Raw genomic sequence first — 288,358 nt, 5'->3', positions numbered from 1 at the left:
TCAGTATGGACAGGGGACAGATGAAGACGCTAGATCTGGGGACGCTGCGTGGGTTACCAAGCGTCCTCCAGCTGGCAGGCGACAGAAGCAAGTTTCACACTCAGACCTTGTGGCGACAACTCCCGGGTCTCCCCCAGCCGATCCCAGTGACCTCCATGCTCATGGGACAGCAACGTGGATGAAGTGATGGCTGTACCAGATGGGGAAAGAGGCAAGGCCACGAGGGTCATGGGAGGCTTCTGAGAAGGGCAGTGGCGTGATCAAAGCCCTGCTGCGGGAAGATTGATCTGTGCGGTGCTGCACAGAGGGGATGGTTGCTGCAAGGCCTGGCTGGAAACCAGCAGGGCTTCGGACCTCCTGTGGCTTTGTTGATCCTCCTATAGGCTGGGCTGCTAGCCGGTTATTTATTTGTTTATTTACTCCCTTCCTATGAATACTCTGCTTCCCAGCACAACTGGATTCAGGGTGGCTTTAACCAGCTTTATATTTCACAGCGAGATGAATACAACAGCTAGGCCTTAGCTCCTCTGCGGGAGGTCAAGTCTTGAGCGTCAAAAGCCCGGTATCTTGCACCTTCAGACTACTCCTGTGCTTGACACGGGGCCACGCTGACTGCGGACGTTGGGAAGCCAGGGAATGAATACAAGTGAATGAAAGGACATGCGCGGGATTGCCGCTGAAGACCGGGCGGGGAGGGGACGTGATTCCATCAGTTCACAGCATTTGATGTTTCAAAGTTATCTGTAACCACCAGCAGGGTGAGGCTGAGCTGTGTGATTTGACATGGTGAGAGGACTGTGACATTCTGTTTAGCAAATTGCAGAACATACACGTGTGTATATGAAAAAAACAAAAAACAAAAAACGAAACAGTGTGTGTGCGCGCGCGTGTGTGTGCGCGCGCGCACGCAGGGGCGCGCGCATGGCTCACTAGAACTACGAACTACTAATTGCCTCTGGGAGAAGTAATGGGATTGGGAACGAGTCAGTTAGACTTTCATATTCCAGTTTGTATCTGGAGTTTATATAATCCTGGGCCGTTTTGTGCGTATTGGAAGACATCCTTTACAATGAGTTTGCATGACTTTTGTGTGTCCAGAGAATTTGGTAATGCAAACCATGTCTAACTGAAGGCTAATACTGCAGTTTCACGTCGTCTAGCCGCCTTAGCCAGGGTTTCAAAGAACCGTTTCGTCTCTCCCACATGCTGAATGTGTTCATTTAACTTAATCCTGGAGGTTCTTTTCAGTTTGTGATCAAACCCACCTCTGAGTCTGACTTCCTTCCCTGTGTTGCTTACCCCTCCCCCCAGGGGGCTACAAAAGATGCCCCACACATGGTCTCCTGGCTTTCTTTTCTTGTCTTGCCTTTTCTAGGACTTTGAACGGCCTGCTCTGGTCCCTCCTGGTTTGACTCTCCTCCTGCTTGGGACCATCTACTTGCATCCTGCCCAGCTGCTTCCCACAACCTCACCAAGGGAGCACCACAATATTGTAAACACAGTTGAGAGTGCAAGAGGCATTAATAACAAAGCAGGACAAATGTCAAGCCTAATTGAGAGGTGGCCAGAGTCCTGAGGTCTTTGGGTACTGGTGGTAACCATGCTTTATGATTCAGCTGTGTAATGCATCGTCTTGACCAACTGCTTTTGACAGAGTTTCATTATTGTGATAAATAGCGTGGTTAAAAGAGCCAAGCGCGGTTCCCGCTCAGGTTGCTCTGTCTTTATTATACCGGGACGCCCGCGGTTCCTAGAGGGGCTTAACGGTCTGCTGTACTGACTCTCCAAGGAAAGCGCGTAGAGCCCTTAAAATGATGACATAGTGTGATTCGAGAAGATTTAAGCTTTTATTTATCAATTTCTATACAAGTAATCCCAACCGCTTGAAATGTATAAAGATTTTATTTCATGTTCTATTAAAATAGATCTGTAGTACTTCCTCTAATTTAATGATTCAGGTGCATACAATATTAAAACATTGGAAGTCAGACATCTGTGTATGAGCTTATTGTTACTGTATATATATGTTACAAACATATCAAGTTGTTTGATGAAAACTTACGTCTCTGGATTTCATTTTACTTCGAGGAATGAAATTTGAAACAACTCTGAGATTATTTAAGTAGATTATTTAAAGCATAACATTGATTGTGCAACTTGTTTTTTTTTTTTTTAAATATTTAAAGGCCCATCAGTTGTTTGACCCTACAACCAGAGACTTTTGGTTTCTAACTTGGTCTGATACTCATTAACAGCTGTTCGTTCCTTATAAACAGAAGAAACAGATAGGGATGCCGAGCAGAGAGGTCTAACTCCTTCCAAATCTGGTGTTTCTCTTCCCTTCCCCACTCCCTGTCTTTCTCATACGGTGACCAGTTAACCTTTTTATGGGATTCCTTAACTGTCAGTTAAGAGGGAAATTAAATTTGGAAATCTTCCCTTTTTGGACAATCTCAAGGGTTTGTAGAACTGTATGTGATAAGAGACCTTGTTTATCCTACGGGAATAACCTTAAGTCTTTGGAGCTTATTTCACATTTTGTTTTGTTTCCTTGATTAGTTGAAAACTTTCACAGGTCAAGCAGGCTGTTTAAAGAATGAATGATCTAATTCCAGGGCAAAGCCCACTGTATTTATGAATGAGTGGAAAGCTGATGGAGGAAAAGGGCAGGGTGTGTTTTTTTTGTTGTTAGCTTAAGTGGAGCTGATAAGCAAAGAAGTAAAAAACATTACTGAATTCCCAGGTATAGATGCAGTGAACAGCATAGTTAATAATATAGTAACAGCTTTACATGGTGACAGATAGTAGCTAGATATATCGTGATGATTGCTTGGTAATGTACATAAATCCCAAATCACTATGCTGTTCACTGAAACTAATATAATATTGTATGTCAACTATAATTTAAAAAAATTTTTTTCAGATAGTTTCCCACCTTATATCAATATCTAGATTTCTTTCCCAAGATCAGATTTGTGTTTTGTTTTTTAAAACATATTTTAGTATATGAATTTCTTCCCTAGAAAAGCTTTCATAGATATGAATATAGTAACAGATCTGATCAAATGTTGAACATTCACACTTAAGCTTAGTAAGATAGTCATCCGTCCTGTTACACATTCCTTAATGTTATACAATTCGTTCTCAGATGAATGATTTCTCTTTTACTAGATGTGTCATTATGTAAAATCTGAAGGTTCTAAGGGAGGGTAAGTTGCAAAACTGGAGAACTGACTTGCTGTAATATTTGATGAACCTCTGCTTTGTTTCTATTTTTAGTTTGGTTTTGGTTTTCTAAGAATTTACACATTTGTTTTTAGAAATTATTTCAAACTCCAATTAATTCTCAAAATGAAAGCTTAAACTATAGAATTGTTTTATAGTTTTAACTTGATTGTTCCTTCTCACCTAGAAAAGGGCAAGAATTTGCCCCCAACTAAGCCAAATTTATGGAAAAGCTTGAAAAAAAATGGTGAATGTTTCGTGTATGCAGTGATGTCCAGAGCGTTATGATCTTTCCTGCCTTCAAGTTCTATAATATGAAATGTTCATGCCATTGTTCTAGAAAAGCCAATCTTATTTTGCTCAGGCTCTTTTCATTCATTTTTTTTTTTTAAGGTAAGACATGTGAATTAGTTTGCAAGGAAGTTGGGGTTGTGATAATATACAGGGGTTCATGCTTTAGTGAGAGTTCAGAAATGGATTACAAATAAAAGCAGTTCAGTGTTCTCATCTGTAGAAATAGACAGGAAGTTCATGGTTTATGAAGGAAAGAAGCAACAACGTGCTTATCTTATAAGACAGTGAAGAACGGCAGGGGATTGAAAATATACACACATGAAAATGTTAAGACAGTTGTAAGAAGACAGCTTCAACAACAAATTTCATAAGGATTAAATGTGAGAGCCCATCGAACATTCTCCCTTTTGTAACTTGGTCCTTAAATTACAGAGCATCGTTCTCATAGACTTTGTATTTTAAGCTCATCTCTGCGGCTGACATGGAGTGATCCAAAATTAGCTCTTGGATTCATGTTACTTAGTCATAATCTCTTGGTTGCTTTCAGAATTTAGGAAAGATAAAGTTTGCGGTCACACACACACACACACACACACACACACCTCTAATACTTATATTTTCCAAAGTAGCACTGAGATTCAAATGTTCGTTCTTTCTTTCTTTCTTTTTTATTTATTTATTTTTTAATCCAGCGCTGCGGATTACACCTATTCCCAAAAGATCTGTTAAGCCCTATAAAGTTTTCCAACCATCTCCATCTTGTCTCTTAGCCTTTCAATCTGGTCCTCATATGTTAATTTTGGCCTTCCTCTAGTCAGGCTTCCTGTCATGGCATCCAGATAGAAAGAATAATACGGAAAAGTGGAAAGTTAAGAGATGAAAATGTCAACAGATAGGAAGGAATGGAAACGAAAGATTAAGGCAATTCCGTACTACAAAGGCAGAGGAAAAGAGGGAGAATCTGGGAAGGTTAATTATATTGGGCCTGTAAAACATTTGAGCTTTTCAGAGAAAGCTGGGAAATGAGGAACTGGTCAGCAAATGGAGAAAGAAGTTACAGTTCACCCACAGAGACCGAGAAGCTCTACCGTGACTTGGGAATTCTGCCTAAGGACCAGCTGTGGATTTCATCTGCTCAGGAGCCCCAGAACACACTTCACCTCAGGACATTTCTTGGTTGTCTAAAAGCTTAGAGCTTGGGGCACCTGGGTGGCTCAATGGATTAAGCATCTGAATCCTGATTTTGGCTCAGTCATGATCTCATGGTCCTGGCATCAAGCCCCACTCAGGCTGGGCCCTCAGTGGGGAGTCAGCTTGAGATTCTCTCTCCCTGTCCCTCTACCCCTCCCTCTGCTCAGCAACCCCCCCCCCCAAATAAATAAACAAACCTTTAAAAAAAAAAAACTTGAAACTTAAAAAGAATAGTGACATGTGAATCCTCAAGGAAGATATTCCTCTTCTTCCTAGGACTAGCCATCTGCATTGTAGGACCACGCTGCATTCCCCCAAAGCATCCTAAATTCTCTTTTTTCAGCTGTGAGTGAGGATCTGAGGGTCCCAAGGAGAATGAGTGGCTCTTGGTTATGGAGTCTTCTGAGATCTTTCTGATGCTCCCAAGTTGATTCCAGATAGCCTGGTCTAAGTTTAGTAGGCTCATCATATATTGTTTGCTCACGGCAGACATAATTTCCACCCGTTATCCCAGCTTCATTAGTAAGAGCATATCTATCAGTCTCGAAAGACATGGATGAAAAATTCCAGTCATCTTAAAGTTTAGGCTCTGACATCTCTAGGAGACCAAATGATCTATCAGCCTTTCTGAGTTTGAAGGAGTACAAGCCAGAATAGCTCACAAGTAACAGAGGACATCAGCAGTCTGAAATTTCCTTGAAGGCAGGGAAGTGAAGATGCTGTTCATAAGCTAGCTTAATTCCATGATCTCAACATACAAACACAACTAGCATATCTGGCTATAGAAGGAAGGTAATACATTTAACTCTTGAGGCAAGTTTCTCAGATTTGGGAGACATGCATCTTATTTTGTGGAGCTTTTCCGAAATGAGGATCTCTGAAACCCACCCTTGGAGTTCTGACTCATTGGGTCAGTGTTGAATCACTGGGACCCACCACGGGAAATTCTGATGTTTACCTTTAAAAGTGAATTTGTTCCTTAAGGCTCTATCCATAGGGGTAGGTCTAGTATATTCATTTAGTTTCTCAAAAGAAAAAAATTAATCAAAATTTAAAAGCCTAGCAAGAAAAAACAAGCATGAGCTTGATCCTTTGGAAAAAGTCAATCAATACAGCAATAAAAAAATTCAGAAAGTCATCTCCCATAATAGAAATTTGTAGGGAGTTTCTCTTAATGATTACCTTTTTAAAACATGATGAAACATGATGGAAGTACATCATGGTATCAGTTGGTCATGACAACTTATGAGATAGGAACTATTATAGCAGTTGAAGAAAATGAGGTTCAGAAAGTTTATCTAGTCAGGCCAAACTAGTAGGTGACTAGTCTTATGAAAATGCAAATAAATTATAGGAATACAGGAAAAAATGACAAAGGAAAAATCCATTATTGAAATAATACCTTAATGAAATATACCTGGACATGTTTTATTTCTATGTAGGTCTTCATAATGAACAACCAGAAGGATGCTCAAGTCCTGCTTTCTTCCTCAGCTAGTCAAGAAATTTCTAAACATTGAGTAGGTATTTGAAATATAGTCTTGAAGGAATAATGCATTGCTTAGTGGCTTGTTACTATTCAATAACATCATGTTCAAGAAAGTTTTAAGGGGGCACCTGGGTGGCTCAGTGGGCTAAGCCTCTGCCTTTGGCTCAGGTCATGATCCCAGGGATCCTGAAATCAAGCCCCGCATTGAGCTGTCTGCTCAGCAGGAAGCCTGCTTCCTCCTCTCTCTCTCTGCCTGCCTCTCTGCCTACTTGTGATCTCTGTCTGTCAAATAAATAAACAAAATCTTAAAAAAAATAAAAGAAAAGAAAGTTTTCAGGTACTAATGTCCATCCCTCCCAGTGCCCCCGAAGTCTCATTCCTTTGTCTTGAATCTTTCAGTATCTCCCAAATCCAGGATTCTAAAGATATCACTTAGATCACTGAACATTAGCAATCCTGAACTTTGCTTCCCAGGATCATAAAGTCAATTTCTTTAATATTTTTGATTAATGTAATTTAAATTTCTATTTCTGGTAGCTCTCTCTTCTGAAGTACTTCAAATTCTCCTATTGTTCTTTAAAATATGGGGGCAAATTTGACTTTTGGTCTAATGGTAACAACCTCATGCCACAGTTTCTCCAAGGCTATTAATAACTACAGGTGCTAAGCTGTTCTCTCCAAAACAACACCGTTTCAGTGATGTCTCTGAATTTTCTTCCTTCTTTTACTAGGAAACATATTTTTAGTTAAATTAGTGCCCAGAAAAAGAATACCCAGACAGTGTATGTGATGTTACTTGCACATCTCCTCTGGTTGCAGGAAATTTTAACAAGTTTTACTATTGTACTTTATTCATTATAAAAAACATAGGTTATTATGATGTTTATATTGTTCTTCAAGAACCAAAATTTCTTTAGTTTGTTCCTTTCTCTTTTCCAATTCTTCACCCCTACCCCAAGTCCAGCTCACCATATAAGTAAGATTCCAGTTTCTGAGAGAAAGTGAAATGCCAGCTAAATTATTTGTCTTTTCACCTACTTCTGTGATATGTAACACCTTACTTAAGTTATTAAGACTTACATTTTTAAACAGTTTCCTTGTCGATGAGGTTTTACTTGGAATGTAAAGGATTGAGTTGCTGTGTTTCTTTTTTATCAGCAAAATGCTTATTAATCATTTTGATCTCAGATATACATGGCTTTATTAAAACTCGAAATCATTACATACAGCATTGAATAAACTACACAGAGCATTTTTTGATAAAATGAAAAATAAATTACAATTTATCTTTCTTCCTTAGGTGAGACATATTTTTCTAAGTTTTGACTTACAAGATTATATCCCTTGTTGTTTTGGTTTGGTTTGGTTTTTTTGCTTACATCTATGATAATAGGCGAAATTGCTTTTAATAGATAGGACACATGAGTTTAAATTCTCTCATGGTCTAAGGATTCAACAACCCTTAAGACATCTTTAAAAATCAAAAAGTATGATTCAAGTCCACTTTGAGTTAGCATTTTTTTCTCTGTGGGTAACATTTGCTACTGAAAAAAATCTTGACCGTGTATATACCGAGTAGAATGATCAATAATCGTGTTCATAATGTTAATGCAACTGTACAGTTAAATGACGGAGACAATTAGTTCACACCATTTCGGTTTATTTATTTAGCAGTGAGCATTGTTTAACACGTCAGTCCCGAGAAACAAAAACAGCCATGAAGAGGCTTAACATTACTAATAAAACAATCAGTATCAAAATATTTTATGGAACAATTTGTCTGTGTTCATATACTAATCTGTCAAGTCTATGATTTGCTTATTATGTGAATTAACTCCGTAATCGCTCCGAGATTGGATTCAGTGACACCGTTTAACTGCTCCGGAGTCGGGGGCTTTTACTGGGCATTTTAAGGAAAGGAGCTGTCAGGCTAATCCGAGGACATTTGAGGAAAGCCAATAAACCGTCACAACCTCGCAACAAGTTAGGTTGCTCGTGGCTTGGGAGAGATTTTAACACACTTCTCTCCTACTCTCCACTTCCACTCAGGCCCGCCCTCTTTTTTTTTTTTTTTTTTAACCATATTAATTTTAAATGCTAATGTCAGCTCCAAACTCGCCCGTAATTGGTGAAAGTCGAATCGCCCGGCCGGAGCTGTGGCTGAGCCGCACACTTGCCGGGCAGGGAGAGGGGACGTCCGCCGGGAGGGAGAAATTAAAAAACCCTTCGCTCCGCCCCAGGAGAGAGCCCTAGCGCGCCGCAGACGCCGGAGCCCACACCATCTAGGGGACACCCATGGTGGGCTCCCGGAAGGCGACTTCGGGGTGCAGCCACCTCTGTCTTGGGCACCGGGGACGCGTCCGCACGCTCCCAGCGCCGTCCTCGGGATGCAGATGTTTGCTCCCCCGGGGCTCAGTTTTCGCGCCCCAGCCGGCGGGGGTCCCGGGCAGTGGGCCGGCCACTGGCTGCAGGAGGCCTGCAGTGGCCAAGCCCAGGGCGCGGGGAGGGGGGATGTGGGGTGTAGGGGACGGCCCAGGCCGTTCCCGCGGCGCGTCCCGATTCCGCGCGGCCGCGAGGACGCGGGGGCCCAGACGCGCAGCGGAGCCAGTCCCGGGGACAGTGTGCAGGGTCTCCCCGAGCCTCAGCTCGGTCTGGCACTGGGTGGGAGAGAGAGGGGCCGCGGCAGGCTGCTAACTGCGACTCCGCAGGAGAGGGAGAAAGAAACAGAAAAGCCTTAATTTAAAAACGCAAGAGCGGAGCAGTGGGTCATTCGGGACACCTAAGGAATATGAATGAACTGCAGCTTCCACCCACCCACAAACATAACATTATGTATACGTGCTTGCGGGTTAGCTTGTCAGACTTTCCTTTATAAATTCTGTCTCCCCCCACCTCAACCCTTCCCCCTTCCCTCCCACCCCCATCCCCTGTGACAAGGATTCAGCCAGTAGATTTAAAACAAAGAAATAAACCCCAAAAATATTTTATAGCAGATTTCTATTTAGTTTTCTTTTTAATTATCCCTGGTAGGAAAATCACAAATGGCACACCATACAAATTGGTGTTTATTTTGTTTTTATTTTTTTTTTAAAGATTTTATTTATTTATTTGACAGAGAGAGATCACAAGTAGGCAGAGAGGCAGGCAGAGAGAGAGGAGGAAGCAGGCACCCTGCTGAGCAGAGAGCCCAATGTGGGACTCGATCCCAGGACTCTGAGATCATGACCTGAGCCGAAGGCAGCGGCTTAACCCACTGAGCCACCCAGGCGCCCCCAAATTGGTGTTTAAACCGAATCTTCTAGGAATGTGTTCCAAACTCTGTCAATTCCATCATTCCAGACAAATAAGTCTGGAAATTTCGGAAAGTGAATTTAAGGATGGAGATAATTTTGGAAAGGAACAGAAAGGACTTCCTGAGACACACCCATTTACTTATCAGAAACTTTATGGCTGATCATATCTGGAGAACAAAGCAATGCAAAGAATGTCACATGCTCCTTACATCTTGGTATCCTGTCTGGGCAAATATCCAGAGTTTGACACTGCAGAGAAAGGGACAGCAGATTCCCAAGAGTAAATAACACATGCAAAGGAATCTTTCAAAGAACATCATTCAGTTAGTGAGTGAGTAAGTGAATGAGTTATTTTTCATTCAATGAATATTTGAACAAACTTCTAGTAGGAAGGGCAGGAAAGAATTGGAAAAGGAGTAGTCTATGAATAAATTCAGGGCTCCCACCCTCACAGATCAGCCAGACTGGTGAGAGGAGACAGGAAGAAAGTTGAAACAATCCAAGAGGTAGAAAGTGTAAATGCCTCAAGATAGGATCTAAATAAAGTCCTGGGAATTCTGTGGAGGTGGGATTCCTCCCAGCTGAAGGATTGCCCGTTATTAAGCTGACTCTAGAAGAACTTCAGCTCTTTCTTGGGATCCACGTGAAGTGAAGGAATTCTCTAGAGGTCATTTCCCCATTAGAGGGTGCTTGATATGGATTTAGCATACCGCCTCTTCTAGAACCTTCAGTATGTTTCCTTCCATGAGCTTTAAATCATTACTCTCTTCCTTTTTAAGTTTCTTAAGCACTCATTTTTGGGGTCAATTCCTCTAAATTGAGTCTGAGCTGAGGTGACACAATCAAAGGGAGTTAAAAGTTATGAGCTAAGTATGTTGTACTTATTACTTCTTTCTAGAAAGGATGTGGGTGGTCCATGACTAAAAACATCCCATTTCAAATAAATTGGTAAAATCAAAATAGGAAACCAAAAAAGAAAAAAAGTGGAAACTTGAAATAAGGCAACCCTAAGAGTTAACATGATTAGTGAGATCAAGCTTCAGATTTGGCTCTGAGCTTCTTAGCACTCAAGGTAAAGACAGAAAAACCTTGACATCAATCTTGCTGTTGAGAAGTGCAAAGAATGCCTATATATATTTTTTTTAATTTTTAAAAGGATTTCATTTATTTATTCGAGAGAGACAGAGGCAGAGGGAGAAACAGGTTCCTCATGGAGCAGGGAACCTGATGCAGGACTCCATCCCAGGACCCTGGGATCAGGACCAGAGCTGAGGGTAGACACCTATCCCAAGGAGCCACCCAGGCATCCCGAGAATGCCCTTTTTCAAGTGAAACTAAATTATAAAAGAAATACACCATGCAGACTATCCTAAAGGGCAGAGAGGGATGTAACAGATAAGAGAACTTTCATAGAAGAAGAAAAGGAGGATGTTACAGCTCTGTTTTCTGTAATAACCTCCCATAAAAATTAAGACGTGGGTAAAGATGAGTCTTTGCAGACTAAACTAATATAATTCAGTGTTTGGGGGTTCACCCTGAACACTAAGTAATATATCCACTAGGAAGTCTTCTCTACATAGCATTCCTCTCAGTTGGAGCCAAATAATTTAAAATTAAGATTATTCTCTTTGGCAGGAGCCCAGAGTGTTGGTATTACTTTGGACCATAGAGTACAGATTTACGGGGTTTGGATAACAACTGAGCAAATGCTAAGTTTGTCATCCATCTACTAAAGGGGTAGAAGCAAATCCGTGTATTCACACCAGTGAAGACCACCCGAGTTTTCCTCATAGTAGGCTGTGGGGCATCTCGAGGGCGAGCCAAAATTTTCCTTAGGAAGTTGCTTTGAATGTGCTCCAACGCTTGAACAAATGTTTAATTGAGTCCCTAGAGCTCCACACTGTTTTGGCATGGAAAATATTTCAAAGCTGGTGTTTCCTAATCACCCACAGTGGCTGGAGGAAAACATCAGTGGGACTGCCCAATGCTCTGACCAAGGGACAAAGCTTTCTGATAGAACTCCAGGATGAGTTCCTTGCAAAATGAACCTGAATGAATTAGAATAGCTCCCGAACGCAATGACTTTAATTTCATCAAAGCAAAGCCATTATTTTGGACAGCTGTTAGATACTGTAACTAGCTTTTTTTGTTTTGTTTTGTTTGGGGGTTTTTTTGTTTGTTTGTTTGTTTGTTTTTGAGGCCACTTTTGGTTCACGATAATAAAACAATGTCATCAGACCAGAAGAGGATATTTATCTTTCTATTTACATGTCAGGGGGGCTTTTAAACAAGAAGGGAGCTCATCCTGTTTTATGTCCCTCAAAGGATTGTTATCTGATCCATTAGGAGACTGTTTCTGCTTGTCTTGAGCCTTATAGGAGCTGTTGGAATGGAGAATTTTTTTTATTGCGGTAAAATATACTGAACATAAAATTTACCATTTAACTGTGTTTAAGTGCATAGCTCAGTGGTATTAAGTACATTCATGTTGTTGTACCATATCTCCATCCATCTCCAGACATTTTTCATCTTCTTCAACTGAAATTCTGGTTTATTCTTTAACCCCCAGCCTCTGGCAACCACCATTCTACTTTCTCTATGAATCTGACTATTTTAGGTAGCTCATAGAAGTGGAATCATACAGTATTTGTCCTGTCATGACTGGCTTTTTTCACTTAGCATAATGTCTTCAAGGAGAATTTTTTAAAAAGAATATTATTAACCAAGAATCTATGTTGAAATCATGCACGGTGCTGCATAACCAGTTTCTATCCACATAATGAAGAGTTGGTGAAACTTGCAAGCTGTCTTAATTGTTCTAGGCAGGTTTCTCTCCAAAGCAATAGACAACATGTCATTGAACATTAAGAGAGAGTAGCTATGTCTGTAACCTACTGACTCCTTAGGTAAAATGTCAGGCTGAAAGCCTCAGAGATTTAAAAAAAAAAAAAGAAAAGAAAAAGAAGAAGAATAAAAACTTTGAGGGAAATGATGCAAAAATATTGTTGGGTTTACAATTTGTGATATTCAGGATTTACTGATAGATCGATATGAGTGTAAACAGACAGGATCCTACCAGACGGGTTGTTTGAAAGAAATGATTCGGTAATGATGGCACCCATTGATTGAGTCCTGGTTAGGACAGACCAGAAGTCACTTCCGATAGTGTTGCAGTGATAGTGCTTCAATGATCTATTGTTGTGAGCAAATATATCTCTCAAGCCCAACAGCTTAAAACAACCATTTTACTGGACTTTAGGGACGGGTCAGCCGGGCAGTTCTCTTGTAGGGCTTTTCATGTGGTTGCCCTGAGATGTCAGGTGGGACATGCAACACGAACGGATAGTTGATACTGGCTTTTGGTTAGGAGCTCAGCCAGGGCTGTCAACAGAGTGACTATACGTGGCCTCTTCCGCATCTCAAGGTACTCAGACTTCTTGCACAGCAACTGGCTTAACCTAGAGCACACATTCTAGGAGGGTCAGGGAGAAGCTTCATGATTTTTTTATGATTTAGCTTTGGAAGTTTTAGAGCATCACCTCTGCCATACTCTATTGGTCAAAATAAAGTTGTCCAGATTTGCATGGAGCAAATACACACTCCACCTCTCAATGGGAAGAGTGAAAGAATTTTGTGGCAATTTTTAAAATAACTGCTACCTGTGGCAAAACATGTTAACACAGTTATAATCAGGGTTAATCTGTCTTGCTGTGACAGGAGGATCTTCTAGGACCAAACCCAAGAGGTATCAAGAATCTACAAAATTTTATATAGCTGTTCTGTGACTTTAATAACCCTTTCTCCTTTTTCCTGTCTTTAAAAAAAAAAAAAAAAAAGTGATGGCTGCAGCTCCAGCATCCATCATGGACCATGAGGCAGTTGTGGGAATGGAAGTTACTTAATATGAATGTTGGAACAGAAAGGTAAAATGAGTAATTGATGGTTATGGAGCCCCATCCCTGACCTGGACTACCTTTGCAAGAGGGGAAAAAAAAAAAAAAAGAGTTCTATCTTGTGTTAACAAGTTATTCCTGGTCTCTGGGAGCTGAAAGGAATTCCTAAATGCTACACCTTCCAAATGCTCTAAGTAGCCAATTAAGTTAGGAGTCTAGAGAGACTTAGGAAAAGCTAAGCTAAAGATTAGGATGGTAAAGAAATAGTCATTTGCAATGAAAATTTATCCATTTCAACAGCAAAATGGACTCTTAAGTATTTAAGCTATCATCCAATAGTTACTCATTGAGTACTCACTGTGTAGATAAAAGACAGGTAAGTGAAAAATTACAATAATGCAAAAATAGAAATATGTGTAATTTACTGTGGTTGGACAGCTAATGAAGCAATTCATTAAGGCCGATGGAAGAGTGAAGTTTCAAGATGGAGTGACATTTGGGTTGGGTCTTGAAAGATGAGTAGGAATTTACAAGGTGAGTAAGAAAGAAGTGGAAGAACATTCCTGACAGATGAGATAGCGTATGCCAAAGCATGGAGGTGTGAAATGGGCCAGTGTGTTGTAAGCCTGAATAGTCTGGTGTTTCTGGAAAATACAGTTTTGAAGAGCTTGAAGTCAGTCCAAGCCAGATTTGAATCCCAGCTCTGCTACTTGGTAGCTGGGTGGCCTTGGGCAATGGCTATTCAACATGAGACTGGCCCTCATGATGGAGATTGAGGGTTCCCCTGAAAAGAGAAAAGCAGATGCGGGTTTTTGAAAATCACTCTGATGGCAGCTTAGAGGATGGATGAAGGCAGGTGCCAGTGAGGTCAGAGAGACAAGTTAGGACACAAGAAACATTTACTGAGCACCTATTTTGTCCACACACTGAGACACTGAAGATCCAGCAATGAACAAGAGCAAAATGTCTGCCTTTGTGTTTACGGGAAAACAGATAATAAGCAATAAAGCACATACATCTATAATGTAAGTGCTGAAAAATTTGAGTAGGAAGTGAAAGGGTTGACTGTGATTTTGTGTAGGCTGGTTAAAATGGGCATCTCAGGGGTGCCTGGGTGGCTCAGTGGGTTAAAGCCTCTGCCTTCAGCTCAGGTCATGATCTCAGGGTCCTGGGATCGAGCCCCATATTGGGCTCTCTGCTCAGCAGGGAGCCTGCTTCCTCACTCTCTCTCTGCCTGCCTCTCTGCCTACTTGTGATCTCTGTCTGTCAAATAAATAAATAAAATCTTAAAAAAAAATAAATAAAAATAAAATGGGCATCTCAGGGGCACCTGGGTGGCTCAGTTGTTAGGCGTCTGCCTTCGGTTGGTTTGGAGCCACTACGGGCTCCCTGCTTGGCGGGAAGCCTGCTTCTCCCTCTCCCACTTCCCCTGCTTGTGTTCCCACACACTCTCTCTAGCTCTGTCAAATTGTCAAATAAATAAAATCTTAAAGAAAAAAAAAAAAAAAAAGAGGGCATGTCCGAAAGGGGACATTGCGTGGAGAACTGAATGTGTAAGGATAAATACATCATCCTAAGGGAAGAGTATGCTTCGCATGTTTGAGGAACAGCAAGAAGATCAATTCGCCCAGAATAGAGCTGTAGGGGACCCAGTGTGGTAAAGCTGATGGGAAACTGGGAGGTCCTGACTAACTGGAGGGGAAGTGGGAGGGAAAGGAAAAGATGGAGCTTACCACTTTGATGGGGTTTTATGATCTGTTGGATACGGGCCATGAGGAGAGGGAAGGAATCTCCTGTGATTGCCAGATTTCTGGATTGGGCAAATTTGTCGCAGTGTCAGTGATGGAAAGAGGGAATACAGGAAGGGCACCACACAATGAAGTGGGTTTGGGACCTTTTGAGTTTGTGTGCTGATGGAAATCCCAGTAGTGATGCCTTCTAGACCTGTGTGTGTGTGTGTTTGTGTGTGTGATATCACACACACACATATGTATACACATACATACTACATATACATAATACATATATATTACAGGAGGAAGATGTTGTCCTGAGACATTAATAATTTACCGAGATATTCATCTGCAGAGTTTAGTCATTCCCTCATTCATTCATTCAATTAATATTTTTTGAGAGCCAAATCCTAAGCTAGACCTTGGGCATATAAAACAGACATAATTCCTGCCTACCTGAAGCCTACAAAAAGCACATAAACAACAAAATAACATATAATTACAACTTGCAACATGATACAAAGGAAACAAACAGCATGTGGAGAGAGTATAGAATGTCTCAGGAGAAAGGCTCCCTGAGGTGACAGTCAAGTGGACACCTAAAGGCTAACCTCTGCAGTGTGTGAGGAAGAGCCTGTGTGAAGACTTGACAGGGAAGCCGCGGAAGGTAAAGGGGAAGAAGGCACCCACGATGAATTTGGAAAAGTAAGCAGAGGATAGGTCATACAGGTCTGATAGGTCATTAACAAGAGTATGAACATTTGTAAGAAAAGCAGTGACAGGATACAGCACATGGTTTTTTTTTATTAAAAACAAAAACAAAACAAAACAAAACAAACCATCTTGTGTGTTTCCAAGCATGGGAGAGAGACTGGGGGGAGACAGGGAAGGAGAGATGATGAGGAGGTAAGGGCAAGGAGAAGCCACAGTACCCAAGGCTATTGCAGCAATCCTGGGGAAAAATACAACTTGGCTTAGGGTAGGACACGAAAGATAACATTGGGATTTTTAAGATATATTTTGGAAGTAGAATGATTAGGATTTGGTGATGGATTAGGTATGGGGAGTAAAGAGGACAGAACTTTTTAAATGATTGATAGGTTTCTGCCTTCTTACTTAGGTGCTAAGGGAATTAATTATGTTGATGAGAACACTGGTTGTATTTAACTAACCAATCTTAGTTGTATTTAACTAATAGTATGAATTCAATAGAGCTGGCAAGGTAAAGAACACAGGTAAAGCTTTTATTTCAAGTCACATGTCCCATACAAGGTATAGGATTATTTGTTATTATTGAATATTAATTGCCTATTGAATAAAAGAAAGTAACAGCTCTCCCCTCCCCAAAGTGATCTGTCCCTAAATTTGCCAAATGATAAAAGAGAATTTAATTTTAAAAAAGTGGAAGGCACCTGACCAATTAAAGAAATGAGTATGCAGTCTAATTTCAAATATTCAAGAATTATCATTTCATAAACACTGTTAACACATTTCCTTTTTAATATTAATGCCCATTTGCTATAGTACAATGAATCTGACAACTTTGTTAAGGTATGCTTACTGCTGCAAATCAAGCATATTTCATTAAACAAAGACATCGTGAAATAAACACTAAAAGGATCAACTGTCTTCAGGAGCAGAGAAAAGAAATCAGCTTTAAGTTCCCTGTAAAATAAAAAAAAACTGATAAGGACATGCTGCTCTCAACCAAAGGAACAAAGCAATTTTGTTGTGTAGTTAGTATTCTCATCTTCCAGAATTTAGAGGTAGATGGATGAGAGGAACCATCTTTAGTTCAAATTTGAAATTTTAAAAAAGACCTAAAAGGAGACGCTTCTCCACTATAAAACTTGCAGTCAAAAGCACCTTATTGGGCTGCAATACACTGTAATAAAAAATAATAATAATAATAATAACAACACATTTTTACATGCCACTCTAAGAACACAGATTTGAGCTCTGACTCTGGAACAGAGACCAGAGGTCTCTAGAAATGCCTATTTTTAAAAAGAGATTTTATTCATTTATTTGAGACAAAGAGTATGAGGGGGGCAGAGGCAGAGGAAGAGGGAGAAGCAGATTCCCCACTGAGCAGGGAGCCCCATACTGCCACCAGGCTCCCTGAGACCACGATTTGAACAGAAGGCAGATGCTTAACTGATAGAGCCACTCAGGCACCCTAGGAATGCCTGTGGAGTTTGAAGAAAACTGAAGATAATTTCTAAGCGTCTTCTACTATCTATTTTGTTATCTTTCCTCCTTTCAATGTGTGCGTCTTTTTTTTTTCCCGCTCAAAAATTTCCTTTGCAGTATTTCCTCTATTTCAAAAGTGTTCTTAGCCACTAAATCTTAGGAATGCCAAACTGCCTTGCCGCCCAAGGTTCTACCTTGAACAAAGAGAACTTTCAAAGGTAACATCGAACCGGCTGTGGGTTAAGACCCTTACATCTCCTCTCATTGTGTGTACTTTGCTGGGTGGGGGGAGTGCCCTATCCAACATCAGGAACACAGACACACACACCCTCTCTAGGTCAACAAATGTTTTAATAAGTCCTTAGAACAGACGCGACCTGTAGATTTATGTGATCAGTCTATCAGAAATAATTTGGGGTTGGGCAAGAAGACCGCCTTCCTCTCCGGGAGAGCCTTTATTGTGCACTCTCTAGTTAACGAGCCTCTCTCTGAGCCTCAGACCGAGCGCGCTATTATACGTTGTCTGCACGGCCGGAGCAAGAGAGATGAGAAGCAAACCTCCTGGGCCCCTGGAGCCATCAGGACTGAGCTTTCTCCCGGCCCGAGGGCAGGGCCAGAAGACCCCGGCCGGGTTTCTCCGCGGTTCCCCGGCGGGGCTACGGCGGGAGAAAGGGAATCGATTCTGTCTGGAGTGGTGGCGAGCCTAACACTTCCTGCGGTGATTTGCAATCCCGGCCGGAGGTTGCGAGCTTCCCATTGGCTCGGGGGCCGACGCCGCGCAGTCTGGAGGGGCGGGGCCGAGCGCAGGGGCGGGGAGGGGCGGGGCCGGACCGGGCCCAGCGGGGGCTCAGGGTTCGAAAACTGGAGGCCGCGGAGCCGAGGGGCCACCGCTGCCTGCCTCGCTCTCCGTTGTTGCGGGTCCCTCGTCTCGCAGAGTCTTTTAAGAAAAAGCGGATGCCAGTGACAAGTTAATAGCTCTCGCTGCTCTCCTAGGTTAAACCGAACCTCCTTCCTAAGCCGAGTCCCCTTCCAGAGTAGAGACGGCGCCGAACACGGTACCCAGAGCCTTAGTGCTCGCGGCTCCCCGCGCCCCCTCGTCGGCGCCCGCCCACACTAGTGGTTACAGTCCCCCGCAGCCCAAGCTGGTGTCCACAGTCCCCGACCCCTCCACACCCGGGACGCGGGGTCTTGAGCGCCTCTCCACCCGCCGGCGGACACCGCGGGTTCTCCAGCCCACCCACAGCCAGCGAACACTTCTCCACGCACCTAGCTGGAGCCCTGCCACACTCCAGCCTCCTCCCGCCAGTTCACGCCTGCCTCCTACTTCACACACTCACCCGGCCCCTTCCTTACACGCTCACCGCTCCCTCTTAGACTCACCCAGAACCTCCCTCACACGTACACCCCTGCCCCCTCCCTCGCACACTCATCCCCGCCCCCCCGCACCCTCACCCCTACCCCCCTCGCACACTCATCCCCGTTCACCCCCGCACCTTCACACACTCATCCCTGCCCCCTCCTTCGCACACTCACCCCTGCCCGCTCCCGCACACACTCATTCCTGCCCCCTCCCTCGCACATTCATCCCCGCCACCCCCGCACCCTCACCCCTACCCCCCCCCCCGCACACTCATCCCGGTCCACCCCTCGCACCTTCACCCCTGCCCCCTCCTTCGCACACTCATCCCTGCCCGCTCCCGCACACACTCACCCCTGCCCCCTCCCTCGCACACTCCTCCCTGCCAGCTCCCGTACTTACTCATCCCTGCTCCCTCCCTCGCCCCCTCACCCCTGCCACCTCCCTCGCACACTTCACCCAGCCTCCTCCCTCACACACTCTCTCCAGCCTCGCACACATCCCCGCGTCGCACTACCTACTCTGTCACACATGCACCCCGGTTCCTCCTCGCCCCCTCACGCCCGCTCCTCTCCCTCGCACCGCATCTCTCCCCGACACACGTGCACACTCATTCCGCATTCAGCACTAGGCACCAGCCCGCGCCAGGCGCTGGACCCTCGCGCCGGCGATCGTGGGAACCCGGCGGAGCCTTTCGGTCCCTGTCCCCCACGGTCATCCATCTCCCTCCCGGGCGGCTCGCCGAGACTTCAAAGGCGGCCGGGCGGCTGGAGGTCCGCCCCAGGCTCCGCCCGGCCGCGGCGCAGACTCGGAGGCCCGGGCAGCGGGCGGGCTCTGGGCCCCGGGCTGGGCTGCAGGTTGCGGGGCGGCGGGCGGGACCATCCAGGCGGGAGCCTCAGGCGCTCGGGGCCCCGGCAGCGCAGCGAGCGCAGCACCGCGGAGGCGCCTTGCTTCAGCCCCGCCTGTGAAACCTTTGCGATGAACGCGTGTTCCGGGTGCCTGACCCTCTCTGCTAAAGCAAATGAGTCTCCCCTGGAGCTTAAGCCGTGTTTCCTTCCTTCTTTCCTTCCTCCAGGTCGGACACCCCTCATTGACAGGCTCTAATCCTCGGATCGGAACTACTTCTGCCTGGAAGATTTGGCCGGCTTTTCCTTTTCTCTCAGCGTTCCTGAAAAGCCAATTCGTTCTGAGCTGCATTGATGGCGGGGTCTGGGGGAGGAGGGCTTCTTCCAACTTCTGGCACCACCTGGGTGGTCGTCTACCGTGATTCCTTTATGGCTCTAATTCTCCTCAACTTTATAAAGGCCATTTTGCATAGAATAGTTAAGGAAGCTTACGTCGTTTATCTCGGCATTGATCTTGCAGGGATATAATGACCAGTTTATATTTAGTTATGAGATTTTTGAGAGCAGGGGCTCTAGATCCTAGCACAGGGCCTGGCCAATAAACAGCTGTGCCTTCACTTCTGCTGAATTCAACTGAACCAGCTTTTTGCATAGAGCTTTCCAGACACTCTCAGATACACTTAAAATGCCATCGAAATCTTTCCAGGAAGAACAGAAAAAAGAAGGGTAGGAAGAAAAGAAGGATGAGGGCAGGGACTCCCAGAATAATTTCAGATCCTTTGAAAGAAACAAGTTAGATTTAGATATTCAAAGCTAAGTGGTGCAGACCCTGCACTTCTAAGTGTGAACACAGAAGCTCTAAAACCTCATTACGTACCTCAAGTTCATTTTGTTTTCCAAGCTAACAGTGCCAGCCTTCCTTAATAGGTAACATTCTCTGACTTTGCATTGTCTTTATTACCTTTTTGACCCACCTTCAGACTCTATGTGTAAGTGCTGAGCTGTGAACACAAGTCTAAACTAGACACAGATTGTTCAAATCTAGAAAATGGAAACTTCTTTTTTTTTCAGTTAAAGAGCTTTTAACCCACTTAAAGGAAGGGCAAGGGGTAACTTAACCCGATTAGTTTTTTACAAAAATTGGTGGCAGTGATCTGCACAGAAGCACAGAGGAACCCTCTGCCAGGGCTTTAATGAACATAATATACTCTACTTCTTTTGTTCACAAGGTAGATAAAATTTTTCATTCAACAATAAATTTTTGAGATCTAGCCATTCTGAGATACATCAATCTTTGTTTTAACTGCTGCATCGCATTCCACGAAATGGATAGTTTAGAACAGATTCCTCTTCCCATATGGACATTTAGAGGACCTTTTTTTTTTTCTATTACAAGAGAATGTTGTAGAGATGTCCCTTGTACTCGTGGTCTCCTTGTTTGCTCAAGAGGGTTTCTCTTACTTTCGTCCCTAGAAACTAAATTGCTGGGTTGTAGGATTACATATCTTCATCTTGGCTAGATATTGCCAAATTGTTTTTCAAAGTGGTTCGAACAGTCTGCTCTCTTATTAGTATATCAGACACCTACTTTTTGCACACTTTCAACAAGACTTGGTATTATCAGACTTTTCCACCACCACCCCCCCAATCTCATGGGTATGAAATGGAATGTCTTTTAGTTTACATCTCCTTTAGTACTCATTCAAGTCTCTCAAAATGATCTAAAACAGCATTGTCCACATTGTCCAATAGAACTTTCTGTAGTGGTGGAAATCTTCTCCCTTTCATAGGTTTCTCTCTATTTTACTTAGTCTTCTAAATGACATTGGTTTGCCTACAAAGGAAACATGTTCACATCAACTAACAACTTTAAAATACGACAAAAGTTTAAATTATTTAAACAACTCATTACCTGTAGACCACACCAGATTATAAAGCTTGCCAATCCAGGGTATTCCACATAGCCCTGATCTGGATTTCAACTCTATTTCCAGCCCATCAGTCCTAGTAGGTCTATGCTAAACATTTCACTCGTCTCTAAACACACCATATGCCAGTTCATCTCAGCCTTTGTACATGTAGCTCTCTGGGATTGTTATGCTTTTTCTTCCCTCCCCACCAGCCATGCCTCTTTACTTGTGTATCCCTCCTACCAGAATGAGCTTCATGAGAACAAAAGAGGTTTTTTTTCATTGCATTGTGGCATTCGTAGTACCTCTCCTAATACAAGACAGACAGCTAGGGGCCAATATATCTTTCCTGAACGCATGCATGCGTGAATGAATGAAAGAATAAAATATTCTGGGGGGAAAAATTGATCCAAAATAGAAAAATCTAGGGGGCACCTGGGTGGCTCAGTGGGTTAAAACCTCTGCCTTTGGCTCAGGTCATGATCTCAGGGTCCTGGGATCAAGCCCCACATTGGACTCTCTCCTCAGCAGGGAGCCTGCTTCCTCCTCTCTCTCTCTGCCTGCCTCGCTGCCCGCTTGTGATCTCTGTCTGTCAAATAAATAAATAAAATATTCAAAAAAAAAAAAGAGTTCAAAATAGAAAAATCTAAAATACAGTGTCATAACTTAAAAAGAAAATTCTGTTCCCTGGTCCTGTGGGAATGCTATAGCAAAAATACCATAGACCTAGCCATAGGCTTATAAATAATAAATACTCATTTCTCACTGTTTTGGGGTTGTAAAGTCCAAGATCAAGGCACTGGAAGTTTTAGTGCTTGGTGAAACCTCACTTCCTCATTGATGGTGCCTATTTGCTGTGTCCGCACTTCGTAGAAGGGGCAAAAGAGCTGTCAAGGGCCTTTTTTTATTAGTTCCCTAATCTAATTCATGAGGGATCCACCTTCGTCAACTAATCACCTCCCAAAGGTCCACCTTCTAATGCCCTCACGCCAAGCATTAGGTCTCAACATATGAATTTTAGGAGAGCACAGACAGACTGTAGCCCCCTTCTCTCAACCATAGCCTATATGTATTTTGAAATAAGCACTTCTTATATTGATTTGTATTCTCTTCCACTGATCTTTTCATTTCTGTTGTAGATCAGTTTTGTTCCTATTATTATAACAAAGAAAAAAATCCCCCCAAACCTATCAGTTAGGAATCATTCATCTGCTAGAAACAAAGAAAGAAAAATAAAACCTGATGACCCGTAGCTCAAACAAATATCTTTTTCCAAATTATCAGAAGCATAAGGGAGATGGATATTGACACAGATTTTATGGCCTCCCTGCTAATTTCTGATTTTTCCTCAGTGTCACAAAATAGCTGCAGGGCTCCTGGTACATTCACATCCAATGCAGGAAAGAAGAAGGAAGGGACAAGGCCATGATACAAAGTAATTATAAGAAGTACAAAACTCTTCCTGTAACACCTCACCACAGCAGACCTCCTTTATTTTCCTTGGCCGGAAACGGGTAAAGGATCATTCTTACCCATAAAGGAGGTGAGGATCACCTTCACAATAATGAGCCAAAGCCAGAGACTGGACACATTGCTCACACCTGGCAAATAAAATTCCATTAACAGGGAAGAAAAGAGGGTACTGGATACCTAATTAGGCATCCTCCATAAAACATGATCTCCCCCTTTTTTTTTTTTTTTAAGATTTTATTTATTTGCCAGAGAGAGAGAGAGTACACACAAGCAGGCAGAGAGACAGGCAGAGGCAGCGAGAGAAGCAGGCTCCCTGCCAAGCAAGGAGCCCAATGCCAGATTCGATTCCAGAACCCTGGGATCATGACCTGAGCCAAAGGCAGCGGCTTAACCAACTGAGCCACCCAGATGTCCCTGATCTCCACATTTAAACAGAAAACCAAATGTCTGGTCTAACCTCATGTTCTAGACAATCCTATCCCACCTCCCAGAAGGCATCAAGGCTTGAAGGCTTAAAGATTCCAAGTTGTATAGGATGGATTTAATGGATTTTGACCAGGGGCTCTGTTTGCTCTTAAAAGAAAGGAAAAATAGGAGCAGGGCAGGAGAGGGGTGTCTGAAAATGGGGATAGTGGAAAAGAGAAGTATAACATTGGACTCCATTAGGAAGCTGCCTGTAAACTAGGGTTGCTGTTTCAGCTTCCTATTCTGACCCTCTGCTCACAGAACTGGAAATTCAGCATTTATTCTTGCAAGATATCAGACAGTCCACCCAAGCCAAGGAGGAGAAACAGAGGAATTAGGTTGTAGGAATTAACTTCAGGGTTAACCGCCTATCCATCTTTATTTTAAGTGCTATGCCCACTTGTGATCCTTGAAAACAAAAGATTTGTGTTGGATCCTAGAATAAAGCAATAATTGATGTCAGTTTAGTACATTAAATAAAGTGGCAAGAAACCCACGACAGGGAATCTATGGACACAATAGACTACACTAAACTATCTTTTCTGTAGATTGCCAACAGAATAATGGAGAGAGATGAAATAAAAACATTATTTCTTGATAGTCTCAACAAGATATGAAACTCTTATTGTTGTATAGGACCAATATAAAATCTAGCAAGAAATTCCCACCTTTCTGACCATCTAAATTCTAATCTTTCTTTAAGTCTCTCGCTTTCTCTCCCTCTCTCTGGAATTTACTATACAACTCATTTGTTCATTCATCTTTTTAACAAGTAACTTGGAGGAAGTTCCATTTTTGGTGAGTTTCCAGCACAGTAAGGAAACCAGCTCTTGAGAGTGAATTTGGAAAATGTTAGAAGACATGGTGCTACATGAGTAATGATTTTGAAAATGGCTACATTTGCCTCATGTGAATATATTGATAATCTCTTTTTCCCCTTTACTTTCCTTTTCTTTTTTAAAGGTTCTTTTATTTATTTTAGAGAAAGAGGAGAGAGCAAGAGTGCAAGTGGGGGAGGGACAGAGGGGAGAGGGAGAGGCAGAGAATCTCAAGTAGTATCCCTGCTGAGCCCAACATGGGGCTTGATCCCACAATCCTGAGATCATGACCTAAGCCAAAATCAAGAGTCAGATGCTTAATCCACTGAGCCACCCAGGCACCCCTCCTTTTACTTTCAAATGTACTTTAAGTATATAGACACATTTTAAAGTAACATAACCTATTCCAGTTTCCCTACAACTGATCATTAAGGTTGTCCAGCTTGTAATTAAAAATTACTAAGCACTCAAAGTATGCAAAGAAATAGGAAAATGGAGGGGGGGGGTGCCTGGGTGGCTCAGTGGGTTAAAGCCTCTGCCTTCAGTTCAGGTCATGATCCCGGGGTCCTGGGATCGAGCCCCATGTCAGGCTCTCTGTTCAGCAGGGAGCCTACTTCCACCTCTCTCTCTCTCTGCCTGCCTTTCTGCCTACTTGTGATCTCTGCCTGTCAAGAAAATAATTAAAATCTTAAAAAAAAATAGAAAAATGTGACTCACAGTCAAAGATAAAAGCAGTCAGTAGAAATAGTAAGATTACTCCGATGATGGAATTAGGTGGCAAGGACTTTAAAGCACCATTGAAAATGTGTTCAAATGCGAAATTGTGTTAGGAAATGACAAGCATGAGTGAATCGGTGGGAATTATCAGCAGAGAACTGGAAAAAAATGGAAATTCTAGAACTGAAAACTATAATATCTGTAATGAAAAAGTCATTAAATGGGCTTAATAGCACATTGACATCTGGACAACAAAGGACCAGTGAATCTGAATACCGACCTGTGGAAGTTATTTAAATCCAAAGAACAAAAAGAAAGAACAAATTTGAAAAAAATCTAAACATTCATTAATTTTTATTTTAAATTGAATTATAGTTGACAAATAAGAGGAAAAAAAATTTTTAAATGAACAGAGCTTCAGTGCATGTAACAAAATATCAAACAACCTATATGTTAAGTTTCAGAAAGAAAAGAGATAAAAATGGGGTAGAGAAAGTACTTGAAGACATATTGGTCCCAAATTTTCCAAATTTGGCTTTAAAAAGCCATCAAAACAAGCAAAAAATAGACCTACAAATCTGGGAAGCTCTGTAAACAGTAAATAAGATAAATACAAGGAAAACCACATTTTAGCCCATCATTGTCCAACTGCTGAAAAGCAAAATCTTAAAAACACCCAGAGGAAGAAAAGAAATAAAATTATGATACAGGGATTGATTATACAAAAGGCTTATCATTCATCAGAAACAAGGGAGACATAAATGAGTATATCTAACTTTCGTATTATTGAAGGGAGAGGAAATGAATGGAGAAGAAGGAGAAAAGAGAAATGGTGTGTCAACCAAACAGAAAGCAAATTTCTGGACACACTTAGTGGGTTTGAGAGGACCCTGTAGAAGCCGCTTGATTGCTCTACCTTATCTAGAGAATACAAAGGAGGTAACAGGAATGAAGACCTCCCCTCAACGAGATAATAATGTGATTGTATTAGCTGTTAAAAAAAAAAAATGTCTAAGAAAGAAGAGAGGGAGGGAGGCAAGCTAGAGTGGTTAAGGAAGGCTAGGAGGAGCAGGTTGGGGAGAGCGTAAACGATGCTTGGAGAATTCAGTACAATCAGGATAGAAAGGTACGCAGCACAGGGAAGAGTCCCAGCAAAGATGGAGGAGTGAGCATGGTACCTCAGAAATCAGACATGGATGGAAGTGGGTAGGGAGGAGGAGTTCAGAGTCCAGGGATCATCAAGCCTTATTTTCCTCCTTAATTGATGACCTGTATAGTGCTACAGGTAGCATAGGATAGGGATTACATGTTGAGGCTCTGAAGTCAGACCGCCCGGATTCAAATCCTCTCTTCAACACTTATTAGCCGGTTGCCTAGACAAGTTATTTCACCTTCAAGGGTTTTCTCTTTCTTCACTTGTTAGCAGATAGTAAACCAGTATCTAGGCAAAAATATGTGTAGGACTCTTAGAACAGTGCCTGGAGTACTATAAATGGTCAGTCATGTTTGCTATTATTCTTAAATCAAGTTCTCAATGAATATTTGTTAAGTGACTATTAAAGGGATTGGTGGTATTTGCTGAAGCAAAGTGGTTGTCCCAAACAAGGGCTAAAATACGTTTAAGGCAGCTGGGATATAAGCATGATAAACAATCAACCCACAAAAACAGAAGCCACATATGAAGTGATCTTGTCACCTGGAAGTCACCAATCACATTCAGATGGCGTGAATAGGACATGCCAAGCAACAATATCTCATTGGAAGAGAGGCTGAAGCCATTGATCTCAAGAGAGAAAAATCTCTAAATATGAGAGACCTTAAATTGGACTCAAATCATGTAATTTTTAAACATCACTTGAAAAACAGCTATATAAACCTAGATTTATTGCGTACAGAGTCACCTCTGAGCAAGGAAATAAACTTTTTCCTTTGCAAATGAAGACTTTAAAATGAAAATTGGCCAATTACTATAATTGGATCCACCAATTACTATGAAAAGTTCCTTTATTTCCTAAAGCTGTGACCAATACAGACAGAGAAAATTGGCCATTTGTTACTTCATACCCTTTTGTGGGAGACAAGTATCCCCCTTGAAAGCATACTTTCTAAGCTGAGGCTGCATGAAAGAATTCAAAGGACTTTTTTTTACCCCCCACAGCGACAGCATCTACTCACATTCAAGTCCAAGTTGTTGATAGTTGTTGATAGTACTGTCTCCAAAGCAAGTATTCTTAAGGTTATTACTGGGTGTTTTTAGCCAAGAGCTCTAGCTCATGACATCTGCCATCCAAATGAGAATTTAAAATAGGGTAGAGGACTTCCTTCTCAGGTCACCATCATATTACCGAAGGATTAGCTTGTACTTTTGAGCTCTCATATGTCCAGCCAACTGATATTCACCTAGCTATGAGATTTTAACTATTTTTCAAATATAGAACATTCTACATAGGAATTCCCGGTTGGGAGATACCAGAATTTGTGATACTTTCTGGAAATATTACAACTGACTTAAGATGGAAAAGTAAATTAAAAAGTGAGGTTCTGGGACTTTGTAGAGTCTGGAGTGACTATAAACTTTGAGACTTCTGGGGTCTCAAAGTTTAACTTACTTCCATCTCATCTTATGAATGGGCATTTAAGTCATTCCAAGGTTTTGAGAACTGATCCTATTTCTAAACCCTAGGTATGTGAGTGATAAGTTTTATATTGAATCATAATGTCAATTTATCTGTGGAAATGTTTGGAGATGGAAAGAATAAATGATCAAAACAAAAATCAAATCACCAATTCCCACAAGACTTTGAAGATAGAAAAGGTATATTGTACAAATATCTATACCTTACTCCTTGCAGTCCAGTCTAGGGACCATCTGTTAGCAATGTCTCTCAAGCTTCTTCCACCAGAAGTATGTGAGCTATGTGAAATTTTTGTCAGGTACAGGAGAAAGAAAGTGACTGACAAGATAGGCACAATGATCTTGATAGGGGCTACTTCTTTAGTAGCCCTCAAGCTACATAGTTTAAATAATTTTGACCCAAAAGCATCCACATGAGCTAGAAAAATTTTGTAAAAATTTTTTGTAAAAAGATTCTGGTGAAACACACTAGCAGAAAAGTATCCAAATTATCCAGAGTGGAACATACTTTCCTCTTGGCTTAGACTGAAATTTTTCTCAAGTGTGGTCAACAGAGCTTAGGTCTATTGATGCCTTGGCAAACATGAGTTCTTCTCTAGTACTAAGGCGTCCTCTGGGATTAGCTGGTACCAAAAGCCTCAGTAACATCATTGAGACTACATTCTATGGAGAACACCTCTGAGATGAGGCAGGCTGGTCTTGGCACCATACCTGTTTCCCATTTCCTTTCTTTCATCTTCTTTCTCCAACCACTTGGGACACCTGGCCATCGGACACTTGCTATAGATTCCCACAGGAGCCTTTCTCAGCAGTGTTGTCCCAGGAATTCTGTCCCCACTGTTCCAGGAATCAGGGCAGTAGAACCCAACATGAGTGAGAGGGACATAGAGTGGCGTAGTCACTGAGAAACACAACAGCCTTCCGCAATCAACCCAACATCTGAGATGTCAATGGCAGACTCACCTCTGAAAGCTGGGAGGCATGGAACTTTTACTTTTATCTCTTATCTTGCCACAAAACTTGATGCCGCCTTGGTATCTCAACTGTCTTTGGGAGAAGGGTCAAAGCTCTGCAAGTTACAAAAGGAAAGTCTCATTTATTTCTAAACTCTTCGTGCTTTTTCATAATTGCTGGAATCTGCTTCACAGCCAGATTCCCAGAGACAAGCTATAGCAAGGCATCCCCTCTTCTCCTCTAATGCACTTGCTGTCCTTTCTTTATTAAAGAGCCCAATCTCTCCCTTCTTACACAAGCCAGCTTCTCGCTTTCAGGGCTAGTGGAAAACACAGGGTATTTGTCTTTATGTAAAATGATGTCAGGCATCTGAGCCTTTAATGGATGTTGAGACTCCACAATCCTTGGGCAGTGCAGGGAGGGGAGTAGTGTGCCTGGGAGGAGGGTATGTGTGCTGTGAAATCATGTTTTGAATCCTTAAGGTAAGAATTTTAATGAGAAACAACTGTCAAAGAAGCTTATTTTCTGAACTGGTACCACAATTTTATTTTGAAAAATGAGTTTTTGCGAAAACCGGCCAGTGTTGAGCAGCATAGGGGAAAGAGGGGCTGTTTTGAGCATCTGACCAGAACTGAAAAATAAGGGAACACACTTAAAGAGAAAGGACATGCTCTCTCCCATGAAGAAACAAGAGAACTTTCCGCCATCCCGCTAGGCCGGTGTTTTCCCAGCTCTGCAGTGCTCTTGTAAATTTGTAAATTTGCCACAGCTTACTTGTAAATTTGCCGGGGTGGCAGGGACACATGATTCTTGGCTGGGAGGTCTGCCAGCTATCAGAAGCCCCCAACTCTCAGGAGGGAGAAGGGGGCGGGTGCCCAGAGACCACCCCGGGTTGTATTTATTTGGGGGATATTTGCTGGTACTGATAGCAAGTCCCACTAGACAGATACAGCCCACGTCGGAATGTCTTGTTGAGAATTCCATCAGCTTCCCAGTATCAGACCTAGCACCTTATAAAACAAATCCTTACATTATAACAAAGGTAAGTGCTGCCCTTCCCTATCTGGCTCTACATGTCACCTGATCTTTTAGATTCTTCCCTGCCTGAATCCATCTCGCCAGAAACCCCTTGTTTATTCTCAGTAGGCAGAAACCCATAATTCTTATTCATTTTATCGATTTTCCCTCTGTTCACAAATCCCCCTTCATTCTTCCTCATTTCTGGTTACCTCATTGTCCCTTGGTCTCCAAAGAATCATCTCACACCCACAAGCCAGACAGATTAATGTCCCTAGTTCCCAAGATGTGTGTTTGGGCTGACTCCAGCTGACCACTGGGATTTTGAGCCGTGACCCTATCCTGAGGGAAACTCCCTCTCTTTTTATCCTTAATTTATGCATATTCCTGATCCTCCGTCTGAGCCTAAAAAAAAAAAAAAAAAAAGCCTATCTAGCTTCCCAAACCTTTCTAAGCGGAAACTTAACACTCTCTTATCATCCGCAAACCTCCCTTGAACCTTTGAACCCTGAAAGGGAGTACAGGCCCTCTTAGAAATTTGGAATGATTTACATTGCTTTATTTGGGAATTTTAAGTCAGTATTTCTTGACCTGGGTGATTCATGCTGTGGGTTAACTGAACTCGGGTATCGATGGGATGAAGTGACTGCCTCTCCCTCCTTGTCACACCTGCTGAACTCGCCATGGGGAATCTACCATGACAGACAGCAATGTGGCTGAAAGATGGCCTTCGGGGTACAGAGGCATCAACAAGTATTTTATCTCCTTTTTTTTTTTTTAAGATTGTATTTATTTACTTGACAGACAGAGATCACAAGTAGGCAGAGAGGCAGGCAGAGAGAGAGGGGGAAGCAGGCTCCCTGCCTAGCAGAGAGCCCAATGTGGGACTCCATCTCAGGACCCTGGGATCATGACCTGAGCCAGCCGAAGGCAGAGGCTTTAACCCAGAGTCACCCAGGTGCCCCAAGTATTTTATCTTCTTGAGGAAAGAAGAAGAGAAAGAGAAACAGTTCTAGCTTTTCTAACTTCAGTTTTAGAGATGCTATTCTAGCTCCCATAGTTTTACGGGGCTTATTTTTCTAGTTTTCTTTTTGTTTGTTTTTTGTTTTGTTTTGTTTTTATTTCTTTAGTTTTTGAAGAAGCTTCTTGCTTATATTAAAAAAAAAAAAAAAGGAGTTACCTTTGACTACCATAGTTTTAAAGAATTCAGGATGGTTTTCAGAGGAAAAAGTTATATGAATATATTATGTGTTTGTTTTATTGACATTTATGACGCTGCAGAATCATATTCACGTCACGACGTTCACCACACTTGTGACTTTTACTTAGAGAAACACTGAAACTGAACAGGTGCAATAGGTCCACATAAGGAGAATTCTATGTCAGAATACTTATTCTATGTCAGAATACTTGTTCTCCCCTCTCCTCCTGTTCTCCCTCCTTACAGTCACTGCAACCATCCCAGTCTTTGTTCAAAACTATTATAGGATTTAACACAATGTTCAGATGTGGTAAACTGATGGTAAGTCCTTGGTTTGGTTGGATTCTCTCAATCTGTTGGCTGGGTAGCTTAGGACACAGCCGTGAAAACAATGCAGTGACTAGAAATGCTGGTCCCAGTGGCAGAAGTCTAAGAAAGCGGGCTTTAGGGGATAAAAAGAGATGGAAATAAACTAGTCAGAATCTTCCTTTCTGGATCCCCTGTACTCGTCGCCATGAGGGATTGTGGCACATCTCTTCTACCGAGGATAAGCAAGCCCAAAGCATCAGCATGTACCCAACTATCTCCACATATGGGAGAGAAGAGGTATTTTACAAGACTATTGTTGACAACGATGTCACCATCTAATTTAGTCACAGTGACCTGTCCATCAAATTTATGTCTGCACATATCTTTACCTTAAATTCAGATACCTATTTTGCCTTCCTTGCATCTACTTAACAAAGTAGCCTTGTCATCTGAAAACAAACAAACAAACAAAAAGCAAACACCAAAAAATCAAACCATGGATTTTTGAAACTATACATTCAAGGGTAATGTCAGAAGGAAGAAATGAAGCATATGAAATTATTTCAAATACACTAGATGATGGGGAAAATCAAACTGAGCAGGTTTTGAGTCTTGTTTTTAAACAAATCATCCACTTCGTGGCAGATTGTACTTTCCAAAATGGCTGCAGTGAGACCATCCATCACACATTCTCTTCTTATGACCTGAGGGTGACGCTCCTTCGACAGAGAGATACAGTTTGTGTCCACTTCTCTCAAATATGAGGGGGGCCTCTGACGATGGTAGAAATGACACTATGTGACTTCAAAGACTAGGCCATAAAAGGGGATCCCGTTTCTCCCTCGTTCTCTTGAGACACTGCTCTTGGAACCTGCCACTGTGCTTTGAAGAAGCCAAGCAGCCACAGAAAGCCTCAGGGAGATGTTGTCGCTGACAACCCAGTTGTGGTCCCCCCATCAGACAATACTATTCACCAGTCGTGTACATTAGTGAGCCTTCAGATGATTCCAGTTCACGGGAGTCGTCCCCAGCATTTGAGCTATCACAGCTTATGCTCTGTGTAGTGGTCGGTCCTCGCTGAATCCCACCCAAATTGCAGGTTTGTGAGCAAATAAAAAAGATGATTGTTGTCCTAAGCCACCAAGTTTGGGGTGTTTTTTTATATATACCAATAGATAACTCCAACCTTGAACTTTCCCTCCTACTGAGTGTTTGCTGTTCATCCTATAAATATTGTTACAGCCATATACAATGAAACCACCTAAGCCAGGATCTTCAATCCCTAAGATTTAGCCTTAGGAAAAGGTGCAAGTCCCATGTAAAAAGAGTACTGTGGACCAAGAAGAAGTGTAAAAACAAGTGCAGCTAGTGTCAATAATACAGGAATGGTTGCCATTCCTGAGTCACCATCTGCTGTCCCAGAGCAGAAGTGAATTGGGAAAAGTTTCTTGACCGAGACTATCGGTTAAAAAAAAAAAAATTAAAAAGGAATTTCAAGAAAGAAGGATGGACAGGCTAGTAGAAGGTGACAAGCATTAAATCATGGACTTGGAATGAATCTGGTCTTTGTATCACAGAATTCCAGAATCTTGAGATTATATGAGGTCAATTAGATTTGGTCTAAACCACCGCTCTCGTTGAATCCCTGAGCTCCATGTGCAAGGTACTTGAACATTTTTTTGTCTAATTTCTGTTTAAACATCTTTGATGCCAAGGAAAGCCCCCTTAATTTCAAAAAATAAAGTGGCTACAACAGTTGTCTTCCTTAGCTTAGACGAAAAGCACCTCCCTACAACTTTTATTTTTCAGTTTTACTGTAAAGTTGCATCTTTTTCAGGAGGTTTGGTTCTAAAGTCAACATGAGGTGAGAACTGCATATGGGGCCAAACTCAGTCTTGCAAATTCCTCCGGAAAACACCCCCCAAAATCATTAGCCTATGACCTCTCAATCAGTATTCCCTCCAGCGTCAGAACTGATACGTGCATTTAAAACATCCATGTATTTTTCAAGGCTGGGGTCACTGTCAGATTGGGGAGATGTTTATGTTCTGAGAGGCAAAGTGGTGCTGAGATGGGAGATTCACACTTTCTGTCTCCTGTTTATTGGGGCCACACATATGCCCATTGAGCGGAAAAGCTGCAGGAGCCAGCACACTATATAGATTGTATTATTTCCTTTTAAATTGTGATAAGTTTATCAGAGCTCATGTCATTGAATTTGTGTCCATTAAACCCATATATGGCATGATATCACTGTTGAATTATAGCTACCAATATCTTAAGTCTCTTTTATTATTATGAAATGGTTAAACATGTAGAAAATAAAAAGCAGATACCCTCAAACTCATGACCACCATCAACAAATGTTAGCTTGCCTTCTTTACCTCTTCTTTATATATGCTTTTACTTGTCCAAGTCTCCCATGTGTAGTATTTGTGCACCCATATAACCACACTGTCAAAGTACTGATTCAACAGTGATTTATTGAATACCTACTCTGTCCTCTTTGGGGATCTTAGTGCTGCTACTTAGACGTGCTATGTATCAGCTCAGCCTCACATTATTTACAAATGTGCTTAGAGAGCCTTTAGCACAACCGCTAATGACAATTAACACTTTGAGTCCCAGGGTCACCTACTCCAAAAAAACCTCCTTTATCATTACTCACAAGGATAGCTGCCCCAACCTTTGTACATTTCTCTGTCGTAACATTTGTACTCTTGTAATCATTGACTACTTGTCTGTCTTCCCCTCTTTAAGTCCTTTAATGGCAAAACGTCCTCATATTTATCTTTATGTCCTTCACCTTTATCAGTGTTCCAGAACTTTAAAAAGTGCCCGTTCATATTAGGTGCTCTAAAATGCTTGTTAAGGAAACAGGTTAAGATTAAAACAATTGAGTCAAATCTTCCTTCCTTTCCTTGGAGGAATGCTGCCCACAGTATCACTAACGGATCATTACTTCTAACCATGGAGATTGGCTATCCTTCAGGACAGCCCACTCCTTGTTTGAACGGTTCTAGATTTTGAAATTCTTTTGTCATATTAAACCCCAAGGCACTTTCCTATACCAACACTATAAGTTCTTGTTATAAATAAATTCTTTTTTTTTTTTTTTTCTGAATGTCAAGAAGTCTTTTATGGTACTCACTTGGGTAACTAAACAGTTGTTAATGAATATGTCTTACATACAGTAAGCCAGTAGAACTGAAGAAATAAATTCAGTGCTCAGAACTGACGCACTTTCTGAGGCATCCCATTAAGGATTTCTACCCCGAATTCTTTCCAGAAGCTAATTGGGGCTGTGAAGACCACAGAGCACAGGTGTTCCATGTTCCATACAGCTCACATTCCTATATAAACATGCCGCTGCTTTCTTGAGCATCTCGGGCTCTTGGGTGGTCTTAGGGCTGTGTTAAAAGGGAAACAAGTTGGACTTTTCTCTCCTTGCTAATCATTCAAGGACCTGGTTAGCATACAACCATGCTGTATTCTGGAATCTCTATTTCTTGAGTCCCTGAGTTCACACTTGAGGAGAAACCTAAGAGACTAAACCTGGCCCCAGACTTGATTGAATAACCAAAAGCCTGTTGGGAAAATAAAACTGGGACAAACAGGTAACTTCCCTGCCAAATTCGATGCTTTTCTATAAATTCTTGATCGTACTATTATTTAGTAAGTTGCAAGCCATTGACACTTTCCCCTGGAAATACAGAAGCAAAATACTTTCTGAAAGTTTAGGCTTTTGTCCCAGAGGTTGCAGATTTTTCTAAATGGCGGTCAGTTGATAAAATTTTTTTAAGAGAGCATTCATTATTCCCTTGATATAGAATGTCAGTGCTTCTTGTGTGCCAGATACTGTGCTAGAAGCTTCACAGAACAGGACACCTAGATGGCTCAGGTTATGATCCCAGTTCAGCACTGGGCTCCTCACTCAGCGGGGAGCCTGCTTCTGACCTCTGCCTGCTGCTCCCTCTGCTTGTATGCCCTCTCCGTCAGTCGGTCAAGTAAATAAAATCTTAAAAAACAAACAAAACTTCACCGATCTTATTAATGTAAAGCTTATAACTATCCTGAAGATATAAGTATTATATTTCCCATTTTATAGATGAAGCAATGGAGGCTCAAAAAAAAAAAAAAAAACTTTCAAAATCACTGAACTGCAGAAACCATTCAAATCCGTATGGTTCTGAGTCCAAAGCCGATGTGAGTTATACGAGGTCACGCCTCCCCTCCTTGGCAGAATCAGCTTCACTCCATGATCTTCCATTTGGAGTTGAGCTCTGTCTTTACTTCTTCATCCTAGGTTCCTGTATCACCTCTTTTATCTGCCTGTGGTTGGTAACATCCTCTTTAGACATGATTGTAACATCCTTGCTCTATCAATCTTGCCTCATTTCATTTTAAAATAATGTCAACCTTAAGAACAGCTGGGATATAGTAAGGTGATGGCAATGAACATCTGCTAGCCTCTCTTTTTTACCTCCATTTTGGATTGACAAGAAAGGAGGGATGGGAAGAGGTGATTTTTACTTGATAGTGCCCAGCAGACGTGTTTAGTAAGAAGATGCATTTATTTTATAAATTTTGGGTCATCTGGACTGAAAAATCAGGGGTAGTTATATTACTATTATGAATATTTTATTCATATTATTTCAGCTTTTTTTTTTCATTCATCTCATACCCCATAGCAAATTATTTAGTCCAGAGCTCAATCAAATCTGATCCACTGCCTATTTTTATAAATAGAGTTTTAATGGCACACAACCACACTTGCTCCTTTATATATCATCTGTGGCTGTTTTTGCACTATAAAAGCGAGTGAAATCATTGCAACAGAGCCTGTATGGCCCACAGAACCTAAAAATATTTACTTTCTGGCCCTTTACAGAAACAGTTTGTTGACCCTTACTTTAGGCAGAGGTCAAAACATATGGTCCAAAACGTATGGATGTTTCAGTCCAGCAATGAATCTCTGTGTCTAGACTAGAATATGGAGGAATTTGGACTTGGATGGCTGGACTAGAATGTCTTTAAAGACATTTGCAACCCTGCACTTCAAGGATTTAAAAATTCAGCTTTAGAAAGAGAGATAGAGAGAGAGAGAGAGGACCAAGAAAGCAGATGTGGACTTGGAATACAATGGGTATGTTAAAAACAGTCCGGTCTGTTTTGTTGATTCTTACTATGCTGATGCTCAGATACAGCAAACTGTATCTGAGCAGTTTAACTGTTAGTTAAATCTTGAAGAGTCTCTAAAGACAGTTAAGGTTGAATACATGGAAGTGAGCCATATGCGATTATATTGACATCAACAAGCATGTGAGAGAAGTCTATCTACATAATTGTACCGTTTTGCTTGTCGGGGTTTATAAAATATTATTCACATCTTCGATGAAAACTCCCTCCAGTCATGGAAGCTTGTAATTATGTAAACGTTCTATTAATGTATTTATTGACTGCCAACCTTACTCACCCCGCTGCATGAAACAATAGAAGAAACGTGGTCTCTTTCTTAGAAGATGGTGCCCATTGGTACTTGGACGCTCTTCCAGTTCCTTGGGAACTCTTATTATGTTTGGGTTATTTTTTAAGCTATTCCCAAGTAATTAAGGTGCATGTCTTAAAAATTATGTATGTCAGGGGCACCTGGGTGGCTCAGTGGGTTAAGGTCTCTGCCTTCAGCTGGGGTCATGATCCCAGGGTCCTGGGATCGAGCCCTGCATCGGGTTCTCTGCTCAGCAGGGAGCCTGCTTCCCCCTCTCTCTCTGCCTGCCTCTCTGCCTACTTGTAATCTCTGTCTGTCAAATAAATAAATAAAATCTTTTAAAAAAATTATGTATGTCAGAGTCCCAAATCTTTGGGATCTTACGCCAGCTAGACTCCTTTTCACATCTGTGGGAACTTTGGTTGCATTTTAATTAGAAAACCCATCCTTTGAAATTAGAGTATTTTTAAAAAGTTTTTATATTAATTTCAGTTAGTTAACTGAAATTACAGTATTTTCAAGCCTTCTATAGTCCTTGTAGATCCTCATTTGGCTCACTGGTTAGTCATCTAGTCTTTTAACTTGGGCCAAACTTTCTCTGAATACAAGAAGGACATCAAAAGTGGATGTTTAAAAACATCGAATCCCTGTATTGCTTAAAGTCATCATGCACAAATATTTAAAAAATATTATCTTGGTGTATTTTCAAGCATCCATGTTAGGAAATACAAAGACTGGATTCAACTTAATATCAAAATATACTTGTGTGAGTATAACAATAGGATGTGTAAGAACACCCGTAGGATTGAGAGTGATTTTCATGGGGAGATAAACATCTTATGATTTGAAAATTGGAAAGAGGTCTTACCTTGGAAGGAAAAAAGATGTGCTGCCAGAGGAGAAAAGATTTGTTTTCATGTGTCGACCTTGGGGATGGATTGTGGGCACCACCCCCCATGAGGTCAGAGCTGTTTGCCCATTACACTCGCACAGCACCATTGTGAATGTACTGATGGGACGTTTTGTAATTGTTCTCAAGTCAGTCAATATATAAATATTTTATCTTCTGAATCAATAAAGAGAAGAATTTTTGTCACCTATTTCTTTAGTATTTCCTCTCTTTTCTTCACTCATCAGTGCCTAATGAAATATTTTTTGGTAGGTACTTAAAAAGTACTTATTGATGAATGACTTTATTGTTTTAACTAGCTCATCGCTATATCTACTGAGAATAAAAAATAATTGTGTGAACTTAGACTTGTAGACAAGAAAATTCTGGGGAGAAAATTTACAAGTTCTAGAATTGTTTTAAAAGAGTACTTCTGTAATGGTTCTTGATGAATCCATTAACTTTTCTTTCATATAACAATTTGTCAATAAATCAATTGGCCCAATGACCACTTTGCTCACTTAATGATCCATAACTTTTTTTGACCAGTAAAAAAGGGGACTTTGTGTTTCAGTCAGTCTGCTCAGTATAGCTTACTTTAGGGAGAGATCATTTCTTGGACTTTTAAACATGCCGGAATGAGGCATGTTACCAGTCTCCATGATTTTTAAAAGTGGTATGGTTTTTATCTTCCAGTATATTTTCCACCCAGCCTACTGCTTTTCCTACTTCTCATAATTTATAGATTTTCTTTCTTGATGGGAGAGGAAGGAATTGGATTATAGGCAATTCACAGGACCGTTTCTTTCCTACACAGATGGTGGGAAGACTCTGTGTGCATGTGATACAATGAGACTATGAAGATGCAGGTGTGATGATGTCCAATAGTATCAAGCTGGGAATTTTTTCAAGTAATTGTGTTAACAACCACAAAGCAACAAGTGTTTGGTGAAAAAATAATATTGAAAAATTGGTCTTTCAGCCGACTGGCTCTTTAATGAACTGGCAGTCAATGATTTACTATTTGGCTGATTTTCCACACTGGTCTACTGCTTGTAAGAGCATCTTCTTTCTCCCAAGAAAGACCCACTTGCCTGCACTGCCAAAAACAGTCTCATCTAGAAGCAGGTGGATGAAGCTTCTGCCATCCTGTCCAACCCTATAGTTTTAGAGTAATAAATTGTTGCGCCCTGTATATAAAGGGGAGAATCTCTTAAGGTATCTTTTTAGAGAATGTGAAGGATCTTTTCAGTTATTAAATGTTTCAATGTGATAGCCTCAACAATAAGGCTTCATTTTTTTTTTATTTTTTAAAAACTATTTATTTGAGAGAAAGAGAAAAAGAGGGCATGAGTAGGGGGGGTAGCAGAAGGAGAGGGAGAAGCAGACTCCCTGCTGAGTGCAGAGCCTGATGTGGGGTTCCCTCCCAGGACTCGGAGATCATTCATGGGATTCGATCCCAGGACCCTGAGATCATGACCTGGGCCAAAATTAAAAGTTAGCCACTTATCTGACTGAGCCACCCAGCTCCCCAAATCTTCATTTGAATCACTAAAATGGCTCATAATTACTAGTAGGAGATAAAAATAGAGAACTAGGCTGTGTATGGCAAGAAAGGAGAGAAAAGAAGCATATATGTAAGGAAATGTGTAAAAATGCTTAAGGCCATAAGGAAAGAGGAAATATGCCTGAGGTTGGAACATGGTACATGGCTGTTAGAGTCTGATGGTGCTACTGTACCTGGGGGTGTATCCTGGTATGAGACAAAGAAGACTATGTGTGCTAAATATAGAAAGTCCACCCTCCCAAAACATTCAACCGTCATAAAATATTCAGCAGCAAAGATCTGGTAATAGATATAAGCAATTTCCAGGCTTGCTTCATTGCCCTCACTCTGCCCATATCCCTTAGCCATTGAAATGGGGCTCCAAAGACTGTAAGGCAGAATGTAGGCGTTGATGTTCCAATGACTGGGCCAACCCTACTTCACCAGCATTTTCAGTGGTGACAGCCAGAGACTGATGGCAACAGGCCACTAGAATTGACTATCTGGATAATGAAAGCAACTAGATGTCGCTCCCAAAATATTGATCTATGTTCTTTTCTGTTAATGGGACACTGGCATCTGGGATGAAAAGTCTGTAGAAAAAGCTCAAATATCACTCTACCAAGTTTCCCTGTGTGTCTTGTACAATGTGTCCAGGGTTTTATTTCTTTATTTTTAAAGATTTTATTTATTTATTTGTCAGAGAGAGAGCGAGCGAGAGCAAGCACAGGCAGACAGAGTGGAAGACAGAGCCAGAGGGAGAAGCAGGCTCCCTGTGGAGCAGGGAGCCCAATGTGGGACTCGATCCCAGGACACTGGGATCATGACCTGAGCCGAAGGCAGCTGCTTAACCAACTGAGCCACCCAGGCGTCCCGTGTCCAGGGTTTTAAATAGAAGTTTCTATTCTTCAAATGTTGAAGTGTTAGTTTTCTTATTTCAGGTATCAGAGCAAGGCCTCGAATCCTCACCAATCTGCCTTCCTAACACAAAGCAACCAACTTGAAATTCCCTGGAAATTCTTCTTGGTATAAGCCTTTTTCTTTCCATTTATTTCTTCTCTCACCTCCTCTTTTTTCACTGGATTGAAGTCACTCCCCGCCCCCCCTTTTTTTTCAGCTGCATCAGGCATAGAGGATCAGGAAAAGGTTTTCTCACCTGCACAACTTAGGTAGCAATGCGGACATCTGGCAGCAAGGAGTTATAGAAAAAGTCTCCATTCGTTTCTTCCTCCCTTTTTAAAGGGAGGCTTTACTCCAGGTAGAGGATATCAGCCAGCATATTTCTGCAGGCACTGGGCTCTTTCAAGAACTGCATTGGTGATCAAACCAAATATTTAAAAAGACATTCCCATAAACAAAAGCAAGGTCTGCATTCACAAACCATTTTCAATAAGACCTCTTTCTAGTCAAGGTTCTGGCCATCTGCTTGCCATCTTATATTTTTTAATATTATTCTGTCAAATATATGCTCTGTCAATGCAGGTAAAGGAATACTTGAAAAATCTGAACATACACAAATCAGTGGAACCAGACGACCTAAATCTTGGAATCTGGAGGGAATTAGCTAATGCAGCTTTGGAAATAAGTACCCCCCAACAGAGCTGCTTCACAATAATAGTTTATCAAACCACCCTTCTTTTAGGAAGTGCATACTTAGTGAAATATATACAATCAACATTCCCTTAGACTCTCCTGGCATAAATTGTTACCTTGGACAAGTTATACTTATGAGGCCATACATATGAGCTTACTCTATGATACACACACACACACACACACACTCCCTCAGCCTATCAGCCAGAAAGAGCAAAACACAAACAAGTTTTGCAGGATGGTGTTTTTCTAAAGACTACAGAGGAAATCTGTAATTTATTATTTACTAAAGGCAGTTTTTCAAGATCTATGGAAGGATAAACCATCTATGAGATGTAGCTGAGAAGTTCAAGGAGGCATCTCAGAAGTACGACCATGATGACCCCAAGTTTGGCCTAATTTGTCGTGTGGCTATGAGGCCTATTTTCCTTCTGGTTGGTTCGGGGCTGGCCTCTAACCGTGCTGCCCACAGCATCGGGTAGAAGTAATGCTCTCTAAGTTCCAGGCCTAGCCTGTAAAAGGACCCCCATCCTGGCCTCTCAAAAGGGAGCCACCACGCAACAGCTACGCCAAGCGTGCCATGTTGTGGGGAAGCGCAAGCTCCTCACCCACAGACTCATGAGTTTAATAAAATGGTAGTTGTTCCACATCTCCAATTTAAGGCAATTTGCCATGCAAAGACAGAGAACTGGCAGCGCCCCTTCTGCTTCTGGAGACTTCACTCTTTTTGCCCTCCGTTTCTCTACTTCCTTCTTCCTACTTTCCCTTTACTCCCTCTATCCCTTGCTATTCTCCCATATTCACCTCAGCAAGATAGGAAGCACATTTTTATGTTTGTGATATTTTAGCATTATTTTCCACCCTTGTTCACTATTTTAGAAAAGGTGAACTGTGCTTAATTAAGACTTTGTTTCGAAAAACAAAACTAGTCAATTATTATTTTAATGTAGGTATCATTGAATTTTGGTCAGTGGCCCAGGACCTGCAAAAACAGTCAATTATAAATATGAAAAATTAGAAGTAACTTACTTGAGTGTCTAACAAAGTGATTTAAAACTGTGCGACTAATGAAAATATGCTCTTCTGACTGTATCAGAACTTCCAGTATTGTCTCTGAATACTGGCTCACCCTGTCCAGTTACAAAGGTCCTGGTGTGTTCCTCAAATGTGCCACACATCTCCCACGTCAGGGTCTTTGCATGCGCTGTGCTCACTGTCTGAAAAGTTTCCAAAAATGCACATGATTGGCTGGCTCTCTTTCTTATTTGAGGTCTCTGATTTTCCGTGTAACCTTCCCTGACCGTTGCGTGTGTAACATAGAACCCCTCTCCTTCCTGACACTTCCTAACTCATTCACCCTGCTTTATTTTTCTCCTGCATGCTCATCATCATCTGATACAATGTGTAGCATTTGTTCACTGTGAGTTTTGTTCACTGTCTATCCCCAGCATCTTCAATACTGCTTGGCATATATTTATAGAATGGACCAAGGAAGCAGGCTGTGCAGCTGAGATGCAATTAACTGCATCTGCTGCCAAGCTCCTGTTGATAAGTACATCATTAAGAGAAAAGAACAGGTTATGAAATGGTAGGGAACATCTATATACATGCTTGGAGAAGGTGTAATAGTCTCAGCTGGATCCGTAACCAGAAAAGATGGAAATTCTCATTTTGTCAGCCAGATGTAAAATTAGAGGAAGCCTTGCTGCACACAGGGGTTACTAAGAGGATGGCCTGGGCTACAGATGCTACAAGACGTAGAAAAGGAAATAGAGGCAGGAGGTGAGCTGAGCCAAGACTGGAAGAAAATCCAACTTTCCTATTCAGTAACTATTTCTTCCTCTGCCTTACCAACAAAACCTCCCTGATTTCAACTGGGGGAGTCATGGGCCCAGGAAAAATACTCACTTTTCTTGTATTTCCTTGCAGTTAGGAGTCCATGTGAAAAGTGCTGGCCAGTGTAATCTAAAGTGAGTGTTTCTTAAAAAAAAAAAAAAAAAAAAAAAAAGCAAACAAACAAACAAAAAAAAAACCTTTTATTTTTCTGATATAGGGTTACTGCCCTGCCTTAGAAGGATATTGAGGCTTAGAGCTACAGCAACCATCTTGCAGCTGTGAGGCACCAGATATGAGGCAAAGGCTTTCATGGTAAATATGGTGAAAGGGAAAGATAGAAAAGAGTCTGATTTCCTGAAGGTATCATATAGCTGCTATGCTACCTTCATCCTGCTCCGTCTGGATTTCTCATTATTGCAGCGAATACTTTGGGAATTTAAAAAATGTTTATTTTCTCCATTCAACTAACCATTTTTCTATAATGAGTGTATGGGTATGTATGTGTATATATATCTACTTGAAGGTGGTTGTGAGAAAAACATTTATTCTAAACCCGAGAAAGGAAATCCTTTTTCCTCCCTGGTCCATGGACCCAAAGAAGAGGGAACAGGATCCCGAATTCCTGGGCCAGCCACACTCCTTTATGTCACCTCATTTTATACATAGAGACGGTGCCAAATATTCCGTCAGTAGCTAGCGCTGTGATTTCAAATCCCCTTGTAATGGGATGCTTCGGAGAACTGGCCTCTGTGTGATCCAGATAGATTCTGCATTCTCTGGCTAAAAACCTAGGATAGAAACAGACAGAATTTTCTTCTACTTGGCCTTCTGGGAGTAGAACAAAACGAATTTAAAAAGAAAAGAATGTATCTCCTTAAGCGTGGAGCAAACCCCGGCAAATCCCAAACCCCCCTGCTTCCTTTTTGCATAGGCTGAACCTGATTGCTACTTGGCTGAAGTTGGGGTGGCCCTTCGTGCAGAACCAGTCTCTCCAAAAAAGAAGTTTCAGGTGATACTGACTGCATACTTTCCTGGTCCTCCAACTGAAATGTCTCTTGCCAGCACCATAGCTCAGTTGTGTGGGTCCAAATTCTTCTTGTCTATGATACCTATTATATCCGCTGGGCCCTTCCTTCTCCTTCTGTTTACCTGGTTGAAATTTGAGGGGGGCCAATCAATACTATACTTGCTTTCTCTCATGTAATTCTGGATGAAAGTGTAAGGCAGACAGAAATACGAAATAAATTCTTACGGATGAAGCAGGTAATGGTGAATGTTTTCTCTATAAGCAAGTTGGCTTCCAGAATGAGACAGATTTACCAACCCAGTCACAGTCGACATTTGGCCTCCGTAGCTCCTCCCCCAAGAGGGGACCTGCTCCTGTGAACCTTGTAATGTGAGGAAACAATATGCTGTCTTCTCACAGATCAGTAGAACCCAAAACTGAAAGGAAGAGGAAGGGCTGATCAAGGCATGCCCAGCTTCTCCTTCCAAATTCATTCAGACTGAGGTACTCTACTTCCTATCCACACTCCACCTAGGACAAGGTCGGTCTCCCCGGCTTACCCAGCCGCATGGCCTGATGTCTCCCACATGCTGAGCGCCTGTTCTCCGTAGGAAGCTCACTCCAGAGTGGTGTTCTCTTAGGGTGGCAGATGCTCCATCTCTCTTTCCCACTTTTCCCTGAACAAAAGTTTAATGTCTTCCAGCTGTACCCATTTCTCTATATATCCTATTCATCAGTTGGGTCTCAGTCTGAAGATCTTACTCTAGAGAAATACTCCTTGGATTAGGAACACACGAAAAGACATACAGTGTCCCTCCAGCCAGCTCCAACTTCCAGAATTATGGAGGAGAAAGGAGTCTTTTTCTATAGTTTTGGAAACAGAAAGTTTATGTTCAATTTCAGGGAAATACAGAGTTCTTAACCTGGTTCTGCCATTTTCTTACTCTGAGACTTTGACACGTGGTTTAATCTAAGATTTATTTTCTTTATCGGTAAGAATGTGGTGTTATTCACATCATGGACACCTTGTAGAACGTCTTTTGTAAGTTTTCCCAGTACGATGCCCAACATATAGGAGGTAATCAGGAAATATTGGTTTCCAGTTGCTATCTCTAATCCAGTATAGGGAACGTAAGGAAAGTTTCTCTTGGACAAACCATACAATGGTAGCCATTTTTGGTTTTCAGGTCCTCCCAACTTTTGGATACAACCCTCTTCTTCTCTCTGTGGAAATCATACATCAGAAGTTAAAAAAAAATTGAAAAAAAAAAAAAAAAAAAAAAAGCGAGCTGCTCTTTCTTCTTCCTTTCCAGATCCTCTACTGAAGCTAAGCATAAGCCAGAGGGAAAATCTCTCCCAAAGTCAACAGTCAACATGGCTGCTGTAGAATACAGTGAAAACCAGTAGGTACTGTGATTGTTCTTTGAGCCCCACCTGCCCACCCTGATGTAACCAGCAGGAAGTAATACAGAGCACCATGAATCAATTCCCTCTATTCTCAAGGAACAGGAGGGGGCCTAAAGCCACAGCTCCTCTCTGGAAAGCTTATTTTCCGGTTGGCAATAGTTTTTTACACTCACTATAAACTATTATGATCCCTTGCCTATGAATGAACAATATAGGTAGCTCCATGACTTATTCTTCGGATGCTCAGCAGTTATCCTGGGGGGCGGGTGGACAGAGGGCTTTAAGTGATGTTTACTAAGTGAATGAAGGAATGAGTGATCTAGTACCAAATATCTGTTTCAAAGGGATCTTTTATAAAAAGTATCATGGAAAATACTGTGTTGTCACAGTGATTATTTTCTATACGTACATTTTATTTAAAAATCACAATTTCCCTCCAATATAATGTAGGGTGAGGTTTCTTTGTACAATAGTTCTATCTACAGATGCCTGGCTCAGTTGGTTAAGCATCTGCCTTCAGCTCAGGTCATGATCCTGGGATCCTGGGATCAAGTTCCATATTGGGCTTCCTGCTCAACAGGGAATCTGCTTCTTCCTCTGTTGCTCCCCACACTTGTGCTCTCTCTCTCTCTGTTAAATAAACAAATAAAATCTTTTAAAGAAACACACACACAATAGTTCTGTCATCGATTTTTGTTGATTGCCAGACTCTAGAGATATCTAATGACTTTTATTTGCAATAAACGTCCTAATCACAAGGATGTCTCAAGTGATTTGTGTCCTTAAAATAGTGTTTTCTTATTGGTTTGCCTTGTAATTTTGGAGATACTTTGATTTTATTCTAATGATGTGGCTTTAGTTTCAATGTTTGTTTTTCTCCCAAGAAGGTACACTTAAAATCTCCTTGGAATGTAAATTCTAATTTATATGTTGCAAGTTCAGGTTCTAGTATACTATATTTGACTTTTTAAAGCAGGGCACACCTGAATTAGTTTTGGGGATAAAAGGAATACAAAGAAAATTTGAGCAAAACATCTGATATAGTTTTACTTGCAAAGTTCAAATTTTCTGAATGGGATCAAGATGGCATGGCTTGAAATGTGGCTGGAGGGAAGTAAGAGAAATATGGTAAATGTCTGAAAGCACTAGTGAGGAAGGTCCAATACCGTATTTCCCAGTGTATTCCTCCTTAAATATTTCTACATATGTACACACACATTGGAGAAAACCAATGGAGAATTTCCCTGTCTCTTCCCTAGAATCATTACTGTCCCATACATTCTTCTGTTATGTGATAATGGTCACTTTTGCCAGCATTCACTGCTGAAAGCTGGAAAAGAACTGAATTTAAAAAGCAATGAAATTCTGCTTGCTACTGGGGGCAGGACTGTCCTCAAAGCTCACTCTTTCTGACCCTGCAAAGACTGCTCACACCTCATTCTAACTCTGCTTTGTCCTTTTACCCACAAACCAAACTTGTATCTAGTACCTGCTAGAGGCCAGCATTGTGGTAAGTCTGTGTCTATGGTGGGGTGGGGGAGAGGGGTGTCCCCGCTCTCACTGAGCTTCTAGTCCAAGGAATGGTTTGATTAAAGTAATGAGTCACATAAGATCACAGAGCCAATGACAGTATCCAGGTCAGACCCTAACTTCAATTCAAAGTGAGCACAGTTTGTCCTATGTTTTATCCATATTTGTCTTCCTAGAAATTCTTCCTTAGAGCCACATGGAATAAAGTCTTCTCTCTCTTCTGCACTAAAGTTCAGCTTTTTAAAAGTTCCTTTGAGGGACATCTCTATCAGGCTCAGTAGATGCAGCCAACACTCTGACATGATTGCGAGTCCCCAAGCCTCTGTGACAGTTACAAAGTAACTGAAAACCTAACCAGTGATGGTTTAAACAAGGCGTGAGTATATTTCTCTGTCTAAAACTTCCAGTGAGTGATCTAGGATGGTCTTCCAGAATACCGCAGAGCCAGGCTCCATCTAGCTTGCTGTTCTTCTACACACAGCTTCCATTTCAAGATCTGAGTGGCAGCAGCAAGTGCAAAGCCGCAGGCTGGGGGGCGGGGGGGGGGGGACTGTGCATGCATGAGCACCATCCCTTAGAAAGGGTGACCAGAACCTGCTACTTCCACTTCTATCTCATCAACTCAAACCTAGTTACATGCTTGCACCTCTAAGGAAGAGAGACTGGGGAATGCGATGATTCTGGGGAGCCATATGCCCCGTTAAAACTTGGAAGTATAGTTGCTTTAGAAGAAAGACTGAAGAATACTGGGGACAGCCAGCTATATTTAGTACATCATCCCATCACTCTCTTGGTCACTCATCAAATACTGTGGCCAAAGCTGGACAGAACTCTCACTGCCCCCCCTTCTTTTAATAATACACTGTAAAAATATGGATTTTATTTCATCACATACAGATGCAAGAATGTACTTTTGCTGTTCTAAATCAAATTTGAGCCTTCCTGCACCATACCGATGAAAATGTACTTACTCACTATCACTCTTTCTTTGTTATTGTCTCTGTAGGGTCACAGAAGAGTAAGGTTGGGGTGGCGGAGGTATTCTGTGGGTCCTGGAGATTGAGGAATCTGTCTTTTATCTTCGGGACATCACAGGTCCCCAGGAGAATTTCATGATCCAAGTCTACTGTGGTCCTTGTAAAGATGGGAGGCTCTCTCTTCCTTTCACACCAGGTGTGGGCATTACAGACTTTGCCAAGACTAGAATGAAAGCTTTGCTCCTGGGGTTCCTGTGTTCCTCGGAGCACTGTGCAGACATTTGTTTATAGGACTGCTAACTCCCCAGGGTGCTGCAAGTTCCTCTCCACTTTCTTCCTGGCTTGCATGACCTACCCACCCTGGGACCAGCCCTTTCTGCCTTTACCCTTCAAGCATATGTTTTGCTTTCCTGAACTCTGCATCAGTCCAGCATCATACCCCTACGGGGCCCTTGAAGAAATTAACTTTTCCTCTCTTTTGGAGCTTGGGGTAGAAGGAACTTCAGTTTTCATTGCTGTTGTTTTGTTTGTGTTATTTTGTGTACTCTTATTCAGGTACAAAATATTTATGAATTCTGTCTCAGATCATTTAGACTGTTTTCATAATCACATGGTATTGCTGACCAGTATCAGAAAGTTCTCTGCTTTAACAGATACTGGACTAGAGGGACAGCTAATTAAGAGTTTATTCTCTTGCCTAGAGTAAGTCCTGAAGTAGTACGGTTCAGGGATGGTATAGAGGCTCTGTGAAGTCATCTGGGATGCAGTGTTTCCTTAATTCTCTTCTCTGCTACCCTTACTCATGTCCATCATCATTGACACAATGTGGTGGCTAGAGCTCCAGCCGTTACATCTGTGTTCCAGAGAAGAAAAGGAAGGGCGAGATGCAGAAGAGATACCCCTCCTACATGAATCAATACCCTTTAAATAGTATCATAAAACTATTTGCAAAGGATTCCATTTATATCTCGGTGGCCAAACCGTTCTTTATAGGAGGGTAAGAAATATAGTCTTAGTTAAGCACATTGTGATTCCAAATAAAATCCAGATTTTATTATTAAGGAAGAAAGGAAGTGAAACTAATATAATATTGTGTGTCCACTATGCCTCGATAAAATTTTTTTAATTAAACAAAGAAGGGAAAATGGAAATGGGTAGACAACACAATCTGCCTACAGCATATTATTGCTAACTCAAGTGCGTGATCTCTACCTACCTACAAAGTTAGATATTTGTCTCCAAGCAAAGGACTATAACCTTTATTTTACTAGAAAATGTTTGGGGTGCCTGGGTGGCTCAGTGGGTTAAAACCTCTGCCTTGGGCTCAGGTCCTGGGATCGAGCCCCACATCGAGCCCCACATCAGGCTCTCTGCTCAGCAGGGAACCTGCTTCGCTCTCTCTCTCTGCCTGCCTCTCCGCCTGCTTGTGATCTCTTGCACTGTCAAATAAACAAATAAAATATTTTTTAAAAAGAAAGAAAATTCTTATTTCAGCCTATGAAAATCTTTTTATTTTTTTGAAAATTTTTTTTAGATTCAACATATTCCTTATTCTTCAGAGCTAAATCCTCTATAAATAAAATTTAAGTGAGCCAGCTGCTGAAAAGCTCTTTCTGACTTTCTACCAGTTGGTGAAATGATGAAGAAATGGTAATAATCTATCTCCAAATAGTGTTCTCTGATGCGTTCAGCTTCAAAGATTTCCATCTCTTATTCTATACTTTGAACACTTCACTTCTTCTTTTTACAGAGACCACGTTCCTAGAAAGATGTAGCTTTTATTTTGAAGAAAACATTTCTAGTTCATGTTCCCCTTCTTTCATTCTCTAAGTATAGATGGCCATGTCATCAGAATGTTACCTGCTTCCATTTTAAGACTGCTATGTTCATATTCCCCCCTTTCAGACAATCTTTAAACTAAAGTAAGAATTATTTTTGCAGCATAAATTCTGTCTTGTCAGTTATTAAGTCTCCTCTCCTTTTTGAGATCTTTGGAGTAATATTTCTAAATGAGTGTATCTTCTTTTCGATTACAAATAATCATCCTCTGGATAGGAACATGGGTTCAGCAAGGTTTTGTTTTTTCATTCTCTTGTTTTTCTTTAGCTGAGAGTTCAGTAATAGTGTCACTGATCTTGTTTCATATTTGAAGGTTTTAAAAGATATGGAAATAATGACATTCCATCAATGACACCAAAAGCATTATTTTGAACCTTAAAAATAGCACTAAACAGTGGCAGAAACAGATCACGTTCAATAATTCCAGTCCCTCTCTCTAGTCCTTATTCACAAAATATTCTTTCAGTTCCTCTCCTCTCACAATAGTAATTGATGGCCCTTTGCAACATTTTAAAATCTGTGCACTCTCTGTTGAGGGTAAAGGGGCCCAGCCTTCTCCCTGAGGGGAGGGGAAATTCTTTGCATTCCTTCCCAATGATTCAGACACACACACACACACACACACACACACACACACACTCATGTCTTGGTTTCTTAGTGGCTCTTTCGTGGGATACCCTGTTACAGGCTGAGATCCACAGTTATGAACTCTGCCTCTTACTCACCGTGTGCATTGGGCTTCAGTTTCCTAGCCTGTTAAATGGGGATAGTGATACTTACTGCACAGTGTTTTTAGGGTTAATGAGATAACACAAGGAGCATCCAATGGAGGAGATCCTCATTAGGGTGGGATAAGGAAGAAGAGCTTGTCATCTTTTTTGACTTTCTGTGTTCCATTGTCCATGCACAAAGCCAAATGTCATAGTTTGCAACATGCTGCTTTGTAACTATTATAACGGAAGAAATACTGAGTTAATTTGGTGTACCTGCGTCCAACAGTATATGCATTGGCACACACTGGCAAGAGCAGAAGAAAGTATTCAGTGAATGAGTTTTGTATGTTAAACACTGTCCAGATGGAAGCGCTTCTTTTTCTCACCATAATTCTCTGAGTAGGATTGCCCTAATTTTGAGGAACACAAGGCTCAAAGCAGGTAAATCACAAAGCCAACAAGTGCAGAGTTAAAAGTTGACGTTCTCTTCGTGCACAGAGATTCATGCCTGGTGATAGGCAGAATTCCAAGATGGCCCCCAAGAGTCTCCCTCCTCTGAAGTTCCACATTCTGTATAAGCCCATCCTCAGGTGTGGATGGAACATGAGACTTAAGGATGGGGTAGTCATTCTGATTATCACATTCTGGGGTTGGAGACTCCTGACAGAAGTCAGGACTCTGAGGAAGCAAGCTACTGTTGTTGGGAGTGGACTACCCCGTGAAACACTGAGGCCAGTCTCCAGCTGTTCAAGAGTGAGCTACATACAACATCTGTGAAGAAACAGAGACCTCAGTCTTACAACCTCAAGTGACTGAATTCTGCCAACAAACTGAATGAGCTTGGAAGAAGATCTTGAGCTCTAGGTAAGAACCACAGCAGGGCCCATATCTTGACCTCAGTCTTGTGACAGGAAACAGAGAATCCAGATTTGTCACATCAGGACTTCTGACCTACCAAAACTGTGAGACAACAAATGCATGTTGGTTTAAGCTGATGTTTATGGAAATTTGTTATATAGCATAAAAAACTTATACATACTCTTTCTACTAGACTTTGCTGGGCCCAGAATCAGGAGATAGGAGCACAAGATTCTCTGTGCTGTTCTATGAGCTATTAGCCCAGAGAGATGGGTCAATTCATTTTTTAAAGAGGAGCCAATAAAACACAATTTGAAGAGATACATCTACCCCTATGTTTACTGCAATATTATTTACAATAGCCAATCTATGGAGGCAACCCAAGTGTCCATCTATAGATGAATGGATATAAAAGATGTGTGTATATATATGTGTGTGTATATACACATATATATGCCACATATATAAATGAGAGATATATATATGAAATATTATTCCACCATAAAAAAGAATGAAATCTTGCCGTTTGCAATATCACAGATGGAACTAGGGACTACAATGCTAAGTGAAATTAAGTCAGTCAGAGAAAGACAAATACCATATGATCTCACTCATATGTTGAATTCAAGAAACAAAACAAACCAGCAAAACAAAAAAGAGAGAGAGAGAGAGAAACAAAACAAAAAACAGACTCAACTATAGAGAATAAACTGATGGTTACTAGAGGGGAGGTCGGTAAGGGGATGGGAGAAATAGGGGATGGAGATTATCATGATGAAAAAAGTAAAAATAAAATACGGAAGAGCCAATGATACCTGTTTTTTCTCTTTGACAGAGTGACTGTGAGGCTTATCTGAAATGGTGTACATGAATGTCCTTTGTTGGATATAAAGTGCTATCCAAAGTGATTTTTGAAAGGTGGTATTCAAAGGTGATTTGTAACCCCCAGTCTAGTGAAGGGGGGACAACCAATCTGAAGGGAGGGTGGCCGTAATCGATATGGTCATAAGCATATATGTTGGGAAGTCTTCCTCATGGGATAGATAGAAAAGTTAGGGTAGCTCAGAACTGTGTCAGGCAGAAAGAGGTCAGGTTCATAAAGAAGGTTCTTCCGTTCAACAACAATCCTGTCCTGTAGGTCTCATAATTTTGCTTTCATATGGTTTTCTTTAAAGTCAACAACTCTCATGTCAACAAGTTCCTTCTAAGATTTATGAAAAAGATTTCACTTTTAGAGAATGAGCATTCCCTACCCTCTCCCGCCTTCTGAGAAACAATGGTGCCGTTAGCTCTTCCTCGAAGTCTGCTGGAGCAAAATGAAATGAAAAGGTTATTTAATGCTCAAATATATGCTATTGGATGAGAAATGAGAGGCTGTTTCTTTTACAGTGTCATTCGCATTTATTCAATTTGACTATGTAGATGCAAATTTTGACCTCCAAGTTCTATCTTTTTCCTGTAGATATTTTGCTTTTCGTTTTGTTTTGTTTTGTTTTCCTGCGGGTATTTTTGTTTTATTTCCTAGGCTCAAGGTTCTCAAAGTGTCTCAGTTGCTTTAGTGGCCTAATTGTGCAGTGGCATATTTAAAAGTCATTATTTTCTTCATCTATTAAATGCAGCCCAGAACAGTTTAAAAAGTTGGGTGAGGCATTTTTGCAAAAGCATTTATGGTGTGGGCTGCCAAGGAATGTGCAGCTGCAGGGGCTTCTTTGTCTAATCTCAGACTTTTACTTGAAAACGTATTAAGGGTGGATACCTGTGAAGAGGAACCAATTTGATCTCCCAAGAACTACAAGCATTGCAGAGAGAGACACAGGATTTGTTTGAACATGCTGAATCTATTGATCCTGGGGAAATGTTAGCACTTACAAAGTAGCCTTTTTATATTGAAATGAGTTGCCTTAGTTTGGACTGCACCTGCTATCTTGCTAGTTTTTAACATCTTTGAATAATGTATCCTTAACAGTGGTGTATTGTAAATATTTAAGGAACTCATGGGGAAGGGGAAGGCACCTGATTTTGTTACCTTTGCCAATTTCCTTGGTGTAAATACTCCCACCATATCTAATTTCTGGCAACCGCAGTGACATCCCCAAATGTGCCGTGTCACACCCCCCTGCGTTATTTTTACCATATTTACAATAAGCAAATAATCTCAAAAGCAGAGATAACAAGATGGAGGGAAATAATTAGAAAATGGCAACTTTTGAGTCTTTGTTACCTTTTAAAAATATCAAATTTATTTTATTGTTGGTTTATAGCATTTGAATTTTAATCATGGCCATGGTTCACAAGCAGCTCTAACACACCACAGAGACAAAGTCAAGAGGATTGACTGTGTAACTAGATGATAACACTGGGGTCATTCTGCTTCAGTTTTGATGGAAATACCAAAGTCCAAGAATAAGCTGATCAGTTCCAAGTGCACTATATTAAAATATGAGTTACTAGGCCACCCATGTGGGATGTGCCAAGAGTAGGGGGGATGAACCCAAGTTGGCCAGCATCACCTCCTTCTAGTTGGGCTGGAAGAGATGGGGAGAGAATTTCTTTGAAAAAAGATTGTTGGATGTACTTCAGCACACACAACAACAGGGCTTCAAGGGGATGTCTCAGGGGACTCACAGGCACAACCTTCCCCTCCCCCACCCCCTACCCTCTGGCCAGAGTTTGAAAACATAAGGACTGGGATATGACCCCCACAAAGAAGGAAGCGTAAAGGCTGTGGCCACACCACTGTGTCTTATCACAGAGTTAGGAGGACTGGGATAGGACAAACTTCACTTCCAGTGGTGGTAGGGAAAGGTTGTGTTTTTGGAGCTCAGATGTGGACCCTGTAAAAAGGAGTCAGCCTGGGGTTGCCTTAGAGGAGATCTTACTCAAAAAGCAGGTAGTGACCTGGAGAGGTGATGTGACCCAAACAGCGGACCTCTAAGGAGGCAATGGTAATCAGACAATGGCCTATGTCAAGGTGGTAGCAGTCAGAGGTCCCTGGTGAAGAATAAATGAGGAGCCAGCAACAGCCTTGACTGAGAAAAAGAATCCACTTGGAGCATCTGCCTTCCTAGGCCATCAATGTTTTGTCGAAGCTCTTCCTGTCATCTTCTCTATCCCTTGATCCAACTTTACAGGGGTCAGGACCAGCAACTAGAGGGAAGAAGGCAAGTGAGGAAAAGGGGGTAAAAACAGCAGTGCCCATGCTCAACTAAAGTCTACACAGAAAGCTTTAAATTGGATTAAAATGATTTTTATAGCATGTTGGGCTAATAGTCATAGGGTTAGAGACTGGGTCATTTTAAATGCCAAAATGTAGGACTGTTCACTTATTATCCAAGACCAGTAGAAAAGCTAGACAGTATTTCTTCTTGGGAAGGGATGAGGAGGGAAGGGTTCCAGAAATCAAATTTGAAGAGTAGTGGAAAAACAAAGCTAGAAGTTCGGTTTCTTCTGATAACCCATTGATGTGTCATCAGTCAGTCCACTAATTACAAAGGTATTTTTGGAAGATTTTCTGAATATATACACATCTCCAATGTTTGAACCAGTTGCTACTTAGAAGAATGAAGTCACATTTGTTGGCATTGGGATTCTCTGAGGACAAACAATAATAAAAAAATCTTAGAGTAACTTTGGGAATTAAATATTAAAGTACTCCACAAATTGTTGAGGGCTAAACTTATCATTCTCACTAATTGGTAAATCTAACTCCCAAAAAGAGGAAACGGCAAGCTGATTTATAAAAGTTAGAGTGGATATGATTTTTACCATAGTCTCTCTAAACGCTAACACAGTAAGAAGTCAAAAAGAGAACGTTAAAATACCTAATTATCTTCAGTTACAGAATACTAGACAACCGATTCCTTCTGGATTGCCTAAGTCATTTTTTTGTTCAGAACTGTACAGAATACCCAGCCATAGAATTCTTGCTAAAAGGAATTTCAACTTTTACTTACTCGATTTCATGAATGTAAATGTAATTATAGTGTGGAGGAGTTATTTTGGGGGATGGGTTGGGAACAAGTGTAAAAGCTCCCAGATTCTGTGAAACAGCCTCGTGTCTGTTCCACTCACTAGCAGAAATTATATTTGCAAGAATGGCTAAGCCCAGAAAATTCTGTCAGGTTACTGGACACAGAGGCCACACACTCTCTTCCCAGGAGAGTTGTGTTGCCAAGGTAAAGCCCTCACTCAGACCATGTTGTCTAAAGAAGGACACGGGTTGGTAGAAACAATCGTCCAGTAACAGAAGCAAGAAGGGGAAGGTGAAAAAGTGATATAACAACACTGTGATGTCCCTTTCAATTAGCAAATATTGCTCTCTTTGATAGATATTTAAACTGAAATGCCCACAGGGACTAGAAACATTGAGGAAGAAAAAGAAAAGCAGGCAGTTGTGAAAATAGACTACAGCACAAATGTTCTTGTAAATAGCTACTAATGGCCTGCTTCAGTGGAGGGGGGGACAAATAAGGGATGGGGAGGAGTGTGGCAAATGGGAGAGTAGCCCAAGTTGGCGCCTGATGACTGTGTCACATGAGAAAGTAGATCCAGCAGCCAAACATCCAACCTTTGTAATGTTCTGATATTTTAAATGTTACCAACTAATTTTATTATTATTACTTTTATTTTTATTATTATGATGATTATTTTAGAGAGAGGGAAAGCGGGGTGGGGGGAGAGAAAAAGGGAGAGAATATTAAGTAGACTCCTTGACCAGTGCAAAGCCCGATACAAGGCCCAGTCTCGATCTCACAACCCTGAGATCCTGCCCTGGGTGGAAATCAAGAGGCAGACACTTAACCAACTGATCCACCCGGGTACCCCTTTACCACCTAATTCTAAAAATGGCAAACATTGAAAAAAAAAAGTTGAAAACACTGTGTTGACCACATAAAACGTGGGTGCTCTATGATCCGTAGTATGTAGTATGATGTAGATGATAGTAATAATGAGAAGAGTAATAATTCAGTCTTGTTCAAATTCTTTTAGATGTCTTTTCTAGTGCTAGAACTAAATGATTCACATGCATTAACTGTTTTCATTCAAACATATATAACACCACATTAACAACAAAAAGGGTCAAATGTAAATTTCATGACATTCTGTTTTTGTGTTTTAAGAGCAAGAATAGTTGACATGAAATAATTCTAAATAACTGTTCTCTGTTCCTATTACATCTTTAACCATTGGGGAAGGCACCCAGAATGGAGACTAGGTCACATGGGGCAGGACCTTGTCTACCCTGATCAGGTGAATATGGAGAACTCATGAACATTTACGGGAATACATGGGAGATCAGAACTATTTACCAACTGCCAGACCCCTGTGCTTTTCATCACCTACTGCCAAACAATGTATTAGTTGTGGGAAGTATGCAGGGATATGAAAAAGATACAGTTTGTAATGTCCGGGAATCCCTCAATGTGCTATTGCCATCTTGTCTGAAGCAAAACTCCAAGGAACGAAGGTCCCCCTTTTAGAAAAGACCCATGAAGCCTGCTCCACTGAAATGTCAAAAAAAATCTTCCCATTAGATCATGCTCTCCCTAAATTTTACCTACTTAAAACTCTCTTTCGAAACAACAACAATAAGTAAAGTCTCTCTGCAAAGGAAAACATAGCAATTGCTGAACACTATAATCTGGTCTCATTTTTCTGGATTCTCTGCCATAGTCCTTAAAACATCACAAGAAGTTACTGGAGGCAAGAAGGTTGATGAGATAAGAAAGAGAAAGGGAAGGACAGAAGGCTAATGCATGCATTTTATTATTTTCTGGGAGGTCAGTCTTAGATTTCCTATTTTATTAACTGAAGTCATTAAGGGCCAAGAAATTAATAGAGCCACTATACCATCTCTACACATGTACACATACACACACACACACACACACACACACACACACACGCTTCACAAAGATTGTGTTTTGTTTGTGGACAGATTGTGTTTACTGTGGGAGTGGCATTCCATTTCTAGTCATACCAACAATGGGGAAACACTGGAGCCTCTGGAATGCATGATGCTGGAAAAATCAGTCCTGCGAGTGTGAGGACAAATCATTCCTCCTTGTTTTGCCATCCTCAGCCGTGCCCAAAGACCATGTGCCTGGGGCTCAGGCAGGGTTACCCGTTGGATAGAGACAACATGACTGAGCAAAGCTAGCCCATGGCTACCCCAAGGCTAACAGGGCTGTCAGTCTCACCGGCACGGATAGGATCTTGTTCCCGTGCCTGTGTGGTCGCTCCTCAGTGTCCGGGCCCACCGAGGGCTGACCTGGAAGTGGCACTTCAGCTCCATCTCAGGGGAAGTGGAGGCTGAGGTTGTGTGTGCAGTAGGCCCAGAGGTTGTGCAACCCTCAAAGGTGGGCCTGCAGCTTCCCACCGGGCAGCTTTTCCTGGAGCAACGGAGCCAAAGACACAGGTGTCCCGGGGAGCTGGGACAGCTCCAGAAAATAATTTCTGAGAGCCTAGGTGCCGAGACAGCAGGGTTTGGCATTCCCGAGGCTCGGTACAGCTGCTTCTCCAGTCCGACCTCGTTCTCAAGCCAGTGCTCCCAAAATAGCATCTCCTCAGCAAACTGGCGCTGCCGGCGGCCAGGAAGGAAGAAGTTGAGCGGAGACAGTGGAGCTTCAGCATACCACTTCCGGGTCACATCCTCCTGGTTCTTGGTGTCTTCCCGAGAAATATGTAGCAGCCCCACGAGCGGCTTCTTCCTGAGCAGAGACATGAAGGCCAAGTTGTCCGCCCATGTCGGGCTGACAGATGATCATCAGCATTGTACTTCTCTTTTCAAAGGTGAGTGATGATCTTGTGTGGTACCGAATGATCTCTTCATGGTTGGTCCGAAGGACAAGCAGAGATCCTGAAGGGCTCTGTCAGGGGTTGGTGATCTTGTGCACCTTGAGTGGGCCACCAGTAAATCTGGCATGGGTCGGATGGCTAGGCTGCCCAGGTCCAGTGACGGTAGCTCCCCACCACCCTGACCAGCAGCACCGTTCCATGGACGCCACCGTCCCTCCCAGACAAAAACAGTTTCTTTAAAAAGCTTTTTTTCTTTCCCCTTAGCAAACAGTATAAGCACTCTTTAGTTGAATGTGTTTTTAAAAGTACCTGAGATAGCATATAGGCAAACCCCCTTTTTAAAAGGTTTTGTGGATTTTTCAAATAGTTTCATCATAATAGAATTGGATTGTAATGGCTATAATGAAATCATCACTAGAAATTATTTTTTTAGTTTGGAGGCCTTCATGATGACATAAACTTGATGTTCAGTTCCTAAAGTGACCTAGCTAGGAAGCGTATTGATCTCAATAGGAAATGTAGAGACAGTCCAAACATTCTTCCCCTCCCTGTCATTTCTCTGGGATGCAGTATTGTCTTTGATTTACTATTTTGGCTGAGGGGAAGGGACAGTTTCAGAGATTTCTACTTGGCTATTCCTGGCCTCTTGGATAACTCTGACCTCCTCAGGCTCAGAACCAATGGAGGGGGTCAACGAGCTACAAAGTATATCTATTTCAGTCACACATTTGGGAGCCAGGGAAATGACCACTGGGTTTGTCCACAGTCCCAGTGGACTCACTAGGAGCCAGACCCAGGCCGGAATTCCATTTATTATTTAGCTCCCATGTGATCCCATGAGTTTAGGGAGCCAAGGAAATGCTTTGAGTGTCTGGGTGGCATTGTCCCTTTCCCCTAGTAAATGGCCATAAGTTTCTTTAGGGAAGGACGGTCGAATCATTACTGTGTTCACTTGCTGTGGTATTTCAGGGTCCTTCTTCCTGGGAACCTAGCCTCTTCTTTAGGTTACAGGTCCAAAAATTGGCTCAGGTTCAGAAATATTGGGATGAGTGTCGTCAGCCTCCTGGTTATCTATCCTTAATCTCTTTTGATTTAATGGATTAAGTAACATCCTCCCTCAATGCCCAGCTATTTTGCCCTTAGGGACACTGTTCTATTAACAATGTCCGTATTACTCTGAGCATAGACCCCCTCTGTCTGCCTTTATGACTTTGCCTCTCTTTACCATAATTATGTCTCTCTTGGGCAGGGGATCTTATCACTCCCATTGCTACCAAGGATGACCTCTCCTACCACCAGCCATGGCTTACAGAGGACAGTTACCACTGACCTTAAAGATACTGGTGCCTCCCTACCAGCATATCCCTGTTGCTTGGCAAATGGTGCTCCTCCCATGTTTCAGCAGAACGACCTCTGGTGGTTTCCAGGCCCTGTGTAGGTTATCTGCTGTCACATGCCCATTTCACTCAGCTTTTAAAACCTCTCACTGTCCATCATGACAACTCTGGCACGGTTACCTCACTGAGTGTGCTCAATTCTTAAGAGGCATCTTAGTTGTGTGTTTGTGCTATCTGCCAGGGTCCTTGCCCGAGTAGTTAAATCCTATTTCTGGATAGACTAACCATTACACCGCCTTGCATTCCACTAGCCTTCATCAAGCATTCACCTAATCCAGACCAGAGCATCTTCATAAGCTCCTGCCTGTTCAACAGCTCTTTGAGGGTGCAGACCCCTTCTCCCCTTATCAGGCCCAGTATGTCTTTGTTTGGGTTATACCGTGACTGAATCTAAGCTATTGACATCATAGCAAGTAAGAGAAAATGCTAGCCCTTAACATGAAGAGAGGGCCCCAGGTGTAGGCTCAACAGGTTCAGGGGAATCTGGGAATTCATGATTCTCCTATACATAAATCCAGATGTCCTGTCCATGTGCCAGGGTCAGTCTCCCCCTGCCACCACAAACCCTTCCTTCCAGAGCCCTGAAATTGGCATAACAGATCTGTCTTGTTTGGGAGCTTAACCTTTTGAGCTCTGCTACTGTTATGATTAACTCCTGGTTTGTCCTTCAGTTTTCTCTGCCCTCCCTCTGGGAGACGAAAGGCTCTTTACGCTACCAAGGAGCCTGTCTCTGGCTTTCACTCTGAGGTTTTAAATGTCAGTCACTCTTAGCGCTTTGTCATAATTGTTTTATCCAGAGCGTCAGTTGAGCGTGGGTATAGCTGACCAATCCCATCATCCTCATCGTTACTCTTTCCCATTTCCTAAATTCCTATTACACCACACCCATCAGTGATTTCCATTCCACTGGGCACTGTTTTACCATCCCAGTTCACCACTGGCAAACGTGGTGAACACAATTGCACTACGCCCTTGTACCAGAGGTTACCAGGTACTATGTGGTATGGTGTTCTTTTACCAGAGGGCACTGTCTACCCCAGGGAAGGAATTCAGATGGTCAGCCAAGAACTGTTTAACTCCATGGCAGCATCCACTTTCTCAGCCATTCGTCGTACTGACTGGCACTGGTTGGGTTCTCCAGGAGGCAGACCCTGAGATGGAGTTGAAGTTCAAGAGTTTAATTATGGAGTCTCTTGGGATCACTTCCTGCAGAAGAGGAGAGATGATGGCAGTATTGGGCCGAATGAGAAGTCAACCTGGAATGCAGCCTCCATGGAGCCTGCAACAGACGGTGTGGGGACCTCCAAAGCCGGGGTGGCCCTTCCTGCTGTCCAGAATTGGGCTTTATATCCCAACACTGACAAGTCACTGGATGCCGGCATTCAAGGAAAGGGTCATGGCCCTTGGTAAGGCAGCTCTCTTCAGCAGATGCAATCCCGAGAGAGGGGCTGACCGCTGAGGGCTCTCTGCTGGCAACACTCCCAGCAGCTGGGAGAGGAAGTCTTTCATCTCTGGAAGGGGTTCTGGGTGGCGCATCGCAGTGTCTACCACACCCCGTATTCTAGGCTATGTGAAGCAGATATTCTTGGCTCTGGGAATCTCTCTTTGCAAAGGTGAATGTTAATATTAAACATTTTCACATGTGAGCTACATAATACTCTAGTTCTGATTTTACTTCCCAGGTAATTGCCATTAGCTTTTCAGCTTCCTCCCCCAGAACCCTGTATCATGCGTGGTGTTGTCGACTCACAATAGCGTTCTCTAAACCCACAAGTCAGGAATAGGACAGTGTCTTGGGGGACACTGGGCCCTGAGGCCCTGCATTGCCTTTCTCCCTTTTCCATCTGGCTGACCCTTTGAGGCCTGACTGATGTCACTACTGCTGTGACATTTTCCTCTAGTCCTCTGGGTCAGGACTGTCTGCAGTCTCCTTTCCTGTAAGTATCTGGTAGCATAGTACTTACGGTGCCATATTCATAATGCTAAGAGCTCAACTTGGGAGACAGACTCCCCTCAATGTAAATCCCCACTCTCACGTTTTGCAGCTATATAACCTTGAGGATGTGATGCACCCTCTCCCTGTCTCAGTTTCCTCATCTATAAAAGAGGGATCCACCTCACAGGGTTATTGTGGAGATGAAATGAATTAATGTGTACCAAGCACTTAGAATTGTGCATGCACAATTTATGCTCTATGTCTTGGCTATTATTTCCCTGTATTCTATATTGTATCTCATTTATTGGCTCATAAGGGACAAGGACCATTAAATAGCCAAGTGTTGGTTAGCACAGTGCCTGGCACAAAAGACAGAAATAAGTACTCATTGACTAAAGTTGACTATCTAAGGCCTAGAAATCTGTTACCTAGCACAAGGATAATAATAAATTGCCCTCACTAAAAGCTGACAACTATATATTTCTTATAGAAGTATTTGTGTGTATGATGGCAGTGTTAAGCTCCAATGTTTTCTAAAGTGTCTCTGTGGAACACCAGTTCTGTGAAATAATCCACCAAAATGAGTTCAGTGGTCAACTAAGCTGGAGAAATAGTACAGACACTATTGGATTCACTTTAGAGTATTTAAGGCTCTGAGAAGTTCTACGGTGATATGACTATATGTTTTAATGGAGTCACAAATCCTTTGATAGTTCTCTCTTCAAGTATCAGAGTTTACCCTCCTCCAGTTCATACAGGCCGAACTTAGTGGCTGATTCTAATGACTAGAGGATGGCAAGTGTACCAGTGTGTGCTTTCCTAGTCTGAAGACTTGATCATAAAAGGAAATGCAGTCTCTACGCATAGGCAGTTGCTATGTGTCAAAGAAGGCCAAGTGGCAAAGAACTAAGGCCTCCCTCCAACAGCCTTCTTGGGAGTGGATCCTCCAGCCCCAGTCAGGCCTTCAGATGATTGTAGCCCTACATGGCACTTTGACTGCAGCCTATGAGAGACTTTGAGCCAGAACCACCCAGCAAAGCTGCTGAATTTTGGAAAAATGTATTATATAGCAACAGATAACTAATGCAGAATGAAACATGTTTAACTTTATATAATCTGATGTCTGACCCAGGATAGTCATCCACATAATACTCATCTAACATGGCAGCCCAAACTCTTGTTAGAATGTTAAAAAAAAAAAAAAATCACTGTACAATTACACATTATCAAGTTTCTCTAAAGCTCTGTTTTAAATATTTTAGAAATATTTTTCCTTTTAAATTGTTCTATAATTGATTCCTTTTTTTTAATGTTTTTCATTTTAGTTCCAGTATAGTTAACATAGAGTTTTATATTAGCCTTAGGCATACAAGACAGTGATTTAACACTTGCATACATTATTCAGAGTTCATCCCCTATTTCCCCATCCACCCTCCACCTCTGCCCTAGCATCCATCAGTTTGTTCTCTGTAGTTAGTTAAGAGTCTGTTTCTTTGTTTGCTGCTCACTCTTTTTTTCCCCTTTGCTCATTTGTTTTTTCTTCAATTACACATATGATCTGCAATTAATTCTTAGAAGCAAACAAACCAACCCACTATCATATTATTATCTCTGGATTTTCTGAAGACTGGATTTAACATCCTTGCTTTGCTAAATGCCATTGTTAAGAAGAGCCTACTTCACTTTCACTAGCCATAGATTCATGTGTGGCTTTAAAAATACTTCGCAGTTTTATTATTGATGGGCACTTTAATGGGCCTTATTACCTAGATTCAAATCATGTATTCAATATTGCATCAAAAATAAAATAATTCAAGAAATTCTTGGAAGTGATTTTTTTCTCAAAAAAATTTCCAGTTTAATATTATTACTGTATCAGTTTTTAGATGCCCACTTAATAAAGTAGTAAGTAAATGATAAAAGCATTGATGCAGGCTTTATTTTAAAGGCATATTCAGATCTATGCCTCATAGTATTCAAAGCACACTGAGATTGATTAGTATTGTCCTTGGGTGGTTTATCGGAGGTTTAGGTTATCCATAATAAACTTGCTTTTAAGTTCAATGCAGTTAGTATGGAATCTGCTTAATTATAGCTTTTTAGACATTTCAATTTCCTCTACTTAGTTCGCATGAAGACAAGCCCTTTGAAGATCAAATATTTAGCCACCTCCCTACTTTAAGGATGTTTTGAGAGAGCAAAGATTTTTTTGTCAGTTAAGAGAAAGCAGACATTTTCTAGTATTGTGTTAAGGGAAGAGCTGGATGGAAAAACTGGATGGGGTGGGGGACGGGAGGGGGGTCAGGCATCTTTCTCTCCACCCAAACCGCACCTCCTCAGGATGTCTTCATCATTTTCTCTGAAGTGAATATCTAGACCACCAGACACACCAATTTTCAAATGTAAGAACCAAACACATTCCAAAGCCAACTGTGAAGAATCTTTTTTGTTTCATGGCTGTTTTACATTAACCTAATCTCTCATCTTCCCAAATACTTTGAATAAGTGAGAAGACCTGACAGTTAAAGAGTACAATTTCTTCATAGTCGGTTAACTTTCTCAAGTTACTTTTCCTCAGTTTCACAATGAAAAATCAATGCCAAATAATATGTATTTCTATCATTAGTGGCTTTGGACTTTAGAATTACAGATTCTAAGATAACTGTAATAATAGATAGCAATGAGTCCGTGTTCGACCCTTTCCACATGTCATCTGTCTTTATCCCCAAAACAGTCCTGTGAAACAAGAGGTATTTCAGCTCTGCCACCCAGAAAGGAGACTGAGGCCCAAAGAATTCACTTATATTGGAGCTTATAGTTGAAAATAGATTTGTCTTGGCATCAAAAGTGCAAATAACTGTAGGAACTACTGTAACCTTGTTATAATCATTTTTGGCCCTTTAAATTAAAATAATCTGTTTATAGGATGTCCTTTAATTGACAGAATTGTTATATATAATACTAGTATGAAGACAGAAAATACAGTTTGCATAAAAGATTATATCTAATTTCCCATTATACCTTTACACACATCAGGGATATCAGTTCCACAATCAACTATGATAATTAGAGAAACAACAAATGCCCCAGAGGGAGCATTTTCTAGTGATTATATCATAGATACATAATAATATCTTTATAAGCTAATCAGGAAAACATTCTCAGAAGCATATTGTTCAGGTCAGTGATTTTACAAGAATTCCATAGGATGAATAGCCCCTCTGTCAGAATAAAAGTTGTGGAGCAAATTCCATTATAATTCTCTTTTCTCAGTCACTTGGAACTTTCTCAAAAAGTCTCTTTCCAAGTGAAACTGTCCCTGGTGGCTGCCTCCCAAATGTGATTTTTTTTTTTTTAAGTTAAAGGAAAATTTGTTTCTCCATCCAAGAAGGAAATAGTTATTCAACCACTTTTTCAAAGGCTTTTAAGTATAAATACCTCAAAACTCAAACTTTTAAGTACTTAAAATTCTATATAAAATTAGGTAGCACTCAATTATTCTTTTTTGCTATATCGTATGAGAAATTAGATATAAAATTCATTTTGGAATTTTACAAAGTTCAATAAATTGTTTACTGTAGTCTGATCTGGACTAAAAACAGGACTGGTTTTCTAGAGCTACAGTTGGATGGAATTTGACTAAACATTTGAGTAGAGTCTGACTCGTAGTGGTTTATCTAGATAACCAGTCATGGCTTCAGGATAAAGCATTACAGGCTCCCTTATTCAAATTCCATTCAAGGCTGTGGCAAAGCTGGCTAAACTGTCCCTTTAGTATTTCTCTCTGTGCCGTTAGTGACTTGCCTCTACTGAGAGAGGTCTTCCTTGAGTTAAGCTCAGCAGCTGCTTTGAACCTCAGTCACCAAGATCTCCTCGCAGCTTTAAGACTGACCAAGTAAACATCTCTACCCCACCTCTCTCACCTGAGAATACAGAACACTAGACTTGCATGCAAATTAATTCCCAGTGGTTGACATAAGTGCCATTTCAGACAACTTTGTAGGGTAAGGAGACACAGGTACTTAACTATTTCAAAGAGCCTTTCACCCACAAAATCTGTTGAACTGGACCTTGTCAGATATTAATCAGAACAAAGAAAATTCACTTTGTACCATGTGCATAAGAAAGTTAAGCCAGACAGCAAATTCATAGGCAATCGAAATGTAGCAGTGTTCTGATCACCCAATCTGTTTGTTTACGCCTGCTACCAGAACTCGAAAACTAACCTGTGCTACTCTTTGTTGTGGTATTTTAGAAGCAACAAAGATTAAAGGTGATAGTAAATTATATGCTGTTTTAGGTAAATTGGTTGGCTGCAAATTATTTTTAAAAACATAAATTAGCAAACTAGAAATACTTCTTTTATGTTCTGAAGTCTGAAGGCAATTGATTTTGGTTGGAATAGTCCCCAGTGGCAGGGACCACCTCTTTTTAGGTGATTGTCTTGTTGGGAAGCCTTTTTCCAAGATCACTTCATGTTCAAAGAAGTGTCCCCCAGCTTCAGACACTATGAGAAAACACAAAGAAGCGTACTCTTGGACTCCTTACTTCCATTTCCATTCCGTTGTCTAGAACTCACCAACTCTTACCTGGCTGCAAAGGAAGTTGAGAAATGTAAGAAATTCCTTTATTCTGGAAAGTTATGCCTCCAGCTACGACTCAGGATTTCTCTTTCTGACTGAGGGGGAAATAGATATTTTAGGTAAAGCTAAACTTTTAAAGCCATATGTGTGATTGATGAATAAAATAAAATAGGAGAGTTATAGCAATTGCAAAAAAAATAAAAGAAAACGAGTAGGAGAGACTTGGCAAAGACTGAGCTATTTGAACTAGATGAAGGAAGAACATAAAAATTGATGATTGTGGACTACTTTCCCAGGGTCTTCTCGGGGTCTTGGAGGTTAAATATATTGAGAGTTAAGATCTAGCTTAAAGATCTGCTCATTCCAAAGCAAAGTGGATATTTGGCAACTAATGAGTAAATTCAGATTGTACAGAGAAAGTTCCATATTGAATCAAAAATTGTCCTGGTTGCTACTCTATGGTATGTTTATGCTTAAATATTTATGATCTTCCAGAAAGATCTTATTCCTATGAAAATATGTGTAATGTCATCCTTTCTATTTAGTACTTGGTGTTAGTGTACATTGCTCAAATATTTTAATAACTTAAAATTCCCATTTTTCACTACATTTTTCTATTTAAACAAGAGAAAATTATTTTTGCTTAATTTAACATAGAAAATAGAGTATATAATATGCAAGTGAGTCTTTTAGGAAATACACGATGAGTAATTTGAGTCATCTTTAGGAGGCTGTGGTTAAGAGTGCAGATTCTACTATTTACTCAAGATGTGACATTGGGAAATCCAATTTCTCTTGAGTTTCAGGTTGCTTGTTTGAAATCAGCAAGATACCTACTTCTAAGGATTTTTATGAAGATTCATAAGCTTATATGTGTATACTTGGCATACACCAAGAAATCAAGGAATTTAAGGACATAGTACAGAGTCCAGTTCATAGTTCAGTCCATAGTTCAGTCCAGTTACTCATAATTTGATGCTTATGCTCAGCTTCTTCTACCAAGAGTCAAAGAAGTTGACTGACTTAGAGTTTTCAAACTGAGCTTACCTTCTTAAAAATTTCTAATATTTTTGAAACATTATATGGATAATTACATATAAAAACATGTATTCATATGCTTTAGTGACAAAGTAAACAGGTAGAGGTTAGAGATACATGATTTTGCTGAGTGAGGTCTATCATTCACTGAACCACTAAATTCTAAAGAGTCAGCTTTTCTTTTTCTTGTAAACTTTGTCTCTCTCTCTCTCTCTCTTTTTTTTTCCAGTTAGAATTGCATGTTTGTAATTTTTTCTTGGCTGCCAAGGATATTCCCTTCAAAACATTGCAAGTTAGTACATTGAAATAGATCTGTATCTGTATCTTTATCTGCATCTGTGTGTTTGAAAAGTTTTGCCACTCACACGGAAATTGTATCTTTTAATAACTTATCAGTGGTCTGAGACCTACGAAAAGAGCCTTGTTCAAGATCTAATGAGCTCATGTACAAAGATTGCTTTAGCTTCCAGTTCTGAAGCCCAAGTTGCATTGCATTTGCTCTTATGGAGCAATATATTATCTTGAAATGAACTGTGGAAGCACTTTGTTTTTAGTTGTGCTAACATGAAATTTTAGAGGATGAATATATCACAGTGAAAAACTGGAAAATGTGAAACATTGTGTCATTTGTTTGCCTTTCATATAAACATCAATATTGCTATTTCCAAAGAAAATAGGGAAGAATATTAATTCTGATAAAAAAAATAAGTATTGTTAATGAGCCAGGCACATGAGATATTTGGCTTACAGTTTCATTAAATAAAAAACTCTACCAATAGAAAAATATCGTGTTACCTTCGGGGTCTATTCCATTTTTTACATAGGCGAAACCTCCTCTGCTTTCCTGGGAGCATGTTTCAATTAAGCATGATGAACATATTTCAATTAAGGTTTATATTTCATATGTATTTTTACAGGTGTTAGTGGCTAGATCCACAAATATATTCAAGAGTTGCATGGGTGTATAGAGGGTCCCATTCTGTGTTTCTGAGAGTGCAGATATATGAAACTCCAAATGTCTACAGAGCCAGGAGTTAGAGTTGACAAGTTTTTCTTATCGAAGTCATGTCAACATATTGCCAAACTACTACATGTTCTTGTCAAATTGCTGCCAGTTTTTCGAGTCCAAAATCTGAGCGCTGCTCCATCTCAAAAGCCACCTTTTCATGGGAGTTAACATTATAGCGTAAGTTTCAACCATTTTCTGGCTCACGGTTGCAGGTGAAGTTCTTTCTGGAGATAAGTGAAAAGGTAAATTAAGATCCTGTTAACCTACACTGTTGGATGGACTCAGAGACTTGGGTCATCCCAAATGGCAAATGATGTGAAAACCACTATAGTTGTCTGCATTATTGTAGTCCCATTTAAATATGTATGTTAAGAATTCAATTTCAAGGTAAGGTCCTATGTTGCTATTTGCTCCAGGGTCTTGAGATGGTTACCCACTGTCTCCACTCCTTCAGATTGAGGACAAGGTGTGCTCACAGAGCCATCTTCCTGGCGTATTTGCTTTTCAAAGGACTTCTCTACATACAGAGTCAATATTTGAGATAACAAAAAATGTATTGGGAAGTAGATGTGGGTTTTCCCTTGATCGAGTGTGCAGAAGTATTAACAAAACAGAGGTGTCCCTAAAGACAGAGTTGTCAGCAATTATAAAAGTGTGCCAGCGGCTCTGCTTATAGAAAAAACCTAATCTATTGGAGCCACTGGCTTATACTTTTCCCCACTCTGAGGCAGGGGTATAACATGATCATAATATTAGAATAAGAGAAATTTATGGTCTATCAAAAGCTTTCTGATGATTAAATGAAAGCTATCATTTGATTTTCATTGAAGATCAAAAGAGTGAAGTTGACAAGTTTCTTTTTTTTTTCAAACTGACCATTGGACTTTTATGTATTAAGAGCACTAAATTGAATTAATCAGTACTACTTTTGACTTTTCTCTGAATTGTGTCTCCTGAGAGAGAAAGCCTGAGCTAATAGAGCATGGTACTTAACCCCAAGGTAATCTTTAGTGAAGCCATCCACATGGTTTTTCTCCTTGCAGTCATTTTTAATTTTTTTTTAAAGATTTTATTTATTTATTTGACAGAGAGAGATCACAAGCAGGCAGAGAGGCAGGCAGAGAGAGAGAGGAGGAAGCAGGCTCCCTGCTGAGCAGAGAGCCCGATGCGGGACTCAATCCCAGGACCCTGAGATCATGACCTGAGCTGAAGGCAGCGGCTCAACCCACTGAGCCACCCAGGCGCCCCTCATTTTTAATTTTTTAAGTAAAACATTTGGAAGAAACTCAGCAGCAATGTTTTCCTCTGTTGGGTTTCTGAATGATTATAAACAAGACCTCAGTGTTTAAGGAGAGTACCCTTTACAAAACTCAACAGAAACCATTCTAGATATAAAGTCTGTGGATAAAAGGAGTGTGTTTTTCCTGTGGTTTAATGACAAGTCTCAGATCAGTCCTGGAGCTCAAAGTTCCATTCCCACTGGCTTAATGTTGATTTGGTTTTGTAGTGGCTTTACAGATTTTAATCTTTGATATTTTTTGTTGTTGTTGTTTCACTGGGTTGAACTATATCTTCTAAGAAGATATGTCCAAGTCTTAACTGCTGATACCTATAAATCTGACTTTGGAGTCACTGGAGATACAATTTAACTTAATTTTCCCCCCTCCCCCCATGAATCCAGGATGATCTTATTTTTTTTATCTTATTTTGAGAATTCATGGCAGGGGGCTAAATACAATTATTGTTGTCTTTATAGAGATAGGAGAGGAAATTTGAGACACAGATACATGGAAGGGAAAGCCACGTGAAAGTGGTGGCAAAACTTGGAGTGATGAGTCTACAGGCCAAGGGTTGCCAAGGATTGCAGCAGTCGCCAGAAGCTAGGAGACAGAGACCAGCTTCTCTCTCAGAGCCTCTGGAAGATGCCAACTCTGCCGACATCTTGATTTCAGCCTCCTGGCCTCCAGAAATGTGAGGTAACACATTTTTGTTGTGTTAAGACCCTGAGTTTATGGTAATTTGTTATAGCAGCCCTAAGAAACATACCCAGGGTAAGTCTCTGGTATGGCTCTTGGTAGAGTTCTTTGGTCCTAAAAGCTGTGAGAATATGTTACAATCACAGCACAGAAGGCAAAATAGCTGATGCTTCACCACCAGCTGCTTTAGTCACAGAAATGGGTACCCACAAAAGCACTTATTGGCATCAATGGTGGGAACACCATGCCAGGACAAAAGCCTGGGGTTTGTTTACAGTTCTTAGTGTGACAGAAAAACAGCATGATTTCTCCTACGCCTTCAAAGTACAGATTTCCTTGGTCAGGAACACCAACTACCTACAGTTCCACACCGGCCTTAAGGGGAACCCATGTGTCCTGCGACGTTGTAAGTCCGATGACAACAGGTACCATTAACTTCCGGCAGTGTGTTGTTTCCTGATCATAATACGATTTCTCTTTTAATTTCTCTTAACATGCGTAATATGAAGTGACTTACTGCCGCTTGAAGAGAAGAGTGAAGAAGGAAAGGAAGGAAGGGAGGGGAGGGAAAAGAAAGAAAGGAGTAAAGAGAGGGAAGGAAAGGGGGAAGGAAGCATGAAGTGAGGGAGGAAAGAGAAGGAAAACTGAGTGAAAGGGAAGAAAGGAGGAAGGAAGAGCTCTATTGATAGATGGAACACGAAATACAGCACATTAATATTAAGATCAGATTGCTCTGCATCTATGGCTAAATCAAACCTTGTCTACTTTCTTAGTTGACTACAGGATGAACGGGCATAGTTGCCAAAAGCGAGACAGAGGAGCCCCAGGGACAAGCACTGGTGACGGAGACCAGCCGCAAGTCATCACACACTTTAACTCAGACCCAGTCCTGGGTGACACGGCAGGTGGGCCCCTTCCATCAGCACATTAGGCTGAGATTTAGTGCCATTACCAAGCGCTTCAATGTGCTGTTGAAATCCATGCAGTCTGTGTTTCTCCTTGGGTAAGAGTAAGTGATTCAGCGCCTGCTGCAACATTGCAAGCTTCTGGCTAACCAGAAATTTTCTTTGTAGCGGTATCTACACTAACATTTCCCTTTTATTTTTGGATGAGGTCTTTAGTAAAACAGAAGAACTTCCTCTGCCTCTTTCGTCTTCTCCATCCACACAGCCCTCCCTTCCCTGTTAATTTCGTAAATAGGGTAGGGGAGCACCGGGACAGGATATCTGGCTTGATGCCCTATGTCCTGCAACTGAATAGTCAGCAGATGAGTAGAATGATGACATTTAAGAACAAACAAAAGGAAAACATAAATCCTTTAGGCAGCAGATATGTGTAATTTACTCTGATTTTCTGTTTCAACTTTTCAGAGAATGCAATATCTTAGTCAATTGTGGGTCAGAAATAGGCCAGGGACAGCGCTAAATCTCCCTCAATTAGGCTCACAACAAAAAACACTATTTACAAACATATGGTGCGGCATGATGGGATTAAAAGAATGGTGGGCCTAATTTGCCGTCTCCATCCACAGTGAACATCCCAAGCGTGGGGGAAACCCTGCTTCTCGCAGAGCCATCTGAAACATTCTCAGCAAATGTTTCAGTATCCTTGGTTTTGACACAACGACTAGATTTTCGGCAGTTGACTGGCTTCAGGCTTCATCTCTTTATTCTCTGTCAACCCCAATATTTATGTCAGTAAAAATGTCATTTCGTGGCACAAATGTTGGTGAAACAATACATACCTAAGGAAAATTAAGTATTGGGCACAAAAATCCTCAGTTCCAGTGCCTCCAGTCTGTAACCATTTGCATTCTATTAAAATCCCTGAAACCCAGATTTGAGCTTTCGAGTCCCTACAAATAACCTTCAGCTTTTGTCAGCCCTGAAGTTTTGAGATGGGCCTTCAAGACCCTCCGTGGTCCAGCCCAGCCTCCCTCTCTGCCCTTCCTTCTTACCTCTCCCTTCCATCCATCCCTCTAAATGGGATAATTTAAGTCACATGTATGTCCCATGCTTTCCACTTCTTTCTTGGATTAACCATTTCTTGTTTGACCTATACTCCTGCTCCTGTAGAGCTCCCAGCTCCATATTTATTTTTTAGAGTTATTTGTGTGTTGGGTCTCATCCTAATCGACTGGAGGCTCCTTAGGCAAAAGGACTTAATTCACTTTTCTTTCCTTCTCTCCCTTTTACTGATACTTAGAACAGGGCTTTGCACATGGTAGGCACTCTATAGTTCTTTGTTGACTGCATATATGAGCAGATAAGAAATAAGTAGATTAAAAGCCAGAAGATCAACATTAAATAATTTAAGTCATAATTTGGGAAGACATAACTGGGCAAAATAAAGTTGAATCACGTGTAAGTTAGTGCTTCAGGAGAAAAATACTGTCTTCTGAATCATTCTCTTTTTCTTTACTCTGCATTAAAATTTAAACTAGAATGTTCCCACAGTAAATGTCTATGTATTTTATAGGTTCCAAGGGAAGTCAGATTAGTAATCAGGACTGTATTGTATTCATAAAATATTTTATTGTATCAACATTAATGTAATTTTTATTCTGTCTCCTCATAATGACAGTTTAGAGAAGTGTCCAGGTTAAAGCTAGGACTGCATCCCAAAAGAAATTCTGTCCTGAAGTGATGCCGCCAAGCCACCAAAAATTCAGTTGTCCATACTGTGAAGCATCCAAACACCTCAATGGAATTTTTTCCTTGTGCTACACGATTGCTTATCTGAACATAAAAGATACTTACACATAAATATTTGATGGAAAGATTTCACTGGAAAGGGAAATACAGGACAAAGTGTAAAATAGTATAGAACGCTTGGCAAAGGATGGAATCAAAAGGAAGAGCAAGTTGCCTTTCTATTGGGTGTATATTCAGGGGGTATGTGCCCAACTGTATGTTTTCACAAACAGTGTGGTGAGACGTGACTTTAACTTTAAATTATCATTTGTTTATTAATAACAGAGGCTTTGGAGTGTAAGTAAGTAAGTAAGGCTATGACTGTAAGTAGCAAGAAGGAAGAGAGATAAAGTAGTATAAGATGGAGACCTTGCTTCAATAGGCCTGAAAGCATTATCTTCATCACCTTCCAGGGTTTCTCTCCCTGATGCTAAACTCTGCATCCACTTGCCACATCAAGCCTTGGAAAAGGAGTGAAGGTGGGAAAGATGAAATGAATGGAGAGAGGACAGAAAAATGGGAGAAAAGTGGGGTGACACAGTAGCAGAGGGTACTCAGGAGTGGTTAGAATCCTAAAGGAATGGGGAATGGAATAAAAGCTGCTTGAACACCAGGGACAAAGAAGACAAAGGGAAGATTTTTGCATCGTGTATGTTGTATTATGCCGGTTATTTCTGCTGCCATAATCTAGTAAATGCCACGTGTAAGTGTGATTCTAAACATTTTACATATATTAAATCATTTAACCCCATGGCAAATATATGGGATGAAGGTCACAGAAAGCCCCTGACCTAAACTGTCTCAAACAAAACAAATTATGTCCAGTCATATTAATGAATAGTTCTTCAGGCAAGGCTTTATCCAGGGCACCAAAACACGTGTATTTCTCTCCATTTCTTTGCTCTACTGTCACTATATTGACCCTGGGCTCTAGCAATCTGCCCCCTCCTAGTCTCAAAATGACTGCCTCCAACTTAGAGCTAAGTACATATTTCCTGTTCAATTGAGGATTGGGAATCCTGTTCAATTGAGAAGGTGGGGTGGGGGGAATGCAGTGTAGACAGAAGTCCCAGAATTAGGGGCACCTGTGTGGCTTAGTCAGTTAAGCATCCGCCTTTAGCTCAGGTCATGATCCTGGAGTCCTGGGATCAAGCCCCACATGGGACTTCCTGCTCAGCCAGGAGTCTGCTTCTCCCTCCCCCTCTGCCTCTGCCCCTCCTACCTGCTCTCTCTCTCTCACAAAATAAATAATTTAACTAACTAACTAATTAATTAATTATGTTTTTAAAATGTCCCAGAATTTTTTGGCCTGATTTGTAAGATTTGGTCTTGTGATCAGCCTATGAACCAATCCCAGTTCTGAGAAATGTGGATTTGCTGATGTTTTAAAGATAGATTACCCCTAGAGTGATGAGAAATTGAACCAACCATTAGAAAAGGGGCATGAAGGAAATCTTTATAATGGTAGACCTTAATGATGATAAAAGTGGACATAAAAATAAGTAAGTGGCTATGAAAAAAGCAAAGATTGAGAATCTAAAAAAATTTTATGATTCAACTTTGGTTAAAAGTTTACCTTTTCATATGTACATGCAGATGTGTATGTATGTGTATACACAGGCAGGTATCTATACTGAGTTCCAAGCAGGAGAAACCCTCCTAGGCTAATTTTGTCAGAAAGGGGAATTTTTTTTTTTTAAGGGTTTTGACTGGTTCAGAATATCTGGCAATTTAGCTTTTATACTGAAAACCAAGATGTGCCCTATTAAGTATTAAATGGGAGCTCCCAAACATATGTAGAGGATGCTGATCTTGTGTGGCCAAAAAAAAAAACAAAAATAAAAATAAAAATAAGTGACTTCACATTTAAGATGTGCATTCTTTTCGACTCAGAAATGTAACTTTTAGAAACTGTCCTGCAGATATCCTTGCACACATGCTTAAAGATGTATATATCAAGAATTCCTTTATCATTGTTTTATAATAGTGGTAAATGGAGGACAATTTAATATTCTTCAATAGAGGAATAAAAAATCAAGCTATGACATAACCATACTTTAAAAATACCATACAGTTGACAAAATGCATGGAAAGACCTTTAGGACATGTTAAGTTTTTTAAAGATTTTATTTTTTTATTTATTTGAGAGAGAGAGAAAGAGAGAGCACAAGCAGGGGGAGTGGCAAAGGAAAAGGAGTGGAGAAGGAAAAGCAGGCTCCCCGCTAAGCAGGAAGCCCAAAGCAGGGCTTTATTCCAGGAGTCTGGGATCATGACCTGAGTTGAAAGCAGACCCACTGAGCCACCCAGGTGCCCCATGTTAAGTTTTTTAAAAGCAACTTTCAGTACTTGCTCTAATTTCTGCAAAACAAAGCTGTACATTTGCCTATGTATGTATGCAAATGATTAGAATAAAGGACAAAAGGCTGTGCATCAGCTGTTTTCAGTGGTTACCTCTGGGAGAATATGTGGAGTTGGTAGGCTGGTAAGCAAGGACTTCCATACGTTCATGATTTACTCCAAATATTTCTGAATTCTTTGAATATTCTATAACCAGATTTTTTTCAAGTATAGCTTGTGTACATTATTAAAGGAAAGATTTTTTTTTTTTTAAGATTTTATTTATTTCACAGAGAGAGACACAGCCAGAGAGGGAATACAAGCAGGAGGAGTGGGAGAAGGAGAAGCAGGCTTCCCGCTGAGCAGGGAGAGGACGTGGAGCTGGATCCCAAGACCCCAGGATCACCACCAGAGCTGAAGGCAGATGGCCAACGACAGAGCCCCCAGGCACCCTTAAAGGAAAGATTTTTTACAGAGTTTGAAAACCACTGCGTTTAGTTCATGGTATTAATGAAGCCATGCATATCTCTCTTTCCTCCATAGGCAAGTCAATGCCACATACAGAAAATCTCTGTGTGTCTGAGAAAGACTGTACCCACTGACACCAGCCAGCTTGCCACAGCTACATATGCCATTTAACACAGATCAGGTGAGAGAGGGGAATGGTTTTATTGCCCCCAGCTTATGGCATATGTCTTATTTGAAGGTTTGTGGCTTTGTCCTTTGTTCACTGTTTGAAACCATACCATACAACTCATTCATTTACGGTCACACAATTCACTAATTTTTAGTACATTCACAAAGTTGTGAAACCACCACCATAATCAAGTTTTAGGAAGTTTTTGTCTCCTCTAAAAGGAATCTCTTATGCCTTAGTGACCATTCATCTCTCTCCCCATCTTCCACAAACCACAAATTTATTTTCTGTTTGTATGGATTTACCTATTCTGGACATCTCATTTAAACAGAATCATACAATATGTGATCTTTGGTCTGGCTTCTCTCAGTTACCGTGATGTTTTCAAGGGTCATCTAATTTGTAGCATGTGTCAGTACATCATTTTCTTTTATTGTTGTGTAATATTCCATTTCATTTTATTGCTGTGGATAGAATTTGTTTATCCACTGATCAGTTGATGGGCATTTATGCCGCTTTCATGTTCTGGCTATTGTGAATGATGCTGCTATCCACGTTCACAACTAAGCTTTATTTGGACTCTATTTTCATTTCGGTAAAACATCTAGGAGTAGAATTGCTGGGTCATATGATAATTCTAGGAACTTCCAGATTATTTTCCAAGGAGGCTGTTCCATGTCATATGCCTACCAGCCATATATAAGTGTCCTGATTTCTCCATATCCCTGCCCAAACTGTTTTTTTCTGTCTTTCTGATCACAGTCATCCTAATGTCTATGGGGATGACCCCTAATGGGGGTGAAGTCTTTTCCATCTCTTCTTGTGTCTTTGAGAATGACCTCTTGTGTTAGACTTCTGCTACAGTAGCTCAGCATAATAAAAACAATTTCACATTTCCATGATGAGTTCAACCACAAGCATCTATTCCTCCCTCATAGGTTTGCATGTCGACTGTGGCTCTGCTGGGCTTGGCTGGGCATTCATTCTGATATACTTCATGAATATTTACCCTAGGACCAGGGAGTACTCTTCTCATACCGCAGCTCAGAATCTCAAGCAGCGAGCAGAAATACTCCATGACCTAAAAATGATGCTTCACTTCTGCTCTCTAGCCATTGTTCAAAACCTTCATGTTGCCAAACCCAACTTCAGTGGAGCTGGCAAGCAAACCTGGCTTGCAGTGGCAAAGGGCATGAGTGTATAATTTTATTAAGTATGGAAGTAGAGAGTTGGGAACAATAATCCATTCAATTCCCTGTCTCCAGTTCTACCCTCTTTCCTAACTTCTAACATAGCTTACCCATTATGGGTTACATGGTGCTGTCACTCAAAAGTCAGTAGGTCTCAAATCTCAGACATCCTTTGTATTTCCCAAACAACTTCTCCCAACTTCTCCATCTGGGCAACAACACCCAAATTTGGTATTACTAGATGATCAAATAATTAAGAATTAGAGAGCCCTTCTCCCATCAAGCTTTCTTTTCTTTACATAAAATGCTTCTAACCACTACCTAGTATTTTTTTTCCTCTTCTTTCTTAAAAAATAAAACCAAAAACAACCCCTATATTCAGAGTAGCAATGTGCCTTTTCCCAGCTTCCCTCTTTTGCAGCCAAGTTTAACCCTATGGTGAAAATCTGTTTCTGGATAAGTTCTGTTTATTTGTCATTTTCTTCTTCTCTTTGTTGTCTAAGATATGGCTGTGAAACTGGAGGTAGAGGTGACTAGATGTAGAGGTAGAGGTGAAAGCCATGTACTAAGAATTGGGGTGCAGAATGGAAGAAGGAACATGGGACACAGATAATCATGGAGTTCTGCCTACCTGACCGGCCCAGTTTGGGGATTTTTGCTATATTACTCTCATGCTGATAAGGTATCAGTGTCTCTATATTAACTACCAAATGATTTAGAAACTTTTTAAAATGTTAATTAAGATGTTCCAGAATCTTCTGTAAAGTTTCTAATCTTCCATCTCATGATATTCTTTGTTCCCTCAACCAACTACCCACCCTAGATCTAGTCTTTGTCTCTACCTTGTTCTGTGCCCCAGCTGGAGGCGCTACTGATGGCCTAAGTCTCTCAGGATATCTTGCTTGATGGCTTCTGGTTGAATTTTGCATAAGGAAGCAGAGCAGGAGGAGAAGGAGGTGAGGACATTTCTTCCAACCCACTCATGCTCTTCTTTGGCAGTAGTAACATGCCTTCTTGACCTCAGCTCCTAGCAGGTAGCCCTCCCTCTAGGGCTCCAGCTTTCCCTAGGATGCTTAATACTACTTCCTTTACTTACTCTTTATCCCTAGGGTGGTAAAGTTCCCCAGTATTGCTAGTGTCTGGGTACCTCAACATTCCTTGTTTGTACTTATATTGCCCGATCTCTCTGCATGGTCTTACAGTTAAGTGTCTTCATAAAACCATCTGCAGTGAATTGTTTCCAGCTGGCATTTAACTAATGCAGTAAAACCTCTCTTAGTATACGCATTTCAGGTTTGCATTTCAGCAACTTTTCTCATAATCCTCCCTTTGCTTGAAATTTTGTTCCTCTCATCTCTGGGTCTAGCTGTCCTTCAAGGCCCTCTCAAACACCAGTGTTCCCAAGTAGCCCCCCTAATCCCCACACCGTGGAAATCTCTTCTTTCCTTGAACTCACTCAGCACACACTTGAGAGTGATTATCTTTTTCTGCTTTAAATTATAGTAACTTATGTACATTTAACTCTGGGCATTTTTTAGATTCTTTGAAGTCTGAACCCACACCTAGGTCTGATTGGTTTTGTTTTTCTCTTTTTTCTTTCTTTCCTTTATATTTCTCCCTGAACTTTGCCTCCTTCCTCAAAAGTACCCAGAACAAGACTTAGTACCAAATGGATGTTTTATCATTCATTCTTAATATGATTTGTTACTGCTGCTTATTACTCTTACGATAGGTACCAGTTACTAATTTATGATAATGTATACTTTACAAAAATTAAGAAAATGAAGGTACAGACTAAAATTTCTCTTTGGTGATAAATGTAGTTGTTACAATTAAAATATGCAATAATCATGTACCTATGATACATACATGATAGGGGACTTTATTTTTATTTAGAAGTTTTCAGGTGACAAAGTGACTCTTTTCCCAATACTTTTCTTGGGTAGCAAAGAAAAAAAATTATGTATGGGCAAATACCAATCTGTAATTGAGGCTACCCAGCATTATGAGGTGGAGTCAGAATTCTCAACCTACTTTGTAATCTAGTCTTTTAAAGCTCTATTCTGGGAAGTTCTAGAGATTATTTCTGGGAGTGAGAATAGATTGAGACATCTTCAATATGGCCTTCACTTGAAGAAAGGGTTCTAACCTAATCTGTCCTCCTGCTACAGACTTTAACCATAGTGTCTTTCATTTTAGTCACTAAGTCTCTGCCTAAACATCTCTACTAACTGGGAATTCACTTACTTTGCAATTAAACAGTATGTTTTCAAATGACCCTAAGTCTATAACGTTTTATCTTATATCTGACTGAAATATGACTACCCATCATTCTTCTCCTTGAAACTATAAAGAATATGTCTAAATTTACTTCATCAGAATGGCAGTCCTTTAGGAAGATCATACTTCCACAATCTCTTTTTGGGCTAAAAACCATTTCCTTCAAATTATCTTCATATGACCTATCTAGAAAATCCACTTGGATCACTTTTTTTTTTTTTTCCTCAAAATCCCTCTTAAAACATGATGCCTAGAACTGAAAATAATGTTCCTGGTATACACTGAGAAGGACAAAGTATAGTGATATTATTACCTTCTGTTCTCTGGGTATTTAAGAACCAGTTGTGGGACTTTTAAGTTCCAATCTTGGATGTCAGAAGCTTAGAAATTACTATTCTGTCCTACCAAGTAAAGAGTTGAACAAACTGAGAAAACAATTTTTAGATGCATAAGAGAAATGGGATTATCGGGTAAATCACTGACTCAAAATTGAAGAGACAGATGAATACAGAGAATCACAACTTGCCAGGGCATAAACCACTGCAGAACCATTACTGCGGTAGGAAAACCTGAAATGTAATTGATGAATTGCTAATGCAATAAGATAAGAAAAGGAATAAAAAGCATGGAGGTTGGGAAGGAAATAATAAAACTATTTTTGTTCACAAAGCAATTTGCAAACCTTTGACACCCCCCAGAAAAAAATCCTATAAATAATAAGTGATTATAACAAGGTTGTAGACAGAAATTTAACTGTTATGAGTTGTTGAGATCTTTTGAATCTTAATTTGGGCATCAATAGTTAGCTCTCTTTCCTATCTTCAGGATATAAGGACATTTGAAAATTATTCCAGGCTGCTGATAAAGAGACTATCTTTGAAGTTGACAGCAGCACAAAAGAATACACAACATTCAACCCATATTTCTTCATTTTTTCACAAGGATGTCATAAACATTTTTATCAAATGCTTACTTTATTCCAGGTGCTCTATCTTATTCATATACATATATATACACAGATATAGATATATGTGTATATATATGTGTGTGTGTGTGTATGTATATATACTTTTTTTTTTTTTACTGTAGAATAAAAGAAAGCCATTAGAACTGGTGCTGTAAAAAGTTTGTTGACATAAAATATTCATGATATATTATTTGCATAAAAATAAGCCTTGGAACAGAATGTGTTGCATGAACCTATATTAGTACATTTAAAGTCTAAAAGGGGGAGTCTGGGTGGCTCAGTTGGTTATGCATCTATCTGACTCTTGTTTTTGGCTCAGGTCATGATCTCAGGGGTCCTGGGATTCTAGCCACATGTTGGTTCCGTGCTCAGTGAGGAATCTGCTTGAAGAGTCTCTCCATCGCCCCCGAAATAAATAAATAAATAAATAAATAAATAAATAAATAAATCTTAAAAAAAATAAAGTCTAGAAGGACGAATTACATTTGTGATTTTAAAAAAGTATAATGATAAAAAATAGACTCTTCTAGAAGCATTGTAGAGAATGTTTTTCGTTTTTGTTTTTTTAAATATAAGACTGAAGGCTAAGAGACCAGAGAGAAAGACAAAGGAGTTATCCAAATCAGAACTGGAGAGAGCTCAGACTAAGGTAATGACATTGGAGATTGAGAGTTGACAGATTCAAGAAATCTTTAGAAGGCAGAACTGGAGGGACTTGGCGATCACTTGAAGTGGAAAGAGAAAGGATTTAGAGTGATTCCTGGGTAAGACTGATTTCCAGCTAAGCAAATCACTTCTTTAAGATTATTCATTGGGATGAGGTAAATAAAAAGAGACTAGATTTAGGGAAAACAGGATGGGACAGTTTCTATTGTTACATAACAAACCACCCCCAAAATTATGGCTTAAGAACAGAAACAATATTTACTTGATTCATAAATCTGCAACTGGGGCAAGGCTCAGCAGGGATCTCTCCTCTCTGATCTATTTTACCTCAGTTTGGGGTGATTTTGAGGCAGGGGTGGGGGGGGGGAGGCCCGGAATTATCTAAATATGTAACCTTTCCCCATGTCTCTACAGTATGATGGGTTTAAGAATTCTAAGGTACTGAGATAGAGAAAGAGGAGAATAAAAAAGAGAAAGGGAGAAAGGCAGAGGGGGAGAGAGAGAGAGAAGAGAGAAGGATGGAAAACAATGCAAGATGATGTGTTTCCCTGCTGGCGATTGCTTCACTATAAGCCCAAAGAGACTTAGCAGGTGGCTTGGTCGGTGCGGTAGGACCACTTGGGACATCTCCAGGCAAGCTATATGAGTAATTGTGTTTTGGAAGTAGTACATGAGATAGAAAAACGAGGGGAAGTTTATGTGACCAGATCCTCCTTTTTACCAGTTCTCTATTGTTGCACAGACTTAATGACTTTAAATGCCATTAAAATACCCCTTTATTAGGTTACAGTTTTGTAGGTCAGAAGTCAGACATAACATGACTGAGTTCTCTGCTGAGAATATCACCAGGCTGAAATCAAGGTGTTGGTCTAGCTGAGTTCTCATCAGGAGGCTCTGGGGAAGATCCTACTTCAAGCTTGTTCTCTTTGGCACAATTCAGTTCCTTGTGGTTCTGCTGGAGAGGTGCCTGTTTCCTTGCTGCCCTCAGCTACATTCCTTGCCACGTGTTGTCTCTGTGTTCAAACCAACAATGGCGAGTCAAATACTTCTCAAGCCCCAAATCTCTAACTTCCTCTCCTAAAATCAATTAGTGATAGGGCTCTGCTTTAAAAGCATGCATATGTTTAAGTAAGGCTCACCTGGGTAATTTCTTTATCTTAAGGTGAACTGTACCACGGAATATTACCTTATCATAGGAGTATTCCATCATAGATTATGACAGTGTATACACCGGGGGTCCTTTTTAACATTCTGCAGTCCACACCTTCTATACCTAAATCTGATTTAAAAGTCCATATTCCTTCTGCTGTCCAAAGTTCCTTGATAGTATATCTCGACAAAGATTATTTGGAGATGACAGTATAATGTCAATAGATGAAAGATGGAAATAAAACTATTCCACTTCTGCTTCCTTGACTTTTGTCAAAAACAGTGTTCTGTGAATCCTAGCACATATTAGGTACTTAATATTTGTTGAATGAACGATGGATGGGATAAAGGAAAACAAATAAGGTAAGGGTAAGTGTAAGGGTAAGTGAAAAGCTTAACATAATAGTAAATAGACTTTAAATGAGCACCTAGCTGTTTCAAAAGAGATTTTCTCCAGTTCCACATGAATGACCTTCCCGAGAGGACAATGGGTGAGATTCGTGCAAAACCAACTTAATATATGTTTGTTGAGTGACTGAATGAATATGTAGACAAATTCATTTTGTTTGGTGATCCTTGTTCTATGGGACTAGAAAGCTGTCCACCTCCCCACCCTCCACCCCCCCAACAAAATGTTAACTATGCAGCTATATCCTATTTTGGTGATAATGTAGGGAAAGTCTTAGAGGTTCTTTTTGCTACATTTCGTTAAACACTAAGCTTATTTTAAAAGACACAATCTCCGGTGCCTGGGTGGAGGCTTAGTTGGTTAAGCGACAGCCTTCTGCTCAGGTCATGATTCTGGAGTCCCAGGACTGAATCCATCATCAGGTCCCTGCTCAGCAGAGTCTGCTTCTCCCTCTGACCCTGCCCCTTCTCATGCTCTCTCTCTCTCATTCTCTCTCTCTCAAATAAATAAATAAAATCTTAAAAAAGACACAATCCCTAAAATTGTGAGTTTAAGCAGAGCAAATGAGTCTACATCAAAACACTGGAAATATTTTTCAGAAATATATGTTTACCTTGTATTATAGACCGAGCTTCCATATACTATACATATATATGTATATGTGTGTGTATACTATGCATTCTGTTCACTAAATATTATAATTTTTAATGTTTTTTCTGTGACCCCTCCCCCAATAGATTGACTTTCAAAATATCTGGTTATAATAAATCTGTTTAATTACATATGGAATACATCCATGATTAAGTCAATCTGTTATAATCTGAGAAAATTTTTAAATTATTCCTTAATTTGTGGCTGTATTAAAGTATCAATATAATGTGATAAAGTGCCATGTGCGAACTTCAAACTTTTCATCACAGATGCATCTTCCTTTCGTCAAAAGAATCATTAAGATATTTTAATTCATATATTGCTTGTCTCATCCTGGGATACACTTATAAAATAGTAGCTTATTCAGAGTAACTTTGTCATAGCAATAAATTAGTAAATACCAAAAATGTTTTATGAACTGAACACTATTTACACGTAACTGGTGCTAAAGAGAGGTGTTAGAAATACTACCCTCTCTCTATAGAATCTTCATATCATTTACATATAAACAAAACCCAGTTAGAGAACAAGGTATCACACGTTGTGAAGTCTGTTAAAACTGGAAGAACCCTCAGAGATTATATTGACTTTTCATTTTAGCAGTGAGGACACTGAGCTACAAGAGGGGGGAAATGATTTACCAAAGATGGCAGAGCTGGCTTAGTGGAGTTGTAAAGGAATCCAGCTCTCATAACTGTTGAAGTTAGTGGCATTTAAACAGGTAACATTGCAACCCACGGTAAGAAAGAGACTTCACTGCATCTTTATGGATCTATGGTGCCATCCGTATTACATATATCACAAAAATAGGAAATACACTGGCTAAGATGTGATAAGACAGTGCCAAGAGACCCTGAACTTTAAGATAAATATCAATTACCAAAATATTAAAGTGGTGGGAAAAAGAATCTGAATACAACTTCTACATGCATGTACTATGTAACTAAAGCAGAACTTTTTCCTGTGATATTATCTATTGTTCTCTTTTTTTTTAAGTATCTTGGTGGGTCCACTGAATTGATTTTACTACCCATTAATGAGCTGACCTGATCCAAACACTAAATCATGTATCACAGATAATTAGAAACCTTGTTAACATATGCAACCAACGTGCTAATTGTTCAGTTTGATAGTAGGTGTAGAAGAAAAGAAATAGTTTCACGGGGACAGAAACCATCTTGGGAAGGTTTCAAATTAGAAATAAGAGTTTAACCCTGAATGGTTGGGTAAAATACGGTGAGATAAAGAAGGAGAAGTAAACAATTGAGCAACTTAAACTGGAGGGGCGGGGGACACCACAAATGTGGATGTAGAAAAACATATCCATTCTTTAAAATATAACCATTTAACTTAATAAAAAGAATATGACACCATTTTTTAAAGTCTCAAGTAACTTCAGGGATGAAAACAAATTTTAATGTCTCTCTTAACAGAAAATAAACAAAAACCTGAAAAAACTAAATATAGTCTGGGAATTAAAATGCATAAAACTGGTTTAAGTAAAATTTGATGCAATATTTGTTTTATATCCTTGCTATAAGTTCCAAAGGAGTCAAATAATCTGATAGCAAAGTGACGGTGGGCTGAAAACGAGTGGCCAGACCTTCTCCCACCCCCAATTTTTTGGTGCTTTTCTTGGAGTCAAGGATTAATGCAAAAATCAAATTTTGGAATCCTCTTCTTGCCAGCCTCTGTGCATATGAAAGCAATATCGGAGGAGACAAGGAACCCGGGATAAAACTGGCTGGCTGAAATCCTCGGTGATTTCTCCTACATTCATCCTCAGAATTTTATCTCTAGTTCTTGCAAAAGCAAGCAAACAAAAACAAACCTGAAGCCCTTTTTGTATGTGTAAGTCAAATGAGCACACCACAGTGCGAATGCAATCACATTAGAAATGTGCAAACTTGGCAGTTAGGAAATGTCACTGCAATCCTTAGTACGTGAAATTTCAATCCCTTTGATGAAGATACCATCTTTCAGCCAAGCCCCGGCAGAAAACCTTTGGTTCCTGTTAGCCCCCTCCCTCCGCAGGCAACCGCTGGGCTCCATCCGGAGGGAAGGAGGCTCTCCCTCTGCATCACAGCTAAGCGTTCCCAGACCCAGGAGAAACCCCGGGTTTCTGCAGGACACTAAACGTGCAGCTAAGTGTCCCAGCTCTGCAAAGGGCGGCTGAAAATGGATTTAAAATGGCAACGCGGACCAATCAGCGCCGCCGCGCCGAAGCAGACATTAACACGCGCCTCCTCCACAGGCACAGCGGAACCTGGCTGTGCCTAACTCCCTCCTTAGGACTGTAAAGTAGGCGTTTTTATTCCACGGTGGTCTGTATTTTGGGGAAGAAAAAAAAAATTTTTCCCCCTCGGGTGAAAGTTTTTATTTTGGAATCGGTCCAAAATAATTTGGGGCGTGATGTGTGAAAATCTGAACCTAATTTTTCGGAGTTTTTTGTTATTCAAGGATGAAAAGAGGTACATTTTTAAATGTACTCCACCTTTTTAAAACGGACTGTGGTCATTACAGTGTTCACATAACTCAGAAACAGCCCAGGCAATAAAATTAGGACTTGGCAGAAAGGGAGTTCCTAGGGAAAAGGTTAAATCAGGGTAAGTTGCAGGGAGAGTTGGACAGTTGGCGCAGTTTTAGTGTTAAGGAAGCTACGGGGTTCCCGCGTGGGGCAACCCTTCTGCTCTGCGTAGGAACACCGGTAAGTCGCACCAGCCCCGAGGTGGGGGAGATTTTGCTTCGCCTCTAGTCTTTCCCGGAGGGGGGGAAACTCAATGAAGAGGACGGCGCGCTCCGTGTGCATGTGTGCACGTTGTTTGCACGTGTGCATGTGTCCGCGAATGTGCGTGCATGTGTGTGCCTGTACGAGTGTGCATATGTGGAGCTGAGTGCCTGCGTGCCTGTGTGTGCGCGCGCTTCGGGGTCGTGCAGTCTGTGATGAGGGTATTCCCAGGCAAAGCAAGGCTGCCGGGGGCCGGTTCCGGCTCTTCCTCGGTTCCTTCCCACTCACAGGGAACCAGAACTCTGCCGCGCGTGCAGCTAGACGCTTCCTGCTGAGTGTTGGCTCCGCGTCGTGGAGGTGCAGGTAAAAGCCAAGCCCCTAAACGCGGCTCTGGGGCGGTCGCATTCCCGCGCCTTACTAGGACAACCGCCCAGCGGCGACCTCGGGCGGCAGGCGGGACGAGGCCGGCAGCGAGCCGTCCCGGGATCCCCGGCCTGTCCCTTTAACCCCGCCGCCGGGCGGGAGCACGTGAGCGGAGCTTCGGGTGGCACCCGGGCGCCGCCGCCGCCGAGGCAGTTGTATTTCGAACGCTGCCTCTGGCCCGCGGCCAGGCGCCTTGGCTCGGCGGTCCGCCTGGCCTCCCTCCTCCTCATACTTTTCCTCCTGCGCAGCCCCCTCCCATTTATCCGCCCACGATTAGAGGTGGGCACTCCCCCCCCTCCAACCCCGCCGCCCCCTCCCCAAGCACACACACACTCTTCCCACTTGAATCCTGGGGCAGGAACTCAGAAAACTTCCAGCCCGGGAAGAGCGCGCTTGGTGCAGGACGCAGGAGCGAGCGGCCCGTCCCCCTCCGACTCTCCGGTGCCGCTGCCGCCTGCTCCCGCCACCCGAGGAGGCGCGGTGCCACCCACTGCTCCGTCCTTTTGCCTGCGCCCTGTGCCCGACCCGAACCCGGCAGAATCTCCCCATCCTCCTTCTGCTTTCTGACTGCCCAAGGCGCGATTTGTTTTCTCTCTCTTTCTCTTTCTTGCTCTGCGAGCGCGGAGCGGGGGGGAAGAGGAGGAGGAATTCTTTCCCCGCCTAACATTTCAAGGGACACAATCCACTCCAAGTCTCTTCCATTTCCAAGCCGCTTCCGAAGTGCTACCGGTGACCGCAACTCCTGATCCCAAACCGAGAGGGGAGCCTCCCAGCTTCAAACCCTCTTTTCCATTTCCTTCGCTCTCCTCCTCCTCTAGCTACCTCCACCTCCACCTCCGGCACCCACCCACCGCGGCCGCCGCCACCAGCAGCGCCTCCTTCTCCTCCTCCTCCTCCCCTCTTCTCTCTTTTTGGCAGCCGCTGGACGTCCGGTGTTGATGGTGGCAGCGGCGGCAGCCTGAGCAGCAGCAGCCCTCGCAGCACGCCAGCTCCTCGCCCACCCTGCCTCATCCTCCAGCCCTACCGCCCGATCTCCCGAAAGGTGCCCGGCACATTCGGGGCGGCGGCGGCGAAGCGGCGGCGGCGGCAGCGGTAGCGGCGGCGGCGGCGGGAGGCAGGATGAGCGCACGCGGTGAAGGCGCCGGGCAGCCGTCCACTTCAGCCCAGGGACAACCTGCCGCCCCGGCGCCTCAGAAGAGAGGACGCGGCCGACCCAGGAAGCAGCAGCAAGTCAGTACGCGGGCAGGGTGGGGGCAGCAGCCCACCTCCGCTCCCTCTGCCAGGGCCCCGCGACGCGCGGCCACCAGAGCGCGGGAGTCCGGTGGCGGCGGCGGCGCGCTGCCGGCCGGCCGTGGGGGCGGGCTGCGGAGTCTTCGGCGCGAGAGCGCGGCTGAGCCCCGGGGCGCCCGCGCTCCTCGGGACGGGGAGGTGGGGTCGGGCGTAGCGCGTCCTCGGAGTTTCGCTATTGTGCACGGCCCCGAGTGGCGCGATGGCCCCGAGTGGCGCGATGTCTCCGCGTGACGAAGCGGCCGGGATCCGGCAACCCAGGGCTCGGTGGGCACTTTCCGAGCCGCTTTATACAACTGCGCGGCGGGAAGGAGGTGCGGGGGGTGGTGCGGGGGCGCAGGGGTGCTCCGGCGGGTCGGGGTTGGAGGGGCTGAAGCCCGGGGGGCCGGAGGCTGTGTCTCCCGCCTACCGGGGCTGCTCGCGGGCTGGGGACTGGCGCGCCGCCGCCGCCCCCTTGGCGCCCTCCCCACGTTCTCGGTGGCCCGAGACTCGCTTCCTCCCGACAAAGAACTCGCGGGCCCGCCCGGTCCCCTTAGGGCTCTTTAAATGCGGCGCTGCGGCCGCTCGGCTGTCCGCCGCCGCGGAGGTGTCCCAGGAAAGGGAGTTCGGAGGAGCCTGGGTCCTCACGGGACGGAATTCACCCGTTTGGCCGAGGGCGCGGTGGAAAGTAGGGTCCGAGAGTGTGCACGGTAGCTGGGTCACTTCCTCGCCAGGCCCCCGGTCCCCGCGCTCCGAGCTGTAGACTTTAAAAGTACTTCTGGGCGAGCGGCTGGGGGTTGGGAGGGGACGATCGAGGGGCGCCCGGGACCCCGCGGAGTGGAGGGTTTTGTCTGCGGATGCAACCAATTAAGCGTGCAGCAGGCGCTTGCAGAGCTGCGCGCAGCGCCCAGAGCGGGGGGTTTTGTTCGCGGCAATTTCCAAGACTTGGCGGCCAGGGCTGGAGCTGGACATGTCTATTGAGAACATTTAAACTCCGCTTCCGCGGGCTTTAAAACTTCTCCTGCCTTCCTTAGCCCTAAAGCGCTGCCTTCACCGCAAATAGGCCGATTAGAAAATAATCCTTGAGTCCCAAAAGCTGTCCGAGAGCAAGGTGGGGGGAAATCAGTTTTAGAAAAACTGAAAGGGTTGTACCTTTTTTGAAATCATCAAAGGAAACAAGCCAATCTAGAGGCCCCTGAGTTTTCCCGCTCTGCCCAGGCGACACTTTAAACCGCGTTAGGATCCTGTTTTACACCTCCCAGGAAGTCTCTGCCCTTCCCCCCGCCCCCGCTCTTGTTTCCCACCCGCCACCCAGCTCTCTCTAGCTCGATTTGTCCCCCACCTCCAAAAAAGTATCCCAAAGAAATTGCGGTGGGATCGGGAGGTGATTGGAGGTTTTACCTTGGAGTTAAGGCAGAGTTCACAAAGAAAGAAAAATGCGTCTCCGGTGTGTTTGCTCCGGATGTGCCCACTGGCTCTAGTGGTCCCATAGAAGCTTGCAGGGAACCTTCCCCAGATTCTCCAAATAGGATGCGGATTTTCATTGAAGACTTTCATGCGTTTCAAGTTAATTGGTCTCATTTAATCACCGAATCTGAATGAACTGTAAATTGATGATTCACTGCATAAATATTTAGGATCTGGAATATTAATCATCGCATTCTCTTAACCACTAGAGCATTTACTACTTGGCATAGGAACCCTTTAAAGTTTTGCTAACCCTATTGATAGTTTCAATTTCTCCTTCCCAGACACTTCCATTCTCCCTCATTCTTTCCCTCTTTTAGTTCTCTCCGGTCTCCTCCCTCCCTAAGAGTTTTCTCAAAAGCAAGTTTTGGAGGAAAATGTTTATTTTTATCAAAAAACATTTAAATTTAGGCTCAAGACCATGCCTCCAACTCCAAAAGGAAGTGGAGAACTGAAGCAATTATCTAGATAATTCAAGCAAAACCTCCCACAACAGATTTACCATAATTATTTGGAAATTTTAGGGGGAACGGAGTTATTTTGAGTTGACGATCTTGGGTAATTGCTCCAGTACTTCTCTCAATGTGTTGAGTCATAACTGACCTACAATGAGGATATACAGAGATGACCAAAAACCATCTTTTCTATAGGGAAGATTGTTGAAACATTTATGATGTTAGCTTCATCTTTCTTTTGTTGGAAATGCTGGTACAATGGTTAGTAGTATTCCTGTGAAGTATTTATAAGTTGCCAAATACATAACCATTCAGATTTTACACCTTAAACTTGTGTGACTTTCTTTCTAGAACATGCAGCCTTGTCAGTCTTTGTTACCTTTTTAGTGCTGAAACAGAACCTAAGTTTCATATGCAAAATAGAATTTCCTTTTTGAACCCTTGGATTGAAAGTATAGTTATTTTCCCTTTCTGTAAACTCAGTACCATCATCATTCCATTTATGTTCCTACTGAATGTGTTGCAACAGTCTTTTTGAGCAGCACATGCAGAAACTAACTATAGAGTCAGGGTCAATTTCTTTCAGACATTCTTCCACAACAGCATTTTTTCCCCCCTATACTTAGGAGCCAACCGGTGAGCCCTCTCCTAAGAGACCCAGGGGAAGACCCAAAGGCAGCAAAAACAAGAGTCCCTCCAAAGCAGCTCAAAAGGTGAGATTTCTCAAGTTAAGTCCCCCAACTTTCTCCATGACCACAGGAACTTCCCTGTAATTTCCCCATTCTAGATCCAGACTTAAGGGTTTGTCCCAACTGGGTAACCCAAAACTCATTTCCTACCCTTACTATTTCTAAGCAAAATCAGATTTCGAAGCATAACTGCTTAACCTAAAAACTTTATGAAGATGCTTCCAGTGTTGTTCTTAAATAAACAATCACCAAATAATTTGAAACTCAAAACCGGGGCTGGGAGGGTGAGGAGGGGGAGTGGAGAAAGACACAATTAAGATCTGCACCCTTTGTGAAAGAGTTAAAAATAAGTCAGAACTGTAGGATTTGCTTGTTGGTGTTTGCAATTTCCTTCAAAAATAATAAAGATTGATTTACTTTCTGCTTATTTACATGATTACTGCAAAAACAAATCCTTCTATAAGGTTAAGTATTTTGCCAAATGATAATTAGAAGTAAATCCAATTATGGGATACTGGAAAAAAATTTTCATGAATTTTACAGATTTAAATGTGGTGATAAAGTATGCTGTTTGTTTACAATAAACTTGCAATGTAGTATATCATAATCTCTCAAAATGCCTCCATCCATCAGGTGGTACAGCAGTGCTCTAAATGGGACAATGAGAAGTTTTTTTAAACAAGTAATTGATTCATTTATTGTGTATTTTGGGGCAGGCTAGAGCCCAGTCAAGTATAAGCTCCAGAGTTTTTATTTATAAATTGTAAATTGCAGTTTCATGTAACTTCATGTTGGTTGTATTTGAGCTAGCAAAGAGGAAATATCTCATGGTCAATGCATGTACAAAGAAGCGAAGGTGAATATAAAACTCACTTTTTTTTTTAGCTTTATAAAGGAATCAGAAAAAGTGTCTGTATTTTATTTGTAGGGTTGTATATTAGTTGAAAACAAAGGCTCAAAATTCAGAAGTACATTTTTCTATACTCTTTTTTAGTGGATTTGAGTACCTCATGTACAGTATTTGTTAAAAAGGGCCATAAGATCATCTTTGGGGACTAATGTTTGGTGTGGTTTTCTCTGTGACTGTGGGCACTAGCCATGTTAGATGTGATAGTTTTCAGTGTTTTAAACTGCTAGAGCAACCAGTGATACATATAAAGTGGTTTAGGGAGTAACTATGAATTCTTGTCTGTTTTATTTTAATAATCTTGAACAGAGCTGAAGGGAAGGAGCAGATTCCTACTGTATTTAATTATAACTGCTTCACAGAGTGAAGATTTAATTATGACTCACATTTAATCCATAAACTTTGAAGTGACTCTAATTTACCTTGTCATTTAGAACTGACAGTATATTGTCTCATATTTCTAATATGAGTATTTCCTATTTGTTATATTTTTACCTGGTTTATGCGATTAACCGAAAGGGGCTAATTTAACAAAGGAGTTTTTAAATGTTGCATAAGTGTGGGATTTGCCTAACTTAATTTTACTCTAATGAAATGGCAAAAGAATATCTTAGTAGGTAGCTAACAAACATTGAAACTCTGATGTAATTGCTCTGAAAAATGCATCATTATAGCATCTCCCAGGAAGAAATCTGCATACCTTGTCATAAAAAACTGATTTAAAATTTTAGGCAAAGAAAAGGAAAATGAATCTCATGTTTCACATTTCAGTATATTACATTTTTTTTTGAATGATTAAAGAGATGTTTCCATTATCTTCTCTTCATTTTGAAAAGTTTACCACTGACTAACAAAATCTTTATTGACACAAGGGAAGCTGAGACTTGTGTCTAATTTACTACCTAAAGCAAAATAACAAAAAAGTTGATCTCCTCCCAAGTAAGGTTTGATTTATTTTTAGTTGTTTTAGTAATAGGCCTTTACAGAGGATTCTACTGGGCCGCTCATCTTTCTGGTAATTCTTCATGTGTATGTATACATTATTACAACTTCCAAAACAGAAATAGATTTTCTTTTTCCCATAGTAATCTTTCCCTGATATCTTCCATTCATCCAGAAAAAATTATTTCATACACCTCTGTTCTAAAAGTCCCTTCCAATAAAAATGAGCAAATATATTTGTCCATAACACTGTTGTATTTCTTCAGTTTTATAAATTACGCTTCATTTGGAGAAGATAATACTTTGCAAAAGAATGAATGACATTGATGAATTGTTCATGGCATGTGTAACTTAAGGTATTTTCACTTTCAAATTGGTGTTTATTGAGTTTGCTACTACCCTATGTAAACATGGTTATCAAACATAAATTTGTTTATCAAACACATATTGTATTCTGACAAAACGTGTGTGTGTTAGGATTTTGAGAAGCAATCTTTTTCAGGAAAAGTTCTATTGTTCATAACATGTAAGATAATCATACCCTGCTAGAGTGACCAGAGTAGATGTGGGAAGTCTCCTGTGATTAATAAATTGGGTATTCTTGTGCAAACTGAGATCCATCAAAATGAAAAAATACAAAACAAAACTGGTAAGTATATAGGAGAACAGAACTCGAAAATTAGAAGAGATGCAGCATACACTGAAGTCCTGATGATGTTGGGTGTTTAAAATTTCTTGCTGCTGGGGTTTCTTTACTTACAAAGTTTGTGTTTGGACTCAGTCACTGGCCTTGGGGCATTTGAAAACAAAACTGCTTGTTGGAAAATTAGTAATGTGAAACTTGACAGTGCACACTGAGTGTTGCAAGACCAAGTGGACAACTACTCAATTAGTAAGCACTTAAATCTCAGGCCCTATTCAATATGAAATTGATTTGGGTGATATATAAAACAAACATTTATAAAAGCACAATTTGTTCTGCTTGGAACTTATGGAAGACAAGGTAATGATTCTTTAATCTACTTACACTCCATCATGACAGATTCCCATGGATGACCATTAGGTAGCAATTTTAGTTTTTCCTGAGAAGTCCAAAATGAGGGCTCAAAATTTGTCCCGAAACCAGCTTCATATTGCTATCTTAATAAAGGAAATCAGAAGTTAATGTTTTCCTGAATAAATAATTTGTTGGCGTGTGTGTGTGGGGGGGGTGTGTGTCTTGTCCTTGTAGTTTATGTTTTAGTTTAGAGATATACCTGTGACCAGTTGTCTCTCAATTTCTTGTTTTGTTTTGTTTCCCTCATGTTTGTGCTGGATGGAAATACTTTGTATTTTTGCATTTTGCCTCTTTAGAGGAGAGAAAGATATAATCTCCTTTGTGTTTAGGGTTTTTGCTGTGGCTTTGTAATCATGAGAGAATACTGGAGGGGCTGTCACTCATTCTCCAGCTTTTAAGGTCAAAGTCAAGTTCTTCTGTAAGCCTCAAGGCAGTTCTCATTCAGGTACTTTGAGGACAAAAAATGTTTTTTTTTCTGAGACTGAATTACATTTTAATAGAAGGAAATGGCATATGGAAAGATCTCAGGTGTGAGACAACACTACTTCATAGAGTCATAGGTTTGTTTGAACTTCCTTTTTTTTTTTTTTAAAGATTATTTATTTATTTATTTGACAGGCAGAGATCACAAGTAGGCAGATAGGCAGGCAGACTGGGGCGGGGGAAGCAGACTTCCCGCTGAGCAGAGAGCCCGAAGCAGGGTTCCATGCCAGGACCCTGAGGTCATGACTTGAGCCCAAGGCAGAGGCTTAACCAGCTGAGCCACCCAGGCGCCCCTGAAGTTCTTTTGACTTGAGGTTGAATAACCAGAGCTAGAGAGCAAGGTGCAGAAGTAAAATATCTAGGTAAAGTGTATGTAATGTGCTCAAGTAAACATTCGATCTGTATCTTCCATTTGCTTGTACAAAAAAGATCTGGTGTTGATTGGACCCTATAAAGGCAAATTTGTGCTTTTTTCTAACTGCATTCTTAGAAATGTGGTTGATTTTTCATAAATAATTACTAACACCAAGCACAGGTATTTTATGATGAGAGAATGTAGGCTTTATTCATTATTTCAGAGAAATGTTAGAGCATGGAAGTTGAGTGAGGTTGAGATTTTTTAAAGAATTTAATAGGCCCAACTGAAGAGAGTAACCAAAGGCATCATTGTTAGGTAAGTCACGGAAGGATGGGTATTGGAAATTGTCATACAGTTCCAGCCTATGGTTTCTGTGTGAGTAGTAGTATTTTGTTTGATACCTGTGTGTTTGAATGGTAATTTCCACTGGGATTCAGGGCCTTATCTGAGTTAGACACATGTATCCAGATGGGTGGAATTAAATAAAACCCAAGTGTTGTCTCCATTATCTTGATATTTTATGCTGATTTACCTAAGCAATTGACTCTTTTTCTTTTATTTCCACTTCATTTGCTTTGGAGGACCAAACCTTAATACATCAGTAAATTCTACCTGGCAAAGCCTTTGAGTCATCACAGATTATGATCCAAATATGGGCAATTCAAAAACATTTGGATTCTTTCATGAAGTAACTTTACTTCAAGGAACCCATAGTTCTAATTTTCTGGAAGCTATCACTCTTCTGAACTCACCATCCAGAGCTCCTCATTGCTTTGACTGATCCACAACCCTGGCCTATTTTTATCTCAGAGTCCAGACTAACCACTCTGCTAAGGAGGTAGAACATACCAGACTGGCATTCAATCGTGTTTTAGTTCTTTCTTGAGTATCAATTAGATGGAGGCTGAAAAGATTTTTATGTCTGTTAAGCCATTCCAGCCTATCTTGTCAGCTCACCCTCTGTGGTTTTCAGAGCTCACCTTGGAACCACTTAGCTTGGCACAAGGGTAGAACAATGAACTTCACTATCCTAGATCCTAAAACTTCCAGTTATGAATTTTTGTTCTACTCAGGAAAAACAGGTTGAAAAGTGATTCTAGTTTAGGCTAGGGCTTTGTTGTCTGTTGTTTTAGGACACTGAACAGTTTTGAATGGCATCTACTGATTGATTTCTAGAGGAATAATACAGTCACTGTCTTTTCTTCAGGGTGATATAAGGGGGCACTTTGCTCAGAAGGTAACCCCTGTGAACTCCTGTATCATAGCTATTGATTCTTCTGATCACAAAAAAGGTAGCACGATGGTTGATAGGAGGAAAGTCTTGAACTTTGAAAATAGCTCTTCCTGTCATTTTGGCCTTGGCTTTAAGTTAATGTTTGTATAGGTGAAGACAGGCATGTGTAAATAATGACATGAGGGTTGACAATAAGGGCTTCCTTGGGTGAAACTAGCATGAACTACAATGGATGATAGAATTTACTTGTATGGAGTGATGGCAAACTTGCAACTTCTCTTAAAGAGTGAAAATGGTTGCTCTTAACATTTAGAACCCCACAGAGCTGGATTATCAATCAAGTAAAATGAGAAGTACCCAGTGCTTAGCCTGATCGATGATTCCAGTTGGTTTTGATGCCAGTGCGCATTGATTTGCACTGTTTGTATGTTTAAAAGGACAGCTGAAAGAAATAAAATGTGACTTTCTAGTCGTTGAATAGTTTGCTCCAGACGCTGTTGTCTACAGGTCTTAATCTTAAAAACATATCTGTAAAGATACCTGAAAACAAACTAAGGTACTCTGCCCAGATATTTTTCTAGCTTTCCCACCCCGCTACCCCCATCTGTGTGCTGAGGCACTGATTGATTTGGGGGTGAGGGAGTTAAGGTTTTCATGCATTATCACAATACATATAAAATGTGATGAGAGCATTAAAGTAACAAAAATTAGTAGCTATCTAAATTTGACCAAGAAGTCAGAATTGGATAATTCTTTTGGTTTCCAATCTCAGCAATTCTCCATGTCTTTATAGGAAACCTGGAAATGTTTTATTTTTTTTTTTTTTTAAGATTTTATTTATTTATTTGCCAGAGACAGAGGGAGAGAGAGCCAGCGAGCACAGGCAGACAGAGGCAGGCAGACAGAGGCAGGCAGAGGCAGAGGGAGAAGCAGGCTCCCTGCCGAGCAAGGAGCCCGATGTGGGACTCGATCCCAGGACGCTGGGATCATGACCTGAGCCGAAGGCAGCTGCTTAACCAACTGAGCCACCCAGGCGTCCCGGAAATGTTTTATTTTTAACGACTCATTTGATTTTCATCCTAGAAGTTTTTCTTGTCTCTCTTTTTTTTTTTTGAATCTGCCTATGGCTCCTTTATTTTCTATGAAATATCTCCCAGAAGAACAGACCCTTTATTGCCTTGAAATCACACTGGGTCTCAGCTTCACTACTTATGATCGTGGGCAGTTGGCTTGATCTCACATTTTGTGACACTGAGTACGTAATTGCTGTCCTATTTTAAGTAAGAGAATGCTCAGAAAAATCACTCAAGAATTGGGAGGTATTTTTTTTTAAACTAATTTATTTATTTATTTGAAGGAGGTATTCTTTTTAAGGGTAACATTTTAAAATATGGAGGGAGAGAAGAAATTACACTTGAGTACCCACCATGTGCTGGGAGCTTTTCTCAGTCACTTTATGCAAATATTAACTCCTCAATCCTCTGACATAGGTATTATGGTCTTCATTTCACAGATGAGAAAACTGATTTCAGGATGTAAATAAACCATGACTCATGTCTCATGTTCAACGCTAGAAAATGGTGGCCCAAGGCCTTGAATTCAAATCTCACTCTAAAGCTTAGGACCTTCCCACTACCATACGCTGTCCTATGTTTTGTAAAATATTTGCTACAATGTAGGTTATGTTCTCTCAAGTAACCTGAAAGGCATGTCAGAAGTTAGGTTTCAAGAAACCCTTTGGAGAGAAGTTCTTTCCTAGGCTTTTAAAGGGAATCGAAATAGGTGCCTCCTGCAGCTGATACCCCCAGACTTCTGGGCCCCAGAACTCACAGGGCTGTATGTCTTTGGAGATCAGAACCCATCCAGTTTTTTTTTATTTGTTCAGTAAGGGGTCTAGACAAAATGCTTGCTAAAGCTCCTGCCAAGCTGTAGAATTCTGATGGGAAGAAGGAAATAAGACACGTGATACAAACACCAGTGTTTCTCTTTCCTTCCTTCTTCATTCAGTAAGAGTGTGAGCCACCTTATGTACCAGGTGCTAATGTAAGCACTGTTTCCAAGCTTAAGAGTTGCATTTGTTAGATGAATTTCCTTTTTCAATTAATTGTGTGTGTGTGTGTGTGTGTGTATGTGTGTGTATATATGTGGAGTACATGTAAGAGCCTGAAGTACCAGACTTCTTAGAAAGAGAAAAAATTACATTTCCCACTTAACATTCTTCTCAACCCTCATGAACTTGCTTCTAACCATATTATACAATTAAACATAACAGTTCTGAACCTAAACTTTTTTTTAAAGGCAAAACATGAATATAAGCAAAGAATCAGTAACACTTTTAACAAGATATGATGTGGTAAATCGTAAAACCGTGTGGCCATAGTCTGAAATTTCAGTTTTTACAAATGCAGAATTCACAGCCTCTTTTCCCTCCCCTTACCCCTCCACCCCCAGAAACTCTAAATACTGAGAACAAGTTACTGTCTCAATTATACATGGGTTCGTCGTATAGAACCAAATTCCACTCTGGAGAAGGGAAACCAAATATATACTCCCACAACATCGTATATGTTGATGTATTAAAAGCAAAAGGAGCCCCTGAAATGTTTTGTTTTTCTCCTATTGAAAAGTAATATTCTGAAGAGCATTAAACACAGGGGAAAAAGTTAAAGTCAGTGCTTTTCTCCATATAAAAACCCTGGATCTCTGCTGGTTTACAAACTAAAATCTTAACTTGTTTTGCAGCCTTTGTGAAGTTTGATCAGAATGATTAAATAATGTGGGTTTAAAGAACAATGAAAACCTCCCAGAGCGACACCACACAGCACAGCTAATGTGTTTCTCCTAGATGTAGACTCCGAACAGGGTTTCAGTTTACATATAACACTGGCCTGGAGACCAAGGAGCGAGTTTGCTTTTAACAAATCCAAGTGATAATTGTGATATTTTGCCCTTTAGTTAATGGTGCGAATTTTATTTTTGAATGGGCTTTTGTCAATGAGATGCTCATTTTAAACTCCTCTTATTTGCAGGGCTTTCTCTTGGACAGATTTGCTTTCTCTGACTTTGAAATGCAGCGAAACCCTTTTAGAAAACAACCTTCTCTGTAGCAGATTTTAGATATGCCCGGATCCCTTAGTGGCCCCTGAAACATAACAACTGAACCACGGAAGCTTGGTGCGGCCCCTTAGCCTTGAAGGTCAATAGCTGCCTCCTCTTAACCCCACCCACCATCCCTGTGCCCATTAAAAAGGATTTCTGTCTTCCATGTTTGTGTAATTTACTGCTGGATAAACTGCAATCTCACAGTTGATCCCAAGGATTAAATTAGACAATGCTTCTGTATTAGGGAATTTTGTACTCCTAGAACTCACTATGTACTAGCCCAAGGGTTTCTTAAAAGCTTCGTTGGAAAGGTGACAGATGGGTGTAAAGGAATATTAGCATTGACTGAATTCTTGGAGATCGGACTAACTAGAAGGAAAACTGTACCTTGAAGGGTTCCATCTTGTTGGGGTGAGAGAGCACTTATTAAGCAGCTCATTTATGGTGGGCACTTGGCCCCTCCCAGGAGGCATTATCTCCATTTCATACATGAAACCAAATTAAGGTTCTCAAGAGACCTGCCCAAAGTCATAAAGCTAAAATGGCAGAGCCAGGATTTGAGTCCAAGCTTTCCAAAGTAGAGTCTGTGCTTCTCTTTAGACCACTCCCTCTCCCTATGACAGCATTCAGAAAGAGGGTGTGATTCACTGGGCACTCCTGGCTTCCATTTAATTTAATTCATGCCCTTACAACTAAAAGTAAGACGAGTGCCACTAACCCCGACAATAAACGATTCTTCTGTGCAGTCCGTTCACAAGTGACAAATGATCCACGACGCCCAAACCTGACCGTTAGGCTGAGCTTCTAAAGGCCACCAGGTTTCCTTCTGTTCAGGGAAATTAGCTGAGTCAGCCCCAACTTTAGTTGACTGAAATGTCTCCCGTATGGTAGTGAATACACATACGCTAAGGGGAGGTAGTACTCTTAGGAGTGGGAGGAAGCCAGTCTCTACAGAAAAAAGGCGTGCCTTGTACTGCCTTTGTGTGTGACCTTCCTCTGTTCTCTAAAACTTAGTAGCTCACCTGCAAAATTAAATGATAATACCTACTGTACAAGGCTGTTGTCAAGATTGAGGATGAAAATAACACATGTGCTCAATAGATGTGAACTAATGGTATCATAATCATACAGAACTTGGGTTAATTCCTACGGCCTGTTGCGTAGTAATGCCAGGAGAGGGAGATGCTATTTGTGAGGAATCTTGTGGCTTATTTTGTGTCTGTCTGTCTGTCTGTCTATCTATCATCTATCTCCATCTCTTTTTATAAGGCAGATTGAAAAGAGAAAGAGGAGAATCTCACTTGGCAGTGCAGACAGTTTTAACAGGTAATTTTAGTATCACTGTAGCAAGCACCTTCCGACTGTGAACTTAGGTAACAAAAGCACGATGCCAAACAAGTTACGCTGGCCCAGGTTACCTGTATTTTTGTGTTTATATAGCCTTGGGGTAATTCTTCTATAGAAGAGTGTGTACTAACTTCTCTTTTTTCTGAAAAGTATAATCATGCGTTTTTATAGGAGACGTATGTTGTGTGTATGTATGTGTGTTTTGGTGTATTTAAGGATTGCAGTAGGGGTCGTAAACATAAGGAAATCACTTTATAGATGATGTTAAAATTTGATTCAAAAGGCAAAAACAACTGGAATACCAGATAAAATCTCTGAAGCAATAAAACAAACTCTCAAGGTAGTTAGAAATACATTCATGTCAGGTCTGTGTTGAGTAGGGACTTAATGGTAATAATCTGCATTTTTATTAATTGCTGGTTTGGGGCACCCCTAGTTTCCATCACAGGGACACACATGGATGATTTTGCCAACTTCTCTCTCTCTCTCTCTCATTCTGTTCCAATGAATTGATTGACACTTGACTTTTTGGCAAGGAACTGCCTCCCCAAAAAGTTAACTATGTAGAAGAATGCAAATGTTTCATTTTATTTGACTCAGAAGCCTATGTATTCTTCCTTACTTTGGAACTTGGATTAGCAATGTAGGTAGAAGTGCTTTGTAAGTTATAAAGCAACAAATCAGTTTTAATTTTTGTAACTTTAGCTGTGATATGGAAAGAAAATCAGTTAAGAGCCATTACTTTTCTAAAATACTCTTTTATACAATTATGGATCTGTGGGAGTATTTTTTTTTTAAATTGTGGATAGAAATAAAAGCGAAATGGCTTATTTAAAGGGTTTTCATGCATTTCAGAGGAAATCATTCCGGGGGAGTGTTTGAGGGTGAGAGATGAGTAGACGTCTCTGTGCATCATACCATGAAACACTGGGGAAGGAGGAGCTACTCCGACGAGAAGATGAGCCTTCAAGGAGAACGGGGTTGTTAAAGCAATCTCCATACCTCATCGCAAACCAGAACAGTCTTACTTGGAATGTGTCCCTTGGTGCAGCACTTATAAATAATGTCAGGTAGGAAACAATATGACTTCCTTTTTCATTTTGCAGAAAGCAGAAGGCACTGGAGAAAAACGGCCAAGAGGCAGACCTAGAAAATGGGTGAGTAATCAGATATATTTTCTGGTGTGTTTTTTTTTTAAGGTAATGAAAATTTTCTGTTTATCTTTTTTTTAAATGAAGATTACTTTTGTTTTTTATCAATTACATGTATTTCTGACTTCTGGTTCCATGGTCTTTGAAAGGGTTAAGGCAAGCACCGAATTATCGTGCCCTTTACCATTGGAGTTTACTCACAATGCTTTTCTTTCCTGGGAGTGACTCCTCTTTCTATCTCTTATCAACATGAAAAGAGTCTCCACTCTTCCTTCAAACCCGGGTAACAATGAGATGACTTGTTCCGTGGGTTGAGTAACTAAGGTTAAAGGCTATTATGAAACCTTGGAAGTTGATTAGAAATGGTGATAAAATTCAGATGAAATGTGTGTGAGATAACTTTGTAACGTTTTCCTTCTTGCCTTCCTTTCTTTCTCTCTCTCTCTTTCTTTCTTTTTCTTTCTTTATTTGTTGTTTCCTTCATGGCTTTGCTTTGGACACATCTCATTTTCCAGGTGGCTTGTGTTTTTTCTTCTTATAGGGGTTTTTTAGGAAACCAGGTTTTTAGTTTCAGATGGTTGCTTCCCTTAGTGGTCATTCCTGCAGACTGACATGAATGACTGTGGCTTCTAGGCAGGTGCTCTTGATCGACAGGCACACTGATGCTGCAGCTCCTTGAGGCCAGAAATCCAGAGCTCACCAAGGAGCTTCACTCATTTTACCACCTTGTTCCCTTTGCTGCCACACTACCCACGTTCTTCTGATCTGTTTGCCCCATTGACAGAGGAGAAAAACCTTAAAAATGAATAAAGTCATTTCTCAAGAAAGATAAAGGCATCCTCAATAGGACATATCCTCTGCAATGGGACCTTTGGCTTTCCTTTTCTCTCTTCCCTGATTTATCCTGCAGGCTTCATCTTTTTTTTCTTTTTCTTTCTTTTTTTTTTTTTTTTAAAGATTTATTTATTTATTTATTTGACAGAGAGAGAGATCACAAGTAGGCAGAGAGGCAGGAAGAGAAAGAGGGGGAAGCAGGCTCCCCTCAGAGCAGAGAGCCTGATGCGGGGCTCGATCCCAGGACCCTGAGATCATGACTGGAGTGGAAGGCAGAGGCTTAACCCACTGAACCACCCAGGCGCCCCAGGCTTCATCTTTTTTAAGTGTCTTTGCTGCTCTGCTATATTATATTTTCCTGTTGGAATGCCATTCCTTTCTCCTCTAGAGTTCTACATCACTTTCTATTTATACTGTGGTATTGCCTTTCATTTAATTTATTCATCTTGTATTTTTTTTTTCCTCTGCTCAACATGTGTTGGGATTAGATTTCTTAGCACAAGGAAACGGGGATGATCTTTAGATTAAAAACATCTCAGCGTTGCAATGTAACCTTAAAGTAAGAGCATTTCATTCAACCTTCTGGTCAATATGTGAATTCTCTCCAGATCTACTCACCAGGCGGTAATCATCTGGACTGCTTTGAGATCCTTAGTGTTAGGGAACTCACTACCTCTTAAGTCTGCCTCTTCCTTCTTAGAAAGCTCAGAACTTTCGGAATTAGAAAATTCTTCAATCTGCCTCCCTGCAGCCTCTGCTCACTGTCCCTAAGGCCTCCTTCCTGGGAAGATTCAGAGTAATTATTTTCACTTTTACTTATGAGAGTATATTTTCTATAGAAAATGATAAGTTCTTGGAAGTCACGAGGTTAATGTTGCTAAAATGAAATAAATTGTAAGCCAAGACAATGAAAGTTAGGGGGCGCGAGAGTGTGGCCTCCCTTGCATCCCCCAGCTTCACGGAGAGATCATTGACATATAACGTTGTGTAGACTGAAGGAATATGAAATATTGATCTGATACTTATGTATTGCAAAATGATTACTGCCATAACATTTGTTTAAGGTCACGTCACATAATTACCATTTCCTTTTTTGTGTGGTGAGGCCATTTCAGATCTACTCTCTTAACAACTTTCAAGCATATAACACAGTGTTGTTAACTATAATCAGAATGCTAGATCCCCAGGCTCGATAACCGAAAATTTGTGTCCTTTGACCAACACTTCCTCACTTCCCCCACACTCCATTCTTGGCAACCACCATTCTACTCTCTGTTTCTATTAAGTTTAGGTTTTTCACACCCACCTATTTTTATGGCTTTTCTTCCCATCATTCATCTTTACACAGCCAGTGTTTCAGCCAAGGACCTATGTGTTTTTTTTTTTTTTTCTTAATGGATTTTTTTTTTTTTTTAAGATTTTATTTATTTGACAGACAGAGATCACAAGTAGGCAGAGAGGCAGGCAGAGAGAGTGGAGCAAGCAGGCTCCCTGCTGAGAATTGCGGGGCTCGATCCCAGGACCCTGAGATCATGACCTGAGCCGAAGGCAGAGGCTTTAACCCACTGAGCTACCCAGGTGCCCCGCCTTAATGGATTCTTACTCGTTGGAGATATGGATTCCAGGTATCTGATCTTCATGCTGGATAAGAAGCCCATGAGAGGCATCCACCGGGGAGGCCCTTGCTTTCTGGGAATAACTGGGTCATCCCCATTGACGGTGGTGATTTCTAAATTTTACAGGCTGTGAGAATGAAAAATACTGTATAGTGAGTGAACTGTCACAGCCCCCTGACTTGGTCCCTAAAGAAGAGCTGTTCTACTTAGAAGAGGAAGTAAAAGGAAATTGTGTATTTTTTCTAGACGGTGTGTTTCCTCTTCGCTTGTGTATATTCTGTTGGGTAGAGTCTGCAGCCACTCAAGGCCAGACATTCAGTTCAGTGGCATTCTGTGCTGGAAGGCTGGTGCTAAAGAAATAAATTACTGCATTTTCCATAGGAAATGGGCTTGTACTTTATAGTGAGTTCAATTCTTTCCAACAGTGTCATTCACTGATTTCCTTGTATTAGAGATATATTTTTCAACTGACTAGATTTGCTAAGTACATGGCCTCAAAGTCAAATTGCTACCCCTTTATTCTTCTGAGCTGTTTTGTTTTGTTTTTAAGTTATTTCACTTTTAAAAAGATGTCCTATAACTCTTACAGTGTCATTTAACAAGCCTGGAAAAAAAGTCTGTCATGGAACCCTCTCATCTGTTGTGACTGGAATTGGCACATGGTAGGCTCCTCAGGAGTTGACTAACCAAAAGTATACATGTAGATGTAGGGCAGAAACTTGCATCAGTCTTGCTTCGTCAAGGGGATGGACCATTGGCCAATCCAGTGAGTTTATTAACTCATAGATACATTTCTCATACATAGAGTTGTTGTGGGGATTAACTTCTGTTCTTTCCTTTATTCTCTTTTGTGCCCTCCCCAGCCTCCTGAGTTTGAAAGAGTTTTGGGATCTATTCTTTCAGTGAACTAGTCTGGACTTCTGCTTTTTATTTTTTTATTATTTTTTTTTAAGATTTTTATTTTATTTATTTGACAGAGAGAGATTACAAGTAGGCAGAGAGGCAGGCAGAGAGAGGGGGGGAAGCAGGCTCCCCGCTGAGCAGAGAGCCCGATGCGGGACTCGATCCCAGGACCCCGAGATCACAACCTGAGCCAAAGGCAGAGGCTCAACCCACTGAGCCACCCAGACTCCCCGACTTCTGCTTTTTAAAAATTTTTGGTGTGAAGGAGGCAAGATGTAAAGGCAGGAGAGAGAAGTGGGACCTCCATTTCCTCCTGGTCTCATAGCTGGGAGCTCAGGGTCTGGATTCAGATGGCTTGGGTGCAGATCGTGCCCCATCACTTGACTAACCGTGGAGTCTTGAGCCAATTATGTGACCTTTAAAAGATTGGGTTTCCTTCTCTCTAAAAAGGTGACAAGAGCAGTACATTTTTCATAGTTGTTAGATAGATACATTTCTCATACATAGAGTTGTTGTGGGGATTAAATAAGGTCACGCATGCAAAGGACTTAATAAGAGGCTTAGCACATGCGAATGCCCAAATAATGTTAGACACAACGATTCATTCCTCTCTACATTTTCATGTAGTTACCACCGTCAGCCTACACCCTACTTACTTACAGTACCCGTAGCCACACACAAGGGGCAAGTTGACAGTCAGGCATCAACTAACCAAACACCCTTGGTGGTACCATTATGTCTTTAATGGATCTCCGTTGAGAATCATCAAGCTTAAGAACTGCTTATAAATAATCCTAAAGTTCATTTTAAGTCTATTTTCCATTCAGGGGAGCATTGCACGTAGCCACTTATAAGCCTCTCTTCTCACGGTCGAGGTTTGGCGTCATGTGTAGTTCATCACTTTGAAAAGCATGATTCCTCCTGTGGGTCAGAATACGCACGTCCAGAGATGTGCTGGTTTCTTGGAGGCTCCATAGAGTTTCATTACTCAGTCCTTTTGCCAGTTGAGACGAGGCATTTAATATTTGCCTTCCTTAGTTTTAGCTTAGGAAGGGAGCTCATCCCAGAATAGAGTTAGTGATGGAAAATATTTGGAAAAAGTTTTAGGCAATGGAGTGAAGGCTCAAGAAGATGGGAACCTGGAGGGTGGAAGACTTCATCCAGATGTTGCTGAGGGAAGCAACTAGTGCTTCTGGAAAAGAGATAAGAACAGTAATAAAGAGTAAATCAGTGGGAACAAAGGTGTTTGTAGGTGTTTTGTTTTCAGAAAATCTTTATGAGAAAGAAAACAGGACAGAAGGAGAGTATACTCCCAATAGGAACTGATGGTTTGTAAGGGGTAAAAACCAACCAATCCACCAGCCCTCTGGAGATGCTGAGATTGACCTTGAAATTGAACCAAGGACTAGCTGCCTTTGCTGAACCACGATTGGTCACTAACGAAGCCCAGCTGTTTTGGTGGGGGGAGGGGTTGCTCATTCTCTTTATTTGGTAATGGGGTGTGTGCAGTGCACTGGTTTAAAAATATGCATTTTCATTCCATCTCTTTTGAGGAGGCAGTTTTCTTTTCAGAGCTTGTGATGCACAGGAAAGTGATGTAATTTCAGCTGTTGGTCAGACATGTAAGGATTCTAGATAGGCAACAAAGGCTTTTTGTTTTTTCAAGTCTGAAGACCTCTAGAAACTTAAGTGATGATGTGAAGATCAAGTACAGGAAATTAAATCAGCATAAAACCTATTACAAACTAGACTGATTGAAACTCTTTGGATTTCTTCTAAAGCTCCCAAGCATTAGTACATTGAGGAACCTGGGAATCTGATGTTGAAGTTCAAACATTAGGTTTTCATTTCCATGACTTTTCCCCTCCAGATGTTTGTCCCCCCCTCCCTTTTCTTTTTTAACTTTTAGCCATTTGTAATTTAACACTTGCTTTGTCTAAACTGAAGTATAACTTTGAAGTTTAGAAAGAAATAGCTAATAATGCATATTGCAGATAAGTGTAACTTTTTATGGGAGTCGGAGGGGAAGAAATGACTTTGATATGACATCAAGAACTGCTAATGGAGTGTGGGGAGGTGAAACCATTTTCCCTGGGAAACTTGTCGTAATAACATGCATTTGAAAGTGGAGATGTTCCCCTGAAAGCACGTGGTTCTCTGCTGTATGCTCAGTAACTCAAACATGAGTCTTCCGATGCATATAATGTGTTTAAATTTGGTAAGCCGTGTTTACTGAAGCCATCCACTTTGCCATATTTTCTCATAAAAATGGAGTACTTCGCAAACCCTAACAGAACTCTGTGGGAGAAAAGTGATTAAACTTTCTCTTTTAATAGTTTACTGCAGAATTTACTAAAAATCACACTTTAAAAATGCAAGATTAAATAGCAAAATAGCAAAATGAATAAATAGAAATGAATCAAGAATTGGATTCGATCATTCATATTTTGATTCGAGATTAATATCTTTTTTTATTTGATTGAATGTTGGAATGCTATCCTTAATTATCCTATTAAACGAAGTCTTTAAGGAAAAGGTTGATAACCTGCCCTGTTTTGTCATCCGTCTCAGTCTGGCCTGGCCAACTTGTACCAGATCCTGACTGTTCAGGGCCTTACAGCATGGACCTCGGGGTCTGCCACAGTTCCATGAAAACTGTGTGGTCTTAGCAGACTATAATAGAACACTTGATTGAGTGGCAAATTATAGACAGGAATTAGTTCCGATAAATGTCCTATCTCGCTACGCAAAATAATCAGCTCGGCCAAATCCTAAGACCATTATCTCAACTCCACTCTAATAAAATGTCAGGTGTTATGGAATTCAAAGAATATGGAATTATATGACAGAGGTGCTTAAAACTTTATCCATATCACCATACGCATATTTACCCATGCTTACCCCAAATTGAGAACTTATGGGTGGCATATTAGAAATTCTTATGATGTATATAAATACAGTTAATATGCTCTGTGTGTGTGTGTGTGTGTGTGTGTGTGGTTTAGGCGAAACTAAACCACACTTCAAGAAAACATTATTTTTTTTTAAAGATTTTTTTTTTTAGGATTTTATTTATTTATTTGACAGGCAGAGATTACAAGTAGGCAGAGAGAGAAGGAAGCAGGCTCCCGCTGAGCAGAGAACCCAATGCGGGGCTCAATCCCAGGACCCGGGGATCATGACCTGAGCCGAAGGCAGAGGCTTTATCCCACTGAGCCACCCAGGCCCCCCATATTTCACCATTCTTGGCATAATTTCCATTTGATGGGATTGAATCGAGCCTCCTTTGCCTACTTCGGACTGAAATCAGGACTTCTGTGTTCTGATGAGCTGGAAACATTCGGACAGGTTGCTCAGTTTACCCATGCTTTTTCTCCTGGTTCATTACCGAACAGGAATGTTCTCTCTGCAGCCAGTGGCTCTTAAGCATGGAGCGCTGTAAAACACAAGAACCTTTATTGCCGCACCCAGCTCTGTTACCCAGGGAGTCTGTAGATGATCCAGCCTCCTGTCTCCTTCTTTGCTTTGTTTCCCCAGCCTTCCCTCCACCCCCACCCCTCCAACCACCCCCCCACCACACACACACACTCCTCATCCCCCACCCCAGCCTGCCCTTTGGCCATTTCACTACTCATTAGCACCTCTACCAGATGAGGGGGAGGGCCAGAAACAGGGAGGGGGGGTTCATCTCTGGTAAAAGACTTGGCTGGGGAAAGAGGCAGGGAGGAATGGCAGACATAAGGTTTTCAGATTATCTGTTGATTGCTAGACCCAGGTTACCCAGACTCCATCCTCAGGAGTAATCGACTGTAGCTATCACCCTGAAATTTGTTTTTCACTCATGCTTTATTTATTCCTCTACTAAATGCAATTTCAGAAGTATGCTGCCTTTTTTTAGGATGCTATGGGAAGCAAAGGTCTTTTTTTAAAAATTATGTTTCGTCCATATTGATGGATGGCTGCAAATCAGGCTTGGGTTAACAGGCTTTTGCCCCCTGTTCAGATTCAGAAGTCTTACATTAGACTTACTCTTACATTACATTGTGGAATGATAGTTCATGGAATTCAGGAAGAGGGAGATTGCCTCATCAGAGAGTCCTGTTTGGGTGTGCAATGATCATACACTAATCCTCAATGTAGGACCAAGGGAAGGGAAGATTTGTCATTATTTTGTGCTGGGGTTTCAGTCCATTCACCCAGAAAATGCACTTTGTCTCTTTGAACAGAGGATCCTGCAGAAGCCTAAGCATGTAAGATGGACAACACAGACACACAAGAAGTTGCTTAGACACTGTGTTTCTTTTTTTTTGTTTGTTTTTGGGCGGGGTGGGGCGGGTAGAGAGGGAGAGAGAGAATCTTAAGTGGGCTCCACACTCAGCACAGAGTCGAGTGCAGGGCTTAATCTCATGACCCTGAGCCCAAATCAAGAGTCAGATGCTTAACCGGACTGTTTTGGACACTGTTTTCGTTCATTTGCTTGTTGGTTTACTTCTCTCTTGCTTGGCTAGACCACGTAAACCCTAAGGCTGCAATGGCAAGACCCTCTGATTTTGCAGTTTTCTGTTTATCTGAACATTTTACTCAAGTCTCTGACAGTGCTATGGATCAAGCCCTTGTGCTGGGTCCTGGGGTTACCCAACCCAACAGGATAGATGGGGGCTGCCTTTGGGGCACTTACCTTCTGGAGAACCAAAGAGGAGAACCTGGTGTCAGCCCCTTAGATACTCCTCTGTGTTGCAGATGCTGAGAAGCTAAATTAAATTCCAGTTTTCAAGTATTTTGAGCTCTTCAGAATTTAACAGTCCTTCCATAGACATGATTGTGCTGTTTTCCAAATCCTGATGACACTCTGTGTCATTATTTGAATATAGCTATACATATTATCTATGAATTAGCTGTATAAGTGGGCTGAAGTTACATTCGTTCCTTATCACCATGGCCAAAATCCAGGTTAATAACAAACGTACACACATTTGATCTATCAAAATAGTGAGTCAAATTTCATCTGGTTAGTATAGTTATAAAAAGATAGGTATTAAGTTGCGAGGGTTTCTGGGTGGTTCATTTGTTAAGTGTCTACCTTCAGCTCAGGTCTTGGTCCCAGGGTCCTGGGATCGAGCCCCGCATCAGGCTCCTGCTTCTCCCTCCCCCCCTGCCCCTGTTTGTGTTTCGTCTCTCTGTCAAATAAGTAAATAAATAAATCTTTAAAAAAAAAGTTGCCAGATACTGGTACCAAGAAAGAAGGACAGGGAATTAGAAAGATCAGGCTAATTCTTTTGGGCCACGGCCTCAACATACATTGCTCTATTTTTTTTTCCTCTTTGTTCATGCTGATAATTTGTTTATCAGATAACTTTAAAATCACCTGGTATCAAAACGATGAATTGCACACCTTAATATTTCTGGATACTGCTACCTTTTGTATTTAAAAAATGACTCTTGAAAGTGGAAAGCATATCACATTTATCCTTTTACCCTTAGCACCTAGGACCTAGGAGGAAAGTCAGCAAATGATTAAGAGCTCAACCCGCCTGCGGTCAGTTAGCCGCTTAGCAAGGCAAGCTGCTCATGGCCACCAGCTCTGGTCTTTTTGTGTCTGGAGCAAAGGGTCGTAATAGTTTTCATTGCATAGGAATTGTAAAAATTCAATGAGAAGCCACCCAAAAACTTTATTCACCGTGGGGCAGGCAGTCTGTAGATCATCACTGTTGATTATTAGTATAATTTCAGGCCTGAAGCAAGACTTAATAAATGTTGGCTGAATAGAATGACAGCATTTCTTTATTACGCATAAAGTGTGGGCTTTGAATGTTTGTTTTCTGGTACGAATGTAGATTTGAATCGCATGATCTGTCTTTTTTTATTTTTTTTTTTGAATCTGATGATCTGTATTTTCAAAGAGGACACAAAGGGGTTAAAAGCCCAAACCATAGGCATCAAGGCAGTGTTTGTAATAATTTCAAATTCCAGCTTTTGCCTTTCCCCTGAAGAAGTAAGCCGGGAGCCACTATCACCCTGGCCCGATGCAGACTGAATGCCTTGCCCTGTCTCAATCTTTCCATTCCCTCGCTCCTGCAAATAGCGTTCCGCTTTCCAAAATAGACACTCCGGCACTGTACCTTCAGAGAATTTTTGTCACAGCTTTGGACCATCAGAAAAACAGAAGAAAGCTTTGTTGACAGAACCTCACAGAATAGTCTTCTCAGGTAGTCTCTAAGTTCTCTTCCACGAAAACTTACTTTGATTGTGTTTCCCCTCTCCTTCTCTCCTAATTTTTAGTGTTCACATGAAAATAAACAAGAGAGGAGCATCAGGCAATAGTTTTTTGTATCTTTGACTCCTTTCAGGGACATTTTAAAGCACCCCACGTAAAGCAAGGGATCTAATACACTAGGTTTTATACCACCAAAGGGGTAAGGACTCAACAGTCGGGATAGCAAAGGTAGCAATGTGGCATGACTTGGAAGTTTAAGCATTGACATTACCAACAAAGGAAGTGCAGGCCTGACGAGTTTCCAGACGATCCAGAAATTTTCAGTCTTGAGGGAGCACACTATTACGGGGAACCACTAAAGCCCAGGGAGGTGAGGGAATTACCCTGTTTAGGAACAGGGAATCATAAGAAGATAGCTGATAATGTCCTCTAAAGGAGCATTTGTTCTGCCATCTTTTATCATTCACTGTTCCAAATGATTCTGAGGTCAGGGAAGACAGATACCAGTGCGTGTCAGAGGCTGATCCTACAGTATTATTTCCTTATTCTAGGATCTCCGTCCCTACGTTTTCTTTATTATCACTATTCTCTTAGAGGACCCAACTTAAATGTTCTCCAAACTCCTTAATGGAAATGGCTGAAGCATCTCTCATTTGATGGAGTTGGACAGTATGCACATGACCGTCTCCATGCCCCCCTGCATCGCCCCTGATGATGGGTGCACACCTTATGGGTTTATCAGAAAGAATGGAAAGCCGATGTGTGATAATAATTTCTCCATCCTATAGCATTTTCATTCTGTGTTCTCAGTAAATTAAAAAAAAATTTTTTTTAAAGATTTTATTTATTTATTTGACAGTGAGAGATGGAACACAAGTAGGGAGACTAGCAGAGGGAAAGCAGGCTTCCTGCTGAGCAGGAAACCCAATACGGGGCTTCATCCTAGGACGTTGGGATCACAACCTGAGCCTCAGGCAGACACTTACCAACTGAGCCACCCAGGCACTCCAGATTTTAAATGTCTTGTTTAAGTGTAAGTAAAGTTTGGTTTTACATTCTTTATTCTCCTTTCTTGTCTTTGGACCATATAATTCCTATGTGCGGTGGGTGAAAGCAACTCATTCTCAACTCTAATTCATCCCCTTTGCATTCCTTGCATTGCAGTGGGATAGAGTTTAATGACGTTCTGTTTGGATTTGCTGTGTACAATGTGTTCATTTCCAGGCCATCAAACCAAGGCACTGGTAGATCTTGTGTGTGTGTGTGTGTGTGTGTGTGTGTGTGTGTGTGTGTGTGTGTGGTTTTTTTTTTATCAGTAATGTTCTTCTTCTGGGGGTAACTTACGACATGCGAATTTATCCATGAATCAGTCAGGCTTAGGACTTTGTGTGTTGCTTTATAACATCCTGTTCAGACAATAAATGAGCTACACAAAAACCATTTAAAATCTGTTTTAAACTTAGGTTGAATACAAGACAAAAATCTGTAAATTTTAAATTACAGATTTAAAATCTGTAATTTTCTAAACAATAAAACGGTGACTTAGTCTAACACATAGTCTTAATCTGCTTTGCCATTAAATCACTAATCTCAGTGGATATCAACTGGGGCTCTTTTCAGTCGTTAACACCTATGGGAACAAAACTGCTCTATTATCTACCTCTTAAGCGTTCCTGAGTATTCACAGAGAGCTAATTCCAACCGTACAGTAAGTACCACATTGTTTCCTGCTATGATGGAGTGAGTGAGCTTTTATATTCATTATGTACATTATGGGATTAGTAGGATGTTCAGCTTGATTGTATAGTTGGAGAGGGTTTGGCCATACATGGTCAAGTCACAGTATAAAGAATTCCTTGTGACTGAATTCCCCCCCCCCCCCCGAAAAAAGGAGTTTTCTGCCCAGGATTCTTAAAATGTGGTATGTGTTCATCATTGTGACTTCCGATTCTTTTAAGTAATTATGTTCCCATAAAAATTTAGTGTCCCCCAGTTGAGAAGCTGACATTTTATATCCATAAGTCAAGCACAACTTTTAAAATCAGAGTGAAAATTTAGGTGTCTTATTTTGAGGTTTTATCTTTCTATAAAATTTTTGAGCCTGAGAAAATATTTCTATTGATCTACTTACGCTCTCAAAACTATCTTTGGTAGAAAAATCTCTTTGTATGTGAGAAAAATGTCGTGAGTACCCTTGGTCATGGTGTGCAAATTTAAACACCCGCCTGTCACAGGAGGGTCTTATATTCAACCTAAATTTCTCCTTGCATGGTTCTCAGTCCATTTCTTTTTGTGTTGTTCTTCTTGGTGATAGAGAACAGCTGGTATGTCTCTCTTCAAAATAATTCTTCTTGCTTAGGGCAGTAAAAGTGGACACACTTCGGATTTGGGTTTGAGTCTGGGCCTTAGCCCTTACCAGCCTGAAGTCGCCATTGCTTCTCTGAGCCTCAGTGTCTTCTTTTGTAAAATACAGCTCATACTCCCTTTTTTGCAGTTTTAGCCAAAGTGTCCAGCTCCTAGCAAATGCACAAAATATAGTACCTTGTATCATTAGTGTTAAAACCTACGAGAATTTATGAAGGCAGCTTTTTCTTTCCCATGGTAACATTCCCAGATTTTTCTGACTTTGTCTTGTGTTTCTAAACTGCGAATCTTGGCTCTAAACGAGACTTCAGATGGTATTGTCAATGGAAGGCTAGGTTTGCAGTGGAAGGTCTATTGGACTTGCTTCCCGAGTTAATGAATTTATAACTCTATGTCCTTGGATAAGTCACTTAACACCCTGGAGCCTGTTTCCTCAGATGCAAGATGGGGATGACAAGTATCGTATCTCCTGAGGCTTCCTCTCTGGGTTGTAGTTAGAATAATGGAAAGAAGTCATGTAAGGGTCACAAAGCACCATACAGTCATAAGGTGATTACAGTAAAGATAATTGGCAATTAAAATTTAATGCTTTATAATAGGGGAAATGAAATTGCTTGTTGTTTATATACCTTATTTATTTATTCATTTTTAAAGATTTTATTTATTTATTTGACAGAGAGAGATATCACAAGTAGGAAGAGAGATTGGTTGGGGGGGGGCGGAGGCAGGCTCCCCGCTGAGCAGAGAGCCTGATGAGGGGCTCGATCCTAGGACCCTGAGAGCATGACTTGACCCGAAGGCAGGGGCTTAACCCACTGAGCCATCCAGGCACCCCTCTGGCAGAGAGAAAAATTAGACTCCCTTACTTTCTCCCTTTCTCCTCTACTCCAAACTTTTAAAACTCAAGTCACCATCTTCCTCCTCGCCCTTGTCCTACGTAACAATTAGGAGGCATTTGTTCTTTTTCTGTTTCCATTTTCATCTGCTCTTTTGGTTGGCAGGCTAACATGGACAATGTTCAGAAGTATAATGACATATATTAAAACAGTTCCAACAGGATACGATTCCACTTGTGTGCAGAGTGAGTGAGTCAACAGCAGTGTTGGGTGAGGTTCAGAGGGGGGCCAGCCAGGGGATCAAAGTTTGTGACTAAAGGGGTAAAGCAACCCAGGAGAAGTGGATGAGCAGGGAAGGTGTCTCAAGTGATGGACATTTAAGGAAAGGATTATAGATTCGTGTCTCCTCAGGTAGTCACTGCGGAGTTCCAAACAGAAGAATGGCATGCTCAAAACACACCTGAATAAGAAGGGAAATTTTGGGACACGGAGCATCCCTTACAGTGGAAGTGACCTTGGAGGTTGCAGTGATCCCAGGCAGTAGATGACAACCCGTTTCTGTAGAGATGCAGTCTAAGGGGGGAGGTCAGTCTGTGGAGAGCTGAGGATGTGGTGTTGGGGGAAACCAGTAGGAATGCCAAGTGCCTCCGCTCTGAGGGTCATCCAAGAGAGTTAAACTTGGGGGAAAAGAAAGTAGAGTGGACACAGTGATATTCAAATGAATATTTCTATTGTTATCTTCTTTAAAAAAATCTACTGGATATATAGTTAATGTTTCTAGAAGCAGCTTTCCCCCTTATTTGTATCATACTCATTTTTTGTTTTGTTGCCTCAATTCAGCTTGGCTTTATGTTTAATTACAGGGCTGAAAGAACTCAAGTTTGGGTAGCAGAGAGTGGATTTTGGTGAAACATCCCTGTTGATCATGTTACGTGTTTGTGTATTCCAGTCAGACTAGCCACAACGATCCAGCTGTCCATTTGGGATTTGTAGATGCTGCTTTCCTGGGGCCCTTTCCTCCATGCTGTCTGTGACCTTAGCCACTGAATCATGTAATCGTTTTTGGCCTCCTAAGCCAGTGATTCTGAGTGGGCAGAGCGGTAGTGTGATGTCATGTCTGGGGCACGCGCCTGTACCCTCACCACACATGGGTCCCACCCTTCCTGGTCTAGGCAACTCAATACACAGTGCTTGGCACATAGTGATTGCTCAATAAATTTAGTTGCTTTTCCTGTCTTTCTCTGGACCTCAAGTAGGAAGATCCAAATTGGAGAACACCAGTATAGCATTAGTTCCCCGATTAAAATCCAGAGGGAAAGCTGAGGCAGAATGTGAGGGAATGCAGTTCCAGACTCCAATTAATCTACAGAAGATGATCACACTGGCCTACAACGCACAGCTTCCCATGCTCATGAGTCATAGTGAAATCTCTTCAGGGATGAATGACTTTTAACTTAATACAAAATTGGTAAACTGTGTGGAATATTGTGACAAATGAAAGTATTCAGTATGAAAAATAGCTGATGGGGTACCTATGTAGAGATATGTTGTCTTCTCCCAACATGGTTTGGATTTTAGTGACCTCTCTTCTTCTCCCCTAAAAAAAGATCAAAAGGAAGGCCCTCCACATTGTTTCCAAATTCCTAGATAGGAAAAACATCAAACTGGAAAGGCCCCTTTTGAGAGCCTCACTCATTCATATTTTTTTTAATATCAAAGTTTCTTTCTTGCCCTTTCTCTGGTAGAGAGAGAAATTAGACTCCCTTACTTTGTCCCTTTCTCCTCTACTCCAAATTCCAGCAAATGTAACCTTATCTTTCTTGTTAACTCCTATCACTGTAAATTCCTTTGCAGCAGTAAGAAATTATACGCAACAGTCCCTCGTACACTTTGCCCAGTTGCCTCTCCATGGTGGTATTTTGTAAAGCTGTAGCACAGAATAGCGCTAGGATATTGCATGAACACAATTCACTCATCATATTCCCATATTCATATGCTTATTGTACTCACATGTGTGTGCATCAGTGAGTATTAAGTTCTCTATAGTTTTACTACCTGTGTAATTCATATATGACCTCCAGAAGTATTCTCTTCTAAGACTGTAGGTTGGTTGAGAGTTTTCGATATCTCCTATGATGACAGACATTAAGCGTCTTCTCTTCTAAGCATGCAAAAGCCTTTTGTGGCTATAGGAAGGCAGAGAGTGGAAATCTGGCTCCTGGTTCCTATCTGTGGCTGTGTAGTTCCTCTTTCACATTCCCTCGTTAGAAAGTGCTGGCTGGCCCAGCCAAAATCATAGGTGGGCTTGGCACACAGCTAACTATTTGCTTGGAGTAACTTAAGCTTTTGTACGATGTTAAGAGTTCTGCCAATTTCAGAGGCCAGGAAGCAAAAGAGTTGGCCTCGTAGGGTAACACACCTGCTTTTCCTGAGGCCACATACAACAACAGGCTGATTTGAGTACCTGTTTGCCCTCTTGGGATATACTGAAACATGTGTCCAGAGTCCTGAAGTTGTGGAGAAATACTTTTCTCCCTCTAGAAATCCATTTCACACAGATTTTGAATGTCCATGAGAACAGATATTCTTTGGGGAAATGTCCTGTTAATTGTACTTTGGCGATCTGGGCCGATCTTTAGGACGAACTTCCATAGACTCTTATTAGCTTGAGACCTGTAGGAATATCCCATTTGAGAATAACGCGGTAACATTAGGTTTCCCGATTAAAAAAAAAAAAAAAAAAATCGCAACTCTCTGTCATACACATGCAAATCCCTCTCTCTCCCTCTCTCTCTCTCTCCCTCTCTCTCTCTCTCTCTCTCTCTCTCACACACACACACACAGCATAGTTGTGCCGAGGTACACACATTGGCAGATGGCCAAGCTCCCTCACCAGCTAAATATATCAGTCTTGTACTCCTGTCTCAGAAACACTGGATTTACAAGTAGTTCAAATGTTGAGTATTAACATTGGGTGACAACAAAGGTCTGTCGTATTCTACTGGTCCCTCCTGGAATCTGAGTGTTTGATTCGGTGACCACATTTATGGTGATGATGGTGATGTTTGGTCATAACCAGTGAGCAACAGGTTGTGAATCTGATCACCGTGGGTCCTTTTGGAGAACAAGGTTAACATGTTTGATACCACTGTTCTATCAAAGCCTAAGTCCCAGCTATGCTATGGCATATAAAGCACTTCTTTTCCTCTTTGGACTAATCCTTCTCCTACTGTCACTTTATTTTATTTTATTTTATTTTTTAAGATTTTATTTATTGAACAGACAGAGATCGCAATTTGGCAGAGAGGCAGGCAGAGAGAGAGGAAGGGAAGCAGGCTCCCCGCTGAGCAGAGAGCCCGATTTGGGGCTCAATCCCAGGACCCTGAGATCATGACCTGAGCTGAAGGCAGAGGCTTTAACCCACTGAGTCACCACCCAGGTGCCCCTCCTACTGTCACTTTAAAACCTCATGATTTATGAGTAACCTTCTTTATTTTTGGTGATCACAATTATTTAAACCAAAGCTTACTTTTAAATCAGCTGGAGACATTTTGAGAATCTCAGAAGTTCAGAAAAAAATATATATTAAAGAAAAATATTAAAAAGAATGTCAGAACAGGCTGCTATGACTTCCATAGCAAACACCCTTGGGCCTTACTTGATCCAAATAAATGTGGTCACACTGCTGTTGTGGCCGTGGACGTGGTGAAGGAAAGCTTACATTTCTATATCCTGTTGTCTGTCACTGAGGTCTCATCCAAGCTTAGCCAAAATAGTGATGGGGGAGGGGGGGAGTAGATATGGAATTGTTGGTCTGTTTGGTGCTTCATGTACCCCACAGTGACCCTAGACTTAGTGGAGAGATTCTGTAGTTGAATTCTCTCATATTCTGCAGGTGACAAAATGCAAGTTGAGAACAATGCAGTGTCCAGTTCAAGGTCATTCAACCTCATCAGCTAGGACAAGAACCAGGTTTCCTGATTTCTAGTTCCACTGCTTTTCCACTATAGGGAGCATTTTCCTGTCACCCAACCTGTCTTTCTTGGTTTTCCATTTGTAATGTTGACATTTCTTCTGATGAACCTCTTCCTTCGGATCCTGTCATTGTTTCCGGGGGCTGCTGTCACAAGACACCATGGACTTGGGTGCCTTAGTGTGACAGTAATTTATTCTCTAATAGTCCTGGAAACCAAAAGTCTGAAATCAAGGTCTTGGCAGGAACATGCTCTCTCTGAAGGCGCGAGGAGAATCTGTTCCATTGCCTTTTCCTTGGCTTCTGGGTTGCTGGTAGTTCTGGATGTTCCTTGGCCTGCATCACTCCAATCTCTCCCTCTGTCATCTCATGATATTCTTCCCATCATGTGTCTATACATCTCCTCTTCTCTAGAAAGGACTCCAGTCATATTGGATTAGGGCCTGCCCAAAAGACCTCATCTTCACTCAGTTACATTTGTGAAGACTCTATTTCCAAATAAGGGCACATTCATAGATACACGGGGACTTCAACATTTTTTTTTTGGTGGGGGCACAATTTACCCCCATAGCAGGTCTCTTTAGCTCTAAAACCATTTTTAGAACTGGGTAGGTATTTGTAATACACAGTGAGAATCTGCAATGAATTTCATTACATGTAAAGCATCGTATCCAACATTTGTAGTTTGTTACAATAACACATTGAAAAGATTTATAGACTGCTTTGGGTGTGATTTTTGGATTAATTCCCTACTTTGAAGCCATTTGTTGGGCCCTGTTTATTTAAAGGAGGGAATGAATAGACCTAAAAACACCTAATTTTCATCTTAGCCTAAAAACCAGTAAATCTGTGGGTTTCTGTGGGGTTTTTTTATTGTTGGGTTTTTTTTTTCCTTTTTTTCTTTTTTCTTTTTTTTTTGAGTATTGAAAACTATACCTCAGAACACCAACACTGTATTTATCATTTTGATCTTCAGTTATTAGATGCTTGTTTGCATGTGCTAAGCCTCTAGCCAAGGTAAGGAAAAAAACCCTGTTGGGGTAATAAAGTCTAGAACAAATGTTTGCTATATAATATTTAATGGGATGTGTACAATTTTTAAGTAAGACTTAAAAAGAAAGAAATCTTGTTCTCAACTGTATGCATTTCCCTAAACTTCACTAGTTGAATATAATAATTTGTGTTCATAAACAGGCTTTCTGACCTGATTCTCTTTGATCAGCTTGAGAGAAAATAAAGATCCATATAACCTTAATTTGTAGCTGTTTTAAAAAATATTTTTAAACCAAGTAACGGGAATGGATGCTGTGTCTTTTATTAACTCTAAAAGAAGGATTCCAAATATCCCTTTAAATTAATGTCTCCTAGCATCAAATATACTTCTTCCCATAAGGCTAGTCCCAATTTCCTATAATCTTACAGACCTAGGAGAACAATATTTTTCCTTCTGTCGTTTTGATAATTACGTCCTCTGTGCTCAGTGGTGGCCTATTAACTAACATGAATACTGTGGGCTTGCAAAATAGCCTCAAATTTCCATATATTGGAACTGTGAGAATTTTCTGTAATGGTGCTTTAGCAATAATGATGGAGGTGCAGGCATTTCCTGAGGATTAATGACCAGCTGGGAGGAACCAGTGGCCCTTGGCTCTGCCTCCCAGCCAGCCATTAATTCCAAGGAAATGTCTTTTGCTAAGGTCGTTATTGCTATTACAAGCTTAAAATGGAAAAACATAATGGGCGTATGAGTTATTTTTATGGGTTGATGCAGTTTCCAATGGTATGTACGAATTCGAAAAAATGAATGTGTATACATACAATAGTAAGTCAGATTGTTTGAATCATCCCTCAGTATTCCACATGTTTTATGACTGATTTTACAGTTCTCAACCTTTACCACTTAAAAAAAAAATCTGATTCAGTCATTCCTATGTGGGATCGAGGCTGAAAAGTGTATTCAGTAACTTATTCGGAAACACCAGTTTCTGTTATCAACTTCAAATAATATTCAGGTTTTATGTGTGTTCTGAAGTGAAAAAAGAGTTTATTTTCCAACTCGTGTTAGAATAAAATGCTGCAAGAATATTTTTTTAACCCTGGAATAATTTTGCTGCCCCTCTTTGATTTCTTTCTATCACTTACATAACAGACAGCCTTACATTTACACCTTTACACACTGAATCCATAAAAAAGCAGCATACAACTTTGTTACTCAACATTTCACGAGGTTTATGTATATAAAATACTCCCAATATTTTGACGCAAAACACAAATGCCCATAAACTCCCAGACTTGAAGCCAAAGTGTCAAAATGCTGCCCCTCTTGCTCCTCTCTGGTGCTTTTGAAAAGATAGCCCTTTTGGCATTTCTGCTTCCGATCTTAATCAACGGGCCCATTCCAATGTTTTTATCTAAATTATTAACAAAACTAATCTAGAAACAGTCCTGAAAGGCACAAAGAGAAATCTTGACAACCCTACAGTATTGCCATCCTTGAACTTGTGGGAAAGCGTGGACTGTGTCACCCAAGCACAATGCCCGTGGACCCTTTTTATCTCTGATACCAGCTAGTGACGCCATGTTGATCAAGGTTCAGATACAGCACGTGGTTGGTGGAGGATTCGAAAAATCAGATTTGTACTTAAAGTAATAAGAATCAAACTAAGAAGTCTTACCCTTTTGGTCCCCAATTTCTTGTCCCATTTTTCTCCTTCTTCATCAAGTTCACTTAACAGCCTCAAGTAGGTGTTCACATTGACGAACTCATGGGCAGTCAGACTTTCTTAAGCCTGTTTCGTTAAGGTCTTCAAGTGTTCCAGCCTACTTCGGTTTTCCTTCTCCTTCACTTTTGGCATCCGTGAAAAGCTTAGATGTTGCTTTGCCTCTTAAACCTAACCCCTCTGCTTTCTGTCCCTGTTGTTGAAGGTGCTAGGATTCTCCCAGTTCTAGAGCAACTGTCCCAATAGAGCTTTCTGCGACGAAGTAGGTGTTCTGTATTTGTGCCATGCAGTATGTTAGCCACTAGTCATATGTAGTGACTTGAATACTTGAAGTATAGCCAGTGCGTTTGAGGAACTGAACATTTGACTTTATTTACCTTAATGAATTTGAATTTAAATGGCTAAATGGGGCTAAAGGCTACCGTGTTGGATCGTACAGTTAACCTTTGGATCCTTCATGTCTCTGCTTTCCCTCCATATCTGTCCTTTTTTACCTTTATAATACCTTGTACCGATTCCAGTTCTAATTGCCACTGGCCCCTAGAGGAGACCTTAATGCCCTTCAGCTAAATTTTGCCATATTCTGCCTTTGATGTCTTACCTAATACAATACAACAAAAATCAAATAATTTTTATAAGCCACTGTGCTTGGACCTGGAGGAAGTTCAGTGACAAAGAAAACATACTCCTAGTCCTCAAGGAGCCTACAGAATAGAAAGAACCGGGTGAGCAGACAATTTCTGGTTTGGCAATAGCCCAGCGTAAGTCATAGGTAGGTTTTCCTGAGTTTATAGCTTTTGGATGGGAGATATCACCAAAAAAAAAAAAAAAATCTGATTTTATTTCTAAGGGGTTTGCTTTTGCTTCCAAACCATTTTTAAATAAGGTGCTTCATAGAGTATAAAGCTATCATCTCTTAAAATGCCGTACTAGTGCCCATTGATTAAGATAACCATATGTCATGTTTTTTTTTTTTTTTTTTTTTTTTTTTTTTTCATGACAGCCCAGTTTGTGCCTGTGTTCCAGAATAGTTACCAATAGCATCCTTTCTCACTCCCCAGGATGCCCTATTTGGGGTGGGCAAATCCTTATGACTACCCTAACTACATTTGTCTTTATGTGCTCACACATGCCTTATTCTTCCCCTAATCGCATTACATTAGTGTTCCTTGGCTGCTTCCAGATTATTCTTTCAGGTCATTTCTCTATCCAGTCATTCCTCTGTTGACCAACTGCCTCATTCGTGACTGAATAAATTATAAATTTTCCAGGTCACATAGATAGGACCAGTTAGCTCTCTGGTTACCATTTTCCTCATAGACGTGTAGCCGGACAAATAACCTTCCTATTCCATCCACAGAACATTTTCTTACCTTCGAGTTCCCTAGAATTTCCTTCTCCCACATTCAACTGCATAAAATCTTCCTTAACCTTCAAAGTCTGGTTTTGACACCAGCTCTTTTCAGGAGGTGTGTCTCCTGCCACCCTTAGTCAGATGCAGCCTGACTCATCCCTGGAACATGAACATGTCATTATTAATGCCTTGCTTACAGTATTATCCATTTTCTCTTGTCCTGGTAACTTCTGAACCTGTTTTATCTTTGTTTACCAGTTTTGTAAGCTCCCCAAGATGAGAGAGCCACGTGCTTAGAATTTTCTTCAAAACTGAAGACAGTGGTATACAGTAGTTGCTAAATACACATTTGTCAGATGAAGAAACAAAGTATATGGTTAGGCTCCTTAGGTTGTTCCCACAAGATGATTGCTTAAAACTGTGTGATTGCAAGCTAAAAAAAAAATAAAATAAAAGGCATTTTCACAGTATTATGTCATTAATTACTATACCCCGAAGAGTAACTACGACTGCTAATCTCCTGGATCCAATACTGAGACACATAAATATAAGTGACATTCACGCTGCTACCGCGTTCAATGAGATTTCAAAATAGAAAGTACACTTAGAAGTAGATGTTGGAAAAATACCTCCAGGGGCACCTGGGTGGTTCAGTGGGTTAAAGCCTCTGCCTTCGGCTCAGGTCATTATCTCAGCGTCCTGGGATCGAGCCCCCACATCGGGCTCTCTGCTCAGCAGGGAGCCTGCTTCCTCCTCTCTCTCTCTCTCTGCCTGCCTCTCTGCCTACTTGTGATCTGTCTGTCAAATAAATAAAATCTTTAAAAAAAATACCTCCAAAGATTTTAAGTGTGGAAAGTCTTGTTAGGATTACTTCAGGATAGGGGCCTCGGGGTCCTGGCTGGCTCAGTTAGTATCACATGTAGTTCTTCGTCTTGGGGTTGAAAGTTCGAGCTCCACATTGAGTGTACAGATTACTTAAAAATAGAAATGTTAAAAATTAAAAAAAAAAAAAAAAAGGACATAGTCTAAGATGAAGCTGCCAAGCTGGTATTGACAATATGGTGGCGTGTTCTTTCCACAATTGGAAAAAGTTATGTCTGGGGGAGTTTTCCTCTAAATAAAAAAAACAAAAACAGTGTGCCTGGGATTGATTGTTTTTTTTTTTTTTAAAGATCATTTAGAGAAGCAGCACTTGCTGATTGGAATGGACGAAACAGAGTTCCTTGTGGCAAAGCTTGTATGTGAACGTATTTTATAATTTTCAATCATTTTTTAAATACATGTGGGTCACTATGGAAGACTGAGTTCAGAAAATAAATTAGTTTTCTTTTTCTAAATATTGCCACGGTAGCTTCATATCTTTTCAGGTCATGTCAAGTTTTCTTCAATTGGTAAAAACCTACATACTTTATATGTTTAATTTATATACCATGTATGTCTCCAATGAGCTCACGGGAGCAGCAAGCAGGCCAACGATCACGAGCTGATCACAAGCGGAGCGTGGGTGAAGAGGGACCGGGGAACCCCACACAGGTGGTCTGTGTCTGGTGGGACAACGATAAGCTCTTAACAGAAATTCAGTAAAGGAATATTGTAACTATTTTCTGAATAGATAAAACTTTAAAATTTTATATAGCAAAATGCATTTTTGCAAAAATTGATTAATGTATGAATATTGTGGCTAACTCCACTGTGTGATTTTAGCATTTAAAGGCTGGAAACAAAAGAATAAGCATTGGATATGCTTATTTTTTCTCTGAATCTTGCAACAAACTTAGCCAAAACCCACCCACCAACACTCACGCGTGCGCGCGCGCACACAACCCCCCCACTACCTCAAAGAGCAGAAAATGGCTTTCTCTCCCTTCTCTCCCTGCATCCCACTGTGACTACCAAGAGGCTTAAATATTTTAAGTACTTTTACACTTTTATATGACCCAGGAATTGAGGGAAAACTCAGTATCTCTGAAAGTATATTTAAAAGACTGTTTTAGAACAATTAATCTGCTTGTACAAAATAGAAGCCGGGTGTTAGAAGTCTGTTGTACTCCAGGCATTGAAGCAGTGAGAAGTGTCAAGGATTACAAGCTTGCCCCCACCTAAGAGAAAAACCCATGAAGGAGAACAATGGGTTTAGAGTTCCAAGTGCAGAGGAAGCCCTTGCATTCTCCGTTGTGGACATGGGAAGCTTGGGCAAGGGGGTTGAGCTGCAGCTAGAGCTACGCGGCCACTAGCAGCAGTAATTGAAGCCGTGGCTGTGGATAATGATCTCGAGAGAACGTGGAAAAAGAAAAGCGATGCAGAAAGTGGAGAAGGAGGGGAATCTGGGGGCCGTGGCAGGCAAAGGAGATAAAATAGGTTGTCCGCTAACAGCGGTGGCATGTGGACCCGTGCTCCTCATGGCATGCTTCTCCGTGTCTCCCACCAGACACAGACCACCTGTGTGGGGTTCCCCGGTCCCTCTTCACCCACGCTCCGCTTGTGATCAGCTCGTGATCGTTGGCCTGCTTGCTGCTCCCGTGAGCTCATTGGAAGCACACAGTGAATAGCAGTGAACCCTAAATCCTGGCGATGTGTTCGGCAACTCAGAGAAAGCAAGGGAATGAAACCAAGGAGAATCCTTTGGGGGCCAGATCACGAATTCATGTCTACGACATCTCCTTAGCCATCTGGAACGTTAAGGTTTTGTTGCACTGTCAGCTTTACAGAGCAGAGGATTTCTCGGGGTTTCCCAAAACTGTTTAGCCAAATCGGGCACAAGTGTAAGTCTTGATTCCAGCCATTGTCTTCCCCTTCCTTGCTGAGGTGAGATGTGTGCATCTGTAAGCAAGACTGAAATGACCCCGGAGGGTTTTAACAGACAGCCTTGCCTTCAAGGATTATTAGATTTCAAAGCAAAAAAAAAAAAAAAAAAAGCAAGAGGATATCCTTTGCATGGATCAGACAAGGAGATTTCAAGTTGTAATTTGGGATTCATTCACAAGAAAAGGTATGGGAAGTTTTCACATGAATAGGACAGTAAGAGTCCGGAACAGCCAGGCTCTGCGCTCAGCTCCGTCTCTCTGACCTGTAAGGGGACTCTGTTTGTAGGACATGGTAATTGCAGCCTTCATATCAAGCAGCGCGAGGTTTTCAAACCTTTTATGGGTGTGCAGCTTTTGGGTAAGCCAGTGACTCCTCGCGGGCTTTGTGCTTCCACCCGCTTTTGGCCAAGCAGTGTTAGTAATCCAACGACAAAAAAAATATTCTGTAAAGCTAATTACAAAGCAAAACTTTAACTTCTCCAGATGGAGGATGGGGTACGCAAATACACTGAAGGAAAGAAACATATTGTTTCCTGTGTTGTGGTTCTGCTGCCTTAGCACAGTTGTATGAATATTATGGGTGTGCAGTAAACATTTATGACCATATTTAGGTCCAAGCGGCATGTGGGATTTTGTGTTAGTAGTTGCTGATGAGTACCACAACTAGGAATCCTTTATATCTGCGGTATCCATAGTAACTAAGTAGGGCCCATTTCCATTGTGCTTATTAGCTTCCAATCTGCTGGCCATGCTTAGACTCTGTGGGCTCCAGGAATCCTAATTCATATAACACCCGGGAGAGGTGGGTAAGTGCTTTTCAGAAAAGCAAACTCAAGCAAGGGATTTTAAGAGATTTGAAGAATGCCACATAGCAGCCAAGATGATAATTTTTGACTCACCTGTTAATTTCATTAAGTAGTGTTGTAAAGCCAAAATTACATATTCAGAAATACAGTTATGATTATTAGGCAAATAATAGCATTTTCTGGCACCTCTGTGAAATCTGTTACGTTGCTCTCTGCATTGTTGGCTGTTTTATAGGTAGCACAGATTTACCTTGCCTTTGGCAGAGACTACTAGATTTGCCATTACTGGTCATGTTATTTTTAAATATAGGGAAACAGCATTCTAGCAAAGCATTCTAAATTAATGACAGTAACATTAATATTGTAATATTAATATATTCTCTTTCTTCCTAGGACACATTGCAAATGATTCTATAGGGTTTATATTAAACAAACATAGCACATTTTCCTGTAGTTTGTGGGTGCAATGTTCTCTTGAGCACGAGCATAAAACTTGTCAGTGGCCAATATGCCATGGTTTATTTAATTGTCACTAGAAATATCATGACCCATTCTTATTCACATCCGCTCTTTTGTACATTAGTGTAATTTTGTTTGATTTCACAAGGGTGGGCTTTCTATTTACGGATAGATTCAAGACCATTCTATAATACTTAAATCCTTACAGATAGATTCGAGAGCGTTCTATAATATTTAAATCTATATGCCCTAAAAATATTACAGCTGTTGTTTTAAAAAATTATGATATTAAATTGAAACCCAAGTTCATCTTCAGACTCTCTAGAGTTTTCAGATTTGAATGGAATCGAATGTGGGATGCACCAGAGGAGCATTTTTTCATTTCTCTTTTGCCTAGATGCGAAGACATTGGTTCTAAACCTCTGTGCGTCCTCATCTGTTTATCACTGATATTGAAGCTTTAGTTGCTGGCTGAAATGATGGAGAATCGAAGCTTGTGAACTCTAGGGATCCCACCAAATGATAGTTCCTCTGTGTCCATGGAGGATAGACCTCTTTATTGGAGAGCAAAACAGTTGACCAATGTAGGAGAAAGAGTGGAAACTTAGTCTTGCCCGTAAGGAGACCTGTATCTTCACTCACTCGCTGATGTTTCTTATGCCTACACTAGTGCTGGGTAGACCCCACACTAGTTACTGAGCTACACTGGTGAGCAGTTCAAAGCCTTTGTTCTCCTGGATCTTACTTTCTAGAGAGAGGTTATGAACAATCATCTAGCTCCCCCCAAAAATAAAAATGATAATTTCCAACAGTGATAAGAGTTGGGAAGAAAAGTAAACCAAGTTAATATAACGGAGAAGAGTGGAGCAGGGGAGGCTGCATTAGACTGGACTGTCTGGGGAGGTATCCTGGAGGAGTGGCTGTATGGATTTCGAGTCTGGAAGAACAAGATGGAGCCAGCCTTGCAGCCGGTAGATCCGTCTGCCTGTATTAACAGCAGATGGGAGGAGGGAGTTAGGAGAGATTAATGGAGCATTCGACTTTATTTTTATCCCCTGGGTTATGAAAAACCCGAAGGGCAGAACACCCAAGGATGTGTTGCAAGTATCAGAAGAGGGAAGTAAAAAGTTGAGAGGATTCATTCTGTTTGGGTGATACCTGTGTGACTGTGTGTAAGCTTCAAGGTGAAAGGAACAATTACTTACATTTTATTCTTTAGCACAGACTGAAGAAAGCAATCAAAGCGGTCATTAATGAAAGTAGTTGTTCTTCTTTTTAGCAGTGCTACTTGGGGGAAAAAATCACTCAGCTACGTTGTAGCCAGTGGGTATCAACACTGCTGGCATTGTGCCCTCTTTACCCATCTGAGTCAAATCGTTCTTTCTGCCGTTGCTTTCTCTGTAGAAATGGGGGGGGGGGAATGGAGGAGGAGAGGTCAGTTCTAGTTTTCTGGTTTCTAAACGCCACAGAAGAACACAGTAGAGGAGAAAGCAGAGGGTTTCTGAAGAGGTAGAAGTAGGTACGTGAAACTCCTTAGTGATGGGTTAAATTGTTGTCTCATGTAATAACTAAAAAAATTGACGCTATGAATTGAGGATGAGCCATTGTTCACTGGCGCTTCTGAACGTGGTTAATGCCAGACTGTGTGAAGGCATCCAGTTGTCCTGTCTAGCTAGTGTCTAGCTAGAAGTCAAGCCCACTGAAGCCCCGAATTCTTTTCCAACGTTTTCTCTGTTGAGAATACCTTTGCTTTGGGGCACAAAGGCAACATGAAAATCTGGAGACCTTCTCAGGAAGGGGAACCTCCAGGAACTTGATCTGTCCTGGGGAGAGCCAGGATCCCGTACACTTGGAACGGCATCTGAGCAGGAGGTGTCCGAATTGGCTGACCAGTCCTCCCTCAGTGAGTGTTGATTATGTTTAAGCTACAGAACTAATTACTGTGAAAGGACACAAAGGAAAGAGAAAACCAAAACCCTCTCCTCACAATCCTGACAAATCGGTTGGACTGAGCACACAGGAATCAACAAAAGAGCACTTCTGCCAAATTCCGGTTGTGTAAAAAGGGAGGATGGGAGTCTGGGGGTGGGGGGTGGGGTCACACAGACTTGAGGCGGGAGCTGTTAGTCGGTATTGTAAGGCTGCCTGTGGGAGAAGAGTTTTGGGTGGAATCTGAGGACAAGACTTAAAATACACATAAAGCTTGTCGCCTGGACAAGGCTGAAAGCAGCTGGAGGGCAAGGATGTAGCTTCTCTTTCTGACATATTCCCTGCAGCCCGTTACTCCACAGCAGTATTGACCAAGAGCTTGAACGACGGGCCTTGGGCGCTGTGTTGCTAACCCTATGAAAAGCTGGCCTTCCACTTTGCCACCAGCCACAGCGCAGAATGGTCACAGATGTCACAGGCACCTGTCAACCTGTCTCTTTGTCTTCTGATGTCCTCTCCCTTTGGAGCTCCTTCTCCCTCCAACATTTCTCACAAAGCAATCTCTGCGTCTGAGAAGGAACAAATACGCAGTAAGCTCCTGCAGCTGGTCTCAGTGAAAGGGGAGAGTCTGTTGAATGCCCCTGGAAATGTAAGGATCCCTTGTGACAGTGAAGTCTCAGGAGAAAACCAGTAGTTAAATCGCTAAGTTCTTTGCATCTGAAGCTTTTTTCACTTACAGTGCAGATAAGTGCCTGTTCTAGCAGTATCATGTTTCTGACATCTTTGTTCTGGCTTCATTTTTTTTTTTCCCTCAAAATGCCATTTTCTTTTGTTCTTAGAGTTCAGAACCTGTCAAATAGCTTCTCTGAGCCATAGGTGGTTTTACAGAGCTCATGGAGAATGAAAAGTAAATGTCATCCTGGAAGCAGTCCACTACGATCAGGGAGGAGTTGGATTACTTTCCAATCTTGGCTGCATTTGAACATGAAACAGGAAAGAGAGAACTGAGGCAATGAGTCACCTCATTTGGGCCCAAGGCACCATTTACCTTGAACACAGAGAAATATTGAAGCAAGGGTTTCCTTGTTATGTTCTCTTTTGGTTCTTGTCTGATTCAGTACATCTTAAATGATGGTTTGTGGAACGGTGATAGGACTGAAAAACCCAGCTCGTCTCAGCCTTGCTTATTCTCCCCTAAGTCTTTTATCTCAATCCTCATTAGAACCTGTGGAGATGATAACACCAATTTTAACAAGTTATCAACTAGGTGATTAGTGGTTTTTATTGGTTACTCTTTTTTAAAAAAATATTTTTTTATTTGATACAGAGAGAGAGAGAGTATAAGTAGGGAGAGCAGCAGAAGCAGAGGGAGAAGCAGACTCCCCACTGAGCAGGAAGCCCAGTGCAGAACTTGATCCCGGGACCCTGAGATCATGACCTGAGCTGAAGGTGGACGCTTAACCGACTGAGCCACCCAGGGACCCTATTGGTTGCTCTTTATAGAAAAATGGGGTCCTTGCATTTTGGAATTGAAAAGTAAATTAAGAGTTTGCGCCAAAAGCCCAATTATAGAAACTGTCATACTGAAAATACTAATGCTTCCCCACACCACCAACACATCATATACAACTGAGTCTAATAGGTTATTCTTGATTTCCTGTATCATCTATTTTCAGAGATTGGCATCACTAAGTTGCTCCACTTCTTGGTCAAAGATGCATAAACCTTTGCAAAACATTCAGTCAGTGGAATGGTTAGCCAGAGTGAGTCAAGGAACTGTTTTTTTAGGATCATGCCCACTCAATTCAATACCAGATAAACTTTGATTCATTCTTGTTCAAGGTTCCCTATGCCAATTTAGTTTGGATATACATCATTGGAAACAGGCTTTTAGCACTGCCATGATCATTTACATACAAAAATCAAAGCAATGCCCCAGAAGGGAGATACATATAGATGATAGATAGATAGATAGATAGATAGATAGACAGATGATAGATAGACAGACAGAGAGGTAGATATAACCAAGAGGAACTCAGAAAGATGGCAGCAATGACTAGGAAATGAAACACAGTGGTTGTATCTCAGGGATCCTCCCCAGCAAATGGTAAAATGATCATGGCTCCTAAAGTTCCACCGGACAGGTTGATGAATTCTCATGTCTGGTCTGACATCATGGTCCACACTGCCCTCTTGTTATCTGCCAAGGTGATCGGGGAGAAGTCAAAGACGGTGCTCTCAAGAGGGTAACTTGTCAGGGATCATAGCAAACTGCTAGTAAACTACCTTCCACTGCACCAGCTCTTCCACACAAAAAGGGCTAGAGACCGCTGCCCTGTTTACGTATTTGAGAAAGAATGGTCAAGGAGCACCTGGGTGGCTCAGTGGGTTAAGCTTCTGCCTTCGGCTCAGGTCATGATCTCAGAGTCCTGAGATTGAGCCCTGCTTCAGGCTCTCTGCTCAGTGGGGAGCCTGCTTCTCCCTCTCTTCCTGCCTCTTTGCTAACTTGTGATTTCTCTCTCATATAAATAAATAAAAATCTTTAAATTAAAAAAAAAAAGAAAGAATGGTCAAGAAATACAATTCACATTTCATTCTGGTATATGCTAATTTTGAGCATTTTCCCACAATATAGGTAATATAAATGAGGCATCTAAACAAAGCCCTGCTTAATATCCATAATCAATACTTCCTGAACACCTATCAAATACGAGGCATTGTTCTAGCAACCTGAAACCATCAAAGCACATTTGATTGATGTAATTTTATAGTAAAGAAACCAAGTCTAAAAAATTTTAGTAACTTGCACAGATACACAGTAATAAAACTAAGTCTGGAAGCTACTCCAAAAACCATGGTTTTTCTGCACCACATTCCAAAATCCATACAGTTTTTCAGTCCTTCTCACACTTAACTTTAGGATTAAAAACACTGGTTATGCTCTGTAAAAGTGTAGTGTTCCATATTCCAATGATATTCAAAAATATTGAGCACTTAGCATGAAAGTTTGTGTGTAAGTCAATAAAACATGGTTTTTAGCTTTAAGAACTTACAATGTAAGGGTAGATATGTAGACATGTGAAACTTCTATTTATTTTGAACTCCCAGTTATGTGTCAGGAGTTTTGCTAGGTGCATTTTAAAATTTGTCTTGCTTTATCATTTAATCCTAAAAGAGCCTCATAAGGTAAGTGTTTTATAAATATTTTTGCCAAAATGAAAATCATAAAGACCTAGGAGGCCTTTGTTCCAAAGAGGTAAAAGAAGGAAGACTTTATGAAAAAAGGTGAATGGCACTTCTTCAGAGCCCTAGAGAATGAATAGGATTTTAATAGAACAGCTGGAAGAAAAGTTCCCAGAGAAACCCTTCCAGCTGTGTGAAAAGTAGGAACACATTAATGGAGGCGGGAAGGTAGAGGGTGCGTTCAAGCAAGAGAAGCCAGGGTGGGTTGGATTGTGCAAATTAGGGCCATAGTGTGGGTCAGGGGTAGATGTAGACAGTCTGAGTCTAAATAGTGATGACAGGTCACGCCAGCGATGTCCGGCATGCCTGAGGTGATCGGGCATCCCAGGAAATGAGAAGCTACTCAAGATTTCTGAGAAAGAGGATGACTGATTAGATATGATCTGATTTGGAAAAAAAAAAAAAATGTAGGCTTAGTCAGAAGCCTCTGTCTATCATGATCAATGAATTAGAATCATTTGTTATAACCATCTAATAAAACATCTGTTTTAAAGTAAGTATTTATAAAAAATAATAATAAAGTAAGTATTTATAATATAGGAGATCAGCATTTTATGAGATGACTTTTATACTTTCCTAATGCTAGGAGCTGGTAATCAGCACATGCTTTGATTAACTTGAAAGTGAAAAGATTCACCTCCTTCTAGCAAACTGGTCTACATATTAGCAGCCCAAGAATTTTCCCTTTAATATGATGAATTTGCGCTGAAATTGTTGTACTGTTACTCCAGTATGTGAGTCTATGGTCCCAAATAGATGTAAACTTCTGGAAGATATGGACCCCATTTTTGCTTTCTTTAATATCTCCCATAGCACTGGAGAAGCCATTGTCACTCAGCGGATGCTTACTGAATGAATGAAGAATTGGATGGATAGGCCCTAGGTGCACTGTAACTTCCTTTATCAGCATCAGGTTAAGTGACTAGCTCAGAGTCACAGTGAGAAGGGCTATGACACTTCAAAGAACCAGTTCTCTCCCTCTCTCTCTCTCTCTCTCTCTCCCTTTAAAGATTTTATTTATTTATTTGTCAGAAAGAGAGAGAGAGAAGAAGCAGAGGGAATGGCAGGCAGAGGGAGAAGCAGATTCCCCACTGAGCAAGGAGCCCAATGCGGGACTCGATCCCAGAACCCTGGGACCATGACCTGAGCTGGAGGCAATGCTTAACCAGCTGTGCCAGCCAGGCATCCTGAAGCAGTTCTCTCTAAATTGCCAAATATGTCAATTCCATGGTCTCTCTAGTTCAGTGCATTCCGCACCCAGAAATTTTAGTTCACTAAACCTGGGCTCATGGACAATGTTCTTCTGGTGTAGGAGTCAGCCACCTGGACCACAGGCCAGTCCAGCCCACCGCCTGCTTTTATATGACCCTCCAATCTAAGAACAGTTTACACATTTGTAAATAGTTGGGAAAAAAAAATTAAAAAGGGTAGTAGTATTTTGTGACGTGTGAAAATTATGTGAGATGAAGACTTCAGCATTCAGAAATAAAATTTTTCTGGGACACAGCCACGCTTATTGGTTCACGTATTGCCTTTGGCTGCAGTGGCCGAGATGAGCTGTTTCCACAGAGACCACCTGGCCCGCAAAGCCTAAAATATTTACTACCTGGCTCTTTACACAAAACGTTTGCTGACCACCATTTGAGTGTGTCTTTCTGGCCCTCAATCCATTTATTTTTTTTTATTTTATTTTTTTTAAAATTTATTTATTTATCAGAGAGAGAGGGAGAGAGAGCGAGCACAGGCACACAGAATGGCAGGCAGAGGCAGAGGGAGAAGCAGGCTCCCTGCGGAGCAAGGACCCCGATGTGGGACTCGATCCCAGGACGCCGGGATCATGACCTGAGCCGAAGGCAGCTGCTTAACCAACTGAGCCACCCAGGCGTCCCCCTCAATCCATTTATATGAGTTTCTTCCTTCAGTGTGCAAATGGAAAATAAATTTAAGTTCTAGAAAGCAAGAAGGCTTTTGCTTTGCCTCCAGATGTTATTTTTTTTCTTCTTGAATGCTCTGTATCTAGATTCTGGAAGCTAAAGAATAGTGAGGTAGAATCTGTTTTCTCCATGAACATAAATCCCTTTCATATAGGGATTCCAAAAGTATGGTTTTCCCTTTAGGTTACAGAGCTACATTCCTTTTCTGGGCACACTCCCTTTTTTAAAAGTTCACACGCATTCTATGGAATGATGCCAAATGAGTGTCTTAGGATCTCTTAAAATTCTCTTCCAGTTCAGTTTCTGCCCATGTCCCATCCAGGTAGTTTTCCCCAGAAAGGCTCAGGGAGAGTGGAAAAACCTTGACCGTGAACAATGTATTTAGCTTCCCTGTTTGATGTGTTAACATCACCCTCACCTACAATCTCCTTTTGTGCCTGCAGCTTTTTCTGTGCTTCGCAGCATTATGTAGCTTTCTTGGGTTTAAAGGTCTTTGGTCCTAGCAAGAGGACCTGCCTCTATAGGCCGAAGCTATTCTGAAATGGCGAGGAGGCAACAGGATGCCAAGGAGAAAGGGCTCTCAACCCACCACCTCTCATTCCCAGCTGGGGGCAGTGTGATCTGGCTTCTGCCCCCTTCAGCCCATGGACCGTATTCTCAGTGAGGTCACCAATAACCTCCTAACTGCTAAATCCGAGGGACCCTTCTCAGTCTTCATCCCCATGGCTGTTCTGAACCATGGGACGCATTGGCCGTGCCTCTCTAGTTCAAACTCTGCTCTTTGGATCCCAGAAGGAAGCTCTGTCCTGCTGTTGCCTCTCGTCTCTTGAAAGCCCCTTGTATCTGGTAGGTTCTTCTCTTTCCTACCTGGCCCTCACGTGGTGCTCGTGTCCAGGGGTAGACCTGAGGCCACGCGTGCATTCCGAGCATGCTCGTGACATCTCTGTTACAGTGGTGACCTGCCTTTCACCGACTGTACTCTCAGCTTGCTTGAGAGTGTTCTCTTCACCTGGTCGTCCTGAACTCCCTTCTTTCTCCATATTCGATGCTCACCAAGTCCTGTCATTTATTGCTCCATGTGTTTTGAGTTTTCTTTTCCTCTATTCTTGCTGCTGTGTTCTCGGAATGGGCCCTCCTCATCCCTCATTTGAACTCCCGCACTAGTCTCCTGCTAGTTTCCCTGCTGTGTCTCATCTCCTCCATTTCCAGCCACCACCATCCGCTCCCCCCACCCCCGCCCCCGCCCCGCCCGCCGCTGTTACTGCCAGTGCTGTCTTCAAGACAGAGAGCTCATCACTCTCCTGCCAGAAGTCCTCAGTGGCTAACAGTCACTCAGGGGACAAAGTCCACTTTTCTTCCCATGATTATAGCAGTAAGCTCCGGTTTCTCATTTTGCCTCCTACCATCTGCCGGTTGTGGTTTGCATTTCCTTAGTACAGAGAGTCCTTTTTGTCCTGTAACCTGCACAAGTTACTTCCCACCTCTGCTCTGATCATCCTTTTTTTCTTTCTTTCTTTTTTTTTTTTTTAAAGATGTTATTTATTTGTTTAGCATAAGCAGGGGGAGGAGCAGAGGGAGAGGGAGAGAGAGACATTAAAGCAGACTCTGTGCCTAGCAGAGAGCCCAGTGTGGGGCTTGATCTCATGACCCTGAGATCCTGACCTGAACCAAAATCAAGAGTTGGGTTGCTTAACGGACTGAGCCACCCGGGCACCCCTCTGATTGTCTGATGGTCCTAGTCTTTTTTTTTTTTTCTTTAAGATTTTATTTATTCACTTGAAAGAGAGAGACGGAGCACAAGCAGGAGGAGTGGCAGGCAGAGGGAGAAGCAGGGAGAGAGAGAAGCAGGTTCCCCATTGAGCTGGGAGCCTGACACGGGGCTCCATCCCAGGATCATGACTTAAGCAGAAGGCAGAAGCTTAACTGACTGAGCCCCCAGGTGCCTGATGGTCCTGTTCTTTACCTTTATCTCCATCTGGACGAATCTCAACACGTCTGCCAAGCCCCAGTTCAAATATAGTATTTCCCTCCCAAAATTAATTACCCTCTCTCTTTGCCATCGTGGGCATTTGAAAGCGCTTTGCAGAGAACATATTCACAATGCACTGTGCTGGTTGGCTCGTGTGTCTTACGCACATCTCCTTCCTCTTTGTATTTTCAGCGCAGAGCACAGTTTCTATCTTATAAAACGTAGTTAAGGAATGAACTTGTCCAAGCTATGTGTCTACCTACACCACAATCCCTCTAGATTCTGTTACCAGACATGAGTGGTGCTGTGGTGCCCTGCCCAACAGGGCAACCATCGGTAGAAGAGGTTTATTTCCTTCTCTTGCTATTTTATTTATATATTTATTTTAACAGAACAGAATGGAAGAGAAGAGACCTCCAATGTCACTATTAGTGAGTCACGTTTATTAGGGATAAAGTTTAATTTCCCATAATACTAAGACAGCTTGGTAGAAAATTAGTGTCTTATTAGTCATATAAAGAATGTATATATATGTAATATGAAGCATATATATATATATATAGACATACATATGTTATATATAACCATTATCACATTAGTCTGAGTTATATTTCATTATATTTACCCTCAGAAAATTGTTATAAGTCCCATGATAAAGACAGAAGACTGAAGAGTACACCCATGGTGTTTAATATATATGTTCTGCCTTCTGGAACTCAAAATCTCACACATATAAAGAAGGCAACGTATGTAACAAGATAGGACAATTTGAGATGGGTCAGTTAATGGGAAATGGCAAACAAGATTCCATTTTGTATCTCTATATCCTACCGTAGCTCTCTGCACACACATAAGTATTTGCTTTATGAATGAAGGACATTGGGACAGAGCCCAATTTGCAGGATTTTTAAATTGTTCTTCTTTTCCTATATGCATTAAATTGGCATTGGGTCTTGGTCTGTGTTTATTGACACAAACTAATTATGAATAAAAGTAAGAATTTATCCTTGATACTTTATAGATCTCATGTATTACCTATGAAGATAAAGCTTACTTCTGTTTTGCAAACTTAAAATCAAAATTAACAAATACATAATTTAAATAATAAACGCAAGTAAAATATATGAAAAATATGTGCAAGTGAACACAATTTAAAGCTATGTAAAATCTGCTACTTAGTTGAAAGCTCTGTCAGTTTTGCTGAGATACATTGGATAAAAATGTAGATGAAAATCTTAAATGACATGGACAAATACTTGGAGCATTTTTTTTTAAGGATTTTATTTATTTCTTTGAGAGAGGGAGTGAGTAGGAGAAGGGGAAGGAGCAAAGGCAGGGGCAGAGGGAGCGGGATGAATGGGCAGAGGGAGAAGCAGACTCCCTGTTGAGCAGGGAGCCACAGGGACGCTGGACTCAATCCCAGGACACTGAGATCAGGACCTGAGCCAAAGGCAGATGCTTAAGCTACTTAGGGAACTTTAAACATTGTCTTTTCAATGGGGACAGATTGCTCTCACATAACAAAGCCTATGTTTCCACTAGAAAGGAAACCATCTGAAGATAGTTTTCCTCTAATTGTTGTTTCAGAATTTTTTCCAGAAGGAGACATTGGGGGATTCCAGGTTCCCTGCAGGCTGTGTTGGAGTAGAGTGCAGGTGACCTGTGTACACTTGTTCTTTGGGCCAGTTCCTAACTTGCCGCAGGCGGCCCAGGTTTACCCATGGAAATTCCTAAAGGTTTAGCAAGCTCTTTTTCTTTTTAACAAAAGAATAGATGTTCATGGTTCTAATTCATCTGATTCTCTCTTGTAGATGAAGTTTAATATTTTCATAAGAATGCTTTGAAATATTATAAGATTTTAAGTGGTCATCCCCAGTGTCATCTTCTTTGCCTTTTCCAATTTGGAGTTCCATCTCAGGAAAATCACATTTTGAAGCAAGTATAGCACTTTCTATAAGACATTCCAATGCAAGAAAATCGGGATCTCAAAGATCTGCATACTATGCAGATACTATGGCTGTAGTGAGTTTGGTTGTTTTTCAAAATTACACATGTGTAAAAATAAAAGGAAATGTTTCTGTTCAGAGAGAATTAATGGAACAGGTAATTCTTCCAAAGTAGTCCCAAATTTAACTTCCATGTGCCCGTTCTTGTCTTAGAAGCTACCCTGATGGTGTACATACTTTCCTTGGTTGTCTAATTGGTAGTAATTCTAGATGCACTTCATTTAATTGAATAGCTGAGTTCTTGAATGAGTAAATGATATCATTCAAAGTTGACCTCTTTACATGCCCTAGAAGAACTTATCATTTATAATGACCTTAGTATATTATTTGAAAGATCACACTGTGCTGCAAAGAATGCCTTATTCAGATTTTCATATATTTAGTTGTCCTATTTAGGACCAAGGCTTATCAATTGTAAGTCAACTTTCTGTGAGTTTGAACTACCAGTTTCGTGGGTAGTATTTTCTTTTTAATCATTCGCTCTTTCTTTGAATTAATATTACTGTCATTAGAGAGCAAGGTTAGTCAGTAGAGAAAACGTTCGTCTCTGCTGCTCTATTTTTAGAATCTTTGATTTAAAAAAAAAAAAAAAGTGGTTGAAGGGAAGAAATGTTGACCCCGGTCTCCATTAGCACGGGCACTGTTGTAAGGTTATTCCCATTTGTTGTTGCCTCTAGCTTTCAACAGAACCAATTCTTTGCAAGTTGTTTTTGTCTTAAACTTGACACACGAGACTAAATTGGCTGTGTGTCCGTCTGTCATATGAATACCTATTTACAAATGATTCGCTTAGCTGTTGCAGTCTGTTAGTTAAATATGCATTTAAGACCCTTTTTCAAACAACATACTTCTGTATTATGTTTGTCACAGAGTAGATTTTAAGTTTCTGCAAAATGAGTCAATCATCTGTATTTAAATGTTTTCAGGAGATTTTTGCATTAGCAGCTTACACTGAACGCTCACTCCCAAATTGTGGTATAAGGTATACATGAGAGATATTAAAACAGTGACAGAGAATATCTTATTTGGTAATTCTGTGCTTGTCTATAAATTACTTTGCCTAAGGCAATGTCAAATACCCTAAGTCCCCTCCTAATTTTCACACATACCGTGGCTACACATCCAATGTTTCTTTGAAGAAAGCCACATTCTAGGAACGCAGAAAGGAATTCTAGATTGGTTGTTCTGTTTCTCTTGGTATCATGTATGAAGCAGGCAGAGCAATTTCTGGCATCTGATATCTGAAAACCAGAATATCATTTCACCACTGAGTCTTATCTTCTAGATCAAATTTTGATCAAAGAATAAGTACTATGGCCATTTATAAACCTTTGAAATTAGGGCTTTAGGTAGATGTTTCCAGACAGCCTTGGACAAAGCCAGGTCAGCCCCATTCCCTATAGAGCGTTAAATTATCTAGTTCTCCCCCATGTGTAAGCAGTATTTGCCACAGAAAGAAAAGAACTTAACCCTTGAGCAGGTGGGCTTGGGCAAGGATGCCGGAGGAGGGTGATTCTGTGTGTGTGTGTGTGGTGGGGGAGGGCTGGTGGGGTACATGTTTGAGGGTGCAAGGAGTTGGCACTCTGGGCTCCAGGTTGCAGGGCTCATTCTTTGCATCTCTGGTTTGTGAAGTGATTTATGGGAGCTGCAGCCTCTGGGCCATACATCACCTTCCTGGTTGGCTTTGTTGACACCTTGTCACATTCTTGTGGGCTTGAGGAATTCATTGTTCTTGTTTGAACTGATAAGAACAAAAAAAAAAAAAAAGAAAAAAAGAAAGAAAGAAAGGGGTGGGGGAATGGTTTTCTCGTTGAGACCTTGGGAAAGGCCGAGGGGGTGGAATGTTGAGGTGGACCAGCCGGGCTGCGCTTTCCCAAGCAAGGCAGCCTCTGTGTCGGGCGTGTTCTTCTGGGCCAGGGAAGCCTGGCCATGAGGTGGGCGCACCGGGCAGCTTTGTTTGCCCCTTGGAAGTAGTTTTTTGGCAGCGAGATGTTCCTTGTTGCTAGATAGTACTCAGGAGAGGGGCTTTGAGAGGAGCAAGGAAGGGGGAAGTTTTCCTTTGAGAAGTGGCTGCAGGGAGGTTCCCGTGGAAGGTAAAACGAGCCTGGTCACTGGGGGAGTGTAAAGCTTTTGATGTGAGCCGATCTCTTCCAAGTTCGGCCTTCGTACAGCGTGCTTTTCGGGCATGGTGCCATGCCGTCCTGTCCCCTTTGATGTGTAGTGTCCCCTGCCTTGCTTAGCATTTGGGCAGCCAGCACTGAGAGCCTGGCATCTGAACCCCGCACTTGAAGATGATAAAAAATGTTTCCGGATGGGAGCCCATGCAGGCAGGCACTAGTAAAAAGTCTGTGTGAGGGATACAGACCTTGTTACTTCCTACTTCAACGAGGGAAATGAACACTCAGCTTGTTTTTGTTGGGTTCGGTTTAGATCTCTTCAGAGAAAATCTCTCTGATAGCTTTGCTTAAAAAAAAAAAATGGATAAATCTCTTTTGGTGCAAGAAAAGTAACAGATCAGATCACACACTTCACGTCATGGGATTGTAAATGCTCATACTTCCTTTGTGAAAATATTTGTTCTCTCTGAGAGCAGCTTAGTGCAAACCTGTTCCCTTCCTTAGTATTCTCTGTCATCGGCTTTTGTTGACTGGGAGGAGAAGGACCCATTCACAACCCAGCCAAGGGCTGGTCTTTGGGGGAGTTTTTGCATTTTTGCTGGTATTGTTAACAAGCTCCCGTGTAATGTCGTAAATCACTTTGTAAATCACTTTACCTGGAAACGCCATTCACACGTCCCCACTGTGAACCTCCTCTTGCCCTGGAGCTCTAGAAAGCTGTTTGCAAGTTGCTCAAAATGGCTCTCAGGAACCACGTCTCCTATGGAATGCATATGCATCCAATGCTTCTTGCCCTTCATCTACCAAGTGGGTCCTCCGCTGCCAGCAAGGGATGCTTGCAGAACTGCCAAGGTAGGTGGCCTGAGATAGGGATTCCCGAGCTGAAGCTGTGATAATGTTGAATACAGGCGAAGGTGGCCTCGTCCATGCATTAGAATACAATAATAGTGTGGTCAAAAGCGTACGCTTTTTCTTGGGGGTCATCCGTCTTGCTCCACAGTGCTACTGTGACTAACATTTAAATGTCTAAATAAACGCAGTTCCGTCCGTCTCGACACCTATGTGCACAGCTTGCAGCCTACAGCCAGCTTTTCAAATCTCCAAGCCCAGTTTCCCCAGTTCGCTTGCAACTCTGATGAGTCTGCCAGGTCTGCCTTGGCCATTTTCTTAGCTTGGAAGCTACTCTGGTTTCCAGAATTAAGTTTATTGACAGTGTTTCACTGCTCTCTGCTGGAGAAGCCCAAAGCTAAGCCAGGCTTTCTGGGCTCCAACCACTTGCAAAGAATACAGGTGAGGTGGCCCAGCGGATGGACCCCCAGCCTTGGAACTCAAACTCTGTGCTGACAGGACGCATTCGTGCTTGCCGTAGACTGCAGGTGAAGAGTCATGCTGTGCACACTAGAGATGGGTTTCTCAGAGAGGAGAATGGCTGAGATAAGAGTGGAACACAGTCTAAACTCCACGCTGTCTTCTAGAAAGCTACCCTGGCTGTGGGGCACACAGTCCCATCCTGTTTTCCAAGTTAACCTCTGTCCTCCCACGTTTGAAACAGACATAGAGACTTCTGTTACATGAATCTGAGACAATAAACCCCACTCCCTCCCCCCAAGAGGAAAGAAAATAAAGCTCTCTCGACCAACTTTTATATATTTTTTTCTGAACTTCTGTAGTAAGTGCGTGAGTGGAAAAAAAGGGATCAAGAAAGAATATTTTAACTTAATTAGCAGAGAGTGTATTAGGGCCTGGTTTCTAAAACTTTCTAGGCAGGAATAAATATGAATTCATACCATCTTTTGCTGAACAGTAAACTGTGCCTTAATTTAGATGCTGTACTTCTCAAGTATAAAACAAACGTACAGGCACAAAAACAGCGAACACATTAGGTGAGGATTGTTTTTAATCTACACATAGAGTATGCGTATACACATCTGTTGATGGACATTCACAAGTGTGGTGATATGCGTATGTGTATCTATTTGGAAGGGATAGGGAAAGAAGATCTAACCATAACGCATCTTCCCAAGTGTTCTATGTTCTTTTCAGTCTGGCGTCTTCTACCTTAAAAACAGCTTGACGAATACAAGTGATAGAAAGCTAGTCTTACAACAGCATTAAAGTGCTATTCTAGTCTACAGCATTCCAAGTGAATTATTGCAATGCTGTCAAAGAAAACAAAAACATTTGGGAAGGGCTGTTTATTTTACAGCGGTTGACCAAAAGTATGCAAGTGGTTAGAAAAAGAAATGTAGACAGCTAACGATGGGAGGTACCACTTACACATTCTGAAATCCATTCACAAACCTTTGACACTGACTGTTGATCACTGGAGATAAAGTTAGAGGCAAAAGGCATTTTTCCATGAGGAGCAGCCTAACACTTTCAAAACATTTCAGTTCAAAGCGAGTAAATAAAGCCCTGTCCCTGTCCCTGTATCACTGGCAAGCCTCACTTAAAGGGCCCGATGACGTGGTGTTTTCTTCCAAGAAGAGCAAGAAAAACTTCCTAAAAATATTTCTCTCCGAGGTCACGGCAATGAGACATTTTTATCCTGCACAGCAAGCACTATTGCCTTTGTGTTTAAGGATTGAACTAAAAAGCTGCCATTAACAATGTTAATAGATGCTTGCGTTAAACAAATATTTCATTTTACAGCTAGATGGAAAATTGGAAATCCTTAACAGAATCCTTTCATATTAAGATAATAAAATACAGGGGTACCTGGTTGGCTCAGTTGGTTAAGGGTCCAACTTTTGATTTAAGCTCAGGTCGTGATTTCAGGGTCCTGAGATTAAGCCCCAGATTGGGCCCCTCGCTCATGCAGAGTCTGCTTGTCTCCCTCCCCCGACTTGTGCTTTCTCTCTCTCTCTCTTTCTCTCAAATACACAAGAAAAGAAATAAAATCTTTAAAAAAGGATAATAAAATACATACTCAGAGACAAGCGACTCGCTTAAACTTGCATACCTAGGTGGAAAGCTAGTGGAGCTAGATAGGTCAACTGTGCTGCAGTGTGTTTTGCCTGAGAATCAGACTCTATGTGGGCAGAACCTCACTGATATCTCCTGGCAAGTGTTAATTTTAGTGTTTAAGGCTTTCTCATTGGGGAAGAGATCCTTATTCCAGGAATCTAAGCCTCTGGGTGTAGGTTCCTTTTACTTTAAAAAAAAAAAAAAAAAAAAACTCTGATGTTTCAGAGTTTAACCTTCTGGTGGATCTTCAGATACATTTTTAAGAAAGGAGAAGAATCGTAACAGGCTCTCTTTTTCCTTGTCACAAGGTGAAAGACAGGAAGAGCTCCTGGATAGGTCTAACAATATTCTAGCCCATGAAACCACCCAGTCACTATCCATGGAAAGAGTGCCATTAGGGGCGTGCTTCCGACTTCCCTCCTGTGGATGCCAGGGCAGCGTGCTTTCCAGACGGTGTCTAAGTTGCCGGCAGACAGCACATTTTAAGTGGATGGTCGTGGTACAGAGAATGGACAGACGTCTGCCACCATTCACACGTAGAGATGCCGGGGGCATCTGGCTCTGCCAAAGCTTTGTCCCGGGAGCAGATAGAGTGAAAGAGAGAGAAGCAAAACTCCCTGCATCGGTGTCCCTACCTCAGCCGCTCCTTCTTCTTGTCTGTGAGGGTGTCCAGACGCTGAGAGTTTGGTGTGGTGTTGGCCCAAGAGATAGTTGTCCTTGTGACAGCTTAGCTGTTCGTGTGTCCTCAGTGAAACAGCATCAGATTTCTCCCCCCACCGCAGCGGTAGCATCTGCCTTCCCTCCGTGACATCCTTGGGTGAATCACATGCTTGCTGGCCCAGATATGTAAATAAAAGTTGGCTAAAAAACACTTAAAGGATTATGAAGCAATCTAGCTTAATAGTAGCAAAACAAAACAGAAAACCACTCCCACGAATCCTCCTGTGTGTGCTACTCAGTAGTGGAAAGATCTAGTTATGACTGGAACTGGCCTGGCCGGAGGATTGTCCTAGACCCAGGGTGGAGGGGGGCATAGGCAGAAGAGGAGGACTGGGCTGAAGGGTAGATCTCCCTGGCTGCTGGGGCCCAGACAGCACTGCACACATTCCCAACCCCCCCCCTCGACCCCCCAACAAATCCCCCCACCCCCACGGCTAATGAGAGCAGCATGCTGGGGAAGGAAGCCTGCCTGCTCACAGTGGTGGCGGGGGTGGGGGGTGCCTTCCACGCCTGTGTCGGGACGGCTGGCCCACGGCTGCTTACACATCCTCGACCCACACACCTTGTCCCTGTGCTCCGAGGTGGCCGGAGCCTCGGTAGGTCCCCGGGGGAGGTTGTGCACTGCCGAATGAGGCGAGAGAATCCGAGTGTGGGTTCCCCGGTGGCTTTTGCAGTTGAATGTCTCCATCTCCTGTCCCTGGACTGTCAGTTGCTGGCATGGGGCTGCGGAGCGTTACCTCCAAAGCCTTCGGCTCCCACTGGAGGGAAATGAGCACGGAAACCCCTGGTGCCGGTGCGTGCCAAAAGCAACCTTAGTCAATGAAAGAGCTCGGCAGACGGCGGGGTCCTGCGTGCCGACCTTTCCGCTGCTCGTATGAGAATCATGCGCTGCTATTTCTATGACTTCTGCCAGTTGGCCCCTGCCCACCTTTTCTCTTCATACTGAAGCGGCCAGGAACTGAGCGAAAGAGGAAGCTTCCCCTGTGCTCCGGGGCTGCGCTGCCAGGAGCCCGTCTGTAGTAGGTCCAGCAGCAAAAACAAAACAGGGCAGAGCCCAGGGAAGCCCCGCCAGAGCAGCTGAGCCTAAAAACAAAGAAGCCTGCCCCGCAGCAGCAGCAGCAGCAGCAGCAGCAGCAGCAGGCCAGAGAATGTCAGGCAGGCAGGGAACTTCAAGAGTGGCTGCGTCCCCACGAAGAGGGGAAACTGAGGTCTGGAGAGGATGGGACCTATCTGGGCAGTGGCCAAGCCAGGTCTCCCGAGGGCCCGTCCACAGGGCTGTTTGATTTTTAGCAGCTTTGATGCTAAAGATGAGACCCTAGCCAAAGGTGCTTACTCTCCTTAGCCTCAGCCAGCTCATCTGTAAAATGGGGATGAGGAGAATACTGGTCTCCCTCTCAAGGTGGCTGGGAAAATACAGTGAGAATGTAGACAGAGTTCTTGGCACAATGCTGGCGGCTTACGAAGCCCTGGCTCCCTCCTGGCTCCCTCCCTGCTGGTTCCGCTTCTTTGAAGGGGAACTGGAGACGCAAGGGGAGCAGGAGAGATTGGGAGTCGTTCGTAAACACCTGATCTGCTGTCCAAGTGGTTTTGAAAACAGGGCTCCTTGCCCCAGGAAGGGGTGAGCGTACTTGAGTTCAGATTGGTTATGTGGTTTTGCCCAGTGCTGATGTGACTGCAATGTTGAATCAGCGGCAGACTCTCCTCCCCCTGCCAGGAAGAACGGGACTTGAACAACGAGGAAGCGGGTAATGTGAGCCGTGGAATCTATGCTGTTCAGACTTCCTGAATCTATGTTTATCCCCTTTGTGAAAGCGTGCCCTGAGCCTTCCTGACCGAGCGTTTAAAATGGTCAACGTCGAAGTTCTGTCCTGATGGAAAACACCTGAGAAAAGGTTCAAGGATTATTCTAGGGTAAAAGAGGAGGTGGCAGGGGGTGGATACTACTATGTTTGGGGAAAACAACCAACGAGATGGGATCTTCCCTTAGTAGACCCAGGTTCCATACAAGGAATAAGGAAGCAGCCTGTAACAACACTTGTTCCAGAGGTGCTTGACATCCAGTTGGGACATTACCCACTCACGAGTCACTGAGTCAAGGGAATGAAACAGGAGCAATGACCACTGATGGAGCCCTTCCTGGGGCTCAGGGAATGTGCCACTGTGCTCCCTGTTTGTTATTTCTTTTGTTATCCGCAACAACCTTGCATTTCCCCCTTTTGTGATGAGAACACTGAGGCTAAAAAAAGTAAAATACCTGGACAGGCCCCTCAGCACAGAAGCGCTCCCACGTTCTTGTTCCCGGGGCTCTGTCCAGCTTTCTTCTTAAGGCTAATACTAACCTGTGCCTTTCATCTCCTTGGCTTGGAGCTTTCTCCCCTGGACATGAAAGACTGGACCACATGATTGCTGAGACAATTCTAAATGTTTCCAGAAAGAGGCATGGTTTACGATAAGCAGTCTTGCTTTCCAACTACTCTGTGCAAATCAAGGCACCAGTGGTTTTTCCCGTAGGCACATGTCCTTTAAATGGGACAGTTCAAGGAGGGGTTAAAAACTGTGAAAAATAATTCCGTGGGATGCTTTTCCATGAATGCAGGCCCAGTGGCCCTTGGGGAAAAGGAACGTGTTTACCAAACTGTGGCCGCTCAGCTGAGAGTGACTGATGGATACCAGCACACCTGAGTATCTTCCTTTGCTATCAAGGGAAATTTTACACTTTATTTGTTGGCCTTTATCTCTAAGGAAGGTTGTGCATTTGTGCAAGTAATGCAGCCTCCCAGTAAGAGGTCCCAATAAGTGTGGCATTATGACTTTACTAATTGAAACTTCACTTTCACAGTTTTTCATTTTCTCGTGGAGTTATGCTTTCAGAGTCTCCCTATTTATTAGTATCTTTAAGTTTTTGTTAGTTAGCCTCATCTAAATTAACAGGTGCGAATACTTCAGTACCTGCGTGATTTTGGACAAGCTCTTGATCTCTCTGGGCCTGAGCTGCCTCAGCTCCAGAATGAGACCAGTTCGGGGATCACTATGTTAATGTCCTGGGCTGTTGAGAGCATTAAATGAGTTAATGATATACAAGGCTGTGCCTGGCACATAGTAAGTGCTTTGTAAGTGTTAACTCATGTTGTTAATCACTGATGATTTCCAAACTGGAATTGTTTTACGATAGTGTCCAACAAATTTTAAATCGTAATAAACCTTCCAAATGATTCTACTTTTAACTGGTGAGCAGCAATAGGCAGTTTGCTTTTTTTCCATTTCTCTCTGGTGTCTATAAATTACATTTGCATAGGAAGTCTTCCCTTTTTTAAAGAAGTTTTTATATTCTCTTACTTCGACCTGTCTTTTTGGCACTATAATCAGCGATGACTTGCTGTTTATTTCTTCTTTAGAATTTTATCTAGAGAAGCTTTCGATTTTAGGCTGTGACATATAATGGATCAAATTACCCTCACTGGACTGATTTACCCTGAACTACAGATTATTTTAGGTAGAATTTGTCCTTGACAAATTCTACCTAAAATAATTCTTTGTGTCTGTTCTTTGTGTCCAAGTTTCAGAGAAACATGTTTCCAGCCCTAGTTGTGATAAATAGCGGTTTTTAAATGACATCACGAGATACATATTTCTAGATACAAAAGTTTGTTGTTATGTTCTTTTGGCCAGAAGAGACTCTTCTTCCTGGGAAATGTAGCCACAGAATGCTGGGTTTGAGTTTTATTAATATCCTTGTAGATTGAAAACAAAATGTTTTCCCTCCCCGTTTTTGTTCTTTTCCATTTGGCAAACCCAGTGATTTGCCACATGAGCCAATGTGTGTCTCATTTGCTTATTTTCTTGTGCACTAGCAGCCCCGGTGATGTCATCTGGAATGTTTGCAATCCCTGGGAATAAATAACATGCTGGAAAATAGTTTGCTTAGAGGCAGCGGGATCATTCGTGCACCTTACAGCACGCTCTAGGTATCTCAAACCCAATTTCCTTTTTAAAAATAATCTCAAGGCAGGACACCTCGCCCGCATTTCTTGGGTCAAATGACAATAATCACAACAATGATAGGAGAACTTTTTTTTATAGCTATAACTTGAGAAGCACCGTTTCAAAATTATTTTAAAATTTGATTTGAGCGGCGCCTGGGTGGCTCAGTCGACTGAGCCTCTGACTCCTGGTGTCAGCTCAGGTCATGATCTCAGCGTCAGGAGATGGCGGCCCTCGTAGGGATCCGTGCTCAGCGCCGAATCCGCTTGTCCCTCCCAGTCCCCCTCGGGTCCTCCCCCACAGGCGCATGTTCTCGCTCTCTCTCTCTCAAGTAAGCAAATAAATAAATATTTAGGAAATAAAAAGAAATAAAAATAAAATTCGATTTGATGATATCAAAGACCTATGCCATGGAAATGTCCCTTTAAAAAAAAAAAAAGTAAATCACTACGTAAAAAGGTCGGTCTTCTGAAATCTGGCTTATGTATCTTAGCTTTCTTCCTCTACTGTCACCATTCTTTAAAAATGTTCACGGACTCCATCAAGGGTGCACAGTGTTCGGAGGTTAGGCTGCCGAGTGGAATGTAAACCAGACCGTCCTCAGGCTCTCAAGCCGAGGGTTCACTGAGGTTGAAGATGCTCTAGCGCCCACAGTCTTACTTCCCCCTCCTGGTGAGAAGCTTCTTTTGATCCCTCATTCTTGCAGTGGATTCCTGAGAGGGACCTTGAGGAAAAGACAACACAGTGGTGTTTGGGGAGGGAGGCAAAAATCCACCCCGGGTGTACCGTTGAAATCAAGAGCAACTTCCAGACAGAGCTTGTCAGTTTCCTAGCCAAGAGCTCCCTGGCAGTGTTCCGTCTCGCGCTCTGGCTTATCTTGAACACGCTCTGGCTGTTTTGAAGGCACAGCCTATTGAACGTCTCATTTCCTGCTTTATCCTTTACCTTCCTCCAGCACCCTTGAGGAAGTAAGCAAGACTCTCTCGAACTATAGGTTGGATTATAAAATTCTTGGGATTTTTAGTGACTTTGAGCTCATTTAGAAAGTAATGTGTGTTCTTCGTGGTCCAGAATTGTAGAAGGCCAATCACCTCACTCTGTTTATTTGGCAATTTAAGTGATGCTTTTTCTAGAACGAGCTCCTTCCACAACAGGCCCCGTCCGAGTCCATGTTATTTCAGTGCGGAATTTCAAAGGCGGAAGTTGCGTGACTTGCTCTGAGGCCCGTTCTGTGAAAGCAATGGAACGCTTATCTTGACTCTTCTTTTTCAAGTTGACATTCCAATGAATCATCGTATGGAGGAATATTGCAAAAAATATTTTATGCTTGGAATCTGAAATTCTAAAAACCTTAGGGAACCGTATAGTCAGATCATACCTTTTACAGTTAAACTAATTAAACAGTAAAGATTCTTTGGATTCTGATCATTAGGTCCCTGTTAGTAAGATCTGTAGTCAACATAGCCTATTATAGGTAAGCTTTAAAAAAAATAACAAGGGGCTCCTGGGTGGCTCAGTGGGTTAAGCCTCTGCCTTCAGCTCAGGTCATGGTCTCCAGGTGCTGGGATCGAGCCCCGTGTCGGGCTCCCTGCTGGCCGGGGAGCCTGCTGCCCCCCCTTCTCTCTCTGCCTCTCTCTCTCTCTCTCTCTCTAAAAAAAAAAAAATTAAAAAACAGCCTTTGGGTTTCTTATTCTAATCATATCTTCCTTGCCTTTGATCCCAAAGCGTTCTGTGTCTCCTAGATTACCCATTAGGTTTTAGGGTTTCCCCTTGATCTGTCTCACGTACAAAGGCGCACACACACACCTTCACAAAGACTACAAGAAATAGCAGTTTGTTTCTAGGAGGTTATTAATGTACTTTTCCTTCGTGGAGTAGGGGCATAGGATGGAGTTTGCCAGTTAGGGAGGCGCAGATATTTTCTTAAAAAGAAAGCTTTTAATAAAACTTGGCTTACACCTTTGGCTCACTGATTCATTCACCAATCCACAGAGCGTGCCTCCGGTGCTCTAGGCATTTTGATCAGATTATCTCATGTAATTTACAACACAGATGACTCGGGAGCTTTTTAGCGATGAGCTCCTACTCAGGTCCTTTGGCTTCCGACCCTGTGCTCTTTCTACCAGCAGTGAGCTGCCTTCCATATGTGGACTAGTCAGAAGGATGACAAGTTTGATAGCTTGTCTTATTATACGTTTGATTTTAATGTCACCGTCTTCCAGTCTATTCCAAAATATCCAAAATAGGAAACATCTTTTAAAAGAAGTATTAATTGTGCCCATTTTAGTCTCCTAGATGTTTTCTTTACTGCTTTGTCGCAGAAACTCTAGTATCCCACATATTGAAGACTTCTTTCATTTGGATTTGATAAGACTGATTGTTGTAAGTAACACAGTAACACCATCAGGTTTTTTCCCTCACATCCCAGAAAAGAAAAAGCCGTTTCTCTACAATTCCCACAAAATATCCTCAGTGCACTGTGAGTTACCAGTATTATCTGTTGTTTGTTCCTCATCTTTCCCAACAGAGTGATCTTGACACTGGATCAAGGGTGCTCAGAGATACCCTGTAGATGTCCAGGTGACCTGCTACTGTAAATACGTAATAAATACATATCTAATTAGTAACTATACATACACACAGATAAAATCAGCTGAGTACTGTAGAGAGTTTCCCCTCCAGGAAAGCTAACTGAAAACCCAGTAGGCGAGGCCAGCAAGGTATAGGACAGAGTATTCTAGTTTTCTAGAACGGGGAACGAATCCAGGTATGACTTCAAAGAGGTGGGTGGCTCGTGGTTGGCAAATCTCAGTTTTGAAGTGGTTTAGGTCCTAGGAAAGTACACACACCGGCTATGTTGTAAGGATGATCTCATTTCTTTCTCATAGTGCTCAATGCAGTAATACAAGTGTCACCCCCGTTTGACTGGTGAAGAAACCAAGGCACAGATGGGTGGAGGGGTTTGCTAGAGAATTCAGCGGCTAAGGAGTAGATGATGGAGCCAGGCAGGGCAGGTTGGCTTCAGAGCTGCCATATCTGACTCCCTACTTCTTTCCACAACCTAACCCCACGTATACGGTGGATCACTCTGTAAGACTCTTCTGCCTTCTGCATGGAAGACTATCCAGACTGTCTTCCCACTAATTCTTACCCACTTTACGTTTTCCTTCACTGCCACAAATATGGATCTATACAACAGCATCACCAGCTCACAGAGTTCCTCACTGGCAAAGAATCTGATAAATTCCTCTGGGCTAACTTTATCAGCAAAAACACTAAGCAAGATGAGAGTTGCCCAACTCTCAAAAATCGTTATACCACCAAGCGGTTACTACGTACAGGCCATTTTTAAAATATAGCACTTAGAGCATTGTGTTATCTCACTGTATTCAACTCTGGTAGGACAGAGACCGTGTTTTATGCATCTTTGTATGTCTACCGGTTAGCGCAGTGTCTGAGACTTAATGGCTGCACAATGTATGATTGTTAAATGGATGATGGACAGAATATAGTATTAGGTTTTTGTTTTGAGTCCTTTCAAAATCCTACTTAATCTTTGATTAATAGATTCATGGGATTTGATGAATACAAAGAAAAGTGAGATCAGCACCTAGTATTATTTTAGATAATGTTTCTAGAATACTGCCCAGGATGTAAATCAACCTCTCTTTTCTTTCTTTCTCACTCTCTCTTCCTTCTTTTATGTTCTATTTAGTTATTTTGCAGCCATCTTATACTACTGACTCAGCCAGTTACATGTGCCATGAAAACCAACAACCCCCACCCCCATCTCCACGCTGCCTTTCAGGTAGACCAGAACTCCATGAAGGGCTAACTCTTTCCTGCATTAAGCTGAGATTAAGAGGACCCTTTATTGCTTTTTCTGTGCACCCTTGCATGTGACCTGATCCTTCCACTCCTTTCCTCACCTCCCCTTTCCATAGCTTGCCAGCCTTTGGGACAAGCTTTCTTTTCAGTATGGAACGTGGAAATTTAGCCCCTCCAACGCTGCTTTTGATTCTAAACCCTTAAACCTAACAGGCCACTTAGAAGACTGGGATAAACAAGCATTGTAACTCCAGGGAGCTTCCTGGTTTCATGATCCATTTCTGCCTCATGGGGGCCAGACAATGTTAGGCTTGCTTACAGGAGACTCAGCCAGAAAACTGGCAAGTCGATTAATCTGTAGTTAACCACAGCAATAAATGAACACAAAGGAAATGCAGATGTAAGTAGGGGATAAACTTTGAGTGGTTCCATCAGTAGTGATTCATGACATTGAACTACAATAATATTTCCCTCCCTGCACTCTCCCAGCTCCCTTTATGACCATGGAGTGGCATTCGGGGATCTCCGTCAGGTCTGGGGTGGGTTCCATGGCCATGGCTGTGGAAGCTGGGTCTGTGGATGTTAGTCTGGCTGACAAATATTTTAATAAACAGGTACTGCTGACAGTGGCATTGTGTGCACTTAGGGGACAGTGGTAGTTAAGAGAGTGACTTGACTATTAAAAAGATCAAGGCAGTAGAAGAGCATCAGACTGTGGCTTTTCTGAGCTTGAGCTTCAGAATCAGAGGAGGCAGGATAGAGAGAAGAAAGCAACAGGGGCAAGAGCTCGAGTTCCTGCCCAAGCTCAGCTGCCCTTTGCTGTGTAACACACCAAGCCACTTCTCCAGTACCTGTGGCTCTCCGTTCCTTCACCCCCAATACCGGCGATCATTTCTCAGAAGTAGTACATGAGAGCATGAAGTTACAGAAGCTACTCCCGTGCCGGACCCAGGGACGACACTCTGGACGCCGTCAGTCGCTCTTCTCTGCGTCCCGTCCTTTCTTTCCTACTTCTTGCCTTCCTCTCTCAGCTGACTTCTACCCCTCCTGCCCGCTCAGTCAGTTCAGCGATGACGGGTTTTTAGGATACTGTGCATCCTCGTCTCCTCCTTGTCGGTGGACGTGGGCGGAGTGCTTGCTCCTCCGCCGATGCTTGCACTGATGGTCTTGGCCGGGGGACAGAGGCTGCTGGCAGAAGCCTACGAGGGAATGCACCGTGGTAGCAGTGGGAAAGAATTTGGCAAGGAGAGGCTCGCCACATGATTGTGATTCATACTGTACTCTCGAAATGTGGCAGGAGGGCTAGGGAAGGCTTTTAATGCCAGCACAGAGAGAGCAGAGACACTCGTTTTCAAACATCACATTCTTTTTATAGTACAGGCATGCCTCATAGGGAAAATATTGAACTTGGCCTGCCGGCCTCACGAGAGTCGTCCCAACTGTGATTTTATTGCTTGAGTCACTCCCTGAATCAGATACTGGCTGCACGGAGGAAGTCTTCTATTAAGGATGCTTTGAAATTGTGTTTTTAATTAATTAACACCAACTCGGGGCTGGTGTTTCATTTACTCCTAGTGGACTCCTTTTTCTCTTCTCTTGTCTGAAACTTTTTTTAGACATGTCCTCAAGGTCTCAGCTGGATCATGTTTAAGGATCTTGGTAAAAGAGTCATCTGTGTTGGGTGAGCAGTGCAAGGGGACTCTTCAAAGCAGAGTTCATCATCCCTGAATGACTCTGATACATGCAAACCATGTAGCCAGGGAAAGTGTCTTTCCAAAAGTCTGGCATAATGCTTTTTGATCCCTTCAGCAATCCGCAATCCATTCATCCTGTTGTTAAAACTTAAACTGGAGCTGGCCAGCTGTTGGGAAAAGTCCTCCGTTTTATTTCAACCAAATGGTGCTGCCTCCTGGGGCTGGAAAGGAGCTGACTTCAAGCACAATTATAAATGTGTAGCTCTTTCGAGCGGCGGAAACTTACAAAATGGTCTTGATTCACAGGGCCCCTTTGGCTCAAAGGCGCTCTGCTTCCCGTGTGCCATAAATCTGTGTCCGCATCAAAAAGTGTAAAGGCTGCAGTGTATGGAAGTCCCTCTTCCTCTCTGAGTGTGTCTATGACAGATTTATACTGATGGCTACCCTGCGCCACAGTCCCAGATTCCTATTATAGTCATGCCCCACTAACTCAGCCCCCATTTCCTGTAGAAGGGGAGACAAGGTCCTGCGTGAAGGAGGGGTGTGGAATTACAGCTCGGCTCTCTAATTGCTGTTAGGACAGGAGGACCTCAGGGGCCGCAGCGAGAATCGACTTTGTTCATATTAAGATCTCCTGGCTCTTCACAGTCAGTGGGGTTATGGCCGAACTGCAAGGCGCTTGGCCTCCCAATGACATCGGCCGTGACAAGGCACTCCAGAACCCAGCCTTGTATGCCTACAGACCAAACAGATACATTTGAAAAGAACCAAAGAGCAAATAGCCTCTTTTGTTACGGTTTTTATAGCTTCAACAGGGAAGCCTTTTTCTTCCAGAGAGCTCCAGTTTAAAATGGGGGGCAGAGGGGAGAGGGGGTACTACCCCCACCTCGAGTCCACCTAGAGGTTTCTGTTCATGTTTGTAAATGGGGACAGAACAGAGCGTGTTCTGGAAACCACCTCCTTGTACACGAGGTTCCTCTGCAGCAAACATCGTAAGGTTCCAGAGCGATGGCTGGTCAGAACGTTCTTTGATTTGACCTTCATCTTCATGGTTTCTACCTGGCCTTGAAGTCCCTGGTGACAAAGAGCTAAATCAGAGCTGTGGTTTCAAGCGTTCAGCAACTAAATGGCAAAAAGTTTAATTGCTCTGGTTTTGGAGGATGGGAATTAAAAGGCGAAGATATTAGAATGGCTTGAGTCTCTTAAGGGGGAGAGAAAAAAGCAAGACTTAGGTCTGACTGACTCTCAGGCTCTCTTTGGAGTCCAGGATGGCTGATGCTTACCATGGTTTGTTTTTGCTCTGAGTAACCCCAACATGTCCCTCGATGAATTAGAACCTACTTGCATGGTGTTTTTTAATCCATGCTCTTTTTAAGATGACGGTACTATAAAGAAGTGATACAGAGGAGTAAAAATTTATACTCCTAACAACGAGTGTTATGTTTTTGAATTCACAATTCTTACTAATTTTTCTTCTCTTCCACGGCCCACTTAACATGAGCACGGTTATGTGACCCTGGTGATTATATTATATCCCCTGTATATATTTCTTACCATGCTGAGGATTCTGCTTTAAATAGAAAATCAGATTGCAGTTTAAAAAGCTAGTTTTAAAACTTCTGCCATCTGCTAGATTAGTGAAAGAGGATCTGGAACATGAAAATTGTGTGTGTGGTGTGTGTGGTTTATTTTATAGGCTCTGCATATTTCTTTGATGATCTATTTTCCAAGCTCATTCTTATCTTTTAGGAGATATTTCCAAGATTGATGCATTTGGCTCGATTTCAGAGAACTCTACAGTGGTAGAGAGGTACACTCCATTTATGGGGAATCCTGCATCATGGTCATTGAGAGCATTTATTTTGTTCTGTGCTTAAATTTATTTCTGCTCTGGACATTTCTCTCAAATGGATCTTTTTTTACATGGTCAGAACTAAGCACTTTATTCATAAGAAGAACTCTAATAATAAAGCCTTTTTTTTTCAGTCCAGACATGGGAGGAAATTTGCAAAATGCATCAGGAAAGTATGCCAATTGTTTTTTAAGCCATCGGGTACGTTGAGAAAGTATTGTATTCATTAGTGCTTGCAAAACTGTATATTTAATGATGCAAAAGTAAAATTGACCTCTCCTTTTGGTGCACAGATGTATAAACTTTATAGGCGTACACCCCAAGGTAGAGACTTATTGGAGTAACTCTTAAAAAAGGGCAAGGTTGGTCATAAACAGTGATGCAATAACCCCACAATTATGTATGCTCAATTATTTGGAAGGGAAGTCTGGGAGACTTATATGGTTTTATATGGTTACATGGGCAAACAGAAGTATGGAGAAGCACAAAGCAAAGGCTTGCGTTTGTTGTGTGTATCCCAAATAGCATCCTACTACAGCTTTATAATGTAAATCCACTGATACCAGTAAAATGGCATTTAAAACATATGATAAAACGAACAGCATTTGCAAAGCAAAAGACACCACCTTTGCAACCACTTTACTGCACTTTTGAAAATGTTAGTGAATAGCTGTCCAAAGATGCAAATAAATAATATTTTATTAGATTTCAGCCCACGAGAAAGGGGAGGAAAACCTTCAAGTAGAATTACATGATTATTACTTTGTTCCTCCCTCAACTCAGCAAACATTAAAATGGAACATAAAATAAGTCTATAACAAGATTTATGAGGAAAGGTATTACACTTAGGGGCGCATTGTGCAGAAAAGTCATTAAAATTGTTTGGCCCTTAGGAAGGAGTGTGTGGGGGGGTGGCTTACTTTTTCAGAAAAATGAGAAATTTAGATGTCCCAAATGCCTTCCTGACGACTACCTGAGGTTTAAGGTTTAAACACCAGTGCACCTCCAAGTTCTGATTCATTTTTCGAGCGTGTCGGCTGCTTTTCAACAAACACAACTGGAAGATTCTGTTTTCCTCAGGAAAACTGCACTAGGAGAAGTTTCGTGAGCCTAACATTGCTTTGGCATGTTCCGGTTAGACGAGGCTGCCGAGTGGTTAAAAATGGCATCAGGCATGTCCTTCTTGCCATACTTCACTTAGGGGCTTTTAGTAAATAAATACAAATACTACGCTTGTGTACGGAACCCACGAGAGCAAGACTTACGGGTGTCTAGGAGCCTTACACCTTTACTTCCCTTCTTCCTCCTATGCAGTTGGCCTGGCAGATTTTCTTTCCGGTTGGTTGTCTGCATGTTTTGATAACGGTGACAGCTCAGCATATTCTTTATGCTTTGTTCTGGCCCGAGTTTTGTTAATCCCCTCATTTCAGTCCTAGATGCTCTCCCCTCTCCTTGCCCGATGCCTTTGTGGGTTGCTAAGACTCAGTTTATCCCGTCAGTAAATTTGAGGGGAGTGAGTTGAACGTGCGTGTGTCTATGTGTGTATTTTCTTATCTGCAAAGTTTTAACTGTGGCTTACTGTTTAACCAGGAAACTCAGCAGGACAAAGGAGAGCTAACTGAAACTCTATTCCTTTGGAGAGTCTCCAGGTTGGTGCAGTATTCCATAAAATGGTGGTTTGGGTCCAAATTCTGTAGCTCATCTTTATCAAGTAATCTTTTTTTTTTTTTTTCCCCCAAAGAAATGTTTCAAGGAAGTCTTTGAAAACATTTTCTTCAAATGTTCATTGCATCTAAGATCCCATTTTTGTCCCTTTATTTGCTCCAAAATACCGCCAGACTGCCAACAAAGGAGGGCCTGTGCTCCCAGGAATTTTCTGCATTCCTCACTGGAGTAGGCATTTTTCTCAGCTACAAAGGCCCTTTGGCAAATTCCCTCTAATCATTGGATTTACCCTGGGCTCTGATAGGTGCCATTCATGGACTTGGTCTGCTGTTTGATGGGGCTGAGGCATTAATGGGATCTTTTCACGATAAACAAAACTGGGTAGCATTACCAGAGGGGTCACAAAGCTGCTGTTGTCAGAGGTGTCGTGCTTTTTCTCTTTCTCTCTCTTCTTCTGTTTTTTTTTGTTGTTGTTGTTTTTTGGTTTTTGTTTTTTTCCCTTCTTCCTCTCGGTCTTTTCCTCCCCTTTCTTTTTGTGAATGTACATTTCTCTGTGTGTGTGCAGCGTGGCCGTCTCTCGGAGCAGATCTCCTGACCTTTGCTGCTGCTTGTAAGTCAGTGGCCAATTGCAGGCTTTTGTCGGACCTACGAAGATCCTATAAGCGGATCTACAGTAGCTCCGCAGCCTGCGGGGAGGTCTGTGTTTTTCTAATTGATTAAACATTGGAGGAACCCTGCATGAAGAATCTGATTTAGAGAGATCTTTCTGACCTGCTGGCATTTAATACTGAAAATATCTGGTGGTTGTGGTGAATGAGTGTGTGGGAACAAACACGGAACGTTAAGGAACAGACTTGGGGGGGACGGCCCCGCCCGGAACGTCTCGAGGGGCCTTGTCAGTGTCAGACTTCACAGGGTGCCTTGGGTCCTCCTGGGGATCGTCTCCATAGAATTGATGAGCCAAAGCCTGATCTCGGCAAGAGCAAAGAAGTAAAAAATCCGGCTCTCAGAGTTCTCTTCGGTGACAGAACACGAGTGTTTGTGGAAGAGAAACGAACGTGGCAAACTAGCAAACATGCCAGTTGCGTTATCTACCTCATTTTAGGGGTCCCAGAAAATTCAGGAAAACATTCGGATCTTAAATGGAAATCTTCCTTGGGAACAAGTAGACGTTTAGGCATGCTAATAGAGATATGTTACTTATTTTCAATGCATCTTCTTATGGTCCATCTTTGGAAGGTGGGGGGCAGGGAAAAGGACAAAGGCGGATTGGTTTTTGAGGAAAAGTGCAGATCAGTGTTTTTAAATTCAAAAGGGATGTTAGGGAGAGCAATGGGGAGGGCGAGGAAGGATGTTATCCATTTCTCTTATAGAAGAAAGATAAATGATTGGTCCGTAGGAAAGGATAACACAATGGTTTGTTTCCACAAGCCACCGATGTCAATTCTTCATCGTATTTCTGGTGTGACGTGGTTCCGTGGGGACACTTCAGTGTGAGCTTCGGGCCCTGTGGGTAACACGTGATACCATGCTCTTTTCCAGCTAAGATGTGCATAATAGCCACCAAAGATCCCCATGTCAGTACGTTTTTAAATACACATGCCCTGGAGGTCAGGCAGGGAGAAAGTTGGACGGCCAGCACAACTAGGGTAGAAAATCTTCTCTTCAGTCCAACAGTGTTTTATTAATTTTCTTTCAGGTTTCATGTTTTGTTTGTTTGTTTGTTTGTTTGTTTTTGTTTTGGGGTGGGGTTTTTTGTTTTTGTTTTTGTTTTTGTTTTTGTTTTGTTTTTGGGGTTTTTTTGATTAACGCTATTTGTTATAACCGGTTCAGTACACTCCATTGTAAATCATGAACCAGTGCTCAGATCTTTTCAATGACTTTTGCACCTCTTGCAAAGTGAAACTTCCCGGTCCCAGCGGAAACCTGCAGCCGCTGGTGTTTCCTGCAGAGCCTTGTTCCATCGGCCCCCAAAACCTGCTAACTAGGCGTCATTTTTTTTTTTTTTCCATTAAGAAAGCTTCATGAGTTTTTAAACATCTATGTTCCTTAATATTCTGATGTTACACACATAGTTATTGAATATATTCGACATCCTTTAAGGGCTTCAGTTTCATTTTTATCTCCAGTGGTCCCAGTGATGGCCATGTAGGTTGAACACAGCTACATCGAGGACTTGATTCCCACTTCTTTAGTCCTCCTGGCAACCCTCAGAGGGTCATGCTACAATTATTCCCATCTTACAGGCGAGGAAGCTGGGACTGGGGGAGGTTATGGTATTAGAGGGTAATGGAGCTGGATTCCAACCACATCCTACAAACTGGAATGGCTGTGTTTTTCCTGTTGTACCCCTTGTCCAACTGAAACCAATGCTTCCAAACAGATGAAAATGTAAAGGTTTAGTCAAATATTCAAATGTTTCCAAATATCCTTATACTTTGTAGCCTGTAGTTTATGACAGGTTTGGGAGCATGTCCTTTCCAGTGTTGATTTATTCTCTATAGTACCTATATTTAACTCCCCCCACACCCCAAGAGTGGCTTCAGATCCTACATTCTCCTGCTTCAGAACTCACTCCACTACTTCACTGGCTTTCTTCCTCATCAGCACAGGACATAGGCACTTTCAAATCTGCCTTGGGATAACCGCAAGATATTTTCTGAACTGCAGAAAGTTTGAGTAGAGGAAGATGGGGATGGGTGTTGAGTCAAGTTTATCTTTGGGTGAGAAAAATTCTGTCCTAGGGAATTTAATGGAAACGTTCTGGCCAAGTTCCTGAAAGCTTATTAAAGAAAAGCCTACTGCTCTAGAATATTCTCTACATTCTAGATATTTGACCATGGTCTGTACCCTTTCATTTTTACATGCTAAGGAAGAAAGTGATTATTTTCCAGATTGCATTATTTTTATGCTGAGATTTGGGGACCTTTGATCTTTGGATAGTTTTCCTTTTAATTTACGAATATCTGACTCCATTTTAGGAATATGGGTATTTCTAGTTTTGTCATCAACGGCACTATCACATTTTCTCTGTCAACACTTTTGCCACCTATGTGACTAGTATCTTGAAACTTGGGTTTTTCTACTTCCCATGAAGTCAGACGCTGAGGCAGCTGTGCGGGGACTTCAATAAAATAATAAATAAATAATAAAACCCAACAAGGGGAGAAAATGTTTGTCTCAGCCATCTGAATATTTTGTCTTCCGAAACCCTGATGTATAGCATAATTACTTCATTATTTTAGACTATTTGGTATATGCAGTTTAGGTTATTTTGCTAATTACTAGTAGCAAATAAGGTCACGTGTGCTGTGTTGACCATGAAAACAATTTGTCTGAATTGCAATCCCTCCCCTTGGAGCATTTCAGTCATTGCTTTCTCTCAGAGGGAAAGGACAGTAATGATCAGTTTCTACATCCTCTAGTACAGGCCCACTGCACTCTAAATTTGTGTATGATGAGCCTTTGCTACAAAAGTACTAGATCTTATGTTATTAAATAGCTGAACATTTCCCACACTACTATTCCAAGAACTCATTTTGTTCTCACTCCCCCGGGTATGGTCAGGCTCTTCTCCCCAGGATTCCTTTCCAGGGTGTTATCAAACTATGTAGAATCAATCTGTTGCTAATTCAGAGCACAGCTGAGTGCCGGGGCTCAGAGCTTATCAGACTGAAGTCTTGTGCACGATTCGGGTAGGAATCAGACAAATGGCATTAACTTTTCCTCTTAGTACCCAAAGCAGCCTGGCATTAGCCACTGGTCAAGGACCAACTATGTCAAAGGAAACTGACCAATTCAGTGAACTGTAATAAATGCCCAGAGCGGGGTACTCAGACACCACAGTAACAATTTTATAGCTTCCTGTACTCGAAAAGGCAACTGAATAAAATGAGCCCAATTTGTGCAACAGAAGCTCTAGTTGTTTCTAAAGACTCACTAAATTCACCTGTTTACAGATAAAGCTAGATAGACCCAAGGATTATTAAGGGAGATTTGGGGATGTATAGGAGCCAACTTGGAGCAGATTATTAAATTTTCAGAAATTTCAGAAAGTTTTGTTAAATGGAGCAATTATTAAAAATCAAAGTGTATAAACTTAAATTATGTTAAAAAGGTAACACACAAAACTCATAATTTCCAAATTATTTTACTGAACTTTACTATATTGATGCCTTTGAGGTTATATGTGCTTCCTGGATCTGTATGGAGAAAATAGTACATGATGTGTGCCACTGTGTGTCTCTTTCCAACTTTGTGTTCAATGATGACACATGGGTAGCCTGAGATCGACCATGGTTGGGAGCATTTATGTCACAGAACTTAGCAAATGCTGCTAATAAGGCTTGACATATTGTTTTGGTGGTTTTTCAGACTTAAAAAAGTTATCAAGAACATTTTAATAATGCAGGTTAAACTTAAGAAAGTTGTGTCCATAGCCTTCACATTGTGAATAAAACACAAAAAAATTTGAGCAAATATTCCTTGAGTATTCAAAAACTTTTATCCAATTCAGCAAAGAAGTCACTCCTATTATTGATGAATGAGTGAAGTTCTGACTAGTTTCACTTTGGTTTTACTTATTAATGTAAACAAAAATATCAGCCCATGTTTATGTTGGCATTGTACTGATTTGTTAATTACATGGACATTTCTTTGCTGAATGGAAAAGGAATCAAATATTCATTTATAGTCTGATTTTTTGACACTATATTTGATGATAGAATTATAAAAACTGATAGTAAATTTTGCAAAAACAGCATTTCAAACTGAAGTCATAGATGTTTGGAATGCACAAATAGAGTAGTGTACCTTTTGTTATTATTTGAGATTGTTCAATATACATTTTTTATGTCACAAAACTTACAATAAACTTGTGAAAGTATATACAGGCACACTTTTGTCCCCCCCTCCTGGAGAGCCAGGTGTTAATCATTTACCAGATAACAAAGACAATGGAAGCTTTATGACCGAATTCACAAATTCTCCACCAATTCCTGTTGAGTTTTATTTTTAGGTCCTTGTTATTCCAAGGACACCAGCAGAACTTTTCAAACAGAATGAAGAGTCACACACACACACACACACACACACACCCACACACACACATACACATGCCTAAGAAAGAAAAGCCACCACTACTAACCTACTTTGTCTTTGAAAATCTAATCAAAGTACTTATATCTGAAATCCACAAAAGTAGATCAGAAAACAGCCTTTTATGTTAGGCACACAGAACTGTGCTTCGAGTATAATAAAAATTGGTGGCATTGATTTTTATTTTTATCTTAATTTATTTTTTGAGAACCAGCCGTGTGCCAGTCTTTGTCTGTGGCTCCACACAGAGATAAGACTGGGTTCCAGTTTTTCAAGTCAAGTTCAAATGTTTGTTCACAATACAGATCATCCCATGATTTTTTTTTTTTTGCATTTCAAATAAATTGTAAAAACAAAGGGTCAATCTCAGTTTCTTAAGGAAAATTGTTAATGAATTAGCTAAGGCCGATGGTAGTCTGTTTACCATGGAATGGAAACCAACAATATCAATCATCTGTTACGTGCCACATTCTGTACCAGGCACATTCCTCAAAATTGATCTCTTAAAGAAGCTTGAGCTAGGTTCTAATATCTCCATTTTATACAAAAATGAGACATTTTACTTAACATTAAAGGTGATACTGTTAATAAATGATGAAGATAGAATTTGAGTTCAGTGCCTTCTGATTCAAAAATTCTGTCTTTCCTAAAAAGATTTTTCACCCCAAGAGACTCTAAAAAAAAAAAAATCCCCCACATTTATATTCTTTTGTATATCATGGCTGATCACACATGTAGCCTGGGGAAATGCTTTTCTGTAAGTGCAAGAACAAAATTCAGTGACTTCTGGATGCCCAGACCTGTTTTCAGTAGTAGGTGGCATGGTAGGAGAAGATAGCCTCACAAATGAGGGAACAAGACTGAGCACTGGGTGTCCTGGTGTGTTTTACATTCAGAGGAAAGTTGGAGAACCGTGTTTTGGTCTCATTGGTCATCTCGGGTACAACCAAGATTTTGACCTCCTGAAGCCACAGAATTGAATTATTAAACTCACAGTGTGGCCTAATGGAATTCTGACTTCCTTACTGCTGTCCTACGGAAAATGGCAATGTGCTACTTACCAGTATTAACCCCAAATTTTATATCTCAATCATATGGACTGAGATGGTCATATTAACCAGGTAGTATATGATTAGAGAGAAAAGAAAGCAAGCCGAAGTGTGATATACCAGCAGGAAGAGAGAATACATTGTTCATAAATATAAATATTAGCCTAAGGATATATGTGTACTTAAAGGGGAAAAAAGGGGGTGCCTGGGTGGCTCAGTGGGTTAAAGCCTCTGCCTTCAGCTCAGGTCATGATCCCAGAGCCCTGGGATCGAGCCCCGCATCGGGCTCTCCGCTTCTCGGGGAGCCTGCTTCCTCCTCTCCCTCTGCCTGCCTCTCTGCCTACTTGTGATCTCTGTCTGTCAAATAAATAAAATCTTTAAAAAAAATAAAAAATAAAGTAAAAAAAAAAAAGAAAGGGGAAAAAAGGGGCCCCTGGGTGGCTCAGATGGTTAAGCGTCTGCCTTGAACTCAGGTCTTGATCTCACGGTCCTGAGATCTAGTCCTGCATCAGGCTCTCTGCTCAGTGGGAAGCCTGCTTTTCCGTCTCCCACTCCCTCTGCTTGTGTTCCTTCTCTCGCTGTGTGTCTCTCGGTCAAATAAATAAAAATAAAACCTTAAAAAAAAAAAATTAAAGGGGGAAAAAAAGAGCCAAGACCTGAAGTATCACGGGAAATAACACCTCTGTTTAGTTGCTTTATATGTTTTTGTATATTGATTTGAGACTTAATTGTTTATATGTTTTCTGTAAAACACACAATTTAGAACTTGTGGCTTTGCTGGTGAAAAAGCCTGAAACTTGGGACACTTCACTGAAGTAGTGCCCCCCAAAACCTGTAAAGTTTAATATACAGGGTCAACTCACACTGGGAATGAAGAGAAGGGTGGGTTTTTCTTTTTCTTTTTTCTTTTTTTATTAATTGCTTTATTTTAAGTCAACAGTTTGAAGCAATATAAATTGCTATTTATTGAGGAAATTTTGGAGAAATGCCGAAGCACACAGTAAAATCTGAGGAGAGAAAAATACCTTCTGGGGAAATACCTTCTGGAGAAAGCTGGATAAACTGTGGTCCCAGAAGCAGGCCAAGCAGGCTGAGACATTGTCTGGGGGAGGCAGAACAATGGTCCCTGACTAGAGGAGCCACTGTAAAAGGGATCGAATGCAAAAGGTTCGAGGTGTCACAGCGAGTATTTATTTAGGTCAAATGTTAGCAAAATGTTTCTGACAGCCCTGTCAAACACTGCATCACTGGGCCTGGAGAAGCTGTTTGCCTTCCAAGGGCAGTGTTCCTTCATCTTGAAAATGAATATGGATTAAATCACAGGAATATCTGCCCCCTTCGCTAGGTCGTGTCTTCTGGCTTCTTGGTGGGTGAGATACGGGGCTTCTGTGGATAATTAGCAGATAACAGATAATGTTCATTTTTGTTGCTGGAATGGAACAAAACTCAACACTGACCCGTTTACCTCCGGGGTAGCTGCCTAGAGCTGCTTGATTTCCTCGTGGAAACGGAACGGAAACGTTTCATTTGGGGGAGGCAGGGGTGATAGTTGCCGGTAATAGTAAATGACCAAGCCAAACGCATCACAAAGCGACTATCATGAATGGTAATTATAATTCATTTAATTTGTGGAGTAATTGGCAAAGCACCACTTCACGTGACAGATGAATCACGAGCTTTTGTCTTCCAGAGGACCCCAAGCTAGGGAGGTTTGGGAGATTTTTTCCAAGGTCGTGGAACTCATGGGTTGAGAGGCTGGGCCTGGAGTCCGGATTTACAGCTTCCGCCCAATGCTGCCTTTTGGCTCAAGCAGTCGGCCGAATGATCAAAGCCTTGCCGTCAGTGGATCTGCTTCTAGATTATGAACTCCTGTAACAATTGCAAGTTGCACAGCAGTTAATTTGAAATAACTTCTGATATCAGGCATTGTACAATTATCAGTTAATCTCTTTCAACATATGATTGTGGCATATCCTGTTTTTCTTACAGTGGAAAGCGTCCAGAATCAAGATAACAGCACGAGGCACTCCTATCCCCCAATCCCCTAGTTCTTGAACCAGTTTTTTAGTGCCGGTTTTAACAGGTGAAATATTGCGGTTTTACAGATAAAGAAAGCAAGGTGCCCCCAGCATGGTTCTGATCCACCCATTCGGTTGGTCTGATGAGTCTGAATGATGGCATTAATAGATTCAAACAATCATTTTGATATTTGGATTAAATCGCCTTCTAATTTGAAGCTACCTTTTAAGCTTTCCGTGTATGTACAACGCTATAGCCAGATTAGCTTTCGTTCAGGTGGCTTGTGGAGTGAAACAGCGTTTTAAAAAAACAACTTGCAGATGCATAGAAATCATTTATATCCGACTCTGAAATGAATGTCTTAATATCTTTCTCTTATAGGTTGGGCTTTCTGATTTTAGGGGATGTAGGGCATAGTAAATGGACTTTATACTCAAATACATACAGACGTATATGAAAAGGTAATAAGGAGAAATACGAAAATGGATATTTATTGTATATAGTTAGTGATATTGATATATTCCGTTAAACCAAATGAAATTACTCTCTTTGTAAGACAAACACGATTGAATATTGTTTGTTTCAGAGGCTTCAACCTACCTGATTTTGTTTAAATCTTTATCAAACTTTCTTAGTGACATTCCACTATATTTTAAAACTGGTTGATCTTCCAGGAGAGAGAGAAATCTTTCCACTCTTCTGTTCCTTTGTTCATTATTACAGCTTTCCAGGTTGAGGAATAGAAAGAAGAATCAACAAAAAGTTAAATAAGATACTTCATGTCAAAACCTGTCCCATGCGTGGACATTTGCCCGTATCATACAGGCACATAAGCACTTGACCACACTTATTCTGAAACTAGCACACGAGAGTGTGCCTGTAAATTCTTGTCTCTGTTTTGCATACTATTTCTTGCAATACCTTTCTTCTTACATAAAGCATATTTTCCTTTAAAAATCCACTTTCTTTAATGACATATATTCTTTTTTCAGATTATTAAAGTAATATGCTCTTCTTTAAAAATTTTGAATAATTCATAAAAGTACAAGAAATAAAACAAAACTGTTACCTTAGTCCTACTATCCAGAGGCAGTCTGCATTAGTATTTTGGTATAATTCTTATACAAAGTGAAGAATTTTTTTTTAACTAAGTGTAATATAGAGCCTATCTTATTTAGAAAATCTGGATTATACTTTACATATAATTTGTATTTGGCTCTTTACACTTTACAATATACTGTGAGCATTTCCCACACCATTAAGTATTCTTCTAAGTAACCAGAAATACATCAGCAATAGCTCACTTAAAACAGTGAACGAGCTGCATTAAAAGCCAGCCAGAGCCTTACGGAAGAGCTGATGCTATGAATACCAATCATAGCTTAGTTGCTGTTCCATATGTTAATTTAATTTGACAGAGTAAGAGTCTTTGAAGTCCTAATTCTCTTTTGCATCCAATAAACCAGTTTTTATAGTGCCTGAACTTTTAGACATCAGCCTGCAGCTAAACTCATGTCGGGAAGTTGCCATGAGGTCGCATGTAACAATGGCCAGAGGGGAGTTCCTCTGGAAGTCTTGTTAGAGAGGCGAGGGGGACTGTGAGGGGTCACTGGGGGAGGGGGAGGGGTTTGGGGAGGGGGGGGTCAGTGTCTCTGGTGATAGTGTCTTACAGGCCTGTGGTTTTGTTGCCATTTCCCAGGAGCCCTCAAACGTTGTTTGCAGTAGCCCAGCAAGATTCGTTAATAGGCATTTGCATACATTTTTGTGTTTATTAGCGGGCTCTGTGGCTTTGGAAGGGAAAAGCTAAGCAGAATTCTCAGTGGCATATGCTTTTTGGCACCCAGACTCGAACAGGAAGGTGACTCTCTATCGTCTTGCCCATCACCAACACTTAGAATTTGGACCGTGAGTCCGTTCAGCTCACAGACGCTGTTCAGGGACATCGTTAGGGGTGGGGGGGGAAGAAAAGGACATCGGAGATCAAGACAGAAGAGGTTAAAGATAACAAATCGTGATGAATGTGAAGTTGTATCAGTGCAAGAATTTAGAGTTTTCTTATTTTTTGATTGTAAGTTCTTTGAGGGCAGAAAACCATGCTTGTAAGGTATGACTAGTTTAGATACTGACTTCTGAGGTCTTAATAGTCATTCCATCTGCTCCGCATCAAAGGGAGTGTCATAATTGCTACAAACGTGAGGAATCAATGCCTTGTTAAACTGGGTTTCATTTACAATTATTGATCATCTACCGTGTGCCAGGACCAAAGTAAGGTTAGAGTCTGGTTCCAAGGCGAATGCGGCAGACCTTGTAGCAGAGGATGAATGGAAACCAAACACATGAATGGTTAGCTTCAGTAAAAAGGGACAAGGACTTTGGTGGAGTCCCATACCGGGAGTCCTAGGCCTCACGGCATTTGTCTGAAGTTAGGAGTTAATTCACGATTAAATGAGTGTGAGGGAGGGAAATGATGGAGAAATTTCAGAAGGAGTCCATGCCCCTCTTTCGAAGCATCTGGAAGGTCTGTTCCTTGGGGAAGTGCTTTGTAAATGACAGTAATTCGGGAAGAGGGAGCAGAAAGATGGAGTGGCCACTTAGGAGGTACACAAGCCAACATTTAGGAAATTGGTCATTAACGGGAAATTATTGGACCAGTGCTTAATTTTTCCAGTAAGGATGTTTCTAGGTAACAATCCTGTTGTGACCGAGTGGTTCTGGGATGTGGTAGACATGGGATTAAGCAGCTGCCCTGGATAGTAATGATGTAATTGGGTTTCCAGCATAATTTCCAGTCCTTCTACTGCTCCTGGGTGGTATCAGCTACTCCTATGATCTAAGTTCCATGTTAGCAGCCCATGTCAGCTTTGGCCGCCGCTTTCCAGTGTACAAATGGAACTTGACTGTCTCTTTCCACTAAATTATTCAGTTTTTATTCCTTTAAATAAAACTAATACCAGGGCACCTGGGTGGCTCAGTGGGTTAACAGCCTCTGCCTTCATCTCAGGTCATGGTCCCAGGGTCCTGGGATCGAGCCCCGCATCAGGCTTCCTGCTCAGCAGGGAGCCTGCTTCCCTTCCTCTCTCTGCCTGCTTCTCTGCCTACTTGTGATCTCTGTCAAATAAGCTATTTTTTTTAATTAAAAAAAAAAAAAAAAACTAATACCATACCTGCCTTTGTCACTTTGTGCTGGTATAAAACTGTACTATAGACTGGGAAGCTTCTAAATAACAGAAAGTTGTTTCTCACAGTTTTAGAGGCCAGGAGGTCCCAGATCGGGGAGGTGGTACAGTCTCGTGAGGTCCTTCTTCTGGCTTGCAGACGTCTTGTTGGGTCTTTCCATGGTGGAAAGGGAAAGCAAGCTGCCAGGAGCCTCTTCTAGAAAGGCATCAATCCCATGACCCAATCAACCCCAGAGGTCCTGTCTCCTCATACCATCACTCTGGGGGCTGAGATTGCACCTGTGACTTTGGGGGAGACACATTCAGGCCAAAACGGTACCTACAGAGTAGGAGTAAGCATTAGAGGAAATGAAATCCCTCCTTGTGGAGGAAAAAAAAGCCAAATGAGACAATCAAATGCACCAAGAATTTGCCCGAGACTTGGGATACCCATGTCTGACTGAAACATCTGTTCCGTGGGCTTCCTCTTTGCCCTCAGGGAGCTATTGGCACGAACCATGAGCTGTTCCCCTCAGATCGGGGTATCTCACAGGCACATTGCGGTTCTTCTCTTCAGTGGGTCTCCTACTCCGTGCAATTCCCTACTCGCCCATTCCGGCATCTTCTCTGTACTCTGCCTCATCTCAGTAACACCTTGTCCACTCACCTCTGTCGTTTCCCCTCTCCACATCATTTCTTCATTTCTTTCCTTCGTCTTTCTCTGTATTCTTTCAACTCTCCATAGTTCTGTGTTCTCTCCGCTCAAGCCCAGCCTCTGTCTTCTAACCCAAAGACACTTGGAATTATGTGACCGGTGTTTGTCCCTGCCTTGAAGGGGCCTTTATCTTCAGCGGCTTACCCGGCATCTATCAGGTACTTAATAAATGCTCCTGTTCCTGACCGTCGTAATTCCAATAAGAAAGTTCATTCTGCTTTCCAAACAGTCAACTTACAAACAGACTTTTGGAACTCAACTCCAGGGTTGGTTGAGGACTTCCCGAAACGTGGTCAAAAAAACAGCAAAAGGCTTTTTGTTGCAGAACTGTAATCTTGATGTACTTTGGCCCCACCTGAATTCCACTGTAATTGCTTTTACAATATATATCCTGCCATCTACTTTAAAAGGTTTCATTCTGAACGCATCTGCTGGCAGAGGATGGGTTTGCTTTCTTTTCTAGGAAACTGTAGCTTAGCAAACTATTAGACTGTCAGACTTTAATTTTTCTGACTTCCACACTGTTGATTAATTTTTTTAAAAAGCCAAAGAAATAGATTAGCTTTGTTTGTGCATTTTACTCAATGATTATAGGTTAGCAATTTAATAATTTTAAGAGCAGATAGTGCATCTAAATCTCTTCTACCATTTGTCTGCATGTCACCCCCATACCTGGGAGCCACAATGCTTTCAAAAGAGCACATCAAAGTAATTGTTTTGCCTGGCGCCAGTACAAATTTCTGCTGGGACCTGTCCCATTTAATATAAATTATATTACCTGTGGAATTTAAGAGGATGTAAGGTGTAGCGTGCCCTGCAGGCAGGAAATTTAAACTACGGATTGCCTTTTTTTTCCTTTTAACTCTGGTTTGTTCCTGTAATATGGGATATTTAGCATCCCTAACTTCTGTTTAATCTTTTTGCAGGCGTATTTTGAATTTGCATTCTTATGGAAGACAAATTCGAAAGGCCTCTTATTCTCTGAGTCTCGCTTGACAATGAAAAATCTCTAAAGCTAGTGGTATTAAAGCAGCACCTAACTATGGGAAGTGGGGAAAGAGATGCTATTTGAATAGGTCTACTTAGAAACAGACCAAAAAACGAACAAACAGAATGATGAAAATAACCAAGTCATTATGCTTCAATCCTGATGTCATGCCTCTGTTTTGCCTATATAGAAACGAATGCCGAAGTCAGGCATCCACAGGCAGGGCCTTGGAGACATAAACTGCATAGTCAGAAATCCACTGAACCCAATTTTATATTCTGCTTCATGGAGGAAGATAGCAGACTTTCAACAGGAAGGAGAAACCCATGTCTACGCAGCTATTTAAATGAAGAGGTCCTCCTTCCACATACTGGCATACCTTCAGTGACTTGGGTCACCCATACACTAATGCCCTGTGGACACCCCCAGGGGCCCAGGTGGTGCTCAGACATGAGATGGCAGCACACGTATCATCTCGGGGGTCAAATGTCACCAGGAACCTCCCCCCTCTCCCCCACTACCGAAGACAAAGGTAGACAAAAGTTAATAGTACAAAAGAAGAAATATTGAAAAGAGCCAGAGAGGAAGGAAAGAGAGAGACGGAGACAAACAGAGGGAAGAAAAGAGGGAAGGGGACCAAAGAGCTAAGACCAAAGCAATCTAAGTCTGCTTCTGTCCAGCTCCCTTCTTCATGCTCCGATGATTCTTACATCCAGTCCTTCCCAGGCCACAGCCTAGCCTTGAACACTTACCTGTGGGACACCACAGCTGATAGAAGGCTCCTTTCCTGTTTCCAGCTGGAAAAAGGGGCCTCCACTCGATCTCTTAACTGAGTCCTTGTCTTAACCATTCTCATGATACAGGTCCTCATCACCAGGAATGAATACTTTCTCCAAGTCTTTTTATTCTTTTGTCCATTAATCCAAGTAGTGTCTGGAAGACAGATACTACAACCGTGAACAGTCGTGACCACTTGCTGAAACACTGTCTTAAATCTTTATCTCTTGCTTAAAAGCCTTGACATCTTACTCAATCCTCACTTCTATAAAAGTGGTATTATCGTTTCAATTTCAGAAATCATTGAGCAAGATGTCCTATAGGTTTTTAGCCACAAGTATAAACACATGGCATTGGTAATGCTCCGGAAGACCTTGCTGCTTTCTCTTTGCTTCTGTGTGTGTGTTTCTGTTTGCCCCCCACCCCCACCCCACTCCCCTCCCCGTGGTCTCTGATTTATCGTGGATATCTTCAGATGGGAACTTTGGATATAGGATCCAGGCCACCTTCCCTAGTTTTCTCCTTGTCTGCCCACCCCCCCTTTTAAAAATAGCTCCTTATTCGTTCTCAGAGCACTGTCCAACTTAAACTGAAATGCACACCTTCATGGTTTTCCTTTGGTTTCTTCTGTGCTTCCTTTTTCGTACAAAAGGCTAATTAAGTACCTTTTGCTTGAGGGTGAACTGAATTCAAACCCCGAAATTCAACTCTTAAGTTTTTGACGATATAGACTAAGTCATAGTAATGAGAAATCACCAAATGTCAGGAAAAAGACCTGGTTTTTAACCTTCCCCGGATCTCCCCTCCCCCCCGCCCCCACTGCGGAAGCTTGTTCCTTTCAGCGTAGAGCCCCACAGACCCTGCCACAATGATCAAGATCCTTGTGAATAACAGCATGAAGCAATGAGGCTTGAGAAGAAGGATGAACATTTTCTAGTGCTAAAAATTAATGTGGATCTAGTAGAAACTCAACTCTTTATTTCTTTCTTTTTTTTTTTTTTTTTTTAAAGATTTTATTTATTTGACAGAGAGAGATCACAAGCAGGCAGAGAGGCAGGCAGAGAGAGAGGAGGAAGCAGGCTCCCTGCTGAGCAGAGAGCCCGATGCGGGGCTCGATCCCAGGACCCTGGGATCATGACCCGAGCCGAAGGCAGCGGCCTAACCCACTGAGCCACCCAGGCGCCCCTCAACTCTTTATTTCAAAACAAGACTTAATATGTATAATCATTTGGAATACTCTGATAACTTCTACTAGCAAGCTTAAGACACAACCAAGTTTAGAAAAGTCCGCTGGGCTCAAGTGTTGGATCTGCAAAAGAAGTGGGTTTTTATTAGAAAAACAAATATTCTAAGGTTGGCATAGCAGACACTCTGTTTCTCTTTAAAGTTACTTTTAGGGCACCTGGGTAGCTTAGCCGGTTAAGCGTCCAACTCTTGATTTAGGCTCAAGTAGTGATCTCAGGATTGTGAGATCGAGCCCCAAGGTGGGCTCCATGTGGATGTGGAGCCAGCTTAAGGTTCTCTCTCTCCCTTTCCCTCTGTGCTCTGCACCCCCACTCTCTCTCCCTCTCTAAAATGATAATAAGAATAAGAATAATAGTTATAGATAAAAGAATAACTTAACAATGGAGCTGAGGTGGTTATTGGGAAGATGAGCCTTCTGAAAACCTTAACATGTTTTCAGCCTTCACCAGAAGCAGGTGACAAGATAGGGTCCACATCCTCTGCCCAAGACAGCAGCCTCCCTGATGGCACATTGCTAGGCAGAGCTCCAGGAAAAGCTGTGTGGTGACAGGGAGATTAGGAGGCGGGTAGCAGGGCTGGATCACGTACTCTAAGTTGTCTATTTCTCCTATGACCTTAGCATGGTCGATTCCACTAATAGAGCTCATCCCTAAAGCCAAGACTCCTAATGAGCACTTGGGCATTTAAATTTCCTTCATATCAAACAATTTCAATTCCATTTCTTTATTTCATGGGGTTCCTCACCCTGTAGCCCTCCCCCATCCCTTAGAGTTTAGGGCATCTGTGTGGACAGAACATCATACCACAGCGAAGGTTCGGTATTGATGAATAGCCAAGATTTGGGATTCAGCACATTCATTTATCAACAATTTTGTGCTTGAAATTGTTTTACAAGCACGGACCGCCAGGAAGGAGACTATTATGATGGCATTTTCTATACTAAATTCCGCACTCTGTGGATCTGGCCATATCTCCATGTATAGATAATATACTACATGGAACACTCTCGAGTTAGACACTGTAGATTCCTTAATATTTATTATCTGTAACTATACTTTCTTCCCGTTAGTTTTTCTGTTTACGTTCTCCATCCAAGTCCCAAACACTCAATAGTTGCGATCCTTACCACATTTCCCAGAAGGATTCTTAAGGTAAATGAGAAGTGTTTTTAAAATTTCTTTAAATTTCTGTCTATTATTTTAGGAAGCAAAGCAATTAAAACCTTTTAAAACATTAAAGTGAGTTTGATGTGTGTTTTATATCTTGTTTCTCCATAGGTTACAGTAACTAAAATTTTCAGTACTGTAATAATAATGGATGAAAACTTGTGACCTTACCTGTTTCAAATTTGGGGGAAAAAAAAGAAAGAAAGAATAAGCAAATGAAAGAAAGCATGTTGTCTGGGCACAGTCTTCATAGTGGGCTTCAGCAACATAAAGAGCAAAAGCTTTTAGACATCGCTTCCCACATCTAGAGCTGCTGTGAAACTAATCTCGTAACAGGTCTGTAGAGGGCCATGGGTGTCTGCGTAAGTCCTTTTCATTGTTCTATTACTCTCAATATCACTTTTCTTTTGCAGTTCTTCTTCTGCCCTTTTAAGCAGTCTCTAGAGTTTACGAATTAAGTGAAGGGAACAACGCGGAGTGGTATGGTCGACAGTCAACCCTCCGTATGTGTTTGGAAATGCAGGTTAAGTTTCTGGAAAGAATCCTGGACTTGGGATCCATTCAAGGACTTAATGTCAAGGCTTAACTCTGTCAGTTACTAACTAGGGAAGTCCTTTAGGCTCTCTGGGCCACAGTTTTATGTAACTCTGAAATGTAAATTGTCACGGGATAATTATGCCTAATGTATAGGGGAAGGTGAGAATGAAACGGGGCATGGTATTTTTAAAACTGACATCACTATGAAATCTATAGAGAAAGAAAGTTAGAGAATAAGCTGCTTTGAGGATTGCCAAATCCCCAGAAGTGGTCATTTAGTACTTACATATTCCTGCTCTGGGGCAGGCCGACACTTAAATTCTTCCTTTCAGATTACAACCTACATTGCTTGAAAAATACCCTCAGAGAAAGAAATGTTGTAGGTCTTTGCTTCACAAAGAGAGTCACACCAGACGTGACAAAACCAAAAATGTCTGCATTATTTATAATCCTGATTCTCTGGTTTTTTATTTATTTCCCCATCCGACATTTCTTCTATGTTTCCATTCCTTCTGCCATTTTGTGCTGTTTTGTCCCCTGCCATTCTGGGGCAGTTTTCCTTCTCTTCTTTCTCTCTAGTGAACTCCTTCAACGATTTCCTCCATTTGAAACAAATTCCACCTTTCATGTCCTCCTCGGGGTTAGTTGTCTTGACTTCTGCACAGGAAGACGATTCCACAGTGGTGCTTAGCCTCAACTCCCCTCCACACAACCCTTCTGGTAAGGAAGCTTTCCTTCATGTTGCACTTGAAGTCTATTTCCTATTCTTATGTCTTCAGAACAAGTTTGAAAACAGCTGGTTACCATCCTTTAGCCCTGTCCTTTCTAGACGTTACTTCAAAAACGTTATATCACTTTTCAGTCTTTTTTGTCAAGCATGAGTTATAGAACTTCCTTTAACTTTTACTCCTCAGGCATACTGTTCAGCCTTTTAATAAGCTGCATGGTGTAATTGAAAGAATATGGGCTTTGTAGTCAGACCTGGGTTGACATCTGGGCCAGTGTGACTCACTAGCTGTTTGACCCCAGCCACAGCACCTGACTTCTGTAAACTACAGTTTCCTCATCTGTCAGGTGGGGTTAATGAGACCCATCTCACAGGCTCCTTGCCAGAATTGATGACGCTTGTAACATTCTCGGTATATAATCAGTGCTCTGATGAATGTTAGCTCCCTCCCCCTCTCCCTCTCTTGGTGCTTCTCTCCTACATCAGGTCATTTCCTTCTAGTTATGGAGCATACGACTGAGCACAGTGTTAAGAATTTGAAATAACTCTGCTTACCCTTTCCTCAAGAGCACGCTCTCCTCCTCCCCCTATCATGCTGTTCCATCACTAGAGCCCTCTGAGGCATTCATGCCATTGCCATGTGCTACCTCCAAGAACCAGCTCTAAGAAGAAAACATCATGGGGAAACAATCTCAAAAGGAATCACTTACTTGACATTGGAGGAGTCCAGGATAGCTCTTGACCTCATTTTCACCCTGAAGAATTTCTCCGGTTACTTCTGCGCGGCTCACCCATGGCTCTCTCCAGCAGGAGGACATGTCAGATGTCCTTCAGATCACTTTAACATACCAAGTTACTCATTCGTAGGTTCTAGGTGGACCCCGGGATGCATTTTACTGCAGCTCCATGAAGCACCTTGTGGAAATGAGAGAATGTCACCTGCTCTCAGCTGGCACAGTGCCATGTCTGGCAGGACAGCTGGGGGAGAAGGGGGGTCTCTGGATGGACTTCAGGCACCCTTGCCCAGATTAACCTTTTTGTAGAAACCCTGATGTTGGCTCTGGCATCGTTTAATTTCACAAAACAGATGTTCATAAGGTACTTCACCTCCATTGTCTCTTTGGTATCATCCAGTAGGACACGTCCCTTAGTCCACTGGCCTTTTCCTTTAGCTACCTCTGTTAGTCCTCTACAGTCTGTAAATGACATGTTTTTCCCTGATTCACATTTATTCTCATTATTTCTATTGGTTCTCGCAGTTTCCTTACATGCACTTTGGAATATTTGCCTTGACTTCCATTTTTTGGTTGGTGGGGGGAGGTACTCTCTATATTTAAACTGTGCAATTTGGGATTAAGCCCAGCTGAGTTTCCTGAAAACTCCAACATTCTATTAATAGATTCCTAATAGAAGCAAATTGGCAAAATCCATATAGATGATTTATTTCAGTGCTGCTTTCCCTCTTCCCTCTGGAGATGACTTTAGAGATGACTTTAATAAGCATCTAAATGGCCTACACTGAGGTAATGAGGGAGAAGGGGAGAGGGGTTGCTGAGAGACTTAGATAAGCCACCCACTGAGAACTTTCCCGAGAAGTGAAAGTCCCACGGTTCTAAGAGGAGTATGATGCTCTCTGCCTTAACAGGAAAGAAGAGCCTTTTATGCTAAGCTCACAACCGTGGACAAGCCCCACATAGAAAAATAAGGGAGTGCAGTGAACAGTGGAAGTTTTCCAAAGCTCAGCCAAGTGAATGCTTGGAGACAGGGGAAGTGACAAGTTTCAGTCAGCTTGTTCTCCTATCCAGTTAACTGATAGTTATACTTAAATTCATCTCAAGGGGGTAGAAGAATAATGCAAACAAACATTTCTTTTTTTTAATGTGAAAAGGGATACAAATGAAGAAATGAGAAACTTGAAGATAAACGAGAGGCAGAGTTTCCTGACAGCATGATGTACTGACGTCGGGTACGTCTTCTGATGTAGGCGCATGGAATGCCATTATTAAATCTGCCAGGTCTCCATTTAGTTCCATCCATTTCTAATGTGCCTGTTAGGCTATTGCCTCCCTGGGAGCATAACAATTAAACAACTATTGAGTTAAGTAAATAGAAAAACCTAATAAATATTCATATAACTCCAGCTTGAAGCATTTCTTTTATGCTCTATAAATCACTAGAAAACATGTGACAGGAACCGTTCCTGATCTCTTTGAGCGTGTGCAGGATGCCCCGAGAAAGCTTTCCTGTTTATCACTTCTTTGAGTGTATTAATATGGATGTATATTTTTATTTGGAGACAGCTAATATCTGGAATAGTTCTTGGGCTGGGGAAATAGTAGTGAGAGGTTGGGTCTGAGGAAATTGTACAGCAAAAGCATGAGTAGGGCTTACGGAAGACTGGATGGGAGGGTGCAAGGTCAAGGGGACAGTGGTGGGAAGAGGAGGCTGGTGGAAGCTGGACCAGAGAACTGGGGACACCCGCGTTTCTGCTGCTCATGGAGAGACAGCCAACATAGGCAGCTTTGGGAAGAGAGATAATAAAATCTGGTTTTGATATGTTTGTTTTAGATGGCAGTGAAATATCCACTTGACGTGTTTCGTAGACATTGAGAAACACGGGGCTGAAGCGAGGGTATAAATAAAGTCCTGGCTGGAGTTAGGGTTCTGGGGCACACGTGAACGTAGGTGCTAATTGAATCCAAGTGGGTGCACCAAGCGAGTGAGTAGAGAAGGAAGAGGAAAGCAAGGGGCCCCAAGCTGAGGCCAGGGAACACTAAGTGATAACAAACCAAGGGAAGAGAGAGAAGGCAAAGATAAAGCAGGCAGAGATATTTGAGAAGCCCTATAGCCTAAGTCACATGCCCCTGACGCTATGATGTTGGGGATCCCATCACAGTGTGAATGGCGGCCGGATCCCTGGAATGGGGAGCTGCTGAGAAGTTCAGCTTTTGCCCAGTATTTGATGGCTCTCGGAGAAGTGACAAACACAAACTAGGACTACAGAGAGACAGGCAAAACCCGGGCAGACTCTCACTGGCTCCATGTTGTCCAACACAGAGCTTGGTAAGGTAACATTCGTTTCATGAATGAATGTGTGCATGAATGAGCGAATGGATCAGTCTGATGAGCAGTTCTGGATAATCAGGGGTTTTTCTGCGTGAGCGAGAGGATAACAGTATCGTAACTAGTAAGTGCAACTTAGTAATAGTACTGAGCAGGGTCTGTAAGTGTCACTTCACGGCTAACACATAAAACAGGCAGACGGGAGAAAGGGAGTGAAGGGAAGAAATCACAGAGGGGACAGATGGGAGAAATAGGAGTAGTGAGTGAAGAGGGCCAGGGGTCTCCTGGAGTGTGAAGTCAGAGACGTAAACAACCTAAATGTATGGGTTTGGGCTTTAATTTGTGTGGATCTCTAGCTGTTTTTCAAATGTTTATCTCATCTCTCTGATAGAGACTTGAAGCTTCTTGGCAAAGACAAGAACCACTTTGGTGTGTCTCTTCAGTACCTAATACAGGTGTTCAGTCCTTTCTAAAAATACATAATTATCTAGAAATTTAGTCACAAAAAACATCCAGTTCTGATAAATCGAAGTAAAATAACCCCTTTTCCACTCAGAGGAGGCTTTTTAAACTTTGGTTTTCTAAATCATTTACCCAAAGCCCTACCCATAAGAGAGTGTCTGGATACATTGTGAAACGTCCTTCAGAGGCAGCAGTACAGTTTAAGCAACGTGAAGAAATGTGCCTAGAAGATTTGAAATATGCTGCTTTCGCTTCCCTGACTCCATTTTCGTAGGAATACCTGAAAGTATTGGCAGATGAATTAAAGGCAGTGCCCATCTGGAGGGAAATCAGACATCCATTTAGTTTTGTGATAGAAGGGCTTATTAAGAAAGGTCAAACTTGTGTAGTAATGTGGAATGTACACGTGGGAAAGCTAAGCAGGGCTGGTGAGAAAATGGGGTGGAGCAGTTAATTAACTTTGAACCTGGGAAATGCTTCAACACGCAGTCTGCGAGATTTCCCTCAAAGAATGCAGGACACCTGGAAAATGTCAAATGTTTTATTTTTAACCGATTTGTATGCAGTAATCATCTGAATAAGAAAAATGACTTTGAAAGCATCAGAAGTGTAAGTTTCACCTTCTTCTAATTTAAAAACACCTGAGCACACTTTTTCTTGGGCTTTTAAGAAAAGAAATAAAATTCACCTTTGGGGGAAAGGGAAGATCAAGATGGCCGCCTTGACAAGTATCAGGAGGCTAGAGACTGAAAATAGTCCATGTCAAGTGTTTATAACTTTATAATGTTCTACCACATATGTTCCAAGAAGGGCAAGGAAGAGACTGTTGAAGAGGCAACAGTGTTATCCATTTTTATTAAATATATAAAAGTTGTCGCATCCATTTCCCGGCAGCAATCCCTGTTTTTAGGAGTGATGTCAGTGATCCTGTAAAGCAAGAGATACCGGTGGGTTGACCATGACTTTCAAAGCACTTCTAGAGGTGAAAACGTGTTTCTGCAGTAGGAAAGGGGTACCATTCTGATAAAGCAGCAAGACGAGAAAGGGAATGGGGGGGTCTACACAGTCTTGTTTCATCTGATAGAACTTTCCCAACAGAAAATGGAACAATATCAGATAAGAACATTTATCAGACTCGCAGACGTCACGGGCACTTCTCCTTGGGAACATCATGCAGCATAACCTTGCTAAATCCCAAATGTTTAAGAGAGAGATATATAGACTGGCATCTTGGGAGGGATGATAACAAGTCTGCATCATTCACACTGATGTATACATTAGGCATTTGGGGGTGTTTCTTAAATGATACCTAAGACAGTCTCACTGAAGAAACACATGAGTTCCCGGGTCAAAAGAAAGCTAAAGTGAATTAGGCAAGATATCTCCTAAAATGATGAAGGTGGTAGTAAATAAATAAATAAATAAATAAAAATGTGTACTTTTCTTCTTCCACTTTTGTCTGACTTTCCTAAGAACGGGTGACAGTGAAGGAGCCTTACGCATGATTGCAGAAGGCAGGTATCTAATCCTCTGTTAATTCCAGGCGGTAGAAGCAAGAGTAAGTCTGCAGCCTAGGTGAAGTTGTAATTAGTTAGCAAGAGCAGGTGTTTCCAGCTCAGATCTTTACAGATGAAATAGAATCTAAGAAACAGAAACTAAGCATTGTTTCAAAGTCAAGTGCAACTATTCTGAAAGATTTATGTAAATCTTCTATTTTCCCATTTCGGGAACTGTAATAGAGCACAATGTGGAAAAGTGTAACATGTTTATGACTTGCCATGAGATTGATGAGAATGGAAATGTCAGAGAGCCCATCAGCATCACTCAAAGACACGTCATGGAATCCAACAGGTGGTTAAATATGTATGTAAGTGACAAAATAGAACAAAAATTTTCAGCAGGTAGTGTTCACACCTGTTCTCTGTTTATTTGTGTCTTAATTGAATATTATCCTACTTTACCTCAATCCATAGAGGATTCAAGGCTGCTTAAAAAGAACACATTGGACCTCAGGCAACGTGAGTTTTTAGTGACCAAAGATGGACTCTGGGGTCCGTGACATTGAGAGGTTTGCCACTTTTTTCAGGCATGAGGTTGGATTCTTGCTCCTAGAAGATGAAGTTTGGGAGAAAATCGTTCACTTTGAGGATGAAGTGAGCCAACACATCACCGATGGTCAGATCCTGATGAGACCTGGTTTTTTCCTAATTTGAGTTGACACAGCAACTTCCTCAAAGACACTGAACCATTTTGGGTTTGGGGGTTTTTGTGTGTGTGTGAAAACAGCCAAGTGAGAAATGAATCCTTGGTAAAAGTTGGAGAGGGAGCTATCCTTTGGTATGAGGATATGCACAGGAAACTCTTGCCTCTAGATAGCAATACAGTTTCAAGAGACATCTCCAAACCTGAGCAAAATATTTCCTGGATTCCCAATTCAGAGACTGTGAGTTTGGGGGATTTATCAATTCCTGAAAAACAATAAGAGCCCACTTAAATATAATAGGAAATTACAGGGAGAGGGAAAAGGGTAAGGAAAATGTGGAAAATTTGTTGAAAATGTGTATTTTAGATCCAGTTCTCCTACTGCTAACTACTTGGCCTTGGGAAAGATGTGACTCTTTCTTTGGTATCACAAAATTGGAAACCAGGTGCAACTGCTTTCCCCCACTAATTGGTGTGCCCCAAGGAAGGGTGACTTGTTCCTCTGTCTGATTTAATTGGTGAATAAGGTAAATCAGCCAAGTAAAAGAGAAGCGAAAATATCCCTATGGCTGTACTTAGAAGAAGGTTCCTGAAGGACTAAGAGCTCTGGGTCCTTTCCCACTCCCAAAGCAGAGCAGCTCTGTTTTTATCATTTATATAAGTTGATGTTCTGAAGATTATGATGTTCTGAAGATTATGAGCAGGCAAGGGGCGGTGGGGAGGAAAGGGAAGCAGGAGGATTCTTTGATGAGAGAACACTCTTACCTATATTACACACAACTCACTGTCAGTTCTCAGGCTTTTAAGGATTAAGCGGGTACAGTAGTGGGCTCCGCTTGCCAAATTTGGCACTGGACCAAACAGAATGTGTAGAGATGCTGAGGATCAAACTACTCCTGTAGGTTCCAGTATCCAGCGAGAACCCAGGACGGTACATTCAATGAAGCCGTTTTACGGCTTCAAATGGGAACCCTAGAGTTTGTGTGATGAGAGATGCCAAACTTTTACACTCCCGAGAAAGCTTTCCCCAACTCCTACCCCAGCCTGTCTTGAGAAAGATACTACTTAACGCTAACTTAAATACCTTTTGCTGTCATGGAGGTCAGTTTTGTCTTGGTTGACTCTGCGCAGTGGAAGTTTTCCCTACTTCCTATGCTCCTTCATGTCGTGAAACTTCTTTTTAAATGAGCCCACTTCAAATTAAAGTATAAAATGATTTGAATATATCTTTATCTGACCTGCATCTAATCTCATTCTTCTTTTTGCCGTGTCTGAAGATAGTCTCCAGCTTCTACAATATTGTTAATTTCTGGGCTATGAATTGGATACGGGATAGGCACTCAAATTTTGTAAGTGCCTTGGGGTTACAAGTCCCACTTGCCCTCTCTCCTGCCTCAGCTTCCCCACCCCCAGCCCCAACACACACACATTGGAAGTCCTTCTGGATAATAGGAACTGTACTGTTGGACTAGATAGAGTGCTGGGTGGCTAAGAAATTCTTCCTACCTTTGCATCTTCTCAAGATAGTGGTCTCACACATATTTTCATACAAATATCCATTTGACTTGCCCTTTCCTTCACTCTTCCAACTCTTTCCAGCTCTTCAGAACACGTCTTCTCATTTCCTCCCACGCCTCTTCCACCATTTTGTCATATAGCTAGAGTGGCCCTGGGAATACATGTATCAGAGGAGAAAGAAACCATATGTTTTGAGGTAAAATTTAATAGAATAAAGAAAGAATGCCATTAATCTCCAGCCCTTGAAAATGCCCAGAAGCTCCCATTCAGACCCTTCTTAAGAATTTCCATTCACTGTCTTTTATTAAACCCTGGTATTCCTCAAACATCAAATTCCAAGATGAATTTTAAAGATATTACTTACAAACTTTTGTGTAACTCTTTCAATGATAAATAGCTCAGAAGTATTTTTTTTCCCTAAAATTTCTATTGTGAACGTGCTATATTTTAGGTAGGCTTTTGTCTCCCGTGCCTGAGACCCTAACCACCATTTTTTAACCGTTTATCACTCAAGGGGAAACATTTACTACCAAATTTGAAAAAACAAAACAAAAAAACCAACCGACATCCAACTCAACTTTCGGACTGTTTCTATTCTAATAAGGATTTGGTTGGCCTCAAGCAGGAGGAAACGTTCTAGCTTATGAAAGATAACTAAGGAAAACACCGTAAGTAGAGCCAGGAAGTCTCATTCCTGAGGGCTTGGGAAGGAGTCTAACTCGCAGTTGAGGTGTGTGCTTACGATCGATGCTACTCAGCCATCTGGAGGCTGGCATTCTGATCCTGCTCGGGAGGCCACCTCTACCTCTAGCACAGTGTTCTGCTCGCTGCTCCTTGATTCTTGTGAACACTTCTGTTTGTCTCTGTGTCTGATACAGGCTTCAGCATGGGGTGCTTAGTAATTGCTCCCTGAACCAAGTTTAACCCAAGGCTAATTTACTAATGGTTCTTCCCCATCAGATCTGGCTCGAAAAGGACCTCAAATGAGAAGCATTATAAAGTTCTCAGGTTAAATGGCATCCAGTAATGACTAAGGCTGCCGATCTCGGGGGCATTCTCAGTCGTGTGTGCTGAGATATGAATGTGTGAATGTGTGCGTGTGTCCACACACACGTTCTTCCCCAGGAAAAGGAAGGAAGTGGAAAGGGGAGAAAATAGAGCTATTGACTACAGAGCCAGAAAGCTGTTTGCAGAATGACTGCTTCTGTTGTATGGGGGCATGCTTCCTTTGAGAAGGGGTGTATTAGACATCCTCTTTCCATTAAGTCTATTTTGGGAGGAAATTACAGAGGATAGATAATGTGCTTGTTACCAAGTCCTAGGGACCTCTTATCGGCACAGCTGCTGTTCTCAACACCCACCTGCTTAGAGCGAAAGAAATCAAACCTGTCTTCTCAGGAACACCAACCCCAGACGATCAAAACCTCTACTAAATCATCGTGTTTACTAGGAAAGCTGCTGATTTTTGTGAAGTGTTAACTTTGTCCTTAAAAGCCGTGAGTGCCGGGGAGCCCAGTTGGGCCTCTGGCCTGTGCATTCAATCCACTTCTACAGGGGCAAAGCCTAGGAATTGTTTTCAAAACAGTGTGGGGCTTCCTACTCGGGCTGAAGATTTATCTGCTTTTGACAACTACCCTGGTTACTGTGGAACAAGGAGTTGACTTCTCAATAGTTTTACAAATTATGTGTTTAACTTTGTCTCTATAGAATTAATTCCTGGGAGGCGAGAGGAGGGGTGGAGCCCAGGCCTTCAAGGCTAGTTGACAAATTTGAGTTTTTAAAGTCATCGCAGCAATTTCCCCCACTACCCCCTCCAAGCGCCACAGTGCGGTGAGGCTCTGTTTCCACCCGAAGGCAGTTTGCATCCTGCCGGTGCAGGATTTACGCATTAAAATAAAACAACTTCAGTGTTTAGCCATTAAAAAAAAAAAAAAAAGCTGTTTAATCATTAAACAACCACTGTTTTTTTCTTTTGCCCTTTAAACCTGCATTCAATCAGTTTGGACGCTGCTTTACAGTCTTGTTAACTGCTAAAATCACAAAGGAGGGGTGAGCAGGATCACCACCAGCAGCAGGAAGTCCTGAAGTCCTGAAACACCCCCATTGTCCCATGAAACTTTGGGCAAGAAGCTTCTTCAGCTGTCTTGCAACACACACTGGGCTCCGAGGGAGGTGCAAGGGGGAAAAAATGCAACTTCCAATTCCAGAAGCAGCCCTGTGTTTGTTCAAGGAAAGGGGAGGGTGGAGGGGAGTTTTCTTGCATTTACTCTTCTGTGTGGCCATCGTCGTGGGGACATGTGACATGAACAGGGGTCCTCCCGCTGTTCACATGTCCCATCCCTGGGATGGTATGTTCTAGCCGACTCCTAGGAAAAAAAGGCCTGGATGGTCCCTTTTTTTGTAAAGGGAAGAGGAGTGGCAGTGTTTTATGGCCTTCTTTCAACACATGGGAATTTTATCACTCGTTTTTAAAAGTACGACTTAACACCATTTTCAAACCAGCCTGAGTTCGAGCCCCGAATGGTTTTCACAAAATGTCCCCTTTCTCCCTCAGAGCGTGGTGGCCACAGGTGCCTCCTAATGGCTCCACTGAATTTCTTCCCTTCGTCGTAGGGAAACCAAGAGCGTTTTCTTTCTTTTTTTTTTTTTTAAGATTTTATTTGTTTATTTGACAGACAGAGACCACAAGTAGACAGAGAGGCAGGCAGAGAGAGAGAGAGGGAAGCAGGCTCCCCGCTGAGCAGAGAGCCCGATGCGGGACTCGATCCCAGGACCCTGGGATCATGACCTGAGCCGAAGGCAGCGGCTTAACCCACTGAGCCACCCAGGTGCCCCACCAAGAGCGTTTTCTGAAATTTAATTCTGTGATCTACCATCTGTTCTAGGAAAGGATTGCAACTTGCTGGAGATGAATCTCTACTTTATCGCAGACTGTTTGCCTTTTTGATTTCTTATTTTACCTCTGTTGGGTGTTCATTTGTGCTGCCAGATGTTTAAACCACATTGGAAAAGACAATCCTTCCCTTTTAAGTGGCCAGGTTCTAGACAAAATTGGTAATTGTTTCAGTTTTGAAGAGGGCAAGGACACAAGCATTTCTTAATGTGTCCTGGAATTGCAAACTTTGTCAGTGACACCCCCTCACCCCCCCACCCCTGCTTTGAGATGGAGATATGGAAACCTAGAGAGAGTTTGGGAGACTTGCCTGAGATCTCATAGCTCCTTTAGTTCATTGCTGTTTCCACTAAGGACACCCCTTCCCTAAGTTAGTACAAATGCTTCCTAGAGTGCCCTCACAGAAGATAAAGTCTGGTTATGTGTCTCTGTTTTACACATTTATCCTTGAGACAGCTCTGAAGTCACTAACATCCCTGCCTTCTTCAAACCAAACAATCCAATTCCTTTTCATTTACTTTGAGATTTCTGTTTTCTAATTTTCCCACTATTTTGACGTGGTCTGTGTGCAGTAGGCTTTTAGAATCTGAACCAAATTATTCGGGGAATTGGCCCCACATTTTTGTACAGGTACTTGGATACTGAACCAAATTATTCGGGGAATTGGCCCCACATTTTTGTACAGGTACTTGGATACTGTGTAGACGAGTCCTGTTTTTCTCTGCTCTCACAACCGCTGCCCAGAGAAAGACCCGGTGTTCTTTGGCCAGTTTGTTGAACCATTTCCCTCAAGAGCAAACTACCTCATGTTTTCCATTCCTGTATTTCAGGGTCATATCTTGAATATTTCCTTCTTTCTTTCTTTCTTTCTTTCTTTCTTTCTTTCTTTCTTTCTTTCTTTCATCTTTCTTTCTATCTTTCGTTTTTAAAAAGCAGGGCTTTGTTTTGCTAGCTATTGTTCATCCTGACCACAAAATAAAATAATTTTCATCTCTGAAGACCTGTTCTAACTCACCCTTGTTTTTAAAATTAAAAAAACAAAACAAAACAAAACAAAAAAACTTATCAACTGGGTCTTTCCTGCAGACACGCATATTTAAGCAGCCAGTTCTCACTGTAGATAACAGAATAAGTCTTATGTCTGTTCTTTAGGTACCTTATGTTAAGTTCCTCAATGAATAGCCATTTCCACTGCATTTTAAACAAAATCCAACGGAAAAATAACTGTAATTTAAACAGGATAGTCGGTCAGCTCACTAGGCAAAAATAGTTTGTTAAACGAGTTGTTTGCCCTTTCCCAGCGATTTCTGATAAAATCGCTGATTGATTACTGAACACATTTTTCTAATGTGCCAAGATATAGGTTGCTCTAATGATCAGACAAACCAAGTACAGTGTATGGCCGGGGAAGAGCAGGCTGTTCTTACATGATGATAAGAACTGTGGAGAGAGGGAAATCGTGAATGCTGGAAATGGATGAGAGGAGAAAAGAAGGAGATGACACACTCGAGAAAAGCTGAGTTAACAGGCACTATTTTCAGAGCCAAATCTATTATAAACCCCGACATAGTTGAATGCTTGTAAGAGATGGTTTCAGCAACTCCTCTGTTTCCTGATGTGTATACTGTACCTGAACGAAATGCTTCTTTCCTGTGAGCTGGACAGTAGGAAGTAATCTATCTTCAAGCTTGTTTGGTTTGTAAATAACACTGTAGAAAAGGGCTTTGAGCTTTGGAAAGCTAGTCTCCATGTGTTCTCTCTCACTCTTGGAGGCGGGTTAAAGGGCAGGGCCATGACCACCACCTTATTCTGTAAGCGGTTGTTTGCAAAAGGTTGAAAAATGTGCCCAGGGCCCATGCCTGCCCCCTATGTGCCCCTCTGTGGAACTAGCGCCACTCAGGCAGGCTAGCAGGCAAGCCTCGCTTTAATGGAAATAGAAGAGAGAGTTTGGGGGAGCTTGGCATGTTGCAACATGTGCTTTTTGCTTGCGCCTACTGAATTTTTAATTTCCATGAAATGTCAGTGGGCAAGTGGACACTGGCCTTCTTTCTTTTTGTCTGCTGCTTTGCAGCTATTGGGATACTAGGCTTTGGATAATGAAGTAGGTTGTCATTTCCTCCCCCAAATAATACATTACAAAGTGGAAAGGCAAATTTCCTGTGGAAGCTCTAAGTAGCAGGTGGTGTTTCCTTAATATATTGTTTTTAACCTTCAGGAAAATTGGTATTATGAGCCGATAATTTGGAAAAGTTAAGTAACACCAACGTCCTACATTTTCAATAAGACAATCAAAATCTTAGTTAATTTGAAAAAAATCAAACTGGAGTACTGTACCAGGAGAAGACATAGCATGTTTTGTTCTTAACATGTTATTATTAAAGTTTATTGTAAAGTTATTTTGAAGTTTAAATTCATGGAAGACAAAAAAGGGGATACGACGCAGCTGAATTTCCCAATTCATTAAGAGATTTCTTTTTTGAAAAGAAGGACAAATAGGTATTTTTAAGTTTCACTCTAAACCTTCTCTGCTAACTAATGTGTGGAAACATTTAGTCAGTCGTACAAAGAGTTAAGCGTGGGACTGTTCACATGGCAAATCTGAGTTGAGCTGGAGGTAAAAACATCTGTATTTTTCATTCATTTGCTCAGCAGCACTAAATTTCAAGCTTGTTTTTTGTTCAGCATCAAAGAAAAAGTTGTTTTATGGTTATTGGATTTTTTTTTTACACTCGCATATTTCATGAAAGGGACTCAAGTCACTGGATCTTTATATTCTTTTTAGTTCCTTTGCTGCCCAACAGCCCTTCTGCATGCCATCTTGTTGAATAAGGAAAACATAATTTTATTCTTTTTCTCTTCCTTTGAAGAAAAAATTTAAGAGGCTTAAATACCATTCACATTTTGGAATTTCCTTCTTTCCTCCTCCCAAAACCATCATCTCACAACCACGTAAAGCCATCCGATGCTGAAAGACTTAAAGATTCTCACAACTATAAATATCCTTTATATGACTATGACTCCTCTGTTTATCGAGGGCAATAAGAATGGAGCCCAGGAGCTAACAAAGTTTGTGGCGACGTGTGTGTGTGTGTGTGTGTTCATGTGTATACGTGTTGAAAATCTGGTGTGTCCAAATTTACATAGTATTTTTAGCATACGAATTGCTGATGAGGCATCTATTCTTTTTTCTCTAAAAATTCTGCGTGCGTGGACCTATTAGTTGCCAGGGACCAAATTACCACGGCCAATGCCAGACGGAAATATTTCCAAATCCAAGAAATGATTCGTATTTAAACTATTAAATGTGGCTAATTTAAATAGTTGTCTTCATTCTCTAATTGTTGTGTGGCACAGTTTGGCTGTGAGATCCAGATTTTCAAGTGTAAGAAATCGACGTTTTCATCCTGAGAAGTACAAAGCGAGATACTCAACATTCATTGCCATTGCCCCTCCTCCATCCCAAAAGGAAGGGGAAGTTAAGAGCTGGGCGGGGGGGGGGGGTGTCAAACCTAGATACTGTACAATTTCAGCTACTTTTGGACTTTCTGAAGATATCAATTTTCCTGATAATTGAACGTTAATGTCTTTAATTTTTTAACTTTAAATTTCAATAGTGTTCTTATATATGAAAATCTGGGTAAGGTACATAGTACATGTGTCTCTTGACTACATTTATCAATGCGCTGAATATAATTTTATGTGTTCCTCGATGATGTTTGATCATTAGCCCAAACATCACTAGACTCGTCAACTGGCAAAGATCATATTCTTTCACCCTTTTTCCTTTCTCATTTGTTGAATGCTCACCATAGGAGAGGAACTGTGATGCCCCCCACCCCATCCTTGGTGCATAGAAGGCACTCAGTGAGTGTGTGTTGAAGAAATGAAGGAATCAATAAGTTCAGTGGGTAGTTGTGAGGGTAGATTGAGTTCAAAGATTCAGCTGTGTTGGGTGTAGGACCAGACACAGTGGTAGCCGAGACTATAGACAGAGCAACAGGGTCACAAATTATGTGGACTACAGGAACGAATATGTTCATCCCCAGGCCAGTGGTACCGGGTCCCTCCTTGAAAAGTACTCAGAACATGACAGTACCTTTCCTATCATTGACCACTGTCTCATGAAATTGGAAGAAACCTACGCAGCTGCAGCACTCCCTGAGCCTTGCGACAAGGCTACCACCTGCCAAATGAGTGTTCAAGTCAAAAAACTACCGCTGCAAAGGGTTCCCTCACTCCTTAAGAAACAAGTATCCTAAGGGAGTGCCATCGGTTACGCATCCAACTCTTGGTTTCGGCTCAGGTTGTGATCACAGGGTCCGGAGATTGGGTCCCACATGGAGCTCCATTCTCTGCATGGGGTCTGCTTGGGATTCTCTCTCTCACTCCCTCTGTCTCTCAAATAAATTAATAAATCTTAAAAAAAAAAGTGCAAGTATCCCAACAATATCAGTCAGGGGTCTTTTCCGTGCTGCTGCCATTTTGTTATTCTTGGCACACATCACAGACCTCAGCCTGCCAGTTTTGTGCAGCGTGGCTCCGATCCACGTACACTAAGTTTGTTCTTGGGCTGCCCCAGAACAGCATTGCTCCCCGCTTTGAGAATTAGGGCTAGGATACTTTGGGGGATGGATTGCATTCATACCAATACTTGACCATCATGACACACCTGTTCAGCATAATGTGGAGGGAAATTGTGGCCTTTGGAGACAGACAAATGTAGGTTCAAACGTCTGCATCATCTATCATGAGCTGCTTATCAGCTGCCTGGGTGGTCTTGGGGAACTTCAGTCCACTCCTCTGTTTTCATAAACGTGGAGATATATAGAAAAGACCTTGACAAGGCCTCTAAAAGCTGGTTACTTGGATTGCTGCTACCTTTATCAGAAGATTGCTTCCACCTGATCAGAAATCACACCAAGCTCAAAACGTTTTTTCAACTTTCCTCGATATGCATTCTCTGTGCATAAGCTGCGCTGCAAGTTACCCTTTCACTTATCCCATCTAAACAATATCTATAGAGTCTGGAAAATAGATTGAATTTCTCATGAAAGCCAGTTTGTATTAACATGTCATATAGGGGCATCTGGGTGGCTCAATCTCTAAGCATCTGCCTTTGGCTCAGGTCATGACCCCAGGGTCCTGGGATCGAGCCCCGCTTTGGGCTCCTTGCTCAGCAGGGAATTTCCTTCTCCTTTACCCTCTGCATTTCTCCTGCTTGTGTTCCCTCTCTCACTGTCTTTCTCTGTCAAATAAATATATAAAATCTTTTTTTAAAAAACCCCATTTCATATACTGAATAATCTGTACAGTGAATCAAAGGTAATTAATGCTAAGGGATACAAAGATCACCAAAAATAGTCACAAAATGATACCGTTTCCTCAAGTGGCCTTCCGTAGTTAGGTCTATTGTTCTGAAATGGTTGTTCGCTGAAAGAATAAATATAAAAGATGGTGGGAACTATCTACCAAACATATCTTTATCTTTTATTTTATTTTAGTTTATTTTATTTATTTCAGAGAGGGAGCACAAGCAGGCAGAGTAGCAGTCAAGGGAGAGGGAGAAGCATTGGGAGAAGCATGCTCCCGATACGGGCCTCCCTCTGTCTGACTGACTGCCACCCAGTGTCCCCATCTTTATTTTTTTGTTGTTGTTTTTTTGGTTTTGGGGGGTTTCTTTTGGCAGAGAGAGAGAGCACAAGCAGGCAGAGTAGCAGCCAGAGGGGAGAGAGAAACAGGCTCCCTGCTGATCAGAGAGCCCAATGAGGGACTCAATCCCCAGACCCTGGAATCATGACCTGAGCTGAAGGCAGATGCTTAACTGACTGAACCACCGCAGGCGCTCCCCCATCTTTATCTTTTTTAACATTAGCTTGCTTTCTGTAAGCAATAAACAAAAGTGAAGATACTTTCTAATCACTGAAGTGTTACTCACCATGTCTAAGGAGAATCAGCCTGTCCTTAATTTGCTTAAAACCATGGAGACACGAATCACAAACATCAGCACAGAGTGTGGAAGGCAGTGCCAGCGGGACCCACTTTATCGACAGCATGAAACTGTTCTGGGACTAAAGCCTGTGCAGAAAGGAGCTCTCAGAAGCAGCCACAGAGATCTTGTAAACACCTGTATCAACCATACCTTATCTCCATTTTTGCCTCGCTTTGCCAGAACATTGTCTCTATTTTGGAAGATATTAAGTCTCTGTCAGCTGGCTGAATTCCTGAGAAAATGTTTACATGTGTTTGTGTGGTCACATGACAGTAGCCCTCACAGATAAGAGAATTCTTCCATCTGGTTAAAAAAAAAAAAAAAAAAGCCACCTAGGGACACCTGGGTAGCTCCGTCAGTTGATTGTCCTCCTCTTGGTTTTGGCGTAGGTCATGATCTCAGGGTCTTGGGAACAAGTCTTGCAACTAGCTCTGTGCTCAGTGGGGAGTCTGCTTGAAGATTCTCTCTTTCCTTCTCCTGCTGCCCCTCCCCCTGCCTGTGCCTGTGCATGCACTCTTTCTCTCTCTCTCTCTCTCAAATAAGTAAATAAAAATCTTAAGGGGCACCTGGGTGGCTCAGTCAGTTAAGCGTCGCCTTCAGGTCAAATCATGATCCCAGCTTCCTGGGATCGAGTCCCACGTCGGGCTCCTTGCTCAGTAGGGAGCCTGCTTCTCCCTCAGCCTGCCACTCCCCCTACTTAGGCTTTCTTTCTTTGTGTAATTTAAAAAAAAAAAAAAAAAAAAAGAACCACCTAAAGAAAATATGGTGCCAAGGCTCTAAGTCCCATTTAAACGATAGATATACTGTGTGATATTATTCAACACAGTTTGAGTAATCGAAAATTTATACAGATTTTCAACAGTGGTACTTTGTGACATTGGTAAAATGTAAGTAGACAAATCAGTATTGTCTGGATCCAGTGGCACTTTTTCCAGTTGTGAGCAGTGGTCAAGTTCTTGACTAGTATATTAGCATCTTTTTATGCTTTAGTCTCTTTGCTTTTTATGAAAAGAATACTAGGATTCATGATGTGGAATGGTTCCTCGTAAACCCGAGGCCCCTTGTTCATATACATGTGGTTTTTCTATTTAATATGTCGAGGCTATTCTGAAGGATACAGAATTGGCCTTCATGGGAAACTCAGCCCCCATGCCAAATTGGGTTCATCGTGCTCCATTTTCTCTATAAGAACCCCTAGTTTTGGGGGCTCCCACACAGGCCGTCTCTTAGTGATGAGCAGAACTGAGGAACTTTTGTTCGGATATTTACCATTGTTTATACGAATGAAAGCTCACAAGTTGATCGTGGTCTGCAAGTAGACTGAGGAACTGGGAAGGTAAGCACTCAACTCAGAGGCTCCCATTCTTCAAATTGTTCTCCCTGAGTCTCCTCGTCTTCTCCCTGAAGACCCTGAAGGAGCAGTAGCATCTGCAAGGACATTAGGAGACTCTGACTTAGCTACTATTTTGGCAGCCAAGCCTGTGTGATCCCGCAGAACCTGGAGGGATCCTGAGGGTGAGAGAACAAAGGAGTAGGCTTTTGTGCAGGTGGTCAGAGCAGAGAAAGCGGAAGAGTCAGTTACAGGTTCCAGCAGTGACAGAAAGATGGCTTCCGAACTGAGTGGTTGCCAAACCCTCTCTTCTTTCCTTGGTTCTTCTACCCGGGTCGCCACAGCCAGAAGTACTGGCTTTAATGCTTCCCAGTAGAAGGAGACGTACAGAATGTGTGTGGCTGGGCGTCCTGACGATACTGTATGTGCTGAGTCTTTGGGGGTAAACATCAGGAAAATTAGATTGTTGGAATAGCCAAGCTTTTTCACATTAGCTCTGCATTCTATTGACTATCCAACGATAGGTTGGAAATTTAGCTTAATTTTAAGGTTATGTTTATACAGGGAGCACTATCAATTATCAGAAACATTAGAAGTGTTGCTAAGTAAGTAAACTCAGAGTGAAATGTCATCTCTTAGAGGCTGCTTAACAGTTGTCAGAGAATAGTCTGTTAGTCATTGTAGCACGAAGTAGCTACCCGAAAATTTGTTAAATACATGAAATGTTTTTGACAGAAATATCTGCATAATTGCTGTGTGTTATACATGCTCGTTATAGCCTAAAGGCATCTGTTTGAATTAGGGCTTTTTTCCCCCTGTCTGTGTAACACACTTGCAGACACGATGTGAGTATTTGCTGCTGTTATCCTTTTAAAAAGCAATCTCTTGACTCTCTTGAAGCCTAAGCATTCTAGAGCTAGTTTGCAAGCAACACATAACCTGAAAGAAGGAGAATTAAGTTTACTTTCACTGAAGCTCTAGTTTTGTAACTTGCTGAAAGTTTGTTTTGGAGAGAGGTCATTTTTGAAAAGAATAAAGAATTTCATTTTTGTGTTTTTTTTTTTAATCTTGCAATCTTACTGGTAATCATTAACTATATTTAATAAAATACAGCCTCCTTTCAAAAGAAATCCCTGACAATAGTACATTTTAAAACCAGGCTCTCTTTCCCAGCAGCCCAGGGTGTTTTGAAGATAGGAGAACAAGGGAAGCACTTTCAGCTGTAAAGTCTTGCGGGGCCGCATTTAAGTGTTTTGGGCGCTGTATTCTTGATGCAGCATCGTATTACAGGAATATTATGAAAAAAAAAGCTACAGGGAATTCTCAAACATGCCTAACACATACAGAGCTTTAATGTTCCTATGGCTGGATCCATTCAACAAATGGGATCTGTGGGTCAGATGGGTTTGCGAGCCACTATTATTAAGTCGTTTCACTTTTACCATTAAGTAATGGTTCCTTGTTAATATTATGAATGCGTGTGTTCTTTGCCCTCTCTGTAAATCTTTTGTTCCATTCTTTTTTTTTTTTTTTCCTCTTTGGCCTTACAAGAATGTGGGGGGAGGACATCCCTATCCACAAATCAAGGGCTTTAAATAGCCGGACTAGAGCTGAATGAAGGAAATCGGGCTAGATAACATCTTTGTCAAATGTCTGCCTATGAACTCTGCATCACACAATTCAAAGGAAATTGCCATTGTCCTGCGCAAGTTAGGTGAACAAAGCACGTTAAAAAGTCCTGTTCTGGTTGCCATGCGCATTCCTGTGCGAGGAACCAGAATCTCGAAGGCCACCGAAATGGCACGGCCTACAGGACTTGCGGGCAAATGAGAGTGTGGATTTGAAATATGTGATGCAGACGGTCCGGGAATCATTCCCCAGAAGGACACCTCGTTCTTTGATAGAGAACAATGGAAATCCGAAACAATGAGGAACGCTGCTGCCGTTGCTTTTCTGACTCCTAGGATTCCTATTGCTCCGACCATCACTACTGTCCCTACTCTACTAGCACCGCCACCTTCCCTAGTGCGATTCTGCAGTGTTTATTAAGTTCTTACAGCAGGCAGCTGTGCCGTGTAGTTAAGAGACATTAATCGTTTTTTGTAGGTTTTTTTTTAATTAAAAACTTTTTTTTTTAAGATTTTATTTATTTATTTGCCAGAGAGAGAGCACAAACAGAGGAAATGACAGGCAGAGGGAGAGAAAGAAGCAGGCTCCCGTTGAGCAGAGAGCCCGATGTGGGACTCGATCCCAGGACCCTGGGACCACGACCTGAGCTGAAGGCAGAGGCTTAACTCTCTGAGCCACCCAGGCGCTCCGACATTAATCGTTTTTAATCAGCCCAACACACCAATGAGATATCCACACTATACAAATTAGTCAATTAAGGTTTACGTGGCTACCAAGTCACATAGCCTGGGCCTCGTTGATCCCAGACCTGAATTCAGTGGCCTTTCTGGCTCCTGAGCCGCGTTCTTTAGCACCGTCTTAAACGTCCTTTCCCTGTGTGTGAAGGGAATGGATCTCTGTAGGTACAAAGATGTCACCTCCAAACCCTTACAAATGACACTGAGTTGCTTGGGGGAGAATTTCCCCAAGGCCAAAAGCTGCTTCTGTGGTACTCCAAAGCAGCTTCCGTATCCTGGAAACAGCGACTACAATCAAAAATAGCGCCCTATAGACATCCCTCTTTAGAAAGAAAGAAAGAAGGAGGGAAGGAAGGAAGGAAGGAAGGAAGAGAGGGAGGGGAAAGGAATGGAAAGAAAAGAAAAGAAAGGAAAGGAAAAGAAAAAACTTCCACCACCAACAGTTCCTCCTAAGAGCAGAGATACCTACCCTTCTCTGGCAGTAAGCCCAGACATACCAAAACATGTATCATCTAGAGCCAGGAGTTGAAGCCCACGGCATCTACAGAGAGACAAGCACTTCTTTTCAAGAGACAACGCATTCACAGAGTAAGGACACTCCCCGGGAAGTGACAGGGAGTCAGAAGAGCAGCGTCAGACAAAGAGGGTAGTTATTACCAGGCAGCCAGCGGCCCCCCGCGCACCCGCAGGTTCTGCCCTTCTTCAGTGTAACCAAGCAGAACTCCACTCGACTCCCATTAAAAGTAGACATTTAGTCGGCATCCAGAATGTGGGCAGGAGCTCATGTTAGCTATTTACTACCCATCTCTGGCATTCCTTCTGGACATGACCAATGAGTTACAGCTGGTTTTTAGGCAGCGTGGCACACTCATTAACTAGCTGTCAGGAACAGCTACACCCTTCGGTCCACAACGAAATGAATGCAAATCTGGATTTACCAGAGGAAAATTCCAAACAGACCAGGAAAGCAAAAATCACAGACACCCTCTCCATAATAACTGGAAAACAGAAATGTGTGCATTCTACAAAGAAACGCTTGACAAAGACCAAAGTTTCATGCCCTAACACAGGACGAACAAGGCAAAGGAAACCTGTGCAGCCAATTTCAGAGTCAAGAGCGCACTTCTTACCACAGCCCTCAAAGACAGGGATTAGTAAAATGTGCAAAGCCAAGTCAGTCACGATGCTGTAGCCATTACCCGGCTTCCTTTGTTCACAGGAAGTGACCCTGTCCCTAGCTCCCTAGCCTGCGGTAAGTCTGGTTGGTCAGAGCCAATCATGAGACCCCATTTCCCTTGCAGGGCAGTTGGCTCGGGACCATAGGAAGAAACCACCTCTCCCGCTGGATGTGGACATTCCTAGAACCGCCACCAGGAACAGCCGAACCCATTTGGGGACTCTGAGGGAGACAGGCTGAGAATAAATCGAAGATAGTGGAGGAGAAGGATAGAAAGAATCTGAAGCCTCAGAGCTTTAATCAACTCAATTTAAGCTGCTGAATTAACCAATTCTGGAGGTGCATTTTTGTCCAGGCTTTGCGTCACGTTAGATAAATAACGTCTTTATCACGCCCGTCTGCATTTGGGTTCCCTTTTGTACCAAAAGCATACAAGAGGAAATTTCTTTGTTGGGATACTTGAGAGATTCATCAGAATTTATTAACTACATCTTTAGAAATTAGTTTAATTTCCATTAATCTTCCCCGCATACACTGATCTATAAGAAATATAGGGAGATAAAGTCGTATTTAATATGTGTTCTCATGTTTTAAAAATATACCCATTTTCCTGTGTCACTTTTGGATCTGCGTAAAGGTAGCTCTCTTGTGTCAGCGACGGCCTTGCTGAGAGGAAGAATTGTCGCTCCCATGATGGTGATTCTCAGAGCAGAGGTACCCGAGTTCCTCCTGAATCCAGGAGTGTAGTCAGGAATCATCACCATTTCTAACCAGCAGCTTTTACGAGATCAATGAAAGGTATCACTACGACTCCAGGAAGAGGACTTCTTCCCCGAAATTTAGGGTTTAGAACTCAGTTAAAAACCTTTTTGGAATATTTACTTCATGCAGAAGACAGGAAGTATGTTAGCAGCTGAGCCAGGTGGGTGGGCGATTTCCCTGTTTGTGAAGACTCCCTGGGAATTTTCCATTGTTGGTGTGGTCTGCACAGCTTCTCTGAGGTTGGAGCATGGAGTGGTCAGCGTACACAGCTCGGACTAGTAATTATGCCTTAATGTAAATATATATAAATATTATACACATATATGCTGGCTTTCAATGGAGTGTTTTAAATGACTCCCTCTGAATGGCAATGTGTATTTATATATATCATGGGTAAAAAATAAGTGTCATGGGTGGTCACATTCCAAAGAAATGAACACATGCACAAAAGCACCAGCCAGTGAATGGAGAGACCGTACAGAACAAGGAATTAAAGGCAGGAGATGTATAGATTTCTTGAGGAGAAAACCACGGGGAATGAAGGGGGAAATGTCTGGTGATGTCTATGAGGGACCTATGTAGGAAAGACCTGTACGGCATCTGTGTGGGAAGCAGGCATTTTTGTTCTTCCTCACATGTTGGTCACAGACAATAATAAGTAATACGTAAGATTATAAACACCACAGATACAGGAAATGTGACCAGGTATAGCTTGTGTCGTAGGCACCGTGGCATTTATAGCTAATATTTTAAACATGATCACATATTAGAACAGGTGATAAACAAGAGGGAAGGAAACCAACCAAAAAGTTCATTAGAAGTTATCTCAGAAAATTTAGCCTTTGCCCTCTTGACTAAAAAAAAAAAATGTTTTCCCCACAGACTTTCTGAAGGGAATAGAAGAAAAGGGTGAAGGAAAGTATACATATAAAGATAAGAATAACAGGATGGGATTCCTACTTTTATAAAAATCTAGTGACAAACAAGATGCTCTTTATATTTCTGAGACATCTTGAACTTTTCAAGGAGAAAACTCCTTTCAGAGAAAAACTGTTATTAGGAAAACAGTCTTCTAATACTGATGTGCCCTTTAAATATATTAGAAACATTCTTTTGAGCTAAGATCTTTAAAATGATTTCATCAAGATGCAGTTATTCTTCTTGGTTGGTCATTTTTTTTTTTTCTTAGTGAAATCATCGTCCAAGAAATCTAGATTTTTTTTTCTTACTTTTAAAAAAGTGCTATTTTTGTGCATGAGAGAAGATGGTTGCTTATAGCATGGATTTTTCATAGGAAAGCAAACACAGATTAAGCTAATTGCCAGAACAGTGTGGTAGAGTGGGGGAGAACAAAAGATGTGAAGCTGTACAACGTGAGTTGATGTGGTCACTTCATTATATACTGGCCTTGTCATCTCTTTCAAGTCACTCGCTGCTTTAGGGTCCCCCTTCTTCCAAGTAAATCTGAACAGCGTTACTTGCTTCAGATGGCTGTTGTGAAGTCAACTAGACTGTACCCACTTTGTAAAGTATATATTGCTCTAATATCATCTGACTGATATTAAATGAAGTCGATGATATAAAATGAAGTCTATGATCTAATTCTGAATTATAATTTAAAAATGTTTGGGGACAAATGTTTGGGGACATCTGGGTGACTCCATCGGTTAAGAGTCCAACTCTTAATTTCAACTCAGGTTCATGAGATCTAGCCCCACATCAGCTCCGCACTCAGCGCAGAGTCTCCTTGTCCCTCTCCCTCTGCCCCTTCTCCTACACTCTCACTCTCTCTCTCTCAAGTAAATAAATAATATCTTTAAAAATTGTAAAATATTTAATTCAATGAATGTGATCAGGAAGTGCAGTTCGGAGAGATATTTCTGGAATAGTATAAACAAAGATACGTGGTTTTTAAACTGGTGGCATATCAGAGAATTATCCATTTTAGAACAGTTGACCTGAGTTAGGTAGTTCGGAAGCTAGCTCCACTTGAGTTTGAAATAGAGATTTTGGAGACAAGCTGAATGAAACATTTGGTTTTCAGAAGAAGGAATAAGACATTTTAATTTATGGATTCTGAAGAAAAGGACATTAATCCAGAGAAAACCTTGAGGGTGGGTCTAGGAAGAAGGTATTTTCTGGAAGGACCAGGGAGCTGCCTGTGCACTGGAAGTGTGAGAGTGTGGAAGAAAGAGAACTGCCTTCTACAACTGTTTAAAAAATTAAAGGGTATAAGCTAATGTTCGGGAATAGTTAACATTTCTCGGATTGAATATTAAACTTCCTCCAAGGAAAACAACTCAACTGCTAAAGTCAGCCCTTCACTGGTGCCAAGAAAATACTGCTAAATTAGGGTTCTAGGAGAGATATGACTCAGTTAAATATCATAGAGCTCACAACCCATAAACTATCCCTTTGTAGTCCTTGAGAACCTAAGAGATTACAAATAAATTGACTGACTCTTTCCTTCAGGAAAGGAAATGCCTAAAATCATGATTCAGCTTTTTAAATTCAATTTCCATGTGTAACTATTATAGCTGCTGGGAAATACTCAATACTCAAATCATTCTGTAGAACTATTTTTAAATGTTTTAGTCTAAGAACCAAATGTTCTTAGAAGCAAAGAAATTTTTTTTCAAATTGAATAAATTTGATATGTAACATTGTGTAAGTTTAAGGTATATGGCGTGTTACTTGGATACATTTATATATTGTAAGATGGTTGTTGCTATAGCAACATTTATTTCATTATATACTTATTACAGAAGTGTCGTACAGTATTAGTATCTCTATTCATTATACTGTATGTCGATCTCAGTGGTTTTATTTAATACTCATAACAAGTTTGTACCTTAAACACCATCTCTCTTATCCCTCTACCACCCCATCTCCTGGTAGCCACTATTTTACTGTGTTTTTTTTTTTTTTAAGGTTTCACTTTTTTAGATTGATATATAAGTGACATGATACAGTAGTTATTTTTCTCTGATATATCTCACTAGGCATAATGTGCTCAAGGTCCATCCACATTGTCATAAATGGAAAGGAGTTTCCTTTCTAATGGCTGAACAATACTCCACACAGTTCCACTGTGTATAGGTGCCACTTTTCTTTTTTTAATCCATTCACTTATTGATGAGCATTTGGATTGTTTCCATATTTTGACTATTGTGAATAACACTGTAGTAAACACAGAAGTGCATATATCTTATCAAAATCCTGTTTTCATTTCCTTTGGGTTTTAACCCACTGAGCCAACCAGGGACCCCCTTCTGCCCATTTTTTAATCAGATTGTTGTTGATGTTGAGTTGACTAGTTCCTTATATATTTTAGATATTAACCCCTTCCTAATATATGGTTTGCAAAAAAAAAAAAACTCTCCCATTCTGTAGGTTGTCTTTTCACTTGTTCATTTTTTCTTCTGCTTTGCAAAATCTTTTGGGTCTGATGTAATCTCACTTACTGATCTGTTTCTTTTTTGCTTTGGCATCATTCCCCAAAAATCATTGCCAAGGCCAACATCGATGAGCATCTTCCCTATATTTTCTTCCAGTTTCACGGCATCATGTCTTATGTTTAAGTGTTTGATCTATTTGAGTTCATTTTTGTGAGTGGCATGAGATAGGAATCCAATTTCATTGTTCTCCCTGCTTCTCCTGTTTTCCAAGCACCACGTGTTGAAGAGACTATCTTTTCCTCATTGGATATTTTTGAATATTAATTGACTCTATGTACTGGGATTTAATTATGGACTCTATTCCATTTCATTGGTTGATATGTCTATTTTTTTGTGCCAGTACCATAGTATATTTATTACTATGGCTTTGAAGTGTAGTTCAAAATTCAGAAGCATGATACCTCCAGCTTTGTTCTTGTTTCTCAGGATTACTCTGGCTGTTGGGATTCTTTTGTGGTTCCACCAAATTTTACAATTGTTTCTTCTATTTTTATAAAAATTGTCTTCAGTGATTTGACAGGGATTGCATTGAACCTACAGTATGGCCATTTTATGATATTAATTCTTCTGATTCATGAACATGGGAGGAGTTTCATTTTGTTCGTCTTTTTCAATTTCTTTGAGCAGTCTTGTGGTTTTCGTTTTACAGATCTTTCATTTCCTTGGTTAAATTTATCCCTAAGTATTATATTGTTTTGTTTTGTTTTTTAATTCTGTTGTGAATGAGATGGTTTTCTTTATTTTCTTTTTCTTTTTCAGATGCTTCATCATTAATGTAAAGTAATACAACTGATTTCTCTATGTTGATTTTCTGTCCTGCCACTTTACTGAAATTGTTGACTAATTCAAACAGGTTTTTGACTGATTCTTTGAGATCTCCTATATGTAGGATCCTATTATCAGCAAATAAGAAGTTTTACTTCTTCCTTTCAAGAAATGTATCTATTTCTTCTAGGTTATGTAATTTGTTGGCACATAATTGTTCATAGTAGTTTCATGTACATCTATAGTATATCAGTTGTAATGTCTCCTATTTCGTTTCTAATTTTATTTATTTATGTTTTCTCTCTTTTGCTCTTAGTCTAGTTAAAGGTCCCTACAATTATCTTAGTGAATTGTCTATTTCTCCCTTAAAATCTGTTACTAACTGCTTAATATATCTCAGTGCTCATGTGTTGGGAGCATATATATACTTATATTACCATATCTTCTTGACATTGACCTCTTTATCATTATATATTGACCTTCTTTGTCTCTTGTTATCCATCTTGGCTTAAAGTCTATTTTGTCAGATATAACTGTGGCTGTGCTCACCTTCTTTTTCCATTTGCTTGGAATATCATCCTCCATTCTTTCATTTTTGATCCTGTGTTGTTCTTTAGAGCTAAAATGACTCTCCTATAAGCAACATAGAGTTGGGTCTTGTTTTTTTTTTTTTTTTTTTTTTACCCATTCAGCCACTCTGTGCCCTTTGATTGGTGAGTTTAAGCCACTTACACTTAGGGTGATTATTGATATGTAAGGGTTTACTACTGCCGTTTTATCTTTTGCCTTCTGGTTTTTGTTTTTGTTTTGTTTTGTTTTTTAATTTTATTTATTTATTTGACAGACAGAGATCACAAGTAGGCAGAGAGAGTGGGGGAAGCAGGCTCCTCGCTGAGCAGAGAGCCTGACTCTGCTCTGGGATCATGACCTGAGCTGAAGGCAGAGGCTTTAACCCACTGAGCCACCCAGGCGCCCCTCTCCATTGTTTCTTTTTCCTTCTATTTCTGTCTACCTCTGTAAGTTTGTGGCTTTCCATGCTGATTTTCTCAGTGCTCCAATTTTTTCTTTCATGTTGCTACTCTGGATTTTTGCTTTGTGATTACCTCGTTTTATAAAAAATAGTCCATTTTCTGCTAATAGCAGTTTATCTTCTTTTGCTTATAAAGTCTCCATCCTTTGACTCTTCCCTTTTCTATTTTTCATGTCACAAATTATCTCTTTTGACACTGTGATTTTGTTACCAAATTGTAGTAGTCATAGTTATTTTTAATCATCTTTTCCTTTAACCTTTAAAGAGTTTAACATATCATTCTAAAAAAGTTACAGTTCTAATTCTGATTATTGATCACCTTATCAGTGTATTGTATACCTTTGCCTTTTCAGCTTGAACAGCTCCTTCCAACATTTCTTAGAAGGCAGGTCTAATAATGGTGAATTCCTTCAGCTTTTGTCTGTCTGGGAAAGCTTTTGTTTCTCCTTCATATCTAGAGGATAACTTTACCAGATAGAGTATTCTTGGCTGGAAGTTTTTATCTTTTAATATTTTGACTAGGTCATTCCATGCTCTTCTAGCCCAAAACGTTTCTGCTGAGGAATCTGCAGTAGCCTAATGGGAGTACCTTTGTAAGTTACTATCTTTTTTCTCCCAGCTGCCTTTACAACTATTTCTTCATTGTTGACTTTTGACACTTTTAATATAATGTGTGTTGGAGATGGATATTTGTTTTGTTTTGTTTTGTTTTGTTTTGTTTTGCATTGAGATGACAAGGCATTTGATTAGCTTCATGGACTTGTACATCTGGTTCTTTCCCCAGGCATGGGAACTTCTCAGCTATTATTTCTTTAAACATGCTCTCTGCTTCCTTCCTCTTTCCTTCTTATGGGGCACCCATTATTCTTATCTTATCTCTTCCAGTGGAGTCAGTTCTCATAGGGTTTCTTTACTTTTAAAAATCTAGTTCTCTCTCCTCTTTCACTTGAATAATTTCTTTATTTCTGTCCTCGAGCTCGCTAATTCTCTCTTTCATATGATCTGCCTTATAGCCAATGCATTCTAATGCATTTTTTTTTTGTCTCATTTATTGAGGTTTTCAAATCTCTAGCATTTATTTTAGGTACTCTTTTAGGATCTGAATCTTTTTAGTAAAGTACTCCTTCTCTTTATTCCGGAGATCATTGTGTTAATGTTCTGAATTTTCTTGTAGCTTGTTAAATTTCTTTATAACAGCTCTTGTAAATTCTTTATCATTTTGGCTGCCGTATTCCATGTCATTGGACTTGGTTGCTAGAAAATTGTCACTTTATGTGATACTGTATTACCATGGTTTTCCATGGTGTTTGATGAGAATTGCTTTTGCCTCTGTATATGAAGTAGGGAACACCTGTCTTATTTAGGGAGAGTTTTGTTTACTTTGATTCTTAATAGTTCAAGAGGCTGGTATTTTAGAGGCTTCCTTTAGTTTTCCAGAAGGTGGCATTATAGCACATGTTTTTGGTTTCTCTACCCAGCCAGAGCGGACTCCCCACTAAGGTTGACAGCAAACACATAAAAGGAAAAAAACTAACAAACAAAAACAACAACAACAACCACCACCACAAAGTGTGGCAACAGAGGAAGAGATGTGTACTTAGCACTTGGGCTTTGGGTATGCCTACTGCCTGGTAGGGGTACTTTCAAGTGGGAAGGGTCACAGTGGCCAATGAGCAGTCCTCTTGACTCCTGAGGCAGACGACAGGAAAGCTTTCCTTCAGTTCTCTTTGTCTGCCTACTTCCCTTCCCTTTCTTTCCCCCAACCCAGCCCCAGTCACTGCCATCTGTTCTCAGAGAGAGCAAGGGTTCCTCCAGCTGCAGGGCATGACCAGGCCAACCCTCACTCACTGCCTTCACCTACCACCTCCTTTGACAAAAAGGTTGTGCTGGCTTACTGCTGGCCAGCTGCCACCCTCTCTCTGCCACCACTGTCTCTGCTACCTGTGGGCTCCACTGCCATTTCCCTGACTCTGACACTTCCTCTGAGGTCCAGTGGATCTTTCAGTATCCTGATGTGCTATGCAAAAGCACCTTCTTTCTTTTTCTTTCTTCGGCTCAGGTCATTATCCCAGGTCCTGGGATCGAGCCCCACATCAGGATCTCTACTCTGCGGGGAGCCTGCTTCCTCCTCTCTCTCTCTGCCTGCCTCTCTGCCTACTTGTGATCTCTGTCAAATAAATAAATAAAATCTTTAAAAAAACAAAAAACAAAAACAAAGAGATATCTTTCCAATCTGTATTTTCTGTGTGTGTGATAGGAAAGAAGTGATAACTTTTCCTCTACAACAAGTCTTCAAATTTCTTCTTGCATGTCTTTTTCTTCTATCTCTACTTTGTCATTTTCCCTATTAAAGGGGGGAAAAATCATGTTGTCTTTCTTTATTAGAGGAAAACTGTTCATGGCCATGCCTCTCTACACTTAAAATTACATTGAACATAAGAGATTACATTGCACATAGAAAACAATAATCTAAAATTGCACATTCAATTTAATATCTATTTTCTTATACATCCCCCTCCCCCATTAGACTCTAGACCTCTTGAGGCCAGGAGACATTTCTTATTTATTTTGTACACCCAGTCCCCCTCTGATGTTTGGTTTATCAAGTATCAGTTAGAAGCTGATGAGCCAATGAGTAACTTCATCAGAGTATAGAAGTTTGGCTTTTGAAACTAATCAGGACACTGAAAGTTTTAATAAAAAGGTCCCTTGTTGATCTTTGCCCTCCATTCTGAAGGTGTCTGAAAGGCCCCAGAGGGAAGGCTAAGACTCCAAAGTACTGGCTCCCAAATCCGTTTTCATGAGAAGTGCTGTGGCATGTTAAGGTACACACCCAGGCTGACGCTGATAAACTCTACCTAGAGTAGATTGTGACTATCCTCATCCTTGAACAGATGAAATGAGCCCAGCAGCAGTGAGAACACTTTGCTACAATAATCCAATAAATAATTTTAAAATGATGATTACTTTTTTCTTTTGCATGGAAGTCTAAGAGTAAAGCCAAGTAGAGTTTAAAAAAAAAAAAAAGACCACCTTCCCTTCCCCCCAATACCAAGCAGAAATTCCAGAGACTTTGCCAAAACTCCCTATAGATTTATCACTTCTTAGGAGACTTTGTACAAAATCTCCTTTGCACTATAAGAGCCAGATGTTACTGTCAAATTGTAACCATCCGGACTACATGTGTACACACATTGCACAGTCATCTCTAACTGCACACAGGAGGCACAAGAAATAGAAGTTATGACCTAACTCAAGCTTTTTCTAAGCTGGAGGAAGATTGCCACCAGCCAGTTATGGTAGATGGTTTCTCTTTACTCTGGCCTCCCACCACTAGGGAGCGGGATCATTCTCAAGTGAGGAAACCAGGAAAACAAGACTGCCAGCCCAAGAAAAGTGTTGTGTGCAACAGAGATGGGATTTGTATAGCTATAGCCATGTTGTCTCCTCACGCTGTTGCACCATTTGATCTGAAACAAATTCTTCAAACTTTAGACACACCATGTTGCTATCTAATTACAAAAAAAAAAAAAAAAAATTCTAAAGTAAGTAAAATAATTTTGGACCACTTGGTGTTAGAGAGTACCCTGAACTTCACTTCCCTATGCTGGTGTCAGTAAGTGAGAGTTGACCATTTTAATTAAAGTACAAGCTCCATTTTTCCTTTTAGAGCTTTCCTGGGTAGCCACCAAGAATTGTTACATACAAATTACTCCAGCCATTCCATTTCATTGAAGACGTAAAGTGCAGAAGGTCTTGTCTGGGTATGAGAAGAGGTCAGGTAGATGATCACAAAGCCAGCCATGGTGTACCGGAAGAAAAGCTGCAGAATAAATAAGAAAACTGGAACGTCACACCTGGTATAAGCAAATCCCTTCTTTCCCTACAGAGTCAGGAGTACTTTGTCAAAATAAGTGTCAGGTTGGGGTGGCATGGGAAATTGAGTGCAAGATCTAGGTGCACAGAAAGTATAAAAATCTGTAGGGCATACAGGTAGGCTACCAAATCCTAATGACGACTCACAGAAATTATAAGGAGAATGGTCCCCTTACCCTGATTCTATCAGGCTAACCTGAACTTGTTGCTGTCTTCTGGGTTTGACCAACACATGTGCAAGTTCATATGGTTCAGTCAACAGTGTAAGTCCTGCTGAGGGAAAGGGGATGCTTTGCCTCCACCCATCCTGGCGATACAGGTCTGATGCAAGATTTGCACTTAAAGATCAGAGACCTTTACGTGACCTTCCCTGGAGCTCAAGTGTTCCATTGAGGGACCCAGTTGCATCTTTATAGGGCAGGGAATGGGTTGCAGTGGAAGTCAAGTGAATGAGGCACTGACATTCCTGTCAGAAGTAACATTTTGTCTGCTTTCTGTTGGGGGATTCCACTGAAGATCTGATTTGTAAAAGAGGGGAAAGTTTCTTACACTTTTTAAAAACTGGTTCAAAACCTGTAGAATGTGCTCATTTTGTTAAAGGAACCCCAATATAAATCTTGACTTCTGGAAAATTGAAGTTTTAAAACTATAAATCAGAGGGTCATGAACAAGTGCATTGGTTACCTCATTTCATGAAAGGCAGGGAAGAATTTTCATTCTTGATGATGGTAATCTCCCTCCAGTTCAGCTCATGTCATATTCAAAGAAAATACGTTCAAAATAGAACTGTGAAACTTTAAAGGGTGAAGGGCATATTTTCTCAGTACATGAATGAAAATAAATCTTGACGAATGGTTATATACAGAAAGAGAGCTCTTTTTTTCCCCTTCTTTCTTTTTTTTTTTCCTTTTAAGTATTTGGGACAAAGGGTGAAAAGGGGTATTGTTCAAAACACAAGTCAAAAAAAACTCCCGTAAGTCTATACACCACATGACGTGAACGGGCCTTCATGGTTCATGACCATGTTTGAAGTGTTTATGTAGAAACTGGACAATTACTTGTGTAGAATCTGGGCTATGTCTACTTATTGAACTTGGTTGATGTTTTTTACTACAAATAACCAATTAATTTAGGCCAGAAAGCAGTTGAGGTAATTGAGCAATCGGTCAATTTATTTAATGACATTTTCTCCAAATGGTAGGGATACATTCTTCAGTCCGTTCAAGCAAAATACGAAGGTGATTACCCTCATGTGGTTAAAATTGCAATCATAAGACCCGCTTTTTCAACGAGCTGACTTAGGCATAAAGGACTCTTTGGAAGTCTAAAAACAGATAACATGTTTGGCAGTTGTTTTTAATATGATCCCATATTTAGTTTAAAATTTGAAATAGCTGGGCTTATCTGTGAGATGTTATTTTGGGAGACATTAAAGTCCCCTTCAGTGGAACTCTCCCTTTAAGAGAGTTCCACTGAAGGGGACTTTTCGTGTCTCACAGAAAAGACGAGGGTTTTAAAATCCTTTTTTTAGTGAATAACTAGGGGAATCTGTCTTACTCTGTACTACTGTGAGAATGAAAAACAATTTACATGAAGAAAAGATTGTGCCAAGGAACAGAAGTACCTCTTGATTGAACAACGGTCTTAGGATTTCAAAGCAAAGTGGACAAAACCACCTCCCAGTGGCTGGCAAAAACAAAAGATATAATTAGATTAAAAATCTGCTGCTTACATGAAACCAAAAGACCCATCTGTAAAGAGATCTGAATGAAGGGCTATTTTCTTTCAAGGTCAACTTAAGACTCTTTACATAATGATCTTCCTTACTTTACAGCACATTGTACCTCATTTTTTTTTTTTTTTTTTCAAAATGAAGTTGGTAAACCCAATTTCAGCCTCATTTCATTTACTGTTTAGATTAGTACTAAAAATGAGCTACTAATGTCTGGGCCCTTTGTTATTGAGGATTTTCTTTCAATGCCTATCAGAAAGGTGGCTTAGCTGTCTAAGTATCAGCTTTAAATACCTAGACTCCGTGGAACCATAGGTTGGATTCTCAGAAGGGCTGGGGAACCCCTTAATTATTCTGAAATAGTTGGTGTAGCAGGCCATTTCCTACACAAGTGCCCTTCTACAGAATCTTCAAAACCAAAATACTCTGTGGACATTAAAAATTCAATCATTATTTTCCTTTTGTTCGGAGAAATACTCATTCGCTGTAGGATCTCAGAACTCAAAAAGTATATGCTTTCCTTTTTTGTGTCCCTTGCATTTTCTTAGCCTGCTGTACCGTACACTTTGTACAAACTTTAATAATATTTATTTGCAGAAAGATTGTACTTTGAATTTGGCTGACTTGTCCAGTGTAAGGATGAATATGCAGAGAACCACACTTTGAAGTCCGTGTGGTTAGAAAGGGCTTTCCTAAATCTTTCCGTGATACGTTCTAGTGATGGATTCTTTTTAGTTCTCACGCTCTTATTTTAACATTGTATTAACCCAAAGCACTTGAACTTCAGAGCCCTTTGTTTTGGATGGTGATGTTATTTCATTCTGGCTGGAAAGCCCTCTTTTACCTACTGTGTCTGAGATGTTGAAATCCAACAACTGAGTGAGAGATTTGCATGACAAGCCTTTTGAAAATTTTAACTCTGTCTTAACATAAGGAACTCAAAATTTCAGTGAGCTAAGAGTTTGCATGCCAAGTCGACAAGGCGCCTAAAGTATATGAACTTACTACGTGCACAGACTTAGTAGAAACAGAGTCCTCAGAATCCTCGAAGTCAACAAGTTAGAGGACTTGGCGACTTGTTCAATAGCACAGTCGTCATGAAATCCACGCCTTTAAAGGGGACTTCGTTAGAGCCTCCACAGCTGGTAACGAAGGAGGAATCTCCCAGAGGTAGAGAGGAGATCAGCTGGACCTGTGGGACCTAACTCGTGTCCTCTGGCATTCGTCTGTCACCAGCAGCCTCGTAAACCAGAGCTGGTCCCCTGTTCAGGAAGCCAGGGGCTTCCTCTGGCCGCGGTGGCAATGGAGAATCCTGAGATCCCAAAGAAGAACGTGAAACCGGAGTGGAAATCAGAGCCACGCTCCTCCTGAATCGGATCTGGATTTGAATTGACTTGGGGGGCGGGGGAGGGCAGTAGGTAAAGGAAGAAAATGGGTTTCCTCGGAGCATTATACAGGCAATTAAAAGAAGTAGAAGACTCGAGTTGTTTGAGCTTTAGAAAATGATCTTAGGGGAGGTGATTTCGATTCCCTATTCCTTGGGTTCCCTGTTCAAAAAAAAAAAAAAGGAAGTAATAAGGCATGGGCCGTCCTGGTCACAAAAGGATGGGAGTTGCTAAAAGAAAAAGGATTTTAGCTTTTATACGGTAAACGCTTGTATAAAATATGACTCATGTATTAAGATGCAGGGAAATAGACTGCCAGCCACACTAACGAGTCATAGGCATAGTTCTAGAAGAACCTTTCAGTTCTTCTAGAGGTGTAGTGGCCAACCATGTTCTTGACGACAAGAATCCTAAGAGGCAACTGGTTTCTAGGTGTCAACACTTAGGCCTAAGCTAGGAGATGCCCCCGAGGAAGATAAGAAACTTGCGACCGCAAGTTTGGTGTCCCAGAAGATTTCCAGGCTAAGAGTTTGTTTCCTTTCCCTTTTTATGAATGGCTGTCGTACTATGCTTCCGTCGGCATTTTCTCCCAAAGCCATTCATAAAAATAAAAACAAAACAGAATAACGACAACAAAAAACTTGGTCGGCACCGTCTGGAGCCACCGGGTACCAGAGGCTGGGAAAACATCCTGGCAGCCTCCTCCCCAAGCAGCCCTGAGAGCATTCAAGGGTCTGTTTGTTTGGTGGTCTGAGAAGTATGAAGTGCTGTGTGGAAGGCAGCTGGTAGGAGTTCTGTGACACGGACTAGGCCGGGAGCCAGGGCTGGCTGAGGTTCAGACATTGTCTTTCCCCTCATTGAAGTGTCAGGACCTAATTCATGGAAAATCGGGTGAGCTGGCAGCCCTTTCAGAGGATTTCATTGAGCCCCGCAGTGTGCAGGAGTCCCATGAACGCGGGATCCTCAGCCAAAAGAGGAGGGGAACTTCTGGGCAGTAGAAACCAGTCAGCGTGCAAGAATGTGTGGGGATTTGAAACGGTTTGGGAGTAAACATGTGTACAGGTGTCATCGGCAGGAAGAAAGAGAAAGAAGAAAGTGGTCTGTCCTTACAAATGACTCCTTTGAAATGAATACTCTCTCAGCGCACACTTTTGAATCCTAAGAGGCAAGAAGTCCTCATCGTCCTTGGTTCAGGACCACCTGGAGAAAATATCATCTGGCAATCTGGGCTTTTATGATGTCATCTCCCCTGTGATTTAAAGTCGAAGGGAAGAGCTTTTTCTTTTCAGTGAACAAAAGTATTTTGTTGTTTTAAAAAGTTTTTATCTTGTCCATCTAAAAAAAAAAAAAAGCTCTGATGATTTTTATCTAACATTTTTTTTTCAAGATTTCTTTTATTTATTTGAGAGAGAGTAAGCATGAGCAGGGAGAGTGGGAGAAGGAGAAGCAGACTCCCCGCCGAGCAGGGAGCCCAATCCAGGTCCAGTCCCCGGACTCTGGAATCATGACCTGAACCAAAGGCAGACGCTTAATCGACTGAGCCACCCAGGTCCCCCAGCATGTTTAATACGTCAGCAATAGGACCATCATACCATCATAGAAATTCCAAAAGGAAGGAAAATGAATAGGAGCTCTATGCCCCATGATATGGTGAATTTGCCACAACTTCTGTTATTTGGGAAAACTGTAGTGATTTTATTTTTTTCACTTGTGCCACAAAGCTGTGTCACGATCCACCTCAGAGTGGCACAGTTGTGTTTGCAAGTCCTAGTGATGTGTAGATGGAAGAAGTAAGGCTCCTGTTTAGACTTGAGAGTGAGTACTGGAAGTAATCTATCAGAAGGCTCAGGCTTCAGCTCCTACACTTACGTTAACCAAGAGTAACTTAAATATCTTTCGAATATTATCATTAATGGAAAATTAATTTAGGCTAGGGGCACCTGGGTGGCTCAGCGGGTTAAGCCTCTGCCTTCAGCTCAGGTCATGGTCTCAGGGTCCTGGGATCAAGGCCGGCGTTGGGCTCTCTGCTCAGCAGGGAGCCTGCTTCCCCCTCTCTCTCTGCCTACTTGTGATCTGTCTGCCAAATAAATAAAAATCTTTAAAAGAAAAAACAAAAACAAAGCAATTTTAAAAAATTAATTTAGACTAGGTAGAAAAGTTTTCCCTCAGATAAGAAAATTCTGTGCTACCTACATAATTTAAGAGCTACAAATGCAGGTGTAACAAAATAGTCTATCAAGAAAGTGAACAGACCCACAGAATGGGAGAAGACATTTGCAAATCACATTCTAATGACACTCACATCTAGAACATAGCAAGAACTCATACAACTTAATAATGAAAAAACAAACTTTAATATGGGCAAGAGATTTGAACAGACATTTCTGTAAAGAAGATTTACAAATTGCCAATGAACTCATGAAAAGATGTTCAACATCATTTGTCATTAGGGAACATCAACTCAAAACCACAGTGACATTGAACTTCACACCCAGTAGATGTTTATAATTAAAAAGACGAGCAGTAACAAGTGTTAACAAGTATATGGAGAAATTGGGACCCTCATACATTGCAGGTGGAAATGTAAAACGGTGCTGCTGCTTAGAAGAACTGGCGACTCCTTTAAAAGTTTAACATAGAGTTACCTATATGACCCAGAAATTCCACTCCAAGCTATCTATACCTGAGCAAAATGAAAACATGTCTCTACTAAAACTTATATATAAATGTTCATAGCGTTAGTCATGATAACAAATGGCAGGGAAAAAAAAAACCCAAATGTCCATCACCTGGCGGGTGGATAAACAAAATGTGGTATATCCATCAATGGAATGTTGTTCAGTCGTAAAGAGAAATGAAGTGGGGATGGGAGCTATGACCAGGATGAAAATAGGTGCCGAATAGGAGAAGCCAGACACGAAAGACAATATATTGTAGGATTCCATTTACATTAAATGTCCAGAATAGGCAAATTTATATGGACAGAAGGCTGAGTGGTTGGTTAGTGCTGGGAGGCTGACCAGGAAGATAGGAGGGAGTGGGGAGTAGTTGATAATGGGTATGGGGCTTTTTTGAGAGGAGGTGAAAGTGTTCTAAAACTAGATCATGGTGGTGACTTTAGAACTCTCTGCATATACTAAAACTTTGAATTAGGGGTGCCTGGGTGGTTCTGTCATTAACTATCTGCCTTCAGCTCAGGTCATGATCCCAGGGTGCTGGGATCGGACCCTGTATCAGGTTCTCAGTGGAGAACCTGCTTCTCCCTCTCCCTCTGCTGCCCACCCCCTACTTGTGCACTCTCTCACTCTCTGTGTCTCTTTCTGTCAGGTAAATAAATAAAATCTAAAAAAAAAAAAAAAAAAAAAACCTTTGAATTATACACCTTATGGGTGAATTTTATAATATGTAAATTGTAACTCAAGAAAGCTGAGTGTTTTTGAACAAAATAGCTCCTTTCCCTCCTCTAGTGAATCCAGATTCTTTTAAGATTTATTTATTTATTTATTTATTTGGCAGACAGAGATCACTGGTAGGCAGATAGGCAGGCAGAGAGAGAGAGGAGGAAACAGGCTCCCTGCTGAGCAAAGAGTCCGATGCCAGGTTCGATTCCAGGACCCGGAGACCATGACCTGGGCCGAAGGCAGAGGCTTAACCCACTGAGACATCTAGGTGCCCTGTGAATCCAATTTTAGAGCCAATATTTTGTCTCTAGTTTGCAGCAGGTGTCTATATTTAAAACATGTAGACTTGATTATTTTCATTCTGTATGTTTTCCTTTAAAATGTAACAGTTCTTTTTGTTTGTTTCTTCCTTAGCCACAACAAGTCGTTCAGAAGAAGCCTGCTCAGGTAAGAGATGGTCATTATGATTTTTCCTTCTGTGAGAAAGATATGACCCCAAATTAAATCTCTAATTAGAATTTTTCTAGTTTTGATTATGTTGGCATTACAGTATTCTTGCAAATTTGTTATGTCCTTCAGACAAAGCCAGGAATACAGAGTCTGAGATTGTGTCATTAAAAACTGCCTGGCTAGCTCAGTCCCTAGTGCATGGGACTCCATGGTTTGAAGTTCAAGCCTCATGACGTTGGATGTGGAGATTACTTAAAAATAAAATCTTAAAAAAAAACCCTAGACCATCAAGTCCTGAAGTATACAAAGTAAATATAAATAGTTTAAAAAGTAAAATTTTAATTTCTGTTCCTCATATAAAACAAATATTTAATAATCTTATCATATATTTCACCAACTGTAAACATCAAATTTTGTTCTATCTATCCATATTCCCCATTGACTTGATACAGAACTTATTAGCTGAAAAATATATTGTGATTTATGACAAGAACACGATCTGTTTATTGCATTATTCTATAACCTTTGATAATCCCAAAACACCCCCAAAGAAGGCTGGGAACTGGGAAATTAAGGGGTCCCAATTTTGCAGATTGATGAACACTCGGGTTCTGCCTCATTGGCTGAATCACAGTTTCTGAAGTTTGGCAACATCAAAATTAAGAACCAATTTTACTTCTCTTATTCTTTATGCCTGGTGTTCCTTGTCCTAAATATAATCCATACATAGAAACTTAAGAATCATATTTATTAAGGAAGTTTATCTTGAAGGGAAAAAACACTGAAGAATGAACTAACCATGATTGCCAAGTACTTGATTTCTTATTAAAATTTCAGAGTATCCCCACTATTCTCCACTCCTGGGTTTAAAGAGGTGTCCAGGAGGGGTGCACCTCGGTGGCAGTCAGTTGAACCTCTGACTCTTGGTTTCCACTTGGGTCATGATCTCAGGGTCATGGTCTCAGGGTTGTGGAATTGAGCCCTGTGTTGGGCTCCACACTCAGCTCAGAGTCTGCTTGAGAGTCTCTCTCCCTCTTCCCCTCCCCTGCTAAAATAAATAAATAAATCTTTTTTAAAAAGATACCAAGGAGATCTCAATGCATCATACAGAACCTGCTGGAGTAAGTTGTTACCCAGTGCCATGGGTTACCAAGTTCTGTTCTTTGTAGAGCTCCTTCATATATTTTTAAATATACTTTGCACCTTGTCCTCTTGGGACCATGGTGCCTTGCCTGGGAAAGACCATCCAAGCAATCTTAATGTGTCTAGTATTCTTTACAAATGCTGCTTGGAAGAAAATTGAATCTTCTAAACACATGTAAGCATATAGGAAAAATGTGTCAAAAATTACATGTATGTTTTAAGTAGAGTAAAAGCAGAGTTAACATGAAAAAAGAATTCTCACGGCTGTCCCCATAAAAGCCAAGAATTGTAGGAAGTACTAAAAATAAATACCCAGTGTTTGTAAACAATATTTAACAGAACAAAATATAAATAAAAACATTTTAAGTAGCCGATTCCAAATATATTTAGCCTCTCATCCTTCATCAGTAAGAACTTCAAGAGGAAGTAAACTTAAAAGTCAGTCCAGCGTTCAGTGTTGCATCACTGGCTACAAACAATAGATTAATAACTGTGATCTGTTAATGACATTGATTCTGTCTCTATCGTTGGTGTTGTAGGGAAGGTAAAGCAAACAAAAACAGCTATTGCATCTGAGAAATGTGTAATCTAGTTAAGAGGTTCTTAACGTTGGCTGCATATTGGAATAACCTAGAGATTTATATATATTGTATATTTAATATGTCCATTTACATAAATATATAAAATTATATATCTGTTTGTGGCTATTAGATATATTTCAATATGAGGGCTGTGTGTGTGTGTGTGTGTGTGTGTGTGTGTGTGTGGAGTTAGCCCGTGTGAGCCAGTTGTAAGCATCTCTTTCAAATTGTATGTTTGGTGAAGTCCGGGACGTAGCTTAAAATCCACTATGGTGTGAGTATTTACCCCATGGAAACTGACAACTACTACGAATCAGGACCTTTTTTTTCCTGGTGAGCAAGTTTACCTACACACCACTGACCCCACCCTTCAGTGATTCTGATTGTTTGATCTAAAGACCCAAGCATCATTATGTTTTATGAGCTCCCCAAGTGATTCTAATGTGCAGCCAGCAGGAGTGAAGAAGATACTCCGTGAACACACATGAGAAGACATTTAAACGTTTGTTGAACAAATGACCACAGAATGCCAACGTATATGAGGCACCTAGGGAATACAGATGGATGAGTGGAATGTCATGTGTTACTTAAGGGGATAATTCCTGGAAGATTTTTTTTTTTAAGATTTATTTACTTATTTGAGGGAGAAAGAGAGTGTGTGCACGTGAGTAGGGGGAGGGGCAGAGGGAGAGATAATTCCAAGCAGACTCCCCATTGAGCAGGGAGCCCAATGTGGGGCTCCATCCCAGGACCCTGGGATGAGCCACCCAGCCACTTATCCATGAAATGAGAGGCAGAAACAAATAAATCATAGGTGGAGATTATCGATGTGAGCAAAACCGATGGCAGTTTGGTCAGTAATACACCGAGAAATCTGAAATTCTTTCCCAAGAAAATCAGGACTATCAAAGAAGGCACAGATGGGACGCCTGGGTGGCTCAGTTGGTTAAGCAGCTGCCTTCGGCTCAGGTCATGATCCCGGCGCCCTGGGATCGAGTCCCACATCGGGCTCCTTGCTCAGCAGGGAGCCTGCTTCTCCCCCTGCCTCTGCCTGCCATTCTGTCTGCCTGTGCTCGCTCTCTCCCCCTCTTTCCCTCTGATAAATAAATAAAATCTTAAAAAAAAAAAAAAAAAGACTACTGACATGGGAAACTGTTAACAATGTACTTCATTCCTTGGTGGGCATCCATATTTACCTCTGGTATCCTTTTAAAAAAAAAAAAAATTTAAAAAAAATAAATAAATAAATAAAAAAAAAAAAAAAAGAAGGCACAGATGGATTGGGTTGGTCTTCACTGATCCGTCCTGCTGTCTTACAAACTCCGCTCCAGATATGCCCTCCAGGGGAAGAGTTCAGAGGGGTTTTTTTGGTTTTTTTTTTTTAAATGTGAGCTCACTGGGCTTCCTAATCTATATTGTCTAAGGATACAGTGATGAATTATATAAACATGGGGGCTACGTGGAAGTTCATGGAGGATAATGTAAATTTAACACTACATTCAAAAGGATCTCTTCCTTTTCCATCTGTTTATTTCAAAATACCCTCCCAGATGGCTTTTCCATGTAGCAGTCTGGATTAACTCAGGCTCACATCCTCTCTTCACCAACAGTACTTTGAGGGGCTCCGTTCAGACCCTGTTTTGAGGCAGTGAAAATTTTAATACAGTTAAAGATTTTACCTCTAAAGGAAAGGGCTCAGTGCTGTGTAAAGAGACCTAGGTTTTGCTTTTTGGCCCCATCAATGAGTGAATTAATCTTTCTGTTTCCTATTTACCCATCTGTGCACTGGGATAGTAACACACCGCCTTGCTCCCAAGAAAACTGGGAAAGATTCAAAATTATATAAATTCCAGAGCATATTGCTATATCCCGACTTATTTTTGGAGGCTGGGTTTTTCATTTCCAGGAATGAATAAGCCTCAAAAATCCTAGAACTCACTTTAGTTCAAAACTACTATCTTTTTGACCCTTTGGTGTTTTCATTGCACCTTTTAAAACGTGAGGATTGTTTTAACTAAGGGGGAAATGTTACAGTAATTGCTACATCCTCTCATTAGGACTAAAGCAGTCAGAATCACTTTTCATGTATGTATGTCACATTTATATGGAATTACAAAGGCTCCATTGTAAAATATCCTAAAGCCATCAAATTCTGAAAGCTCCCCAGAGCTTAAAGAATGCCATTTCTTGAAACTGGAACACAAAGCAGCAAAATTCATTCTGAGGAGACAAGTCCAGAATTTTAAGTTTCAAAATCTTGATATCTGTTTATGTATATAAATACATGTGTCCAGAAAAGAATAAAAGTTTAAGGGAAGCCTTACCGCAGCGGTCGGTGTTTATAAAGCCCTCCAGGTGCCAACAGGGAGAGACCTCAAGTGTGTCCCACATCCTCACAGGAAAAGTTAATGGTCTCTTAACAATCTAAAGAGAAAAATCTGCAGTAGTCACAGTGATTTTTTAAATTACAAAAGCAGTGGAAACACAGTTTACGGGGAAGCTCTGTTATATTTTTATTTAAAATGACAAATTAAGCAATAATTAGAAATTAGCTAATATGTCCGTTTTCTAGCAATTTGAAGCAGTTGACTTCTCAACCACATGGATCATGTCCTTAACTTCAGTAGGAAATGGTGGTAGAATTTATTGTCATTGTTGTTTTTATAAGATAACGCCGTAAGGGTATCCAGTTCGTGTTATTATTGATAGAGCATTGTTTTTTCAAGTTTTTATTTTTATTTTTTAATATATTTTTAAAGATTTTTATTTATTTATTTGACAGACAGAGATCACAAGTAGGCAGAGATATAGGGGGAGAGAGGAGGGAAGCAGGCTCCCCGCCAAGCAGAGAGCCCAATGCGGGGCTCAAACCCAGGACCCTGAGCTCATGACCTGAACCGAAGGCAGAGGCTCAACCCACGGAGCCACCCAGGCACCCCTTCAAGTTTTTATTTTGATAAGAATAAATCTCATGCCATCGCAGACTTCTAAAAAGGTTTTGCTGGTTCGTTGGATTATCTGTTTCTTGATTTCCTTCTTTTAAGGCTTTCAGCGGAGATCAGAAGTGACTCCAGCTCTTTAATTCAGATATTTTTTTTCCTCACCTGAGTCCCATCCAAAGGGAAAACTGGTTTTAAAAATCCTAACGGTTCTCCTTAACTTTCCACCCAGTTTCCTCATGGTTGTTGCCCCAGCAAGCTCCACCTCCATCAATGCAGACAGGTAGAAACCTGCTCCTTTTCAGTTTCCCAGTGAGAAGCTTGGAAAGTTCTCTGTTCCTGAAAGAGTAGAAACAAAGCTTTCTGTTTCCAAGCAGAATTTTTACCTGCAAGGAACGTCTTCCGTGGGTGGTGTACCTGGGCAAAGAAATCTCAGGAAACCTGGTTATCATGGGATTTCCACCCGCCCCTCCCTTATTTAAAAAAAAAAAAAAAAAAAAAAAAAAAAGCTTGAATGTTTTTACAGGGACTTCAAGGGCCGTTTTAAGGATGTTTATATTTCAGACAACCTAAACATTGTTTGGAGCAAAATGAGAGATTTCATTTTGGGACAAGCAAGTTGATGAATTGCAGTCAGCATCTTGTTCTTAAAGGAGGTATTTTTGCTGGAAGCTCTTGGTCTAGACACACAAAGGAGAGAGGAGGAGGGAGACAGAGGGGAGAGCATTCTCAGTCTAACACTCGTCTTTTAAATGATACGTTGGCCAATGCAGTAAATAGTTCCTAATAAATCAGACTTGCAAATAGTCACTCTTCTACTCACTCAGGGAACGCAGTGATTTATGCTGCCGAAGTCGTAAAGAGTACTGATTTATTTATTTTCCTACTTATGCTCTTTCAAGCTGGTAAAACATTTTGTGGGCCCGTAAATGTTTGGTACCAACTGGCAAAACATGAAGAATTCTATCAAAGCCCGGCCTGAGTGGCACTGTTTTGTTGTATAGGAAATACTTTTTGATTTAACCTCTGACCTCTGACATTGCAGAGATCCAGGGAAAAGGAGAGCCTAGCACAGTAGGAACCCAAGTTTAACCCTTACAGTAAAGTTGCGCAGGGATATAATAGCACAGAGGTAGGTCAAGGAAACATATCAAAATGGTTATTAGCCATAACCGTACAAAGTACTTAGTTTGGCTAACCTTTGTAATAAAGGAGTATGGACAAGGTGAGTCCTGGTCAGGGACTGTCTCAGAGAGATGACATAAACTTCTAACAGAAGTGAAAGAACGTGACCTAATTTGGAGATAAACCTCCACAGGGCAAAACTTAGTGTTTCTGGGCCTGCCAGATTTTCTGTTGGAAGTTTTTTTGTGCGTTGTTGTTGTTTAAGTATGATCTTTTTTAACCGTGTGGTGAAGTCCATAGATCAGGCTAAACGGGTAAATGGTAATGTCTGCCTGAGTTTCCTCTTCATTTTGAGGTGAGCTGATTAAAAACCAATTGTTGATTCAATATGCAAACTTTCTTCTCATTATCCAAACACGCTGACCCAAATTAATATGAATAAATAGTAACTGGTTTTATAAACCCAGTCTTTCTAAAAAAAAAAATATATATATATATCCTTAATGTTTGAATAGCAACATGTTGTTTTGTCCAAGACACTTCCTTTACATTCAGAAAGTGTTTGTTGGACACTCGAGTGTATATTGAGAAATTGTTTGTTGAGTCACTACAATTAGTGATATTTTCCTAATTTTATTCAAAAGTCCTAACTCAGGACAATGAAAAATGTTTGGTGAAAAGCATTTCATTAAAATCTAGAAATGTTCTCTTCCCTGGCAACAAATACAACAGGTATGCAAAAATTTACACACATAGAAAAGCAAGAGAAATTTTCTGTTTGTCTCTGCCACCAATAAACACATCTGGAGTATAACTACTAAACACCCTCAGACATAATCATTTTTAAAAACTTTGCCAGGGCGCCCGGGTGGCACAGTCGGTTAAGCAACCAACTCCTGGCTTTGGATCAAGTCATGATCTCAGGGTCATGAGATCGAGCCCTGCGTTAGGCTCCTGAGCATGGAACTGCTCATGGATGGCTCAGGGGGTTAAGCCTCTGCCTTCAGCTCGGGTCATGATCTCAGGGTCTTGGGATCGAGTCCTGCATTGGGCTCTCTGCTCAGCAGGCAGCCTGCTTCCTCCTCTCTCTCTCTCTCTCTCTCTCTCTGCCTGCCTGTCTGCCTACTTGTGATCTCTGTCTGTCAAGTAAATAAATCAAATCTTTAAAAAAAAAAAAAAATTCTCTTTCTCCCCCCTCACTAAATAATAATAATAATAATAATAAAAATTAAAACTATATAAAAACAAGAACATTCTTCAACAGTTTTAGAGATTTGAAATAAATTTCCTTCTTCTGAATGCTTCCTTCATGCAAAAATCCTTTTGCTCCATCTTTAGCTGTTTTTCAAACACGAGGCTCTTTGAGTAAGCATTAGAACTGGAATGGAAAATCAATAGAGCTCATGGCCCTCAGAAATGGTGACTTACAGGATCCTGAAACTCGCAGTTAGTTTATACATGAAATGATTTCCCGATCTGTGAAGGGTGACCTCCTTCTCAAGATATTGGTAAATATTCCTTCACCCCAGGAAAGGAATCCATGGCATCCTGGGGTTGAATGTTCCCTCAATATACGATACTTTCAGTGACAGGATCCTGATCAAGGGTGAAGAGGAGAAAAACAAGCGTGCATTTTAGAAACCAAAAACTTCTTGTTTGTTTTCTTTTAGAGATGTTACTTAAGATTTTCCTTCTCAGCCACCTCTCGTTGAATTACAGGTTAAATAAATAAAGATAGAATGACTAACTATAATTAAAAATAATTATTCCACACTACATCTTACAAGATCTTATACTGTTTTGGGGTTTGGTGTTTTTTTTTTTTTCCTTCAAAATTTTCCCATTTGATGGTCATATTTTTTCCTCACACCCTGCTGAACAGTGGGTGTTGTCATTACTGGCCCGACGCGGTGAGAATACGGCATGAGTTACACAGGCCATTAATGTGAGGGTTGATGTCGGTGGTCAGCAACCTCCAGGATCAACCTCCTTTCCTTAAATGCCCCTCAGTAAAGACCTCAACACTGACTTTATTAAGTTGATGGTAACACATGCAAGGTAGTCCCGACGTTTGTGTAATTCTAGACATATAAAGTTAAAATAAAGAAAGGACGGGGTACAAAATGCCTTCAATATCCCAACTTCTTAAGTCTCCGGTTAAAAAGTATATTTCCTTCCTAGCATTTCCACCAGAATACCTTCCATTTGCCAGAATATCTGGTTTTTATATGTTCCATTTACCATATTTTAAAAAAAAATCTGATGTAAAGTTTTCCTAGTTGGAGGAAATAATCACTTTCCATTAAGTTAAACAGCCTCAATCTATTTTAAATTAAAATCTCTGACAGAGAAACAGAAAAACACAGCTCTGTGGTCTTACGGGCCACTTAGCTGCAGATGGAACTTGAAAAATCCGTTTCTGGTCTTTTCTGCTGAGACAGAGTCCATTATTTCTGTTCTGATGGGGCTGGCTGGAGATCTTCAGGAACGTGAAAAACTCTTACATGTGTCCTTCTGAGTCCTTAAGGAGTCGAACATGATTAAGATGACAAAAAGAATCTGTCATGAGACTATAACGACTCTTTCTAGATGATCAGGTATTTCTAGGTTTATTGGCAAGGTAGCTGAAATTACAAATGGATTTTTAGCCAGCATTTCGTAATAAAGGAGTTGCAGAATTCTTTGCCATCAAGGAGAAAAATATAAGGATTTGTTAAAGCCAGTGTGGACTTCTGTGATTTTGCACTCCTTACTACGCAGAAAGAAGGGGATCGTGGGGACCCGAGTCCTAAAATTTGCAAGGAGAATATTTCTGTTTCCCTGTTCCATTTAGAATTCACAGGCCTCCCTTCCACTGCAAACCCGCTGTTTAGTCTGCATCTGAAAATTAAACCCAGAGCTTCAGCTCTCACGTTAAGTACCAAACTTTCCTCCAGCACACACCCTCACTTGTGTCTGTGTGCTAAGATCTAAGATTAGACCGTTTAGACATTTTAAAATTCCATCAAGCATTAGAAGATAAGGTCGGATATTGGGCTGTCTTCCTTCTCCTTTCGAGTCCATGAGCGGAAGTACACCCAAAGGTAAACGCCATATGCAGGATGAAGATAAGTGCAAACTGTATTTCTGGGTTTCAGTGGGGCGTTCGTTCAAGCTTAACCAAAGCAATGAAAGAGTTACATTTATTAAATTCTTTTTTTTTCATGAACGAAAAGAAAAACTAAGGCAAAATGAGGGCAATTTTCCAGGAGTCATAATAAAAATATAGTTCTCCAGCTCTGCCCACTTTCCTTTCCTTCTAATCAGTTTTCTGCCCAAAACATGCGCATATTTTGCCCCGATGTGGTGCAGCCCCAGTTGTCTGTGTAAAGTTGCCACGTGAATGGCTGGGAGCTGTTCAGTGTTCAGAGTTCTTGGTGGCTGGTGCCCATAAAAATGTCACTGTGCACTTGCACTTGGAAAAATCCTTTTATCCTGCATTCCTGAAGCCCCATTCCAACAGTTCGCCTCCTTGACCAGACTGCTGCTGTTCGCCTGCCCACCTTGCAGACTAGCTTCTAATGAGATGTGTCTAACTCTTTGACTATCGAGTTTCCATGTCCTTCTTGCTCAGAGCTGCTCTTGGGGGACTCCTCAAGTTCAAAGGTCCTTTGGCCACATGCTGCAAACACGAAGGAATTTAAATAGCTTCCTCAAGGTGGAAGTCATCGTCTAGAATGAGTCACAGTGGCTTCAAAGTCACTGAAGAGGATTGAATCTCGGGGGTCCCAACCAACTACTCTTCTATGGAAATTAAATTCCTTGGGGATGCCAGAGCCGGCTGCTTATTCCCTTACATCACTGGTTTCCATCCACACTTGGCACCGCAGAAGGGCCCCATGTGAGGTCTGGTCAGCCATGACACTCAGGGCCGCTGAGGGTGGGTTTTCCAAGTTCCTGTCTCTTCTAACGGGGACGATTTTTCTTCTCTTAATTATACCCACAGTTTTGTTACAGCAACCACAGATGTAGTGAAAGTTAAGTCACTGAAAAGGTGAGAACAGAGGTTTGCAGAGGTGAGAAGTGCCCCACGCCCCACCGTCATCCGCTTGGCAGCCATGCTGTCCCCTGGAGGGTGGCCAGTCGGGGCCAGGCCAAGATGAGGGAACACTCCAGCAACTAGACTTTTGAGAAAACCATCATTCAGAGCATGTGAGAGCCACCTTACTTCCCAAAGTTAACAGACTGAGGCTCCCACCCTCTGACATCCCACGTACCCGGCACTAACTGACAGGAGAAGAATTTCAAGGTCAGCAGAAAGATACATTAGTCAAACAACTATCCGTGTTGTGTTAAGAGCTGTTAAGTAAAGGAAACAATATGAGGAACCATCGTTTTCAGCTGAGTTGTGTCTAAGGGATTTAAATAAACCACTTACATCTCGGGAGCTTCAAGAGCTCAAATCAAGCAAAGTTTCTGGGAATGTTTTGAAAAGCCGATCGCATTCCATCCACTGCAAGGTCTTTGTAAGTTCATGGCCTGAAAATTCTATTTCCTTCCGGATTTGGAAGTATTCTGGTTTCCAGATAGTACAGAGAAATCGGGCAGTTAGAAATTGGAATAATTACAGCAAAATCCAGAAGGTTTTCCAGCTTGAACCGAGCTCTGTTAATTTGTTCACCATAAGAAGAAGGAATACAATGTCCTTGCCAGCCTTTATGCTGTGGTCTGTTTCAGAGCCGTACCCTGAGTTCACACCTTGGTTCATGTCCTAATGAGAAGTGAGCCATGGGGGGACGGATGAAGAGTGGCTCTGCCAAACAGCTTAGTGACTTTCTGGAATTTAAATATTAAGTGAAAAGACAAGGTCATAGGGCAGCTGAACCTTGGCGTGTCTCTCTTTCGTCCGTCTGTGGCTTTGATCATGCTACATCCTCCTTTGGGGCCAGGACTCTGGAGAGAATCTCAGGGTCATGGCCTGTTGCCTATCAAGAGGTATAAACCTGCTGCTTAAATATGTGGAGCCCTCCGTGCGGGGGTTGGGAGCGGAGGGGAGGTAGCTTCCTACGTTCCACATTTCCCCGGAGCAGACTAAACAAAACCGGTGTGAAATCTCATGATCTGATGCTGCCGTGGTTCTATTTTTTAAGCTGTAATCCATTCATTTGTATGTGTGTTTATTCCCAGGATTTATAGCTTTCTCTGTCTTTGGGGGAAGAGAATGTTTGAAACCTTTTGCAAGGGGTTGCAGTAAGCAGGGGTCTGTGATTAAAGCCCAGGGTAGAGTGCGCGAGGGAGAGTGAGTGTGCGTGTGCGTGTGCGTGTGTGTGTGTGTGTGTCTGTGCACGGCAGCGCAAGCTTGCATTCGTGTGAGTGTGTGCGTGCCCATTTGTGTGGGTTTCTTCCCTCCCGTTTGCTGCTCTTACGCAGAAGCGTCACACATGGTAGCATTTAGGAGCTTTTCACAGCTGAAGGGTTTCAAACACTAATGAATGGAAGTTTGGTCATATAATGCAGACAAGCTTTAAGGCATGCTTTACTGAATGGTGTACTGTAGTGACCTGGGAAAGGAAGAGAGGTATAAATTGTGTCAGTTAGCCACCCAGACAAAATGAAGCCATGTGGAAAATCAAATCTATTAAAGTATGAAGACTGTTATAAGCTGTTTAAGCTGGCCGTTCTTAAAGGGGCTCCGCTGGCTGCAGGAGTGAATGTTTACCTCTTCTCCCAGATCTTTTTCACATGCCGTCTTATGAGACAACACGCAGTGCTTGATAAAAATCATCCTCTCGCTAACGACACTTTTATCAGAAATGTTTATTGTCTCCGCTTTACCACCCATGTCCTGAAAGGTACTGCACATTTGTTAAATAAGCAAAGGGAAAGAGAACCGTGCGGCTCAAGCCAGCTTGCAGAAACTCCAACAAATTCCAGAGCCATAAGGAATCAGGAAAAAAAAGAAAAAGAAAAAAGAGAAGGAAGAATTAGATTTATACCAAGAGGAGGCCCTGCAAAAACATATATATTAGATTTTCTCTGCTTGGCCAGCCCACCGTTATAAATGTTTGGTGGATATGGATTTAGCATTGACATCCAGCCGGCAGGCCAAACTTTGCTCATTGTCTTAAAATGTGCTTTAATAAATACGAGAACCAGGAACTCGGTTTGGAAAGGAAGTTAATAGTCAGCTCTCACCACCCTTTCAGGCAGTGTCTACTGCCCCTGCACCGAGGCGGTGGCCTCGCAGTCCCACAAGAGTTCTTGTGCCCATCTGGCTCAGCCCGATTCCTAGCCCTACTCCTTCTGTAACTTGGGGTGTATCCCCTGCTGTGCCTTGACTTTCCTATCAAATGGGAACAGTAACCAACCATGCCTGTAAGCATCTAGCAAACATCATGAAAGTATCCACTTTGACTAGCAGTATCTTCAGAACAGGTTTCTTTGTGTCTCAAGAAAGGATTTTCCTTTATTTTTGCTTACTGGTGCCCTGGTTTTTAAAACTGACAGCCGGCATGCTGTCGGGAAAAATCTATCTATTTCTTTTTTACTCTAATTGGTGAGTAAGCTTTCGTTGGCCTGACATTCTCTGAACTGCAAACAATTGAATTTGCTGACCAGCCGCCATGATGTCAAGCCCTGAGTCAACAGCAGCTCATGGCTGCTCTGGGAAAAAACAACACCTTGATTCCTCAATTACGGTTTAAGAAGCCCTGGGAATGAGGGCTTGCCAATCACCCACATCCTCTTCTGAAGCCAGCCATTATAGGGCTGTGGAAAGAGGTCACCTCTGAACCGTTGGTAAGAACAGCTCACACGGTGTAATGGTTGTGCCCTCTGTGTGTTCCAGGAGGAGACTGAAGAGACATCCTCACAAGAGTCCGCGGAAGAGGATTAGGGGACGCCGATATTCTATTTCTACCTCAGCAGCAGTTGGATCTTTTGAAGGGAGAAGACACTGCAGTGACCACTTACTCTCTATTGCCATGGTCTTTCCACTTTCATCTGGGGTGGGGAAAGGGGGGCGGGGGCGGGGCGGGGGTTGGGGGGGAGAAATCACATAACCTTAAAAAGGACTATATTAATCACCTTCTTTGTAATCCCTTCACAGTCCCAGGTTTAGTGAAAAACTGCTGTAAACACAGGGGACACAGTTTTAACAATGCAACTTTTAATTACTGTTTTCTTTTTTCTTAACCTACTAATAGTTTGTTGAACTGATAAGCAAGAGCGGGTGGGTGAGAAAAAAACCTCTGAATCGGGGTTAGTCCATCACTGCACTGCACACAGCTGAGAAAGTGTCACGCTCGTGACGTTAGGCATTCCCGAAGGAAAGGCACGGTGTTCAACGCTGTGTACACCTCACCACCCAACCCGCTCACCGTAGTGAAACTTCTGTTTAGAACACCAAAGATAGGACTAGATACTACTTCTCTCTTTCTCGTATAATCTCGTAGACACTTACTTGATTTTTTTTTTTGACTTTTGTTTCTAAATAAGACGAAATGCTGATGTATCCTTTCACTCAGCTAACGAACCAGAAAAGGTTATGTTCATTTTTCAAAAAGGGAAGTAAGCAAGCAAATATTGCCCACTCCTTGATTGACGGCTCTCACACGTATCAGCGGGAGTACGAAATGTACTCGTGGCACTCGTTTTCAGGAAAACACTCATCCGCGTAGAACCTACTTCCTACAGAGCCAAATGCCATTTAGCAAGGAATCACACTTGTTACCTTCAAAGCCTTTAAGGAACCTAGACAAGCAAAATCATCCTCTCAGTAATTTAACAAGACCGTACAGCAGAATAAAGCACGATGAACCCACCTGATTGATGAGGTGGGAGGAGCGGAATCTAAATTTCTTTGGCTATACTTATACTGCAATTTAAAAAACAAACAAAAAAAAAGGCAGTCTCTCTCTCTCTCTCTTTCTCTCTCTCTCTCTTTCTCTCTCCTCTCTTCATTACATATCAGTTTCCGTGAAAGACCTAAATACCACTTACCTCAAATCAAGCGTATGTATTACTTCAAGTAATACGTTTTGACATAGGATGGTTGACTGAGGTCCTTGACTTTGGCTTCCGTTCACCGTCTCTTCATTCAAACTGCACTTTTAGCCAGAGATGCAATAATATATCCCCACTACTCAATACTACCTCTGAATGTTACAATTAATTTACAGTCTAGTACTTATTACATGCTGCTATACACAAGCAATGCAAGAAAAAAAAAGCGTAATGGGTATAGGTGATGTTAATCATCTGTGGTTCTTTTTGTACACTTCATTACAGTAAAAGAAGCAGCCTCCTTACTGTGTTTCAGCATGGCTATGTATTTTTCTATTTTTTTTTTAATTAAAATTTTACAAATACTTGTTTCAGCTTCTCTGCTAGATTTCTACATTAACTTGAATATTGTTTGTTGTTTTGTTTTGTTTTCTAAACCAAGTCGCTCCTAGGTTCTTAAGGATAATTTTCCTCAGTCACACCACACAGCACACAAAATTTGACTGTAATGTTTAAATCTTACCCTCCAAGTTTGTACCTCAAAATGAGTTGTTTAAGGAAATGGACGAATTGACTTGCAAAGACCTACCTCCAGACTTCAAAAGGAATGAACTCGTGACTTGCAGCCTTCATTTTTGTCAGGGTCTGAAATCATTCAGACTGTCGCTAGCCCCAGTCCAGCCTATTTTTGTAAGAGACGTTTGCTAGAAAGGAACGCATTTTCACACACTTCCTACAAAGATCTAGATAAAATAAAAGCCAACCTTCAAAGAAACTTGAATCTTTCTTGGTGTGATGCAACCAGCTCAACTTTTTGCATGATGCAATGAAAAGAGATATGTTTTTAAGACTCGTCGACTATGAGAATATGCTTGACAGATATTTTCATGTATTTTACACAAATGTGATTTTTGTAATGTGTCTCAACCAGATTTATTTTAAACGCTTCTTATGTAGAGTTGGGTTTTTTTTTGTTTTGTTTTGTTTTGTTTTGTTTTGTTTTATTGCTTTCTTTCCTAGTGAGTGTGCTGACTTTTTAACATGGTATTATCAACTGGGCCAGGAGGTAGCTTCTCACGACGGCTTGGGTCAGTATGGCTTTCAGTACGGAAGCCAAATGAAACTCATAATCATCTCTCTTCCAGCCGCTTCAGGGAGGTCATTTCAGAGCCCATATACCTCTCTGAGACAGGCAGATGGCTCACAGTTGGGAATCACCAAAGGAGCTATGGAGAGAATTAAAACTCAACCTTACTGTTAACTGTGCATGAAATAAGTAAAGAAACAGTGGCTCGTAAAAATAAAAGTCCCATTCCATATTCTCGGTTGGGCCCCTTCGAGACCTCATTGGCCACCTCAGAAAACTGAAGCAAGTTGCTCATATTGGCCAAACTCGGAGCACCGAGCGATTTTCACCTCCGATGAAGTTATCTTTTATTTCCTATACGTTGTACAATCAAAACACACTACTACCTCTTAAGCCCCAGTATACCTCATTTTTCATACTGAAAAAAAAAAAAAAGCTTGTGGCCAATGGAACAGGAAGAACATCATAAAATTTTTATATATATAGTTTATTTTTGTGGGAGATAAATTTTATAGGACTGTTCTTTGCTGTTGTTGGTCTCGGCTAAGTAAGACTGGACATTTAACTTTTCTACCATTTCTGCAAGTTTAGGTTTGTTTGCAGGAGAAAAGTATCAAGACGTTTAACTGCAGTTGACTTTCTCCCCATTCCTCTGAGTGTCTTCTAACTTTATTCTTTGTTCTTCATGTAGAGTTGCTGTCTATGATTGTACTTTGAATCGCTTGCTTGTTGAAAATATTTCTTTAGTGGATTATCACTGTCTGTTCTACACAATAAACATAACAGCCTCTGTGATCCCCATGTGTTTTGGTTCCTACTCTTTGTCATAACTCCATTAAATGCATAATAAAGTTTGGTCAAAACAGGTCACTAAGAGAGACATTCACAAGTCATTTTGTTGCGCCCCTTCCCCCGCATGTTGTGCCCCCACAATTCTACATACACCGATGTCACTTTCTAAAATATTGTACTTTTTAAATCAACTGCCCTGGTTTCACCTCTCACAGTCTGGCATTTAATCCTACAAATGACCTTAGAGTAAAGGTAAAGGAAGAGTACACTGTGGTTCAAAACTAGAGAATTTCTGGGCGCCTGGGTGGCTCAGTGGGTTAAGCCACTGCCTTCGGCTCAGGTCATGATCTCAGGGTCCTGGGATCGAGTCCCACATCGGGCTCTCTGCTCAGCGGGGAGCCTGCTTCCTCCTCTCTCTCTCTGCCTGCCTCTCTGCCTACTTGTGATCTCTCTCTGTCAAATAAATAAATAAAATCTTTAAAAAAAAAAAAAAAAAAAAACTAGAGAATTTCTACCGAAGACTGGCATCTACCATGTTGGTAAGAGAAGTGACTGAGGATATAAAAGTTATCTTTTGAGTAACATTTGCAGGAGAGCCAAAAGGTTGGTGAGGAGTATAAGACATGAAAGACACAGAGCTTCTCTGTATAGGAATCTCTTATTTTCTAAGAACCATAACCAGGGTTAGAATGAGTCCATCAAGTTCCAGATCACCTTTACATCTCAACTGCTGGTCGTGAATAAATCCAGGACTCTCCCAGGCAAGAATCTTCTGCTTTGGACTGCCACCCCCACTGTCACTACAACTCTTCAGTTAGCCTCTTCAGTAGGACTTCCCCATATGAAAACATCTCCTGCTGGGGAATTCATTGTCAAATTCATTGACTCCTTGGGTCATTTATTTTCACAGCCAATATTCTGTGAGTGCCCCTTCAAAAGATCACCTCCTTGGAGAAAACTACACAGGTACAGAAACTCAGGCAGCATGGGCAAAGAACTAACGGCATTGCTTAGGCAACAAATTGCAAGAATTTGGGGGAGGGAAAGCCATTTCCTGCTGGAGTGGATCATTAGGTCAGCCTGTTAACAGACCAAATGTAGTTAATATAACCCATATTTAGTATCTTCATTTTTATTAACATAGAAAAGCACATAAGAAGAAATTACTCCTGGAAAATGAAAATACACCAACAGAAAATCTTTGACTTGAAAAACAAAACAGTAAGAAAGGACAGACATTACACCCAGAATAGAATAACTAGATGGAAGAGGCTAAAATTTTTACAAAAGTGTAGAATTGATACTCATTAGATGATCTCTGAATTAGGTTCTCTTTTTCATTTTAGAAAAATTTAACGGTTGCTTTCACACAATAAGTAGTTCACAGACGGAAGTTCTTATGTGAAGAAGCATTGTAAATTCAAACCTAAATTCAAGGAGGGTGTCCCAAAAGTATCAGTCAATGCTTTCAAATTGCGTTGGAGCCCCTAGTATGTGCCAGAGATTGTTTGGTGTAATAAAAGTAAAGGAGAGTTCATCCCTGCCCATCAAGAGCCAGAACTCCTCACTAGGGAGCTGTTACATAGAACCTTACTGAGTTACCCTGAAGGTGGCTGGAGGCATCCTGAACTCTCCACCAATACCAGAGACGAACTGCAAGTCCTCTCACAAAAGAGATTTTGTGTTACCAACAGAGAGGGATCCTGGGTTAGGAGGACAGTAAGTCTCAGCCAGTGTAGCATTTTCATAGGTGGGAGGTGGGGAGGGAGGTGGTTTTTCAACAGAGCTAGGAGTACTCAACTCTTCAGTGAATTCAGGAATGGGAAGTGGTTTAGAAGTATGGGCAGGAATAAAAACAACTCAAGAATGAATGGCACTGCCACCAGCGTGATGTGATGGGTGCTCAGACCAGAGATTAGTGTATGAAATTTCAGAAAGGTAAAGTGATAAGAAGCTCAAGAGTGGGGAAGAAGACAGAATGGGCATGCTTCTTATCAAGCACGATTGACCTAGGATGACTTTTGATTGAACAAGACAAATTCTCAGAACTAGGTATGGTCACCCTTGAGCCATCACTCTTCAGGTCTAGGAAATCGGGCCTAAAGGGGGAAGAGAAGTTGAAAAGAATCAAAATTCCTTGTGAAATATGGAATGCAGACGGGTAATGTCCAGACAGTCAAAAGGCAACAACAGAGGTCTACACCCATAGTCTGAGTTTAGCCATCTGTGAAACGGGGTGGGCTGTGCTCTGCCTGAAGTGTGGGAAATGGCTGTGGATAGGACCCTCCGCCTGGCTCGCTTGTGCTGCTTCTCTCTCCCCATCCTCCTCATTCAGGGCTCAACCAGCCACCCTCTGCCCTACTCTCATACCGAGGGCCAGGTGCAGGTCCATGACCAATGCCCCACTGTGTATCCAGTTTGCAAACTGACCTTCTGCCCCCAAGCCAGATTCACAACCTTAATAACTCACCACCGCATCACTCGCCCAGTGTTGATGGAAGTCTGGGGAAGGGATTAGGAAAGGCCAGGCCCTTGCCTTCCTCCCACCAGTCTTCCCAGGGCCCTAATCCCTTCCCTGTACTTCTGTCAACACGGGGGGGGGGGGGGGGGGGGCTGACTCCTTCTGACCTGCTCATCCCACATCCTCCGCTCCTCTCATCTGATGACCTATTTTCTCACCTTTGGATTTCACCTGTTTTGTGGCTGCCCTAATCCTAATTGAAGCATACACTCTGGGAAATCGGGGATAACAGCATTTGAAAATGCTCCTTCACCAGGACCTAGATGGTGGGGTGCCTAGTTTGGAAGAAACTTGCTGGGGTGGGATGGCGGGGGGACAGAGGAATGGTAGCCACAAATCCAGCCCAATCCTCTGCTGCCCTAGAAAGATGGGAAGAAGGATGAGCCCTATAAAGCACGGCCACAAGTTTTCCTGCAATCCTTGAGGTCTCAGAACCCCCAGCATTCTCTCAAACCATATTACTGATTGGTGTTCGCTTTTGCCGGGCACTTCTGCCAGGTCTCCGAGGAACCTCAAAAGCCATGTAAGTCACAGCACTCCAAGATGGGCAGTTAACTTCAGTTAATATTGAAATTCAGGTAATTCGATCACCTTTCAAAAGCATGTGATGACTGATGCCCACAGACATCAGACAAGGCATCTCATGCACCGGAGAGGTGACAGGTGGGACTCTGGAACTAGACTGCCTAGGTGCGAATCCTGGCTCTGCCACTAAGTAGCAGGGGACCTTGTGCAAACCACATAACGGTCCTGGGATTCGTCTGTTCATTTTTCAGTAGAAATAATAACCTTTGTCTAAGAAGGCTGTTAAGAGGATTAACTAAGTCAGTACATATGAAATGACTAAAAGCACTTGGCATGCAGAAGATGCCCCATAGTGTTAGCTATTATTTCCTTTATCCTGCTTCTGGCCACATGGTGGGCTAAAAGCGAACATTTTTTCCCCTGGTTTCCATCATTATTTGATCTTTGGCACAAAAGGGCTATCTAGACATCATGGGCAAAAAGGTGTCAGGGTTTTCAAACCCCATTTTGGTTGTACATTTCATGCATAGAAATCATTTCTATACATACAGACTCCTTTCTCCCCACTGTGGCTTGTGCTACATTTGATCTCACTTGATTTACTTACTAAGGAATCACCCCTAAAAAATCAGCCAAATGCAAATTGCCCCCATTACAGCGCCGCTTTCAGGGATCCCTGATGTCCCACCGCTTTGTTTGCTTAAGGGGATGCTCACTTTCTGCCATTTCAGTCCAGCTGTCAGCCCTGGTCACTCCCGGCTTTTGTCTTTGGCCTCAGTTGAAAGTATCCCAGTGTTGGGGGTACTGATCTTCTCGGTGGTCTCCCTCCTCCTGGTGCATAGCTCCCAGCTCCTGATATAGCAAAGTCAGCTTTTCAGGGGATCACTGCAATGGCAACGTGCTCGCTCTCCGAGTCTTCACCCCCATCCACCAGAGTTCCTTCGTCCCACCACTGAACATCTATCTCAACCCAACCACTTGTCCCATTTATCAATCCAAGAATATGCATCAGGAGAATGTGAGCTCCAACAGATTTAAGGGATTATCTAAACTGCAGTAAGCAAGCTGGCTGTAGAACCCAGAACATTCTTCAGGGCCACCAGAGTTTAAAGTCCCATTCCTTTATCTTTAGTTTAGTCACCGAATCTGTAGGCTCAACCAAGTTCCCTGTGGTCTTGTACTCTTAAATCAGGCACGTGGCAGGCTGATATATGGCCATTATTTATTACAATGGGATACATTTAGCCATAAAACAATTATGTTTAGCCTAATCCCCAGCTGATTTAATACTGTCATGGAAAATAAAAGCCACAATTCGACGAGCTAATGAAAATGTGAAACTTTCACAAATCCACAGTTATTTTGCACTGCCTGTCCAATGACTGCAAAAGCTTTTGCTTTGCAAAAGCAAGATTTCCCAATACCTCTCAAATGTGGCTGTTCTCTCTTCATTTCCATTGTCACTACTGCAAGCCAAGCCACCACCAATGTTGGGCGCTCTGACTGTGTAGACGTGCCCCATTTCATTCTTTCTCTACTCACAGCAAGTGAAGGCTTTCTGAAAACACAAATCTAAGGCTGTCAGTAAAATTCAAAATCTCTCCTGTGACCCAAATTGTAGCCCAGTCTGGCTCCTGCTTCCTTCTCCAGCCTGAGCTCTTACCAACCTCCCTCACTCTGTGTCCTGCCACTGGCCAGCCTTCCTAGGAGAGCTCAGAATGCACCAGTCTCTCCTCTGTAACCTTGAGCACTTTCTCAGGGGCTCTGGATATCCTCTGCCTGGAGTGCTTTCCCTTGTCCTGGTCCCTCTGACACCTTAGCAAACCTCCTCCTTGTCCTTCCAAGTCTCACTTGAAATGTTCCTCCAGGCTATTTTCTCTGCCTGCCTCACTGCCTGCTCTCTCAACTCCGTGCAGCCAGCTCCTTCAGTGTACCTTCTCTTGGAACATTCTAGACTTCTCCTTGCTGGCAATCACTGCATTGATCTTTGTGTAATGAGCTGCCGGAACAACATGAGGATTGCCTTGCCACCTCTGTGTCCCTACCACCTGCCCACATGCTCGTTTTGAAGAATCAACTAATTTTAAAAAATGGATTAACAACAGATACTATACAGACACCCAGCACAAGTTCTCAGACATAGAAGGTAGATGAAGCAAATTGTGGTTGCATCAAACTACTCAGCATCGATTTTATTTTCCTTTGCCAACAGCGCACCTGCTCTTCCTTTTGGTTCAGGGACAGGCGCATTACCCATCGTAAACCCATGAGTCTTAATATCAGCACTTTTTTGGGACCAACTAGGAAAGTGAGCCTTTCTCACTCTTGCAGAACTAAAGCTAGCAGGTTGCACGCCTCTAACTTCTAAGGGAAGGGTGGTAAGAGGGGAGGCATGTTGCCATCTATCCATGAAGCCAGCACGGACAAAAGTGGTGACAAGACTGGGAGACAGACCATGCATTGAAGACACTGCTTGACCCACTGGATTCTATTGTGCTTGAAAGCTCATAAAGTTTCTTCTTTTCTTGAAGTATGTCAGAGTTGGGCTTCTCTCACTTGCACCTTGAAGAATCTTGATTATGCTATGAGTTAGAGAATGAGTAGATGAATGAATGAGTTAGAGAATGAGTAGATAAATGAATGAGTTAGAGAATGAGTAGATGAATGAACATAGTGAAAAGCCCTTCAGAAGGCCTTCCTTCTAGTCTTGGTTCTACAGCTCTCAGAGTGAGAGCATGGACAAAGCTCTGAGTTTCTGTTTCCTTATCTACAGACTGAGGAGAGTGCTTTGATCCATCTTTAATATTCCTTCTAGGTTTAAAAGTCTAAGATTCTGTGATACTCAGATGTCCACAAAGCTTAACACAAAGGAATGAGCTCGAAGGGGAGGGAATCCAGAAGAAGGGTCTCTACAGGAAGCTAGTGCTAGATGGGGAGAAGGCTGCCTGCCTGTCCCACATCTCACGGGTGCACAACTTCCCATTATAGTTCCAGGTTAGAGACACAAGCAACTTCCTGGACTCATAATAGAACCTACTGGAGTTTGAAGCCAACAAATAGCAAAATAGTCACCTCAGAGTCAGTAGTAGTTTCATGAAAGAAACTATCTACTACATAGCTGCTGGAGATGATGTATACCTGTATATAGATCACTTTACATTAACAATTCTGGGGGATTTCTTAATTTTAAAATAATATAAAAATACAATTAGTCATAATTAAGCAATAATAACCATTATTATAATAACTATTATAATTCGAGCCAGAGACTAGTAGCCAGAGACTAACGAGTAGAGTTAGTAAAGTAAGTGAATGAGGGGCACCTGGTGGATTCAATTAGAAGAGCATATGACTCTCGATCTTGGGGTTGTGAGTTCAAGCCCCACATTGGATGTAGAGATTACTAAATAAAAAATAAATAAATAAACTTAAAATAAAGTGAATGAAACATAGCTTAATATCACACTTGGCTAAGTGAAAGATAGTGTGGCTGTTGTGGTCATAATGGACGACATGATAAAGATTTGTGACCAGTGGGATGCCTGGGTGACTCAGTTAAGTGTCTGCCTTTAGCTCAGGTCATGATCCCAGGGTCCTGAGGTCTAGCCCCACATTGTGTTCCTTGCTCAGCAGGGAACCTGCTTCTCCCTCTTCCTCCTGTTCTCCCTGATTGTTCTCTCTCTCTCTCTGACAAATAAATAAATAAAATCATAAAAAAAAACCACACACAAAGATTTGTGCCCAACTCTGTTTCAACTTTTAATTCTATGTATCTCTGGAACATCATTTGAATCAAAGATACATTTTGTTTAAAAGAATACTTTTCTGACAGAAGGAACAATTGCCATATAAAAATAGGCATTGAGGCAGAATCTAGTCTTCCCTATCAATGACAATTTTCCTATGATTATTGTCAATAGCATCCTGACTTATCTATTGTCTTTTAGAGTCACATAAACTTTTAGAGTCACATCGCACATATGTGATGTATACAGCATCGCACATAAGACACATAAACCATCACATAAGCCAAGTAGAATAATTCTTTCTTCTTACTGCTCCTTTGCAAGTCCAGAAGGCAGTTTCCCCAAGAAATGTTTTCCTTTGATTTGTCATTGCTTAGCCTCTCCCCTAACATGCATCAAAAAATAAAATCTTGCCCAACTTCGCAGTGATCACAGAATGACCACACCCCCTGAAACAATCATCTTCCCGCTAACCTTAGATTCGAATTTTTAAAACTTTAAAACCTTTAATGTTCTCTTTCAACTTTTTCATATCGCTTGTGAGGGTGTTCAGCTCTGACCCGAAGAAGAGCCATAGAGAAGCAGGAAGTAAGCCTGATGCTTCCAGCGTATTTCAAGGCCCCAGCGAGGGGATGGGAGTAGGTGGGGGAGGGGCTGCGCTGAAAACATTTCACTTCACTTCACGCAACGCAGAACTCATGAGTGATGAGGCGAATTCAGTTTTCCATATGGCCTTCGCTAACGATTTTTGAAAAGCTCTGTAGAAGTAACTACTTTCCCTCACCTATTTGTCCAGCCGTGAAGAAGAGGCTAGGTGATAGCATGAAGAGCAAACCATTTTGCAAATATTTTACTTTCTTCTTTCACGGGACTGTACAATTACGTGGTGCATTCTCAATTGACTTAGGAAAGTGCTGGAGAAAAAGAGTTGAGAAATATTCATTTCCTACGAAGCATAGGAAAAATGCACAGCCTTCTGTCTCGTTTTCCTTTAGCTTTGGGATTGAAGCCAATGTTTTTAACTCGTTAGCCTTTGACTTAGCAACTTTCAGCTCAGCGGTGCAGTTGTATTGCTTGTGAGTTTTGACGCATACTCAGTCCACGCAGACTACGGAGGACCTGCACACAGGGACAGATGCTTCATTCTTTCGTTCGTTCATTCATTCCCTGGACCCTTCGTTCATCCCATGAATGCTTACTGAACTCCATCTTAGCACCAGGGCACTCTGCCACGTCCGGAGCCGAGCAAGACAACACAATAGTCCAGCGTCTGCTTTCAGGGAGCCGCAGATCCAGCAGAGAACAAAAGTAAATGATAGTGACAATGCAGTATATGACACGAAATGTCAGAGGGATGCTCTGGAAGCATGGGGAGGTACGGGAGTCCCACTGAGGTTGTGTCATCACCAAAAGAGCCTCCTGCAGGGGGGAAGGACATGTCTAAGCTGAAGCCCGAAAGGTGGGAAGGGGTTGAGCCAAAAAAAAAAAAAAAAAAAAAGGGAAAAGGGAAGGAGAGGGAGCTCCCAGCAGATCCATAGCACAGTCTAAGCACCAGAAACATCTAAATAAAAGAATCATGCTAAAAAGGTTTTGACAACTAGCAATGTTAAATTTCACCTCTGGAATGACTGAGGAATGATTTGCAGTGGTGACTGGTTCCTACGGGTTCCTCAAGGACCAATGCAGGACAGCGCGGCTGAACGCCCCGGGGCCAGCCCGGAGGAAGCCGATCAGCTGAGGCCCAGAGTCGACTTTGTCAGATGTCATTTCATGTTGTGGAAATCTCATAAATTTCCTGCAACAAAGGTCACTTAGCCTCCAGATGAACAGACTTCCAGAGAAATGTGGAGTGGAGACAAGAGTGGCAGGAAAGTAAGCAGATGACACCGACAGATGTTTCCAGAAGAGCTTCCACACAATTTTCCTTTTACTTTCTACAGTTCCGGTTGCAACAAATCCCGTGGGCAGGCGTGTTTGCGAGTCTACAAGGATTTCCTAGGGAATAAAAGCTTGATTTCAAAAATATTTGTGGGATTTTTTTTCTTGCATTTTAAGGACATGAGGAGGCATATCAAATTTGTATCTTTGTTATGAGGACTGATAAGCAGAATTTATTCGGCTGAGTTTAAGTTACTAAATATTTATATTTTTGGTTGGAGGGTAGGTTTTTTTCCTATTTTTAGGTGAAATCCAGATGTTTTCAATCCATGCAAAATGACAACAGATATATAATACATTCTCCAATAATCCATCGTAAAGCCTGACACAATGCCTGTCATGTAATAAGTGCTCAATAAATTTTAGCTATTTTTATCATTGATATGACATATTTACATTAAATAAATTTTTAAAATGCTTTCTAAGGCATACACTCTTTTTTTTTTTTTTTTTTTGAATAAAACAAACCATTCAGGCTCATGGTGAAAAAGCAAAAGGTTCACAAAAAACTTATGAACACCAACAGTGACTGCCTGTTCTCGTTCCTGCTTGTCCATCCCAGCCCTGAGGGGCGGTTCAAGGCCTTTAACTCCGTTAGCTGTGCCTGCAGGTGGTTGCCTCATATTTCTAAACTATGAGCCTTACATTATTTTTATTGGTGAATCAATTTGAGGCATTATCCATTGACTTCGCTCATGGCAGAGGAGACTCTAGATCTCAGGCATCATTGACTTACATATTCACTCAACAAATAATTTATGGAAGACCTACTGTGCCAAGCACCAGTCAGGCACTGAGGATGCTACCGTGAATAAAGCTGACAGAGCTCCTCATCTGAGGGGTCTGACATTCCAGTGGGGGGAGAGAGTTTAGATGAACAAGTACAATATGTAGTAGGTCATGTGGTTACAAGTTCAAGGGAGAAGAACTGAATAGGGAGGGAGAACACAGCACCAAGGAGAGGGGCTGCAGTTTAAAGAGGTTGATCAGGGAATGTTGCACTGAGAAGCTGATTATTTGAACAGACTCTAACCTTGTGAACGCTCCTTTTCTTTTCCTTTGATACTTTCTTCACCTTCATTTTCTCTCTTCTGTCTTTGTGGACACCCCGCCGGTCAGCTGTTGATCCTGCTGCTTTAATCCTTTACACTGCTAGGATTGTCTTTTATATATTCTTCTGCCTTTATCATTTTGTCCTGTTTTCTGGGAGGTTTTCTTGATTTTATCTTTTTAACTCTTCTTACACCAGGTATGTGGAGGTTGTTATTTTTCTCCAAGATTCTTTGGGTCTCCTGGGAAGTCACCTCTGATTTCTCGGCTCAGTACGGAAACAAGGCTATTGATATCTTATTGTCCAAAGTCAGTTGACTCATATTCTCTCCAGGTGTCAGCCCTATGCCTAAATATCAACCACTACTCTGCCTGGCATTCCGAATGCTTAATCCTTCTAGGAGTCCTCTGGGAAAATCTGATTTCCTTTGTCCCTGTCTCCCTCTGCGTGGAGTCAAAAAGGCAGCCTCCCCTCCTTTGCTAAATTTGCTAAATCTGTGTTCCAAGATTGTGTAGAAATCTTTTATCTGCCACTGGCCCCAATTCCATTCTTTTTATCCTCAGGGATCCATACTTTTTTATGGCTTTACTAAGATTCTAATGGGGCCTAGAGATGAAGAGAAAGTTAATGTGTTGGTTAATCTACCATCTGTAATCAGCCAGCTACGTACAATTTTTTAAAATATTTTATTTATTTATTTGACAGAGAGAGACATCACAAGTAGGCAGAGAGGCAGGAAGAGAGAGGGGGGGGGGAAGCAGGCTCCCTGCTGAGCAGAGAGCCTGATGTGGGGCTCGATCCCAGGGCCCTGAGATCATGGCAGAGACTTAACCCACTGAGCCATCCAGACGTCCCCATCTATGTATAATTTTTAAAAGCATCATTGATTGCTGTACTTCCCGTCATATATATATATATACACATTTATCTCAAACATTTATTACACATACATACATGTAAGTATATATATATGTGTGTATACAAATATGCATATATGTATATAGGTATTTGTGTGTGTGTGTGTGTGTGTGTATGAGCACATGAGTATAATCTTTTTTCCATCATTCCACTCTCTGGGAGTTAAGATATATAAACTCAAGAAATATCATCAGTCTCAAAGACATAAAGCTCTACACATTATGTTTCAAGGTGACAGGGCCTAGCCTCTTTTAAATCCTGCAAGAATGGCTAGACTGCAGATTTGTTTTAGGAAGAGAGAAATGATCACAGAAGATGCTAGAGAGAAATTCCAAAAAAATGGGTTTAGTTCCTGAAGGGTCATGAAAGCCAAGTTAGGAGGTTTGAAGTTTTTGAAGTTGTTCTAGGATCTATGGCAAACCACTGAATGAGTTGAACAGGAATGATGTCATCAGACTTATATTTCAGGAAAATCACTGACTCCAGTGGAAAGAAGTTAGTAGGGGTTAAAACAGATAAGGGCCCATCCGCAGACGATTGCAGTGATGCAAGCAGGAGATAACAGTGGCCTGAACAGAGGCAGGGGCAGCGGAGACTGACAGAAGTGGACCAAGGTGAGAGAGAGTTGGGAAGTAGAGTTGATGAGTGTTGATGTTTGTTAGAAATACGGGTGGACGTAGGATGAGGAGTCCAGGGTAATTCCCAGTTCTGACCTAGGCAGGTGCGTGCTGGTGCAAAGAAGGAACAGCAAGCAGGTGAAGGAGAAGCTGATGTAAGGAGAGAGAGGAAATGAAGACCCAGAAGCCAGCAATATCCACCAAGGCAGGGCGCAGCCAGCCACAGACCTCAGCGTGGAAGGAAGAACCATCTCATCTGAACACAGACTGAGGCACTGGTGGACATCTTCTGTAGGACCCTGCCTAGAAACAGGGATTTGGGGCTCAAAGTGAGAACAGGACTGTTATTGGGGAGTTCGCCAAAAAGACATCACATTTTCCAGAACTTACATCCAGTGACAGAGGAAGTTTACTCCTGCTGAGTAAATTTAAAATTGCTTTTTTGTTGCAGGCCGTGCATCGTGGTTTCAGTATGCTAATTACCGCTCTATGGAACTCTGTCCTCCCCAAACTGAAGATACACATCCTATCCAAGCACATATAAAACATTATCGCAATTGACAGACTAGGCTGCCAAGGAGAGCTCGAAATTTTTCAAATATTCGTTGTCATAGAGATTACATTACTTTTTTTTTTTTAAGGTTTTATGTATTTATTTGACATAGAGAGACAGCGAGAGAGGAAACACAGGAGAGGGGAGTGGGGAGTGGAAGAGGCAGGCTTCCCGCCAAGCAGGGAGCCCAATTCAGGGCTCGATTCCAGGATGCTGGGATCATGACCTGAGCCGGAGGCAGACGCTTACCATCTGAGCCACCCAGGAGACCCGAGATTACATTACTTTATACATATCATCACCAAATGAGGTATCATTGACAACACAGAAAGTACCACCTATCAGAATTATTGGGTAGAGTTAAAATGATTCTTAGATACAAATTTATGCCTCAAATATTTCTTTAAAAGAGTATTGAAATGAATAAGCATTTACTTCAAGAATATACATTAAGTCCTTCAAAATAAGGTCTCATCTTTTTTTTTTAAACACGAGATGTCATCAGGTATATTTAACCCCAATAAAAAGAAACGGGATCTTTAGGTAAATAAATAAACACCTATTTGCTCCAAGGAAAATTTTTATCCACCAAGTAATAAAAATGTTGATTTTATTCATTCTGCCCTCTTTGTCTTTTTTGTCTGTATTGGTCTGAAACTTTAGCGAGTTCGTAGATATTTGGCTTTCATATATATATATGCATATATATATACATATGTACATATATACATATATGAATATATATTAATATATATATAATGTATAGACAATATCCCTATGTATACACAATGTATATGATTCTCTGTATGTATACATCATAGTCTAACTTGGACATTCTGCTGCTAAATAGAAAATAGCTCTGAGAAAAGCCAGATGAAGAGATGGAAAAGAAGGCGGCCTGAGGTCAGTCTATTGTATTGTGCTACAGCAGACAAATGGACCAACACAGAGACATTAGTTATGATAATGACCTCAGGACCCCTTTCAGATAAACGTCTCTTCTAGTTGACAAGGGAATAACTTTTGCTACTGGCTTTTCTTCCTTGTCCAACTGGCTGTGAGTGCACAAACAGACACATAAGTAAGTCTCACTCTTTTTGTCAAGTGCCATCCTTTCGGGCCATCAGAGAGGACTTCTTTCTAGGACGTGAGGTGTGCTGCTCACTCTTTTACACTTTTCCAAAGGGGAATAAACAAGATTCGTAAGGTTCAGTAGATGGAATAATGACCTCCGCTCTGATAGACGTTCACATCCTAATCTACTAAATTTGTGACTGTGTTCTATTCCACGGGGAGGGAGAATTAATGTTGCAGGTGGAACTAAGGTGGCTACTCAGTAGCTTTGGAGATGGGAAGAGTATTCTCCATTATACGGGTGGGCCCACTGTAATCATGCAGAGTCTTTAAAAAGAAAAGACGAAGAGAGGAGACTCAGTGTCAGAGCTACGCAGCATGAGAAAGACTTGACCTGTCATTTGCTGGCTTTGAAGATGGAAACAGAGCACAAGCCAAGGAATGTAGGCCGCCTCTAGGGGCCAGAAAAGTGCAGGTTCTCCCCTAAGCTTTCAGTAGAAATGAAGAAAGGAGGCCTTGTCAATGCTTTGATGTTAGCCCAGTGGGACCCATTTTGTTTTGGACTTCTGACCTCCAGAAACTGAAGAAAATAAGTTTGTGCTGTTTTAAGCCACTGAGTTTATGGCAATTTGTTATAGTGCCAATAAAAAAATGATACCTAAGTGTACCTTCCAAGAGGAAAGACTGTATGGCCATTGACTAGATTAGTTTCTGGAAGTCTTCCTTCCCGTCAACCCACAATAGCCTTAATATTAAACGATTGTGACTCCTGCCTTTGCTACAGCTCCCTGGGATTTAGTCCTGGGACATGTCACCCCTTGCCCTTCCTTGCCCCTGTACTGTCATCCACACTCGTGGCTTCGGATGCTATTTGTATACGTGGGTGACTAACAGGTTTGTATCTCTCAGTGACCCCCCCTCCAGAGCTCCACTCTAAAATATTTCCATTTGGATGTCACAAACTTAATGTGTCTGACACTGAACTCTTGGTTTCCTACTCCCCACCCTCCATGCTTACATCACCAGCCTGCCTTTCCCTAGACTTCCCCAACAGCTCATGACAGAAACTAGCTAAAAAACATGACTCAACCTCTAGTCACCAAATCTCATCAAGTCTCTCACTCTCCACACTGCAACCAGAGTGATCTTTCAAAACATGAACAAGACGGTATCACTCCTCTGCTTAAAACCCTTTAGTGGTGTCCCCTTGTTTGGACTTAATAAAAATAAAATCCTTGAACATGGCTTAAAAAATAAAAATCCTTGAACATGGCTTAAAAAACCCTGCATGGTTCTCCTCCATTCCTCCAAATCTACTCCTACCAAATACTCCCTCACTGCTTCTGGAAAGCTGAGGCTACATCAACCTTCTTATAATTCCTTGAACATTCCAACCTCCTTCCACCTCGAGGTCCGCATAAAGACTGTTCCTTCTGCCTAGAACATGTTTCTCCTAACTTTTCACATGACCCTTCATCCTTCAGGTTCCACCTTATCAGAGACATCTGCCCCAACTTAAAGTGGTTCTCTTAACATCCTGTTACTTTCTTCCATCATTCTTACCCAAATCTCTAATTATACATGCACTTACTTAATTTCTGTAACCTTGCAAGTCTGTAAGCTCCCTGTAATCTCCTAATGTTCATCTGTATATCATTAGTCCCATGCGCAGTGCCTAACACATAGTAGGTATTCAGTAATGTTTGATGAAGGAATAAATTAATAAATTAATGATGAGTTTGAATAAAGTAAAGAGAATTTTAAAGATCTCTTATCCTACCCCCTTCCGACTATCTTGACCTCCAACTCCTACCTTCTCTAAGCAGTCCCTATGTTCTGAAACTTCTCTGCAATCCAAAGAATGTCTCTCTTCACATTCTCACAGGGATCCTGCCCTCTTCTGGACACTGTGGGAACCAATTCTCTTTTAATGGATCCTTAAGAACTAATTTAATTTCCCCTCTCCGAATTTTTATCTTAATCAGCAAGTTCTGGACAAAGAGCTTGCCCCAAAACAAAGACTCCAAATCCATTTCTATTTGGTAATGCATATAAATCAAGTCAATTACCAAATTCTTGAGTGATGAACCCATAAATATAACGATACCAGTCTTCATTTGTTAATTCAACACCTATTTATTGACTACTTTGGTTGAGACCTAAGATTTTTCAAAGAACTCCAGACCTGGTAGGGGAGAAAGATACGGTAGGTAAAAGAATGAAACTCTCACCTCTGTGGACAACTTCCAATCTCAACTTCCCTCGTCCAAATCACTGAGAAGGAAGATGATCCCTGGGCTCTAAATTTAATCAGCAACTATATTATGGCACACCACTTAGATCCTATCATATTTAGTCATGTCTAAGTTAGGGGTAGGATCAAAGAAAAGAACTAAAGGCACTCTGTAAGACTTCAGGTTATGTTTAGGAAACCTAGGCTTTGCCAACATTGTCTTTGAGAATCCTTCGTGCTTAAATGTGTGTGATCCTAAAATTGATTGCTGGACAAGGGGAACCACTTGTTGGACAGGATGTCTGCAACTCCCCCTAGTAGAAAGACCTGAAAAAAACAGTCAAGATTTAGAATATGCATACTCACCTTGGGCTACGAGGCACTTGCTATGCCAGAGGCTACCTCAGATTGGCCTGCTGGAGCCACCATTCTTCTCATGTGATCTTCACCCTTAGGATTTCCCAAAATCTGGGTGGAGCTTCCCCCATGAGAGTTTAGGAAGAAGAGGCACGTTTTTTAGAGAGGCATCCATGTGAGGACAGGGGTGTGGAATATCCATAAGGGAACACCCTGTGAATTGTTCAACTTCTTGGATGAGCTTCTCTTAGACTATGGGGAATGTCAAAATACATCGTTGTAAATATTTATCCTTTTATTATATAATTATTATCTTATATTATTAACATAATAATAAAAACATTAATATATTGTGTCCTGTTATTACTATAATCCCCCATTCAGTAATTCTCTTTAAAGGCACCAAACCTTCAGTAAAATCTCACTTGTCTGTACATCCATGTAGAATGTGGAGACAAATACAGAACTAATACAGTATAAAAATATTTGTCAGAATCTTTTGGTTGCTGAAAATCAAATGGGCCCAAGTGAAAATAATGAATTCACAGGATCATTGAACTGAACATCCGAGTGCTCTGTATTCAAGAATTCTGTAAATTCTGTACAAAATTCTGTATTCAAGAATCTCTCTTTTCTTCTTCCAGTGTTATTTTTCTCCATATTGTCTTTATTTTTTAAATGGTGTCTCTCATAGATTGGTGGAATGGCCACTCATTGCTCCAATTTAGCAACTCCAACAGAGAGTCAGAACTTCTGTTTGCAAAATGTTTCAGTAACGGTACTAGGCAGATACTTCCTTCCTTCCCGGGTCTAAACCCAGAGCAATCACCATGGCCAGGCATGTCCAAACCTGGGTAAAATGTCCATCTCCAGACTCAGGAGGATAAGTCAGTTCTTTGAAATACATAGACTAAGTCTGAAATGACAAATCTGGATGACAGACACAGTACATTAAAAAAAATAGATATGTAAAATTCTATCAAGGATTAATAAATCTCCTAAATAAAAGCATAGCCGAGTAAAGGAGCAGAGGAGGACAAGATTTGCCTTTTAGGAAAAGCCAGCAGGGAATGAGGTGTAGGAGAGTTCCGGATGTGGGGAATGACAAAGGGAAGGCTCTGAGGGTGGCTGGTGCTGAGAGCATCTGACAGACAGTGTAAGGCCCATGCGGCTGGAGCACAGAACACCAGGAGGAAATGGTAAGAGATGAAGAAAAAGAGGGAGACAGGATATAAATTAGGAACAGCCTTGTACACTGTGGAAATGGAGAGTTTATTCTAAACATGACAGGAGAGTATTGAAGCAATTTGAGCACAAGATGGACATGACGTTTCCTACATTCTAGAAGGATGACTACCTGCTGTTATGGACTTTAGGGGGCATCAGGGGAGGGCAAGAGAGGAAAGAGAAGAGTTAGGAGGCCCAGGGCACCAAGAGGAGATGAAAGATTAACGGTGGCTTGGGCTGCAGCGGTGCTGGTGGAACCTGGATGCATGGTCCGATTCAAGAACGAGCTTCGAAGTTCGTGCCAACAGGATTAGGAGATGGATTTCATAGAGGATGAGAGAGAGAGAGAGAAAGGAAGGAAGGAGGGAGGAGAGAAGGAAGGAACAAAGGAATGAAGGGAAGGAAGAAAGAAAGAGGTCCAGGGTGATTTCAAGCCTTCATGCTAGAGGAACTAAGGGTTCCATCTAAGTAACAATATGTAAAAAAATAATGGCAGCTCCAGGTGCTTGGGTGGCTCATTCCATTGAGCGTCTGACTCTTGATTTCAGCTCAGGTGGTGATCTCAGGACTGTGAGATCAAGCCCTACACTGGGCTCCGTGCTCAGTGGGGAGTCTGCTTGAGATTCTCTCTCTCCCCTCCTCCGCCTCTTCCCCTGCTCATGCACTCTCTCGCTCTCTCTCTCTCCAATAAATATATGTCTTTAAAAAAAATAATGGAGCATGTCACAACACACATTCACACATCCACACACATTTTATTAAAGCGCTCATGGGCTCTGTGACTTAGGATCTGGCACTCAGTGCCTGCACATGTCTGGTAATGCTAAACATCGCTCCTAAGACCAATATCCTTCAGGCTCTCAGGGAAGCACTTCTCTACAATTTCTTGCCCCATATCCTAGAGCTGTAAGCATATGAGTGTCCTGAAGGTATACAGATTTTGTGATTCCCAAGGCTGGAGAGGAACCCCTGCTTTCATCTGGGAGACACTGAGAAGAGGACCTGAGCAGCGCATGTGCTCAGGTAACAGAGAGAGACAAATGAAGTTATTGCATCTCCCCTCTTGCATGAAGAGTGTCATTTCCAGGCAGTCCTTCTCTTGATATTCCGATTTGTGGCCTGGGAGATATTCTTCCATTGCTCATGTTTCAACATTGTCATACATGGCTTCTGAAGAAAACAATTTGCAACATTTTAAAAATTCAGATCACTCTTAAATGTATATCTAGATCTAATTGATGCATGAGATAGACTACTGATTATTTATACCGGTAATTAGATGCCTACTGGGCACTAGATTTTTCAGTACTTTAACTTTTTTTTCTTTTTAAGATTTTATTTATCTATTTGACGGAGAGAGAGAAAGAGAGATCACAAGTAGGCAGAGAGGCAGGCAGAGAGAGAGGGGGAAGCAGACTCTCCACTGAGCAGAGATCCCGATGCGGGCCTCGATCTCAGGACCCTGAGATCATGACCTAAAGGCAGAGGCTTAACCCATTGAGGCACCCAGGTGCTTTTTATAAAAGTACTTTTACATTTATAAAAATATTTAGTAAGATTTAATTAACTTTTCAAAATAATAAATTTAAATATATGAAACTTAGGAGAAAAGGCAGAGTCCTACAAAGACAAGCCTTGAACTTTACAGTCATCAGCTTCATTTCCTTATCCATAGTCAATGCATCATGGGTATCTCAGTACCAATACATTGGTATGAACATTTTCAGGAGATGGAATCATTTTATGTTAATAATTTTTATTTAAACTATTGATATGCATTAATTTTCATATTAATTTTATTTTCATATTAATTTTATTTATTCATTTGACAGACAGAGATCACAAGTAGGTAGAGAGGCAGGCAGAGAGAGAGAGAGGAGGAAGCAGGCTCCCCGCTGAGCAGAGAGCCCGATGTGGGGCTCGATCCCAGGACCCTGGGATCATGACCTGAGCCGAAGGCAGAGGCTTTAACCCACTGAGCCACCCAGGCGCCCCGTATTCATATGTATTTCATATGTATTTTACCTTCTAATTTTGTAATCAACTGGAAGTATTCAATTTTGTATCTACTAAATACATTCTACTGTTCAATCTTTTAGATCATAACTGACAAATGAAATGAATATCTTTATTATAATATAATAAGTGATTTTGCTGAAGTCAAGAAAAATCTATTTCGTAGAATAACTATATAAAATCATACAAAATAATATATAATAATGGTGAATTCTGTATATCTTTCTTATAACTCATCCAAATAAATGAAATTAAACAATGCTTATAAGTTAAACCTATATATTAAAGAATGTTTATTAATTAAAGAATGTTTAATAATGATTGATGAATTTAATTCAGACATCTTCAATATTTTGCCAACTTCCAGTCTTTAAAAATAATATTTTCTCATAGTTGTTATTCTGTTATTATGGTGATATATTTGACAAGGGAGGAAGAGAGAACATATTTTATTTTATTGATTAGCTTGATTTATAACTCTTAAACATTTGGTCATTTGGCATGCAGGTCTCCATTCATGCTCTTGCTTGGGTCCTATAAATGTCAGGGGCAGCCTTATTCAAAACACCAAGAGAACACCAAGAAGAGTATGATTAATTCCCAGAGGTCAGAGAATGTTCCACTGGGGAGACATATATCAGGGATAGTTAGGAGCTCATCAAGCAAAGTAAAAAGGGCATCTAGAGAGTGGGAACAGCACATGCGAAGCCGAGTAATCATGTATTGTGAAATGCAGTTAGCTTGACATGGTTAGACATAGAGCTATGTGAGGGTAAGGGAATGGTTGGACATGAGCTAGAATAGAACCCAGGGAAAAACATCTAGAACCAATATACTTATCTCTTGTTGGCGCTCATGATCTACTGCTTTTATATTTTATTTTATTAGTTTTTATTTATTTATTTGAGAGAGAGAGAGAGTACAAGCAGGAGTAGGAGCAGAGAGATTGGGAGAGGGAGAAGCAGGCTGCCAACTGAGCAGGGAGTCCGATGCAGGATTCAATCCCAGGACCCCAAGATCATGACCTGAGCTGAAGGCAGATGCTTAACCGACTGAGCCACCCAGGCATCCCTCATCTACAGCTTTTATTCATTTAGAAGTGTCTTTCTGAGTTCTCACTATGCATCAGGCACCAGGCTAGATGCTGGAGGTACAACTACAAACCAGGCACCATTTCTGCTCTCCGGGAGTCTACGTACTGAAAGTCCAGTGGGGCAAGGTGTTCTGTAAGTCACTGTGCAGGTAAGAAGCTTTTGTGTCTTAGGAAACACATATCTTTGCAAGCCTACCCAGCCCAGGATCTGAAACCAAATAAATACTCCATGAGTATTTGCTGAATTGAAGTGAAAAAAAAAAATTGCCGCCAGGATATTTGAATTTATTCTTAAGGACACATTACAGAAAGCACATTTGTGAACTATTTCCCAAGGTTTCAAGTCTGAGGGATGTTTGGAATCCATTGGCTAATGAGAAATGCTGTAACCGAGTCAAAGATTTACAAACAATAAAATATTATCAACGTTAAAATAATAAGTTATTATTACCAAGAGTAGCTGCCATCTGCCAATCACTTAGTATATGCTGATCTCTGTGCTTAGTGCTCTGCGTGAATGATCTCTATGACTTCTTCATTCTTATGCCAACCCTATGACATAGATGGAGATACTGATGGGCAGCAAAATGAATTTACCTGCCCTGATACAACTAATTAGTAATAGACTAGAAGTTCGAACCCAGATCTGCCTGTATCCAGAAAGACTTGGAACGTGTCCCTTAACACACACACACACACACACACACACACACACACACACACATGCACGCACACACGCATATACATGGAGCAGACAGTGCTTTTAAAATAGTCCAAAGAGCTGTGATCGCCCTCAAAATGCACCGCCTTGTGGTTTTATTCTCTCTTGGTGATTTTGTAAGATTTGGACAATGGCCACATCTATATGATAAACAGATGGAGTGTGGACCCTTTCCATCTGGCCCATCTCTAAAACAAGCTCAACTCAATTGACTAGTCCTGGGGTTTCTGTGGTGAGTGAAAGGATCCTCTAGCCAATATGGAAACATAGTCACTCAATTGATAGAGCTAAGAGACAAGGTTTCATTTGTGGGGTTCCTAAGTCCTGTTAATGAGAATCTATTGCCTTGTCAAGGAACCTGTTGAGAGACACAGGGTTTTTTTTTTGTTTTGTTTTTTGTTTGTTTGTTTTAATTAGAAGCATTTGCTTCTATCGAAAATGTTTAAAAGAATGTAAAAACTCAGATAGGGGAAAGAATTACTTCTCAGGTTACAAAAGCTTGATGAAGCTCTACAGATGAATCTTCGTTACTAAGAGCCAGAAGATGATTAGAGAGTTTACTGAAGAAAGATAAAGAGGTGGGCCACCATGTGCTGCTGTGCGAGTTGTTCACTGCATAAGGATTCCTGCTAGAGGGGGTGAGACTAAACTTTAGCAAGCACTCTGTTTGCCAAATCAAGCACACTTGTGCAGGCTGTGTCTACCCAGGAGAAGAACTTCAAATCTGTGTAAATTTACCAAATGTACTGGTGGCAGCCCTGCCTTAGCTTCCTTCCATTTCAAGGGTGTTAGTGGTGACATCAGGTGTTCATCTCCACTCTTCCAAATCCCTCCCACAATGTGAAGCATTTGAGAAACCATATGGTTTAGGAGACTCTAGCTCTGAGCTACTGACCCAATTCTGTAGCCATTAGCCACATGAAGCTCTTGAGCATTTGGAATCTGGCTAATACAAACTGACACGTTCCAGGGGCACCTGGGTGGCTCAGTTAGTAAAGCATCTGCCTTCAGCTTGGGTCAAGATTCCAGGGTCCTGGGATCGAGCCCTACATTGGGCTCCCTGCTCAGCGGGGCACCTGCATCTCCCATCTCCTTCCGCCCCTCTGCCTGCTTGTACTCTTTCTCTCTCTGTGTCAAACAAACAAATAAAATCTTAAAAAAAAATTGTCATGTTCCGTTAAGGTAAAATACACCTCATATTTGGAAAATTTAGTATGGAAAAGAGTGTAAAATATTCATTAATAATTTTATACTGATTATGTGTTAAAAGTCACAATAATTAACATATTGAGTTAGAAATAATATATTATTAAAATTTATTTCATTTGTTTTTCTTTACTTTTTTAATGTGGCTGTAAGGAATTTTAAAATTACATGTTTGGCGTGAGGGGGTGGTACCAGGTGGTGGTATAGGACCTCATCTCCTCCTATGGACACAAGCCTATAACTACCTATGGAATAATTCCCATTGAAAAAGAACAAAAATCTAGCTGAACAGTTGCGTCTGCAAGGGATAAAAGGGCCACACTGAGACAGACAGGAGAGGCAAAGATGTGGTCCTACCAACCCCCTTCCCCACCCCAGTACAGCAATCCACAATAGGGAGAGATCTCACAGACCCAGAGCCTCTCCCTGAGAAGTGAATGGGTTTTGCTCCACATCAGCCACCTCCACCCTTAGAAACTGTACTAGACAGACAAAGCCCCCAAAACATCATCTGGGAACCAGCACAAAGGCAGCAGATTGAGAGATAAGGGAATTCTATGTGAAGGTGATTCATTTGTTAGTCTTAAAGTACCTGATGGATGGGGCAGAAATCAGTTGGGATTTTCCTCAGGAATAGAGGTGCTAGTGAGTGCCTTCCCTCCCAACTTTGGTAGCACAGGCAGGCACAGATGGACACAAACTCACTAGAGCCAAACGCATGCCCCACTCCCAATGCTCTTCTTCACCATCATTAAAGCATGGGCTTGCCCAGCTCCTGGTATGTTTCCTGGCTTTGTTAAAACCAAAGTCACCCCCCCCTCCTACCCCAACACTCTCCAGCAGCTGAAGCCAGTGGATAACCTCAGAGCAGACAGGGAATGCCCCTTGATCACCTGGCTCTGATGGCCAAACGGTCTTGTGTTCCTGGCTCCAGAGAACTGTAACAGTCAGAAAGACAGTTCTGGGAAGGAAACCATATCCAGAGCATCACACAGATGGGAGACTAACATACATCTCCAGTCTTCAAGTGAAAAGGGCCCATTTAATTGTCCTGGAGCTTCAGCTTGAGGGATAAGCTTCAAGTTTGCCAAACACATAAAGGCTACATAGGGGCTTTCAGGGAACACAGGCAGGGAGATACCACCTAGTAGCTTGCTACAACTTCCCAGGGGAGCCCCAATTCTTGCAACATTCACCCAAGAGATGCCTCTAGATAGCTTAGTTTGAAGGTCAGCAGGGTCTACAATGGCAGCCCCATAGGACTGTATATATTGGGATACCTTAGAAGTTTCTGCCTGAGGATCTGTCTGGCAACCTGAACCCAGGTGCTGACTGAGATCTCTCCCTTCGCAACACTGACAAGTCCTGGCAGACCTGCCACCACTGGGGCCTATCAAAAATAAATAAAGTTAAAAATATGGAGGCAGCATAAATGAATGGGTAAAGAAGTTGTGGTGTCTGTGTGTGTGTATTACTTAGCCATAAAAAAGAATAAAATCTAAAATCTTGCCATCTGTAACAAAGTGGTTGTTGAAAGTATAATATTAAAGCAAAATAAGTCAGTCAGAGAAAGAAATACCATATGATTTCACTTGTATGTGGAATTTAAGAAACAAAACCAAAAAAAAAAGGAGAAAAAAGAGACAAACAAAGGAAAAACCAAAACCAGAATCTTAATTATAGGGAACAAACTTATCATTACCAGAGGGCAGGTGGTTAGGTGAAGGGTGACATAGGTGAAGAATATTAAGAGTGCATTTACCTTGATGAGCACTGAGTAATGTATAGAATTATCAAATCACTGTATTGTACACCTGAAATTAATATAACACTGTATGTTAATTATACTAGAATTAAAATTTTTTTAAAAGAATGGATCAGACTATTTAAACAATCACAAACATTTGAGAGAAGACTAAGAGCTAGGGCAAGGTTGGAACAAGACAGTCTCTTCAATAAATGGTGCTGGGAAAACTGGACAGCTATATGTAGAAGAATGAAACTCGACCATTCTCTTACACCATACACAAAGATAAACTCAAAATGGATAAAATATCTCAACGTGAGACAGGAATCCATCAGAATCCTAGTGGAGAACATAGGCAGTAATCTCTTCGATATCAGCCACAGCAACTTCTTTCAAGATATGTCTCCAAAGGCAAAGGAAACAAAAGCGAAAATAAACTTTTGGGACTTCATCAAAATCAAAAGTTTCTGCACAGCAAAGGAAACAGTCAAAAAAACAAAGAGGCAACCCACGGAATGGGAAAAGATATTTGCAAATGACAGTACAGACTGTACAGACAAAAGGTTGATATCCAGGATCTATAATGAACTTCTCAAACTCAACACACACGAAACAGGCAAACATATCACAGAAACATAAACAGAAGATATGAACAGACACTTCTCCAATCAAGACATACAAATGGCTATCAGACACATGAAAAAATGTTCATCATCACTAGCCCTCAGGGAGATTCAAATTAAAACCACATTGAGATATCACCTTACACCAGTTAGAATGGCCAAAATTAACAAAACAGGAAACAACATGTGTTGGAGAGGATGTGGAGAAAGGGGAACCCTCTTACACTGTTGGTGGGAATGCAAGTTGGTGCAGCCTCTTTGGAGAACAGTGTGGAGATTCCTCAAGAAATTAAAAATAGAACTTCCCTATGACCCTGCAATTGCACTCCTGGGTATTTACCCCAAAGATACAGATGTTGTGAAAAGAAGGGCCATCTGTACCCCCAATGTTTATAGCAGCAGTGGCCACCGTCGCCAAACTATGGAAAGAACCAAGATGCCCTTCAACGGACAAATGGATAAGGAAGATGTGGTCCATATACACTATGGAGTATTATGCCTCCCTCAGAAAGGATGAATACCCAACTTTTGTAGCGACATGGACGGGACTGGAAGAGATTATGCTGAGTGAAATAAGTCAAGCAGAGAGAGTCAATTATCATACGGTTTCACTTATTTGTGGAGCATAGCAAATATCATGGAGGACAAGGGGTGTTAGAGATGAGAAGGGAGTTGGGGTAAATTGGAAGGGGAGGTGAATCATGAGAGACTATGGACTCTGAAAAACAATCTGAGGGGTTTGAAGTGGCAGGAGGGTGAGAGGTTGGAGTACCAGGTGGTGGGTATTATAGAGGGCACGGATTGCATGGAGCATTGGGTGTGGTGAAAAAATAATGAATACTGTTTTTCTGAAAATAAATAAATCAATTTAATAAAAAAAAAAAAAAAAAGAGGGATCATAACCTAACCACTTCTTCAAGACTGGGAAAGGTAGGTGCTTCACCTTATATACGGAGAGGCAAATGAACATGGAGAATCAAGCAAAATGAAAAAGCAAAAGAATATGTTCCAAATGCAAGAATAAGAAAAACCTAAGACAAAGACCTTAATGAAACAGAGATAAATAATCTACCTAATAAAGATTTTTTTTTTAAGATTTTATTTATTCCTTTGACAGAGACAGATCAGAAGTAGGCAGAGAGGAAGGCAGAGAGAGGAGGAAGCAGGCTCCCTGCCGAGCACAGAGCCCAATGAGGGACTCGATCCCAGGACCCTGAGATCATGACCTGAGCTGAAGGCAGAGGCTTTAATCCACTGAGCCACCCAGGCGCCCCCCTAATAAAGATTTTAAAGTATTGATCATAAAGTTGCTCATCGAACTTGGGAAAAGAATAAATGAACATAATAGAAACTTTAAGAAGATAGGAAATAAAAGAAAATCTCAGCACTGAAAAATATAATAACTGCACTCAAAAATACACTAGAGGGAATCAAGGCTAGATTAAATGAAACAGAAGAATGGACTAGTGACTTGAAAAACAGGGCAGTAGTCTTCACGCATTCAGAATAGTGAAAGGAAAAGTGAATTTTACATAGTAAAGATAACTGAAGAGACTATGGGACAACAACAAGAAGACTAACATTTACATTATAAGAGCCCCTGGAGAAGAGAGAGGGAAAGTAGAAGAAAAATTATTTAAGGAAATTATGAATGAGAACTTTCTTAATCTGGGGAAGGAAACAGACTTCCAGGTCCATGAAACACAGAGAGTTCCAAATAATATGAACCCAAAGAGATTCACACCAAAAAAACATTATAATTAAATGTCAAAAGTTAAAGATAAAAAATCTTAAAAGCAGCAAGAAAAACAATTCCTTAAAGCTATGAGATGATTTTTTAGCAGAAACTCTGCAGACCAAAAGGCAGTGGGATTATATAGTTAAAGTACTGAAAAAAAGAACTGCCGACCACAAATACTCTACCCAGCTAGGCTAAAATTCAGAATTGAAGGAGAAATAAAAGTTTTCCAGAGAGGCAAAAGCTAAAGGAGTTCATCACCACTAAACCTTATATGAAATATTAAAGGAACTCCTTTAAGCTGAAAAGGAAAAGCATTAATAACAAGAAAACATATGAAAGCAAAAACCTTGCTGGTAAAGGTGAATATGTAGTAAGGGAAGTGGATTAACCACTTATAAAGCTAATATGAAGGTTAAAGCACTAAAATTATAATTACAATTATCCATTAAAGGATACAGAGTATAAAAAATGTAAAATGTGACATCAAAACCATAAAATGGGTTGGGGGAGTAAATATTTAGAGTTTTCAGAATAAGTTCAAGTTTAAGTTGCTTCCAACTTAAAATAGACTGATATATACATAGGCTGTTATATATGAAACTTATGGTAACCATAAAAGAACCTACAGTAGATACACAAAAGATAACAAGAAATAAATCAGAAAGTAGTACTAAAGAAGTTCATCAAACCACAAAAGAAGTGAGCAAGAGACCAAGAAAGAAACAGAGAGAAACTATGAAACAGCCAGAAAACAGTGAACAAAATGGAGATAAGTACATGCCTTTGGGTAATTACTTTAAATGTAAAAGGACTAAATTTTCCAATTAAGAGATATATCATGGTGGAATAGATTATAAAACAAGACTCAACTATATGTTGCTACAAGAGACTTACTTCATCTCTAAGACACACAGACTGATCTTAAGGATTGGAAAAAAAATTATCCATGCAAATGGAAACAAAGAAACAAGAAATCTGGGGTAGCTATACTTACATCAGAAAAAAATATACTTTATTTTTTAACTTTTAAAAAAAACTTTATTGTACTACTGTCACAACATTGTTTCCATAATGTGGAAAAATATCCTTTAAAATAACGGCTGTAATAAAAGAAAAAGAAGGACATTACATAATGATAAAAGAGTCAGTATAACAGATAATATAGCATTTGTAAATATTTACACACCAACATAGAAATACCTGAATATATAAAGTAGATATTAATAGACTTAGAGGGACAAATTGACAGCAATACAATAATAGTAAGGAATTTTAATATCCTACTTACTGCAATGGGTAGATCATCCTGAAAGAAAATCAATAAGGAAACATCAGCCTTAAATGATATATTAGACCAGATGAACTTAATAGCTATATACAGAACATTCCATCCAAAAGCAGTGGAGCATACCTTCTTCTCAAGTGCACATGTAATATTCTCCAGGATAGATCAAATATTAGGTCACAAAACAAATCTCAAAAAATTTAAGAAGTTTGAAATCATATCAAGCATCTTTTCTGACCACAATGGCATGAAACTAGAAATCAATTATAAGAAGAAAAGCAGAAAAAAAAAAAACAGCCTGTTTTTTAAGTTTAGTTTAGTTTAGTTTAAACAACATACTACTAAGCAACCAATGGGTCAATGGAGAAATCAGAGAGGAAATAAAAATTACTTTGAGAGGAATGAAAATGGAAACATAATAACCCAAAGTCTATGGGATTCAGAAAAAGCAGTTCCTAGGGGGAAGTTCATGGCAAGACAGACCTACTTCACTTCAAGAAACAAGAAAAATCTCAAGTAAATAACTTACTTTCACACACACACACACACACACACACACACACACACACACACACACAAAAGAGTTAGAAAAAGAAAAACAAATGAAGCCCAAAGTTAGTAGAAGGAAGGAAATACTAAATATCAGAGAGGAATAAATTAAATAGAAACTAAAAAATAAAAAGATCAATGAAACTAAAAGCTCATTCTTTGAGAGAATAAACAAAATTGACAAACCTTTACCCAGACTCACCAAGAAAAAGATAGAGAAGGTTCAAATAAGTAAAATCAGAAATTAAAGAAAAGTTACAACTGACACCACATAAATTTATATAAAAGATCATAAGAGACTTCTATGAATGATTATATGTCAACAAGCTGGACAGCATAGAAGAAATTAATAACTTCCTTGAAATATATTATCTTTCAAGACTGAATTATGAAGAGATAGAAAATCTGAATAGACCAATTGCTAGTAGGAAGATTCAATCAATAATCAAATCAAAGATTCAATCAATAATCAAAATCAAAAAAAGAAAGTGCAGTACCAGATGGCTGCAATGGTAAATTCTGCCAAACATTAAAAAATAAATAAATAAAAATTAATACCTATACTTTCAGAAAATTGGAGAAGAAGGAACCCTTCTAAGTTCATTTGACAAGGCCAGCATTACCCCTATACCAAAACCAGACAAGGACACTACCAAAAAAAAGAAAGTTATAGATGACTAAGATAGATGCAAAACTCCTCAACAAAATATTAACAAACTGAATTCAGCAATACATTAAAAGGATCATACACCCTGATAAAGGTGAACTTAATTCAGGAATGTTCAACATTCACAAATCAATCAACATGATATACCATATTAACAAGATGAAGGATAAAAAATATGTGTTTATCTCAACAGACACAGGAAAAACATTTGACAAAATTCAACATCCAGGTATGACCAAAATCTCTTAACAGAGTGCGGAAGAAGGAACATACCTCAACATAATAGAGGCCATATATGACAAGCCCACTGTTAACATCATACTCAACCATAAAAAGCTAAAATTCTTTTTCTCTAAGATATGGAACAAGGAAAGGATGCCCACTCTTACCACTTTTATTTGTCATAATACTGGAAGGTAGCCAAAGCAATTAGGCAAAAAAAAGAAATAAAAGACATCCAAACAGGAAAGGAAGAAGTAAAACTATCACTATTTGCTGATGATAAAATTCAACATAGAGAAAACTCTAAAGACTCCATTAAAAACACTTGGAACTAATACATAAATTCAGTAAAGTTACAGGATACAAACTCAATATACAGAAATCTGTGACATTTCCATTAAGAAAAAGAGAAATTAATGAAACAATCTTGGGGTATCTGGGTGACTCAGTCGGTTAAGCCTCTGCCTTTGGCTCAGGTTATGATCTCAGGGTCCTGGGATCAAGCCCCACATAAGACCCCCTTCTCAGTGGGGAGCTTGCTTTTCCCTCTTCCCTGCTGCTCCCGTACTTATCCTTGTTCTCTCTCTGTCAAATAAATAAAATCCTTAAAAAATATATATCATTTACAATGATATAAAAAAGAATAAAATACCTGTGAGCAGTCTTTTTCTATGCTACCTGGGAATAAATTTAACCAAGGCTATGAAAACTCTTTGACACTGATGAAAGAAACTGAAGAAAACATAAGTATATAGAAAGATATTCTGTGCTAATGGACTGGAAGAATTAATATTGCTTTGTTTTGTTTTGTTTTAAAGATTTTATTTATTTATTTGACAGAGAGAGAGATCCCAAGTAGGCAGAGGCAGGCAGAGAGAGAGGGAGGTAGCTGGCTCCCTGCTGAGCAGAAAGCCCGATACAGGGCTTGATCCCAGGACCCTGAGATCATGACCTGAGCCGAAGGCAGAGGCTTTAAGCCACTGAGCCACCCAAGTACCCCAAGAATTAATATTGGTAAAATGTCCATACTACCCAAAGCAATTTATAAATTCAATGCAATCCTTATCAAATTCCAATGGCATTTTTCACAGAACTAGAACAAATAATTTTAAAATTTGTGTGCAACCACAAAAGACCTCTAATAGCCAAAGCAATATTAAGAAAGGAAAAAAAAAAAGCCAAAGGTATCAGACTCTCTGATTTCAAACTCTACTACAAAGCTATGGTAATCAAAACAGTATAGTATTGGCATAAAAACAGACATACAGATTAATGGAACAGGGTAAAGAACCCAGAAATAAACCCACACATATAGGGCCAATTAATAAATGGCAAAGGAGGCAAGAATATACAATGGGAAAACAACAACCCCTTCAATAAATGGTACCGGGAAAACTGAGCATACACAGCTAGTGCAAAAGAATGACACTGAACCACTATCTTGTTGAAATAATTTACAGAGTTGAATGTAAGACCAGGAATTATAGTACTTCTAGAGGAAAACAAAGATGGTAAGCTCCTTGACCTCACTCATATATATATTTGTGGATCTGACTACAAAGTCAATAAAAGCAAACAAACAAACAAACAAACAAAAACGTGTAGAACTCCATTAAGCTAAAATTTTCCTCATACTGAAGGAAACTATTAACAAAATAAAAATACAACCTTCCAGATGGGAAAAGATATTTGAAAATCATATTTCTGCCAAAGGGTTAATACCCAAAATATACAAAGAATAAGAAAGCAAATTTTAAAAATTTGATTAAAAAAATGGGCAGAAGATCTGAATAGACATGTTTCTCAAAGGATGGTGAACAGGCACCTGAAAAGATGCTCAACATCACTCATCATCAAGGAAATGCAAATCAATACTACGATGAGCTATCACCTTACATCTGTCAGAATGGTTAGCATCAAAGAGATAAGAAATAACAAGTGTTAGAAAGGTTTTGGAGAAAAAGAAGCCTCATACACTGTTGGTGGGGTTGTAAGCTGGTGCAGGCACTACAGGAAAACAATACGGAGATCCCTCAAAGAATTAAAAATAGAACTACCATATGATCCAGCTATTCTATGACTGGGAAACTTATCTGAAGAATACAAAAACACTCATTAGAAAAGATATATGCACCTTTATGCTCATTGTAGCTTTATTTATATAGTCAAGATATGGACACAACCTAAGTGTCTGTCAAGGATGAATAAATATAGATGTGATATATAGATATAGATAGATACAGGCACACACATATATGACATCTCTGTAGATGTGTATCTAGAACAATGTGATATATATGTGTGTGTACATATATATGTAGATGTATATATAAATATACAATGAACGGAATACTACTACATCCAGAAAAAGGGAAGGAAATCTCACCATTTGTGACACCATGGATGGACCTTAAGGGTATTGTGCTAAATGAAATCAGCCAGAGAAAGACAAATGCCATATGGTTTCACTTACATGTAGAACCTTAAAAAAAAAAAAATTCAAATGAACAAACAAAACAAAACTCATAGATAATGAGAACAGATTAGTGGTTATCGGAGGGGAAGAGTTTTAGGGAGTGGACCAAAATGGTGATGAGGGTCAACTGTATGGTGGGGATGATAACTAGATTTATGACAATGATCACTTTATAGTATAAATTCAAATATCAAATGATAGTGTTGTTCACCTGGAGCTGATATAATGTGGTATACTAAGCTTACCTCAATAAATACAATAATAAAATATGTGGCCTGTGTTATATTTCCGTTAGATAGAGCTGTTGTAGAGCCAGTCAGAGAAGACTTAAATACCCTCCTATCCACTTATGAGCTCTGATTCTTTGGGCAAGGTCTTTAATCACTTATTTCATATAAAAATGAATTTATCAAACAAAAAGCAGAAAGAGACATATAAATGCAGAGAACAAACTGATGGTTGCCAGAACGGAAAAGGGCAGGGAAATGGGCAAAGTGGGCAGAGGGGAGTGGGAGACCCAGTTTTCCAGTGATGGAATGAGGAAGCCACAAGAATGCAAGGTGCGGCATGAGGGACACAGTCAATGAGGCTAAATGGCAATTTATGGGGACAGACGGCAGCTCCCCTTGTGGTGAGCATAGGATAACGTATAAACTTACTGAATCCCTATATTGTACACCTGAAACCAATGTAACATTGTGTGTCAACTCTACTCAAATTACAAGTAATAATAACAAAAATGAACTTATAATTTCAGAGTGTTCATTCTGACGATTAAGCCTTCCTGAAGCAGATGGGTATTCCCAGCTTCCAAAACACAGGTTGAAGTTTCATCCCAGAATCAAGCCAGAGCCTCCAGCCAGGAAAGAGACTTGGAAAAGGACCTTGCCTTTGAGCATCATTTTCAGAAATCCTGCCTTTGCTTCCAAGAAGCCTGCTAACACCAAGGAACCATCCTTGCTGTCATTGTCCAGTGCCACCTGCCTGCACAACACTGAGCCAGGATCCTGGGTAACAAGGCCCTCGGGACCAAGATGCAGACCTCCACCCTTCACCAGGGTCCCTACCCCTAGGTTATGTGTTTCCATCAGCACTAGTCATCGCACCATAAGTATACTTTTCTTTTCCTCTGCCAGGGGACTAAAAACAAACAAACAAAAAATCCAACTATTCTTCAACCATAATACTTACTTAGTTATGTCTGTGTCCAGCTTTTTCTTGAATAGGTGAAGTTAGGAGGGAATGTTCATCATCTCCATTTTTTGAAAAGGCCTCGAATATCTTAATGTCTTGGTCCAGAAGTGTTCCTTTGTAGGTACATTTACAATGTTTTTACTCACAAATTAGAAAGCTGGGACAGATGTGTTCATATAAATGCTCAACGTCAGACCAAAGTTTTGTCTGCTCATTCCATGTTTTCGGGGTGGGAGGGGGGGCCGGGGAGGAGGGTCAACACCAGATATCCAGGGTCCAAAAAGTCATAACCTGAGTCAATGGCATGTATCACAGATATTTGTTTCTCAACCACAACCTCACATGCCTCATGGTGATTCATTTGGTTCACTTGCCCACTAAAGCTTGTCCCTGGAATGCTACAACTGCAGTTTTCCACTACAAAGAAACTGACTAATTGATAAACCCAAATCCAACTGACAAAGAAAACAGCAATAAAACAAATGGGTCACTATCTGCTGACCAGATCTAATCTCAGAGAACCGTGCAACTTTCTGAGTTTGAGCTAAAATCCGAAAGGAGAGTTAAACTATGTGCTGAAGTCTTTGGGAGGTGTTGGGGGGCGGAGGTGGGAAGTGGATCAGAATAAAAGACAGGTAACAAGTATCATTAATTTTAAGAAATCTACTCAATTAATCTCCGTGGTCTTTTAAAGTTCTGGAATTGCCTAACATGGGACCTAGCCCTGGTTATAATACATCAGTGTCTCCACACACCCTAATGAAAACCAAACAAACCCAGCTCCTTAGCATGGAATTTGAGGCCCTCCATCATTATGCCAACCCATGGATCCTCTTTTCCAATCTTGACTCTCTCCCTTACCCCTGCCTCCTCCCCTCTGGAATGATCTCACTTCTATGGCTCCATCCACACCATGTTGTGTCACGTCCCCGTATCTCTGCACATGCTGTTCTCTTGGCTTTTCCCACATCCTTATCTGCCAGCATCACTTCAAACCCTGCTTAATCATGGCCTCTTCTGTAAATTTTCCATGGCTCTGACCTCACAACAGACCCCCCTACGGTCCTCTATTTTTTTACCTTAGCATTTCAGAGATTACAGGCATGATTACAGCTATGACACAGTGGCCGTTGATCTCTATAGGTAGCTGTCTCCTCTTCCAATACGTCCATTCTATGTGGATGAAACATTGCGATTCAATCCCCCGATAAGGCTGGGCCTTGTACAGATTTCTCTGAACCATGTGGTTATTGTGATGCCTCCTTAAAAGGCATTTTCTGAAGGATCTTTCCAGACCTCCCCTGCTACACCTGTTCTGGGACCAGTTACTCACTCTTCTTCCAGCACTTGTTCTACTCTTTGTGGTCTGCTTTGGGCTTTAATGTTTAAGATCCATCCATATTTCCAGCCCCAGACTTTGCCTTGAACACCGAAAACTTACAATCTTAGGTCCAGTTTAATCAATCCCAGTACAGGGACAACCCCGAAAGCCAGAATCCTGTCCTTTGGTTCCCCCAGCAGAGGGACACTGCTAATCTCTGTGCACATAGGAGTGCAGAAGGAAGCTAGCCTCACTTTGCAGAAGGGAGGTATGCCTTCATTCTTCTTCACTTGTGTGCCACCTCATCCCTGCCAATCTCTACGTCCACAGGAACAGATTTTCAAAAAATCTGAAGGGTGAGTGGCAGCAGCTTCCAAGCAGATTGGGTGGTCCCCCTAGAGCCCATCAGGCTTATCGTACCCAGCCTTCCTCTTTCCGACCTCGCCTGTCTCCTTTCTCCCTCAAGTTGCTGGAAATGCTTTCAGAGCCATCACTTACAATAGAATTAGTAGAATTTGTCCAGGCCTGTCTGAAATGGGGTACAAAAACCACAAGAATGAAGTTGTGTGCTTTTTAAATTTAATACTTGGCAATTCCTCTCAAATATGTATCCTGATATGGGAGAGGGGTCGGAATAAGCTATACTCCTTGTCAGACTCTGTTATGTGAGCACGAATCTCCTCCTGGGGCCATTTTGCCTCAAAGAGTGTGTTTTGAATCTTCTCTGTCTTGGAAAAACCCGCAGGAGCTGTGAGTAAGAATGGTGGTATGCAGGGGCCTGGGTGTGGGCTGGGAAGGCTTCACAGTTTCTGGGAAAGCAACATAATTGTGGTAGGAAGAATTTCTAGGCAATACTGATTTCAGGGAATAGAGGTGAAAGTAAAGGGAAAATAAAACTCAGAAAGGAACACAAAGGATCAAGTGATCTTCCTTTTGAATGACCTGATTAAGCCCATTATTCCCCAACTGATGGAAAGAAGATCCAGCATTGGGATTCTGAACTTGTGCTGTCCACACTGGCTTCAGATCTACAAGGTATAGGGAGTTCTCAAGTCCCCAGCTGGAGGAAAAGGCACCTAAGAAGGTCAGAGATGTTGTGGTTAGTTCCAGATCTCACAAAGGGAAGGAAAGACCTGGTCTTGTCCATGCAGCCTCTTCTTTTGGAAGCCTATGGTGACCTACAAACATCAGCAAGGTCCCTCAAATGGTATAAGTCAGACCCTCTGCCATCTCCTCTACTTTCTTATTTCAGCATGGATTAATGGCTCATGATATTGCTTGACAGTGCTTTATTCAAACCAGAACTAACTTCCCTTAAATTTTAGATATGGATACGGTTTATTCAGAGACCACTGAGAATGCGTTGGATTCCAATGGAAAGGTATAAAAGCTTGTTTTCATGTAGAACCCCATTGCTCTTGGTGTTTGAAATAAGGCCCTAACCCCACAGGAAGGCAATTTGCAGTTCACCTCAGTGAGCCCTGGAGAGACAGGAAAAGCCAAGGAGAAAGTTTCTCTGAGAATCAGTCAGAAGGCTAGGCCTGTGTTTCTCCATACACTGAGATCAGCTGGGAGTTTTTTAATTCCCAGAGAAAGATGATAAGCTCAGAAGAAAAGCTCTAAAACTGGCAAACTAGGGCAATTATTGGAGTAGTGTAATACAGCTGCTGCCTCAACTATAAAATGAGAAGAAAATATTAAATATTAAATGATATCCACTTAACATATGAAATTTATTAACCTAATAATTTATATATTAAGTTATAGTATCAATATATTAATTTGGTGATTATATTAAACATTATTTTATTAATATAACTAATCAATGTGATTACAACCATTAATTTAATAATGATTAATATTATATTTATTAGATATATATTTGATTTAACATATATAACTATTGGATGAGATACCACCCAACCTTCAAAGAACATTTAACTCCTATATTAGATAAGAGTTCTAGAGATTAAAAAAAGTGAGTAGCTCCCCAACTCCTTTTGTAAGCTAGAAGAACCTTGATGTTAAAATTCCATAAGGCAAATAATAATAATAATATTTTCACAAGGGCAGTATAGTATGAGAAAAATTATATGCTAAATATAGTCATAAACATAAATGCACAAACTTATGGTAAAATTTAACATTTATTTATTAATCTTTTACAAAAGCAAGTGAGGCAGAGAAAGAGAGTAGAGAGGAAGGGAGGAAGAAAAAAGGAAGAAAGAAAGAAAGATGCAGTAAATTTGGAGCTAAAGGAAATTTTCTTAAACAGATGTAGACTTGTCAACAATCTAAACCAAATGTCTTACTAAGCATGAAGCATTAGAAGCATTACTTTTTCTTTGATTGAGATATAATTGACATATCACATTGTATTAGTTTTAGCTTTAAAGAAGGCAAAGATGCTCAATAGTACTGCTTCTATTCAGGACAGAAACCCAGAAACAGAAAAAAAAAAAAGAAGAGAGAGAGAGAAAACTCAAAAAATGAGCAAAACAGTATGGTCAGTATTAACCAGTGATATGATTATCTACATGTAAAATTAGAAATATCCATAAGTGATTTAGTAAAATTAATGAGAGCTCATTGAAGTTAATGGATAAACAAGCAATAAATAAAAATAGTAGTTTCACTATATATACCTAATAAAGAACCATTTAGAAAATGTAATTAAGGAAAAGATCTTATCCACAATGGCAGTTGGAAGTTATAAAGCAGGTAATAAATATAGCAAAAGTTGTACAGTATCTTACTAGAAAATAGAAAAATGTATTTCAGGACACAAATAAATGGAAAAGTATAGACTGCTAATAGGTTAAAATTCTCAATGTTTTGAGAATGACAATTTTTCCCAAATTAGTTTATAAATTCATTGCCATTCTAATTCAGATTTTAAAAGAGATTTTGACTAGATTTGACAAACTAACCTTAAAATCCATATGGAAGAGTAAAGGACCAATTTTGAAAAATTAGAATAAGGAGGGAAGCATCTTGTCCTCCCAAATCTCAAGATTTATTATAAAGCTTTGGTCCTTAAACAATATGATATTAGTTTGAAGATAAATAAATGAACTAATGGAACAAGATAGAAAACCCCAATACAGACATACACATACAGAGAACTTAGTATATATACTTCTGGTACCTGGTGGGGGGCAGGAGGGAGCTAGCAGTGGCAGAATAAATAGTGGGGGGAAAAGTTCTAACTCATTAGTGAGGTGCAGAAAATTGACGATCCTTATTGTAAAAAAAGAAAAAAAAGAAAGAAAGAAAGAAAGAAAGAAAATCCCTACAGACCTTATATATAAAAATGAATTCTGTGTTAACTAAAAGTCTATGAAATGCAAAACTTCAAGATTATGAGAAGACAATGTGGAGAGTATCAATAGAGAAAGAAATATCTTTATGACCTTGTGGTACAGCAGAATTTCTTAAATAAAACACAGAATTTGCCATGTGCTTCAGAGGACTCTGTCCCCTTTCCAGGCCAGAGACAAATCCTGCTGTTAAATCTAAGAGGGGAGTTCCATTCCTATTCTAGTAAACAATTGAGCAATGGGCATGTGACCCAGTCCTGTTGAATAAGACATGTGGCAAGTCTGATAGGAAGTCTTTTGTGATTTCCTTCTTTCTCTTAAAAAATAATGACACGAAAAAGTCATTAATTTTATTTAAATTTTTAATGTGTGGCTTGTTCGTTTTTACCTCTGTGATGTCCAGAACTCTGGTAGCCATCCTGGGACACATGAGGAAGTTACCCTAAAGGACTCAACAATGTCCTGAGAATAGCAGAGTGGAAAAGAGAAAGAACCCAGAACCCTAACAAAATTGTGGACTTGTAAACCTGTACCTCCGCTTACCTTTATAAGAGACAATAAAAACTTCTGGTTTACATATTTTGGATTGGATTTTCTTTTATTTGAAGTCCAAAATTACCTGACATTTGGTCTATGAAATAAGATTTGCTCATAGATGGTTTAAACACCTAGAAATAATTTTTCTTATAGGTCAAGAAATAGGGTCTCTGGCCTCATTATGGGATGTAGGAAACAAGAAAGAATATCACTCCATACTTATGACCAAAAAAAAGCTAGATAATTTACAAAATTACAACTTTTCTTGAATCTGTTACAGAGCTGTGGTCACAGGGCAAACAATTAGCTTAAGAAATGCAAACAAAAATGCCTCCAAGAAGAGCACTTGCTTAGCTACAGCAAAACACCAGATGCTATACAAGCTGGTTAGAAAGAAAGAGAGAAAGAAAGAAAGAAAGAAAGAAAGAAAGAAAGAAAGAAAGAAAGAAAGAAAGAGGTGAACCATGAGAGGCTATGGACTCCAAAAAACAATCTGAGGGGTATGAAGTGGCGGGGGGCTGGGAGGTTGGGGTACTGGGTGGTGAGTATTATGGAGGGCACAGATTGCATGGAGCTCTGGGTGTGGTGAAAAAATAATGAATACTGTTTTTCTGAAAATAAATTAATTTATTAAAAAAAAACTTAAAGAAAAAGAAAAATAAATAAATAAATACAGACACCTAGGAGAAAAAAAAGGAAGGAAGGAAGGAAGGAAAAAAGAAAGAAAGAAAGAAAATTGGCTAAAAAAAATTTTTTTTCAGCACCAGAATCTTTTTAATAACAAGGCAGGATCTGGCGTTACTTTTTGTAGCTGATGCTGGCCTTGCTGCATCTGGCCTGCTCCAGCTTCCAGCTCTTGGATTGCACAAAGGGTTTGGTGTGGCTGTGTGGGGTCCCTGGGGCCTTGCCAATATACCCCTATACCTGTGGGCACTTTCATGGACCAGAGAGTAAGACGGTGCCACAGCCCTTGGGAGAGTCCAGGCCAACTGGCCAAATATGAAGATCTTGCCCCCAGCTTTGCGGATGTGGCTGCAGTCATGACTGCTCACACACAGTGCACACATCTTCAGTTTGGCCACCTCCTACCACACACATTGGTTACAGTCCCTCAAACCACCACTGTTCTGTCTTTCTGGCCAGGAAGCTTCATTTTCTGGATCATCCAGGAGAGGAACAGAGGCGCTGATTGGTATGACTCATGAATAACCTCTTCAACACAACTTCAATCAACAACTTGGTTAAAATTGGAGTTAGTTCACTTGGCCAGAAACCCATATAGCTTGACCAACAGTCTCAGGTAGATCTCCTGGATAGGGAATTCCTTGTGCCAAACCTTTTGATCTTTGTTGTGGCAAATGTAGGCAACATGATTGAACTTCCTACTCAGCCAGGTCCAGAAAACAAACAAACAAAACCGACTAAAATTGTTAATGAATGCAGAATGGTCCATTGTGAGAAGATAGGGTATAGTGTAAAACGAAAGCAGAGAACTGCTGAGATCCACAGATAGAGAGGAATTCTCACCCATTCACAGACTCTTTTCACAGACCTCACTGAGTGTGCATGGGAAAACCAAAAACAGAATGAGTCTGAAGAAACATCCCTTGTGGTACAGCCTTGGAGAAGGAAAGAGCAACCCCTGAGGTGAAGGCATGAAGATTTGCCCATATCCTTCTCTCTTGTCTCCTACAGTCTTATCCCACTGGAAGAAGGGCATTACACCCTGTTTCCCTCAAGATATAGATGAAAGCATATTGCAGGTGAGAAAAGGAACAGAAAAACCCTCTGGGGAAGGGCAAGAATACATTAGGGATTGCCAATTTCCAGATGAGGAGAATCACTGAGAAGGCCCTAACTCTAAGGCACAGGGGTGGAGCACTCATCTAAAACTGGGATTGAAGCAGAACAAAAAAAGTCACCTCCATGCCACTCCCAACATCAGGTTGCAAACTCCAGAAAGAAGTAACAGTGATCTTCAAAAGTATGGAAAGAGTCCTTTCTGAGGCAAAAGCATAAAGGGAAGACCTAAGTCTTAGAGTGAAGCAGACATTGAGAAAAACCTTCTGGCAAACCACTCCCTATCCTAAACACAAGACAATGATAGAAGCTGAAGCTTGTGGTATAGTGATTATAACCATAACAAAACAATAACCCAAATCTAGCCCTACTGTCTGGGTTGATAGTCTCACACACTAAAGGCCTAGCCAAAATTAAAGTCATGCCCATTATCAGGCATGAATATTACTTACCTAAGTCTGTACTGTTCTACATAAGATGTACAGCTTTCAACCAAATATTGCAAGACACACAAAGCAGCAAACAAAAATAAAACATTATTAAGAGACAGTCAACAAAATCATTCAAATATAACAAAGATGTTGGAACTATCAACCAGTGACCTTAAGCTCCCCAAAAAAGCTCCTTCAAGAGGAAATAAATAACCTGACTAGTCCTATATCTTTTAAAAGTATTAAATTTCTAATTAAAAACCTTTAAAAAAAAGAAAATTCCAGACCAGATGGCTTCATGGCAAGTTCTACCAAATGTCTAAAAAAGAAATAATAACAACAACCTTGTACAAACTCTCCCAGAGTTTGTATATAGAAACGATGGGGGAAATTCTCAATTCATGTAATGATGCCAACATTACTCTGATGCTGAAATGGAACAAAGATGTTACAAGAAAAGAACAAACCAATATCCATCTTGAACAAAGAAGAAAAAATCTTTAGCAGAAACTGAGCAAACTGGAATAAAAGGGAACATCTAAAACTGACACTGAGCATCTATAAAAATTTAATACCTTATATTATATTTAATGGTGAGAAACTGGATGTCCCCATCCCAATACCCAAGATTGGAAACAAGTCAAAAATGTTCCTCCTACAACTTCTTTACAACATCATACTAGAATTCCTAGCCAATGCAATAAGGCAAGGAAAAGAAGTAAGACGTATATAGATTGGGAATGAATAAATTAGTCAAGAATCATATAAATGGTCTGAAATTTTACCTTATTTGCAAATAAACAGGGTAAACTGCCCTGGTTTCATAGATGCTGGCAAACAGCATGAGATTTCTGAGTCATGGAAAAGGCTGTTATTACTTAGTGCAATAGCAATCACCAGAATATCAGTATTGTCTTGTGTTGGTAACTCTAATTCCCACAGAGAAGCATGAAGAGGGCCAGAAAATATCACAAATGGTTAGGGAATCCAAATTTTCCATATTGGTTATCACTAATTGTCAGAGATTGGGGTCAAGGGTAGAATTTGAGTACAAAGAGGAATAGAAAATATTTTGGTGTGATGGAACTATACTATATTTTTAATATAGCAGGAGTTATGACTGCATTTGACATCTCATAAAAATTTATATGAAAAAGGGTAAATTTTATTGTATCTAAACTACACTACTTTTCTATTTTTTATATATTTTTTTGAAGATTTTTATTTATTTATTTGACAGTGAGAGAGATCACAAGTTGGCAGAGAGGCAAGCAGGGAGGGGGGGGAAGCAGGCTCCCTGCTGAGCAGAGAGCCCAATGAGGGGCTTGATTCAGGATCCTGAGACCATGACCTGAGCTGAAGGCAGAGGCTTAACTCACTGAGCCACCCAAGCACCCCTAAACTACTTTTTTAATGAAAAAAAAAATATATGGAAAGAGATATAGATAAAAGTGTTATCTAAAAAATATGGATCCTACTTCCAGAAGTTGTTCAATTATTTAACTTTAATGGTCATCATTTTCTACATTTGCTTCAATTTTAATTCTCCATTCCGGATTTCACACTTACTTGATTTTTGTATATAAAGACAATTCCTGAGTTATACCTACATAATTACTTTTAGATTAAATTAACAGAAACTTGGTTCAAAATGTTATTAATATACTACCTTGAATTCATGGACATTTTTAATTAACAACTTTATAAGCATTATTAAAACTGTTCCCACAACTCCACAAAGAAGAGAAGAAAATGTAATCATGAGACACAGAAGTTAAACAACTTTCTCAGGCTCAAGCTATATTGACCAGTTCAGATCAGTCCAACTAAAGTCAAGTGCCTTGAGTCTTGTGTGCTACACTCTTATGGTTGGATTAACTAGATCTGGACACTGTTCAAGGTCAAAAATACATGACCCAAAACTTCCAGTCTAGGGGAGAAATCAGGAGTTGGAGCAAGATTACCAGACAAGGTAGACATTGAAAGATGGCGATCTGGGACAAAATAAGCACAATCAATAGGAAGCAAGAAAGGCCAAAAGTTTTGGAAGTTTGACCAACCTTTTATGCTATGGTGGGACAAATCAGAGGTAAAGGGGCACCCTGAAAAATGTAACCCTTTAGACTCTCCAGATAAAAAACAATGGGGTCAGGGAAGCCAAGGGCCAGGTGAGAGAAGAATCTGAGGTTGAATAACCAATTCAATGTGGGCAGTCTTGTAACCTTTCTGATCCAGGTTCCCAGTTCACCCAGCAACACTGCAAGGTCCACAAAACAGCCAAATGGCTGATTTTGTGGAATAAAAAGCCAAGCAAGTTGACTAAATAGACAATGTCAGCAATTTGTCAGATGTTTTGGTTCTTTTTGATGGAACTCTTTCAACATCACTTTGTTTAATATTTCAAAATATGGTTTTATGTTTAAAAGGAAACACGGAGTAGCAGTAAGAACATATTTTTTGGAGTCAAGCAGACTTGAGTAAAAAATAATTGCTCTTTCTAGGTATATAACTTCAGACAATTAAAAAATCTCTGAATCTCAGTGTCCCTCTATATGATGGGTAAACAATGCTATCCCATGGAATTCCTGTGAGAAATAAGTAAAATGGAGTTTGTAAAGTTCCTAACACATGGAAGGCATTCAGCGAACAGTAATAACAATAATCATTATTTTTAAAAAAATACTTCTTATTTAAATTGAAGCTTGCGCATTTCATAAATAATCCATCTAGTTCGTTCAGGAAATGTTTACTGAGCACCTACCATACACCAAACACTCTTCTTGGTACATAGATTTTGACAACAAGGAAAACAAAATCTCTGTCCTCCTGGAACTATTCTACTGGGGATTTGTATATTACATGCCACCCACATAGCAAGAGATTCTTCTTGCACTGAGCCCAGAGTACAGCTCCTCACCCCCACTGAAGCTCAGTCAGCAAGGACCAAGGCCACTGAATTAGCTCTATTGAGAGAATGGTCTGTGATTTCCCATACAACTTCTGCATCAACATAATGCCCAGCTAAAGAAAAGAGTTCAGTTCTGCATAATGGGTATCTAATCAAAACAGAACTTAAATTTTGCAGACCACGTGTCATAAGGATACACAAGTAACACCGTTAGTATTGCAGAGTAATCTTTCTACAGGAGTCACAGACGCAACGGCCAACAGAAGGCCATGGGTAAATGAGTCAGGAAGCCCAGTGTCATGGCTGAAGAGTAGAAAATATTATTTAAAAAATGAAACTGTCTCTTAAAAAATGTGCAGCCACTACTACTTCTAGTTGGTGTTGCTGGAGAAAATGCTAGTGTTGCCAGAATGGATTTTTCGATAGAAGCTGAAATCTACATTTTAACATGACATTAAGTGATTTTCCAAGTAAATTCCCTCATCAGTACTGATCAGCATAGGAGATGTCAGTTTGCAACCACTATAGAGCTCCAGAAGACTCCATTTTCAAAAAGCAATAGCATAAATGATCTTTAATCCCTTTTCACATTTTATACTGAAAGATATTTTTTAAATTGAAAAATGCCAAATGGTAAAGATTTCTAATTTTGTTTGTTTCTTTGATCTAAATCCACAATTTTTATCCAACATCTAAGAATGTAGAGCTCAAAAGGTTGATCCCCTAATTTATGGAAAAGCTACAATGAGGTTGGAGTAATGATGGATTAGAGCAAATAGGAGGCTCTCACCCTGATGTCTTCTAGCCTACTCTTGCCCTCACAGTAAGACATGTGAGTACTTGTTTGTAGTCACAGGTTTTGTATTCTGTCTTGACATGGCTGCAGTGGAAAAGCACATCTGTGAAGTGTTTACCAGCATGTCAAAAGTAACAGGACTCTTAAAGCCATTTCAAATGTCATGCCAATCCTTGCGCATAACATCTTTAAAAAGATTGTTGCTTTAGAGATCTTAATATTTAAAAAAAGAAAAAACCAGAAATGCAATACTCTTAGCCACTTAAAAGTAGAGTTTTTTCCACTAAGCAAAGTTGAACTTTTTAAACTTCTTTTTACCAAACAAGCCTTTCTGGTGGTGAGCAAATAAATTAGCATGTGAGTCCTAAGTGCTCTTAAAATCGTTTTGCTATAGATCTGTCCACTGTTTATAATTCCTGAATAAATCTAAAAGTACAGAAAGCCATTCTCTAAAGGTTTATGAGCATTTTTCCATGAAGCAGAAGTCAAACAGAAGATCAAAGACATCTAACAAAATGCTTCAAATTTGGGATAGGGTGGCCTGAAGCCTGGGGAAAAGAAACCAACCTCTCCAGATAGTTTGGAAGATATGTCTTGTTCTTTCAAAATAAAAGGAAACTAAAGCATGATAGTCTAAGTATATCAAACTGACATTTTTGAGCAATGCTGCTAAAAGTATCAGTCTTTGATATTTTACCCGTAGTATCAAAGGCATTTTAAAAGTGGTTAGACAACTGTTTTACCAAGTGGCAAATATGAACAAAATCAGGTGAATTTCTTCTCTATTCTTAACAGCCATTCTTCTCTTGGCTTCTCGGTGTCTTTCAGCAAAGACTTTTTTCCAGGCTCACCAAGAATTAATATACAGTCTTGAGTTATCTTGAGCAGTATAATAGATTCTATATTTTGAATACTAATTATTTGGTGCTTCAGCTTTTGATATGGTACCAATTTACATGCCTACAAACCACTCACTGTAAAAAAGGAAAATAAAACAAAAGAACTAAAATGAATATATTTGCTGGAAAGACATGAATCTATCCAGCCATGATTAAACCCTCAATAAATCTGCTTCTAATCATCCACTGGCATTTAAATACATAGCAACTACTCTATTAAATTTAATTCTCCTTATTTTATGACAGTTATTCTAAATTTAATGACAGTTGTTTAAAATGTATATCCACAGATCACTAACAACATTTTAACAAGATTTCAAAACCAAGGAACACAAGTATGAATCCATCAAATGTCAATAAATCAATTGCTATTTAATGTAGAATGCTCAAATTGTTAATTTGAAGCATACACAAATGAGAATACTTTGAAAACACTTCAGTGAAAAGTAATTTGCTAGGGTGTGTGGTTTGGGGGTTGGGGACGTGGGAGGAAGGGTGAAAGGAATCCATCTGTGATCTGCTAATACTATTTCAGCATAAAATTAGGGATATATAACTTTAAAATATATTTACTTTGTAGGAAAATGTGCATTTGGTGAAGCACATTAAATTTTCCTGGTTTTAACCAGAATACCATTTTCACATTATAAGTCACGTGGTTTTAATTTTTCTGTTGCCTGTTAAATATGTGCTAAAAATATTACATACTATTTTATTCTGGAGATTCACAACCAAGTCGATACAGAACATTCCTTTATACTGAATACAAGAAAAAACATTTTTCAAGTTATGGTGACCACCAAGTCACCAACCATCCAGCAAAACCAAGGCCTTAATCCAGATAATTCTGTTTCTGCCTGCTGGTGGAATTTGCTTTCTGTCAGGACTCTGGCGGCCGTGCCTTTCTGGTGAGCATGAGAGACCCATGCCATTCTTGCATGGCCTTGCCTTTCCCGCTATCCTCATCCCCATCACTGGGGCATTTACTGGGATCGGCAGTAAAGACTGGCAAGTTCATGTGACGTAAGAATACTAACCTATAAAGCACATCAGTAGACACTTTGTAGCATATGCCGTTTATTAGAGTTTCCATTAAAAGTATTATGTTTCCATACTTTACAACCATAAAAGGGTAAATAATTTCAAAGGATTGCTTGATAGGAGACTTCTGTTTTAAATGGAACTTGGAAATATCTGGGAAATCACTGGAATAAATGTACTTAATAGACCCAATGCTGTGAAGTTCTTTTTAGCTGTTTTCTTAAGCACATAAAAAGAGATACCATTTCCTCCAACATTTTTTGAAATAGGTTTTGGTTTGGAGTTTTTCTCGGTAACATTTGACTTATAAATATTTCTTACAATGCTTCATTTGTTTTTCTTTTTTTCTTTCTTTCTTTCCCTCTTTCCCTCTTTCTTTCTCTTTCTTCTACTACTGAGACGTCTTAACACCAACAGCTTTGGCCCCTACTTCACTGCTCTAGCCTATAGGATAAGTTAGAACTTCAAGCCAGAAAGTAACATCACATGCCACTCAGGAAAACCTGCTATACCACTTGATATGTTGGCAAATGTCTACTAAATGTCCCTACTGAGATATTTTTTTTAGAGGAAACACATTCCACCCATGACACCAAGCAAATAGTTCATCAGTCTGGGCGTGTGTGAAGCCAGTACACCATCCATTGCATGGAAAAGATGAGATTAGGTAAGTTTCAGAATAAAACTTGTTTTTTAAAAAAATATTGCTCATACTAAACATTTGAAGAAAAGCTAAGTAATCCATCGAGTATTAACATATTACAATCTAATTTGATTCATCTACATTAGCTATGTCTAGGTTCCTATTCTCCCAGAAATTACATGAACTTCTGTCTGGTTTTGTTTGTGTAGACATAGTGTTAGAGCACTTGTTTTTTTATAAGATCATTATTTAAAAGGTGAAGTGGAAAAAAAAAATAAAATAAAAGGTGAAGTGAGACATTTCTGAGCACCAGCAACCCTAGCCATCAGAGACAAAATGATAAGCAGGTCATACTGATGGTGAAAATCATTTATTTAATTGTACAAATTAGACATCTGAAAAAGAGGGAGATTAACTTTTTTAAATGCCAAATTTTAAACTCTCAATAACAACCCTTGGAGCTAAGGAAGAAGAGTAAACATAACATGGTCAGGTGAATTTCCTAGACTTGGTGAAGAGGGCACCAGTCATTGAGAATAGCAAGTACCAGATTTGCATGCATGCCACGCACTACACTCAATTCTTGGCTCATATCATATCACTTAATTCTTACCACTCCTCCTCAGCTTTATTTTACAGATGAAGAAATTGAGTCCCAGGGAGACTGAGTAACTTGCACAAGATCACAGAGTTAGTAGTGTTGCTGCATTTAACCCAAGTCTGATAGAATCCAAAGCTATGCCCTTTACTCCTAAGCAGTATCTTTTGATTCAGGGTCAGGTATGGCCAGAGGATAGAAGCCAGAGCCAAACCTAGAGAGAAGCTTGATTCTTCAGAGCTGAGAATGCAGTGAAGTCAAGAAGGAAGTCACCCAATGGCTGTTTATAGAATCAAGGCCTCCTCCTGGCACTGTATGTCTGGTTGGCAGGGAAGAATAAATGGGAGATGCAGGTATGGTCTTTTGGATCTGAGCACAAGATTTAATTTCTGTACTCTGTCTCCTGGAGATGAGTAAAAGCTATGTCCTTGCTCTGGTGCTGAGCCAGACCTGCATCTCTGGGTGGTAGAAAGTTGGAGGATTCATCTAGCCAGAGTGGGCAAAGAAAGAGGAATAAAGGCAGAGAATGACAACCCAAGGCATATCTTAAGGTGATATCTTAATATATCAGTTTATATCTTAGCAATCCAGTAAAGCTTTACTGGATTATTTACTTTACTGGATTAGGACACGATCTAGGAGAAACTGGGAAATGGAGAAGAGGAATTCAAGGCAATGAATCACCTTGCCTGCCAAGGAAGTGCAGTTCAGAAGCCAAAAAGAAAACAGGGCTCCATTCCACTAAGCACTCAATCTCCTGAAAGCAACAGTATAAATAGAGTTACCTATGCCAATGAAGGTTTCTGAATGTTTAAACTAGCCAGTAACACCACACAAATGGAGAAGCTAATGCTTGCGGAAGTTAATGATTTGTACCATAGTCACAGAGGGAGTTGGAGATAGAGCAGATGTGAACCCCCAATCACTTGACTCCCAGGTCTGCACATAAACCTTCAAAAATACAAAGCTTCTAGCCCTGAAATCTGCCCAGCCCTCTGTCTACTGTGTGGTCCCCTGTCAACCTCAACATTGTACTATGCAGAAGGGATTTCTTTCCCCTTACACAGTAACTCTTGGTCAACTACATTACGGGGTCTCCTTGCTTTCTCTTTTTATCTTTTCCTTCACTTGACAAATATTTATTGAGTGATTACTATGTGGTAGGCGCTGTCCTAGATGCTAGGAATATGTGGCAAACAAGACAAAGATCTTATTTTCCTGGAGCACACATTTTAGGAGGGATAGACAGACAGTAAACAATGAACAACCAACTAAGAAAATATCAAGGAGTGAAAGTGCAATGTGGAAATGAAAGCAACATGCCCAGATGGAAAACAACTGCACAGAATACCTTTGATTGAGTAGTCATGGAAGGCCTCTTAGAGGAAGAGACTTTTGGGGTGAAAGCTATATGCCAAGAAAAGTCAGCCAAGTACAGATTGGAGGAAAGCAGATTTTTCAACCCAAACACACTCCTATAGACTTCCCCAGTTGTTTTCCTTAACCTGGTTTTCTTTTCTACCCAAGACAACTTACAAAATTGCAAGTGAGTGGAAGTGCCATCCTACTGAGAAAAAGGCAAAACATTTTATTCTGGATTTCAAACTTTTGTTAGTAATCTTTGATACTTTGACTATTATTAACATTAATTTGTATTAATATAGAATTCCCTACACATTTGACAAGAGATTATGACGTAGCAGTGTCTTATACCAGAGAGATTGATACACAAAGGAACTGGGATGTTCACAGAAGAGCTCAATGGCATGACAAACGTCATATCCAGATTATTCCCAAATTTATGCACACAGCAGATTCTATACTCTCTCGGGTTCACCATTATCATCATCTCTCCCCCATTTTATCATAGCAGCCTCCTAACTGCTCTCCCAGCTTCTCAACAACCAAGGTGATTTTTTTCAGAAACTCTCAGCATGTCTCTCCACCACTCACCTATCTCTGACTTACAACTTTTTGCAATAGTAGATGGTTATGGACTGAACTGTGCCCCCAGCCCAAACTCATATATTGAAGCTTTAACCATCAAAGTGGCTTATTGGGAATAGGGCCTTTAAAGAGATAATTATGGTTAAATGAGGTCAAGATGAGGGAGCCTGGATCCAATAGGACTATTGTCCTTATAAAAAGAGACAGAGACACCAGATCTCTCCCTCTTCCTTGCTCTCTCCCTGTCTCTCTCTCCCCTACTCCTCACCCCCGAGCATGAACAGAGGAAAGGATATGTGAAGTTATAGTGAGAAGGCCATCATCTGCAAAATAGGAAGAGAGGTCTCACCAGAAACCAACCCTGATGGCACCTTGACCTTGGACATCTAGCCTCCAGAACTGTGAGAAAACCACTTCTTGTTATTTTAGCCCCCCAGCCTCTGCTATCATGTTGTGGCAGCCTGACCCCACTGCTGCATGGATACTCAACATCTGCTCACCTCACGCTCATCTCCTGCTGGCCTCCCTTCTCCCATTCCATCCTAGCCATGTGGCTATCATCCTTGTTCCTTTTTTTTTTTTTTTTAAGATTTTATTTATTTATTTGTCAGAGAGAGAGAGAGAGCAAGAGCAAGCACAGGCAGAATGGCAGGCAGAGTCAGAGGGAGAAGCAGACTCCCTGCAGAGCAAGGAGCTCGATGTGGGACTTGATCCCAGGACGCTGGGATCATGACCTGAGCCGAAGGCAGCTGCTTAGCCAACTGAGCCACCCAGGCGTCCCATCCTTGTTCCTTTTAGCTTGAAATTCTCCTCTCCAAATATCCACATGGTTCTCTCCCCCTCCTCCCATAGGGTTTTGCTCAAATGTCTCTTCACAGTGAGACCTTTAGACCACCTCTATTTAAAGTTATAAAAATGTCCCCTCCCCTGCATTTCCTGGCTTTATTTTTCCTTAGAGACTTATCACTTGCCTATGTAATTGATAACTGACATATTTATGTTGATGTATTGTCTATCTTCACATTGTTATGTAAGCTCCAGGAGGGTAGGGATGGTGAGCTGTTCTGTATTCTGCCAAAAGAGGATAGAATGGGGAGTATGTGGGCATGAGAAAGAGGAGAGACAGAAAGAGACAGAGAGACGGGGGTGGGGGGGAGAGAAAGCCAGAGAAGGGGGCAGAGAGAGAGACAAGATCATCAGTCATATCAAGATTGTGCCCATTGAGGAAGTTCTATTGAGTTCTCTTTTTATTTGGGGGGGATGGTGGGCAGAGGGAAGGAGAGAGAATCTTAAGCAGTCTCCATGCATGAAGCCCAACTCGGGACTTGATCTCACTACCCTGAGATCATGACCTAAACGATATCAAGAGTCAGACACAACTGACTGAGCCACCCAGGCACCCCTCTAATGAGTTCTTTGGCAAAGTTCCTAAGATATTGACTTGTAAATGTTAATCAAATAAAATAAGAAAAAATAATTTAAAGACTTCAAAATCCAATGAGAAGTACTACTTACTGCACAGCTCCTGGCAGAAAGCTTGTTATAAAATAGATTTTCAGTGACTGTTTTTTAACTAACTAGTCATCGTTATCATAATCATCATCTCCATAATCTAGTAACCCCCAATGACTATTGTTTGATTATGGAAAAGTTTTTCATCATAGGAAGCACATGAGCTTATGGTGGCTAGAACAATGGCTTACTTGTAGTGGACACTCAGTAAATATTTGTGGAATTAATTGAATGAATTCTAACACAGTAGAAAATCTAAAACCCTTCTGTGTCGTCCATTATAAAGTATCTTACAATTCCTTTTGGTAACTCAACTTTCCTTATTCTTCTTGGCTCCAAGCATAGTGCTCAAATCCGTACACATGCCAAAAACACTATGTTCTTATCTTTGGGACTAAGAACCCTCAGAGTTTCTTCCTTAGTAGGATGGGAAGACGTTGCCACAAAATGTAGTAGCAGCATTTCAGAGTATGCATTTCACAAGTTGTGCAAGACACAGAGTTTGTCTACTATAAACTTGGTCTAAAATTTAACTTCTTAAGAGAAATATTTTTTTGAGATTTTTAATTTTTAACTTAATTTTATCTTTCAGCTTTGCTTTTTTTCTCCAGCTTTATTGAGTGGGCAATTCTTAAAATTTTTAATTCAGTTAACAATACAGTGTTATATTAGTTCCTGTTGTACAATATAGTGATTCAGCAATTCTCTCTTTTTTTAAAAGATTTTATTTATTTATTTGACAGAGAGAGAGAGAGAGAGAGAGATCACAAGCAGGCAGAGCAGCAGGCAGAGAGAAAGGGGGAAGCAGGCTCCCTGCTGAGTACAGAGCCTGATGTGGGGCTCGATCTGAGGGCCCTGAGATCATGACCTGAGCTGAAGGCAGAAGTTTAACTCACTTAGCCACCCAGGCACCCCGTGACTTAGCAATTCTATACCTTACTCGGGGCTCATCAGGATAAGTTGTACTCTTGATCTGCTTTACCTAATTCATCCATTCCCCCCTCCGTTCTAGTAACCACCACTTTTTTCTCTCTAGTTAAGAGCCTGTAATTTGGTTTGTCTCTTTTTTCCTTTGTTCATTTGTTTTTTTTTTCTTAAATTCCACATATTTATGAAATTATATGGTATTTGTCTTTATCTTATTTCATGTAGCATAACATTGTCTAGCTCCATCTGTGCTGTTGCAAATGGTAAGATTTCATTCTTTTTTATGGCTGAGTAATTTTCATATATATATATATATATATATATCACATCTTCTTTATCCACTCATCTACTGATGGACACTTGGGCTGCCACCATAATTTGGCTATTGTAAATAATCTTCAATAAGCAAAAGGGTGCATATATTTTTACAGTTAGTATTTTCATATTCTTTGGGTAAATACCCAATAATGGAATTACTGGATCATATAGTAACTCTATTTTTTTAATATTTTATTTATTTATTTGACAGAGAGATCGCAAGTAGGCAGTGAGGCAGGCAGAGAGAGAGGGAAGCTGGCTCCCCTCTGAGCAGAGAGCCTGATGCAGGACTTGATCCCAGGACCCTGAGATCATGACCCGAGCCAAAAACAGAGGCTTAAACCACTGATCCACCCAGGTGCCACCAGTAATTCTATTTTTAACTTTTTGAGGAACCTCCATACTGTTTTCCAGAGTGGCTGTACCAATCTGCACTCCCCCTGCAAGAACATTCCCTTTTCTCCATGTCCTTTCCAACACTTGTTGTTTCCTTTGTTTTGGATTTTAAGCCATTCTGACAGGTGGGAGGCAATATCTCAATATGGTTTTGATTTTCATTTCCTTGGCGATGAGTGATATTGAGCAGCTTTTCATGTGTCTGTTGGTCATCTGTAAGTCTTCTTTGGAGAAAGGTCTGTTCATGTCTTCTACCCATTTTTTATTTGGTTCTATGGTGGGGTTTTTTTTGTTTGTTTGGGTTTTTTTGGTGTTGAGTTGTATAAGTTCTTTATATATTTTGGGAAGTGAAGTATTTTTTAATGCAATAGAGATTGTTGAGTTAAATAACAACAAAAAGATTGAGATGGAGCTTTGCATTTTAAAAACCTACCTACAAATAATCGTCCATTACATAATCCTGAGGATTGGGAAAATATTTTTTTTTGTTATTGTTGTTGGCTTATTTTGTTGTTGCTGTTGTTTTATTATAGTGATATAAAATTGACATACAACATATTAGCTCTAGCTGTACAATATAATGATTTGAAATCTGTATTTATCATAAAATGATTGCTCCAAGAGGTTTAGTTAATAGCCATCACCATGCCATAGTTATGAACTTGTGTGTTTGTGTGTGTGTATGAGAGATTTAAAGATATACTCTCTTAGCAACTTTCAAATATAAAATACAATATTGTTAACTTCAGTCATCTTGCTGTATATTACATCACAGAAGTTATTTTTCTTATAAGTGGAAGTTTGTATCCTTTGACCCCCTCACCCACTTTCCCACCTTCTATCCCTCACCTCTGGCAATCACCAGTCTGTTCTCTGTATAAACTTGAGGGACTTTTGAGATTCCACATTTTTAAAGATTCCACACAATATCTATCTTTTCCTGTCTGACTTATTTTACTAAGCATAATGCCCTCACGATCCACCCATATTGTCACAAGTGGCAGGATTTCCTTATTTTTTATGGCTGAATAATATACCATGGAATATATATACCACATTTTGTTTATCCATTCATCCATTGATGGACATGTATGCTGTTTCCACATGTTGGTTTTTATAAAGATGCTGCAATGAACATGGGGTGAAGATACCTTTTTGAGTGAGTGATTTCATTTCCTTCAGGTTAAATACCCAGAAGTGGAATTGCTGGATGCTATGGTGGTTTCATTGTGAATGTTTTAAGGACCCGCCATACTGTTTTCTACAGTGGTTGCACAAATTTACATTCCTGCCTACAGTGCACAAGTCTTCTCTGCTCTCTCCATCCTTGCCAACGCTAGTTTTCTCTTTTTTGATACTAGCCTTTCTAACAAGTGTGAGATAATATGTCTACTGATTTTTCTTAGGATAGAAATTTAATATTGGAATTGACTTTGTTGCATACGTCATAAACAGTTTTCAGAGAATTTCCTGTTCATTGAAGGCTTTTTGCACTCTTATTCCATCTCCAAGCCCCATCCACTGCCAGCCTCTGACTAAGCCCCTGAGCATCTTCACCAGAAAGCAATGCAGCCAGTCAACTCAATTCTAGGTGAGTAAAGAGTATATGGGGTTGGCAGTCAAAAGTATTGTCAGGAATATCATGGTGTCATATTTTTCTGTAGACTCCTATGAACCTGGGGCCCTAACCCAATGAGCTGGATAACTGAGCCATATAGTTACATATATCTTTGCAAAGGGTAGAGTGATTTCTCAGTAAATCTAGTAGAATTGTATGACTATCTTCTCAATATGAAGAACATAGCAAGTTTATGTTTTTTACTTGAACAGATTGCAGGGTTCATTTCTTAATGTGTTCCTTTTTCTGTGTATTGTTCAACTGATTTTTATCAAGTTGGTATTTGTTTGAATTTTTTTTCCCAGTAAACATTTTTTGTTGGTGCCGATATTAAAACATTAGAAAACCAAAATATATATATGTAAACACCTGTCCTTTAAACATTGGTTAGGCAGTACCAAAAGCCAACTTCTACATCTTGAGGACAGAGAAATGAGGAAAAGAAGCAGCAGGAACATGAGTGTAGGCTGAGACCACTTGAGGGCATTTGGGTACCTTTATGTCTCAAGATAGTGAAGTTGTAGAAGTTAATAAGTTGGCCTGTCTTTGGAGACAGAAAAGCATAACAATAGAGGAGGCTCCTTCTATATCTGTGTCAGAGTTCACTCTGGAATTTTTTGCATCTTCCTGATAATAGTTTAGAAAGAGTTCAAATTTGAAACTACAAGAAAACAATTGAATTAAGTCACTACATTAAGTATCATATCCAAATTACCAAAAATTGAAGTATAGGGTTAAAAAAAAGGAAAGATACAATACACAATGGCATTGTATGAATCTCTAGGCCCCCATTTCTGCAAATTACTCTCCAAATAGTCATAAATCTAAGTAAATTCCTGCAGGACAGCTCCCAAACAAAATGTGGCCGAACACAGAAAGCTGAAATACATAAAAAACAGGCTTTGAGTATATATTTTGTCTGGAATTTATTAGGAAACAGAAATGCCACCAAAATGGAAATTGCACACAGGGAAAAAAATTCCATCATGCTTTTATCCGGATAGGTTGGAAGTGATGTAATAAGGCACCATAATTTATGTACATAAATGTGTGGGCAACTTGCTCAGGGAGTGACAAATACAGTATTCCAGTTTAAAAAAAAATAGAGGACATCAAAGAAATTTGACCAGCTGCCAAGAACCATTAATCTCTTCACGACCTTTTTACTATATAGATGCCAAATAGAGCTTGTCATTTTATTCCATCCTCAAAGCAAGATATTCTTATTTATGAAGTTATGAAATAATATAACATTTTACTTCATTTGACATACAACCACAGAGTGTATGGCAACCTCGAGAAGATTTCATTCTTAAAAATAAGGACACTGATAAATCAACAACCATACACCTCGAGGATAATGGCTTAAGTCCGACCATAGTCCTCAACTAAATGTGACTGTGATCTTCATTCATCTTGCCATGGTCAGAAAACCACATCACAGAAACCACTGTACGTGATGCATCACCCACAACCAGTTCACTAACCAGGAGGGACTTCAAATAGAGACAGCACTGAATTGTTTCAGATGTGGAAGCAGGAAAAAAAACCCTCAGAATTAAGACAGAATACATTAAGTATCACACTCAAAGAAAACACTTGTGTCGTTGTCCAGAAAAGCTAGGAGCTGTTGGCTGCAGTTACCACAGAATTGTAGCTTTCCATGTGCTAACACTGTTAAGTGATAAACCTTTCCAAGGATGTGGCTTTACAGGAAGTCACTTAGCACTCTTCAAACTCATAGTTTGATAGGTTTCCATGGAGAGCTTGCCATAAAGATATTTCCTTCTTTGGATTTCTATAATTTTATCTCTTACACACCTCAGCAATAAAACACAATGTGTTACTTATTACCCCTTGTGAGATGAATAACCACTATTTCCCACCTTGAAACACTACTTCACACAAGTCTCGATGAAAATATTTCTCCTTATCTGGACGTGAACAGAAGAGGCCTCGCAAATAATCATTTAAAATCCACTCATGTGGGTAGTCATAACATTGTCCCCCTCACTGCAACCTCAATAAATACTTGGAATGAGGAGTGTGTGGTTAGTACGAGAGAGAGACAACAGAGACAGACAGACAGATGAATGGATGGATGGATGGATGGACACAGGTAGTAAAGCATTAGATCAAGATTTATTGAGTTCTTTAAGCAAGTTCCCTAAATGTTGACTTACAGATGGTAATAAAATAAAATAACAACAACAAAAAAATAGCTTAAAAAGTTCAGAATGCAACAAAGAAGTACTACTGCCCAGCCCCCAGCAAAGGGCCTATCACAAAGTAGAGGTTCTAGAAATATTTTATGAACAGATGGATCATTGTTGCTGTAACTATCCAATCCTTAATCTAGTGACCCTTCTTGCCTCGGCAACTATCCTCTGATTATGGAAAAGTTTTCCTTTGGAAACTTCCCAGGAGAGACAGAACAAGGTCTTATGTGTGGACATAGGCCTGCTCATCACCCCTGCTGGCCTTGGAAAATGAATGTTCCCATCTTCTTCAAAATGATCTAAAACAACGTTACCTGGCACCTTATAAGAAAGTTATGGAGACATATAATGAGTTCCATTCTCCCCCTGTTAGTCCACTTGAAGAACAGACCAGGGTCAGACTATGTAATCATGATCCCAAGCCTCTGAAAACATGCTAATATTGGGTCTGAAGAGACAGAAGATGAAGCAGCAGAAGTCACAACTGTCCTTCCAGTTTCCACTATTCTAACATACACAAAGTATTCACATTATAGATTTGTATTTTCCAAAGGGGCAAAAAAAAATAAAGCCAACAAAACCAGTGTCACTTACCAATTAATCAACACTGGTCCTTCTATTTCTCTTAGTTAGTGGTTTTTTTCTAACAGTTCCTAAAACCAAAGCAGCCAGCGTCATCACCGTGGAAATGCGCCACCAAGAGAGCAACCAGCTAGAGCTGTATCTTCACAAGCAGAAGGGTGGGAGCTGAAACAGAGGGGCACAAAATGTTAAATCACATGCTGGGATCCAAAATAGATCCAACAAAGAGACAGAGAGAAATGATCCAGAAGCATCCCTCTCAGAACACAGAATGCCTCCGATTTCTGGATGGGTCCTGCCACCCAGGAACACTGCAAGAGTCCACTACGGGAGTCAAACAACTTAAATAGGGGGGACAAACAGATGTTTTAGCAGTCTGAGGCATCCAAAATACAGTCAGACATCACACCTAGACTTTGGTGCACCCAGACCCGCAAAAACTCTCCCCCCAGTCCTGCCATTCTGTCCTGCTTCTAATTCCACCTTAAAAGAGCCACCTCCTCTCAGCCACAACAAAGCCAATTCATGTCCATTTGTTGCCACTCACTGGATTTTAGTTCTACTTTTAAATTACATATTTATATGAACTCGTCTCATGCTCACCACCCAAAATTTACTTAGTCAGTGATTTTTTAAGATCCCAAGCTAATAAACCATTGAATTCACATGGTTCAAATACTAAGTAATTCTTAAAATCTCATTACTTGAGTGAGACATTTATCTCAAGTTAAATCTACAAAGAAAAAAAAAAAAGATGTGATGGTAATAAAAACTATTGAAACAGAATCATAAAGTTGGATGTCAAACAATAAGGTACTGTAAATGATAGCCTCCCCAGAAGGTTCTCTCTGATAACCACAGCTACAGAAAACATACGCTAACAATAAATATGACTTCCACAACACCACAGCCCTTTCAGCACTTGGTTCATGTGGGGATGATAAGCAATGGTTCTGCTCTGCATTTTTTGTTCAATAAGAAATTCTTCCTCACAAATAATAAATTTATAACAAGAGACTGTCTTTGTGACTCAAGCCTGCATTTCTTTAACTTACTGCTTTTCTAGACATAAATTCTATTAGCCTACTTGTGGAAAGTTTGTGAGGGCAACCTGGGACCAGTGGGAATTGGTAAATGCCTCCTAGTTGAAAAGGAAAACATACAATTCACTTTAGAATCTTTGTAGCTCTCCACCATCTTCCTGGCCATTTCAACCCAGCATAGGAATTAATACTACTTCAGTCAACAGTGGATTAAGCAACGGTCTACATTCATTCATTATAGTAGGGTAAAGAAAGATCAACTGAAAAAAAATAACATGGCATACGTGAATGTGTATATCATGTCAGTTAGCTGTATATGTATTTCAGAATACCATACCCTTATTTACATTTTAGAAATTGTTTCATTCTAAAGACGATTTCAGTGTTAAAATAGATTCATTCTTCCAGTCTTGGAGTACAAGCAGGACCCAGATACCAGATACCAGAGATACCCCGCATACATAGTTTATTTTACTTAAGGGAACACTTCAGTGATTTTTATAAATCAACAGTGCCCAAGTAATTATATATTTTCCTTCAAAAGAAAATAATCCATAATTATAGCACAAAATCAAATTATTTGAACAACACCAGAATTTATCTCACTGTCTATATCTCAATAGCACTTTAATGGCTCTGAACTTAATCGATTATCCTTTTCCTTTTGTTTGTCAGCATGAGACCATCTACAAGGGCACCATTCAAATGGTATTTGAAGAGTAGTGCTAGCCTCAGAGGGGACAGTCATACACTATACTGAGTTAAGTACAGAAACTAAGAATAAGCACTTAGAAATTTTTACGACAATTTGACATAATTTTTGCCTGTTACGTCTAATATTATATATTAAAGGTTTACCTACTGCATGATTTGGGGTATTTTTTAATTTAATTTTTCTTGTAATTTGTTGTGGTAATATTTTATAAAAATATCAATCATGACTGATTGGAAAATTTAAAAACTGGGCCTTTGCCACCATGGTTTGAGAGGCATCAGTATAAACTACAAGGTGGTGGGGGTAGTCAGGGAGCGTTCTTTGGAATTAAATGTACAATACCAAATATATGTATTTCTGTGTGCATATATATATTTATAATTCGATCTAGGTCTTATCTATGTAACAGAACAATTAACTTGGCAAAAACAAAGGTCGAAAGTCTGTGAACTCCTTCTCTCAATCTCTCCAGATGTGTTGCAGCTAAAGAGATTATTCAGAAATAGAAGTGCTTTGATTAAAAGACTGAAGCAACTGGATTGGCTATGCCTTGATCTTTTTCCTTCCATCTTTCCTTCCTTAGTTCCTTCTTCCTCCCTTCTCCCCTTCTTTTCTACGTAAAGACGGTACCATCTTCTTCTCTTTCTTTAAAACATGAAACCAAGAGCTTCCTGTCACACACATCAATAAAATGCATCCGTAAAATCCACTGTGATGGAAAAGGAGGAAAAAGTATATCCGTATATCCATCCGCTGGATATGGATATATATATGGATATATGGATATATGGAGAATCAAAACTATGGACAGGAAATGCAGTTACAGTAGGATCTAGAAAGAAGTGTTCACAACAAAAGAAGCATTTCTTCATGAATCCCTCAAGGACTTTTTTCCTGAATTAAGTCACTTTTTATTAGTGTATTTTAATTGTCTAGAAAAGTGATTTCTTTGTAATCTGAATTTTTGAAGAGCTCTGCTTGGTTATTTACCCGTGAACAGCCAAAGAAATGTCTTCGAAGTCCTTAATGAGCATTCCTTTGGACTCTGTTGGGAAGAGAACTGGTGAAGCCATTTCCCCTGCTGCTCGCCCCTTCCCCCACAACCACCCCAGATCCACACTGCAGAACACGGGACTTTCATTAGGTCCAAGTCATTTCTTCTCCTTTCTGAAATATGGATGGTTAAAAGTAGGACACCAAAGCCACCATATTTCCTCCCACGACTCTGCCTCTTTCTATGTACTCAAAACAACTCGGATTTGTTCTGCCTCACCTATGTCTAATGTTACACACATGCCCAAGAATCTTTGACTACTTTTTTTTTATATATATAATTTTTTATTTTTTATAAACATATATTTTTATCCCCAGGGGTACAGGTCTGTGAATCACCAGGTTTACACACTTCACAGCACTCACCAAAGCACATACCCTCCCCAATGTCCTTAATCTGACTACTTTTGTATGTCATTTCACAATCAAGGGAACGTATAGTGCAGACTTATAAGAAAACAGAGAAATGAATCTATATCCCTTAAGCTTTGCAATTCATTTTTCCTCTCTGTCTGTTCTGAAAACAACTCCTTGGGTTGCCGTTTTATCCTACAATTTGTCTTCTGCCCTTTTCCCTAATCCACCCCTCCCCCATGGAGTCTTTGGCTCCAAATAAAAGCAGCTTTCAAATGGCCAGGACCAAGTTCCAAAGCTCCTACGTCTCCTAGAGATTTTCCTTCTTGTCCAGATTCTCCTGCATCCCACTCTTTGTAGAAGAACATGACTCAAGGGGGGGCTCTGACCCAAAGTATTGCACCTGGACCCCCACCCCAACTGCAGAATTTTATTTGAAGTTTGTTACTCTTTGCCTGCTTCTTAACTTGAGCCCCAATAGTCTTACAATGTCATCTTTTTTCTCCCTACTGTAATTCAAGAGACAGCTGTCTTTGGGATAAATACTAAATAGTTGGTCTTGAAATGAACTTCGCAATGGGTCCCTCCTCCATTCTGGCTGATGTTCCCCTATTAATTTCTTTTTCTCTTTCAACCATTCATTGGCTGATACATCTATAAATACATCTCATCTGCTTTTACTTTGCTTTTTAAGAATAAGCTGATACCAAACACACTGTCTTAATTACATCCACAGGCAAAAGCATAACAAGTTTAAATGTTGTCACAATCTAGTTTTAAAAACTTGACATCCTTAATTATGCCAGCTGTGATAAAACTGGTAAATGAAAATTCTAATTTGAATGTGTAAATGAGTAATTCATCTGAAAAGCATGCTTAACGTTAGTAAGTGAAAACAAACTAGCATCCCACTAAGCAAAAGAAGGCCGTCTGGCAGTGAACTGGTAAGTGGATTTGTAAGGAGGCAGGGAAACATGGCCCCAGGTCCCTGGGTCAACACACTGCTAAAATCAGGCAAGTCAGTCCTAAATTCAAATCAGACTTGAATTTGTATCTCAGTGTCCAAATTGTGCCCTGACTGTACATTCATAAGGATCTGAATCCTACAGGCATTTCAGGAAGGAAGGCCCAGGACAAATTCTGACTTGTTCTCAGAAGTTGGTAGGTTTTGGAAAGTTCTGCTTAGGAGAAGCAGACAAAATGAAAGGAAAGGATAAGCAAAAGATAAGATAAACATCTTTGCAGGATCTTCCCAGAGAGGCTGCCCTATACCCAAACCAGTGTTCCCCAAGCCATCTTTTTTGTGGTTATATTAACATTCTACCCTTTTATAAAAAATGCCTTCTATAAATGCGCCCATGAAACCATCTCTTCCTTTTCTCTCCACGAGATTCAGAAAGGGAAGAAGATCTCACTTTCAGTCCAGAAAAAAAGCTACTAATCTACAAACTGGTTAAGTAATGGTGGTCCATTATATAACTTACTATTTGTCACTCAAGTCCAATACCTTTCAAGTTATTAAACCCATCGGGATTCACTTTTTAAAAAAAAGTTTGCTGATACAAATAATGATCATAATAGCAAATATTACTTATATATTTTTATAGAAAATAATGGTTCTGATGGTACAGTTGATAATTCTCAGATCATAGTCGGCTATTGGGATTAATTTTCTGAATTTTATTTAAAAATCCTTGTTTTCTTGAAGTATTCATACATAATATACAATGCTTATTTGACAAAAAGTACCAGAGAAATGAATATCCATTTTGAATGGGAAATAAATGTCAACAGGAACTTTCTCAGGTATTAAATGATTATAATGTGGCATTTTTCACATACAAAAATGCCACAAGAAAATAGCAGTCGATCTGTTTTGAGTCATGTGTAGAAACTGGTAGACATATTTTTTAAAAGTTTTAAGCGAGCCAAAAAAAAAAAGACATACAGATGGCCAAATGGTCTTGACATTGATGGAGAAATATAGGAAGAGTGATGATCAGATGTTTTACTATTTCAATGAGGACAACTCAAAATGAACACAATTAAACTGAAGAAGAATCAAGTCTGGCAGCATATAAGAAACTTCAGACTAGCTGGAACCAATTCATCACTACGAAAGCTTACTAAAGGAAACTGTGGAAGAATCTATTTTATTTGAAAAGAATGTTCCCCCCCCTTTTTTTTAAAGATTTTATTTATTTATTTGACAGAGAGAAATCACAAGTAGATGGAGAGGCAGGCAGAGAGAGAGAGAGAGGGAAGCAGGCTCCCTGCCGAGCAGAGAGCCCGATCGGGACTCGATCCCAGGACCCTGAGATCACGACCCGAGCCGAAGGCAGCGGCTTAACCCACTGAGCCACCCAGGTGCCCCTGTTCCCCCTTTTTTGAAAGAACAGAAGAACATCAAGGTCTAGGCTGGTAGTTCTCCACCTTCACTAAGTCAGAATCACCTAGAAGGATTGGTTAAAATACAGACGGTTGGTCCCACCCTGAGAGTTTCTGATTCATCGGTCTGGGGTGCAAACCAAGAATTTGTATTTCTGACAAGTTCCAAGGTGATGTCAGTGATGTTGATCTGGTGGCCACACTCTGAGAACCAGCGGTCAATACTAACTCTGTGGTAGGCATTGTCACATAAGTATCTCACTGATTCTCTGTAACAACTCACAAGTAGTGACATTTGCGAATATCTTCTCTCATTCCATGGGTTGCATCTTTGTTTTGTTGATTGTCTCCTTTGCTGTGCAGAAACTTCTGATCTTGATGAAGTCCCGAAAGTTCATTTTTGCTTTTGTTTCCTTTGCATTTGGGGACATGTCTTCAAAGAACTTGCTGTGGCCAGTGTTGAAGAGGTTACTGCCTATGTTCTTCTCTAGGATTTTGATAGATTCCTGCCTCATGTTGAGATCTCTTATCCATTTCGAGTTTATCTTTGTGTATGGTATAAGAGAATGGTTGAGTTTCATTCTTCTACACATAGCTGTCCAATTTTCCCAGCACCATTTATTGAAGAACTGTCTCTGTTCCACTGTATATTTTTTCCTGCTTTGTTGAAGATTATTTGACCATAGAGTTGAGGGTCCATATCCTGGCTCTCTACTCTATTCCACTGGTCTAGGTGTCTGTTTTTGTGCCAGAACTATGCTGTCTTTGTGATTACAGCTTTATAGTAAGCTTGAAATCAGGCAACATGATGCCCCCAGTTTTGTTTTTCTTTTTTAACATTTCCTTAGTAATTTGGAGTCTCTTCTGGTTCCATACAAATTTTAGGATTGTTTATTCCAGC

At 40.9% G+C, this 288,358-nt stretch overlaps 1 protein-coding gene, 3 long non-coding RNA genes and 2 pseudogenes across 9 annotated transcripts; 2 read left to right on the top strand and 4 right to left on the bottom strand.

Annotated features, from left to right (window-relative positions):
- Positions 1-56,723: 56,723 nt before the first annotated feature.
- Positions 56,724-57,692, bottom strand: LOC309870224 (metaxin-1 pseudogene; annotated as a pseudogene). Its single transcript has 2 exons — positions 57,473-57,692; positions 56,724-57,404 (listed from the first exon to the last, which is right to left on the bottom strand). The product of its transcript is annotated as a metaxin-1 pseudogene (transcript).
- Positions 57,693-80,959: 23,267 nt separating this feature from the next.
- Positions 80,960-88,384, bottom strand: LOC309868421. The gene is made up of 2 exons (XR_014313690.1): positions 88,229-88,384; positions 80,960-81,214 (listed from the first exon to the last, which is right to left on the bottom strand). It is a non-coding gene; the product is annotated as an uncharacterized lncRNA (long non-coding RNA).
- Positions 83,810-225,870, top strand: HMGA2 (high mobility group AT-hook 2). Of its 4 annotated transcripts, XM_082738265.1 has the most exons (7): positions 83,810-85,117; positions 85,429-85,501; positions 86,480-86,791; positions 89,376-89,462; positions 99,975-100,025; positions 210,106-210,138; positions 222,756-225,870. In XM_082738265.1, the coding sequence occupies exons 3-7, from the start codon at positions 86,681-86,683 to the stop codon at positions 222,801-222,803; spliced, it is 330 nt and encodes a 109-aa protein (XP_082594391.1). In that variant the 5' UTR covers positions 83,810-85,117; positions 85,429-85,501; positions 86,480-86,680; the 3' UTR covers positions 222,804-225,870. The 4 variants fall into 4 exon arrangements, with proteins under 4 accessions (XP_082594391.1, XP_082594389.1, XP_082594392.1 ...); XM_082738264.1 differs by lacking the exons at positions 83,810-85,117; positions 85,429-85,501 and adding an exon at positions 85,526-85,840; XM_082738263.1 differs by lacking the exons at positions 83,810-85,117; positions 85,429-85,501; positions 210,106-210,138; positions 222,756-225,870 and adding exons at positions 85,521-85,840; positions 167,769-168,071.
- Positions 183,338-192,825, bottom strand: LOC309870377. The gene is made up of 3 exons (XR_014314543.1): positions 192,575-192,825; positions 189,679-189,837; positions 183,338-183,534 (listed from the first exon to the last, which is right to left on the bottom strand). It is a non-coding gene; the product is annotated as an uncharacterized lncRNA (long non-coding RNA).
- A 34,865-nt stretch (positions 225,871-260,735) lies between the features above and the next one.
- On the top strand, positions 260,736-263,309 carry LOC309868380. Its single transcript, XR_014313668.1, has 2 exons — positions 260,736-260,793; positions 263,136-263,309. It is a non-coding gene; the product is annotated as an uncharacterized lncRNA (long non-coding RNA).
- A 758-nt stretch (positions 263,310-264,067) lies between these two features.
- On the bottom strand, positions 264,068-264,722 carry LOC309870223 (large ribosomal subunit protein eL18 pseudogene; annotated as a pseudogene). The gene has a single exon. The product of its transcript is annotated as a large ribosomal subunit protein eL18 pseudogene (transcript).
- Between the last annotated feature and the right edge of the window lie 23,636 nt (positions 264,723-288,358).

Source organism: Mustela nivalis (genome assembly GCF_964662115.1).
Source record: "Mustela nivalis genome assembly, chromosome: 7".
Lineage (NCBI taxonomy): Eukaryota > Metazoa > Chordata > Mammalia > Carnivora > Mustelidae > Mustela > Mustela nivalis.
This window is presented reverse-complemented; position numbering and strand designations above follow the sequence as displayed.

Bases quoted from the DNA above. Each gene is read 5' to 3' on its own strand.
- HMGA2 (XM_082738263.1), top strand. From the start codon at position 86,681: ATGAGCGCACGCGGTGAAGGCGCCGGGCAGCCGTCCACTTCAGCCCAG. The intron at 89,463-99,974 runs GTGAGATTTCTC...TTCATTTTGCAG, and splicing joins CCTCCAAAGCAGCTCAAAAG to AAAGCAGAAGGCACTGGAGA. The intron at 100,026-167,768 runs GTGAGTAATCAG...ATCTTTTTGCAG, and splicing joins GAGGCAGACCTAGAAAATGG to GCGTATTTTGAATTTGCATT.